General features: G+C 40.7%; 2 protein-coding genes across 2 annotated transcripts; one reads left to right on the top strand and one right to left on the bottom strand.

The window, feature by feature from the left end:
- Window positions 1–35043: 35043 nt before the first annotated feature.
- Window positions 35044–58505, top strand: LOC124619565 (peptidyl-prolyl cis-trans isomerase FKBP2). Its single transcript, XM_047146053.1, has 2 exons — window positions 35044–35287; window positions 58084–58505. The coding sequence occupies exons 1-2, from the start codon at window positions 35108–35110 to the stop codon at window positions 58339–58341; spliced, it is 438 nt and encodes a 145-aa protein (XP_047002009.1). The 5' UTR covers window positions 35044–35107; the 3' UTR covers window positions 58342–58505.
- Window positions 58506–150357: 91852 nt separating this feature from the next.
- Window positions 150358–286470, bottom strand: LOC124619855. The gene is made up of 5 exons (XM_047146467.1): window positions 286368–286470; window positions 238499–238639; window positions 182288–182568; window positions 167909–168094; window positions 150358–150725 (listed from the first exon to the last, which is right to left on the bottom strand). Exons 1-5 carry the CDS (start codon window positions 286401–286403, stop codon window positions 150467–150469), a joined length of 903 nt encoding a protein of 300 aa, XP_047002423.1. The 5' UTR covers window positions 286404–286470; the 3' UTR covers window positions 150358–150466.
- Between the last annotated feature and the right edge of the window lie 1888 nt (window positions 286471–288358).

The following is a 288358-nucleotide window of genomic DNA, read 5'->3' as shown; positions in this document are numbered from 1 at the left end:
TTCACCTTACCCGACTCTTCGCCGCCCACGACGGTCCTTGCAGTTCCACGTGTCCATATATGCTCCCTGTCGGTTGCCTTGCAAGTCGCAATTCCCTGCTGACCCGCTGATATGTCAGCGAGTCGTCCAGTGGCTGACACGCAGTGACGCATCTGCGCGCAGTCTGTCAAGGCCCTGCAACCTAGGTGCCCACCCCACAAAAATTAAACTCTCTTACGTTAACTGTGTTGCTCGGGTCCTCTTACCGTCCTAAAAGGCCTACACTTAATTACACTGCCTGCCCAAAACAGTGAAGCACCCATAAAACATGGACGGGTGTCATTGTAACCTCGTGTACGTGCATAACATCAGCAGGAATGTAATCTGTTACAACTGAATTTCTCTGCGACAGAAAAAATAGCGACCAGAGTGCATCAGTGTTGCTTGTGATTAGTGTTGTTACCAGGTCTGGTGCAATATACAGGGTGGTCCTTTGCTCGCCACCGGGTAAAATATCTCACGAAATAAGCATCAAACGAAAAAACTACAAAGAACGAAACTCGTCTAGATTGAAGGGGGAAACCAGATGGCGCTATGGTTGGCCCGCTAGTTGGCGCTGCCATAGGTCAAACGGATATCAACTGCGATTTTTTTAAAATAGGAACCTCCATTTTTTATTACATACTCGTGCAGTGCGTAAAGAAATATGAATGTCTTAGTTGGACCACTTTTTTCGCTTTGTTATAGATGGCGCTGTAATAGTCACAAACACATGGCTCACAATTTTGGACGAACAGTTGATAACAGGTAGGATTTTTAAATTAAAATACAGAACGTAGGTACGTTTGATCATTTTATTTCGGTTGTTCCAAAGTGATATACAGGGTGAGTCACCTAACGTTACCGCCGCATATATTTCGTAAACCACATCAAATACTGACGAACCGATTCTGCAGACCGAACGTGAGGAGAGGGGCTAGTGTAATTGTTTAATACAAACCATACAAAAATGCGCGGAATTATGTTTTTTAACACAAACCTACGTTTTTTTAATGGAACCCCGTTAGTTTTGTTAGCACATCTGAACATATAAACAAATACGTAATCAGTGCCGTTTGTTGCATTGTAAAATGTTAATTACATCCGGAGATATTCTAACCTAAAGTTGATGCTTGAGTACCACTCCTCCGCTGTTCGATCGTGTGTATCGGAGAGCACTGCAACATACATCGCATTTCTACAGAATGATCTGCCAACGTTGTTCGAAAATGTCCCACTGGAAACGCGTCGACGTATGTGGTATCAGCATGATGGTGCACCTGCACATTCCGGAATTAACACTAGGCTGACCCTTGACAGGATGTTCGACGGGCGTTTCATAGGACGTGGAGGACGCATAAATTGGCCAGCCCGTTCTCCTGATCTTCCACCTCTGGACTTCTTTCTGTGGGGTATGTTAAAGGAGTGAACATCTATTGGCCTGACATGTCGGGACATACTCTATTCCACTCCGTAATTGAAAACGGAAACCACGTGTCGACGTGTACCTCACCCCTCTTGGTAATGTACATGTGCGTCAGTGAAAAAGACCAATAAAAAGGTGTTAGCATGTGGACGTAATGTGCTGTTCCAGTCTCTTCTGTAACTAAGGTCCATCGCCGTTCCCTTTGGATCCCTACGTAATTCGGTGCTCTCCGATACAGACGATCGAACAGCGGAGGAGTGGTACTCAAGCGTCAACTTTAGGTTAGAATATCTCCGGATGTAATTGCCATTTTACAATGCAACAAACGGCACTGATTACGTATATGTTTATATGTTCAGATGTGCTAACAAAACTAACGGGGTTCCATTTAAAAAAACGTAGGTTTGTGTTAAAAAACATACTTCCGTGCATTTTTGTATGGTTTGTATTAAACAATTACACTAGCCCCTCCCCTCACGTTCGGTCTGTGGAATCGGTTCGTCAGTATTTGATGTGGTTTACGAAATATATCCAGCGCTAACGTTAGGTGACTCACCCTGTATGTACCTTTGTGTACTTATCATTTCTGAGAACGCATCCTGTTACAGCGTGATTACCTGTAAATACCATATTAATGCAATAAATGCTCAAAATGATGTTCGTCAACCTCAATGCATTTGGCAATACGTGTAACGACATTCCTCTCAACAACGAGTAGTTCACCCTCCGTAATGTTCGCACATGCATTGACAATGCGCTGACGGATGTTGTCAGGCGTTGTCGGTGGATCACGACAGCAAATATTCTTCAACTTTCCCCACAGAAAGAAATCCGGGGACGTCAGATCCGGTGACTTGCAGGCCATGGTATGGTGCTTCGTCGACCAATCCAACTGTAATGAAATATGCTATTCAATACCGCTCCAACCGCACGCGAGGTATGTGCCGGACATCCATCATGTTGGAAGCACATCACCAGTCTGTCATGCAGTGAAACATCTTGTAGAAACATCGGTAGAACATTAAGTAGGAAATCAGCATACATTGCACCATTTAGATTGCCATCGATAACATGGGAGGGGGGGGGGGCAATTACCCTTCCTCCCATAATGCCGCACCACACATTAACCCGCCAAGGTCGCTGATGTTCCACTTGTCGCAGCCATCGTGGATTTTCCGTTGGCCAATAGTGCATATTATGCCGGTTTACGATACCGCTGTTGGTGAATGACGCTTCGTCGTTAAATAGAACGCGTGCAAAAAATCTGTCATCGTCCAGTAATTTCTCTTGTGCCCAGTGGCAGAACTGTACACGACGTTCAAAGTCGTCGCCATGCAATTTCTGGTGCATAGAAATATGGTACGGGTGCAATCGATGTTGATGTTTGATGTAGCATTCTCAACACCGACGTTTTTGAGATTCCCGATTCTCGCGCAATTTGTCTGCTACTGAAGTGCGGATAAGCCGCGACAGCAGCTAAAACACCTACTTGGTCATCATCACTTGCTGCAAGTCGTGGTTCACGTTTCACATGTGGCTGAACACTTCCTGTTTCCTTAAATAACGTAACTATCCGGCGAACGGTCCGGACACTTGGATGATGTCGTCCAGGATACCGAGCAGCATACATACATAGCACACGCCTGTTGGGCATTTTGATCACAACAGCCATACATCAACACGATATCGACCTTTTCCGCAATCGGTAAACGGTCCATTTTAACACGGGTAATGTATCACGAAGCAAATACCGTCCGCACTGGCGGAATGTTAATTGATACCACGTAGTTATACGTTTGTGACTATTACAGCGCCATTTATCACAAAGTGAAAAAAGTGGTCAAACTAAAACATTCATATTTCTTTACGTACTACACGAATATGTAATAAAAATGGGGGTTCCTACTTTTAAAAAAAAAACGCAGTTGATATCCTTTTGACCTATGGCAGCGCCATCTAGCAGGCCAACCATGGCGCCATCTGGTTTCCCACTTCAAGCTAGACGAGTTTCGTTCTTTGTAGTTTTTTCGTTTGATGCTTATTCCGTTAGATATTTGGCCCGGTCACTATCAATGGACCACCCTGTATAAGAGGTGTGAACAGCATCAGATGTTGAGTTGTCACTGTGAAGGACATGGAGATGCTGAGTACTCGTATGAGATAGTGTTGTCAGTACCTGGCAGAGTTTTAAAGGCGCCTCAGGGTGACTCTCCATTTGGCCAGCTAGTCAATTCGTGCAGTATCCACATTTGTGGAGGCATTCAGAAGTGACAGTGGCCCGATGTTGGACTGCATCGGAACGTGAGGGCAGTAGTCAACATTCCAGTAGACAACATCTGACCCCATGGGGGAGGATCGCTGTGGTGTCCACCCAGCACATCATTACCTCTTCACAATTGCACCTGCCCTCCGAAAAGGAGTAAAGGATTTCCTGCAACATTCTGTGTCATCCCGTACCATTGGTCGGAGACTAGCAACAGCCAGACAAGGGAATTACTGTTCCATGCATAGGCTCCCATTCACACAACACAGACAGCTACGTTTGGAGTGGTCCTGTGGCTGGGAAGAATGGACTCCTGATGAACGCCATTGTATTGTGTTAACAGCTGAATTACGCATGTCTACACTGCCCCAAATAACCATCGTCGGCTAGCAGGCTGGCCACCTGGAGAGAGTTAACATTTTCCAACGTTTTGGGGAGCCACAGTAGTGTTACTCCTGGAGTCATGCAGGGAAAACCACCGGTTACGGCTTCTGGTTATGGCTGACAGTGACTGAGGGAAAGCTGAAGGGACAACCTTATGTCATGGACATCGTGCATCTTCATGTGTTAGTTACCTCTAATGCAACAATGTCATGGTGCCATTTTTCAACAGGACAACGCTCGTCTGCCCATGACACTTGGCTTTGTGAACTGTCACGTAATGTTGATGTAGTTCCGTGGGCAGCATGATCCCCAGAATTGTCCCCATTAGGACACGTGTGGGACCAGCTTGCAAGTCAGTTCCATCCCAGTGCAAATATCAAGCATGTCCAGGAGCATTTACAACAGTTCCAGGCCAGCTTGCTCCAGGAGAGGATACAACGGCCTTATGACGTCCTTTCCAACCGAAAAACGCAATGACCTTCCTAGACTCTGAGAAGCTCATCTGCAGAAACCAGCATGGGTTTAGGAAATAGCAGTCATGCGAGACACAGCTGACCCTCTTTGTGCATGATGAACAACAGGCTCTAGATAGCGGCTTCCAGATTGATACCATATTTCTCGACTTTCGAAAGGCGTTCGACTCAGTTCCGCACTGTCGCTTGCTACAAAAAGTGCGCGCTTACGGTCTATCCGAGGACATATGCGGTTGGATAGAAAGTTTCCTAACAGACAGGGAGCAGTATGTCGTCCTGAACGGGGTGACTTCAACAGAAACAAACGTAACTACAGGTGTGCCCCAGGGCAGCGTAATAGGTCCACTGCTTTTTACGATTTACATAAACGATCTGGTTGATGGTGCTGACAGCGGCCTTAGACTGTTTGCCGATGACGCTGTAGTCTACGGGAAAGTAGTATCACACGAAAGTTGTGAACATATCAATGAGGATTTGCAGAAAATAAATTCGTTTTGTAATGACTGGCAGTTATCTCTCAATTTTAGCAAGTGTAACCTACTGCGTATAACAAGGCGAAAATCCTCATTAATGTACGAGTACAAAATAAATTCCCAGTCTTTGGAAGCGCTAACGTCCGTCAAGTATCTGGGTGTGACTATTCGAAATGACCTCGAATGGAATGATCAGATTACACAATTAACGGGTAAGTTGAACTCTAGATTGCGGTTTATTGGTAGAATCATGAAGCGATGCAGTCCTTCAACAAAGGAAATAGCTTCGTCCAGTCTTGGAGTATTATTCGTCTGTATGGGATCCTTACCAGTTGGGTCTGATTCAAGAGATTGAGAAGGTCCAAAGAAGAGCGGCAAGATTCGTGACTGGTACATTTAGCCATCGCGAGACCGTTACAAATCTCATAGAAAGTTTGTAGTGGGACACATGCAGATAGACGGCGCGCTAAACAGAAGGGGCTTCTCACTAAATTCCGAAATCCGATCTTCACCGAGGATGTAGAGCATATATTATTACCACCAACTTTCAGATCGCGCAATGATCACCATTTAAAGATAAGGGAAATAAGAGCTCATACTGAGGCTTTCAGACAGTCGTTTTTCCCTCGCGCGATCCGCGAGTGGAACAGATGGGGCGGGGGGAGGGGTGGGAGGGGGGGGGGGGGAATATGACTTTGGCGCGAATTGCGCCCTCCGCCACGTACCGCTTGGTGGCTAGCGGAGTATATATGTAAATGTGGATGTATATCAGTGCATGCATCAAGACCAGAAGGAGTGCAACGTCATACTGGTAATTGAGTTCATAGTACCAAGTTTTTGTAAATGTGTCTCGATTTTGTAATCACTGGCATAACATTACATACCCATTCAACTGCACTCCACTGTAAAGTTAATTGCATTTCCCCCTCCCCTTCTGGGTGCTTTACTGTTTTTGTCAGGCATTGCAGATCCAGGTATTTTAATGGGCTTATTTGGCTGAATTCTTGCAGTGGACAACTGATATGAAAGAAGTCAGCATCCACCTCTCAAATGCAGCGCTTCCTCGCTTCCAATTCCCAGTGGCACTTCAGTTAGCAGAACCTGTAAGACTTTCAAAAAAATGGCTATCGAAATTTTGCCGATTTGCAATCTTTTTAACAGAAATCCGAGTTCTCCAATATCTTATTTGATACGAATAAGGATGCACAAAACATAAAAGAAGTTTTTCTAATAGCGATATAGATCTAAGAATGTACTTGTCACTTACGATCACAAATATCAGTGGAAAAAGGTCATTTTCAAAACTGAAGTTGATCAAAAGAAGTTTCGTAACCCTATGTTAGAAAATAGAATCAACTTTTTACGTTAGTTCAGTGCACAAAGCGGCACTTTAAGACACTTTAGTTATGAAAATATAAGAAACTTTATTACTACGAAGTGCTGTCGAAACTCATTTAGCCAATAAGATTATTTAAAACCTTCATTTTAAGGTTAATTGTTTGGAAAAATTTTGTATCTAAATTAAATATAGGTAAAATTTACTTGCTTACATTTTCCTGAGTAACACTTTTCCTTCCAGTCAGAATGGGTAATTTTTTTAAAGATTTTTACGTGGACACCAAGCTCAATTTTTACTTTTTTATTTTGTAAACGCGTAGTTGTTCATAGCTATCTTTAAATTGTGCTGAATATTTTAATAATTTCAGTGCTTTTTAAATTTTCCTTTTATTTCATGTTTCTTTTCCTGGTCCTTATTCCGTATCTGTAGTTAATATTATTGGATTTGGCATTGTTACTGGTAGAGGGTGGCCTAATGTCCTTCGTGTCCTGCGTTATTGACTTTTAATTTAAAAATTACTCCGAAAAAAAGGAGATAAGGATGACCCATCCAACTACAGAGTGATAAATCTCCTGAATTCAGTTCTTAGACTCATAACAAGTATAATAGGAAGTAAAATAGAAAGCAATACAACCCTTTAACAGAAGCAGTATGGTTTTAGATACGGTAGGTCATGCACAGATGAAGTATTCATTGTTAGAGATGTCATAGAGAAGTCCACTGAGTACAATAGACCAGCTTATCTTTGTTTTGTTGATTTACGGAAGGCTTTCAATAGGAATCGGGTAACGGATGTTGTAAACTTGCTCTACAATCAGATGATTCCTTCAAACTGAATAATAACAATTGAAGATATTTATTCCAACAACCACATCCAGACGAAAATTGGTTCCAGGTTAACTAGCTGCATAGCAGTTAATAGTGGTATTAGGCGACGTGATTCTTTGAGTCCGCAACTTTTTAATATAGTGATGGACGAGATGATAAAGAAGGTATTGGCTGGTAGTGGTTATAGAATGAGACACGAAAAAAAGTCATTTGTTATGCTGACGATGCAGTTCTCATGGTGAACAGTGAAGATAACCTGCAGAAAATATCACATATATTTAACGTGGCAACCAAAAACATAAATATGGTCGTATGCACTCAAAAAACAAATGTAGGACCACATCTGTGGGACGAAGTAGATGCAGACTGGAAGTAGATGGTAAAATTATTCATGACTTTTAAATATATTGGTACTGAACTGCCCAGCAGGGGAAATGTTGAAAAGGAAGTTAGATAACAAGTAGCAAAAGCAAAGAAAGTCGCGTGATGTTTAAATGATACAATTTGTTAAAATAATCATACATAAAACATGCAAAGGCAAGAATATACAAAACAATAGTGTGACCAATTCTGACGTAGGTAGCTGAGACGAGACCGGAAACTTAAAAAAGAAAAAGAGCTTTGGAAACTACGGAAATTAAAATTCTGATAAGGATGACAGTGTAACGGGAAGTCCTCCTCTAGCACACTTTTCCTCAACAATAGCTGTCGATACCAGTATTATTTTTCGAATTTTGGATAGATCAATATTATCTCAGTTGCTTTTCTGAAAACTTTCATATAATTTGATACACACTGTGCTATATTTCAAGCACAAATTTGTGAAAAGTAATTATTTTGTAAAATATTTTAGTTTCAATGCTATAATCGATAAGTAATAGTTCTGAATTACAGTTAAAATTTTTATGGAAACATTTGAAATTACGAATTATTGGGACACTTAAAATTTCTCTTATGATTTATGCAATCCTGTACAGTTTATTATGTTTATTTCTGGATTCATTTATGAAATAATAATCGTAATTGAAGCTAATAGAAATGCGTTTTTTAAAGAACAATTGTATACTCTTTGGAATATTGTTATTTCCGCAGAGTGCGGGAGTCGTAAGCATGCCTCTGTTGTGATCGGACGTATTTTTGTATTTTTGTGCGAACCATGTCATTTCGGCTTGTTTAATGTGAAAAATCAAAATACTATATGATATACTAAAATATGAGAAAATATATGTACGCAAAAAAATGCTGGAACAACAATCTTCAGATTTATTTAGTTCAAATCTACCATGAGGGCCTGATGTGACACTTTAATCTTCAAGAATCAGCCGCCTGGACACGAAGAACTGGAGCCGTGTCCGCCTGACAAGCTAAGAAAACTAGAAAGTTTATTGTAATCTTCGCTCCTCTCAAATCTCCATAAAAGACTTTAATGTGGACAATAGACGGAATTAGGAACGAGGGGCGAGATTACAACAGGGAAGACACTGCGAGATGGACAAATGAAAGTATTAGGAAAGGATGTAAAATAATGAGTAGGTACATAAGAGAAAGTATAAATGGAATGAACACATAGACAGGATGGATGACCCGAAGATTGTGAAAATTGTAAGAAGTAAATTATCAAATGGTAAAAAGAAAAAAATATATTGTCCGTCCAGCCTCGGGGTCTGCTGAGAGGTATTGAAGGAAACAAGATGTAGCCTAAGATGAAACGAAAGAGAAGCAGAACAAGACTCAAAAATGACCTTTTTTTGCGGGTGATTTACGACACAATTTCCTCTTCAGGGCCCGCGCCACGGGTTCGTGAAACGGATATCGCAGTCAGATGGACTTTGCTTGTCCTTTTATTTAATTTTATTGGTATTTCGTGTACTAATTGTTCACTGCAAAAATGCTAACGGAGGTAGCTACATCGTTAGAAAAAATGAAGCAAGAGTAAAGTTTTAAGTGCCGTAGACGGCACGGTGGTTACAGACGTAACATAGTCTCAGATTACGAAAGGATGGGGAGGAAAATCGAGCGTATCCTTTTCAAAGGAACCATCTCGGCATTTGCCTGCAGCGGTTTAGGGAAATCACGGAAAGCCTAAGTCAGGATGGCTGGGCAAGGATTGGAACCGTCGTCCTCCTGATTCGGAGTTCAATGTGTTAAACACCGCTCCATCACTCTCGGTACATCGATATACGTCTACAGGCCCACACTAACGGCTTTTTCGGCGCAGCCACCTGTCACTTGAGCGACTAAACGGCTAAATAGGTTCATGGTGCATGTTCATGGTACGCAGTCCCATTTGCAGATTGCCTATCGTACAGGTTAAAGGGACAAAAAAAATTGATTTTCAGTATTTCATATAATTACAGGCAGAATTCAAAAAAATTAATATACAGTCATAATGTGCTCAATAAGAGGTACAAACTTATGGTACAGGTTTAACACAGCAATACAAGTATTACAGTTAGAAACTCTATATGTGCCGTGTGGCAGCCTAATTCACAGCACCACAGATGACTCGGTTTTTATTCATCCAGTATTTGGGAATGAGAGCAGTTAGCGACTTCCAGCGGACTTTATGCGTAATTTCAAACTTCGATGAAACTTTTTCCCGCTGGCACCCTCCACAAAATGGTAAAAGAAAAAAGAAGTTATCAATTACCACATTTTCGCTGCTCATCCAATAAAACTGTCACTTCATGCAGGACCTTTTAATTTATTACTTCTTTCCTACCAGATCTAACCACAACACATTTTGCATACAGTATCCACATATAGCAATAATTTTACTTGAAAAGTTATATAATTCCATGACACGTAGTTGAGAGATATAACCTCATAAACGACTGAAAGATAGCCTTACTTAAAACGGAGCACAAATTACACTAACTAAGAGCAAAATTTTTGTACAGAGATATTTTCAAAGCTGATATAAACTTACGCCTGAGTAGAGAGATACTTTTTACACTAATGCTACCAAAATTCTTGTACAGAGATTAATAATGACTATAAAACTATACAGACGGCAAACAAAAATATGGAAACACCACAAAAACGACACTTAATCACGCCTAATACGGTGTTGCAAAACTTGTTTCACTCCACCCGTCACTTATCTGGTTTTAGTGTGTGTTCACGCCAGGTAATTGACTAACAGATCAACAGAGAGTGCAAAACTGCCGCAATGTCGGATAACGCAAGGAAAGTAATAATGCCCTGTGACTCCTGATTGAACTGCGGTGGAAGTGTTGACATTAACTGATTCAGAATTGATCCCTTTTAATTAAAAAGGGGTGGACATTGATGTTATATTCTGCTATTGAACACCAGATGCAAATGTTGAACATAAAATTAATTAAGAAAGTGACTTGGGATTTCAACTACTTGATTGAAAACAGATGCAGTCGATTAGCACAGATTTATTTTAACTCACGACCTTCAATCATCACATTACATAACTCTCCTAACAGGCAGTGGTAATAAATTGCGTTTTCGTGGAGTAAAGTGCGATAAATCAAAAGTAATTCCTATCGACTGACCCAGGCGTAATGCGAAGTGCGAGAAGAATTCTACAATACACGGCCCATGAAACCCTCGTGGAAACTTTGCCGACGTGATCCAGCAAATTAATCAGTGGCCGGAGCGGGCGCAATATCACCGAATTCAGCGTGGCGGAGCGGTGTCGTTGTGCGGACGTCGGCCGACCTCGTGGTGCTGCAAGGCTGCGCTCGTCTATTAACTCCTAGCTATCTTGCTCAGTACATAACTGAACCAAAACTTCATATCTCCAAGCTCAATCGTTCCATTTGCTAAGTCCTAAACTATAGAGATGCTCACTCTTTCTCAGGCAAGCTGAGTAAAGAACGCCACGTCCGCACTCTAGGCAAGCTGGAAACGGAAGACCTCTACTGAGACTTGTCGCAGTCCGCTCTTCGCCTCGATTTCCCCTCCAGCAAAATCACTTACGCCAATTGCAGCGCAAGTCGCGTTAATTATGCGTCGCTTCCCAGCGCCAACCAATGCCTGCTCTGGGAAGTGAACAAATTCCCACAAAATTTCCCTTCCTCTCAACTTCTTCTATTTAGCTCCCCCCAGGCCACACATCAAGGTTAACGTCTGCACAAACACCAAGTTTTCCGGAATTCTGACTTCCAGGAGAGTAATTCAAATTTCTTGGTCCTACGTTCCCATCAGAGGCCGGCGTATTTCATTCTGTCGCTCTTCACCTGATTTACTTCAGACTCTGCGGACCGTGAATTCAGCGTGAAGTTGCTGTAGTCACGAACACGCATATTTTGAGATCTGTTGACCGCTCCACCGTAGCTTTGCGCGGCTTTCTCGCATGTTTCACAGCAAACGGGATGACAGACATTTATCAACAGGCGGACAAGTTCTCCGTCTGTTTCCCGGTACACCAGCATGGAGTCGGGTCAACCACCCACTCACTGTCACTCATCTTAAGGCGGCTGGAGGCCGCGCCACGTTACCACTTTCTCAGAGCTTGAGCCGCCCTAAGCTGCCTATTGTCGCTTCCCTTAGCCGCTCCCCCGGCGGCCGTGGTCAATTCTGAGTACTTCCCTGGAGTAAACTAGCCTCCAGTAAATCAACGCGTTTCCACAAAGTTTTCATGTCGTGTGAATTACTTTAAAACCATCACCCGACATTAATTATTCCAATACGTCCATAATATACCCTCTACAAGATGCATTGTGCCTTATCAGTCATTTTTGTTCAGCCCTACTGTTCGCTCAACGTGAGTTAGGTGATCTTCAATGACTTCATGTAAGGGGCATAGTTCTTGCCATCTTACAAACTATTAGATTCAAGCCACCTGCCATTAGTTTAGGAATGGATCTATATTAGCCCTGCATGGTTCTCAAGGGAACCTTACACCATTTTTCCGGCAAAACAGAGCCTACTTTAGTAAACGATGATGGAGGTGGATGACAGAGGCAGATAGCGACGGCACACCCTTCTCTCCAAAGTTCACCACAAATGGTCAATAGTGTTAAAATCTTGTGGCTATTGTGGCCAGGGCAGATGCGACATCCTGGTACTCGCGAAACCAGTCGTGTTCGATGCGAACTGTGTGAACAGGGGACCTGTCATCATAGAACACAGCATCCCCATTGGGGAACAAACGTTGTACCATGGGCTGGATCTGATTAGCCAAACTGATCGCGCAATCCTTGGCAGTAATGTTACCTTGCTGAGTAACCACGGAGCATATCGAATACTATTATCATCCAAACCCCACCACGTTTCATGCCTGGGACGTAAACTCGCCCAAAAGTTGGAAACAGAGTGAAACAAGATTCGTCCGACCAAAATACATTCTTCTCTTGCACCACAGTCCATGTTTCATGACTTCAGCACTACGTTTTCCTCTTATTGGCATTTGCATCACTGACGAGTGGTTGTAGAATTCAAACTCTCCCTGCTATTGCCTGCTTCTGGAGCTCGCTTTGTGTTGTTTTGGTGCTGACAGGGTTCGCTAGTACCACATTCATTCCTACAGATCTGCATAGAAGGGTGGCATTCTGCCAAGGATCTTCGGTAGTGTTCATCCCTGACTTCATTCCGAGTTCATAGAATACTTTTGTCCTTGTTATGCCACCACTGTTGAAGCACAAAACTGCGGCATACCCTCCAGTTTGCATATCTTTTAGTTGAACAAATACAGATTTTGGTAGACGCTCCTGTGCACAGTTGTTGAAACTTTCATTCAGGTTCTGGGCTCGATCGTGAAGAAATTTTTTCAGCAACTCCTCATCACTCAATTGCTTGTACACAGGTTTTGTTGTCTGAATCACAGGATCAGGAAATGAGTGAGTATACTTCTACACTTCGCCAGTAACAATAGCCCGCTGAGAACCTTGGCGAAATTCACTTTCTTTAGCGCACAGAGTATGTTGAGCTTTTGCATCTTTTGAAGCTTTATGGAATGAGAAAGCCCATACTTCAACTTTCATAGCTTCTACATCATTTACATTACTTATAATGACATTAATATATTTGCAAAAGGTCTATGTCTTTGTCTGTAAGTCAGTCAGCACCACCGAGTCCCTTGTTGACACCCAATTTTTGCCCAATTAGTTCTGGCCTCAGTTTTCGTAGCCTTGTTCCCATTGTAAGGTATCCACAGCCCATTACTTAAGGAAAAGCATGTTTTCCTCACACAGGTCGAGGGTAGATGTATAATGGATAGGCATGTCCCACCAAGTGTAATTGTTCTCAGGTGCATTTCAGTTAGTAGTGTGTGTGGTTGTAATGGCGTAGTGGCAAGAGGATACCATCTGAATGGGCATTCCCAGTCATTGTGGGCTGACCCCCCAGCAAATCGAATTATACTGGCTAGTGACACAGTGCTTTTACCAGAAAACAGAGTGCCGATATTATGCGTGTTTGCATCTACCGTGCTGGCCAAGGGATTACAATAAGGATAACGTGTGCAGATTATTACAGCAGCATGTGATGATAGTTCAATGTATTTGACCTGTGTCGATGTTAGCTTGTGAACAGAAACGTATGACAGTTGTGCTATCTCCAATTGTGGTTAACTGGAATATATATATATATATATATTTACTTTGTGCAAGCTTTCTGTGAACTTGAATTGATACAAAGTCTGCATTCTTTGAGTATAGCCAGTCCAATTCAAACAATTCTCGTAGCAGTCAAAACTGATTGGTGATTATCCATTACATCATGATCATTTGAAATAAAAGTTATCCTGCTACATTGTTCGACCACTAACAATACCACAAATTTAATCATGCGTATTTCATTTTTTCGCCTTAACAGAGACTGTTACATTTAATTTTGGTGACCATAACAGGACCTGTTCTTAGGGTCGAACAACAAGGAATATTAAACTCTGGAGAGTCTACTACAATATAATTTTGAACTTCCAAAATCGCGGGAGGAAACGATATCATCTGGAATATATATCGGAATTAATATCTTGTATATAGCAAATAAAGCTGTTTTCACAAAATCAGACAGTAGAAAAATTGTCAACAAACAGTGTCTCAAAGTGTGAACGTGCCAAGGAAACTGAAATTCAGACGTTAAAGGATACACTTTGACATTGTTGCTACGAAGAAGGTCAGATATTCGACACGACCATACAGGAGAAGTGTTTTCTAGGGATTTTTATGCCTGAAATTGCTTTTTCGACGGCTGAAATCGCTTGATTTCACATAGAGCTGTAAACTATAATGTATACGACAATGGCGGCGTAATTGTTGAATGGTATCACACAGACAAGCAGGGAAGTTGGCCAAAGAATAAGGGATTCCAGAGTGACTCTACACTATGCTAGACCAAATTCATGCAAGGAATTTGGACGTAGCAGGCAAATTACACCACACCTTGCAATAACAGCGACTTCAAGTGGCAAAGCTAGATACGAGCACCAAACTCAGCATCTAGTGGTGAAACACTAGCAGCAATGTCACATAAAAGACGACCTCCGAAATATCGAGTAGCCTACCAATAGACGACAAACTCGACGCGAAACGACAGCTGCATCGTGTGACGAGTCGCTGGACAATGATGACATTAGTGCACCAATCAGACAGCCCTGCAGCGTGACACAGCCAGCCAAAACACTTGTGTGAACACAGTAATGTAACCAAAGGCATGCCCACATCAAATGTCAAATCATTGTGACGTGTTCCAACATCGAGGTCAGTAAAGACTATTTTCTGGCGCTACAGTATCCAACATTACGCAGTCTTAAGAGTATATAACTGATTTCAAGGGGTAAGGCACTATTGTAGAGGTTTGTACACAGTTATTTCAATACTTTTCGTACGTTTGCTCTGAAATATTGTGTACTTAAGTGTGCATATTAACGCAGCTAAGCAGTGATTGTAGCTAACATTTAAATGTGGTATTTATTGTCAAATACAGGTTTATAAGCTTATTGATTTATAATGTACATCTTATTTAAATGTTTTATGTAAAATAGTGAATATTACGTTGTTGTTTGATTTTGGTGGGCTTGCAATTATTATTGTATTCAATGGTGACAGCTATTTTGTTAATTTTGGATTAACTGAAGTGGAACAGTGAACTTTTACTTCATGGTTATTACCTGGTAGGAGTTTTGGATTACCAAAGGTTGTATAGTAATACTTTACAGTGGACTATAGATAGTCTGGATGTCTTCACAACCAAAATATGACACTGAAGACGTAGTAGCTGGGAAATTGGAGTTGGTGTGGATAGAAGAAGATGATTTAGGGATCAGTGGCTATGGACAGTCAGCCCTTTAGGTTATTCATCTGAGTGCTCAGAGACATCAGTTAAAGCAGTGAGAGATAGACCAAGTCTAGTCTGAGAAAGAATACAATAAATGTTTGCAGCAGTCTTAAGAACATGATAAGGAATGGAGTAGAAGAGATCCCAGGAGATCAAAGAGTGTATAGAGAAAATATCCCAAGAAAACTCGAACATAGCTAAAGGAAATGAAGAAAGCAACAAGTACTTAGAAAACATGCCCCAAGAATACTTAAGGGTATCCAAGGAAGTAAAGAGAACAGTCACAAGAAAACAGAGTACATAGAGAAGATATTACAAGAGAACGAAAAGAATGTGATGGAAGTATTTGTAAAGAGAAAATAAAGTTGGGAGAAGTAGTGGCGGGAAAGTGAAGGAAGAAGGTACAAAGCCTATGGAGAAAGAGATGCCAGACTGCAGGAGAATTTAGATAAACTTGTAGATGATACGTATAGGAATGAGTTAATGGAACAGAAGAGCACAGAAAGATTGTGACAGAGATCTCACAAGGATGCACAGCATTATTGGAGACCTAGTTAGTATAAAGAAACTTTCACCAAAAGAAGTTCCTGAAATTAAAATAAAGGAGAAAGATAAAACCACTTCAAAGGTGATGCCTGAGGTAAAGAAGAAATTGTTTCAGAAGAAACTATGACTAACATTCCACAACCAAAAGAAAGAGACAAAGACATATCAGAGAATGTTCACGGCAAAGAGAAATCTACTCAAACAGAAATAGCTACAGACAAAACAAAAGAAGAAGAGGAAATTGATGTAAAAAAGCGTAGATGTAAAAGAACGAGAGAAACTTTTGTCCATGGATACAGTGTAAGAAAAGCCAAAGGAGAAACGAAAAGAAGAGATGGACAAACTCCTGAAAGAACTACAAATGGAAAAAATTAATCTTGCTGTGAAACTGTGGAAAGAAATAATGACACACGGGCAAAAGCATGACCATGAAATCAAGTAAGAGACCAACCATTTGCCAGAAGTTATACACGAAAAGTAGAATAAAACTGAAGGCATTGATACTGAAACCTAGGTACTGGGGGAAGATGGTGCCTTTGCACTAATGAATAGTTATAAGAACAATATGTACAGGCCAATACAGAGCAGCAGTACAAACTGAAAAGGAAATTGTACCCAGCGATATTTAGAAGTGTTACAAGGAGTTTTTACAGCACATTTTCAAGATGAATACAAAATCCAGTTTGCAATAGATAGTGGAAGGCGAAGCTTTCATCTGGAGAGTTGTGAAGAAATAATAAATTAATAATTACAATCAATCTGAATGGGAATTTCTAAAGGAGGACTTTTCCAAGAATTGTCAATGTGCAACACTTGAAGATTTACTACATTGCAAATATTTTAACATATATCATATGTGATACTTTTCAAGTTCCATTCCTGTCTCATTTTTCTCATCCCTAGATTAAGAAAACTATACAAACTATAAAGCAGATTAATCAGTTGTTGTCCAAATATTTCAGTTATTACCAGCATAATACCTGTGGTAGATTCGTAATGATGGTATGAAGTCAATATCAAAGTGGTAATTGAGATGTCAGAAAATCTATAATATGAGTATGTGTTCAAAGTCACAACTATATCACAACTACGGAACTACTTCCACCTAAAGAATGAAGATGAATGCCAGATCTGAAGCAAACATCCATCTGAATACTGTGTGAAGTTAATTAGCATCAGTTAAGAATTCCATGTATTCTTGTAGGTTTGTTCATGAGTCATGAGAGAGCATAACAACTGTAAAGAACTGGAATGACAGAACAGTTGATGATTGTGATAAATAGGGGGAATTCTGTAAAATGACGTGTAGATGAAGAGATACTTTGTTAGATGAACAACATGAAGCATAAAGGTGATTAATGTAATGAGACTGACATAATCTGGAGAAATTAAGGAGCATGGAGGAATTTCTATGTATTTATTGAGACAGAAAAGGAGAATTAATGGATATTGAAGCAGTGAAGATAATACTGATGATGACACTTAGACAGTCACAATTTTATCAGTAAGTTGCCGAAGTATTCGTAATAAAGTTCCCGAATTTACTGCCCTCCATGAAACTTCTCGTGCTCAAATTATTCTTGGGCCTGAGAGCTGGCTGGAGCCTGAAGTGGCCCTGAGATATTTAGCGAGTCGTGGAGCATATATCGGAGCGATAGATTGAGGGGCAGCGTTCATTGCAGTTGACAAAAATATTGTCTCTAGTGAAGTCGAAGTTGAGTGTGACAGTGAAGTCATCTGGTCGCATGTAACAGGTGTAGGTGAAACCACGTTTACTGTTAGGTGTTTTTACTGCCCACCCGTTCCTGCTGTGACAATTCTAGAGTCATTGAAAGAATGTCTACGGTCAGCATGTGTAAATACCCAGCTCATGCAATAGTAGACTTTACCCTACAGAGTATAGACTGGGATGTCTATGGATCCATTGTGGTGAGTACAGACAGATTTTTGAAATACTGTTGAACACGTTTTTTGAAAGCTGTCTTGAGCAGATAGCTCGGGCAGCCCATACACAATGGTAGTATCTTAGATCTTATAGCTACAAATAACCCATATATTATTGACAATGTCAGCAAAGAAACGGCGATTAGCGATCATGATTCATTATAGCCACTATGGTTACGAAAGTCGATAAATCAGTTAAGAAGACTAGCAGATAAGCATTTATTAGCATGTCACTTTGAGAGTGAACTGACATCATTTAGTTCCACTAAGATGGACCTAGAGAGATTATGGGCCAAGTTCAAGCAGACTGTAAACCGTGATCTGGAGAGTTACGTGCCACGAAGGCACTCCATGGTTTAATAACGAAATTCGTAAGATGCTGAGGAAGCAGAGGTTATTGCACTCTTGATTAAAAAGAAGAGGCACAAATGACGCCAAGCGAAAGTTAGTAGAAATTCGTACATCCATGACGAGATCTATGTGTGAAACATACAGCAACTACCACCGTCACACCTTAGCAAAAGGTCCGGCACAGAATCCGAGAAAATTCTGGTCGTATGTAAAATCGCTAAGTGGGTCTGAGGTTTCCATTCAGTCCTCTGTTGACCAGTCTGGTGCGGCAATTGAAGTTAGCAAAACGAAAACCGAACTTTTAAATTTCACGTTCAAGAAGTCGTTCACACAGGAAAACCATACAAACATGTCATTTGCCCGTCAGACAGACTCCCGTATGGAAGACATAGAAAACTGCATACCTGACGTAGAGGAACAATTGAAACATTTGAAAACAAAAAAATCACCAGGTCCAGATGGAATCCCAATTCGATTTTACAAACAGTGCTCTAGGGCACTGGCCCCTTACCTAGCTTGCATTCGTCACGAATCTCTGGCCCAGCACAAAGTCCCAAGCGACTGAAATAAAGCACACATGATTTCAGTGTGTAAGAAAGACAAAAGAATGGACCCGCAAAATTACAGATCAATAACTTCCGTTTGCTGCAGAATCCTCAGTTCGAATGCAATAAACTTTTTTGAGACTGAGAAACTTATGTCCGCGAATCCGCATGGTTTTAGAACGCATCACTCATACGAAACTCAGCTTGTCCTTTTCTCACATGATATACTGAGAACCATGGATGAAGGGCAACAGGCAGATCCCATGTTTCTAGATTTCAAGAAAGCATTTGACCCAGTCCCCCATTGCAGGCAGTTAACGAAGATACAAGCATATGGAATATGTTCACAGATATGTGAGTGGCACGATGACTTCTTCAACAATATTGTCCTCGACAGCAGGTGTTCATTAGAGACAAGAGTATTATCAGGAGTGCCCAAAGGAAGTGTGACAGGACTGCTGTTGTTCTCTATATACATAAATGATTTGGTGGACAGGGAGGACAGCCATCTGCAGTTGTTCGCTGATGATGCGTGGCGTGTCGAAGTTGAGGAGGATACAAGGCGAGTTAGACAAAATTTCCAGCTGGTGTGATGAATGGCAGCTAGCTCTAAATATGGAAAAATGTAAGTTAATGCGAATGAGTAGGATGAACAAACCTGTAATGTTTGGATACAGTTTTACTAGTTGCAATGCCACTACCCGAATTTACTGTATTATTATTAGACCACGCACTTCTGGAAAGTGGCTCCCGTGTGTAATAGGTTTGAATAGACACCCTATCGTGATCCAACTACTACACTGAATTTTTGGAATAAATAATGATAATGGCGCGTAACAAACTTATTTTTACGTCTATATTTGATTATTAGAAGCACTGATAATCTCTTTGAAGTGACTGAACAGGGAGCACTTAATTCCGTATGTTTGATATTGCCTAGCAGGAGGACTTTATTCATTTAAAACAATACCACAGCCTGAAATCGTTTCACCATACATGAACACACATGATAAACACTTGAACTTGTTTTAGGTTAACGTAAACTACACAAATTGTAATTACTGAATTTAATGTTATTGAGCTTGCATTGTGCTGAAAGCACAATATGTACTGTGGCGGCAGCAATTTCCTTGAACGCTTAATTAAAGAACAGTATAAATCTGCTTGTCAATATAGTTACTGAAAACACTAATTAAGAATCACATAGCTCTGACGGAACCGAGTAATTTTTGACTACGGCAATGTACTGAAAAGCCACCACATAGAGCTGGATAGTAATGAAGGTGGCACAGTACCTGGTATCTTCCATTCCGTTGCATGAAGCGGCGACTGCTGGCAATTTCGGCGTTAATTCCGACTGTATTCTCTTGTAATATAACTACGCCGATACTCATGCACCATAACTTTTCACTGATGTTGCAGCACATAGATATCACTGGATATGGGGTAATAATGAGCTATTTCCTTTAAATAATTGATTACACTTGGGGAATGCAATTTAAATTATTATTGCCTCCAAACTTTACACACTGTAGAGAACTTGGTTTGACTGTTACACAACCTGATTCACAAAATATAAATGTACTGGTAATGGCGTCGGTATAACAACCACTGTTCATAATAATACTCTTGTAAGATAACTTCTAGTTCGTTGCTACCGAAATGAGCTCACCAATCGACCTCATTAGTTATTGAGATCACAATACGCCGTTGGATGCGGCTACTGGTCCCTTAGTGTCCATTTAGCTTGTAGCCATATGATAAACAAAGTCCATATCTGTTTTCAGCTCACTTCTAAATGGTCTGTTAGCAACGTTACTGTAGCACACACCGGCAGTCACTTTTACGTCACTTAACACTTGTTCTGCTCAGAGCTACGCCAACTTACTTCTACCGCCAATATTACGCGCCAACCTGTACACTGTTCTCATTCTCGGGGATTCCCCCCACACCTGAACATTATTTTACATTACGCCAAGTTCTCTACTTACAGTTAAACGTACCATAGCATTACAATATTCAATTACAGTCATTTTCATATATTAAAGTAATATTACATTTATATTTTTACTACACATAACAATACTATTTAGTTTAATTCTTTTGTTATTTCGCTGTCAGAGTGCAGCACAAGCCAGACACTGTCTCCCGCATAGCGATCTTTAATTTAGCTGCCACCAGGCGGAAGCACTTCTGCTTTGCCTTTGATTCTGGCACACAGATGGCATAAGCGTCCACTTTCGCTACCGTTGCGCCTTGACTATACCTGGCATTCACTAGACGGCATGTTGTCACATTACATAGTGTACTGCTCGACACAGTCAAGTGGTTTAAATATCTTGGCGTAATGTTACAAAGTGATGTGAGGTGGAACGAGCATGTGAAAGCTGTGGTATGGAAGACAAATGGTCGACTTCGGTTTATTGGGAGAATTTTAGGAAAGAGCAGTTAATCCGTAAAAGTTACCACATATATGATACTGGTGCGACCTATTCTTGAGTACTGCTCGAGTGTTTGGGATCTGTATCACATTGAATTGAAGGAAGACATGGAAGCAATTCAGAGACAGGCTGCTAGATTTGTTACTGATAGGTTTGATCAACATGTAAGTGGTATGGAGAAGCTTCGGGAACTAAAATGAGAATCCCTGGAGGGAAGGCAATGTTCTTTTCAAGAAACACTACTGAGCAGATTTAGAGAACCATCATTGGAAGCTGACTGCCAAACGATTCTACTGCCGCCAACATGCATCACACACATGGACCACGAAGATAAGATATAAGAAATTAAGGTTTATATGGAGGCATACTGACATTCGTTTTTCCCTCACTCTATTTGCGAGTAGAACAGGAGGGAAAATGACAAGTTGTGGTACAGGGTAACCTCCGCCACCTGCTATACTGTAGCTTGTGGAGTACCTATGTAGATGTAGATGTAGATACTGAACCTGAAGTACTTTAGGAGCTAATATTCGAATAATGTCATTTGTTTTCAGTTAACATGTCCTATTTGTATATGTATCTGTATGTATTTATACATTAGTGGCAATGAAGAGAGTATGTTGATAACAGCAAAGTACCACTCATGAATGGCAAAGAAACAATGATTTAATGACATAGTTAGCTGTCTAGGTTGAGAATGCGTCTCTTTGTGCTGGGCTTAGGGAGTAGAGTTCTGACACCATGTAATAAATATTGAATAACGAATACCAACACTTCAAATATTGAATCATAAACTGATTTAACAAGAAAGTCTCCATCCTATTCGCAATGATAGTAATTAATTATCCACAATGGCAAAGTAAAATGGCCATTTCTTGATAAATTTATTTCAGGGCACATTAGTTATAACTGATTGTAGTTATATAGGACATTTTTAGAGAATTCGCCTGACATTCAAATTTTTTGACTGAGCTAATAGAAGGTAAATAATTGTCAATTTATTACATTAATAAATGTATTAGAATCATGTTTTGTTCCTTATATTTCATATTAATAGTATGGTAGAGATAAGAAGGGAATTGTTATTAATTTTTGGTATTTTTCTCTGCTTTTCATTTGTAATAACTGGGTTGAGCTGAAATGTAGTATGCACAGTAAAAGCAATGCTGAAAGGTCAGCAGAATATAGGGGTAAAAAAAATGTTACGAATCTGATAGGCCAGTCAAACTGTCAGAACCAAAGTTTCATTGTAATGAAATGTAATTCACACCTTAGGAAAAAAATTATTATTTTTCACTAAGATATGTTGAATGTTTGTATGATAATTTGTAAAAGCAGTTCTCTAACAGACTTAACAGGAATTTACCTGTGATACATTGCAATTTTTATTGCTTGTTCTGGAATTTAATCTTACTTACCTTCTTTTTTGTAGCCCTTAACAAATTTTTCTATTTTTCTTTTTTGCCTGTGGCTCCAAAAGTTGTTTTAGGGCGACGATTCAGAGGATCCACAATCTCTTATTTAAAGATAAGTATATTTTACTTGCACAGGTCGAGGTTAGGTCAATAATCGACAGTCAAGAGCCAAGTGTACCCAACGAGTGTTACTGCTGTGAGATGCAGCTGAGCTAGTAGTGTGTGTAGTTTTAATAGCAGAGCAGGAAGAGTAACATCATTACGTCATGGGTTGATCCCCCAGCAAACCAAATTATATTGGCTAGTGACAAAGTGTTTTTACCGAAAAGTGTTTGTAAATATGGAGTGCCAATACTACACATTCACGTCTAGCACACCAGCCAGCTGCTTGCAGTGATTATAGCATGTGTGGATTATTACAACAGCGTGTGACGATATTTCAATATATTTGATGTGTGTTGAGCTATGCTATGAATAAAAATACATGACAATCGTAGTGACTGTCTCCATTTGTGTTTAACGAAAATTCGTAACTTTACTCTGCGCAAACTTTTTGTGACTTTGAATTAATACAAAGCCTCTTTTCCTTGAATAGAGCATTACTGAGTAGCCAAAATTCGACTGAAACTACTCCTGTAGTGGTCAAAACCGATTAACGCTTATCCATCAAGTCACTGTCGTTTAAAGTAAAACCTCCCTTTTTTGGTATGTACACGACATACTCCAATTTTACAATTTCATCTCTGTCGTCATAGGCCTTTGACTTATTAACCTTGGTGTAAGCCTTACAGTCACCATCGTAAATAATCACACTACAAACATTTACTGATCGTTCAAAAATTTCTTCAGCACCTTCAACCTTCATACCTCCACTGCACCCAATACAGTTTTTATCACGTTTAGGATTAGGCACTTTATTACTACACACTCAACAGCAATTTGTGAGAACCACTACATCAGTAACTTGACCAGTTTGAAGTGATGTGAAAGCAACAACATCATTTTGAGAGGTGTGTCCACATTTTGGCTAAGTCCTATTGACTGCTACACAAATGTCTTTCACTCCAACGTTTGCCAATGCAACTTCTTGTGCAGTATTTTTCATAATCCCTTCGCTTATATCTTTCAGTTTTCTTAAAATTACATCACACTAGTTGAAAACTTGGATGGTTGTGATGACAAGTCCAGCATTCCACGCAATAATTCTACACTACGCTGTCCTTTGCAAATGTACCTCATGCTATGAACCATCTTAAATCTGTATCATAAGTATGGTGTCTTTTAGGCTCTGCAGCTCTTGTTGAGTTAGATTCACAGCAAATTTTACATGTAATGACCAAATTACTACACAGTACAATCCTAACACTTTTACCCTCTACTGTGTACAAAGAACCTGCAGCTGAACAATATTCACAACCAGTATTATTATTTACAAGTGTAGAAACAATATCTACGCTAACAATGACATTACGACTATTTACAGAACAGGCATCCGTAGTGGGCCTATTTACATTTTCATTCAGATTACAAAGCTGTTTTCTCAAAGTGCTTAGTGGAGAAGCTAGATCACATGGAACTCTTTCTTGTAACACAAAAATATTTTTATTTTCATTCTCCTGCCTAGCTGCTGCGTGTTCTTTTGCTCTTGTGTACATATTACCTCGAAATTTTCTTTTAGTAAACAGTTTCTTAGCCTGTGGCATTGTGGAAGACAAAATATATCTACACAGAAGATATAAACCACAGCACAATTTGAAATACAACAAACAATCCTTTATAAGATGACAAAAATGCACAGAGGACTCATTAAATCAAGTGCACATCATGATGCATAAAACAGATTAGCCATCCATGTAACACGAAAAACCAAATTTCTCTCTTGAATTTATATATTAAAAATTATTGGAGATATTCCATTTTAAGGAGAGGGATCTGGTAAATTAGTGATTTAAAAGGGACACCAGCTTATTTGAGCTATTTCGTTGCTAATTACGTAAAGAAGGCACAGGAAAGTGGACAATATCTACCATAGAAAAGAATGGAGAATTTTTTGACGTTCAGATTCCAAAACACACTTTTTCAGCATGTATTCTAGCCTGTTCCCTTAAACATAATTGCAGACATTTTCCAGTTTTTTCCATGCTTGTTTGCTAAATGCCATATGTTTAACACATTAACTCATTTGTAAAGTAATCCAATGTTTTTAGTGGTTTTATATATGAGAGTTCTAATCTTAAAAAGAATCAAAGGTTCATTTGAATATCAGTCAAACATCTACCAACTTCTATCAAAATACCACCTCATTTTAGCCACTGCGACAAGTATCTTCTAAGAGTGAGTGAGGGATACCTACCACACTGTCAGCAGCACGTTATGGCAGCAACTTTTTACATCCAAAAACAATTAATGAAAAACATTATTTTTGTACAAATCGTTTTATTGTTTCTGAAACGTGTTGGATTAGGATATTTCATGGACTGAGAGGGTGCTTGCTTTGAAAGATCATATGGGAAATTTGGTATGATGTTCATCATTTCCAGACAATCATAAGTTGTTGAAGCCCTGTAACCTCAAACAATTTAACTATAACCTTCGCTGTGCATTTTGAGTGAAAAATGCGACAAAGCAAATAAAACTGCGAAAGTAACGTTGACATTCAGACTATAGTGCAGTAAATCGTTTCTTATGGATTGTGAAAGGCTCCATAAAAGGCCATCTAAAGTTCTACTCTGAAAGCTCCAACATGATTTTAAGTGATTCTTCCAAGAAATGTGTGTGTGTGTGTATGTGTGTGTGTGTGTGTGTGTGTGTGTGTGTGTGTGTGTGTGTGTGTGTGTGTTTGTGTGTGTGTGAGGTGTCTGTGAACTAAATGAACAAATTTCAGTTGTGTAAATTTCTCCCTCCAATACCAAATTTATTCTAGATTATGAATACTACAAACATGATTTGATTCATTTACTTAATTTGCAAAGTTACTGTCACATATCGGTATGCAGTATCATTTCATTTTTCAGCCACTATTCTGTGATTACATTTCTGGGCGTTGGACATGCATACGTTGAAAGAAAGCTGCACGCCCTCCTAGAAGCTGAGGTGTGCTGCACTGTGGATTCAGCTCTTCTTCATCAGCAGAGGGCAGTCTGTGAGTCTCATTACTCAATAGGTGAAGCACACCTGCCTAGGATGTTGAACAACCTTCGAGGAAGCAAGGCTACTTTTGTCTGAATGCAGCCAGCATGTACCCATAAAATGGACAGTGAATATTGCGCCTGCCTTGTCATCCCCTTGGGATAATTTTCCCATGACATTTTCTTACTTTTCTGCACACCATGGTGCCACTCGCCTAGTATGTGAGTGTCAGTTCTATTTCACTCCAAAAATTTTGTGTCACCTAGAGTAGGGAATGCATGGGCCAACTAATCAAGATAATACTGCTTCAGTCCAATTCCAATCCCATGGTGGTGAAATGTGCGCCGTTTATGTAAAAAGTGGGAAGTTTTCTGACCTTTTCCAGAGTTTTCGTCAATTTCATCTCACTTCTTGTCCACCACATTTGCAATAGCTTGGAGGTGACCACTCTACGCTGAATTTCTGAACGTTTGGGAGCTGCCAAGGAGGACCTAGTTTTTTGGTATCATAAGAGTTGATAGCTGACTCCTATCTGTGGTTGTTTGGCACACTTTGCTGATATGGAGGAGACGTAAGTTCTTACAGTCTGCAGGAGCACAGTCTGTAATCTAAATAGATTGCTTCTCATATTTTTCGGGTATACAACCTGAGTTGCTGATTTAATTCCAATTTCTATTTTGTGTCTTTAATCTTGAGTTAATGAGCCACACATATGAAAATGTTTTTGCGATTTTTTCTCCATGCAATATTCCTTACATTTGCCGCCTCCTATAATGTTAGCATCACTTTTGCTAATATAATTTCGTAACTCAACTATTATTGTTCAGTTATGACTTTTGATTAACTTTTGTGAACAGAGTTCTGTCAAATATGAACTTGGCCTCTATTTCAGAAACCTTAATTCGTCCTACAATGTTCATCACTATGTGGCCCATTAAAAAATAAATATAATGTGGTATCCTAACAAATTGAACGTTGTGCTATTGACATTGTCCTTTCCGTGCAGTGCCTAGATTAGATGATAGTTTACTGTTTATTTGATTTTGTAACAGCAAAAGTGTGGCACTTTGCTGCACATCACTATGACATTTACTTAACAATTTTTTGACAATGTGCTCTGTATGGATTTCGTTACCTTACATGTATAAATTACAAATACAAAATTACAGCATTAAACATGGTTATCAACATCTGCAAATACACACATACTCTGCAATCCCCTGTGACGTGCATGGTAGAAGGTAATTCTGTAACTCTCATTTTCTGCATAGTGGAGTTTATTTCTATTCCAAACACATATGGAACATGGAAATAATAACTACTGAACCCTTTCAGACAGTGTGTGCATAATTATGCAGAATTATGATGAATTTCAGTTATCTTTACATGTGACAAACACGTTGTTAAGCATTGAAAGTGTGTATGCATACTTCCTGTGAAGCTTTAACTATTTTGAATCGATTGTGGACGCTTTCAGTGCATGCTGTGGTCATACAGAGGAACTAACTGCAACTCTGTGCAACCCTGGTAGCAAAAAATTTGACTCAGAAGTGTATATGCTATTATATTTCTTCCCAAGAAGAATTTATGAATGATGTAGTGGCTTCTTCAGTTTATATGTTAAATTCAATGTTGAAATAACTCATAGGTAGCAAAATAGCAGCTACGCACGGTGTATAAATGCTGTAGCAAACGATTAAAAGTCTATGTGCACTATTATGGAAAAATTATGTCAATGATTGTTTAGTGCTGAAATAATTTTGAGGTTATGTTGAATTTATGGAAGATACAGACAAGTTATAGACAGCTGTTTGTTTATTACATCTTTTAGTTGAAATGTGCAGATTGACATAAGTTCATAATAATGAATGTAAATACTCTAGATTACTAATTTGTAAGGCATAATTATAACACTATGTAATGTATAGAACTGAAATTTATCAACATCTTTACATAATATATTTCGATCTGAATAAGGAAGAGGACGTTCAGACTGTGCTTCAACTATTAAAATTTGGTGTTGGTTCTGAGTTAGAGCTGAGTAATGAAGAAGAATATGAACATCTACAGCAAGTGGATCCCAGTCCATCTAACGAGTAGGCACTGAAGAAATTGGGCCTGATGATATGGCAAGTATTTTTGAAGATGTTGATCCCCAGGTCACTGAAAATTGTAGTTCTGACCATCATGTGCTTGGAGAAAACTATCACGTTGTTGTAGAAGGTCATCATGTGATTGGAGCTCATTATGTAACTGGAGAAGATGGTGATAACACTATGAAGAATAAAGTTAAATGGAAGAAAGGTGTGATTATCAGACCAGACACGACAATTCACCAAAATGCAGCTATGGATGATGATGCTGAGCTACTAAATTCTTTTTCATGTTTCAAAAGATATATAAAAGACTCTGACCTTGATATAGTGGCTGAATACACTGTAAAACGATGGGGCAAGGAGGCCCATTAATGTCATTATTCACTGACCATAAATAGTAATCTTCTCCTAGCACTGGATAGCCAGCTCGTACTGCAGCTGGGACTTTAATGGTAGCAGCATGTGGTTACACTTATGTTTTCTTACCTTTGCGACGTTTTGTGCACAGTTATGCACATATTTTTTTAGTGAAGAAAAGTGAAAAAACTAAAAACCTTTCTAGATATTTTCTTCCTTTATATTAATTCATATTCTGAAAAAAAATAGTTTTTCTAGCTTACAACAGCTCAGGTCTGGAGGGCTTAAATGCTTCTGTGCACAGTGTAACTAGTCTAATCTTGCCTTTGCGATTCCCACAAAAAATATAAATAGAGGTGTAGTGTATCTATAGTTTCTTCAATTAGTACCAGTTCTTGAAACCTGGTCAGTAGGCTTTCGTAATGCAGCTGGTGTCCATCTTCAGTCGCTTGCCAGTTCATGTGTCTCATCTCCTCTGTAACACTCTCGCTTTAGGAACACAAAACAGTGATGATTAGTACTGCTCTTCTTTATATAGGTTCAGTCTCCCCTGTTAGCACTATTGGTATTAGTCCCACACGCTTGTGCAGCTTTCTAAGATAGGGTACACGAATATTTTGTAAGCAGTCTCCTTTGTAGACTGATGCTATTTTACAGTATCCTACAATGAACCAAAATATGCCACTTGCTTTAGCTAGGATCGAGCCTATGTGATCATTCCATTTCATATCCTCTTAAGCTGCTATACCCAAGTATTTGAATGAGTTGATTGATTCCAGTTGTAACACATCGATATTTTAGCCATAGGATCCTATTTTTCGCATTTTACGGAATATATAGTTTCAAATTTCTGTACTTTTAAATTAGCTTGCCAATGTTTGATCCACATCGGGATCTTACTTCTGTAGCTGGCTCTCCAGCCAACATCTCATGCTGTGTCCTCACTATCACGAAGTTTTCAAGGCAGTCACGTATTTCGTTTGATAATGTTCACGAACCTACTTTTGCTAATAAGTGTTTGCGTGGTACTGAGTGAAATGCTTTTCGGAATTCTAGCAATACTGCATCTTCCTGATTACCTTGATCCATGACTGTCGATATGTCGTATGAGAAAAGCATCAGCTGGGTTGCCCTTGACTGATGCCTTTGGTATCCATATTGGTTGGGATGGAGGAGGTCATTCCGTTCGAAATGCATCTTAGGTTTTAGCTCAGATCATTTTCTGAGATTCTACAATAAATGGAAGTAAATAATTTTGTTGCTGACCTCTGCTATCCTCCTCATAGACGTATGTGACTTCTGCTTTCTGTCAACCGTTGAGCACAGTTCTTTGATCAATGGATCTATGGTAAATTACTGTTAGGAGCTATGTTAGCTACAAAAAATCAGATAGGGATTCACTCTGGACATGGAGTCTTGTTTCATTTTAGCGATTTCAACTGCTTCTCTATATCACTGACACTAATATCTCCATCGTCCATATCTAAACGCTGTAAGAGTTAATCTGGTGCAGTTACTCTAAATAATCCTTTATGAAGGAAATGTAATGCCGACACTATTTTTTGGGTACTACCACTGGCAGTTCGACCCCAGCAATGTAAGGCAGCATTGTCGGCTGTTTGGGTGGTGCGAGACAGACCAGGACAAGCACAGCAATTTTGCAACCATGCTAATAAATGGAACTCGTGTAGGACAATGCAGCCATTTCCACTGTCCCAGCCCACGGATTTGTTGCATCTACTGAGGCTGGAAGTAGCTTGTCAGCACAACAAGCAGACCAAGCATGAGTATAAATAGCCATTAATTTGAGCACAGAGTCAGCAATCCAGCAGTGCCTACAGAGATGGGAGGGCTTGCTGAACGACCTGTTGGAATTGTACAGCACACAGCCACTTCAAGTTCAGACCTGTGCTGACATACCATCTGCTAGTGCCCAGTGTCCAGTGCCCCTCTTTAGACGTGGTATTATTCCACCACTGGGCTGCCTCAAGACTCACTTCAGCTACTGCCAGGTTCCTGCTCTGGAGGGCAGCAGCTCAAAACACTCCTATATACTGATTCAGGAGACTGATCACCTCACACAGTCTGTCAATTCATCAACACCGTGCACTGTCCTCACCACATGCAGTGAAGGGGCACAGCTGCTGCTTCCAGCAAGACACTACCAGTGTAATCGAATGAGTGATAATAAAATCTTTGAATTTTGATACTGTCTGTCTAAGCTAGCAATGGCCTACTCCCACGACCTTGCCACACCATGACAATCCAACACCATACAGAAATGGTCTTACACCCCCAGTCTTCATAAATACAAGTGCAGCCTCTGCTGTGACCCTGAAGTCAGAATGTCTGCTTCTCCACACCTCCAAGCTTTGAGGATGTACTGCTGTGTCTTCGTCCAGAGTGCTGAGTGTCGTTTCTCTCTGCTCTGTACAAAACTCACATAAAAGAATACTCCACCCATCAGAAGGCTCCACTAAACATTGGTCATGAGAGATTAAAAAAGAAAAAGATAGTAATCTAATGCCCAACCTAGCAACTGGCAAACGGTTATAAGTTATCCAATGAACTGACTTCCAGAACATACAATTCTGGAAGGACAAAGCTCTAAATTTATAGAAAATGGCATCATGCACTCCCACCTACAATTATTGTTGTACAATGTCCAATGGGTTCCTTTCTCGCCTCGTGAAAGAGAGAAGTCCTTGCTCTAGGTGGAGTGGTGTGTGGCTTTCACACTTTCTCCCCAACTATTTTTAACAATAAATAGCCACCAAGGTTCCCATGAGAAGTCAGGGATGAATATCTCCCAAGCAACCTAGCAGCCTCCATTTTTCTAGGAAAAGCATTACTGGCAAAAAACAACATTTATAACAGGTGTTCTTCGAGCAGAGAGACCGACTTGTGAAATTAAATTCAATAGTCGCTGGCCAGATGCATGACAGGTTCGTTATGCTGAACCCTTTTAGGCAGACTCTGGGACTCCACTGTGCATGGACGCAGTCATTGCAGTCTTGATCGCTCGTTTCACGCCAGTACTGAGCTGGACAATATAGAGTTCTGCAACCATCTACCAGATGGCCAGTGTTTGAGTCACATCAGGTCGTTACAACACCACATAAAAATTTATATGGGGGGTGTCACACTCAACATGACCTCGCCAAGTAATGTTCTGTTTAGATGATTTCCCTACCACAATTGAACAGGATGATTAGGAAGCAGGGAAATGGGTCTTTGCCAAGGCAACCTTTGTTTACCTTAATTCCCTCTCATTCAGTTCTAGAGTCGTCAATACTTACTCATACTTAGGACTATTAGATGTGCTCAAGGCCTCATTTCAGTTTATACAAAATTAAAGAAAACGAAAACAACCAGCTTACACATCTCTGTCCTATGTTCAAGGAAAACGTTACAACAGTTGTTAGTCTAACCATAACCCATACCTTTATATTTTTCATATACTGATGTTCCACATTCACTCTCTCTCTCATCCTGAAGATGATTCCTCTATCTTCTGTGCTTCTTCCACTCGTTCTCTTGACAAATGACAGAAGGTCATCTTCACCCACTAGTTATACAATTTGGGTTTACTTATCAAACAACTGCACACACAACCACACTTATCTAAAACAACTCCAACTCTAACACAGAATAAAACATTATTGTTACACTAATCACAGATATTCAAGTTCCCAACAAGGGGCAGAATAACTAACATATACTCGTCCATCACCTAACATGAAAGAATCAGCTTTCTGTAAACATACATAATTCAGAGTTTCTTAAAAAATCATAAAACATATTCTCACAGTTGTATCGAAAACCTAAATGCATACTATTATTATTAAACGCTATACAAAGCATTTTCATAAACTTTAGCATATGATTGAAAATACTTGTACTGAGAGTATATTTTTATTATTGCTCTCTTACAGAGGTCCTTTATTTACAGTAACTGTAATGCAATATTGCATATTAGTGAGAGGTAATAAATAAAAATAATATCAAAGTTTAAGTCTACACCAAACAAATTTAAGACAAAGCTAATAAAAGATGAGTGATGCATAGAGGTTACAATTATATTTCTTTATATTAATTTTTGCTATAGTCCTGCTGAAAAGGAAATGATACACAAATTTAAACTTCTTCAACCTATCTCTCATCAAATGCACTAAGCTTTGGCGCATGCTATTTCTCACAAACACAGACATAAGAACATGGGGTGGTGATGAGGTTGAGTTCAAAGAGACTGACTCACATTATAATCTGGCATCCACTTCCACAGAATCATGGATTCGGCATCATCAAGTCCATATCTCAGGCAAGTTGTTCTCTGAGTGTGGATGTCCAAGCATTTTGTCACTGCGTTTCCAAGATGAAGAGGAGTGCTTGGTGCTATGACTGAAGTAAAGGTGGCTTACGGGTCCATTTTCCTTGTCAGTGCTCTGGAGCTTTTTCTTAAAAAGAGGAAAGTAAATGTGGGGGTATGGCTCTGCTAAGTGTGGTAGACCATACCAAAGTGTGTCGTCAGAAGAGGAAATGCTTCTGCAATCAATTAATCATCGGTGAAAGACTCATTGACAATAGTCTGGCCAAAAGAAACTCGCTGGAGTGACTCTAGAGACAGCAAATGTCCACCTTGCATACCATATCAGGGAACGGCTAGTCTGCCTGCTCCCTGTGGTCATGGAAGGTTAGGACAAGCAACCTAGAGCTCTGACACGTGTCACAGTGCATTTCCAAAGCTTGTCAGTACCGTAGGCTCAGCTGAACAAAAACTGCATGATGACCTACTCCAACTGAGACGTGATGTTACGCAAGTGGTGAGCTAGTTGTTGCATTTCTGATCCCTAAGGGACACATCAGTGAGCAGGCACCTTCTGCTTGAGACCTGCCATTCAGATGGCATGGCGCTTCTGTGGTTATCCCTTTGGGAGAGCGAGAGTTGGGGCCACTAAACCCCTCAGATGTACATGTTTTCTTCCCCTGTGTGTGTGTGTGTATGTCTAGTCAGTGATGGGTCTGGCCTCCATTGCGGAGTGATATCCTTCTACACTGGTACACTGGGCTGCACATCAGATGTCTGCCAAAAATGCCTCTCGTGATTTCCAGTATATATATATATATATATATATATATATATATATGTGTGTGTGTGTGTGTGTGTGTGTGTGTGTGTGTGTGTGGGTCACTTCACATTCTACTATCTGTACAGAACTTAACATAATGATCATGTTGGTGATTTCTGCCTGTTATAAACTGTTACTTTTCTGTGCAAGTTTCTACCTTCATAATTTCGAATCAGCTGTCTACATCTGCATCTACTCTCTGTAAACCACTGTGAAGTGCATGGCAGAGTACATCCCATTGCACCAGTTATTGGATTTTCTTCCTGTTCTGTTCACATATGGACTGCAGGAAGAGTGATTGTTTAAATGCCTCTGTGTGTTTGCAGTAATTAATCTAATCTTGTTCCCATGATCGCTATGGAAGCGATACACAGGGGGCAGAAGTATATTCCTAGAGTCATCATTTAAGACCAGTCATTGAAACTTTGTGAGTAGGATTCTCACGATACTTTACATCCATCTTCAGAAGTCTGCCAGTTCAGTTTCTTCAGCATCTCTGTGACACTCTCCCATAGGTGAAACAAACCTGTGACCATTTGTGCTGGCCTTCTCTGTATACATTCAATACCCTCTGTTAATGCTACTTGGCGTAGGTCTCAAACAGCTGAGCATTATTCTAGAATGGGCCACAGGAGTGATTTTTAAGCAATCACCTTTGTAGAGTGATTGCATGTCCGCAGCATTCTAACACTAAACTGAAGTCTACGACCTGCTTTATCCACGACTGAGCTTATGTGCCTATTCCATTTCGTATCCCTGCAACGTTCTATAAGCAGATACTGTGTTTGTATGAGTTGACCGATTCCTATAACAGAACACTTGCTCCCAGTCTGTAAAGAGCTTTCACATTTTCTTAAAACTTAAGATACAGTTTTTTCTGGCTTGACGGAGCCAATTACGTCAAAATCATTGTTGAGTATTACGTAAAATTTCGGCGATTCCTCATCCATGGCTATCTACAAAACAATATATCTGCGATTTTCCTCCATACGGTACATGGTTAAATTTACGATTTACATTTTCGTTCACTTTTGTTTGAGAGGCGTCACTGTCCCCTCAATCATTAGATTTTTTTTCGTTGTTATTTTTCCTTCGGATTCAGAGTCTTCATGGTCATCAAGATCGAATTTGTTCTCTGTATGCAACACAAATTGCTCTCTCCTTTGCATAATCGAACTGTATTTTTAGGCCTCATATATGTGCCCTGGTAGTTTTCGTCCTACATATATTCCCCAGCGTTGAGTTATGTTGAACATTGGTTTAAAATTCCAAAAATAATTTTCTGTTGTTGGAATCTCATTTCCGAATGCTTCTGCCACGTAGTCTTCCATCCCAGCACTAAATCTCCTGTTCACAGGTTTATGGCAGTTGCAGAGTGTTAAAACACATTCACGTGACGGTTTATCGTATTTAATTTCGCACAGCAAGTTACATGAGCCCACACTTGTATCACTGGGCATATTCGGGCACCTTCAATCACTATTTTTCTCCCATATTATACAGTTTAAGTTAATTAAAGTCGGAAATTTAAGAAGATAAGCATTTGAAAACTTTCGAGTTATAAATAGAAATAAAAATGCAATTCGATTCCTTCGGATGTACTTTCGAGAGATCTACTGATGGCTTGGAATCCAAAGATGTGAGAAGCGTATTGATTCGAATGTCAACAAACACACGTGCTTGTTATAGTCGAAATGAAGTGTGATGTTGTGTTGGTTGTTTTCGTGTTAATTTGTTCTGCTGTAGTATCAGGTGCAGAGAAAAGTAATGAGAACCAACAGATGAAAAAGAAATTGCAAATTGGTGTAAAGAAACGACCAGATAAATGCGAATACAAATCGAAGAAAGGAGACTTCCTTCATGTTCATTATAAGGTTTCGAAACTAATACATATCGTATATACTTAAGGCAAAACTTAGTGTTATATGATACTTCAAGCATAGCTCATTTAAAATAAGCTGCAGCCATTTACAGAAACTACGTTTTGGTTAACAACGGCGTGTATCGTGAAGTACAAAATTCACATAGTTTCTGGATGGCTGTTTACATATTTCCAACACTAATGATGTGGTAGCAAAGCATCATACACATTTGCTTCCCAAGGAGTACAAAAAAAAAAAAAAAAACACACATCACCCAATACAGTCATTCATGTGGAGTATGGAACAATGAAGCGTTGTAACTTTACAATTTTTGCCGCCAGTTATTGTGAAAATTAACATTTTTTCTCCTCCCATATTTGAATTATTCAATATTCACGAAATATAAAGCACACAAGAAGTCATATGTAATGCTGTTGTGGTCTTCACTTTGAAGACTGGTTGGATGGAGCTCCCCGTGCAACTGTATCCTGAGTAAGCCTCATCATAAATCCCTGGTTTTTCTTTACTGCTTCCTCAATGTACAGACTGAATAACATTGAGGACAGGCTTCACTCCTGCCCCTCTCCATTCTCAACAGCAGCTTCCTCCATCTCATACCTGCCATTTGGTTTTTGTTCAAGTTGTAAATAGCCTCTCACTCCTCGTATTTTGTGCCTGCAACCTTCAGATTTCAACGAGAGAATTCCAGCCAACCTGTCAAAAGCTTCCTCTTAAGTCTTTCTATAATTTATTTTCTAAGATAAGTCGCGTGGTAAGTCTTGGCCTGCATGTTCCTAGATTTTTCTGAAACCCAAATTGATGATTCCTGAGGCACGCTTCAGCCAGTTTTTCCATTCTGTATGTAATTTATATTAGTATTCTGTAAACATGACGTATTAAATGGATTGTTTGGTAATATTCTCAGCACTTTCTTTCTTTGGAATTGGAATTAGGATATCCTTCTTGAAGTCTGAGGGTGTTTCACATGTCTCATATTTCTTGCACACCAAGTGGAATAGTTATGTCGTGGCTGGCTCTTCCAATGATATCAGTAGTACTGAGGGACTGTCATTTACTCCAGGGGCCTTTGTTTCAACTTAGGCCTTTCAGTGCTGTTTCACATCCTTCTCACACCATTGTATCTCTCATCTTATCTTCACCTACCTACTTCCCCTTCCCTCTTCTGAAACACTCCCTCCAAGTTTGTTTTTCTTATGTAGCCCTTCTATATATTCCTTCCACCTTTCAAATTTCGTTTTGTTGCTTATTGTTAGTTTTCCATCAACTCTTGATATTCATACAGCTCGTAAAATAAAAAACAAACTCCCTTAAGTAAAAAATTGTGATTTTTATTTCAATTAACAAAACCTTTCAAGCCCTGGGGACTCATCATAAGGTGCTTGTTCAGTCTACATAATTTTTTGTTTTTAGGTTAGTACTGTCTGTGTTAAGATTTTGTGGTTGTATTAGAAAGTGGCACATTTTAACAAAAACTAAGAGAATCTTTTATTCCTCCCAGTAGGTGATTACCTAGTTTTTAAGAATAGTATGAGCAGGGACATTAATATACATCTAGGAATAAAGGAGATGACTCACTGAAAGGCAGAAGCGCTGCATCGTCAATAGGTATACAAACAAAAGGTACAGAACTTTGCTAGCTTTCGGAATTAACTTCCTTTTTTGAGCTTGTAGTGAAAACATGTATACACCTGTCTCCGTACATTGTGCTCAGTTGATTGCCAGCTCTTTCCTGACCCACAGTGACTGTACTAGATTAAGGTGGGGGTGTAGGGTGGGGTAGGGTGAGGGATGGAGTGAAGCAGGGTGGTGTTTGGGGGGAGGGGGGGGGGGGGAATGGGGAAGCAGCTTGTGGGAGAGTAGGGAGCCGTCTGTGGGCTAGCTAGGGGTGCAGGTAGGGGGGGCAGGTGGCAGATGGCTGGGCACACGATTTCACAGACTATGGCATGAGATAGGTGAGATAGCAGCGCAAAACTAGCTGACATGAATTGGGCGTGGTACTGGGACACAAGATGGTGTGTGTGTGCGTAAGACACTCACACTCTGTTGGGTGGGGGGACAGCAAATTACCTTAGGTTTAGGTAGTGAAAGAAAGGATGTGCTGTAAGGATAGCTCCCATCTGCACAGCTCAGGAAAGCTGGTAGTGGCTGGGTGGTCCACCTTGCTTTTGGCAATAGTTTGTCAGCGGCCATTCATTCAAGTTAACAGCTGGCTGGTTGTCATACCAATGTAAAATGCTGTGCAGTGGCTGCAGCACAGCTGGTATACAATATGGCTGATTTCACAGGTGACCCGCTCTTTGATGGGACTGAAGTAGGTGGTGCTGGATTGGACTGGTGGGTCTTCCACAAGGGTATAATCCCTGTGGCAGGGGATTGGGTGTTGGAGTGGCATAGGGATGGACTAGGATGTTGTGGGGGTTGGGTGGGCAACAGAACACCACTTTGGAAGGGGATGGAAGTATCTTGAGTAGGATGTCCCTCCTTTCAGGGCGTTATGATAGATAATCAAAGCCCTGACGAAGCTTGTGGTTCAGTCGTTCTTGTCCCCGGTGGTATTGGGTGACAAGGGGGGTGCTCCTTTTGTGGTTGGTTCTTGGGAGGGATATAAGGATCAGGTGTGTGGGTGGATATGCCACAGGGGAACTGTTTGTATATTAAGTCTGGAGGGCATTGCCTGTCTTTGAAAACCTTTGTGAGGCCTTCAGCATACTGGGTGAGAGAGTTCTCATCACTGTAGATGCGGCAGACTGAACTATCTGCACATTATTATACACCGACACATATTTAATCCTACAGCACATTTGTGTTGAATTGTGCTTTCAACTGACTGTAGGGCGAAAATTTTGTATATATATATGTTAACGTGCCTACTCATATTGTACCTTTAAACCTTGTAACCAATACTGGAAATAGTAAGTGATTTTTGGTGTTGTGTTAGTTTTGTAAAGTTTGTAGTCACTTTGTAATATAAGCCTAGGTTGGTAGAGAAGTCTTGTGGAAAGAAAACAGTCTTGCTACTAGGGAGCAGTCACAGGAGAGGCCTGGGCCAGTTGCTACAGGAAAAGCTACGCGTTGAATACCAGTTTACAAGCATTGTGAAACCAAGCACCCAGCTCGGCCAGGTGACAGAGAACATTGTGGCCTTATGCAGAGATTCTGATGGCAAGAACGAAGTACTTATAGTAAGAAAAGCAGGAAACAGCCTGGCTAACAACTTAGAAAATATCACCTGAAGGAAGTAAGAGCAGCAACGCCACACACTGACATGGAGTTTGTCGAAGTTTTGCAGCAACATGACCAGCCCCAGATTAACAAGGCTATTAGCTGTATGAACAAAGAACTGAGTGAGTTGCTTTTGACTGAAACAGACTCTATCTGTTGCTGTGATGGAGGATGAGGATAATCATGGCCTGCAACTGAATGGGGGGGGGGGGGGGGGGGAGTATATGTAACCTGAACAGAAAGTGAAAGTGGAGGGGGGCACAAGCACACAGGGCACATTTTTTTTTACATTAGTCAGATTACAGACAGAGAGTATTGAAAGAAATTAGAACAGTACATGGCAATAATATGTGTTACACTTTCCAGAAAAATAAAATTAATTTGTTTCATTAGAGCATTGGAAGGGTGAAAAACAAGATAGATGAGCTTATTGTATGCTTAGTACATGTGATGGATGACCTGTGCCTCTCTGAACACCATGTTACCTCAGGAATGGGGAAGTTAAATATGAGGGATTATAGACTTGCATCATTTTCATGTAAAGTTACCGTGGAAAAAGGAACTGCAACATATTTAAAAGTTGGACAGAAAATAAAAAATACTGAAACAAATAGTATTTGTGTTGATCGGAAACTAGAAATGTACTTGTAAAGTTGTTACTCCAGAATACTTCCCCAATAATTGCAGCAGTATACAAATCCCCTGTAAGAAACTTTTAGCTATTTATTAGAAATCTAGATGCATTATTGAACTCCATGTCAGACAAGAAGAAATAGTTAGTGGTTTGTGGAGATTTCAGTGCAGATTTCTTAAAAGATACGGACAGGAAAAATCAACTAGAATTATTATTTTAGTGTTTCAATCTAATTTCAGTAGACAGTTTTCCATCTTGTGTACAGCAAAATAGTAGGTTACTGACTGATTACATTTTTATAGACAGTTTCTAGGCTGAATGCACAATTAATGGAAGTAAGCAGTATGGCACGTTAGAACCCACGAGGCAGGTTTGTACCAAGCATTGAGGCTTATTAATGAGAATAGGATACAATATTGTAAGAGTAAGATAAAAAGGATGGACTGGAATGAGGTATATGTAGAAAGACATGCTAATGTCAAATTCAGTTCATTCCATAGTAAATTTGTGTCAATATTTGAAAGCTGCTTTCCCAAAAATAATTGTCCAGAAGATAAGAAAAAGGGGGTGGGGGGTAAGCCATGGATAACTAATGGAATTATTTATTTAAGGGCCAGCATAAGTCAAGATCCTTACATGCATACCACAAAAAGTACTGTAGTATTTTAAGGAAAGTCATTAAGTGTCCAGGATTATGCATGTCTTGGCAGAAATAAATAGTGCAGATAATAAGATGAAAACTGTATGGTACATTGTCAAACAGGAGACAGGATAGCCAGTCAGTGTACAAGATTCCATTAAATTACACTAAATGTCAATGTTGTGACTGATAATTCACTAGTTGCAAGTAATTTTCAACACTCAATTTCTAATCATAGCAGCAAATACAAAAATAATGGTGCAGTTTACGAAGCTGGAAAATATATTAAAAATGTCATTTCACAAAATGTTAAGAAGCTAGAAGTTACACCAACATTCTTCTCTGAAATTACAATTATAAAAATCTAAAAAACTAAAGCTCATCTGAGGTTGATGGAATTTCAAGCAGAATTCTGGAAAGTTGTTCCAACTTAGTAACTAATGTCCTTTGTGATATGTGCAGTGTAACACTGGCACAGTGAATTTTTCCAGGCACAGGTTAAAATATGGAATTGTTAAAACACTTCATAAGAAAGACAACAAGACAGGCTTAAACAGTAATCCAGTTTCATTACTGACATCTTTTTTCCATAACATTTGAAAAAGTAACAAACTCAAGAGCAAACATGCACTTAAGTGGAAACAATGTACTTAGCATATCAAATTTTGGATTACAGATGGGTTGCCTCACAGAATGCTATTTATACTTCACTCATTAAGTGGTACACAGCTTAAATAATAATATATGACCAGTTGATCTCTTTTGTAACGTTTCCAAGGTGTTTCAGTGTGTAGATCAGGTTAGTCTCTTAGAAAAACCCAGGTCATATGGAATTGGTGACTTTATGCACAGCTGATTTAATTCATATCTCACAAACAGAATGCAAAAGATTGTACTGAATAATTCAGACAGTGTTAAAAATGTAGAAATTTTAGCAACAGGGGGAAAAAGTCACAAAGGGAATCCCACAGGGTTCAGTTTTGGATCCTAGGGATTCTCAAGCAGATAACAGCACTGTGATGTCGCACCAGGGCAGCAGCTGCAAGCATACCCAGTGTGTGGTCATGGGCTGGATCAATGAGCAGTTGTGAGGCTGTGTGCATGTCATGCTGAAGTGTTGTTTAATTGAGCAAGTCCATTGTGTCCAAGTATACCCACATGCTGCATACATTCACTAATGAAGAATATGCAGATATGTTGTTTGTGTATGGGTACTGTAATGGCAGTGCCCATGTGTCTGTGGCAGAATACCAGAGACATTTCCCTTATTGACGGACCTCCTGTGCTAGGGTATTTCTCAGGATTTTTCAAATAATTCATAATTCCAGAACACTCCAGTATACAGGTAACATCAGAATGTGAGGTCATCGAGTCAGCTGAGGAAAGGGACGATGTTATCGCAATGGTGCAATCGAGTCTCACCATAACTATACAGCGCATTAGCCATCAGCTCCATATTCCCCAAACATAAGAGCTTGTTCCCATTCCACGTGCACCACATGCAACATCTGCATTCAGGTGACTCTTTAAGCAGACAACAATGTTGTGAATGGTTAGATGTACACAGAAAAGTCATGCAGTACACTTTATTGACAGATGAGGCTACATTTACATGCAATGGTATCACGAACGCCCACAATTTTCATACACAGGTGATGGAGAACCCACACGACACTAGGGAAAGAAAATTCCAAGTTAGGTTGTCAGTGAATGTCTGTTGTGGTATGATTGGTGATCTGGTGATAGGGCCTGTGTTCTTGCTAAATCACATGATAGCTGCAGCATATTCACATTTCCTGGTAGAAGATGTGACATTAGACCAATGATGGCAAATGTACTTAACATATGATGGCTCACCTTTACTGTACCAGACAAGTATCCCAGTATCTGAATAACACATTTCCTTGACCATGGATTGGTTGTGGTGGACCCATTAACTGGCCTGCCATATCACTCGATCTAATCCTAGTAGACTTCTGTTTATGTGGCTGCTTATAGGTGAATGTGTATGCTACAAAGGTGGGTACACATCACTGGTGCTGCTGCCAGCATTAAAGCCCAGCAAGATGATGATCAATACGGAACACAGCACACCCTCCAACACATTGACAGGGGCATTGAGATGAGTGGAGGACTCTTCGAACACCTTTTGTAGGATGGATCAGTTATCTGTCCCAGCATTGTTCTATCCATCACAGTGCCTACACAGCACCTCAGTAAGTAATATTCACACTTGTCGTCATAATATTTCATGGATGTGTGTAGTCTTCAATGCGCTCCAGCTCTGTAACGATTGAAAATGGCCCACATTTTCATAGGACTTTTTTGATTTATTCTCACATGTAGATCACCTCACATATTATGTGACATTTCTCCTGAATCACCCCGTATTTGTGTGAATGACCCTCTACTTAACATTCAACAAACAGAATTAGCATTTTTGTTTCAGACATTTATAGTCTTCTAATCCCATTAGACAGAAAGAACCAAAGAGTTGCTAAATGATGTTTTCCAACAAATTATTAAGTGGTTCTCTGAAAGGGGACTCTCCTTAAATTTTGAAAAAACGGACTACATTTAGTTCTGTACAAAAATAGCCATACCAGCAATTGATGTCGCACATGATTGGGAGTCAGTAAATAGGGTAGAATGCTCCAAATGTTTGGTGTACATATTGATAAAAATCTGAACTGGAAGAAGTATATTACTGAGATTCTCAAACAGTTAAGTTCATCTAGTTTTGCTCTTCGTATAATTGCTAATCTTGGAAGATTGTAGATTGTATTTTATTGGTCCTGTTGTCTATATAGCAGCTTATGCATAAGACATTGGACAAGTCAAGTTATAAATATACAGGCTGAAAGTAATTTCAAGGCATACATATTTAAGCTTACAATAATACACTTTACACACAAGTATTTATATAACACATTTCATAAATTTAAATATTCTTCAATGGAATAAAAGCAGTGATGCTGTAAATATGACTTTAGAGATTTTCCAAATGTATTGACCTCAGTGATAGCTTTTATGTTTTCAGGAAGTTTGTTATAAAGCTTAACTCCCATGTGAAAAGTACCTTTTTGCCACAGTGCTGTGCTGATTTGAGTAATATGTAAGTTCCTGTTTTGTCTGGTAAAGTGCTCATGTATATCACAGTTTTTTTGTAGCCTCTGGTCCTTGCCTATTACATTTAATTTAAAGAACAAAAGGGTTTCCATAATGTATACACACGGTAATGAGGGAATACCAGATTTCTTAAACAGGGGTTTACAAGAGTCTCTAGGCTTGCACCCAAACAAGATTCTAATGGCCCTTTTTTGTAGTTTAAAAGTGCTATTAGCTATTTTAGAGTTTCCCCAGAAGGTGACCCCATATCTAAGACGAGAATGAAAGTACGCATGATATACATTCAATACTGTTTTCTCACTACAGCATGATTTTAATGAACAAAGAAGATAATATGTTTTGCTCAGTTCTGCATTGAAACATTCAATATGCTTATTCCATCTGATGTTACTCTGCAGCCAAAGTCCTAAGAATTTGGTTTCAGTACTGTTACCAACTGGTTCGTCATTGATAGAGACTGATGGGATAAACATGTCCTTGTTAGGAACATTGTGGAATTTTAGAGCAACGGTTTTCTTACTGTTTATTACAAGCTGATTACTCTCTGCCCAGCTGCTAAGTTGTTTCGTGACCGTGTTTACTGTCTGCTGTAACTGTTCATCGTCGTCTCCTTTTAGTAGAATCGTGGTGTCATCTGCAAATATGATTGATTTGTGTGCATCAATATTTAAGCTTAGATCATTTATGTACAGAAGAAACAGAAGGGATCCCAATACGGATCCTTGGGGTACACCACATTTTATTTGTTTATAGTCAGATAAGTGATTAGATACAGTTTTTAGTTCAATATTTGTGTGCTTGACGCACACTGCCTGCATACGATTTGTCAGGAAGGAACTGATCCACTTGTTGGACAGACCTCGAATACCATATCTTTCTAGCTTTGATAGCAGAATTTTATGGTCCACCATGTCAAAAGCTTTTGACAAGTCAATAAAGACTCCTATTGTTTCCTGTTTTTTGTCCATCAGGTTTAGGATGGAATTGATGCACTCATAGACAGCAGTTGTCGTTGACCTCTTATTTCTGAATCCATGTTGTTCATTACATAGGATGCTGTTTTTATTTATAAATTTCATAAGTTTCTCATACATAACTTTTTCCAGTACTTTAGAGATGCAGGAGGAAATTGTGATGGGTCTGTAGTTATTTACATTGTCTTTATCCCCTTTTTTATATACAGGAATAACTTTTGATGTTTTTAACACATCAGGGAAAGTGCCTGCCTGAAGTGAGCAGTCGCATAAATGTGTGAGTACTTCAATTAGGTTTGATGCGCTCTTCTTTAACATTGTTGCAGGTATACCATCAATACCTGCCGATTTGGAATTTTTTAGTCCTTTTATTGCTTTAGCTACTTCATCTTGTGAAACAGAACTGATGTACATTGATCCTCTACATGTACTTATTTTATATTCATTTGCCTGGATGCTCTTAAAGTTTGATTGTAACATATTTTCAGCAACACCTGTGAAAAAGTTGTTAAATGTGTTAGCTACTTCTAAGGGGTTTGTTACTTTTTTATTTTTATGTGATAGTGTTATATTTTTCCAAGGTTGTCTGTATTCTCCACATTCTTTTTTTATAACACTCCACATAGCCTTTGATTTATTAGCTGAATTATAAATGATTTCATCATTATGCATTATTTTTGCTCAGCCTCCTAACATGTTTTGCATATTTTCACTCACTAATGTTGCATGAAATAATTTTCTGCAGCAACTCATTACTCATTGATTGCAAAAAAAAGGCAGTAACAATAATATGTGATGTTCACCCACAGATGTCATGTCCATCACAATACATATATTCCCAAATGAAATTTGTTATTATTAGTCCAACACAATTTGAGAGGAGCAGTGATCTCCATACCTACAACACTAAAGGAAAGCTGTCAGTGGCTCAGAAAGGAGTTCAATGTGCAGCAACAGAAATTTTTGATCATTTGCCCAAAAACATAACACTGCTAGGAAGCTGACAGGTAGCAAAGCAAGTTTTAAATCTTATTTAAAATCATTTCTCCTGAACAACTCCTACTATTCCATTGATGAATTTGTTCTTAAAAACTGGTCGTGAGAAAAAAATTTGTAAAAAATGTAGTTACACAAGTAGGGCTAAAAATAATAATGTGCTCATTAATGTTAACACTAATAATGTAAACACATCCTGTAAACTGACACGTACCACATCATTTTGATAAAAGAAATGTTCAAATGATCTATGGAATATGTAACTAACTATACCTACGTAACCTTAGCAGGACAAGAAGTATTAACCTACAGCCGAAAAATGATGTAGGCTGAACAAGCACTCAAAGATGAGACCCCAGGGCTTGAAATGCATCTTGGACTGAAATAAGATTCACCATTTGTGTCTGAAGTTAGTTTGTTTTTTGTTTTATGAAAGTAGTACAGCTACAGAAGCGACAATGACAGCTGTGGATAAGGTTAAGTAATTCATATAGCTGCTTCTGTTTTCTGGAAAACCCACTTTAATTTTCCTAAATGCCGTATCTGTCTTTCCCCTGCATATGTCCTCTAGCCATTCCTGTGTAGACACTTTGTGCCAGTCTCAGTTTTTAGATAACTGTATTCCCATTTAACTGCTTCAAATAGGTGCATCTCTGTGTTTTCTCCTTTCATCAATTAAATTCAATATCTTCCTCTTTTCTCCTCCTCCTCCTATGAATTATGCTCAGAATCCGCATCTGCCACTGAAAATGTTTTACAGTTTAAAATCTAGTTCTGACATTCTCTCACCATTACATAATAAATTTAAGACCTTGCAATGTCTCCATCTCTCTTCCACATATACAACCTTCTTTCATGGTTCTTCAACCAAGTGTTAGCAATGAATAATTTACCCTCTGTTCAAAATTCTACTAGATGTCTTCCACTTTTATTCCTTTCACACAGTCCATATTCCATTATTTTTCCTTCTCTTCCTTTTCCAACTTTCGAATTCCAGTCCCTCTTCATAGTTAAATTTTCCACTCCCTTATCTATCTGAATAATTTCGTTTGTCTCATGATACATTCTGTCAATCTCTTCATCGTCTATGGAACTAGGTGGCATACGGTCTTGTAATACTGTGGTCTGTGTTAACTTTGTGTCTATCTTGCCGACAATAATCATTCACTATGCTGTTCATAGTAGTTTACCCTTATTCCAATATTTTACTCATTATTAGACCAACTCCTGCATTACCTCCGTTTGATTTTGTATTTATACCTCTGCACTCATCTGGCTAGAAGTCATGTTCATCCTGCCACCAAACTTTACTATTGGCCACTTTATCTAACTTCAGCCTACCAATTTCCATTTTTAAATTTTCTAACCTACCTGTTTATTAAGGGATCTAATGTTCCATGCTCCAACCCATAGAGTGCCAGTTTTGTTTTTCCTGATGTCGATGTTATCATGAGTAGTCCCTGCCTGGAGATCCAAATAGGGGCTGTCTTACCTCCAGAATATTTTACTCAAGGGGTGCAATCATCGTTTAACCATTTATGTAGTACAGCTACATACCCTCAGAAAAAAACGGTGGCTGCAGTTTCCTCATGCTTTCAGCTATTCACAGTACCAGCACAGCAAGGCCATTTGGCTGATGTTACAAGACCAGATTAGTCAATCATACAGACTGTTTCCCCTGCAACCATTAAATAGACTGCTGCCTATTTTCAGGAACCACACGTTTGTCTGGCCTCCCAACTAATACCTCTCCACGTGGTTGCACCTATAGTACAGCTATCTTTATTGATGAGGCATGCAAGCGACCCCACCTCAGCAAGGTCTGTGAATGATGAATCGTTTTCCATGGATTCACATAGATGGTTCTCTGAGATGTGGAAAAAGTCAAGGATGTGTATTTTACTTAATTACAATGCAATACAATGAAATGACTTTTCTTTATCAAAAGTTATTGTGCAAAAATAAATGATGATAATAATAATAATAATAATAATAATAATATGACCTATTTAAGAAATCTATAGTGATACTCTTCCATGGAGGAAAAGAGAGTATTCCTGCCGAGAGCTCTTTAATTCAGCTTTTAACGAATTACCTTACTTTGAAGACATTTAAAATGCTATAGCACGTAGTTGAATATTGGGGCAGTGCCTATACATTTACCCTATTCGTTTGTATTTTAATCTTGAACTCTTTACAGGCACAAGTTCATTTTGATCCTAATATCATAAGTCATTTGTAGTAAATTTTTTATGAGAAAAGGCAGATATTGGTAATGACAACAAAGATTAAATTTTAAGAATATATGTATTGTGGAATAGTTGTGAAAGTGTCAGACTTCTTCAAAATAGGGCCTTGCAATTAATGAGTGAAACAAAACATGCAGAATGTTGTTCAATTTTAAATTGCAGTTAAGTGTAACTATGCATTAATGCAAATTTAGCAAAAGATACACTGCAGAGCCAAAGAAACTAGTACACCTGCCTGATATTTCCCATGAGCACACAAAAGTGTCACAACAAGACATGGCATGGACTGGACTAATGTTTGAAGTAGTGCTGGAGGGAACTGACACAATGAATCTTGCAGGGCTGTCCATAAATCCGTAAGCATATGAGGGGATGGAGATCTCTTTTGAACAGCATGTTGCATGGCATCTCAGATATGCTCATAATGTTCATGTCTGGGGAGTTTGGTGGCCAGTGGAAGTATTTAAACTCGGAAGAGTGTTCCTGGAGCCACCCTGTTGGAATTCTGGATGTGTGGGGTGTTGCATTGTCCTGCTGGAATTGCCCAAGTCCATTGGAATCCACAGTGGACATGGATGGATGCAGGTGATCAGACAGGATGGTGAAGTACATGTCACCTGCCAGAGTCGTATCTAGACATATCAGGGGTCCCAGTCACTCCAACTGCGCATGCCCCTCATCATTACAGAGCCTCCACCAGCTTGAACAGTCCCCTGCTGATGTGCAGGGTCCATGGATTCATGAGGTTGTCTCAGTACTCGTACATGTCTATCTGCTCAATACAATTTGAATGGGACTCCGATCAGACAACATGTTTTCAGTAAACAACAGTCCAACATTGGCCCTAACAGGCCCAGGCGAGGCATGAAGCTTTGTGTTGTGCTGTTGGTCAAGGGTACATGAGTGCCTCTCCGGCTCCAAAAACTCTTATCAAAGATGTCTCATTGAATGGTTCAGACACTGACACTCGTTGATGGCCCAGCATTGAAATCTGCAGCAATCTGCGAAATGGTTGCACTTCTGTCACGTTGAATGATTCTTTTCAGTCATCGTTGGTCCAGATCTTGCAAGATCTTTTTTTCCATCCACAGCAACGGCGGAGATATTATGGTTACCAGATTTCTGATATTCACCGTACATTCGTGAAATGGTCTTTCAGGAAAATACCCATGTCATCACTACCACAGAGATGCTGTGTCCCAATGCCTATGTGCCGACTATAACTCCACGTTCAGACTCACTTAAAATCTTGATAACCTGCCATTGTAGCAGCAGTAGCTGATCTAACTACTGCGTCAGACACTTGTTGGCTTATATAGGTGTTGCCAACCTCAGGGCTGTGTGCTGCCAGTTTACATACCTCTGTATTTGAATACACATGCCTATACCATTTCTTTGGCACTTCAGTGTATAAGCAGCTTGTATAAATTAATATGCATCTGTGATGGACACTGAAGTAGTTACAAAGAAGCAGGTCTTTGTCTTTTTATGCTTGTCAAATCTGACTTGTGCAATATCTAAAATAAATAAGGGTAAGTTGTAGGGAAGGAAGGGTAATATACAATATGCACAAGAACCAAGAGGGAGAGAAAAGTGTGGAAGAAAAAGAACAAATTGCTTGTATTAAAAAGGGTGTAAGACAGGGTTGTAGTCTCTCACCCCTACCATTCAGGCTGAACACTGAAAAAGCAATACCTCTTTGCAAGCATTAATCCCAAATTGTGGGGTCTGCTGTTATCGCTAACAAGATTTGGCATGTTAATTTAAGGGGTGACGGATGCCCTTCCTGTCACTACCCTTTACCCCCCTTCCTGGGGGGATGGAATATGTGTATCCCAACTGTCTGCATCAAGTGTAATCCATGGAATAGTGCGAACCTCTTTCAGATGTCTATGAGTCGTGTAACTCAGGCGGATCATGGGGACCAGCCAGGTATTCACCTAGCAGGATGTGGAAAACCACCTAAAAAGCACATCCAGGCTGGCCAGCACACAGGCACTCGTTGTTAGTCCGCTGAGCGGGTTTGATCCAGGGCCTAACTGTGTCCAGGAAGCAGCGCATTAGTGCTCTCTGCTATTCTAGCGGGTGTACATTGAAAAAAAAAAAAAAAAAAAAAAAATAGCAATCATGGTAATAAAATGAAGGTATAAGAGTGGGATTAAAAATTCAAGGTGAAAGGGCATCAGTGACAAGATTTGTTGAAGACATTGCTATCCTCAGTGAAAGTGAAGGAGAGTTACAGTATATGTTGAATAGCATGCACAGTCTAATGAGTACAGAATATGGATAGGGAGTAAATTGAAGAAAGATGAAAGTAATGAGAAGTAGCGGAAATGAGAATAGTGAGAAGTTTGATATCAAAGTTGGTGATCACGAAGTAAATGAAGTTAAGGAATTCTGCTACCTAGGCAGTATAATAACCCCTAATGGACAGAGCACGGAGAATATGAAAAGCAGACAAGCAGAGACAGAGAGTGCATTCCTGATCAAGAGATATCTACTAGTATCAAACATAGGCCCTAATTTGAGGAAGAAATTTCTGGGAATGTATGTTTTGAGCACAAAATTGTATGGTAGTGAAACATAGACTGTTGGAATACTGAAATGGAAGAGCATCGAAGCATTTTAGATGTTTTGCTACAGAAGAATGTTAAAAATTGAGTGAACTGATCAGGTAAGGAATTGAAGTGGTTCTCCATAGGAGGAAAGTAATATATGGAAAACACTGATGAGAAGAAGGAGCTGTGTGATAGAACATGTGTTAAGGTATCAGGGATAAACTTCCGTGGTACTAGAGGGACTTGTAGAGGAAATTGGGAAAAAGTGGGATATGTACCAAATTTTTTGTAGGCATGGTTGATTGGGTCACAATTTTAACAAACTTGGATATGTTAGGTACATTAATAGCAGTAGTACCGAAGACATTCAGTGAAACCCCTATTTTAAGTTTTTATCTGGTCCAGACTTAAAAAACGCAAAATTGAGGAAAATGTTAAAACTGCAAAATTTGGGCAAAAACGTGTGTAATTGGCATATATGATTAAAAATCATAATCCTCTCCAACACTTCGTATAAAATTTGTCTAATTGGAGGGAGTTAAATGCACAGCACAATGTTATACAGTAATTAGTGGCAATGAATTTCATCAGTTCTTAAAAAATCACAGATGTGTAACACCAAGTAAAAACGCATCAAAAAATTGAAATTAGTGTCTGGCTACAAGGTAATTGAGCTGTTATCAGACATGCTACGACTACAAATTACAGGTAAAAAAATGCATTTTCGAGAGATAATCCTTTGTGTTCATCCAGAAAAAAAGCAAAAACTGGTGAACATGTTGAATTGAACCAAAAGCTTTACAGCAGCTAAATGGTAAACCATATGCATAAATGCGGACATCTGCTTAATGACATAATTTGTCACCATTGCTGTTATTGTTTAATCCTTTTCTTATGAGCTGCACTTCATATGCCCACCACTATTAAAGTGTTATTTCAGGCTTGATGAAAGAAACAGAGGCCTGAAAAAATGAGTTTACTTCCCCAATTGATGTTACAAGCTCATTAGAACTTGGCTCAGTGAATTTCTTTACACTGTATGAAATGTAAATTTGAAAGAAATTTCAGACACTACAGTTTTACTTCATGCCCTCTACCATTGCTACCAATCTTTGCAGTCTATAGTGTGTAGTGCAAAGTATATACATGAATAATGTATGTATTTGTCGAAACTGTATCATCAGATTTGAACACAAAGGTCTTTAAAATGTGCTATTGCAAAACCCTTGTTCTATTTCCATGTGACATCTCTGTCATAACATATGATCTGCACAAAACGTGTATTTTCAGCACTTCACAAAATGCTTTCACCCCTACATGCACTCCCGTCACTGAAGGGCCACTCCCCCTCTCCACACATCCAGTAGGTGAGCTCATTTAACATGTGTTAGTGTGGGGTGGTGCCTGCGCTGTATATTGGGTGACTGAACAAGTCACCAGCCAATAAGAGTTCACTAGTTGGAAATGGACTATGTTTCCTTGATTATGACCAAGGATGTTCTTCGAGCTCAGTGTTTGAATTTAAAAGACTGATGATTGATATTGTTGCTGAATGCAGTACATCGGAAATACATGTAAAAAGATGAAACTGAGTTATAAGTGGAACAAGGAAAGATGGTGAGTGGTCCCCTTCGTCACATATTGTCTTGATCGAGAACACTTCCTATCGACTGTCTTGTTTTTTCAGTGATGCTGCAACCTAGCAGTAGTTGTATCATAATTGTGTGATGAAACAGAATGTTCCAAGTTGTGTTGGTGACACTGATAGTGGATTACATCAGCATTTACTCTCTCACGTCTCCCATCTCCAAAATGGCTTAAAATATTCCCTTAATTCTGCCAACAACCGTGGTGTAAACAGTCTGTCTTTTGAGCCACTTATAACTTGTTCAGTCACACCAAATGCCAACAGGAAGAAAACTGGAGAAAGGCAAGTGAGACGTCAAATAAGAACTTAAAATCAAGGTTAACCTTACTAGGAATTTTTAGCATTGATCTTAAGGGGTTTTCTTAGGGGCTATGAATTTATGGTGCAGAATCACAAAAAACATAATTGGAGAATGTAAAATCGAAGTTCCATTGTATACATCTCATGGCAAGTCATTATCAACAAAAATCAATAGTTGTGGATAAGAGTAAACCTTCAGTGATAGACTGAAGTTATTTTTTATAATTCTGTTACACCAATATGATACAATAATGTAAAAAGCAAGCAAAAGTGATAATAGTGACTGAAAGATTTTAATATTGTTTGACATCATTAATGTTTGTTCCAGTAGAAAGTTGGATTTATGTATATCTATGTCCAAGGAAATTTGTTGATCAAGCTCTTCTTACTGTTTTTACATTTGGTGACTTGGTGGTACCCAGAGCTGTAATTTTATGAATTTTCTTTCAGTAATGTTGCACCACAAGAAAAAATGTAGCAATAATTGTTTTGAAATTATAGGTAACAAAGTGCATCACATGACATTGGTTGTTGTTGCCTAACAATTTCACTCTCTGCCTGGGTTTTAATGCCCAATTCACACTTTTGATAATGTCAGAGATTGTTTGATAACCATGCAGATGAATTTCAGCATTTATCCCAGCCTGCCAGTCAAACAACTCAGATATTACAAATCATTGGCTTTAGAGCAGACAGTACGCTGATCCACAGAAGATAGTGCCATTGTTAGAGGAAAAATGCTCAATGCCAAGTGATGCATTGGTGGAACAAATTGTTGACATTGTCATCAAATTCTCACAATATTTCATCACTGCATCTTTCCTACATCTTCAGGTTTGACAAACACACTGCTGAGCTGTGAGTGAAGCATCCTGTTTATACCAGTCTAAGTAGAAAACGTGCAGATGTGATGGTGCCAAAATCAGTGGTTAATAGCAAAGATTCTTTGACTGGAAGCAAGAAAGATACGTACGCCACTTGTTGGGCGATGAACTAAGAGCTTCAGCACATGATCAAAGGCTGTCATTCATGCTGTGCACTGCCATCAGCCACCCCAGCGCCCTCTGTCAGGAGTCGCATACCAAAATATGTGTCCGCACTGGTGTGTGACCGTTCTTGGTGTGGTCAGCCGAATATCTATGTTGCCAGCAATGCGTCGTCCCTCATATGACCAATAGTTCAAAATCTTAACTATTGGCCACCAGTTTTGGCATCTTCAATGCCAGTGCATTTCCTACTGAGACTGGCATGAATAAGAGATTTAAGTCATTACTCAGCAGTGTTTTGTTTTGTCATACTTCAAGATGTCGGTTAGCTGCAGCAATGAAGAATTGTGTGAATTTCACGACATCTGACATCACACCTGAGAACCATATCTACGACTAGTCGTCCATTGGGAAAGCCTTGAGCAACACAAATTGTTGCACTGCATAACAAAAAATAAAATATTAACTGGAAATTATTCTAGGTTCCCTGTATCCATTGTATAAGAACCTACAATGTTTGTCAGATGATTTTCTTCTTTCTCTTTTCCATATTTTCTTTCTCTCCTATCTTAGTCAATTCAGACAATTTCTGTGTAAAAAAATCATGACTTTATCACTATTATGTATGATAACTTAACAGTGAATGAGATAGATATCATGTTTTACACCTCATTAGTCAGATGATTGGCCATTTCCATCTTTCTTGCCAGGAGTTTATTGGCCAGTCTGTCATCTTTAATCTGTCTTCAGTTTTGGTTTACCCCAATTTTTATTAGTATTGAAGAAAAACAGTTCAGACATTCACAGTAATTAAGAGTGCATTCTTGTTCCAATTTTCTCGATTTGAGCTACATGGTATTATGCAGATCTTTAATGTGGCAGCTTTAGGTGGCGAGTGTTTTGAAGTATGGTTGTGTAAGACGCCGTTAGAGGTCGGGCCTAAACTTCCACATTTACGACACTGAAAACCTCAGCAAACATTGCGCTGCAGCATTTACTAAATGCATATGTACCCCACTTTGCTTTATGTCAGGGCCGGCCAAACGCTGCACAGTGTGCAGACGTGCGGAAGTGCTGCACATGTGCGCACGTGTGCGACAGCGACATCTGTTATTAGACATGTGTCCTAAATGAACAGCGGCGGCTCCTCTTCCCTGTTTATGTGGTACAAGCAAGAGCGCAACATACCCAGTCTTGTTTACCCCTGGTGATCGTAACCTTAACAGAGAAGAGCCTAGAAATGGCAGGTACTGTGAAAAAGCAAAGGACGGGAGATCTATGTTCTCGGTCGTTTCGATCAAGCATCAGTGATGAAAACCTCCGCAATTGCTTGCGTTTGTCAATGAGCCATGCTTTTGTGCCCGATATTAACTATATCATTTCGCATGACCAGTGATAAACGTGTTTGGATTTATTCCTTTCATAATTAAAAATTAGTGTTTACTAACTGTGCATTATTGTCTCATTCTGCTCCATGTTACATTATTATCAGGAAAATTGGTCATTAAACCGATTGTTGTATACTTAGATTTAGGTTTTTTTTAAAATGTGTGAAGGGCTATGCTCAGTTGAAGTCGATAAAACGTAACATTCATCTAATTGTCGGTTATTATGCAGATTTCAGACGGAACTGATGAAAGATATAGCAATAATGGTACAGGTGATCATCGAGAGGTCTGCGGTTGTCATTCTGTTCAGAGGTCAGTGAGACAGAAATTATGTGGGTGTAACTGAGGGCACCGAGAATTAGTTATAGGAAACCTTGCATTGGTTTAATGTTATTTGAAATCATGACTAAGGTTCATTGGAAGTCGCTAAGTGCTCTCTTTCTCAAATACTAGATCAAAAACATTACGCGTATTTACGTGCCGTCAGTCAAGCTGCCTTAATAAAAACCCACGGTTGTTAACTGTATTACATGTCTTACTGGGTTAAACTGTTAACATAAAAGTAGACGTCTCAATGAGTAGACTGTGACAGTATTTTAAATGTTTAATACGCGAAATACCTTGCCATGGTTGGCTTGCAAGCTGTGGAAAGAGCACTAGAACGCGCCGGTACAGAGTATCTCAGCAAGTGGATAGAGCGACACATGTGCGGAGAAACATGCACTACATGAACACTGACGGCTGCGGCGTGCACGCTGTGACCCGGAAGTTGCACATGTGCAGGAGCACCGTACGCGTGCAGAATTTTTGGCCGGCCCTGCTTTATGTTGTGTGTTGCTCATTATATTCTTTTCTTGTGTTGAAATGAGTGAAGAGAATTATCCTCGTCCACAGAGACATTCAAGTATGATTCTCACAACACCAGAATGAATTGGCAGGCTTTCACTAGAGCACAGAACATGGATTTAGGCTACCAGCTCTGTGAGGAGGAGACGGGACGTACTGCGACCCACTCTTCTGGCCTGCCCTTGGCTGGGCTAAGTTCATGTTTGTTTACTTTTCATGGCTGGCTGTATGTTATGTGTCCAGACTCAAAAATGGGATGATTTCATTCATCTGTCTCATTTACATTGAACAATAATAATCAATCCAGCCTTGTCAGTCACAATAATCAACCTGCAATCCCATCTCCTTCTTTTCATGCTGTATGAAATACAGGGTGTACATAAAGCCCAGGAACACTTTCAATTATTTATTGCACAAGAACCAAACATTGTACAGATATCATACATATGTCATTTTGAAGAGAAACCCTGAAAGTTTTTTTTTCCCTCCCCATGCATACTGCCACAGCGTAGTTTGGTAATTTTCTGATAGTCAGCGCTAGTCGCAAACATGGCGAGTTCAGGTGCAGAGCGAGCTTTCTGTGTGTTGAAGTTCGACAAAAACAAGTGTGCTACAGCTGTTCAATGAATGTTTAGAACCAATTACAGTAAGAAGCCACCAACAAGGAAGGCCATTTACCACTGGTACAACAATTAGTTAAGACGGGTGCTTGTGCCTGGCAAAGAGAAGTGGACATCCTAGTGTGAGTGAAGTGAATGTGGAACGCATATGAGAGACATTCCTACTTGGACATGTTGCCGCAATGGCTGATGCCTCAAATGCAATCAGACTTTCTTTTCATCTTTTAGCAGGATGGGGCTCAACTTCATTTTCGTCGTTAATTTCGTGGGTACCTGAACCTGGAGCTGGTGCATCAATGGATTGGTTGTGCTACAGAAGGGGACAGCTGTTTTATGAAATAGCCTCCCCAATCACCAGATCTCACACTCTGTGACTTTTTTCTGTGGGAACACATTAAAGATCTGGTGTATGTACTACGTCTACCACGTGATGTAGCAGTACATAAAATACCTATGTCTAATGGTGCCAACAGTGCCCCAGTTATCTGCATCTCTCACATGCTGCGCCTGAGGGAATGCTTATCTATATAGTATTTTCCTCTGAGAGTTTTTTGTATTAGAAATGGAAAGTTCTCAACTGAAGTTAGTGGTGCTGCAAATTGTCTTAGCTCAAGTGAAGATGGCCATCAAACTGGGATATCAACAGTTGCATATTTTAGATTTTTTTGTTGTTTCACTACAGTGTTTAGTTAAGTTAAAATCACCCCATTGCTCCGTGAATTATGAAACCCATCTAGGCCAAGTAAATTACACAATTCCCCTTGAAATCTGTTGTTAGCCAATGTGAGTTCAACGGATCTCTAATAGGGTCTGCTTGTTCTTATTGTGAGACATGTCATATGGTGGAGTGTTGACTCAGTTCAAATATCATAACTCACTTTTCCCCAAGCTGCCATTAGAGTAGTACACTGCTGGCCATTAAAATTGCTACACCACGAAGATGATGTGCTACAGACACGAAATTCGACAGGAAGAAGATGCTGTGATATGCAAATGATTAGCTTTTCAGAGCATTCACACAAGGTTGGCGCCGGTGGCGACTCCTACAATGTGCTGACTTGAGGAAAGTTTCCAACTGATTTCTCATACACAAACTGCAGTTGACCAGCGTTGCCTGGTGAAACTTTGTTGTGATGCCTTGTGTAAGGAGGAGAAATGCGTACCATCACGTTTCCGACTTTGATAGAGGTCGGATTGTAGCCTATCGTGATTGTGGTTTATCGTATCGCGACATTGCTGCTCACGTTGGTCGAGAACTGATGACTGTTAGCAGAATATGGAATCAGTGGGTTCAGGAGGGTAATACGGAACGCCATGCTGTATCCCAATGCCCTCGTATCACTAGCAGTCGAGATGACACGCCTCTTATCCGCATGGCTGTAATGCATTGTGCAGCCACATCTCAATCCCTGAGTCAACAGATGGGGACGTTTGCAAGACAACAACCATCTGCACGAACAGTTCAACGACGTTTGCAGCAGCATGGACTATCAGCTTGGAGACCATGGCTGCGGTTACCCTTGACGCTGCATTACAGACAGGAGCATCTGTGATGGTGTACTCAATGATGAACCTGGGTGCACGAATGGCAAAACGTAATTTTTTTTGGATGAATCCAGATTCTGTGTACAGCATCATGATGGTCGCATACGTGTTTGGCGACATCGCAGTGAACGCATATTGCAAGCGTGTATTCGTCATCGCCATACTGGCGTATCGCCCGGCATGATGTTATAGGGTGCCATTGGTTACACATCTCAGTCACCTCTTGTTCACATTGACGGCACTTTGAACAGTGGACGCTACATTTCAGATGTGTTACGACCCGTGGCTCTACCCTTCATTCGATCCCTGCAAAACCCTACATTTCAGCAGGCTAATGCACGACCGCATGTTGCAGGTCCTGTACGGACCTTTCTGGATGCAGAAAATGTGCGACTGCTGCCCTGGCCAGCACATTCTCCAGATCTCTCACCAATTGAAAACGTCTGGTCAATGGTGGCCGAGAAACTGGCTCGTCACAATATGCCAGTCACTACTTTTGATGAACTGTGGTGTCATGTTAAAGCTGCGTGGGCAGCTGTACCTGTACACGCCATCCAAGCTCTGTTTGACGCAATGCCCAGGCATATCAAGGCCGTTATTATGGCCCGAGGTGGTTGTTCTGGGTACTGATTTCTCGGGATCTATGCATCCAAACTGTGTGAAAATGTAATCACATGTCAGTTCTAGTATAGTATATTTGTCCAGTGAATACCTGTTTATTATCTGCATTTCTTCTTGGTGTAGCAATTTTAAGGGCCAGTAGTGTACATGTATTTTTGCAGTGATTTAAGAGTAATATGAGTTCATGAACTGTACAAATCACAAATTCTCAAACTTGCATTTGATACTGAAAATATTGTGGCAAGAGATGTTAAATCATCACAAATACATGTGTTTCAATGATAGCCAAGTTTTCTGTAAGTCATTCTTCTGCAGAGCTAAAAGAGACACACACTGCAAGGTGGCTACTGGAGTGTAGTTGTAGATATAGACTTCGTGGATTTTGCAAATGTATGAACATTACTAATGTTTGACCATAATTTTTATTTCAGGGTTCATTGGAGGATGGAAATGAATTTGACAGCAGCTATGGTCGAGGACAGCCCCTCACTTTCACTCTTGGCTCTGGGCAAGTAATCAGAGGATGGGACAAAGGACTTATGGGGATGTGTGAAGGGGAGAAACGGAAACTTGTAATACCTCCAGAGCTAGGGTATGGGGCCAGTGGATCACCTCCAAAAATACCCAAGCATGCAACTCTGATCTTTGAAGTGGAGCTCGTCAAAATTGACAGACGTGATGATCTTTGAATCAAATAGAATGGTGAACTATCAAAGAGTTAAGTAAATATGTGATCGTAAAAAGTTGGTAACATATCTGTATGTAGTGTGTGCGTCTGATTGCATTAAATGTGGAAAAGTCTTCCATAGGTTTGTCAGGCAATAGAAAAAATGCAACTTTTGACTGTCAGCTATATTTTGTAACAAAATTACCTGTGTGCCCATCCTGTTTTGTATTTGTGACCCATTCCCAGATAACCGCATGCCTTAAAGAATCCGCTTCCAGGGCGGGGGCACACTGCTACAAGGCCTCCTGTTCAAGTTCACCTGTGGATTAATGATGTGGGCCAGTGTGTCAGCCAGCCTGGATGTAGTTTAAGATGGTTTCCCACATTCCCACTACTTAAACGCACTATACAAACATTTATAAAACTCTCTAACACTTGCATATGGAATTTACTTTAGACACAGACAAATGGAGTGCACTGATTCCATCCTGGGCAGCAAATAGGAGATAAATGTGTAGCGTACTTCAACTCATAATCAGCAGCAGCATTTGTGACCATTTGTAGTTTTTCTTTCTGGAAATATTTCTGAAATTCATGTCACTAATCCTTTGGGAAGCCTTACTTCCACAGTTTCACTACACGATTTAGTGCTTCATGAACATAATAATGCTGTGTTATGCCTTGTAGCTTTTGAGGCCACTTCACACAAGTGTTTTTGTTTCAAATTTCCCTAATTCTGCTTCATTGCTCTTTGTAGTATTGTTTGTTGTTATTTCAATTTCTAATTTGCAAAATATGAGCAAAATTCATGTTCTTGATCTACTTACAAGAAAACTAAAAACCAACATTAACAATATTTATAAAAATGAGAAATGATTACTTTCCATCTGACAAAACAGTATCAACTTGAGCAACAGGCATTCAAGTTTGAAAATATTGCTAAGTGTTAGGTATCTGAATTTTTTTTAATTATCTTTGTTAGGAAAGGATAAAATAAAGCATTAATTTAAAGAAAGAAAACGTTGTGTTAATCACTGTATCAGGTTATATGCCTGGGACAGTTAACGAGTTGGAAATAGATTAAAAATAAAAGTGCAAATCTAGACAAAGTGAAAGCAAACTCAAAAGCAACATGGTCAAAATTGGTTGGAGTGGAGCAAGAAGAGCTTTGAAAATAATTTTTTAAAGAAAAAAGAACTGTTGGTGGGGGCACTGGATAGTGCGAGGTAAAATACAGAGGATGTAGGTTGTATGTCAGAAATCAAGGACTAAAATAAACAAAGCTAGATAATTGGCAAGAGCCCTGTATGAGTTCAGAGTCAACTTCCATATGCAGTTTGATACCACTAAATTTACATACATATCCTGCTAGTCACAATGGGTACATGGCAGAGGGTACCTTGTACCAAGTCTTGTCATCTTCTTTCCTGTTGCACTTGCAAATTGAATAAGGGAAAAAATGATTACCCCCATATGAGCCCTAGTTTCTCTTACCTTGTTGGTGCAGTCCTTACATGAAATGTACGATTATGACGTTAGAATCATTCTGACAGATATATCTGTAGTCAACCTGATCAAAATAGTGTCCGTCCAGTCGGAGTGATCTTCACTGTTTGTAGTCTGTGTTTTAGAGGAAGACAAAACTGCAAAGAAAATGTAATTTCAGATGAAATGGTTACTAGCAGACCACAACCATGTGTCTTGTACAAAACAGCAGGTTGAAAACACCCTCCTTATGTATATTTGACCAGAACATAAGAATTTGTCTAAATGGAAAAAATGAATGTGAAGTATAAATTCTGCAGAATGGAAGAGTAAATGGAATGCCATAGAAGTATTCTAATTATCAGATTTTTCTTGAAAACCATGAATTTTGAAATGATGTACACAAGCTAATATATGATTATCCAGTAATGAAATGATTTTGTGGGGACATGTTGGCCCTTCACTTAAAAATCTGAGCAAAGTCCTAGGAGCTACTATTTAATGTACATTCTTCTAAATTGCTCTTTCAAATCTAGATCTGGAGACATACAGCCTGTTGGTACTGATTACTACCATTCAACAGCATGACAGTGTTAACAATCTTCTGTTTTATCAGTGAGGGGCAGGGCAGTATTAGTAAGGTTACACAGAATTAATTCGAGAGTCTTTGTTTAATATAGATTTTCTGTTAGGACATCTAAAGTCTTGGTGGAGCTAAGTCAGACTTTGCCAAAGCATATCATTGTGTGAGCTATAATATTCTACATGGAAAAAACTTTTTTTTTAGCGTTGTTGGCATCCATCCTTCATGAACTGAAATATTTCCTTTGCAGCAGAAAGTCACATTACTTAAGTTTTGCCGCAGAAGTAAAAGTGAAATCAAAATGAAGGAAGATAAAAGCTGCAAACCATTGTCTTTGCACTGGGTTCCACAGCTAAGAGTTCATTGAAGGTTAAAATCAATTCCACTGAGACTGTAAATATTGTGTCAGACTTACAAATATATTTACTATTCGCCTGTTTCAGCATTCAAGCCATTTTCAAGTGATACTTGCATATACATATGTGTCAACAACATTTCTGCATTGACCACAATTTCCGTTCGACAAATAATTGTAACAGCGGATACAAAAGCACATCTACATTTGTGGGCACATGTGTTATAAGGCACTTTTTTACACAGATAGTCTAAGACTTTGTCACTTATATGCATTATGAATGAGTTGATATATGAGCAAAATAAGACAGCTTAAGTACCTGTAAACACTTGTGTTGAGGTATCATATACTTCAGATCCTAATCTTTCTGCTTCACGAAAAGCTTGGTGTAGGGAAGAGGCATTCTTGTTCACATGGCAGTATAACTGATCTCTCTGTGCATATGGCTTTCAAAGCTGTCATTAAATGTAAACATGATACTGATTACTGAGGCTGAAAATTCAAAATGGAAATCCTATACTATATGCTTGCCAGTAGAAGGCGCAGCAGCTTGTAAGCACATTGGCTGGCACATATACTGCAGACTGAACCACCAATGTTGCACACTTTCCACATTTTTAGCAATAAGGCGATCGACATTTGGCACTGGAACTTCACTACTCGACGAACTTGTCTCTTACTGTGGCCCCTTTGGCAGTGGACATCTCATGGCGCAACCACTTGAGCTAGAATTCTCTCCAATAATGGTGCTGTGCTTCTGACATGTAATATCATGGTGCATGTCATCAATAATAAGTAGTAAACTACAGTGGTAATAAATGAGAAATAACTTCAAGAAAGTGTTTAAAAGATACAGATTGGAAAGATGTAGACAACATACCTAGTGTAGATGAAAACATTGTTTCTGTATCATAGTCATAGGCTGTTTGCCTTAAATTAACTTATATAAGTAAATTAAATACTCCTAAATCCTGGGTTACATATGGAATCAGAGTAGTATGAAAAACTGAGAGAGGACTGCTTTTTGCATCAAAGGAATCAGCACATTACAAATTTCATTGTAAAATTCTAAGCAAGATAATTAAAGCATCACAATACACTGACAGAAGTGGAAACATACCACAAGCCATCATTCCAACATGTACCAAACTTCCTATGGATGTTCAACACATTATTAGCAGGTGTAATTCTGTTTGTATCAGATGTAATTCTGTTTGGAACTAATGTCCATCATCAGCATCAGTGTTAATTGTGACTCCCACAAGCACAAATGTACTCTTGTATTTATTGTGGTACTGAAGCAGACAGACACTGAATGCCATATTGAGAAAGTACTTGCCATGCCTGAACGGCATGACATATCAACTGACAAATATTGGTGGCATGACTGGTATGCAAGTATATGTCTTCCCATCACGTTTCATACATGCTCTTTGGGTGTCAAATCAGCAGACCATACAGGTAAGTCCAGGATCCGTACATTATTCAAGGTGTTTGTGACACTGACAGCAGTGTGGCATCTTGCATTATCCAGGACCAGTACATTACCCAGTCTCTACTCCCTGCAGGTCCGGGGATCAGAATAGGCCCGAGGTATTCCTGCCTGTTGTAAGAGGCAGCTAAGGGGAGTCTCACATGTTTCAGCCTTTATGTGATGGTCCCCTGTAGGGTTTGACCTCCATTATTCAAAATTTTCCCGAAGACCAACCCAATTGGTCTCAACATGTGCATAGTGCATAGTGTTCATCATGTGTTGAGACCTCTCACATCCTTCGTTGACATGGATACGCACTTCTGCTCATTCTCTAGCTGTTGGGCAAGGTCACCCTTCTGGGTGTACTTTCCTCCATCCTCTGTGCAGTATGACTTTCTGTGCTGTCGACAATAATCGACTTCTTAGCTTGTTTGTGCCTGATATCCAGCATGGTACCCAGTCTGTTGTGGTGGGGCCGCCATGTACCCTGTTGGTTGTAGCCCCCTGACCACACATGGATCAGTCTGCTGATGCCTGTGCCGTTAACTACCCACGCATGCCGAGGAGTAGATGCCCGTCACCCTGGGGCATCGGAACTCTCGGCAATGGCCATCCTGCCAGGTAGCCTTTGCTGCGGCTGGGTGGCGCCCTTGGCAGGGTCCCTGGTTGGAGTGGGTGGCATCAGGGCAGATGACCCACAATGAATAAGACTAAGTTATCTCTTGCTGCTGACCGTACGGCACCAGCAGTCTCTAAAAAGGGCAATATCGAATACAGTGCCGACAGGTATGACCCTAAATCGTTTCCCTCCCTCGCTGCACCATGGGAGGAACGTAGGGCTACAGAATGGAGAAAGCCATATTCGCCTCAGTTTTTAGTCTGTAGCAGAACTGATGGGGACTCCTTTCTGCCTACGAAGCCTCAGTTTTTCATTTAACACCTTGAGTATAATTTTGAGAAGTGACAGCACTGTCCAAGATGCAAAAGAGCACAGTCTTGATTCAGACAGCATCCCCAGCCCAGTCCCGAGCGTTACTTGCCTGTGACAAGCTGGGTGATATTCCTGCTTCCGTCACTCCCCATAAAAGCCTCAGCATGGTCCAGGTGATCATTTTCCATTGCGATCTCCCCTTGCAGTCTGACAACAAGCTCTGCACCAATTTAGAATGGCGGGGTGTTCATTTCATCGGGCGTGTTTACAGGGGACCTAAAGACAACAGTGTTACTACCAGTGCCTTCATCTTGGCCTTTGAGGGTGATACATTGCCTGAAAAGATCAAGGTGATGGTTTACCACTGTGACGTTAAACATACGTCCCTCCCCCTATGTGGTGCTTTAAGTACTGGAAGTTTGGGCGCACATCTTCCTGCTGCACTTCCAGTGCCACATGTTGAGACTGTGGATGTCCACTGCACCCAGATGCTCCATGTGCGCCTTCTCCCACTTACATCAACCGTAGAGAGCACCACTCCCCCTGCTCGCCAGACTGCCCAATACTCCGAAAGGAGCAGAAAATCATGGAATACAAGACCCTGGACCAGCAGACTTATACAGAGGCTAAACGTAAATTTGAAAGATTACACCCCATTCGGTTAATGTCGACATATGCTGCAGCTACATCACCATCGCTGTCCCAAGTGCCAGTGTTTCCTCACTTTGTGCCATGAACATCTGTCCCCTTGGTGGTAGGGGGCAAGTCATCCTCCGGCTCCTCTCATGCGGAAGGGGTCCCTTTGGGCCCTCTCTCCCAAAGTCTCCACTAATGCCACGGCGGACACTTGCCAGTGGCTCAAGGAGCCAAAAGCTGCTGGACGAAGAGCTTCACGGTCCTCCTAAAGCTGCTTTGCAGAAATCTTCCCAGCAAGCCTCAAAAGAGAAGCGAGAGAGCAAGCAAACTAAGTAGTAGTCTGCTAAGAAACAGGACCCTCTGGTGGCCCCAACACCACCACTCCCTATCAATTCTGCATCTGAGGATGCAGTGGAAATCTTAACGTCTCCTGCGGACCTAGATCTCACTGATGCCTCCTCGTCTTTCCATCACACTGGTAGGAGAGCATCATCGTACCAGTGCTCAAACCTGGCAAAAAACCCACTTGATGTGGATAGCTATCGGCCCATCAGCCTCACCAACATTCTTTGTATGCTGCTGGAACGTGTGGTGTGTCGGCAGTTGGATTGGGTCCTGGAGTCACATGATCTACTGGCTCCTTGCCAGAGCAGTTTCCGCCTGGGTCGCTCTACCAGTGATAATCTTGTGTCCGTTGAGTCTGCCATCTGAACAGCTTTTTCCAGACGCCAACACCTGGTTGCTGCCTTTTTTGACTTATGTAAAGCATACAACATGAGCTGGTGACATTATATCCTTGCCAGATTGTATGAGTGGGGTCTCCCTGGCCCACTCCCGATTTTTATCCAAACCTTCCTGTAGCTCTGTACTTTCCATGTCTAAGTTCGTGTCTCCCATAGTTCCCCCCGTATTCAGGAGAATGCCATTCTGCAGGGCTCTGTATTGAGAGTATCTCTATTTTTAGTGGCCGTTAACAGTCTAGCAGCAGCTGTAGGGCTGTCCATCTCACTCTCTCTGTATGCAGATGACTTCTGCATTTCATACTGATCCACCAGTACTGGTGATGCTGAGCAGTGCCTACAAGGAGCCATGCACAAGGCGCAGTTATGGGCTCTACCCCACAGCTTCCAGTTTTTGGCTGCAAAGTCGTGTGTTATACACTTCTGTCGGCATCGTACTGTTGATCTGGAACCAGAACTTTACCTTACTAATGATCCCCTCACTGTACTGGAGACATATCGATTTTTAGGACTGGTTTTTGACACCCGATTGACTTGGCTTACTCACCTTCGTCAGCTTAAGCAGAAGTGCTGGCAGCACTGCAGTGCCCTCCACTGCCTGAGCAACACCAGCTGGGGTGCAGATCACTCTACACTGCTGCAGTTCTACAGGGCCCTTGTTCAATCCCACCTTGACTATGGGAGTCTGGTTTATGGTTCAGTGGCATCCTCAGTGTTGCGTTTACTCGACCCAGTACACCACTGTGGCGTTCGACTAGTGACGGGAGCTTTTAGGTCGAGTCCGGTGACCAGCATCCTGGCGGATGCTGGAGTCCCTCCATTGCAGATCAGGCATGCCCAACTGCTCACCAGTTACATTGCACACATTCGTAGTTCTGCTGAGCGTCCAAATTACCGTCTCCTTTTCTCATCCACGGCAGTTCATCTCCCTCTCTGGCAGCGCAGGTCAGGGCTTACAATTGCAGTTCGCATCAGAAGTCCTTGTCTTTACTACTTATAATCGAGGTTCATTTGCGAATACCTCCATGGTGTACACCTAGGCCGCGGCTTCGCCTGGACCTTTCACATGGCCCAAACGACTCAGTTCACCCTGCGGCTCTCCACTGTCACTTTCTCTTGATTCTTGACATGTACCGAGGCCATGAAGTGGTTTACATCGATGGCGCTTGATGGCTGATGGTCACATCGGCTTAGTATATGTCCATGGAGAACATATTGAACAGCATTCCTTGCCTGATGGCTGCAGTGTTTTCACATCCGTTTATGCCCTGGAGAGTCGTTTCTTTTGTGTACTGATTCCTTGGGGAGCCTACAAGCTATTGACCAGTGGTATTCTCATCACCCTTTGGTAGAGACAATCCAGGAGTCCATCTATGCCCTGGAATGGTCCGGTCATTCAGTGGTGTTTGTGTGGACCCCAGGACACATCGGGATCCCAGGCAACAAACTTGCTGACAGGCTAGTCAAACAGCTACACGGAAACCACTTATGGAGATTGGCATTCCAATAACTGACCTGCGTTCATTTTTACGCCGCCAGGTTTTTCGGCTTTGGGAGACAGAATGGCATAGTCTCAGTATGCCCAACAAAGTGCGTGCCATTAGGGAGACAACGAATGTGTGGCTGTCCTCCATGCGGGCCTCTCGCAGGGACTCTGTGGTTCTCTGCCGGCTCTGCATTGGCCATGTTTGGACGACCATGGCTCCCTCCCGCGCCGTGAAGACCCGCCTCAGTGTCATTGTACCATCCAGTAGACAGTGGCCCGTATTCTGGTGCACTGTCCCACTTTGACTGCCCTGCAATGAAATCTTCAGTTATCGAACTCATTGCCGCTAATTTTATTTGACAACGCCTCATTGGCTAATTTAGTTTTATGTTTTATTCATGAGAGTGGGTTTTATCATTTGATCTAAGTTTTAGCGCATGTCCTTTTGTTCCTCTGTGTTCTCCAACCTAGTGCTTTTAGGGTGGAGGTTTTAATGTGTTGCAGACTGGCTGGTTTCTCCTTTTTATTCTCATGGTCAGCCAGCCATGGTAATCTGTTTTGTCATTTTAATCTCTTGTACCTGTTTCTTGCATTTCTGTGGTTTTGTTCTCCCCTTTTTTCCATGTAAGTGTTTGTTGCCCTTCCGTCATTCTCATGGTTTTTCCTTTCTCTCCATTTTGTGTTGTCAGTCTCGCTTATTTTATTCTCACCCATGTGGCATTGTTTTATTCGGAACAAGGGTCTGATGACCTAGCAGTTTGGTCCCTTCCCCCCTCTTTTAAACCAACCAACCAACCCAGTCTCTGTTCTGAGTCTGGGGAACTGCCAGTCACCACCTGGCGGGAACACCTCATGGTGCATCAAGAATACTGTTCAAAATCATCATAGCATGCTGTTGCTTCCCCAGACATGGAACACCTTTTCTCAAATCACCCATGAGTAACAAGGCCATTTTGGATCTGCAGGGTGAAAAGTATTTAAACCGACAAACTCTGGGAAATTGTAGGGGACATCAAAACAAATATTTTCCCCTAATGTCATTTTCTCCTATGAGGGGTATTTAAACTGGTAGAGGAAGCTTTCCCTGGCGGCAAATTAATTAAACCAACAAACACTTTTCCATTTTTTTATGACCAAGAGACAACACATTAACACAGCCCAATTTCAATTACAGTAGATTTTCAAAAATGCCTCCATTGACACACAAACAACGGTTACACCATCAGGTCATGTTCTGTCTGACACGGGCAAAAACCCCAGGAGTAACCTGAATTGTTCCTGCTGCTGCTACTATCCGGGCAACCAGATCCTCTTCTGATGCAACAGGAGTTGCGTAAACAAGGTTGCGCATCTCTTCCCACACAAAAAAGTCCAAAGGGGACATATCTGGGGATCGAGAAGATCATGGCACAGGACCACCTCTGCCAGTCCACATTTCTGGGAACCGTTGGTCCAGGAATCGATGCACATGACAACTGAAATGTGCCGGCGCCTCGTCTTGTTGGAACCACATGTGTTGTCTTGCAGGGAGTGGGACGTCTTCCTTCAATTTTGGCAATGCTCTGGCGAAAAAATTGTAGTAGTGCCTGCCATTTAATGGCCTAGGTAGCAGATATAGCCCAATTAAACAGTCCCCAACAACACCAACCCACACATTAACGAAGAACCGTACTTGATGAGCGCTAGTAACTGTGGCATGTGGGTTATCCTCACTCCAAATATGCGAATTGTACATGTTGAAGACTCCATCATGCCCAAACGTTGCTTTATCGGTAAACAACACAGAGGATGGAAATGTAGGATGTATTTCACACTGTTCCAGGTACCACTGTGGAAGCTGTTCTCTGGATGGATAATCAACTGGTTCCAGGTTGTGGACACGCTGTAAGTGAAATGGACGTAACAATTGCTCTCTAAGGTCTGTTCTTACATTCGTCTGATTCGTCCCGATGTTACGTGCAGTTGCACGAGTGCTGATTGAAGGATCCCGCTCCACATGCTGCAAGACAGCTTCCTCAGATTGCAGTGCTCTTACCGTGCGATGGCGTCCCTGTCCAGGTAATCTGCTAAATGACCCAGTCTCACGCAGACGTTGGTACACAGCAGCAAAGATCGTATGATGCGGAATACGGCGATTAGGATATTGTTGATAAACCCGCTGTACAGCTCATCCGTTGTGGTGCGCTACGTAGTACACACCAACCATATCAGTGTACTCACTCCAGGTGTATCGCTCCATTAGTAAACAGAGACAATGCACTACTACACTGGTGGACAGCAGTTGCCTACAACTGAAGAGCGCAATATGCCCTCTAACAACTGAAGATCGTAATACGGCCTCTAACAACTGAAGAGCGTAATACGGCCTCCACCGGTTTAAATAATCCTCAAAGGAAAAAATGACATTAGGGAAAAATATTTGTTTTGATGTCACCTACAACCTCCCAGAGTTTGTCGGTTTAAATACTTTTCACCCTGTATGTAAAACGTGAGCTGGAGTTACTTGTGCAAATACAAACCCTAATCCAGGGTTGGAACTGATTAACACCATGGTGACTGCATTTTGCTCGTGTATCATGTCGTTTCTGGAAACCCAGAATCTACTCTGTAGGAATCAATATGGATTCCGGAAGCAGCAATCATGTGAGACCCAACTCGCTTTATTTGTTCATGAGACCAAGAAAATATTAGATACAGGCCCCCAGGTAGATGCCATTTTCCTTGACTTCCGGAAGGCGTTCGATACAGTTCCGCACTGTCGCCTGATAAACCAGAGCATCTGTGTGGCTGGATTGAAGAGTTTTTAGCAAATAGAACACAGCATGTTGTTCTCAATGGAGAGACGTCTACAGACGTTAAGGTACCCTCTGGCGCGCCATATGGGAGTGTTATGGTACCATTGCTTTTCAATACATATAAATGACCTAGTAGATAATGTCGGAAGTTCCATGCGGCTTTTTGCGGATGATGCTGTAGTATACAGAGTAGTTGCAGCATTAGAAAATTGCAGCAAAATGCAAGAAGATCTGCAGCAGATAGGCATTTGGTGCAGGGAGTGGCAACTGACCCTTAACATAGACAAATGTAATGTATTGCGAATACATAGAAAGAAGGATTCTTTATTGTATGATTATATGATAGCGGAACAAACACTGGTAGCAGTTACTTATGTAAAATATCTGGGAGTGTGCATGTGGAACGATTTGAAGTGGAATGATCATATAAAATTAATTGTTGGTAAGGCGGGTACCAGGTTGAGATTCATTGGGAGAGTCCTTAGAAAATGTAGTCCATCAACAAAGGAGGTTGAGATACATTGTTAGTGTACTGCTTGTCACAGTCACATCAATTAAACATCTAGGTGTATCACTACAAAGCAGTATGAAATGGAACAAGCACATAATGATGATATTAGGGAAGTCAAATGGTTGTTTGGTTTATTGGGAGAGTTTTATGAAATTGTGGTTCATTAGTATAGGAGACTGGGTGTAGAACACTAATACAACCCATTCTTGAATACTGCTCCAATTTTTGGAATCCCCTCGAGATCAGATTAATGAGAGACAGCAAAGCAATTCAGAGGTGGGCTGCTAGATTTGTTACCAGTAGGTTCACTCAACATGCAAGTATTATAGAAATGCTTTAGGAACTCAAAGGGGAATCCCTGGAGGGAAGGCAGTATTCTTTTTGAGATTCTATTGAGAACAACAGAGAATTTACATTTGAAGCTGACTGTGGAACTATTTTGCTTCCAACAATGTACATTTCGCACAAGGACCACAAAGATAAGATAATAAAAATTAGAACTCACATGGAAGCATATTGGTAGTCATTTTTCCCTTGCTTTATTTGCAAGTAGAACAGGAAAGAAAATGACTAGTTGCGGTAGAAGATACCTTCCACCACACACCATACAATGGTTTGTGAAGTATCTAAGTAGATGTAAATCAGCACCACAGCTACATAACTGTATTCACAGGTGGATCTAAACAGGGGGATCCTGTTGACTGTTCGGTTGGTTTGCCTGATCATGTGCTCAAGATTAGGTTACCTCAAGAAGTTGTTGTGTGCAATGCAAATTTATGCATTATCTTGATGGTTTTGGAGCAGGTGCCAAGTGTAGCAACAGCCTAATTCCTTGTCTGGTCCAAATCCCTGTGTGCCCTTGACTCTCTACGACACTTGTACTCAGCAAATAAACAGTTGAAAATACCCAGGACCCCATTGTCTATCTGGGAAATGAGGAGCAAAGGAGGCATGTAGTGATATTCAGATAGTTCAATATCTCATCCCCCGACATGATGTCACCTCACTGTTGATGTGCATTGTCATGTAGGTGGGAGGAACACACTGCTTCTGGATGACAGTAAGCTAGCCCTTATAAGACCAACAGCTTAGCCATAGCATATCTCATTCCAGCCATACAGATGGGGTTTAGGTCCTTTGTGTAGGACACACAGCGAGCGGACCCTTCATTTACGCTGTTTGCGATATGCAGATTACAGTGCACCACATTTTAGTAGACAAGAGGACAATAGCTCATTTACTGGCAGATTTTCTGTCTATTTTAACTGACAGTCACACAAATGTGCTACAACTTTTGAGGTTTTGTGAAATGTCCAATTGTTCCCAAAAATTTCAGAGAGAAGTTTTAATGTGTTATCCAGGTGGCTGGCTCATCCATGCTTATTGTTAAGTGATCAGCTGATCACATATTTCTATGTAATTATTTTAGCCATCCTCTCATATTACTTGTGTCTTAATTGACAGTTTTGGAACATCTGACCAATTTTACACTGTCTAAAAGATTGAAGGTAGTGCGACTGTGTGTGCAACCATGAGTGAGGTTGTGAGTGTATTTCTGTAAGATTTACTCTTGTTTGTGATATTTAGGTATTTTAACTGCCTTTCTCCATACTAATTTTCATAAGGGCACTGACGACTTTGCTGCTTGATTGCTCATAAACACCCCCCCCCCCCCCCCACACACACACACACACACACACACCACTGCCACCACCAAATAAGTCCCTTTGTCATATCCTGTAGTTCATTACAGTCTTGAGAATCACTTCTTCCTGTGACTGTTCAGCAGATCATCTATGGACATTTTTTTGTCAGTGTGTCTGCTACAAAGAGAAGTGAGGTTTGTTTGTGTACACCACAGAATGCCATTCAGTGTTCCAGTTCACTGCAGCTCTAGATCATAAAAGCTTCTAATGTCTATGATATGGTCAGCAGTAAGTGACATATGGCAACTCGAAATCTCAACCCAACTCCAGTAATCTGTTCCCAATGATTTAGCCATATTCTGTTCCTCCTCCAGCCTTGCAACAACCACTCATCAGCGGCAAGTAACATCATGTTGGTTGAAGAAAAGGGCAGAAAGTATAGGTTTTTAATTTTTCTCAGAGAAATGTGTTTATGTTAAATTTAATCATTCTTGTTGCTCTTTTAACATGTCTGTTCTTAAAATGAGGGGCACTCTTCTCAATTTTAAAAACTCTGTGAGGTTTTTTGGTCTTGCATTAGTTGAGTGGCTGACATGATTACCATATCTGTGGAATATAAAGGCCTAAAGGCATTGAATATTTTAAAATGTCTCAACCACAGGTCATGGGAAGCAGACCGACCAAGTCTACCCCAGTTTTAAAAGGCATTTGTGTGATCCCACCTTGACAATTGAATGCATGGTTTATGGCTCAGCTAGGCTATTTTACCGTAAGATATCAATGCTGTTCACCATGAGGGGATTCAGTTGATGATGGGACCATGCAGGGCAAGTCCAATTCACAGCCTACGTGTTGAGGCTGGTGAACCACCGTTTGTCATCCGGCAACAGATTCTCATGATATGCCACGTGTGTAGCCTATCCTTGACCTCACAGTCACTGGCATTCCATACCATTGCTTGCTCTCCAGCAGAGCATCTATTGAGAAGCAGACCATGAGTAATGAATCAATTTGGGGTTTATGTGCAGCAGGACATAGTGGTTCTTAATCCAGACCATATTTCAGTGCATCGCCGAGGTTGGAGTAATTTGTTACCCTGGCTAAGGAGACCCCGAGCTATTTTAGATTTATGAGTATACAATAAGAATCATACCCAAGGCTATGTTCCTAAATTAATATTTTACAGAATTTTATCTGAGCATTGCAACTGTGGTGTAGTTTACATTGACAGGCTTAAGCAAAGGAATTCCATTGGCTGTGCCGTGTTAGTTACAGAATGTGTTCTCAAAATTAGCTTACCTGATACATTGACAGTGTATGATGCTGAATTATATGCAATCTGGAGAGTGCTGGAGCTGACACAGTGTCTTCCTGGTACCCGACTCCTCATCTGCGCAGTCTCCGTAAGTGCCGTTTAGGTTGTCCATAATGTGTAGCAAGCAGAAAAGTATGTTCAGCTAACCCACAACAGCGTTTTCCCACTTATAGAGGTGGGTCAAGTAGGTGTTACTCTGCTGTGTACCACAACATGCAGGAATTCAGGCTGATGAAGCACCTAAAAATAACTACTGGGGAAATACAATTTCCAAATACGCTGATCCTGTACATGCAGTTACATTGCCACTGAGGAACGGGATCATATGTCTGCAGAAGGAGGAGTGTCTAGGGTTGAGGAACAACAAATTGCAACCATTGAAACCAACAATGCTCCCATAGTGTTCCTCCCTCCGACTACTGCAGCAGGAGGAAGTACTATTAACCTGCCTCTGGATATAACACTGTCGTCTTTGACAAGTGGATTCCTCCCCCGGAAGGAGGATTCACCAGTATTCACTTTATACCACACTGTGAGGACTGCAACCAGCTGATCTGCCCTCTATTTCAGAAGACAACAAATCAAGTGTGGTTCATTTTTTTAGATTCTGTGTCATGTTGACCTCCTCCCTTGTTTCTTAGGTAGAAGATGTTGATGTGTTTCCAGGTGATTGTTTTATCTTTTACTTTCCCATTGTTGAACCAGGTCAGTTCCCTGTTACATTGTTTTTGTACTTTCACCTCCTCTCGCTAGGAAGGGCTCCCTTGGGTCACTCCTTTCCCAGGTTTCTACTCGTGGGAAAGATGACACCCGCCAGTGACTGAAATGCACAAAAGCAGCTGGCCATAGGGTTTCCCGATCATCCTCAGTCCTGGAGATTGGATCAGTGAAGCCCTCCCAGCCAGAGAAACCCCAAGGAGCAGCGAGAGAAATCCAAACAGAAAACCCCCAAAACCGAGGGAATTGTGGTGGCATCCACACCACTGCTACCTACCAGCTCTGTGTCTGAGGATGAGGTGGAGATTCGGCGTCCGCTGAGGACCTAGATCTCGCCAGACGCTCAGACACCATGGATATAGACTGCGCATGGAATAAGTCAGTGGCAGCAGGTGACCTTGAGGTGTAAACTGCCTCATTGAATGTTCCATGCCTTCCCAGCCTCCCAATCATGCCATCCTCCAGTGGAATTGCGACTGTTCTTTCCACCACCTGGCTGAGCTATGGCAACTCTTAAGCTTTACATCAGATTTCTGCATTGCCCTTCAGGAAACAGGGTTCCTGGAAATGCAGACCCCTGCCCTCCATCTCTATAGGGGATATTACAAGAACTGTAGTGACTATAATAGAGTGACAGGTGGAGTTTGTGACTATGTCCTGAACTCAGTATGCAGTGACCTGTGCCCCTTCAAACTCCTCTTGAAGCTATGGCTGTCAGGATAAGGACGATACAGGAAATAACTGTCTGCAACGTATATCTTCCTCCAGATGGTGCACTACCCCTGAATGCACTGACTGCACTGATTGATCAACTCCCTGAACCTTTCCTACTTTTGGGAGATTTTAACACTCATAACCCCTTGTGGGGTGGCACCGTGCTTACAGACTGAGGCAGAGATGTCAAAAATTTACTGCCTCTTAAATACAGTTGCCCCCACACATTTCAGTGTGGCACATGGCACATATTCGGCCATTGATCTCTCGGTTTGCAGTTCTGACCTTCTCCCGTCTATCCACTGGAGAGGACATGACAACCTGTGTGGAAGTGACCACTTCCCCATCTTCTTGTCAGGCCCACAGATGCCTGCCCAGATGGGCTTTAAACAAGGCAGACTGGGATGCTTTCACCTCTGCTGTCACCGTTGAATCTCCCCCACATGGTAACATCGATGTGGTGGTTGAGCACATAACTACGATAATCGTTTCTGCAGCGGAAATCATGATTTCTTCTCCTTTAGGGTGCCCCCAGCAAAAGGCAGTCCCTTGGTGGGCGCCAGAAATCACTGAGGCAGTTAAGGAGCTCTACAGCAGCATAAGTGGCAACCTTCCCTGGAGCAATGCACAGCCTTTAAACATGTCCGTGCGCGCGTTCGGCAGCTTATCAAAAGATGGAAACAGGAGTGTTGGGAGAGGTATGTCTTGACCATTGGGTGCCATATGTCACCTTCCCAAGTCTGGGCAAAGATCAAACGAGTTTTTAGGCACCAGACCCCAACATGTGTTCCCGGTATTAACATAAATGGCATGTTATCTACCGATTCAAACGCGATTGCCAAGCACTTTGCTCAAGCCTCTGCATCGGTAAGCTACCCCCCAGTCTTTCACACCCTCAAACAGCGGATCGAAAGGAAAGTCCTCTCCTTCACTACACGCCACAGTGAACCCTATAATCCCCCCTTTACAGAGTGGGAGCTCTTCAGCGAGCTTGTACATTTCCCTGACACAGCTCCAGGGCCAGATCAGATCCACAGTCAGATGATTAAACATCTCTCGTCTGACTACAAGCAATATTTCCTCATGATCTTCAACCGGATCTGGTGCGATGTCTTCTTGCCATCACAATGGCGGGAGAGCACCATCATTCCAGTGCTCAAACCCGGTCAAAACCTGCTTGGTTTGGATAGCTACTGGCCCATCAGCCTCACCAACGTTCTTTGTATGCTAGTCGAATGTATGGTGTGTGGGCGGTTGGGTTGGGTCGGGTCCTGGAGTCACATGGCCTACTGGCTCCATGTCAGGGCAGCTTCCACCAGGGTTGCTCTACCAATGATAATCTTGTGTCCCTCGAGTCTGCCATCCGAACAGCCTTTTCCGGACACCAACACCTGGTTGCTGTCTTTTTTGACTTATGTAAAGCATATGACATGACCTGGCGACATCATATCCTTGCCAGATTGTATGAGTGGGGTATCCGGGGCCCACTCCCAATTTTTATCCCAAACTTCCTGTCACTCCGTAGTTTCCATGTCCAAGTTTGTTGCCTCCCATAGTGCCCCCCGTATTCAGGAGAATCCTGTTCCGCAGGGCTCTGTATTGAGTGTCTCTCTATTTCTATTTTCTATTAATGGTCTAGCAGCAGCTGTAGGGCCATCCGTCTCAACCTTTCTGTATGCAGACGACTTCTACATTTCGTACCATTCCTCCAGTACTGGTGTTGCTGAGCGGCGCCTATAGGGAGCCATCCACAAGGCACAGTCATGGGCTCTAGCCCATGGCTTCCAGTTTTCAGCTGCGAAGTCATGTGTTATGCAGTTCTGTCAGCATCACACCGTTCACCCAGAACCAGAACTTTATTTTAATGACAATCCACTCACTGTAATGGAGACATTTCAATTCTTAGGACTGGTTTTTGACGCTCGATTGACCTTCCTACCTCACCTACGTCAACTTAAGTGGAAGTGATGGCAGCACCTCAAAGCCCCCCGATGCCTGTTCAACAACAACTGGAGTGCAGATCTCTCTATGCTGCTGCATCTTTACAGAGCCCTTGTTCAGTCCTGCCTTTACTATGGGAGTCAGGTTTACGGTTCGGTGGCGCCCTCAGCATTGTGTTTACTCGATCCAGTGCACCACTGTGGTGTTTGCCTAGCGACGGGAGCTTTTGGGAAGAGTCCAGTGACCGGTGCCCTGGTGGAGTCCCTCCATTACAGATCTGATGTACACAACTGCTTACCAGTTATGTTGCACACATTCATAGTTCTCCTGGGCTTCCGAATTATCGTCTCCTTTTCCCACCCGTGGCTGTTCATCTTCCGCATTGGTGGCCCAGGTCAGGGCTAACGATTGCGGTTCACGTGCGATCCCTTCTGTCTGGACTGGAGTCCTTCCCTTTACCACCTCTATTTGAGTTCCATTCATGTACACCTCACTGGTGAACACCTCGGCCGAAGCTTCGTCTGGACCTTTTGCATGGCCCTAAGGACTGGGTTAACCACGCTGCTCTCCGCTGTCACTTCCTCTCTATTCTTGACATATTCCAGGCCTCTGAAATTGTTTACACTGACGGCTTCATGGCTGATGATAATGTTGGCTTTGCCTATGTCCACAGAGGCCATATTGTACAGCATTCCTTACCTGCTGGCTGCAGTGTATTCTATGCAGATCTTGTGGCCATATCTCGTGCACTTCAGTACATCCATTCCTGTTCTGGTGAGTTGTTTCTTCTCAGTTTTGACTCCCTGAGCAGCTTACAAGCTACTGACGAGTCCTACTCTCGCCATCCTTTGTTAGCTACCATCCAGGAGTCCATCTCTGCCCTGGAACTGTCCAGTCGTACAGTGGTCTTTGGGTGGACTCCAAAGCACGTTGGAATCCCAAGCAACGACCTTGCTGATAGGCTGGCCAAACAGGCTATGCAGAAACTGCTTCTGGAGATGGGCATCTCTGAAACTGACCTGCGTTCTGTCATACGCCGCAAGGTTTTCAAGTTTGGGAGACGGAATGGCATAATAGTACACACAACAAACTACATGTCATTAAGGAGACTGTGAATGTGTGGAAGTCTTCCCTGCGGGATTCTTGCAGGGAACCAGTTGTCCTTGACCATACATAGCTAACACATGGTTACCTCCTCCGTAATGAGACCCACCTCAGTGTCGCTGTGGCTCACAAGTGACAGTCATCTACCTCTTGCTGGACTGCCTACTTTAAGCTGCTCTATGGTGGACTTTTAACTTTTCCAGCACCCTACCTTTGGTGCTGGGCAACAGTGCCTCAACAGCAGCTTTAGTTTTACGTTTTATTCATGAAGGTGGGTTTTATCATTTGATCTAAGTTTTAGCGCATGTCCTTTGTCTCTCTGTGTCCTCCTCCTTAGTGCTTTTAGGGTTGCAGATGGCTGGCTTCACCTTTTTATTCTCATGGTCAGCCAGCCATGGTAATCTGCTTTCTTGTTTTAATCTCTCTACTTCTTTCTTGCATCTCTCTATGGTTTTCTTGTCTTCTTTTGTTCTTTGTAGTGTTTGTTGCCTTTCTGTCACTCTTGTCATATTTCCTTCTTTTTGGTATTGTGCTCTACATCTCGTTTGTTTTCTTCTTTCCCCTGTATGATTGTTTTAACAGGAACAAGGGACCGATGACCAAGCAGTTTGATCCCTTTCCCCCATTTTAAACCAACCAACCACTAATTGTGTCTGGTGGGCTATTTGAATTTGTGTGCAAAACAGTCTGTTTGGATAATTTCTATTCCAATTAACTCAGAAGTGGCACAGTGTATCACATTTTTCCCTCAACAGTTATTTCTCAGCACAATGTACCCTTCAACACTCTTGCAAGCTTTTCAGGCTGTTTCTGATCATATGATACACAGCAAGCAGAATTAGTTATTTTATTGATTACAAAGCTAGTGTCATCTGACACTATTCTTGTAATCAATACAGACAGTGATGGAATAAATTGTAAATAATGTTCTTAAAAGTATTATTGCGTGGTTTCCTGCAAATGTTCTCACCCACAATTTCAGAAAGATGTTACATTTTCGGTTCTGAACATCTAGAGGTACTACACCAATGAAAGTGTAAATATCAAAAATGTTCGGTGTCCATATTGAGAATTTAAACTGGAAAAAACCCATTTTGAAACACTTAAAATAACTTAGTTCAGCAACATTTTTGCCTATTGTAGCACATCCTGGGGGGAGAGAGAAATCAATAAGTTAGCATATGTTGTGCATTTTTATTCAATAAGATTTTATGGAATAATGTTCTGGGGAAACTCATCTTTAACAAAGAATGTCTTCATTGCTCGAAAACACACTTTAAAAATGGTTCTCACCCATGATCAATTTATATACAACTGTTTAAGGATACAAGGTACTTTTCAAGCTCAATATTATGTAAAAATCAACACCTATTTCTTTTAGGCACTGTTTATAATGTATATGTTTTATAGATTTTTTGTTGATATCAGGTAATGCAGCATACTTTCTCAACAAATTAGAAGTATTTTGAATATTTTTGAATCTGCTTAGTGCTATTTATTTAATTACAAAGAAATTGATGCATTTTTTTTTCCCAAGATGCTTCCTCAAATTGAAGTACCATTTAATCCGATGTTATATATTTGAAGGAGACCAAATTTTTACCAGATATGCATGACATGCTGGCTGAGGTACTAGACCTATTTAAATCCAACTATTATGTTTATTACAAGGATAAAAAGTATCACATCTTACATTTTAATTTTTATAATTTTTTCCCTGTTAAAAATTCTATAATTTAGTTGATTCTGCAATAAAGCTTAGGTCTACTACATAAGTATTTGCTATTGCAAGTTACAGAAAAAAATAGAGCAATGCTTCATAAACTTTAGGAAATATTTGTACCTGAATTCTGAAAATTACAACTTGCGGGAAATAGCGAATGAAGATATGAGTCCAATTAATCTGTGCCTCAGAACATTCTTGAAGCGTAGTCTTCATCCTGCAGCATTTCTTCATCTCAGGCTTCCTCTTGGCATTCCTTTTAGCACTTCTTGCTTCTTTGGTAACTCAAAGAGCGAATCTTTCAGCTTCATGCACACTTGTCCGGCACACGCGAGCAATCGATCTTCCATATTAGAGCCACATTTTATGCCTAAATTTCTCAGGACTTCCAATCATCCTATCACTCCATCATTGAAACATATCACTGCATCTTGTACACCAACATATAATGTATTTAGTCATACAAAAGCATTCTTCTGTAATCTTTCCCATACGCAATGGTTGAAATTTTCATTTGTATTCTGAGTGCCCCCACGAAGACATTTGCTAAGCAAAACAGGGTCACTCAGGTCTCTAAAAATTGGTTTTATTTCATTCATAACAGACTCAGGAAGAGAATGCTTATGATGATATATTTGACCACTTTCTTGTGCTTGTTGGTAACTACACCAGGAATCTGCACCTTTAGGGCAAGTCCGTGAACAGGGTGGTCATCTGTGGACAACTTATGAAAGTAGGTGGCCCATACAGCTTTCTTCATTGCTGTAACATCATTCAGAAGAGCAGTTCGTCTAATTGGCAGTCCATAATATCTCTGAATGAGGTCTGTTTCAGTTTCTGTCAGTCTGCCTCGTCCAGACAGAGATTTTCCATCAGATAGCAACTTTCCTTTCATTTCTCTTTGTAGCTTCCTCAATCTAGCACCCATCCTCTTTTGCACATGTTCACAACACTCCAGTTTTGTTACCAAGGTATCACCATAAACATTGAACTCATTAATTTTATTGAAAGCTTTAGAGACCCCATCAGCTTGGTGCTTCATATATCTAACGTTATGAATGGGCATCTACCTCGAAATATTTTTAGAGCTCCATTGCACTCCATACCTCCAATTTATCCACATAATTCTTGGAACACTGATGTTCAATATGTCCTTCAGTACTACCATGGCAGGTGTGGCACTACTTAGATAAGCACTCAACATCAACAACTTTTCCATTCTCCAGAGAAGTAGCATTTACAACACCATTCAAGGATTGATGCCCTCAATGTTGCTGTGTCCCATCAAGTGCAACAGCAATGTCCCTGGTTCCACTAATATTTACAGTTTCTTCCACTGCACGCATCATAGATGCTTTAGACACAACCATCAAGGCGCCTAAAAATATTTTTATGTGCTTGCTGAACCTACTGGGAGGAGGAGAATGGTCCATCAAACCACAAAACGTTTGAGCAGCCTTTTTTCCTTTTCCTATTGCACGCATTTCATGCACTACATTCAAATTCATATCATATGAAAGGTGCACAATGTTCAGAGTCATTTTCGAGGTAGATTTATTGCAGGATCCACACAGAACAACTAATTTTGATGCTAAACCCTTCCTGCTACATTGTATGTATTTGCCACTTCCTTTATCAAAAAAGGTAAGATGCCCATATCAACAACAACAAATCCACTACAAACAGTGTCATTGTTAACACAAAAATTTGAATCTCCAGGATGTGTGCCATGTGGGAGTTCCTTCCCTGAAGAACTAGTACATAGGTTACTTTCAACAGTGTGTCTTGCTCTCTTTGTGAACTGGTTACCATGGAAATTCCTTTTATTGAATTTCTTGATGTGTGTCATAGTTCGTATTTATTGCACACTAAAGGATATGTACTTCCACAAATATATGTAGCACTTGGGCAACAAACATTCAGTAACACGTGAACAAACTGCTTCAGTGAAACAAAAGTAAATACTAACAAAGATAATCATTTACATACTCTAGAAACCTGCACTGTTAGCAACATATACAATGTCTCATACATATAATTGCTCTAAACAGAAAGTTGCAGTTCTTTTCGAAGTACCGATGAAGTGGGGATTTTCCCGTAGGACCATTTCACCAGTGTACCGCGAATATCAGGAATCTGGTAAAACAACAAATCTCTGACATTGCTGTGGCCGGAAAAAGATACTGCAAGAACAGTACCAACGACAACTGAAGAGAATTGTCCAACATGACAGAAGAGCAACTCTTCCACAAATTGCCGCAAATTTCAGTGTTAGGTTATCTACAAGTGTCAGTGTGCAAACCATTCAACAAAGCATCATCAGTAAGGGATTTCGGAGCTGAAGGCCAACTCATGTACCCTTCATGACTGCACGACACAAAGCTTAATGCCTCGCCTGGGCCCATCAACACCAACATTGGACTGTTGATGACTGTAATCATGTTGCCTGATTGGACGAGTCTTGTTTCAAATTGTACTGAGTGGATGGATGTATATGGGTATGGAGACAGCCTCATGAATCTGTGGAACTTGCATGTCAGCAGGGGACTATTCAAGCTGATGGAGGCTCTGTAATGGTGTGGGGCATGTGCAGCTGGACTGATATAGGAACCCTGATACGTCTAGCTAAAACTCTGACAGATGACACGTATGTAAGCATCGTGTCTGATCACCTGCATCAGTTAATGTCCATTGTGCATACAACGGACCTGGTCAATTCCAGCAGGACAATGTGACACCCCACATATCCAAAATTGCAACAGAGTGGCTCCAGGAACACTCTTCTGAGTTTAAACACTTCTGCTGGCCAACAAACTCCCCAGACGTGAACATAATTGAGCACATCTGGGATACCTTGCAAAGTGCCGTTTAGAAGAGACCTCCCCCACCCCATAATCTTATAGATTTATGGACAGCCCTGTAGGATTCATTGTGTCAGTTGCCTCCAGCACTAATTCAGACATTAGTCGAGTCCGTCCCACATCGTATTTGGGCACTTCTGCGTGCTCGCTGGGGCCCTACACGATATTAGGCAGGTGCACCAGCTTCTTTGGCTCTTCAGTGTATAACTATAGCCCTCAAATGAGTGATACAGCTTAGGAACAGTGTGCACCTTATTGAAAAGACCACTACTAAACAAACTAACCAACCCCTTAGTGAAGTATCCTTTTACTGAGGAGTGAGACATGCTGAAGACACTCACATACTTTGCAGTAACAGCATTACAAGAACCGAAGTAAATACAACTTCTCAGAATGAGTGTCTACACAACTTAAGAACAGCAATGTTTTGAGGAGCAGGGAAGATTAATAACAACACAGTCCTACAGGGCTGGGAGGTCATAGGCAGTCCATGGATTAGCAGCAGGGTCCTTTAACGACACGGTCCCACAAGGCAATGAGCTTGCAGACTGCCACATTGCAATACTGCAAGGTAGTGCCCTCAGGAATGGCTGACAGAAGTGGAGCGGCAGTCATGGCTCACGGTAAGGTGGACACATCGCCTTGGAAGCAGCAGCTGTTGGTGGGATCCATAGTGGAGACTAGGATTCGCTGGTAGTCTCTTCCTGGGCAGAGCACCAACCTAAGTTGATGCCTGCAGAAGGATACAAGCACAGTGGCATGTGCATAAGTGACCACAAGGACATAAGTCAGAGCCTGTGACTGCAGCACTGTGTGCTGCAACTTGCACACCACATAATGGCAAGGCTGGTGACCCCAGATGCTGTGACAGTTGTTGGCGGCTTGATTGTATACAGTACCATAACTTGTTTGTTTACAAACAACCGGCTATGTGAGGCAGGATCCGTACCTGGACCACAAAGCACAAATAATTGTGGTGGCTGAAATATGCAGGAGGCAACCCCGCATACACCGCACTTAGATGCTGTGATGAAGAACATAATTTATTTAATGCAAGCAAAGATATCATATCCTTATTTGAAATTACAAATAGAAGTAATCATCTGATGCTGTAACAGATGTCACAAACATTATGAATTGGGAAACCCTTAACTTGAAATGAGTTTGTCTTTTATTTTAACATCTGACTCAGTGAATTTTCCAGATTGCATTAAGGCAGACTTTCCCTGCCTAAGTATGTAGCCATGTGTAACAAACCACCTGCGGTGCTTTAAACATCAGCAATATAGCGCCACAATGCTTGCATGTGATGCTCAGGCAACGTGCCGTAGATGTAGAAAGGTAACCCATGATGCAGGAATCATCATGCTCACATCCAAAATTCTGCATCAGTTGCTCTGATTGTCACGTAGCATGGAAAGAATATTGCAGAACATTTTAGGAAAAAAAAGTTGCAAGAAATAAAGTAAACCAAGTGAGTCTCATACACTTTGGTACAAAAATTATACAGCTCAATGCAGCCTCCGACTTTCACATCATCCTTTACTTTAATGCTTGAGATAGTCGTTGCTCACGTCAGCATGTGTTCTTCGATGCAGACCAGTCAGCAGTAGAAATACAAATACAAGCTTCTGCAAGTATAATTGCGAAACAGCCCTTACTTCCCCAGTAATATCAAGCAGATCTGCTGTACAGAGTCTGGGAGCATCAGAAAACTACAAACTTCATCACAACCAGCAGCAACACAAAACGCAGCATACCAAAATGTACATCACTTTGAAAATCATATGAGTGCATGGTGTCTGTTCTTTCAGACATGTCTGAAAGAACAGACACCATGCAGAATCTGCAGTTGTGATACATATTATGTAAATTGTAGGCAGAGTGGGGGGGGGGGGGGGGGGGGTAGAAGGAAAACGACAAGGAAGGGACTATTGATATCAGTTGCATTGTAACATTATACATAATCAGTAGTGACATGTGGAAATGTGTGCCAGACCAGGATTCGAACTCAGGCTCTCCTGCTTACTAGGCAGACAATCTGAAGCAAGAGATCCCAGGTTAAAATCCTGGTGTGGCACACATTTTCACTCTTCGCGGCTGATTCCGCATCACCCCCCGATGCAGCTGATATCAATAGTCCCTTTCCCTGTTATTTTCTTGTCTATGTTCTCATCATACTCACATGTGACATGACATGACCTGTCTATTGTTCTATAGTTGATCACAATTTTTGTCTGTACAAGATATTTCCCTTTAAAAGCCACTGATTTTGTCTTCTTTTCTGAAATTGTCAAATGGTACTCCTCACAAATCTTACGTAATAAACGTATTCCCCCTTGTAGGTCATCTTCATTATCTACCAGCAGTGTGGTGTCATCTGCATATAAAAGACAAATCAAGCAGGAATTACAGTTAATTTTAATTCTGCCATAAAATCTCTTCCCCGTTCTGAGTTGTGTCATGTAAATAAATGTTAAAAGTTGTGGGTGAAATACTGCAACCTTATCTTACTCCTTTGTTTGTGGCTATTTGCTGTGTTAGAGCGCCATTTATATCTAAAATTACACTCGTGTGTTTGTACAGACTTTTTAAAATGTTTATTCGGTGTTGTGGAAATTCTCTTGTCCTCATAATTCTCAACACTTCTCTCTATCAACATAATCGAATGCCTTAATAAAATCCATGAATGCGGAATGGGTTTCCCTGTTATCCTCTCTCTGTTTTCTGATTATTTGTTTTATTACGAATACCGAATCTGTCATCAATCTGCCCCTTTAAAATCCCATTTGTTCTCTGTCTAATAACCTCTCTAATAACCTCTTGTTCCTGATTCTTGCATAAACTTTGTATGCTGTATCAAGTAAGCTGATTCCTCTGTGCTTCTCACAGCTACTGTGGTCTCCTTTCTTAAATAGTGATATCATGTTTGCTTGTGACCATGTTTTCAGAGTAGTTCCCTTTTTCCAGAACATATTAAATAGTTGTAGTAATCTCTTTTGTAGTAGGATGCCTCCATATTTTAGCAGTTCAGTATTTATACCATCCATACCAGGTTTTTGTGGACTTGGGTGCTTCTCTTAATTAATCCATACATAAATTGTCTACATGTCCTGTTTCAAGTTCATCCTCTATATTCACTGTGGATTAATTTTTTTTTGTTCCACAAGTTCTCGTAATATTCTATCGATTTTGCTTGTTGTATGTTATTTATTTGAGAAACTTCTTTTTCCGTTTAATTTAGCATTTTCATTATTTCATAAGTTATTATTTACCTCTCATTGAAATCACCTGCTATTATGATTATAAACTTAGCCCAAAATTTTTGACAAGCTCATTGTACTGCTCAGTTTGCTGCATTTCTCTCTGTTTGTACATTGGACAATTCTCATCTGCTGGTTCATAGAGATAATTAAGATAAGCTTCTTGTTTTTTCCTAATAACTTTATCTAATTCTGGTGTCCAACTTTTTAACCTTTTCTTCCTTCTTACCTTTTTAGTTTTTCCTAAGACTTTTTCAGCAGCTTTCTTAATTGCAGTTTTTATATTTTTCCATTCCTTCTCTATGTCTCTGCTTTTTGTTTCTTCTCTAGTTCTTGATGAAGTCTATTTTGGTATAGATCTCGTTTACTTCTTTCATTTAGTAAATACACCTTATAGATTTTTTCCTTTATCTTTTCTTCTGTCAACTTTTTGTTATTTCTCCATTTTGTGGACATGTCTATTTGAGATATCATCAATAAATGGTCAGAATCTATTTCATATCCTGTGTACAATTTTTTGTCTCTTACTTTGGCCTTCCAATTTTTCATTAATAATAATATAGTCAATAAGAGACTTAAATCCTCGAGCTGAACCATGTATACTTATGGATATCTTGTATGCGAAAGGATTTATTGGTTATCTTTAGTTTGTTAAAAGAAACAAAATTTCTAAGCAATCTTCCATTGTTATTTATGACATTTTCTCCCATTGTCCCCACAATCTTTAGGATAGGTTTATTCCCCATTCCCACATTTTAATCTCCTGTGAGTATTATTTGATGCTTATCGTTATATTTGTCCGAAACTGACTGCAGTTTGTCATAGAAATCTATAGGCTCCTCTTGTTTCCATCCATCAGATGCATAAACTGCAATGATAGTCTCTCTCCTTTGACAGTTAAACTATAATTCTTTCATTTATATAACCATAGCCTATTATTCACTTTTCATATCTATTATGTATGTCAATTATAATCCCTCTGCTTACTCTCTCCTGTTTTTGTGTTCCACTATATAACCTCAATTATTAACAGTGTAGGAAAAGATAACAATTAAAAGACACTCACTGACAGCTTACAGCTTCACACACACACACACACACACACACACACACACTTCTGCCAAATCTAGCATCTCAGGTCGGAATCCTTTTAAGTTTCCATTGTTTGATTAAAATCAAATATTCTACTAGATACTTGTTTCCCTTTTTCTCTGTTTCTGATGTGAGGCTATGCCTACCTTGTTCTTTTTTTAAAAATTCTCCCAACTTTCCTTCTTGGTTTGCTTAATCTCTGACATTTCTTTTAAGAGTTTAATCACCTAGAGAGACTGGCTTCCCTACACCTAAGAATCATTCCTATCCTTTACTTGTAACTGGAGATGGCAGGAAAAGGGTGGAAAGGACAGGCCCAGGACAGGCTTAGGATAGGAAAAGGGGCAAATAAGCATATCCAGTTTGAGTGACCCTTCTGGCAGCTAAGCTACTGCTGGCCTAACCCTCTAGATCCAGAGCACACAAATCTCCTCACCCACATGGAAAGTGCTACATTAAGTGTGTGGGCATAATGAAACGGGGGGGGGGGATTCCAGTCCGGCCTCAGTGGCCAGAGAGATTGGTCATGTGCGTGTGAGTTGTGCGAGCATTCAAATGTGTAGCAGTCTTTTTTATTGTGCCTGTCTGAGACTGACCATCTACTTTATTTGGTGAGCAACAATATACCATTTTATAATATTGTTTGATGGTGTAACAGTAAGAATTTGTAATAGGCAAGGTTATACTTAAGAGATTTAAATTACAGTCATAAGCATTCACCTTCATCATCCATTCTGAAATGAAGATCAGCTTATGATTCATGTTGGTTACTATTTCTAACGAAATCAGGTCAGTAGCTTACATAGACTAACCAATTTTTATGACTGACTGACAGGCTCACAGTGACTAATACTAATTCTTAACTACGATAATATGCAGCCAACTCCAACATTGTCCACAATGACTATATAAAAACTGCTAAAGGAAATTTTACCAATTATTTTTAAAATATTGGAATACAGAGTAATTACACATTTAATAGTGACAAAAGACAGGAACTGTAGACAATACTTAATACACATTTAGATTTCAATTTGTGTTGTTTAACTATTGGCTAGGTATTCTTTAAATGATTCTGATTTTGGCTTGTGTGTTTATGGATGTACTTTTAGGTGTGCAAATTTTACATTTTCTAATAAAACTCACTCAAGATTATTCCAGAAAGTAAATCTTATCTTTTGCCAAAGTAAATCTATTGTTTCTGTTATTATTTGTGCTCCCACAGTGGGGAATTAATCATAAATTTGTTTCCCAGTTATGTCAATATGTTATTGTTTCTGACACAGTTATTTACTGGCAACTAAATATCATTTACATCACTGTTTTAGTTTGTTCCTTGTATACAACACAGCACCTTTTTTTCCTCTCTCTCGTATTCTTATTTTTTGTGAATGGTGCACATGTATGACCTTTTTTGTTGCTTGAACAATATTTACATCTGCCCACTCAGATTTTAAATTATGTAAAAATATAGATGTTAATTTTTCTGTGAGGAAACTATATATGTATAGTAATTGTAAGTACCTGTTTTTGGCTTCAAATGTTAGGTAATGATATTTACCTGTTTAAGAAATGACAACATTTAACTTAGTTATAAATACAACTTCTTTTAAATAAATAATTTGAAGAGTTAAAATATTTCAATATGGAGAGGTTTGTGCGTGTCATGAATTTGAATCAGTGGCTGAGGATAGGTTCATTTATGTTCCTTATGTAACCAACAAACAAAAAATATGTGTACTGGTGACAGGAAGGGCATCCAGCCACCCTCTGACACTAACATTACCAAATCCGTAGTAACTAGGCTGGTCCCGTGTTGAATTGGGACAAAGGCCCACAGAAAATGATGAAATAAAAAATATGTGTACATAGCTATGTGTTAGTTGTAATTTTGTTGTCACAAAACTGATACAGAATCTACAGTAACAGAAGAGCAATTAACTTACCAGTCATGATATTCTTGGGTGAAGTTAGCCACAAAGTTATCATTTCTGTAAGATTATGGAGAAATGTCCAGTACCTGATATTCAAATAGGTGTTGTGATGTACTGTGTTCTGACTGCAACAACAAAGAGAAAGGTGTGTGAGATTGTGCACAGTACCTTGACTGACCTTTTTTTTTTTTTTTCGGGTGTTAGTATCCTCACTGCAATGTGTGAAATGGCTTCCATACATTATTTTGTACCACCTGTTTAAAAAAAATAGAACAAGTGAGTGATGTAAGTGCGTTCTATCATAATGTCATACAGCTCAGAGATCACCTTGAGTGTAACCAGATGTTACGGCATAGGAATCAATTATGTGACACTTATTATTAGATTAATGGGCAAGATGCAATTCCATGTAATCATTGAAGTGTCATTAGTGAAACCTCAGTTATCATCTCACTCAAAACATGAAGCTTGTATTGTAAGTTGTATGGATTTTGTGGGGCTAGAAATTTTTAAAATATTAAATGACCTCAGCTTTGATTTTGTAAATTTCAGTATACAGGTAATGAAAAAAATGAATGTGCATTGCTGCAAGTGTCAACCCATGGTAAGATATTGTGTACTGTTCAGGAAGTGGAAGATAGCGCATAACACTGAGTGTGATTTGCAAGTTCTGGAGATTATAATTTGAAAAAAATGTGTAAGTTGTGAACAATCTGTCTTAATCATATAGTGCAAATATGTATGTCCCATCAAGCAGTATTTCAAAAATGACAGAAATATATCTGCAAAAAGTAAAGCAACACACTAAAGATTTCGCATGTAGACTCGTATATAAAGAGAAAACATTTCCTCTTGTGAAAAGTGTACAAGAAAGGATTTTATGTGATTTAAGTGATAAACTTTGCATCACTTTAGCTGTGTGAATGGTGAACCAAAGAAGTTCTGGCTAAGCCATAAATATGAAGAAGAAATAGGCATAATACTCAGCAATGCAAACACTGAACATGAAATTATCAAAATATTAACAGATGAACACAGGAACATAAAATGTAAATATGAAATTCTGCTAAAACCATAAGTGAAAAGACAAATCGGATAGAAACAGATTTGTGGGGAAAAAATGGACAAAATAAGAAAGTGCTTCACACAAAAATTACACTGCCAGTGGTCAGATCTGGAAAAAAATGAGTTAATTGAAAAAACTCTACACTCATAAAACCAAGAATTAAGTGTATAAGGAGTTATCATATATTCATTATCGGTGTAGAAAGGTGACTCCATGAATGAATTGTGTCAAAAAATATTCAATGGAATGAAAATATGATGAGTGTAGGCTCAGAATCGTAATACGGTGACTGCCACAGGGCCATCGGCAAATGTGTACTTCCCACTGTGTTTAACGCAAAATAGCTTACAGCCTTGGATAGCATGTGTGTAATACAACCACTGTTACATGACGCTTTCTGACGAAACATATACTGTGTAAGAATGTGGCCTGTAATGCAATACTGGGTTGGTGATATTTTATCAGTTTAGCCTTAGTTGCAGTCATGGGTTCTTATAATTCTAGTTGCTGTAGAGTTCTTGCAGTACTGTGTATTACTTTGTATTTCTTGATTGAGCTGAGGCAGGTGTATCTTGTAAAATATTTACTAGTTGCCAACAAAGATTACCACAGTCTCAGGGCCCAATAGAAGGAAACACAAAAGGTCACAAGAAAACAATAACAGAAATAGAAAAGTACAAAAGGGATGCAAAGAGTGTTACTTGTAGATTTATGAAATTCATGGAAGGTCTGTACCTTTTGAAATGAATGAAGAAGGTAGCCAGACTCAGTGGTTCTGCCTTTCTTAGTGTGCGCAGATACACCGACTGCCATAGAGGTGCATCCTTCATTCTACACACCTACTCAATAAATTCTGTACTAGATACATGATAATTTCCTTTCTTTCCATTTGTAATATGCCCATTGTCTACAACTATTTTTTGTTTCCAGTTCTCATTGTGACATAACTAAACTGCACATTTGGCATCCTCATGGTATGCTGAATTCACATGTTGCACTGAGACTTAAGTCTGGGGTGTATTGTGGATGGTACAGTACTTCCCAGTCCCATAGACCGAATAGACTAGCCACGGCTTGCGCTGTACATGCGTGTGCATTGTAATGCAAAATGATTGGTGGGTTGCGCAGTAAGTGTCGCCGCTTCTTTCAAAATCTGGGCGCAGGTGATGCTCCAAAAACGAACAGTAATACGACTTAAGTCCTTGTGACTTTGATTCCAAAAATGAAGGAATCACTTCATGGCATTCGCTTCAGAACTGTTCCAGAGATTCGAGAGGCAGTAGACTGCTCCATTCACACTATCAACAGAACAGGCTCTGCTAACGGTATGCTTCACCTTCCACATCACTGGCAACAGATTCTACCTCTGTGTTATGACTCAGACTGTGCGCAATAGGCTGCATGATGCACAACTTCACTCCCTACATCCATGGCAAGGTCCATCTTTGCAACCACAACACCATGCGGCGCAGTACAGATGGGCCCAACAACATGCCGAATGGACTGCTGAGGACTGGCATCATATTCTCTTCACCGGTGAGTGTCATATATGTCTTCTACCAGACAATCGTTGGAGGCGTATTTGGAGGCAACCCAGTCAGGCTGAATGCCTTAGACACACTGTCCAGCGAGTGCAGCAAGGTTGGAGGTTCCCTGATGTTATGGGGTGGTATTATGTGGGACCGACGTGTGCCACTTGTGGTCATGGAAGGCACCGTAACAGCTGTACAATACATGAATGCCATCCTCCAGCAAGGCATTCGTCTTCATGGACGACAATTTGCGTCCCCATCATGCACATCTTGTGAAGGACTTCCTTTAGGATAAAGACATCGCTCGACTGAAGTGGCTGGCATGTTCTCCAGATGTGTAACCTATCAAACATGCCTGAAAAAGATTGAAAAGGGCTGTTTATGGACGACGTGATCCATCACCCACTATGAGGGATCTACACCGAATCGCCGTTGAAGAGTGGGACAATCTAGACAAACAGTACCTTGATGACCTTGTGGATAGTGTGCCACAATGAATACAGGCATGCATCAATGCAAGAGGACATGCTACTGGGTATTAGAGGTACCGGTGTGTACAGCAGTCTGGACCACCACGTCTGAAGGTCTCGCTGTTTGGGGGTACAACATGCAATATATGGTTTTCATGAACAATAAAAAGGGTGGCAATGGTGTTTATATTGATCTCTATTCCATGTTCCGGAACCAAGGTGATGCAAAACTTTTTTTGTTGTGTGTAGTAAGGTAAGGAAATCAGATGTTTATCCACTACTACGCGTGGGAATCTAACTAGAAATGGGACGAGAAGCATTTAAGAGTTCAAAGACCAAATAATTGATTTCTGTGTCACCTTAGGATGGATGCACAGTAAAGCCTGTTTTTTTTTTAAGCACTTGAAAGTAGCTGTTTGGCAGCTGCTTAAATGAACCTGTTGTTTAAAAGATAATAACATAAAATGTACATACTGTAATAATGTTGTGACGAACGTCTCTGGAAGAAAGAAACTATTGTCTTGTCAATGCTGTGATTCCCCTTAAGCAAGACTCCTTTTTCTTAACTGTAAGATTACAAAACTGACGATTTCGTTTAGATGTTTGCCAAAAGGTTATTACTGATATCATTTACGTAATCATCTTTAAATTATAATATGAAAAGTACTTCGAGAAAATCAGTAACAGTAAACTCAATAGTAGTTTTCACATGGCACTTTTTCCTCCTTTTCTTATCTTTAATTATTCTGGTCCAATAATATTTAAAATAAACTGGAAAATTTGTTGTAACATTCATAACTTTGTGAACAGGTACTCTCGATAATTGTTGAGCTGCTGTTAAAACTGGTGAAAGTTTTTGCATTGTAGGTGGTCGACATTCAATGAGTGCTGTCATACCTTTTCTGCTTTCTCCTTTCTAAGGATGCAGGGTACTTATAAATGGTGGAAAAATATAATTTTTTTATGACTTTATTAAATTCTATAGTCTTTCCTGATTACATTGATGTATACATTATAGGGTTTCAAATGAAAAATGACCTATATATACCAAATTCTAAAGTTACGGTCATGTATGCCGCAACGCCTTCTTAATTTCTGTTCCGCAAACCAGTATTATTTTGAAAAGAACTGTGATTTTCCAGTTTAGAGCGATTATACGTACGATACATAGTATATGTTTGTAATAGTGCAAGTTTCTAGAGTCTGTAGATGATTATCTTTGCTAGTATTTTCTTTTGTTTTGCTGAAGCAGTTTGTTCACATGTTACTGAATGTTTATTGCACAGGTGCTGCATACATTTGTGGAAGTACATATCCTTTAGTGTGCAATAAATACAAACTATGACACACATCAAGACATTCAATAAAAGGAATTTCCGTGGTAACCAGTTCACAAAGAAAGCAAGCCACACTGTTGAAAGTAACCTGTGTATCAGTTCTTCAGGGAAAAAACTCCCACATGGCATACCTCCTGGTGATTCAAATTTTTGTTTTAACAGTGATGCTGTTTGTAGTGGATCTGTTGTTCTTGATGTAAAATGTGATTTATTAGTCTCATTACATACATTTTGCAGATCATGTGATATGTTGTATAGGAATCACATCAAGTTTAGCAAAAATATAATGTATAATGACTTAGAGAAATTCTTTTTACACTATTTTAAGAATAATGCCAATAAATACAACACTACAATATTTACTATAAATTAACAGTTTACCAATTTCCTTTGTTGCACAGACAACACTTATGTATTACCTATAGATTTTTATTGTTCAAAGCATCAGACTTCTTTCCATGAATTCTGCAGTGGTGTAGTAACATTTCTCTACAAAAATATTTTGGAGTACACTTTTCAGCGAACCAATGTTCAATGTTTATATGTTTCTTCCTTTTAATTTGTTATATATTTTTAGCCCTTTCTACAGTGGTTCTGAGCATGAAGCTTTAAGTGATGAGAAGGAAATTTTAAGTTTTCCTTGTGACGAGTACCATAGCTTTGCTTAAAATGGAACTTTTCAAGATTATGTTGATTATTATATACAAAAATCGAAATTTCAAAAATGTACAATGAAGTAATTGTTAGTATTTTAATTTCTTCAGCAATGGTCAACATGACTCATTTTTGTGGGCAGCACACATTTCTAATGATTTTCTTCTGAAGAATTAGTAGCCTTGTACTGCTTCTAGAGTTTCCCCAGAAAATTATCCCATACGGATTCAAAATAACTGTGGTAGACTTTCTTTCTTGTGTCCATATGAATGGCACCAGATAAAATAAACATTGCAAAAGCTATGGAATTTAATTTATTTGCCAGGAAGTCTATGTGTGTCTTCGAGTTTAAACTTTTATCAAGGATTAGGCCCAAGAATTTCACATGGCTCACTTCTGTCATCTGTTGATTATTATGGGCTATTTGTACAGGACATATTGCTGACAATTTATAGACAATTTGCTTTATCTGGGTCTTCGTGACATTGAGCTTTAGTCCATTTTTATGGAACCAGGATTCCCCAGATCATTTTCTATACTATCTGGAATCTTTTCTATTGTATCATTTTCTATCAGGACTGAGGAGTCATCTGCCAAAAAGACTGTATGAGCATCAATATTTAAAAGTAAATCATTTATATACAACAAGATCAGGTAAGGACCCAGTATTGAAACCTGTGGAACTCCTTGGGAAATAGCTGTCCATTCGGAGTGGTAGTTAACTGAAATTAGTGTTAAAATTACTCTTTGTTTCCTTTCTGTCAGATACGAGTTGAACCACTGTAATGCAGTATCTTTGATCCCATAGCTCTTCAGTTTGTGAAGTAATAACGAATGGTTCACTGAGTCAAAGGCTTTCATTAGATCACAGAATATTCCTGAGACTTTTGTACCCTGGTCTAGTGATATGCTTATTTTCTTTCTGTAAATTCTCTGATGGCATTTATGGTGCTTTTTCCTCTTTGAAAACCAAACTGAATTTTACAAATAATGTCATTTACTGTAAGGAAATTTTCTAGTTCTTTTGCCACAAGTTATTCAAATATTTTAGAAAAACCAAGAGGGAGAGATATAGGCCGGTAGTTTCCCATAACTTCTGGTGATCCCTTTGTAAATAATGGCTTAATGTCTGCATATTTTAGGACATCCGGGAAATAGCCATGTTCAAAGGACTGGTTTACCATAATAGTCAGTGGTTATGAAATAATATGGTGTACTGCCATGTGGGCATCTTATCTTCTTTGATGAATGAAGTGACCAAATAAAACAATGTGATGGAGTAGGCTGTCTAGAAATAACTGAACAACAAAGTAGCAGGAAGGGCTTAGCGACAAAATTAGTTGTTCTGTGTGGATCCTGAAATAAATCTACCTTGAAAATGACTTTGAACATTGTGCATAATTCATATGATGTGAATTTGAATGTAGTGTATGCAATGAGTGCAATAGGAAAAGGAAAAAAGGCTGCTCAAACGTTTCGTGGTTTGATGGACCATTCTCCTCCTCCCAGTAGGTTCAGCAAGCACATAAAAATATTTTTAGGCCCCTTGATGGTTGTGTCTAAAGCACGTATGAAGCGTGCAGTAGAAGAAACGGTAAATATTAGTGGAACCAGGGACATTGCTGTTGCACTTGATAGGACACGGCAATGTCGAGGACATCGATCCTTGAATGGTGTTGTAAATGCTACTTCCCTGGAGAATGGAAAAGTTGTTGATGTTGAATGCTTATCTAAGTACTGCCACACCTGCCATGGTAATACTGAAGGGAATATTGAACATCAGTGTTCTAAGAATTATGTGGATACAGCGGAGATATGGGGTGTGATGGAGCTCTAAAAATATTTCAGAGGTCGATGCCCATTTATAACATTAGATATATGAAGCACCAAGGTGAAGGCGTCTCTAAAGCTTTCAATAACATTAATGAGTTCAGTGTTTATGGTGATACCTTGGTAACATAACTGGAGTGTTGTGAACATGTGCAAAAGAGGATGGGTGCTAGATTGAGGAAGCTACAAAGACAAATGAAAGCTGCTATCTGATGGAAAATCTCTGTCTGGACGAGGCAGACTGAGAGAAACTGAAACAGACCTCATTCAGAGTTATTGTGGACTGCCCATTAGATGAACTGCACCTCTGAATGATGTTACAGCCGTGAGAAAAGCTGTATGGGCCACCGGCTTTCATATGTTGTCCACAGATGACCACCCTGTTCATGGACTTGCCCTAAAGGTGCAATTCCTGGTGTAGTTACCAACAAGCACAAGAAAGTGGTCAAATATACCATCATAAGCAATCTCCTCCTGAGCCTGTTGTGAATGAAATAAAACCAATTTTTAGAGACCTAAGTGACCCTGTTTTGCTTAGTAAACGTCTTCATGGGGGCACTCAGAATACAAATGAAAATTTCAACCATTACGTGTGGGAAAGATTACAGAAGAATGTTTTTGTATGACTAAATACATTATATGTTGGTGTACAAGATGCAGTGATATGTTTCAGTGATGGAGTGATAGGATGATTGGAAGTCCTGAGAAATTTAGGCATAAAATGTGGCTCTAATATGGAACATCAATTGCTTTTGTGTGCCAGACAAGGGTGCGTGAAGCTGAAAGATACGCTCTTCAAGTTACCAAGGAAGCAAGAAGTGCTAAACGTAATGCCAAGAGGAAGCTTGAAGATGATGAAATGCTGCAGGATGAAGATTATTCTTCAGGATTGTTCTGAGGCACAGTTTAATTGGGCTCATATCTTCATTTGCAATTTCCTGCAAGTTGTATTTTTCAGAATTCAGGTACAAATATTTCATAATGTTTGTAAACCATTGCTCCAATTTTTTTCTGTAAAATGCAATAGTCCATACTTATGTAGTAGACCCAGGTTTTAATGCGGAGTCAACTAAAGTGATGACCACCTTCTGTAAATGGACGTTAATGTCACCTTTGTGACCTTCGGTGACTTTCAAAGACCTCACTGTTATACATTATTGGAATCGTCTCGATAAACGCTATCAGAAAATAAGTACCAAACTATAGCATCCCATTTAAAAAAAACAAAGTTGACCATGTCTCTGAAGCGACCCCACTTAGCAACAGACAACCAATGTCATATTGTAGCCCCCCATTGTCCCATGCAACTATTGTCCCGCAAACTTTTCAGCTCCTATCATACTTCCGGAATTATTCTTAGTGGCAGTAGTTAGTGACTTGTATATAGAGTTGCCAAAGTAACAAACTGAGGACTCTAAAATAACTTTAGAATCCTCATTTTTTCAGTAGCAGAAAAATGATAATACGTCCGCTCTTCTAATGCATGTTTGTGAATGGGGGAGGGGAGAAAAGTGACGAGATTTTTTTCCGGTAGGTGGAGAGACAGAGGTGAAGGGAATCACCCCTAGATGCCTCCAGTAAATTCTGCGGGCGGCGCGATGTAGGTCACAGTGCTTCTTTCATAAACACTTCGCGACTTTGCCGTTATGCACATGACAGAAAAACTTCCTAAACAGTAAATCCTGTTTCCCAGTACGGAAGTCAGTACAGGTACTGCCTGGATATGACTTGAAAATCAAACAGCGACCTAGGCATTGATGACCACTGAAGAAAGTAAAACAGGCAAGGAGAAATATGAAAATAATGTGTTTTTAAATGAGGTGTATAGTTCCATATCAATTTTGTGGCCAAAAGTACCTGTTTGTGAAAGTTTCAGTCTCTATCAGGCTGTTCAGGTAATGGTCTATACTAGAGTGAGTGATTTGCCAGCCAGGTACCAGGTGGGGCGGTTGTGGGGCAGGTGGAGCCCCTGTTGGGAATATCTGGAAAGACATTCCCTGTTCAAGCATTTTCCTTACAACCAAGGGAAACCTTCCGAAAACCTTGGTCAGAAATGGGGGAAGTGAACAGTTTTAATTTAACATGGTGCTAATATGTCCAAGATAAAAATAAATGTTAAAGCCAAAAGCCAAGTGTGTGTTAGAATATACATTAAATGTATACAGAGTAAGGCCAAAAACATGCTCAATATGTCCAAGGTACCACAGTTAACTGATATATCTAATCTCAGTCGACAAAAAAAGACAATGTGAAACACTGGAGAAATAACGTCATAATAGGGATTCGCCTCAATGCAGGTTAATTTTCTTAGATAGACAGCATTGATGCCAGCCAGTGTTTGGCTAAAAAACTAAATGCGTTATTTTTTAACCTCCTACAGCAGATCTCATACCATGCGACAATTTGCTATTCTCTAGAATGAAAAAGAGAGAAAAAAGATGATTAGGATAAAACAGCACAATGACTATGTGATTTCCAGCACACTTATACCTTGAACAGTCCGCCGAAGGTCACACAGCAGCAGGGCAAACGTAAGACATTACGCACGGCTTGCTTAGATGCAGGGTCGAGATACTGTGTCAGCAGTAACCTGATACATTGTTATGTCAGCAAAAATTCAGCCTTGTTGTAAGTAATGTCATCTCACAGGTGCGCGCGCGCGCACACACACACACACACACACACACACACACACACACACACACATTTTGCTCTCATCCTTGTTCAAAAGTATTTGAATGACCTGCGCTATATTCAAATGTATCGAACAATCTGAACTTTGCATGAATTCCGTCTATATTCAGAAGTATCCAAACGAAATTTGGTTCAGCAGTATCTAAACGACTTGAATGTTGCACAAATCGGTACCATGATCAGAAGTATAAAAAGGATGTGAATTTCACGTTAATTGGCACCATGTTCAGAAGTATTCGAACGCCCTTAGCCATTCTACTTACACTTAATACACTCTGTGGGTGACGACATCAACAGAGACTGAACATCGGATACGGAAGAGGGAGGGAATCGGAAAGGTTCTTTCCAAACGACCATCCTGTATATGCGTTAATTGTTTTAGGGGTATCACTGGAAACCAAAATCGGCATGGGATATGAACTTCGTTGTTTCCAAACGTGTGTCCAATGTCTTCAGCACTGTTCACCACCTCGCTTCATTAGATCAGAAGTGAATGCAAAACGGAAGCATTTTAGTACATCAAAAGACTTCAGAAGACTTGAGAAGATGAAATAGAATAATTGCGCCAGGTCCAATGGATACAAATTCGAGGGCGGTGCAGTTGAATTCATAAATAAACTGAATATAAAATATTTTATTTCGGAATTTTAATTATTGCTGAATCTTGCAAAAGGGAAGGTGATGTGTGCAGCCAACAGGAAAATGCTGGCCTCTGAAATTTAATGTGCTCTGAAGGACGTGCAGCAACTTCCCTTGCCAACGCGATCTCCAGACTTACATCCAGTTGAGCACGTATAGGACATGAAGGGGCGAGAAGTGACCCATTTGACTAACGAAGCAACAGTTCTTACAGTACTACATGAACATTTCTAACAGGAATGACGTAACGTATCCCAAGAGAGTATATGCCATCTGTATGATCGACTTGATGCCAGGGTTAGGACCTGCATTGCCGCTATGGAGGCTACAGCACATTCTAATATTGGTGTTTCAGCATGAGTCGACAACTGTTACCTCAGAACCGTTTGTACTACTGATCTGTAAATGAAATCATTTTATGTACTCCATAAGCACTTTTGCAACAATAAACTTGATTGAGTTTAAAACCTCCAAATGAGTGTACTAAATTTTTTCCGGCAATGTAATATGAGAGAGAAGACAATGCTTACTTCATACGCTGGATTACACCTGAATTTAAACACAGAGAAAGACAAAGTACTTTTTGTTGTTTGTGTTCCAGAGCTTTTATAAATTGTAGAAATGACACCGTGTAACACCTTAATGTGTTGTTCAATTTATTCTTTATTGTGCGACTGGTTTCGGTCAGAGACCATTTTTCAGCAGGTGTTCTACACACACAGGAAAATTTCAGGTTAAAAGGGATCTTTGAAATTCTCTGTCTTTTGTTTTATGTATGTACATTTTGGTATATACATACAGATTAGCCAGAAGATTATGACCATCTACCCAATAGCCAGTATATCCACCTTTGGCACGGTGATGCTCTGTGACATGGAAGCAATAAGGCCTTGGTGGGTCGCTGGAGGCACCACATCTGCACACACAAGTCACCTGATTCCTGTAAATTCCAGGAGGGTCGATGAATTCTGATGCCACGTTCAATCAGATCCCAGATGTGTTCGAGCAGGTTCCGACAGGCCGAGTTGGGTGTCTAGCACATCAACTGGAACTCGCCACTGTGTTCTTCTAACCACTCCGTCACACTCCTGGCCTTGTGACATAGTGCATTATCTTGGTTAAAAATGCCACTGTCGTCGGTAAACATAATCGTCTTGGAGGGGTGTACATGGTCTGAAACCAGTGTGTGATACTCCTTGGCCATCATGGTACCTCGCACGAGCTTCACTGGGCAATAGATGCCCATTTGATGATGATGAAGATGATGATGATGTTTGGTTTGTGGGGCGTTCAACTGCACAGTCATCAGCGCCTGTACAAAGTTCCAATTTCTACACAGTCCATTTTCTTTTCTCAGTCCAATCTAGTCACTCTCACAAATGATGATGATAATGATGGTGAAATGATGAGGACAACACAAACACCCAGTCCCTGGCAGAGAAAATCCAGGATTCCCATGTGAACGGTCCCCAGAGCACAATGGAGCTGCCGCCAGCTTGTCTCGGTAGCATGGTGGACGACGGATTCGCGCCCTCCCATCAGCATGATGAAGAAGGTATCGGGATTCACTAGACCGTGGAATGTTCTACCACTGCGCCAATGTCCAGTAATGATGATCACGTACCCATTTCAGTCATAGTTGCCGGTTTTGTGGTATTAACATTGGCACAAACTTCTGTCTTCGGCTGCAGAGGCCCATCTTAGGGGTATTCAGTGCTCTGCGTGTTCAGACATACTTGTACTCTGCCCAGCATTAAAGCCTGATGTTAGTTCCAAAGTAGTTCGCCGCCTGTCTGTCCAGCCTACAATGTTCGACATCTGTGACAGGGGGTGGCCGCCCAACCCCACGACGTCTGGATGTGGTTTCACCTTGGTTCCGCCACGTGCTGAAGGCACTCACCGCAACGCTCCTCGAACACTCAAGTCGTGCAGTTTCCGAAACGCTCGTGCCAAGCCTCTGGGCCATCACAATCTGGCCTCTGTCAGACTCAGACAGATCGCACTTTTTTCTCATTCTACACACGGAGAGCACGCACATTAATAGTACAAGTAATATGAGTGTGTCTCACTAGCAGTCATTCCTCGCCACGTAACGCTGCTATCGCCTGGTTGGGTTTCTATCGATAGTAGGTTGGTGGTCATAATGTTCTTGCTCATCTGTATACACGAGGCTCTTCGTGTTAACAATTTCTCAAATATTCTCGTTTGTAGTTTACTAGAATTTCGAAACATATTCTCGCTTGGAATTTTTGTGTATCCATGGCGTGTGTATAAAAGAAGATGGAAAATGCCGTCCGACAGAAATCGATCGCACATTGAAGAATGATCCGAACAGCAACTTAAGATGTTACAGGCCGTCTTTCCTACAGATAAAGTCAGTACTGCGTGTGGTAGCGACAGCCAGATAGTATGAGACCATTGCTAAAGTGTTAGTTGTATTTCTGTCAATAGTTGCTCTATTGTTGTCGTTGGTGTATTACATCCTTCACACTTTCAGTTTCGTGATATTTTGAAATAGTGTTAGCGAAGACATAATGCAGTACCCTGGCACCATGAGGATACCTTTCAGCGCAGAACAGTTTGCGTCATTCGCCACAAACGGAAACAATATCCACTTTGTCGAATATCGTACAGACTGATGAAATTAAAGCGCGCAGGTAAACACACAAACAGTATCTGAGTCACGGGTTTGCTCATATTGGTACGGCAGAGCTGACGTTTGTCGATCTGTTCTCGTAATGGCGAGACAGTACTTTGAGGCACTGATATCTTATTACTGTCTGATCGAGGTCCCCACATATTATGACGTAGATGTGCTCTTCGAAGGATTTTTCCAATGCCACAAAAAAAATGTACATTTCCATAAAAAATAAAGTCGGTATGATAAATAAGCAGCTATAAAAGTTAAAAATCAGTTATGTACATCTCAAAATTCACCACATTGTCTGCTACAGCTTTTTATATATTGGCTCAATCTGGATGTATTTGGGATGCCCTGTCTTAACTTCTTTGCTCTGTAAACGGGAATGTACTAAAGTTAAAATCCAACAGTGTTGGATAAAAACCGTTGGAGTGCGGATTCTATGAAAATATCTTTACAAGAGGGCAGTGTAATAACCCCCTTATCGAACAAACTGCATAGAAGCTAAGATCACTATCAGAATCAAATCCCTGTCCAGCGACCCAGATTTTGTATTTCTGTGGTTTCGTAAGTAACCTCAGGTGAATGCTGGAATGCTTGCTTCCAATTTCGTATATTACCCTGTTTAAGGCTCGACCTACAGTCCAGTCTCTGATGGTCTCGTAGTTGACGGTACCTCAATCGAGCATCCCTTTTTCGCATTGCAGTTTTAACGGTCGTTCAATAATATGGAACTGCAGCAAATCAGGAGCTGCCGATTCCAAAGCATGTTGTTCGATTGCTAATCTATCTGCCTTGTCAGTCACAGAGTCATCTCAAGTAGGTAAGATCAGATAAGAGATAACACTCCTCTGACGAAAGAGAGATAGCCAGTTTCCAGAACAATTAATGCACTATAGCTCCTCGAAGTACTCGACTGTTTATCCCAGCTTACAGTCTCTTAATCTTGAAATGTGAGAGGTTACACTACCTATGTTGGTACCTTTACCTAAATAGACCTCAAATCTGAAGCTCCTCCTTGTCAGTAGAGAAAGCACTGTTCACAACTGTCTACAAGAAAGGTAGCAGAGGTGAATCAAGTGATCCAAAAAAACCACCCTCCGGTCTCATTGAAATCTATCTGTTGTGGAATCGCAGAAAGTATTCTGTTCATGTTTTATATTAATAACCTGAAAGATAGTACTGAAAGTATTTGAAGACCTTTTGCATATGATTTAGTTTTCAGCATTGAAGTACTACCAGAAAAAACCTGTATAGATGTTCGCTATTTGATCAGATGTATTCGGACACCCAGCCTTTATGATGGTTTCAATTCTGCCAGGGACATTTTTAATGAGGTGTCTGAATGTCTGAAGAAGAATGGCAGTCCATTCTTCCTCAAGAGCCGAAACTGGAGGAGATAGTGATGTTGGACACTGGTATTTGGAAAGAAGTTGACGTTCTAACTCACCCCAAAGATGTCTCACTAGGTGCGGATCGGGACTCAGGGCAGGCTAGGAATGTTGCTGTCCACAAACCATTACCTCACAGATGCACCCTAATGATAACATGAATTGTCATGCTCATACGAACAGTCATCGTCCCCTAACTGTTCTTCTGCTGAACGCAGCACACAATGGCGTAAAATGTGTTCATATCCTGCGCATTTATCGTTTTCTTAAGCACAGTAAGTGAACCACACCCTAACCACCCATACCGTAACACCAGCTCCTCTGTACTTCACTGTTGTCAGTACACATGATGGCCAATAACAGTCTCCAGGCTTTCGGCAAACACAAGCCCTTCCATCTGATTGCCACATCGTATAGCCTAACTTGTCACTCCAAATCTCTCGTTTCCAGTCATCCACTGTTCAGTAGCGTCGCCCTTTACGCCACATCAAGGGTCAGTTAACACTGACTATAGGAATGTGTGGCTTATGAGGAACTGCTCGACCACTCTACCCCAATTCTTTTTAACTCCCTACGCACAGTCACTGTGCTAGCTGGACTGAAGATAGCACATTTGAACTCACGAGTGATTCCTTCCACTGATTTCATGCGATTTTTTACAGCCATCTTCCTCAATACTTGATGGTCCCTGTCCATCAGTACATGAGGTCTGCTTGGTCTTGGTTTAGCAGTGGGTGTTCTTTCCACTTTACAGTATCAACAGTCGACTTGGGCAGCAGTAGTACAGCCATGCCGAAACTGGCTCAAAGACCATTTTCGAGTAAAATTTCCAGGATGTAAACCAAGAATCTAGTTTTGCAGTTTTGCCCAACCAAATTCTACATAAATACAACGAAGTCAAAATGATGAGATAGGTAAGAAAATCACTTCACTTTACTTTGGGATACCCAGTTTCGGCTACTGTTGAAAATAATTAAATTTTATGATGAAAATGAAGGCAACTAAGAAGCAGCAACATGTGCGAAAGAAAGTAAATGAATGAAAATTGGAAGTAAATGGAGATTGATGAAAAATGAGTACAACAAAAAATGGACAACCAACAAAACGTCGACGTTCGATGTTAACGTTTTTGTGTTTAAATTTATCACCTAACTTTTAGTTGTTTAACTTTAATATTCGTTTGATTAACATATTACATTCGTTTAACATTTGGTCAGTTGTCCATTTTTTGTGTTCACTTCTTGTTCTCCATTGTTTGTTGTCAATTTTTTTGTTGGTTATCTTTTTGTTGTTCATTTTTGTTGTCCATTTTTTCTGTTCATTTCTTGTTGTCCTCACTTTTCATCAGTCTCCACATATTCCCTTTTTCATTCATTTACTTTCTTTCATACATGTTGTCCATTTTTTTGTCCAATTTTATCAAGAGCTCAGATGGAAACCCATTTCTAAGCAAAGAAGGGAAAGCAGAAAGGTGGAAGGAGTATATAGAGGGCATATACAAGGGCGATGTACTTGAGGAGAATATTGTGGAAATGGAAGGGGATGTAGATGAAGATGAAATGGGAGATACGATACTGCATGAAGAGTTTGACAGAGCACTGAAAGACCTGAGTCGAAACAAGGGCCCGGGAGTCGACAACATTCCATTACAACTACTGACGGCCTTGGGAGAGCCAGTCCTGACAAAACTCTACCATTTGGTGAGCAAGGCGTATGAGACAGGCGAAATACCGGTAGACTTCAAGAAGAATATAATAACTCCAATCCCAAAGAAAGCAGGTGTTGACAGATGTGAAAATTACCGAACTATCAGTTTAATAAGTCACAGCTGCAAAATATTAACACGAATTCTTTACAGACAAATGGAAAAACTGGTAGAAGCAGACCTCGAGGAAGATCAGTTTGAATTCCGTAGAAATATTGGAACACGCGAGGCAATACTGACCTAATGACTTATCTTAGAAGAAAGATTAAGGAAAGGCAAACCTACGTTTCTAGCATTTGTAAACTTAGAGAAAGCTTTTAACAATGTTGACTGGAATATTCTCTTTCAAATTCTAAAGGTGTCAGGGGTAAAATAAAGGGAGCGAAGGCTATTTACAATTTGTACAGAAACTAGATGGCAGTTATAAGAGTCGAGGGGTATGAAAGGGAAGCAGTGGTTGGGAAGGGAGTGAGAGGGGTTTGTAGCCTCTCCCCGATGTTATTCAATCTGTATATTGAGCAAGCAGTAAAGTAAACAAAAGAAAAATTCAGAGTAGGTATTAAAATCCATGGAGAAAAAATAAAAACTTTGAGGTTCGCCGATGACATTGTAATTCTGTCAGAGACAGCAAAGGACTTGGAAGAGCAGTTGAACGGAATGGACAGTGTCTTGAAAGGAAGAAATAAGATGCACATCAACAAAAGCAAAACGAAGATAATAGAATGTAGTCGAATTAAGTCGGGTGATGCTGAGGGAATTTGATTAGGAAATGAGACTGGGAAGGGCAAGGAAAGCGTTTCTGAAGAAGAGAAATTTGTTGACATCGAGTATAGATTTAAGTGTCAGGAAGTCTCTTCTGAAAGTATTTGTGTGGAGTGTAGCTATGTATGGAAGTGAAACATGGACGATAAATAGTTTGGACAAGAAGAGAATAGAAGCTTTCGAAATGTGGTGCTACAGAAGAATGCTGAAGATTAGATGGGTAGATCACATAACTAATGAGGAGGTATTGAATAGAATTGGGGAGAAGAGGAGTTTGTGGCACAACTTGACAAGAAGAAGGGACCGGTTGGTAGGACATGTTCTGAGGCATCAAGGGATCACAAATTTAGCGTTGGAGGGCAGTGTGGAGGGTAAAAATCAAAGAGGGAGACCAAGAGATGAATACACTAAGCAAGTTCAGACGGATGTGGGTTGCAGTAAGTACTGGGAGATGAAGAACCTTGCACAGGATAGGCTAGCATGGAGAGCTGCATCAAACCAGTTTCAGAACTGAAGACCATAACAACAACAACAAAATTTAATTGTTTTCAGAAGTAGCCAAAACTGGGTGTCCAAAAGTAAAGTGAAGATATTTTCTTACCTATCTGATCATTTTGTTTTCGTTGTATTTATGTAGAATTTGGTTGGACAAGACTGTGAAATTAAATTCTTGATTTGCATCCTGGAAATTTTAGTCGAACAATGCTCTTTGAGCCAGAATTGGCATGAGTATACTACTGGTAGCTTTCGCTACGTTGAAATTTCCTTCGTGAATTTACTACACAGGTAACATTGAATGACTAACGCACACAGGGGGACACTGAGCTCTCCTGACCAACCAATTGTGTTGTTACTATTCCGCTTCTGACAACAAAATACTCCTCGCCCCTGGCGTCATCCAGTGGCCAATTCCGCATTATGTAGGGGCCTCAGGACACTTTTTATGAGGTAATGTACGGTCTCATCTTGATGAGATATCAATGTGGTGCAAAGATTGACAACTTGCTTTAAATGTTCGGAAATTTAGAATTCTGACTTCACAACATGCAGAGGAGTAGTATCTAATGATTACTACATCATGGTTGGAATCAGTCAACTCGAACAAATACCGGGGAGCAACAATTTGTATGGATATGAAACAGATGATCACGTAGAATTGGTCTTAGATAAAGTAATGATAGACTATGGTTCATTGGCAGATACTGGGACAATGCAGTCTGTCTACAAAGCAGACGGTTCGCATGTAATTTGTACTTGCCATCCTCGAATATCCCTCGGGTGTGTGAGACCTACGTCAAATAGAACAAACAGCGGATATTGAACGTATACAAATAAGGACGGCAGGAATGGTCACAGATTGGTTTGTCCAGCGATGCAACGTATATTTTATCTACTTTACATACGGAATTCTTAGCAGCTCGTCAGTTTTTGTAAGAGTGACTATTGTAGACCTGTTTTCCTAAGGGGTTGTCTTTGTTATTGACACGTTTTTCGTGTTCTTAACTACTTGGTCTCTAGTACACTAATTATATTGTACAGCTCAATCATTTTCAACCGAAGAACAACTGACGTCCGATCAGTGAGAATCTGGGAGTCAGTATTGTCAAAAAATACGAGGTGTCTAACGTGACGAGGCTGACAGTGGAAATCAAGCAAATGAACTCATTCTGACAAACTCTAGTATGCAGCGATTGAGCTGAGCACCTCTACATGACATGATTACTAACGCTGTCACGAGCAGGCGCGACGCCCATCAATTCACTGAAAGACTATAACTGACATCAACTCGTAGTTTCGTTTGAGATGCTTTCTATAATCATTCGGATTATTTTTGTTGAAAAATAATTATCTATTACTGCTTTATAATCTAATGGAAACAAAGACGATTATTTAGTTATGAAGTGCCAAATGAAGTAATGTCTGCATGTGAGTTGTTCATGTCACTGAAAGGAATTTTTATTATTAGGAAAGGGTTAGATTAAAATTGAAATCAATTGTCGCCCATTAAAGTGATGTACTTCTATTTCTTTACAGCGTTGCGTGTTAAATTTAGAAGACCACCGTGAAATGCATGGCAGGGGGTATGTTCTACTGTAACGTTATTAGGGTTTCTTCCTGTTCCTTTCACATATCGAGTGCGGGAAGAATGATTGTCTGAATGCCTCTATGCGTGCAGTAATTATTCTTATCTTATCCTCACAATCCCTATGTGAGTGATACGTAGGGGATTGTAGTATATTCTTAAGATTGTGGAAAAGTACGAGGGCATTCTGAGACGCAACGCCTCTTAATTTTTTATGTGAAAACTCTTAAAGGTTTTTAAATAAATCAATCGTTATTAACATTCTACATCTTTATTTTGGATGTCTACATATTTGCATCTCTCTGCCGCCAGAGGGCTCAGAATTGTAGTGTGTAACATGCCGGTGTGTAACGGCCTAAAGCCCATCACCGTCGATTGTGAGACTGTGGCGTTTGTTAATGCTTATGAAATCTGTTGGTCTTATGGTGAGTCAGGTTTATCCGTGGTGTAGGCACACAATGCATATTTGAAAATTCACGAAAAGCTGTATTACTGGTTTCTCTTGTATTCACTTAAATGTGGAATCGATGGCGGTGTGATTTAGGCCTTTAACTCCGAGTGGTTCTAGGCGCTTCAGTCTGGAACCGCGCGACCGCTACGGTCCCAGGTTCGAATCCTGCCTCGGGCATGGATGTGTGTGATGTCCATAGGTTAGTTAGGTTTAAGGGGCTCCGGAAAGGCTCAAAATCATGAAAAGTTCAATTTTTACTTTTTTGCGTTTTCTGAATCTGCAGACTATTACCTTTTAGTAGATATGTAATTTATTCAATTCCGAAGACTACAACTATTTTTAAATTTTTTTTTAAATGTGTTCTACATGGGCGTGACCCACTGTGGCGCTGTTAAACTGCTGTCAAATGGTGTTATTATTAACGTCCGTGTTCATCAGGTACATTTTAGTGATGTGAGATAAAGTATGTGTTGTGGCTAACCTGTGATGGTTCAATATATATCGCTGGTGTGATTGTCGATTGTTTCATGTTTATTTACTCTGTCGTTATCTCGAAAATATTCGTAATTAATTCTGTTTCTTGAGTCTCTGTTTTGTTGAAGTATAATAATGAGTAAAAGTAAAGTTATTAGAAATCCTCTGAAGGCTTTTAAGAAAAAGAGAAATGTTGGAAAGCCAAAGGTATGTGTTATTACTGTAAACAATAAAGACGATAACCAAGTGAGTGAACCTAACCTCTCAAGTACACCTGCCCATAGCAGTCAAAGTGGGAAAGAAAATACTTCACAGAAGAAGCTTGGTTCAATGAGTGAAAACTATGAATGTTTTATGGGCGAATCGGATGTGAATGAAATATTTGATATGTCGGTTCTCAAAGGAATTTTTTCAAACTGTGTAAGATGTATTCATTGTAGTGAAGTTGGTCTGGAACTCTCCATAATAAAGCACGTAGGACTTGCTAGTGAAATACAACTGAAATGTGATAAGTGTTCATACATGACCACCTTTTGGAACAGTGTTGCAGTAACTGCAACTGAAGAAAATGGTAGCAAAATCTACGAACACAACATTAGATTTGTTTATTCCTTGCGTTCAGTTGGTAAGGGTGCTACTGCAGGTGCAATTTTCTGTGGCATCATGAATCTTCCAAATCCCCCAACCAAGTTTACGACCTATAATAAATTAATAGGGTCTAAAGTAGAAGATGTCTGTATAGAATCTATGAAGAACGCTGTGGAAGAGGCAGTAATGGAAAATAATGGTAACAGAGATTTGACTGCAGCGTTCGATGGTACCTGGCATAAACGGGGACACACATCTCTTCATGGTGTAGTATCTGCCACCAGTATGTATACAGGGAAAGTTTTAGATGTAGCAGTAATATCAAAGTATTGTAGATGACCACAAAAATATAAAGGTACACATGAAAATAATTGCAAAGCTAACTATAGTGGCAGTAGTGGAGGAATGGAAGTGGCTGGTGTTGTCAGTATATTCCAGCGTTCTGAGGCGTGTGATAAAGTGCGATATGTTAATTATCTTGGTGACGGTGATTCTAAAAGTTTCAAACATGTTCAAGGACTGAAGCCCTATGGTGATGATGTTGTAGTGCAGAAATTTGAGTGTATTGGACACGTACAGAAGCGAATGGGAACAAGACTTCGGCGACTGAAAGCTTTGTACAAAAAACAAAAACTCAGTGATGGTAAAGGGTTGGATGGGAAGGGAAAGTTAACTGATAGTGTAATTGACAAAATACAGAACTATTGTGAAATGGCTATTAGGCAAAATACACAAAGTGTCGACGAAATGAAGAAGGCTGTTTGGGCTCTTTTTTTTCATACTTCTTCAACCGATGAAAATCCCCAACATAGCTTGTGTCCCAAAGAAGAAGACAGTTGGTGTAAATATAACAAAGGATTGCTAACTGGTGAAGTGTACACTCATATGCATAGTCTGCCTCATGCAATAATGGAGGTGATAAAACCTATTTTCAGAGACTTAGCAGCACCTGAACTGTTGAAAAAGTGTATTTATGGAAAAACTCAAAACCCCAATGAAAGTGTAAATATTGTTATATGGTCGAGAATCCCCAAGACTGTATTTGTTGGAATAGAAACACTTCACTTTGGTGTGTATGATGCTGTTGCGACTTTCAATGATGGCAACATTGTAAGGTGCAAGGTATTTAGAAATATGGGAATAAAGATAGGTTCTAACATGGTACGAGCGATGCTTGCTTTAGACAAGGAACGCCTTCGGGCTGCAGACAGGGCTGTAAAGAGTCTAGAAATACAAGCAAGAGTAAACAGGAGGAGGAACAAGAGGAAGCTGGAGGAGGAGTTTGCAGAGGATGAAGATAATCCATTCTATGGACCTGGAATGCACTAAAAAGTTATCCAATCTTTGTCGCTCGATTCCCAAAACTTTTATTTTCTCATACTAATTACATGTTTTCTAAGGATGTTCCAAACATATTTGTTTCAAACTTTCAGTAAATGTTACACAGTACCTTCTGCATAATTTAACACAGCCTTTTTCCAAAAAACTGTATATTTTTGAATACATAAATAAAAAATTGCAAAAAAATGTTGTGAATTTTGATTACAATTGAAAAAAAAATCATCTTTAATAACTGAACTAAAATTTTGTAAAATCCCTATGTTAAGTTGTAGCCCATATTCCAATAAATAATCTGTAAAAAGTTCAACTGTCTACCTCAAATACTTTGTGAGGAAAGATGTAATTTATAAGCGTTATTTTAACATTGCAAGTATAGGGCGTTCCGGAGCCCCTTAATTAGTTCTAAGTTCTAGGGGACTGATGACCTCAGAAGTAGTGCTCAGGGCCATTTTGTAACGTTAACTATGTCGATGCGTGCGAAACAAAATGCTATAATACAGTTTCGAATTCGAAAGATCGTCCACGCATGTCCTTCATCATGACAATGCCGGACCACACAGGAGCACTGCAATATCTGCAACAACCGACGCCTTGTGTTTACTGTCATCGATCATCCTCCATACAGTCCCGACTTCACCCCATCCGATTTTTATCTGTTTCCAAAACTTAAAGAACCCCTTCGAGGACTTCAGTTTGACAGTGATCAAGCGGTGCAAGTAGAGGTGACATTGTGGCTTCATCAACAACATCAAACATTCTACAGTGACGGTATCTACGGGACCGTTGGGAGAAACGTGTTCTACGCTGAAAAAAAATTGTAGACACGAAGAATAAACGTGTAGATTGTTAATAAACTTTGTCTTATTTAGAGGGTTGCTAGAGTTTTTACGTGAAAAATTCGGAGGCATTACTGTTCAGCACACCTTCGTACATCATCACAGTGGACGGATGTGAAAGTAGAAAAGCAATCCGACTGATGAGATGGGGTGTGGCTATGAAATGGCCTACAGTGACAGTCACCTACCTATCAGATGAATGGTGGAGACTAAGTATGTAATTACACTCTCGAGAATACCATGCTTCCGTGTTTTATGAAGCTTCTTACAGGAACAAAATACAACTATTACGAATTCCACTCATTACAAGTAAACTAACAGTTTATTTACGAAAAAGCTTTCAATAGCCAAGGTCACATAAATTAGTCTTTATTGTTGACAACCGGTTTCGACAGTTGTAATCGTCATCTTCTGGTCCGTTACGTCATGCATATAAACGAAAAATATCTCCTATCGTGATTTCTGAAAAAAATATTTGAGAAAAAAATTTTTGTTTGACAGTACAAGGATGGAAATGAAAATTATACATTTATATACCTTCAAAACTTTTTTGCTGTAAAACGTCTACCATTGTAAGTTAGTACCTCAAACTATGTTGGCATTATGATGAATGAAATACAGCACATTATACACAGGTTTATCGACAAAAAAAAACAGTTAAACTCCTTGTGCACACTGGCATGTTTGCGTATGTAGCATTCACAAGGGCTTGTTTCTTAAAACGTGCAGTACACGGCCCCTCCCGCCTGAGATTCGTGTCCTCCCTCGGCCATGGGTGTTTGTGTTGTTCTTAGCGTAAGTTAGCTTAAGTTCGTTTGAGTAGTATGTAAGTCTAGGGACCAACGACCGCAGCAGTTTGATCCCTTAGAATTCACACACATTTGAACATTTTCCTACAGTATAGAGTAAAATCCACATTTGTACATCTGTTTATGTTTGCTTAACGTGTTACATATGTCATGGATCCACCTTAGACGGAGTATATGATGCAACTGGATCACAGGGAGGCAAAGATAAAGGCATGTACATAGTTACAGCCACTATATAGCTTTGCATAGGTATCGTGAAGTAGCAGAAACGTTACACGAACACACAAAATCTGGAAATTGCAGCTTCTAGATCCAACACGGAAGATAGGGGGTGGAGGAGGTATGAAGTGTGGAAAGGTGTGGAAAGATTGAGGTTGGAAGGGGTGTGCAGGTATGTCAGATACAATCATTCCATATAATGTATACAAATAATACATTTTAGAAATAGGAAAGCATTTAAGGATTTGGGTGGGGAGGAGGGAGCATAGTTCCATCTAATTACCACAAACACTGACAAATTTGGCATTTCAGTGCATGGATTTAGCAGATAACATCCTACGCCATTATCAAAAATCACATTTATGAATATAAACTAAGAATAATGTTCATAAAGAAACACCGAGGTTACAAATATAGTTAACAGAACTATAAGTCGTACTCAGGAAGGGATCCGACTGTACCGCATAGGCACTTAGTGGACATATCATCTATATACGCTGGAGTTTCTGCCTTTCTGCTCCTCAGTCCCACTACGGAGATGTGTTTAGTTTCCTTTAACACAATGAGTCCATACATTTCTCACGGTTGGTTCTACTTCTTTTTAGAATTACCCAGAATCTTCGTGGGGGGTCAAAGCCAGTCAGATTTTCAGAGATACGTTGTAATTTCTTGAGAACCGCAGTTACAGTATCTTCCCAGGCTTTCTTCCAGTATTGCACAATATCAAAGCTGTTATTTTCTAAGCATATAGCTACCACAAGTAGTGGTTTTCTAGAGCGGAGTCATTTAATTTGTATGTAATCAGAGAATGAATGAAAAGGAAGTCGTTTGTTGGTTTGAATTTTTCTAAATTCTCTGATGAGTTCAATTATGTTTTGTCATAAAGATAAGCAAACGTACATCTTTTACAACTGAAATTTATTCTTGAGTACTAGATATATTTTCCCTGTTCATCTTAGTAATGCCCAATGGTCTATAATACATATAACTTTATTTAATTATACTTATTTAGATGTGGGACTTTTAGTGATTCTTTTGCAGTTTGTGTGGATGTACAGCTATTTCTATTTACAATTATATGTTTGTGTTTCTTACTTATATTCATTTTTACGTCCTGTTCATGTAGTCATCTGTTGTCCTATATGTGCTGAATGCACGTGGTATAGGCTTCTTCCAGTAAACCTTTCTTTGGACATACTTATACTGCTCTTGGTTACATGCCTTAGCGTTGGCTGAGGGATTATGGGAATTTACTAAGGAATCCTGGGAGAGTGGAGCAGGTTCTTGGGGTGGGGATGGAGGATACCTAGGAGCTTGTTATCATTTAAGGATGGATGGATGGATTGATGAGGGGAAAAGGACCAGACTATGAGGTCATCAGTCCCTCAGTTCTTTGTGTGTCAAGCCGGAAATAGTTATGGAGAGGAAGGAGACAAAAGACAAATTCCAATTAACCCAACTGAATCTGAGGCTCAAGAAAACCAAAAGATAGACGCAAGAAGAGGTGAGAGATGTGTAAAAGGGGTGGAGATGAGAGAGCCGCTGTAGGGTCTTGCCCACTCGTCTCGTATAGGGTGCCTAAGGGGTGCAGCATTCTCTGAATGCTGTACAACAAGTGAAGCAAATTACATTATTTCAATAAAGTAGATTGACAATACTTAACTTTGGATTTAGAACAAGTGTTGCAAGCGATGGGCGACAGGCAATACAAATCTAAGTCCTTGCTATACACAATGTTCCTGCAATCAATGAATATGGATCACTACAATCTGATATCATAGCACTCTCCACTAGGCCATGCTGATACTCTGCTAATCCTGTCCACCAATGTCCGGCCGAGGCTGGCGGGAGTGGCGCTTACATTCGCTTCTTGCAAAGGTTGCTCCTGTCATGGAGTGTTCCTAATCAACGCACCATTGCCCAACGTCGTTTCACCGCCTTCTCTTGTCTTGTGTTCTTCGTCTTCATTCCAGCGCTTGTCGTTGTGCCAAAACAGTTGCCACTTCCAGAAGGCAGCTGTAGGCTCCTGAAAAAAATATTATGCGATGAGAGATGCATCTTCAACATGCCACCATGGCTTCACACCCTCCATTGCTACAAGAAAACTAACTACATGGACAATTTTATAAAATCTCAGGAAAGAGAACAACGATGACGAGACAGTGAACCGACAACAGAATTAAAAGAACAGAAGGAGGGGGCTGTAGAGAGGCCAAACCACCGAGAAAGGGCAGTTATGGGCCCCACTAGTTGGAGGAGGCGACAGGACGGCCCTCCATTCCCTCAATCGGCCGATGATGCTAATGTGCCCTATGTCACAAAGAGGAGTAGAAACAATTTTCATGTGTAAAACATAAAACCAAGTCAACCGCTTTGGCGTGGTCCGCTAGCGTCAGAGGTGGTGTATAAGCAAGTTTAAAGTTTCGCCGTAAGGTAACCAAATTTGGGCAGTCTAGCAGATGTGGGCGAGTGTCAAATGGACACAACACTGACAGCGGGGTGGTTATGGATCAGCCAAATATGGCCAATGCGAAGCCAATAGATAACAGTAGATTCCCTGCAAGAAGTACAAAGAGAAGACTGTGACATGGTCCTCGCCTCCTTAATGGTTCACAGTTTATTCAGAGACACCGAGGCACAGCAATCAGTATTCCAAGCCTCCAACAATTGATGGCATAACGTCGACTGAAGGTCTGCTTCTGGGACCCTCAACACCAAGGGCGGGGTCCCAGCGACCATCTTGGCCAACTGCTCAGCATGTTCATACCATAGGATCCCAACATAATCACGGGTCGCTACAAAGACAACCAATCGTCAAACTTGGTAGAGGTCACACAGGAGATCCTGGATGGTGATAACCAATGGGTGTCAAGGGTAGCACTGGTCAATAGCATGAAACCTTCATCTTAGCTCAACTGATCTAGAGCCTCCATTAATGGAAATAGTTGCTCATTGCAACCAAATCATTTGTTAGAACATCCTTTCTCTTAATTTCCTTGTGTTGTGTAGCTAGGTCCCAGTGATCAGCGTACCCAAATTTTAGAGATTTTGTTGCCACCGTACAAAATATTTGTAATAAAGAGCAGAGGAGCTGACATGAAGCGTTGAGGAAGGCCATTTTTCAATTTCCATTTCTTGCTCCATGTATTCCAAATAATAATTTGGGTTTTCTACTGCTAAGCATATTTTTTAGCTATATTGCAATTACACAACATGAAGTAATGTGGTGGAACCTACTTATTAATGCTTGTCTCCATACAGTGTCATATACTGCTATTAAATCTAAAAATTCCTCAGATGATAGCAAGCAGACTGGCAATAGGCTGTGTTGTCATATGGGTTCAGCTTGAAACTGGACCACAATGATGGTCGCTTACCTATTACATGGCTAAAGATCTCAAATTACATGATGACCCAATGGAGAATATTGTGCTTTCATGTGTTTTGAAGCTTCTTACACAAAAAATGCAGATATTAGGAATTCCGGTTGGTCTGAATAAACAACCAAGTATAGATGTAATATACATAGCTACTTCAGCAGACACTGCATGCAATGCGAACAGACTTAAGCTTCTAAAATACAGTGACAAGTAAATTACACATCTGGCTACTAAAAAATGGTAATTCTGCAAGCTATGATGGTGTTTCTAGCTGTACACTGGAATGTTGGTACACTTCAGCTGTCTTTTTATTCAGTCAGTGACTTACTACAGCATATTTAAGTCCATCAGGAAAGACACCCTGACAAACCTCACTAAAACAAGAGATCAGAAATCGACTTCCAATTGTAGACGTAATTTACTCCTCCAAGTGTCTTCAAAAATTGTTGAGAAATTGACGTACGACAGAACACTAACTCATTTTTCTGACCAGAGCTTGTTAATTTTCTGTCAGTTTTTAGTTCATAAAGGATCTTCCATACGGAAAGACGTACAAGACTTTACAATGAAATCCTTAAAGTGCTATACAATAATATTTATCCTGTCACCTTGCCACAGTATTTGATTGTGTATAGCACATGATTAAATTTGCCAAACTAATATGTTATGGTATTAATGCCATCCTTCTAACAAAAATGGAGTCTTAATTTCATAACAGACAGTACAGGGTCACAGTGACAGATGATAGCACAAGAAGAATCTAACCTTAGAATTGATGATCGTAACATGCGGGGTCCCACAAGGATTGGCACTTGGTTAATCACTTCCAGTGATTTTAGGGGATGGTTCAAATACTGTGGTTTTTACGAATTACACAATTCAGATGATAACTGAAGAAGTATACAACTGGTTCATAGGAAGCAGTTTAAGTCTTAATCTCAAAAATACTTGCATGAGACAAATGCAAATAAGTGTAAATGACAATCTACTACCAAAAGCCAACATTGTCAGTCATAGACTATATAAAACACTGGGTGCAAAATTCCTTGGAGCCTAGGCGCCTATAAGTAGAAATGCAGGCAACACACAGATAAACTAATTAACAACCTCAGTTCAGTATGATTTGGCTTCAAACGTATATGTAATTGTGTTGACATAAAAGCAAGTGCGTTGTCTTAATTTGCATATTCTCGCTCGCTGTTGAGTAACAGAATTATCATCTGTGGAATTGCACCTAAAGTAAACGAAGTATTATTTCAGGAGATGTGGACAGTATTTCGCACAATCCGTTTTAAGGATCTTTGACATTTTACACTCACTTCTCAGCGCATTCTCATCTTAACAATTTTTGCTGATGAAAATAAAAATCGTTTTCAGCTGCATTGTGAACCACAATACAAGACACAAAATTAATTCTGATATAGACTTTGCTTCCAAGTTCAGGCTTCAGAGTAGATTTATGTAGATTTATGTACTGTGGCGCAAAACTATTCAACAGCCTCCCACCTAACGCGAAGCAAGAAATTGGGAATCTCTACAGATACAAAATAAAATTTTGATCTTAACTCATCAGATATTGCTTCCACAAATGCCCTAGTTATCTAGGGTCAAGGACTGAAAGTTGCTTTTAGCAATATGGCAAACAGAAGTGTTTAATGTAACGCTGTATGACAAGAACAGTGCATATGATTGTAATCAAGTAAGTATAAATTATCAATAGAAGATAAACAGCATCTGTTTTTTTATCTGAGTAAGGAATAGCGTTTTTCAAAGTAGTGGCTTCCCGACGTAATAACAAATGGTTTTATATAGTATAGTGACTGTTTGTTATTCATGCCGTGTAGAAATTAAGGTTTTGAAAGTTGCTGCTCTTTTGTTAATACATACCTTTAGTCGTATCTCATCTGTGAAGATTCTCGTTTTGAAGCGGTATACACTCGTAGTATATAATGAATGCGTACACTCAACAGGTACCTCGAGTACAGAGTTGAAGATATCCCAGATTATTATAAACGAAGATTGGCAAGGATCTTGATTTTATAGCATTATGTCAAGAGCACTGCAGACTCCGTTGAAAGATTATACGACTTGCAGGTTTTAAAAAAAAATTTTTTTTTTTTATACATCTGTAATTCCTTTGTGTCTTGGTGCTGTGATGTTTTGTTTGCGTTTTTCGCACCATTACTCGGACCTGCTCGTACAGGTTAGCATGAGCAGGAACCAGGATGTTTATTTCAACATTCCTCTACATCTGTATACACACTGAGCAAGCCACCATATGGTGCGAGACGGAGGATGCCTTGTACCATTGCTAGTTATTTCCTTTTCTGTTCCACTCGCAAAGAGAGTAAGGGAAAAACGATTCTTGTATATGCCTCCGTACGAGACCTGATTTATTTTATCTTTGTGGTCCTTACGTGAAATGTGGGTTGGCACCAATAGAATACTTCTGCAGTCATCTTCAAATGCCGGCTCACTAAATTGACTCATAGCATCTTGTGGAAAGATCGTCGCCTTCCCTCCAGGAATTCCGTTTTAGTTCGTGAAGCATCTCCATAATATTTGCAATATTTCCTTGTTGGTGGAACCTATTGATAACTACCTCGACTTAAATACATACAAACAAAATCAAATAATATCTCTGACCAATGTCGACATTTGTCAAATTTTTGTGAGAAGATGTTTACAACAAGTAACAGTTGAAAAGCACATTCTGGATGCTAACAAAGTTTCGTTGTCGCAGTGTATATGCATACATATTCTGTAAAAGTGAGTGATATGGTACCGACTGGCTATCACAATGGAGGCAAACAGATGGATATTAACAACAAAAGCCACCCATACTGTCGCTATAAGTACAAAATTATATTTTGGATCCAAATCGGCAGATAAACAACACTCATGGAGAAGCATTAAAGCATGTTCCATATTCTTGCCACAGAGCATTATGCTTGAAATAGCTATATAACTTCCTGTACACCGTCTGAAGATGAGTCTGAAAAGGTTTGAAAACTGATTATTGGAAAGAATGAACAACTATTTCAAAAAAGTGAGTAGTTGCAATTTTTAGATATTTATGTTCCATATGAAGTGTTTCCCGTCATATTACTGCGTACTGACCTTTCCTCTAGGGACACCCTCTATAACGGGCAGGCGTAATCAGGAGCATATCAGCAGGTTTTTCATAGAGATACTGTTATCACTTATTTGCTTTACACCTTAAAGATAATGTCACACATTTCCTGTTGTCTTTCCACAAGTGTCCTACGATTAACTGCATAGTTAGGAAGAATTCAATAATGTATCGTTGTCCCCGGGCACACAAGAGATAGAGCTCAGATATTACACGTCCTGTCAGTCAGAACGTGTATTGCCTGGGTTTGGCACGTTTGGACCCTGGTCGTTTGGAGACTCCTGGAATCAGGCAGTGCAGCAGTTAGAAAATTAGAGAAAGAATACATAAGCAATAGTTTTTATCAGATTACTGAGCTGCAGCAGTCTTGGCTGCCAGAAAGACCTTCCTGCAACAGAGCCAGAAATATAACCACTTTGCCAGCAATCATTATATTTCTGTTGTGCCATTCTTTTGCCGCTGTAGCCTTACTGTTTATTAACTGGTTTCGTAAATCAGGGAGAAATCACAAATGGACCAATAGTGTGTGAAAACATAATGATACCTCTCGGTCAAGTCCACAGCATGAAAACAGTTTCGATCAACGCACGATCTGGATATATAATAAGCTTGACTTTTCGAGAATAATGAAGATCATGAAACGCATTTTTCATGTTCTTATCGACCATAAGCCTGATCCGCAAGCCTCTGACATTTCTTTATGTCTAAGGTCCGAGTTGTGGCCACACTCTAACTTTTTTAGATGTTATAAAAGTACTCCAGTACATATCCAAAGAAAAAGATCGTTTACAGAGTAATGTGGGCCTAATGCTCATTCGCTCGTACTATACACGTATGGCCAGCCCAGTCCGACCTTCTTTTCTTAAGCTTTGTGGAGACCTTATGATGTTTGTAGAACTTCCACAGTTCTTTAGTTTTTTGCGATTCTCCATTCCCTTGATTACAGATCCAAATTCTTTTCTTTATATTTTCTTTTCCACTGTAGGTAGTGTTTCCTTATATTTGTGTTGAACATTTGTGTCGTGTAGTTGCGGTGGAGTAGGGGCGTGGGCCACTCATCAGGTGGCGCGGGCAGGAAGAGTTAGAACGAAAAAAAATTTCTTTCATTTTCGAATATTTACGCCATTATGGAATGTGCAGTTTTCTTAATAGCATGGTATATAAATCATTTACAAACTCGCGGTAGAGTTTTTGATCCACTTTTATTTGACATTACTTGCAAATGTTTAAAATGCTTAAAATCTTCCATGCACTACTTTAAGATCAAATAAAGTTGGTAACTTTTTCTATAGAAGACGGTGGACTGCAGTATTGCAAAGATGCAATTACATCGTTTCTGTTGGTAGCATTGTCAGAAACAATCTCGTAGTTTTTCATTATGTAAATTTACTGCACGGCAATTAGTCCAAAACAGCATATCGCAGAACAGTCGGTAACAGTGGGGAACAGAGTGGATTGCGGGCACTTGTTCACGAAAGAATAACAGGTCAGCCGGGAATATGCGTGTGTGGTTGGCAGCAAGATTCCGCACGTCAAGCACAAAGCGTCACATACGCAGATCAAGCTATAGCAACACATTATGCAACATCACAACATATAGGACAAATACCGACGGGTTACAATACGGTATCTAACGAGCCAGAGTAGCTTACACGACAAGATACAGAGTTGGTAGCCGGTGTTATGCACGCATATTGCGCAATGAAACCTGCAAGTGATTCTGCGGCACAAATGTCACAGAATGAGCCAAATTATACATGTTTGCGTAGATCTGATACAACACACAGAAGGAACATCACAGAGAAAAGCGAGAAATATTGATGGTAACCACTTTCCGACAGTGCGCAAATACCAGCACTATAAGGAAGATGCAAATAGTCTTCCTTCTCGCGCATTTATTGATCAATTCAAAGTAGGTATATCAGCATATTGGCCTTTGAAACATAAATTAGATTTCATTTGTGCACACATGGAAGGAAGTATTGGTGAAACGATGCAGAAGTTAGCAGAAACTTGCGATTCGTATGATGCGTTTCGAGCATCCTTTATAGCCGGATACTGGTGGCCTGAAGTGCAAATGAGAATAAAATATGGCTTATTACAAAATGTCTCATTTGAAAATTCGCGAGAGAAAACAGCAGTCAAATTCTTTGAGGATATGGCTAAAAGGAACCAATATTTAGACAGACCATATAGTGACGGAGAATTGATAGAGTTAAGCAAAACGGAACTACCGATGAAGTATCAACAAGCATTGACAGGACGTGGGGGCGATAATGTAGAAACCTTCAAAGGAGTTTTCCGAGAAGTCGAATTCATGTATGAAAACGACGCTCAAAGACGTCGTGATTCAGGACACAATAACTTTGAAAGAACAGATGATAATAATAATAACAGTAATGGTAGAAATGATAGGCCGGTATTGGGAATGAATTCGGGACGAAATGGAAATAGTTACGTAAATGGGAATAGTGGAAACACGAGAACACAACGTAATGGATATGGCTTTAATACTAATAATTGGAACAGGACAAATAGGGGCGAAAATAGGAATGAAAACTGGAGAACTCGGGAAACCGACAAACTGATTTTAATCAGCGATCGCCAGGTCAGTGGAGAAACAGCAGATGGGGAGGTGGTGCAAGAATTCAGCCACAGCCAAATACTTAAGGTACTTACCGGAGAAATGAACCACAGAGGGAGGTTGAATTGCGACCACCAAATCCTGGGAAGCGTGTGGAACACAGACGTTAGGTATTGCAGGGGCTCAAGCAGAGACGGATAACAAATGAACCGTAGCGATAAATAGGTTAGGACAGGAATCGGAAGTGGAAATAGGAACGAGAGAAGGATCGTCAAAAGTATCCGGACAGATACCGCAGATAGGCAGGAAGTCACAACTGAAGTGTTGGGACGAGATGGATTGGACAGATACTGACGATGAGGACGAACTCCTAGCTTTACCTAATCATGAACTGTGTAATAATGAGGAAACAGTGATGTATATTGTACAGATGTTTGAGTGTGCACAGACGACAGATGATTTTCAACAGGATAATACAGATCCTAACGTAATCAGTCACAGTACGATTGATCCAGACGGCAAGAATAACCCACAAAATAGACTAATATAGGTCAGAAAAAAAAGAGAAGAGTACGAATAAGTACACCTAATCAAAAGTTCGATACGCTACAAGATTTGCTAAAATTCTTCCATAAAACTTTGGAAGAAAAGCAAAAAGAGTCGGAATCGTTATGGACACAGAGAATCCAACAGAATAGGGAAGAACAAGCAGATCATGCAGAGGCCAATGATAGGGCAAATATTTCGTCTGGATCGGAAAACGAACCAGATCATAAAGTATCTGAACAGGCGGATAAATCAGAGTCTAACGTATACAATTATGGCACATATGAGGACGTAGTACGGCAGCATTACCGAGACTATGTAATCATCAAACCAGATACAGAAAACAGCGTCGTAATAAATGACGACATACATCTGCAACCCTCAGTGGCAGACAACAAAGATGAAAACGAACTGAATGTGGGTGCTAGTACAGATACAACTATTGTAGAATCTGACGAATCTCCAGAATCTAAACGTGAGGTACTATCACATTTAAAGAATACGTGCCATATTTTAAAATCCAAATTAAATACGATCACACGGATGTGTGACGAAGAGACAAATCTAAAAGAGAGAGCAAGGTGTCAAAATGAGGCTTTAAAATCTAGATTGGTTAAGGTAGAAGCTGATCTAAAAGCGGCAAGAATACAGTTAGACAATTTGAGAGGAAATACTTCTCACCAAACTATCGAACAAACACAAATAAACCGATTAAATTCGAAGTAATTGAGGATATATTAATGGAGGAGGTCAAAGACGAGAGTACTTCGGAGATAAGTCCGATACTGGGTGTAGTAGTAAAGGGTGTTGTTGTTAACGCAATAATAGATGGCGGGAGTGAGTTAACGGCGATATCAGAGCCGTTATTTAATCGTTGCAATAGTGACAATGATTTGTTAGTGTTGAACACACGAAATGTTAAAGTACACGGACCAGTTATGGGACGTTCGTCGAACGTCGCAAGGCAGACAAGACTTGCGTTTGACTTCCAGGGTCATATAATAGAAACGAATTTTGTCATAGTACCAAAGATATGATACATCAGTCGATATGATTATCGGAGCTGATTTTCTTACTCAACATAAAGCTGTGTTAGACATGGGCAGAGGAAGTGTCACTTTAGGAGAAATCACTTTAAAATCCGAAGACAACCTGAGACATCAAGAAGTATGCGGAAATTATACACAGCTACAAATGCAAGTAGATGGAGATATTGCGTGTCATACACAGCTACAAATGCAAGTAGATGGAGATATTGCGTGTCATCTAACGATGAACGAATAAGAGCCTATTGATGTAGAAATACTTGAAGACATTCACACGGAGATCGAGAAAAACATACAAAGTCTAGAGGGATTAACAGATCAGCAAAAGTTGGATTTAGATGGAATATTACGCAAGCATATGATGGTAGTTGAACCGAAACCGGGTGCAATTAAAAATTTGCAATATAGAGTAGCTCCATATAACATTCCATTGAGTTACCGACGAGCTGTATTCTTGGAGTTAAATCAGATGGAACAAGAGGGTGTCATTGATCACGTACCATCAACTTATAACAGCCCGTTCCGTGTTGTAGAAAAGATGGATGAAACGATACGTCTAGTGTTAGAGTCCAGACAAATTAAAACAATCATAGTTCCAGAAACAGATCATCCCGTGAGACTAGGCGATTTACCGCAAAAATTTCATAATGCAAAGGTATTCTCATCACTCGATTTACGAAGTAGTTTTTGGCAAATTGAACTAGCACCAGAATGCAGGAAATATACTGCATTTACTGCTTTTGGAAGGTGTTATGGATTTAAAAGACTCCCTTTCGGATTGAACATTTCATCTGCAGCTTTTATTCGAGGTCTAGGAAGTATTTTACCTAGGGAATTACAGGAACGATTGACATGTTATGTATGTGACATCCTCATAGCAGAGTCGTCATGGATACATTACTGAAAACACTTAAAGAACATGGGGTAACGGTAAATTTGGAATATCCACATCTGGAACACAACAGATAAACTTTCTAGGACATGTCATATCCGTAGAGATAATAAAGCTGAATCCAGAGAAACTAGAGGCCATAAGAAACTTTGTTGCACCATATAATAGGAAGACACTCAGACGGTCCCTGGGACTAGTAACCTTCTTTAAAAGCTTCATCTGTAAGACACTCTAGCTACACATCGATTATGCAGTTTAATTGGTAAAAACACTCCATGGATATGGGATGGTACGGCAGAACAAGAATTTCAAAAGCTGAAAAAGGCATTAGCGGAAGCACCGATTCTGTCACACCCAGATCTTGCACAAGATTTTTGTATGGGAACAAACAGCGCCAAGACAGGATTAGGCGTAGTATTATTTCAACACTACGAACAAGATGGACAGATAATACACAAAACCATTGCGTTTGCGAGTCGTGTCTTACCAAAGAGTGAGAGGAACTATTCTATTACAGAGCTGGAAGCTTTAGCAGTAGTCTGGGGTTTCCGAAAGTTTAGATATTTTCTATTCGGGAGGAAAACTATTGTATACACGGATCATAAAGCTCTCGAGTTTTTACTCACAGCAAAGTTGGCACATGGCATGCTAGCGAGGTGGATTTTAATCTTGCAAGAGTATGATTTCTGTGTAAAACATATTCCAAAACCAGCTAACATCTCAGCAGATTTTCTTACCCAATGTCCACATGGTGCAACCCCAGGTAAGTTCGGTACAGATCAAGACAAAGTTGACATGTATTATATAATAGGAGTTCCTTTTGAGAATTACATCACAACTACCTTTTCAAATATTGCAAACGAACAGAACAAAGATCCATGAGTGTTAAGGGTCAAACATAAATGGAAAGACAAGAGCTCTGTTGACACTCGTCAGCATTATTTGCTGAAGAATGATGTGCTGTTCCACAGACGAGACCCAAGCACTAGTTTGTGGACAGTATGTGTTAGTGATAAATTAACAAACAAGTAAATATGGTACATCATTTAAGTAATTGACACTTTGGGGCGAAGAAATGTTTTATGAAACTTAAAAGAGGCTGCACATTTCCCCAACATGGAAAGACGAATTCCTCAAATACTTAAAAAATGTAAAGATTGCCAACGAGTCAGGCACGTTACATTTCACATTAGACCATCAATATCACCTATTATACCGAAAAAACTAAAACATCTACCAACAACAGATTTGATGGAACCACTACCAAGGACATGGAATGGGAACACATTTATTTTCGTGGTTGTAGAACTAACATCAAAGTATGTCATACTGACCCCTTTGAAAAATGCAACAGGTGCTACAATCAGTAAAGTACTTCATCATGATTTCCTCAAACAAGCAGGACGTGTAGAAAGGTTGATTTCAGTAAATGGGCCCCAATATAGATCTAAACCTTGGTTGGCAACTTTAAAAAGATACAAAATTAAACCCATCTTTATATCCACATACAAACCAAGCGCCAGTAGTGTAGAACGAACAATGAAGGATATTGGAACTTGGTGTCAGCTGTACTGTAGTTCACGACACACTACATGGGATGCAAATTTACATCAATTACAAACTATCATTAATGAAATGCCACACAGTACTACACGCATATCGCCAGTCACTGTACTCAAGAATAAAAGACCAGTGGATATGGTAAGAGAAGTGGTACAGTCCCCCCCATCCAAAAGGCCATCACACCAGCAGATAATAAAAGTGACACTTGAAAACATCGAACAAGCACCGGAGAAACGTAAGCTCAAAGCTCACAGAGGTGTGTCCACATGAGTATTCACGATGGGACAGTTGCTTCTTGTTAAAACTCACTTGTTATCGAATAAACGGAAACAGATTTGTCATAAATTTTGTCCCATGTATAAACGAACCTATGGTAATTAATAATGCAGTGGAATTGGTGAACCCAAGAACGGGAAAGAATGTGGGTCTACACCACGTCAGCCACCTTGAAGCTTATAATGAATAAAATTTATTTCAGTATCATATGGCAATTAGCAAGGAAAATAAAAATAAATGGATCACAGATAATACAGAAAAACTGTAGATATGTTTCAGGAAGCAGCAGAATTCAACAGGCAGATAAGAAGAGCTACAAACAAGTAATTATTCAAAATTAAGTACCATAACACTAATCAATTAAATCGTTATAGTAGATCAGAAAAACATTAATAAAAGGAAACTAATAGTATGAAGAACTAACTAACAAATTCACATATCACCTATCCATACTCATACACGAAGTCAAGGAACTGTCATAAAGTAATGTAAAGTATGTAAATGATAAATTCGTGTAAAGTACTGAGAAAAATTTAATATGCATCATTTAATTCATTGAATTATTCAGGTACAAGGTTGTCTATGTAATTATTCGATGTAAAATTTCATATTTGTTCTGTTATCCAAGTAATTATATGATGGAAACTTCATTATAAATTTTGAAAAAAGACTTGTAAGTAGTGGTCACGAGGTGATACAGAAGATGCAGAGCCATGTCATTACCATCGTCTGGGGAAGGAAGAAGCAGCCAAGCTGATGTAAAAAAGCGCAAAGCTACAGGTCTGAGTGAGACAGTAAACGATTGCACAACATGGCATTAGCAACGAACCAGCGACCAAAGGAAAGAATTCACTGACTCACGCCTTACATTAGGGCGGATAACGAGCCAGGTCGATGTTAAAGAACGTGTCTCACGCCTCTCCCCATTACCGAAAGGATGCGGGAAATCCAGTGACAGCACGGGACAATTGATGCACACCTATGTGGAAGGCAAGTGAACCCCATTTGCGACCGATAACAGCAGCCACAACAATAGCATCGACCAGAAACACGCTCCGCTTTACCATTATGACTGCCTGGGAAAACAAACACGAGAATATTTCCCTTAAATACGTAATGGGCAAATGTATATCTGAAGGCAGATTATCACTTCCGTGATCTATTCAAACTTCATATATCCTAACAAACATAACTGGTAATCCTTTCAAATAATTTTTACTGAATAACTAATCCTATCCCTACGCCAGAGAAGTCACAAGCTCCAAGAAAGAAGACATCAACATACAGCAAGAATCAAAGAGAAGATAGGGTCCCAAGATAAAGGCAGAAGACATAAGATTTTTTCCCCATCCCTTATCTTGAACCAGGATGAGATTTAGCAAAATCAACTAGAAGCTGTATTCAACAAACCATAACAATTAATTTATTCAGTGAATAAAGGCGGTCAAACTCACAAGCAGAGCATGCATATTGGGGAGTTCATAAATCAACCTGCAACAATCGTCGAGGAGTTAAACTGAACCACGTCGATGGCAACTACACTAAAAAAGGGACAAGGACATCTCAGTCATTACATCATGACAGTGCCTTGGACGAATGGACCATGTAATAGCAGTCATAATCAGCCACTCAGGACTGTAGATACCGATGGTCTTCAGCAACAGCAGAGTCTACAACTGACTATCCACATTAGCCACCACTAATCAACAACAGAAGCATCGAGAAGTTGTAAGTAGGCTGTTTAGGTTTTTATATTGGTAACACCACGTAGCACTCTGTATGAAAATCACTGGCTGTGCTGTGTGCAGTCTGTGGCTGGTTTGCATTGTTGGAATTTGCTATTGTAGTGTTGGGCAGTTCGTTGTTAACAGTGTGTAGCGTTGCGCAGTTGGAGGTGAGCCGCCAGCAGTGGTGGATGTGGGGAGAGAGATGGCGGAGTTTTGAGAGCGGATGATCTGGACATGTGTCCATCAGAGAGAGTAAATTTGTAATACTGGATATCATGAACTGATACATATATTATGACTTTTGAACACTATTAAGGTAAATACATTGTTTGTTTTCTATCAAAATCTTTCATTTGCTAACTATGCCTATCAGTAGTTAGTGCCTTCTCAGTAGTTAGAATCCTTTACTTAGCTGGCAGTAGTGGCGCTCGCTGTACTGCAGTAGTTCGAGTAACGAAGATTTTTGTGAGGTAAATGATTCGTGAAAGATATAGGTTATTGTTAGACAGGGCTATTCTTTTGTAGGGATTATTGAAAGTCAGATTGCGTTGTGCTAAAAATATTGTGTGTCAGTTTAAGCACAGTCATTTATAATTTTTCTAATGGGCCGCTTCATATGTTATTTCATTTGATATTTGGTTTCCAGCTGTGTTGCAGCATTGGTATTATAAAATAAAATTAAATGCATTTGCTTATGTGAACACTTTCTGTCAACAGATCTATTAAATAATAATTTTATGATCCACATTCTTCGAAAATGGAGCACTTGGAAAGGAAAGAACAATAAGAAGGGACTAATAACAGTAACTGCATACATAATTTTCTTTTCAAGTACTTGGTAATTTTTTTGTAGAATAAGTTGTGGTGCACCACTTTTATGACATAGACATTAAGATTTGAATAGACATTTCCCTTATCTGCATTGTTGTCTAGTGTACTATTTTTTCTGCTTGTGGGTTTGTCATTTTTAGATATAAGTTATTGCATTTGCTGCTGCTTTTTGCCAGGCATAGTGTTACTGAATTTCACTTTGTATTACTCTGTTAAGCCAGTTTTACTACTGATTTACTTTCTTTGTTGCTGCACATTGGCTCATATTAGTTGTAATGTTGCATTTGCTTTGCTAATTTAGATATACTGCTGCTTGCTTTGCCAATCTGCATTTTCTTGTCATTGCTGTTCGTGTTAATTTGTTGTGTGCTGCTGCATTGCCTCATCCTTTAGTTTATGCATCTGAGCTCAATAGACTTGAGTTAGCTTAAGAGGATAGGGAAAGAATGCATTGAGAAGTTATACGAAAAAAGTTTGTAAAAAGGAAAGGTACTGCACAATGAAGAATAATTATTCGGATAGAGGATATGAATAGAATACAGAAAGCAGGTATAGATAGGACTTTTTGGGAATAATGATGAATGAAGGGAGATCTCCAAGAAGTAAATAAAGTTTTGTTTGCAGAATACTGCAGTAAAACAAACCCTGTCCTTTCCTTTTGTGTTATTCCGCTATGTGTTTGTGTACCCTTCTGTATTTGTGTTCTTGCTGTCTTTATATGTTTATCTGAAAAGAGATGTAGAATTTTTCTAATAATATGTTATTTTAGACATTATTTTAGACATTATTTTGTTCTGTTTTGCTTTAATGCTCATGTGTGAAGTTGATGTTTCGAAAGTTATTCTAATCTTATATGTATGTACTTATGTCATAATTCCTGTAACACTGATGTGTATGTTATTTCGATTCTTTAGTAAAGCCTGTATTACTACAAATGTTATCTATATCATTATGTTTTAATGATGTTTTCTGTATCTTTGTAATTGTATTCTCATGTTATAAAATTGTAATGCACACCAGTTCATCAAATTAAGTAACTTGTAAGCATACAATTCACTGCACACGTTTCTGTTGGTCATAGTACATGCACAATATGTGAAAAAAAGGTACTGTTAGTGCTCGCACGTGTGTTGATAATTCAGCAGGGGACTGGTTAACAGAATTGCTTGTTCTAAGGACATTTAAAAAAAAAAATTGTGAGTGTACAACTGGTGGTTCATAGACTTCCTATAATGTCCGCAAGACTTTTCGATGCTGATTGTGCACCTGCACAGTCACAACAAATGGCTGCTGGCCATCTCTACAAGGACTGCAGTGGGTCTGCAACTCTGGTGGCCCACCAATACCATAATCTCTACCAGGACTACAGAGGGTCTACTGTGTGATGACTTGCCTACCAATATTCTTCAAAACTTCGACTGACTCTGCTGTGGGTTTGCTTTGTTGTGGCCCATTACCTGTCTGCATGTCAAGAGTCAGCACTGTCTTCCCATTCGAAGGACAGCACTACTTCTTCAAGGCTGCATGGAAATCCACTACTTCCTTGTGCATTTTCTTCTCCTGCTCAGATTTTGAGAAAAAAAACCACTGTAATTCCTACTGTACTAATGTGGTAAATGATCAGGACTGTCTTCATGAGAAAATTTTAGCTTTTGACCAACATTGTATCAATAAGTGTGAGCATTTGATATCTTTGTTATTGTAATTATGAAAAATTTTATCAAATCATTGTTGGCCACTGCCCAAAACAATTTGTAAAATTTTTTATGATGAGTATAGGGGCTATGTAAGTAGGCTGTTTAGGATTTTATATTGGTAATGCCACGTAGTGCCCCTTAGAAAAATTATAAATGACTGTGCTTAAATTGACACACAATATTTTTAGTGCAATGCAGTCTGACTTTCAATAATCCCTACAAAAGAATAGCCCTGACTAACAATAACATATACCTTTGATGAATCACTTACCTCACAAAAATTTTCGTTACTCGAACTACTGCAATACAGCGAGCGCCACTACTGCTAGCTAAATGAAAGACTCTAATTACTGAAGGCACTAACTGCTGATAGGCATAGTCAGCAAATGAAAGATTTTGATAGAGAACAAACAATGCATTTACCTTAATAGTGTTCAAAAGTCATAATATATGTATCAGTTCATGATATCCAGTATTATAAATTTACTCTCTCTGATGGACACACGTCCAGATCATCCGCTCTCAAAACTCCGCCATCTCACTCCCCACATCCACCACTGCTGGAGGCTCACCTCCAACTGTGCAATGCTATGCGCTGTTAACAGCCAACTGCCCAACACTACAATAGCAAATTCCAACAATGCAAACCAGCTACAGACTGCACACAGCAATGCCAGTGATTTTCATACAGAGCGCTATGTGGCGTTACCAATATAAAAACCTAAACAGCCTACTTACAAAGTAACCTTGCCCAAAGTGAAAGTGAAAGTGTAACGAAAAACAAAGTGATGTGTGTGGCAAAGCCATTGTAATATTGTGAAAAGAGTGAGAAAGACACTCATTCCAACAAAGAATTAAATACAAGTAAATAATAAATCACACCTATACCACTGCACATTTGTATTTTTGTAATTCATTGTATTTTGTAATTCCACTTGTAAATTGTGATGTAATTCAAAAATGTACCATGTTTTTATATTTTGTATTTCATATGTAATGTTTTTTTCAGTTAATCTAATATTTATGTATTGTAAATATTATGAAAACATATTTGTAACGATAAATAATATGAATGAATGTAAAATTTGTATTATGAAAAAATTATTAATTATTTTAGATATAACAATTTAATTAATGTAAAAGATGTGTTGAGACTATGATAATAAAAACAAAAGTTCCTTATCTTCAATTCATCTTTCATAATCAACATCATGAGTGTTTGATAACTGTGGAATGCCTGGAATTATTAAAAAATAGGACAAGATAAGGAGTTGATGAACCATTTGACATAAGTTAACAATAAGACAAAGGAAATATTGTAGAATTAAATTAATCAGAACTGCTATGAAAGACTGTAAAGACAAAACAGTAATCATCTAGATAGACAATACTGTGTAATGCCAGGTTTCAAATTAATAATTTAGAATACTAAGACAAAATCACCTAGAATAAGCTAGACCAGTAGCTGAACAACGATCAAAAATTAATTGAGCTTATAATTTTGCACTGCAATGACCAATGCCTCAACAATTGCTTGCAGCAGCACAAAGTCAAGTCGGAAGGGACGGCATGTGTAAGACGTCCGCATTTTTCGCACCTTACATGAGCTTCATAATTACGATACAGAATGAAATCCCCAGAAAATAACTCTATATTGTTAACAGGAAGCAACTGTAGTAATCTCATATGCCGAATAATAAAACAGCATCTACCCTTATAATGACAGGGGCATGCGTAAATGAGATAAAGTGAACGCAGTTTGGAGGTGGACTGTGCACGTGACTAATGGCATTGGAAACCCCCAGTTAACATTAACAAAAGAAGGCCCTGCTGCAGCAGAGAACGATATATTACCTTTTAAATAAACACAACCGAGACCGTGGGTAAATGGCTAGACAGCATTAACAAGGCTATGACGAGGAAGCGGTTGGCTGAAGCCTTACTGTGTGACATAGAAGAGACATGGTGGGGAGAGCCACATCATATTAAAGCATTTTTGAGAACTAAATTAACAGAACTCTCCTGTCTCGCAGCGGGCCAAACCTGTGTGTGGAAAAATAGCGAAGACGTTGGGACCTTTACGTCTGCAAAGTGAGGGTGGTACGCTTCACGTATTGTGGCGACAGATTAAAGCGGTAGTTCATATTCCTGCGGGAATATTTGAGGGCAGAGTATTGTGCACGTCGCTCTGTCCCTTAGCGAGTGTGCAATAGCCATTATTTCGACTAGGGAAAATTTAACATTCTACAGAATGCAGGAAAGTTGAGACTGAGTGATTCAGTCACGGCCAGAGTAGGGAATTAGCGTTTCATATCCAGCACAGAGCCAACACCACTGCAGTTCCTGATTGGTAATGAACCAATGCACATTAGTCGATATTAAATGTTGAGTCGAGACTTTGCTCACTCCAAACTGCATGCGCTTTGAATAAAGAATTTCAAGAGTTGAATACTAACATACCCTCCATTGAGTACATGAGAGTTTGATCAGTTTAAAAGACAAAATTTCATTCTCCACCAACTTAGTCCATTGAACATCTACGACAACGTAAATGTAAATTTCACTGATGAAGGTTTAATTATTTTGCTACTTATAACATTCTCATATATAGGGATAAAAATTTAATAATCACAAATTTAATGTCTAAATGTTAATTATTTTGTTGAGAGTTGAACGTAATTGAACTTGCTCGTTATGTATCACTTGAACCCTGAAAGCAGTGATAAATTAAATGTAGAATGAAAAAGGGAGAGGTTGTGTTGCCATTTTAGAAAATAATCCCAAACTCTCATTTATATCAATTTGTGCATTCTTGTTATGTCACAGCAGAATTTCTAATTAATTTGAGACGATCCGCACCTAACATTAGCGGCATTACAGGACCATAATTAATAGCTATGTAGAATGTCTGTTTACCACACCAAGCTTGAGAAGACATTAAGATATGTTATCCACTTGCATGCGATCACAAAATAGCTTTACCCACCAGCACTTTACACAAAATAACTACATGTTACAGGTACGATCTATCTGTATGTCCCTCTATATTTATAGTACTCTATGTAGAACAGTCTGAAGAGGTCTGCCTTTGCACTGAAACTGGTCACAACAAAGGTGATTTGCGCGATCTAGACTGTTTTCCTCAGTACAGTTTATTGTGAAATTGATCGCTGATTTTTCAAAATGTTTTCGAAAATATTCAGTGTGATTCTGCAAATTGCATTTCATGCAAACATTATTTTTCATCCGGTGAAGAGGCCATCGCATAGTACAACAGTGCTCTAGGTGACTTCCATAAAGAAACATGGAGACGCGTTTCCGAAGTGGTTTCAACGATAGGAAAAATGTGTAAGTGTTCATTGAGACTATTTTGAAAAGTTGTAACAGTTATATGGCAAACAAATATTTTTCTGAATTTCCGCAAAATATTTTGGCATGATCCCTGTGTTACACACCCTGCTGTAGACAACAGGGGACCAGGCCATCAGGTGTGATAGTCGTAATAAATGTTTAGGAAACTACCTTTATGAAAAACTATAAACACTAACCCGAAACAAGAAGACAATTCAGGCACAAATGATGTAAACGGTCAACCGGATCTAAATCACTTTTCTGATAGAGATATTGGATATGTGTTTAGACAAGTTTCTTCTCCACACAGTTGCTAAATAATTTATTCTAACAGTCGTAACACAAAACTACAGAACATTCCAATATGCGTTACTTTTGAGCTGTAAATGTATTTCAGCTCAAAGAATAAATAAATCTTAGGTGACTTTCAATTAAGTAAACAAATACCATTCAGTTTACCTATCGCTGTAGCGTTACTAGGATCTCCTGCAGCCTGTAGAAGTTTTCCGTGCACCATCGTTCTCTATAATTCGATAAAATCATAATTTAACGATAACTCAAATAGTTCTCTATAGAATGACGTGGAACATAAACTTCTGCCAACAATCTCTAATATTTTTGAAAAGGTAATTTATAAACGACTCCTTATCCATCTTACAACAAATGATGTATTGTCAAAGTTACACCTTGGATTCGGATATTGATAAGGTTGTTTACACATAAGCGAAAACCTACTTAATTCATTAGTAAATAAAATACAGGCTACTTGTACCAGTACATATTATAAAAGGAGATGGATGTAGGTGAGTATGTACGCTCCACACTTCTCCTGAACCACTGGACTGATTTGAACCAAACTTCGTACACATATCCCTTACTGTAAGTAAACAATCACTCTGGTTGCACGAACCACCTACGTATCATAGTCCAGAAGATATGTCATAAACAATGAGATGCGTGAAAAACTGCCGTATCACAAATTATTTTAAAATTTATTACTTCTGATCTACTAACAATATTCGCAATACATTTCACAGACAATATCCACATATGCCAGTGAATGTACCTACACAAATACTTCATTGTATGTCACATAGTTCAAGAGATATGGCGTCATAGCACAGAGATGCCGATGATGCAGTTACCTATAATGAAGCACTGTCTGAAAGAAACTAGATAAATATTCAGTCAGATCTTGATAAGATTTCAGAATCATGCAAAGATAAACAACTTGCTCAAATGTTCAAAAATGTAAAATTGTGCACCGCACTTCAACAAACGAAAAACTGTAGTATCGTATGACTGTAATATCAATGAGTCACAGTAGGAATCGGCCAACTCTACATGTATCTGGGTGCAACAGTTTGCAGGTATATAAAATACAATGATCAGATGGCCGCCGAGCAAGTGACGCCAGAAACTATTTCCAGAAAGTTAAGTGATTTAGACAGGAATATAATTTAGTTTAACACCGACAACAAATTAAATACGTGCATTAGTGTATCGTTTAGTCTTGCCGTTAAAGGTTTAACTTTTCTTTGCGTATTTTTTCAGAAAACACGAAAAGATCGTAACTTCGCGAAGCTTAAATTGTGTAAACGTGTTTGTTTCTTGTTTCACGGTAATTTGACTAGTTTCTCGGTAACAAATAAGTAAACTACCGTAAATAGCGTATAACTTCATTGTTTTAATGCAGATTTCAGAAAAACAGCGTAACTTTATATCGGAAACTTGCTTATATACATTTGTTTATAGGCCTAATTCTCGTAACGTTTTTGGAGAATCAAACTTAAAGTATCTCGTTTAATTGTGCTTTTTTTCATTCCATTGAGTGAAATATATAATAAATAGCGTATACCTTCATTGTTTTAATACAGATCTCAGAAAAACAGCGGAATTTTAAGTCAGAAACTTGCTTATATACATTTGTGAATAGGCTTAATTCTTGTAACGTCTTTTTTGATTTTCCGTAATTTAATTGATTTGTTCTAGCTAAAGTATTATTTTTGCCATGAGTGAGAAGTGCCTGAATTACCGCAGAGTTGTTAGTTCCGGGGTTTGGTGTGATGGATGCAGTAGTTTTTTTCATTGGGGGGATTGCAGTGGCGTGGGTGTCGGGCAAGTGGATCAGGCTCATCAGTGGTTATGTAGGATTTGCAGCAGAGATAGGAAGATAGTGGAACAGGAAGGGAAAATTGCTGCCCTTCAGGCTGAGCTAGATCAGGCTAGGGAAGATCTGGACAGGTTAAGGAGGGAGAAGGGCAAAGAGAGGTGGGAAGTGGCAACAGGTAACAGAAGGAACAGGCCTAGAACTAAGTCTGACAGTTTTGTGGTGAATGTCAAAAATGAGTTTGACCTGTTGCTTCAATTAGAAACTGATGAGCCTCAAGCAGAGGTAGGTGTAGACAGGACACAACAAACTTTCAATAGGAAATTGAAAAAGAATGTAGGAAAGTCATCGAAAAGGGTGAAAGTTTTGTTGTTAGGCAGTTCTCATGCCAGAGGTGTAGGCCAACTTCTGCAGGAGGAATTAGGACCAGAATACCAGGTCCCAATTTTTTTCAAAGCAAGTGCTAGTCTGGATCAGGTGACAGAGGATTTAGGTTCACTCTGTAAAGGATTTACCAGGGAAGACACCGTGGTTGTTGTGGGAGGGCCAGGGAACAGTATCGACAGAGATCCTGGGTACAGTATAGAGTGTGACCTGGTGAAGATTGCGTCGGCATCGAGACACACCAATGTTGAATTTGTATCTGTCCTGGGACGCCATGACCGGCCTCATTTGAACTCTTCTGTTGGGAGAGTTAATTTGGAGTTGGAACGGCTGCTTGGGTTGGATGCGGGGACTCATATTAGTGTGGTTCCTGTTGATTCTCTCAGTAGGTGGGACTATACCAGGCACGGCCTACATCTCAACAGGAAAGAGAAGGGTAAACTGGCTGGGATAATAGCAGGAAATTTAAGGGGGGGAGGCACTACCATGAATGGTAAAACACCAGTGGTTACAGGTGTTGGAGCAGCACCTTTTTTAGGATAGGTAAGACAGAAAGATGTCAAGTTCTATGAGAGGTCAGGATTGAAACACATCTTCAGTTTAGGAAAGAAATGAAACAGCACAATTCTAGCACATTGGATCACCAATCACAGCTGTCAATTATAAAATTTCACCAATCACCAGAAATTTTATCTCCACCAAGTTGTATCTCAGTCCTATATAATTGCATTGATGAATTAAAGTCACCCAACTCAGTTGACATAATCTGCCTCTCTGAACACCATGTGACCACTGGTATAGGAACTAGGCCTAAGCACAATGAGAAACTCAGACAGGAGAGTACTGCAAATGTTAGAATAAGGAAAGGTTCTCATAAAAGTATAATTAAAAATAATGTAAGTATATTTCATCAAAATATTGGGAGTTTAAAGAATAAAATAGATGAGCTTCTGGTTTGTTTAGAAGATTTAGAAGCTGAGGATGAAATAGATATACTATGCCAGTCTGAGAATCACATTGTTATTGATATGGATAAGGTAAATGTAAGTGGATATAAGCTCTCTGCACATGTAATTAGAGAAAATATGGAGAAAGGAGGAGTTGTCATATATGTCAAAAGTTATCATTGTGCAAAAAGTATAGAAACAAAAAAGTTTTGTGTAGAGAAACATATAGAAGCATGTGCCTGTGAGCTTAAATTAAATAAAGGCACATTTATGATTGTAACTGTATATAGGTCCCCATCGGGAAATTTTCGTCTATTTCTGAAAAATTTGGACTCCTTGTTGTGCTATCTGTCAGACGGGGGAAGCAAATTATTATTTGTGGGGACTTCAATGTACATTCTCTGAAAGAAGGTAATAGGAAAAATGACCTTGAAGTATTACACTATTACACGGTTCTTTCAATTTGACACCTGTTATTGATTTTCCTACTCGGGTGGTAAAGGATAGCTGCTCATTGATAGATAACTTCTTTATAGACCTAGATAAGTTTAACCAGATAAATGCTCAGCCTGTTGGGAATGGTCTTTCTGATCATGGTGCACAGCTAGTTACAATACATGACATAGCTCCATTCAGCAGTACTAAACAGTCCTCCAAAGTAGTACATTCAGTCAACGATTTAACAATTGCAGATTTCAGCGAAAGCCTACAGCAGTTAGACTGGGACGAGGTGTACCATGAACTAGATGCCAATTTAAAATATAATTTATTTCATGACACTTTTGTAAATGCATTTGAAAACTGCTTCCCCAAGAAAATAGTTAAATATACTCGTAAGAATCCATGTAACAAACCATGGCTTACTAAGGGTATAAAAATATCTTGTAACCGAAAAAGGGAAATGTATCTGACAGCAAGAAAGAGTAGTGACCCAGAAACTATCAAACATTATAAAAACTACTGTACTATATTAAGAAAAGTTATTAAAAAATCCAGAAGTATGTGTATCAAGTCTGAAATCAGCAACTCTGATAATAAAATTAAAACAATTTGGAATATTATTAAATGAGAAACAGGTCAACCAAGAGCACAGGAAGACAGTATTACCATCAAATTGAATGAAAACTTTATGAACAAAAAGTCAGAAGTTGAAAATATTTTTAATCATCATTTTCTAAATGTTGTGGATGTAGAAGGATCCAGGTGTTCATTAGAAGATGCTAGGCTGTTAATAGAAGAGGCCATACCTATGCAATTTGATACAATTGAAATCTCACCCACTTCTCCCTCTGAAATTAGGAAAATAATAAACATGCTCAAAAGCAAAAACTCACATGGAATTGATGGCATTTCCAGCAAAATACTAAAAGCTTGTTCTCAACAGATAAGTAAGATTCTCAGCCACCTGTGTAATAGCTCTCTGGAACAGGGCATTTTCCCTGTTAGACTGAAATAGGCTATTGTTATACCGTTGCATAAAAAAGGGGATAGATCTGATGTCAACAATTACCGTCCAATCTCCCTTCTAACAGCTTTATCCAAAATTTTTGAGAAAGTAACGTATTCAAGAGTAGCTTCACATATCTGTAAAAACGAAGTACTAATAAAAAGTCAGTTTGGTTTCCAGAATGGTTTTTCAACAGAAAATGCCATATATGCTTTCACCAATCAAATTTTGAATGATCTGAATAACCGAACACCACCCATTGGGATTTTTTGTGATCTCTCAAAGGCTTTTGATTGTGTAAATCATGAAATTCTGCTAGAAAAGCTCAAGTATTGTGGCATGAGTGGGACAGTGCACAAATGGTTTAATTCGTACCTAACTGGAAGAGTGCAGAAAGTTGAAATAAGCAGTTCTCATAATATGCAAAGATCAGCACATTCCTCAAACTGGGGAACTATCAAGAATGGGGTTCCACAAGGGTCGGTCTTGGGTCCTTTGTTGCTCTTAATATATATTAATCACTTGCCATTCTATATTCATGAAGAGGCAAAGTTAGTTCTCTTTGCTGATGATACAAGTATAGTAATCACACCTGACAAACAAGAATTAACTGATGAAATTGTCAATAATGTCTTTCAGAAAATTACTAAGTGGTTCCTTGTAAACGGACTCTCACTGAATTTTGATAAGATACAGTACATACAGTTCCGTACAGTAAATGGTATGATGCCATTAATAAATATAGACCTTAATCAGAAGCATATAGCTAAGGTAGAATATTCCAAATTTTTAGGTGTGTCCATTGATGAGAGATTAAATTCGAAGAAGCACATTGATGATCTGCTGAAACGTTTGAGTTCAGCTACTTATGCAATAAGGGTCATTGCAAATTTTGGTGATAAACATCTTAGTAAATTAGCTTACTTCGCCTATTTTCACTCATTGCTTGCGTATGGCATCATATTTTGGGGTAATTCATCACTGAGGAATAAAGTATTTATTGCACAAAAGTGTGTAATCAGAATAATAGCTGGAGTCCACCCAAGATCATCCTGCAGACATTTATTTAAGGATCTAGGGATATTTACAGAAGCTTCTCAGTATATATACTCTCTTATGAAATTTGTTATTAACAACCAAAACCAATTCAAAAGTAATAGCAGTGTGCATAACTACAATACTAGGAGAAAAGATGATCTTCACTATTCAAGATTATATCTAACTTTGGCACAGAAAGGGGTGAATTATACTGCCACTAAAGTCTTTGGTCACTTACCAAATAGTATCAAAAGTCTGACAGATAACCAACAAGTATTTAAGAAGAAATTAAAAGAATTTCTGAATGACAACTCCTTCTACTCCGTAGAGGAATTTTTAGAGATAAATTAAGAAAAAAAGAAAAAAACAAACAAAAATATAAAAAATTAAAAAAAGCAAAAAAAGGTGTTATATTAACTTAATTATGTTGTTAAATTAACTTAATTATGTCATGTATTGGAAAATTTGACACATTCCACATCATTACGAAATATCGTATTCATGATCCATGGAACTAGTATTAATCTAATCTAATCTAAAGATAGGCTCGATTGTGGATAAAGCAGATAACAACCTTGGTTTATTGGTAGAACACTAGGGAAATGCAGTCAGTATACAAAGGAGGTTGTTTGTCCTAGAATACTGCTCAAGTGTGTGGGACCTGCAGCAAATAGGACTAACAAGGCATAATGAACATATGCAGAGAACAGCAGCACGAATGCTCACAGGTTTGTTTGATCTGTGGGAGAGTGTCACAGATATACTGAAGAATGAACTGGCAGACTCTTGAAAACAGACGTAAACCGGCACGAGAGAGTCTACTAACAAAGTTTGAAGAACTAGCATTAAATCATGACTCTAGGAGTATATTGCAACCCCCTACGTATCCACGTATCTCTCACACAGGGATCGTGAGGATATGATTAGAATAATTACGTCATGCACAGCGACATTCAGACAATCATTCTTCCCGCACTCCATACGTGAATGGAACGAGAAGAAAGCATAATTACTGGCACAATGGGATGTATGCTCTGTCATGAACTTCGCGGTGGTTAGACAGTGTTGATGTTGACATAGATGTGTGAAAAAATGCCGCATCATGCATAAACTTCTAATAGATATATTCTTTACTACTAAGATGCTACTGCGGTCGAGTCAGCCGACAGAAATCCCTGACAGCTGGCAGCTCTTTTAGCCCTCCGTCTGGAGTAGTCAGCCTGACAGGTGCAGCTGGCATGTTTTTGTTCCCCTCTGTCCAATAATGCGACATGGGGTTTCCCCACCATTAGTGCCTTCCTATAAAATTACAACTCCCTCCATTACTTTTATACTTTTAGCGTGACCTTCGTGGAGAGTGGATGTGGAGTTAGTGGCCTCTCAAGCACATTGCGCCCCATTACTTCTCACTGACAGAGGTTTGTATTTTTGGTTCGTTTTCACCACAGTTGTTATATTGCTCACTTAGTGGATGTGTAATGTGAATTTTGCGTATATTTTCTGGAAATAAATACATAGTATACCGAGTTTGGCCTTTCAGTCACATAGCACGTGAACGCGTAATTATCGTCGTGTTCTCTCTTTTACATTCCAGATTCTCCACAGATATGGCTCGGAGTTTTTTCTAATCCACAGCATCTCAAAGAAATACAGGATTTGCTGCTGTACAGTGTCGAGGAAGACCCAATGCTGTCTGAGGATCTTAGTGATGAGAGTGACACTGATTCACATGATGAGATGGAAAAAGGTGAAAGCGATTCTGTAATAGAGCAAGATGGTGAGGATACTGCTGAAGATGAAGAAGGAAGAGACAATAAAACTAGAAACTACTGTTTGGGAAGAGATAAGAAGACAATGTGGGCTGAAAAGTCACCTGGGAAGGGATATCGCATGGGATATCATAACATCATCACACATCTTCCTGCAGTCATAGGAAATGCTAAGAATGCTAAAAGTGCAATTGAATGTTGGGATAGTTGATGCATTGACGACATCCTTAACACAACCATCAAATATACCAACCAGTACATTGACACTATCAAGGATCGGTTCTCCAGAGAGAGAGAGAGAGAGAGAGAGAGAGAGAGAGAGAGACAGACGGAGACAGAGAGAGAGAGAGACATCATTTCCACTTCCACAGATGTAATTGAATTAAGAGCTTTTATCTGCTTGTTGTACCCAGCAGATCCATACAGAGGGAATCATCAAAGTCTGGAGGAACTTCAGCGGACTGAAGGCGATGGTGTTGAAAAATTAAGTCTCGTGATGAATCTCAAATGTTTTATGAGTATAATACATTGCCTTATTTTTGATGACTGTATTGCGTGAGCCCAATGGAAAGAATTACACTGGCTAGCTCCTATTTGTGAAGTTTTCGAAAAGTTCGTACAAAATTGTCAAAAGAGCTAATGTGCTTGGGATAGCGTCACAGTGGACGAAACGGCGGTAGATGTGTTTTCCTCCATAGCCTCAAAACCAAACAAATATGGAACAAAACATTTTGCTCTTGTTGATTTAAAATGATGTACACAGTCAACACAAAAATATATGTTGTACTACAGCCTGCAGATCCTTTCTTGTGTCAGCAACAAACCAACTGAAGTTGTCAGGAGGATGTCTAAGCCTGTATTTCGACCGGGTCGCAATATTGCAGTATCATTGCTGATGACTGGTTTCTGATCCGACCCCATTAACTATTTGAGACAAGAAGGCTGTCATATGTTGGAACTGTCAGAAAAAATAAGACAACTGCCTTGAGATTTTGTTGATGTAAAAAGGGAGAAGTATTCAGAAGGACCATGGTTCAAACCCACGCCCAGCAATCCACAGTCTGGTTTCCTGTGATTTCTCTGCATCACTCCAGGAAAATGCTGGGATGCTTCCTTTGAAAGGGCACAACAGACTTCCTTCCCCATTTTTGACACAATCCGACCTTGTGCTCCGTCTTTAGTCATTTCAATGCTGATGGGTTGTTAAACAGACTCTTCCTTTTAAGGGAGAAACAATACAGCAGTAAGTTCAGCTTTAATGATGGGAAGGTTTTCGTTTCCTACATACCACACAAGAACGAAAATGTGATTCTTGTACCTTCCTTTTATAATGAAAATGCCATTGATGCCGAATCTGGAGAGAAAAATAAACAACAGATTGTCACTTTCTACAGTCCAACAAAAGGTGGCACTGATAGAGCAGATCAAATGTGACCAAAACACAAAGTGCTGGCATCAACTCCCAGGCTTTTCATCTTGGAAACCAACTGAAGAAACTGTGTAGAAGAGTGTACCTAAAATCGACGGCACCTCAACTTGTTCTTGGAGAGCTGTAGAGGAGAAGGATGAACAATATTGGAATCCGCTCCAGCTTGCAAAGCCGACTCAAAAGATTTGCCCCACATTAGACAGGGAGAAATTGCCGCCTCTTCCACATCTCAAAAGATGCTCTGCACTACAGAAATGGGCAGCAGAAGGACGTCAGACTACAAATGTAAAATCTGCTGTAACATGATCTGCTTATCCAAAGCAAGTATGGTCTGCCAACTTGGCTTCTGTGTGCGCCAATGTGTTTCTTCTGATAATTCTGCGTGAGCGTGAAAGACACCAGTACCAAAACAGTGACTTAAAATTGGAGTTTTGTGCATAAGTTTACTGCTTAATAAAATTTATGTACTGAAAACGTTAACTGTTCAGTGGTGGTTTCAAAATTTCGGTCCTTCATATTTTGTTTCTTTTGTGTTTAGTAAATGTTTCTTTTTGGCATCCATTTTCATATGTTCCTTTCCTACACATTCCCATGATAGCCGCTGATTACGTTTAGGGTATTAAAGTTGAAAATATGAGGTAACAGGTGATTTCAAAACTGTGCCTTTCGGGCTAGTTTGCGCCTGAATACAGGAGTCCCAGGATTGCACCTGATAGAGGGTTAACAACTATCAACTGTGAAGATCGAATGGCTGTAGGCGAAAACAATATCCATCTGTAGAGCTATGAAGAAGTGTTGCCATAGAGACGTGTACAAAATGGCGCTGTAGACACAAGAAACATCTGTGAACAGTGTACTGGAACTGTCTGGGATCATCTCACACCAAGTCTACTGCAAAATGACTACCCAAGTTAGTCAGCTACAATTTTGTAATATGTCATGCTTGAGTGCGTAAATCCTTACGACCTTTTAAATAAATTATAATATTGTTGCGTCGCAGGAAATTCTGCCAAATGACTCGTACAATACATCTCTTACAGCAAACAAAGCGTGGCGATAGTAAAGCAGTCAGTCCATCACCCAACTGGGATGAGGAGAGTATTCAAAGGAACTTGTCTGAAGCATGGAGAGCCAGACAGAAGTTCTGGCGGCAGCGAAGCTGTGAGTCACGTTGGAACAGCTCGGTCGGCAGAGGGCTGCCCACGAAAGTCAGTCTTCTAAGTACGAGCGTTGGTCCCAGTCACAGTTTTAATTTGCGTAACGATTTTCTTCCTGAATCACAGTAGCGATTATTCTCCCTTTTGTGTTTGGGGTGCTTTGTTGATTCCTAAACATTTACTTACTACCATCGTGGCACAGACTAAGCTGACAAATCATGGGATACACAGATGGCGGTAGTATCGAGTGTACAAAGTACAAAAGGGAAGTGCGTTGGAAGAGCTGTCATTTGTGCTCAGTTGATACATGTGAAAAGATGTCCAACGTGACTACGGCCGCACGACGGGAATGACCAGTCTTTGAATGTGGAATTGTAGTTGGGGCTAAGCACATGGGACATTTCATTTCACAAATCGTTAGGGAATTCAATATTCTGAAACCCACAGTGCCAAGCGTTTGCCGAGAATACCAAATTTCAGGCATTATCTCTCACCATGGACAATGAAGTGGTCGATGGCCTTCACTTAACGACCGAAAATACAGGCAATTGCATAGAAATGTCAGTGCTGACAGACAAGCAACACTGCATGAAATAAGCGCAGAAACCAATGTGGGACGTACAACGAACGTATCCGTTATGACAGTGAGTGGGAAATCTGGCGTTAATGGGCTATGGCAGCAGACGACTGACGCAAGTGCCTTTCCTAGCAGCACTTCTCCAGGGCTCTTGACTATATCGGTTGGACGCTAGACGATAGGAAAACTTTGGCCTGGTCGGATGAGGCCCGATTTCAATTGCTAAAAGCTGATGGTAGGGTTCGAGTGTGGCGCAGACCCCATGAAGTCATGGATCCAGGTTGTCAACAAGGCACTGTGCAAGCTGGTGGTGGCCCCATAATGGTATGGGCTGTGTTTACGTGGAGTGGACTGGGTCTTCTGGTCCAGTTGAACCGATCATTGGCTGAAAATGGTTGTGTTCGGCCACTTGGAGATCATTTGCATCCACTCATGGATTTCCTGTTCCTAAACACATCACCGGCCACAGCTGTTCGTGATTGATTTGAAGAACATTTTGATCAATACAGTCAAACGATTGAACCACCCAGATCGTCTGACATGAATCCCATGGAAACTTTTTGGGACATAATCGAGAGGTCAGTTCATGCACAAAATACTAACCAGTCAACACTTTCGCTGCTATGGACGGTTACAGAGGCAGCATGGCTCAATATTTCTACAGCGGCTTCCGACGACTTTTTGAGTCCGTGCCGCGTCGAAGTGCTGCACTAAACCGTGCGAAAGGAGGTCCGAGACGATATTCGGAGATATCCCATTGCTATTGTCACCTCAGTGCATATTTATGACAGCTGTGGTTCCTTCCACTTGTTTGTTGCGATAATTGTGCTGTAATATATTATGGTTACTATTGAAAGTGTCTCGTAATTAATTTGCATAATATTGGGCCTCAAAACGTCCATCTCGTTCTCAACGAGTTTTGACGCAAAATGAACCAAAAATGGAAACGCCTTTGGGAGGAATGATCAATGAACTTTTTGACGACAATGATATTGATGCAGATTACGAGACACAAAGTGATGATACGAATTCAAACAGGAAGTGGATTGTGGTAATGACGATTGAACGGACGACATGAAAAGGTAAAGATTATGTGAGTGAAAAATAGTAGTATCGCTGTGATTCCTAATTTTATGATAGGGGAATGCCTGAATAAGACAACGTAACATAGTGTTGGAGATTCCTGATCCGCAACGTAGAGCTAATTCTTTGGTTGGGAATCCAAATATTGAACAACAATGGCGTCTACATTTCACTCATGGCATTTTAGATGAGATTCTACAGTGATCGGAGACTAACAAAGGTAAAAAAGAAGTACTCTCATAATAACTTACTTTGGTACATTGATTTTGATGTTCTGGGACTGAAAGCTCTTACGTGATTACTTGTCGTATGCACTGCAATCTCCAAATCTGGCGATGAATCCATCTCTCTACGGTTGCAACCAGACGTATTATTTTTCGCAGTTTTTGTTCATATCGACAGCGCGAACTTGCTCTTCGTCTTCCGAGCCTACGGCCCAGCACTGCTGGCGACAGCCATTATGTGGCATTCAGAACATGCAAGGATACGCTACCCTTGTCCTACCAGAAAGATTCGAATTAGCGCAAACTCCTCTGCAGAGTGAAAATTCATTCTGGACAGAATTGCTTTCCTGTCGGCAGGAGTGTGGTATTGACAGGTCGAGCCACTGTAAAATCGCCGAACGTGTAAAAGGACATGCAATGTAGGCCTTCACGACCGGTATTTAATTCAGTTAAAATTCGGTTAAAACTTCTAGATTGGGAGGCCGTGGCTGGTGTATAAAACTCCCTGAGGTTTCGTCTCTGACTGCGAGAGGCATCTTCGGAGGTCCGTGAGTTTATAGCGCTGTATTAGGGGCACCACAGTTCGTTGCGGTTTACAGCTTGCATGATTAAAGTCAATTAAAATTCATATAAATCCAGTTTACGATGGAGAAACAACGGTATTTTCTGAATGTACCAGTAATCAAATGAGCGGACGGGACTTTGGGTGTACAGGCGTCATTAGAACCTTAGTGGACACAGTGTTTAAATTTGCGATCAGGGTTATTTACAAGGCGAACTGAACCATTTATTCGTTTGTTTTTTAACTGCCAGCCAACAAAAAATTGAATACACTGTTCCGTTGCGTTCATGATACTGTTGTGTGATACAGGCATGGCAGAGAGGAAGAAGTTCGTTTTCGAGCACATCTCAGTGAGTTCAATCCGAAGAGTCAGCTTAATATGGAGGAGGAAGAGGAAGACAACAGACTACACGTCCTTGATGTGGTTGTCTGAAAGAAAGAAGATGGTAGCTTGGGCCAACGGGGTACACCAGAAAATTCATGCAAATAGGTCGTTATCTTCACTGAGATTCAAAACATAGCACACGCGATAAAAGCGAGATATTATGAAAACGTTGGATGGCAGAGCGAGGAACACCTGTAAACCGGTACTGCTCGACGAGTAATTGAAATATCTCACCTGTGTGTAGCTGAATGTTGCTCATTCGTCCTCTGAGATAAAAAGACCGTTAAGATAACAGCGAAAAGACCTTAGTGGTACATAGGCGTTACCGGAACCCAAGATTTTCCTGCCGTTCATCATAGACATTACTGGCCGCAAAGGAAAAATCTTGGTGAAACTGAATGGTGCTGTAATCTGCAAACCCACGGAAACATACAGGAGACCTAAAGTCATCCAAGGATGCTCACAGAACGCTGAAAAAGCAAGACTTTATAGGATACTGTGTAGTTTGCCACTCCTATTTTCAACCTAGTATGTATCTGTATCGACATTTCTATGTCATTTTGTAGTGTTGGTTATATAAAATGTTGTATCTTCCATGGAAATTCTTTGACTATGTACACATGTTTCAGTTATGTGAAACTTTTGAACGATGTTGTTTAAAATGTGCTTGTGAATTTAAATAACTACTGAAATGATTGTTATATAATGTACTGTGAATGACTTGGTCCGTAGTTAGTGGACGTAGTGTTGAATGTAAAGGATGTGGGGGAGCCACATAGCTACGGAAGTAGGCTGGTGGGGTGGAAAACGTGTGGTCGGCGCGCGAGTGGCAACTCGTCCTTTGTGATGAGTACGGAGTCTGGACTGAGTAGTGCTGTGATTGTGGCTCACATTCCTGGAGTGTTGAGGTCAGAAGAGCTTAAGGGCAGTATTTATGGGCGTCGGATGCTGCATTTGGTGACACCATTATCATGGCAAGGTATTTGGCCCTATAAAAATATAATGTCGATGCCAAGAAGATATGTAACAGGGCGGGGCCAACGGTACTGCTATGACTGCATCGCCGCCAGGTTAACAGCCACTGCAAATTGTGCCACCAGTGCCACCAGCCTTCCACTAAATTGTTTATATTTTGCACTCAGTAAATGGACCAAGTGTTTGTGAAATTTGGTTGTCTTTATAACAATAATTTTCTCTGCCTCGTGATGACTGGGTGTTGTGTGATGTCCTTAGGTTAGTTAGGTTTAAGTAGTTCCAAGTTCTAGGGGACTGATGACCATAGATGTTAAGTCCCATAGTGCTCAGAGCCATAACAATAATTGTGGCGTTGCTAAAAACTCTGTCTTACACCCGTGATAATCCCAAATCAAAAACCTGGACAGGAATCCCACCCTAGTGAATTTAAATCCGATTGTCCTAATTTATTATGAGATAGTGGTTGATCTTGAATTTACTGTTGTGTTGTCATTTGCACTGGCAGTTATACTTTTGAGTAGGTCAAATTCTGCTTATGAATGCACATTTGTTATTTAAAGATTTATAGTTGTTGTGCTTTACTTAATTAATGATGAATGATAAGAATACTTACCATTTTTCATACATACTGGTGTAGTTTTGTTAATGAGCATTATTCTTCAAACCATGAAAGTTTAATGGTCCTCATGTACTAGGCTAATTAGTTAATGAAAGAATGCGAAAGTTCCTTCCGAGCCAGTATAGTTAGATTTGCGTTCTATTTAGTTGCTTCAAACCAAATTTAAGAAAGAACTATTTGCTGTATTATCTATTATAACGCAAGTTGGTTAATGCACAGGCATAGCGACCCTGTACTAAGCAATGAAATTATACAGGGTGAAAAGTATTTAAACCGACAAACTCTGGGAGGTTGTAGGGGACATCAAAACAAATATTTTTCCCAAATGTCATTTTTCCTGTGAGGAGTATTTAAGCCGGTAGAGGAAGATTTCTCTGGCGGCAAATTAATTAAACCAACAAACACTTTTCCATTTTTTTATGACCCAGAAACAACACAATAACACAACCCAATTTCCATTGCAGTATATTTTCAAAAATGCCTCCATTGACACGTAAACAAAGGTTACACCGTCGGATCATGTTCTGTCTGACACCGGCAAAAACCCCAGGAGTATCCTGAATTGTTCCTGCTGCTGCTACTGTCCGGGCAACGAGATCCTCTTCTGATGCTACAGGAGTTGCGTAAACAAGGTTGCGCATCTCTCCATCTCTCCCCACACAAAAAAGTCCAGAGGGGACATATCTAGGGATCGAGCAGGCCATGGTACAGGACCACCTCCGTCAATCCACATTTCTGGCAACCGTCGGTCCAGGAACCGACGCACACGACAACTGAAATGTGCCGGCGCCCCGTAATCTTGGAACTACATGCGTTGTCTTTTAGGGAGCGAGACGTCTTCCAGCAATTCTGGCAATGCTCTGGCGAGAAAATTGAAATAGTGCATGCCTTTTAATGGCCTAGGTAGCAGATACTCCCCAATTAAACAGTTCCCAACAACACCGACCCACACATTAACGAAGAACCGCGCTTGATGAGCGCTAGTAAGTGTGGCATGTGGGTTATCCTCACTCCAAACCTGCGAATTGTGCATGTTGAAGACTCCATCGTGCCCGAACGTTGGTTCATCGGTAAAAAAAACAGAGAATGGAAATGAAGGATGCATTTCACACTGTTCCAGGTACCACTGCGAAAACTGTGCTCTGGGTGGATAATCAACTCGTTCCAGTTGTGGACACGCTGTAAGTGAAATGGACGTAACAATTGCTCTCGAAGAACTGTTCTTACATTCGTCACATTCGTCTGATTCGTCCCCATATTACGTGGAATTGCACGAGTGCTGATTGAAGGATCCCGTTCCACATGTTGCAAGACAGCTTCCTCAAATTGCAGCGCTCTTACCGTGCGACGGCGTCCCTGTCCAGGTAATCTCCTAAATGACCCGGTCTCACGCAGACGTTGGTACACAGCAGCAAAGGTCGTATGATGCGGGATACGGTGATTAGGATATTGTTGTTGATAAACCCGCTGTGCAGCTCGTCCGTTGTGGTGCGCTACGTAGTACGCACCAACCATATCAGTGTACTCACTCCAGGAGCAACGCTCCACTAGTAAACAGAGACAGTGCACTACTACACTGGTGGACAGCAGTTGCCTGCAACTGAAAAGCGTAATACGCCCTCTAACATCTGAAGAGCGTAATACGGCCTCCACCGGTTTAAATAATCCTCATAGGAAAAAATGACATTACGGAAAAATATTTGTTTTGACGTCCCCTGCAACCTCCCAGAGTTTGTCGGTTTAAATACTTTTCACCCTGTAGATTATGATAATTAGCAGACTCCCTGATTTAAATTCAGAATGATTTCAAGCTTTTCCCTGTTCAGCATTGCTACTAGTTTCATGTGTATCTGAACTCTTATACCTAGTTCATTTAAGGTACGTGTTATTGAGAGGCATATTATGTCATTGACCATTTGTTCGTTAGTAGCACATTCATCTGCAAGGTTAGGTTACTGTGTTATAGTAGGAACAGACGTAAGGAAAGAGTTTAGTGTGTGTGTCAAGGAAGGTTAGGTTAGCCTTAGCACTGCCTTCTGGTTTATCATTTTGCTTGACGTAAGAATGTCTAATTAGGCTGGCGACCGGTTTTAATATGTAATGTTACAGCTTACTTTTGTGCTGGGAGAACGTCTGTCCCGCCCCACCGTTTACTGTTGGTCATACTTTGCTGGAGTGTTTCGGAAACGAATCCCAGTTTGATTGTTCTGTTTCCATTAGTTTATCTGACGGTCACAACTTTCAAAAATTCCTTGCAGAGGTATAACGTTAGAATCGATTGCCGTTTGAAGGCGACCTGTGTTACAGTTACAAGTTGTAGGCCGTGTAGATGGGTAGTACTAAATAAACGGTCGAAACACGTACTTTCCTCACAACACATTTCTGAGACAGTAAGGACATAAACTACTGGATGTACCTGCAAAATTATTTCATTGTTCCGTACATAGTTCAGGAGACACTACGTCATAAACATTAAACTGCAAGAAAATAAAACTGCAGGGCGACATACAGAGAAAATGTGTGAACCAATATTCACGAAATATGTTAATTACGAGTGAAATATATTTGCATGTGCTTATGCGGGCGAAGGCACGAGAAAAATGCTCATCCTAAACCCCTGGAATCGCTTCAATCAAAATTGGTACTCATGTTGGTTACATTGTGGAAAGCAATACTGTGGGGGCAAACACCATCAGCCTCCTGTTGCAGTGAGTGTAATAACATGGAGAGAGAAGGGGGCAAGATGAGATGGACAGAGACAGGGGGAGGAAGAGACAGGCAGTGATATAGGGGGGGCAGGAAGAACAGAGAGGAAGGACGAAATGGACAGAGAAAGGGAAGAGCAGGCGATAGACAAAGAGAGAACAGTGGGAAATAGAAACAAAAAGGAAAGGGGAGGAGATGTACAGGGAGAGGGGAAGAAGGAGACGAACAGAGAGGAAGAGGAGATGACAGAGAGAGAGGGAGGAGATGACGAAATTAGAGGAGGTGGACAGCAGGAGGAGGAGCAGACAGAGAGAGGGAGGAGGAGGAGAAGGAGGAGGAGGAGGAGGAGGAGGAGAAGGATGAGAAAGAGGGAGGGGCAGGAGGAGATGGATAAAAAGTGGGGTGGAGGAGATGGACAGGAAGTGTGACGGTGCATGGAGATGGACAGAGAGAAGGAGGAGTGAAGGTGATGGACAGGAATTGGAGGGGGGGGAGAGGATAGAGAGAGGAGGAAGGACAGGTGGATAGAGGGGAAGGAGAAGGTGAATACAGAGAGGGGGCAGAAGGAGATGGACAGAGAAAAGCAGATAGAAGAAATGGACAGAGAGAGAGGAGGAGAAGGAAGGAGATGGACTAACAGAAGATTGGAATAAGTAGATTCCCAGATAATGTCGGGTTTCACAGTATTTTAATAAGAGTAAGAACATCATTGTTACTAGAGTGGGTGACTTTTGGAAAAGAAGGTGTGTCGTGTATAATACAAAAAATTGTAAACAAGTTTTACAACATATTTATTCGTGACAAGATGCTGTTAACTGTGAAGAACTAGAGATGGCCTGTAGCGATACAGTTGACTTTAGCGCAGCAGGCTGGCGACGCGTTCAGCAGAAGCCGAGCTCGCACTGCTGGTGCACGGGGTTGTAGTAGGTGCCCCACGTGCAGGCGCCGTGCACCCACGTCCAGTGCTCGCTGCACTCGTAGTAGCGCGTGCAGTCGTCCGGGTCGGGGAGCCTGGCCAGCGGCGGCGAGCAGAAAGTTCCTGGGATGGGCGTGCTGGGGGTGGTGGTGGTGACTGTGCTCGTGCCGGTGCTTGTGGTCGCAGTAGTCTCCTGTCCTGGGCTAGATGTGGGGTCGACACAGCTGAAACCATACATTTATTTATTTAGCAGCTTTGACATCAGATCCAAGTACATATCTGCATTATCAGTTTTACAAAATAACACGTACACTAAGTACAGGGTGACAATCATTGAACTACACGGTGTAAAATAGTCATAACTCCAGAACGGTTTGCCTTAGGACGTTCAAGCGGCACGGTTTGGCCGTGTGGCATGATGAGAATTAGTACGTGCAGTATGGTTTAGGTTAGTGACGAAGCCCACTTCCATTTGAATGGGTTCGTCAATAAGAAAAACTGGCATTTCGCGATCAAGAAGTGTTGTGTTGGCAGAAGAGCCAACACCGTGTGACTAGTGGAGGCCCAAATGCACGCGTTTTATCTCACGCAGGCTGGCGTGAGGAGGGAAGAACTATACTGACGTGAGGTCTGGAACATGACAAGGAATTAGAATTCAGAAAGCGGACGTAATTAGTTTGATACTTAACTTTAATCCATTAATGATGAACGTCGCTCTTGACGGTACATGATCCACAATATTATCTGTTCCGAATTGTAGTAACTGAATATGGCGCCTCTCTAGGTCGTAGCAAATGACGTAGCTGAAGGCTATGCTAAACTGTCACCTCTGCAAATGAGAGCGTCTGTAGACAGTGAACCATCGCTAGCAAAGTTGGCTGTACAACTGGGACGAATGCTAGGAAGTCTCTCTAGACCTGCCGTGTGGCGACGCTCGGTCTGCAATCACTGATAGTGGCGACACGCGGGTCCGACGTATACTAACAGACCGCGGCCGATTTAAGAGGCTACCACTTACCAAGTGTGGTGTCTGGCGATGACATCACAAGAAGTCTCTTCAGCCTCAACAGGTGACTGTGCTGTGTGCAATGTCCTGTCACGGAATGATCTGTGCGATATTCCTTGATGGCAAAGTGACTACCGAACGGAGCGTCAAGGTTTTGGAATATGATTTCATCCCCATTATCCAAAGTGACCCTGATTTCTACAATATGTGGTTCATGCAAGACGGAGCTCAAGCCCATCGAAGCAGGAGAGTGTTTGATGTCCTGGAGGAGCACTTTGGGGACCGCATCCTGCCTCTGGGGTACCCAGAGCCACTGGAATGGGCTTCGATTGGCTGCCATATTCTCCGGATCCGAACACATGTGACTCCTTTTTGTGCGGCTACATTTAAGACAAGGTCCACAGCAATAACCCCAAAACCACTGCTGAGCTGAAAACAGCCATTCAGAAGATCATCGGCAGCATTGATGTTCCGACATTTCAACGGGTCATGCAGAATTTCGCTATTGGACTGAGCCACATCATCGCCAATGATGGCAGGCATCACAAGCTGCGACATCGTCGCGAAAAAACACAATGACCCGTATACGTAATAAGTTTTCTTTAATTTACGTCTATTGTGACATTAGCGACATCTGGTCAACTTACTACACAGACATCTTGTGGCTACTGTACGGGAGCTTGTATTAAACAGTAGTTTTACTGACAACATGACTGGTGCATGTGATGTGATTTATATGTATTTGACGATGTTGGTGCTGATTCCGCATTTAATATTTGACCATACCACTATGGCTGCAGTGCATTAGGACTTTGATTTTATGAGACAGGTATGCCTCTTCACATTTAAAGCGCACAAATGTAAATTTTGTCAGTACTACTTTTCAATATGCTCTATGCATTGTTCTTAAGCTGTATACGGTTTGCGAGTGTATTTATATTTTTCCCATTTTTGCTGCAGATCTGATGATGGTCATTAAAGGCCGAAACCGGTAATCTGTTAAACAGAAAAGATTCTGACCATAGATGGCTGGCATATCGAACATGTCATAACCTAAATCTGAATATGTGCAGCGACGTTTACATGTTGAATACAGAATGTGCACGCCATAGTTTGTAACTGATTTACGTTTTTCTTTCAAATCATTCAATAATTGACACCCTGTAACTTTTATGCGTATATCATTTTTAAATGCAAAACACCATACATAATTACACTTTTGTATCTACTGTACATTCTACCAATACACATTTTAATTCTATTATATTACACAAAAGTACACCTCTTGAATTTACAGCCCATCCCCCTATACATACACTGACGGAAAAAAAACCGCAACATCGAGAAGGAATTATGCAACATAAAAGAAAGTTGGTAGGTATGTTCCTACATCTGAAAGATGATGTATATTCAGTTTTCGTGCAGGACGCATAACAGTGAGGCTAGTAGCGCCAATACGACGATGCAAATCTGGTTTGCTCTAAACACACGCTGTAGTGGTCATGAGCGTGAGTTACCTTTGTAGATGTTCCTTCTGCGATGTTGCAGAAAGACTTGCTAGGAATGTAGCCACTGCACACGGTTGCTGGCGGCGGTGGTCAAGAGAATGTACGGTGGCAAGTTTGCGGGTTTGATCCGTCGTGCCCCCAAAGGCGAGTCGAGTATACTAACCACTGCGCCACCTCACTCGATAAATCTAGCAGCAGCTGGTACCACAGTGGCACAAAGAACTGATGCAAAGCGGTTACTTTAAGGACAGCTCTGAGACAGATGCCCTGTAGCACGCTTTCCACTGGATCCAGTCCACCGACATTTGCGACTTCAGTGGTGTCAAGCGAGAGCTCATTGGAGGGTTGGGTAGAGGTCTGTTTTATTTTCTGATGAAAGCTGGTTCTGCCTCGATGCCAGTAGGAAGGCAATCGAGGGCCTGCAAGCAACCTTTCTACATGCTAGACACACTAGACCTAGACATGGACTTGTCGTCTGGGGTGAGATTTCGTATGACAGCAGGAACACAGTCGTGGTTATTCCACGTACCCTGACTGCAAAGTTGTGCGTCAATCTGGTGATTCGATGTGTTCTACTACCATTAATAAACAGCATTCCATGGGGTGTTTTCCAACAGGATAACGCTCGCCCACATACCGCTGTTGCAACTCAACATGCTCTACAGAGTGTAGCATATTGCCTTGGCCTGCTCAATCAACATGTGTCAACAGATATGTCCAATCGAGCACTTATGGGACACCATCGGACAACAACTCCAGTGTAGTCCACACACAGCATTAACCGTCCCTGTACTGGCCGACGAAGTGCTACAGGCATGGAATTCCATCCCACAAACTGAGATCCGGCACCTTTTCAAATGTTCAAATGTGTGTGAAGTCTTATGGGACTTAACTGCTAAGGTCATCAGTCCCTAAGCTTACACACTACTTAACCTAAATTATCCTAAGGACAAACACACACACCCATGCCCGAGGGAGGACTCGAACCTCCACCGGGACCAGCCGCACAGTCCATGACTGCAGCGCCTTAAACCGCTCGGCTAATCCCGCGCGACCCGACACCTGTACAACACAATGAATGCAAGTCTGCGTGCTTACATCCCACGTTCCGGTGGCTACACTGTTTATTAATGTACCTGCGTTTCAAATTTGCAGTGTCTTATCTCAGACTTACATTAAACTGTGATCTTGCATTATTAATCAGTTAATTGTGTTACCCAGACAAATATATTCCCGAAATTTCGTAATCTACAATAATTATGTTTTGTTACGATGTTTTGCGTCAGTGTATTCCAATGCTATCACATGGTACGCCTGTTTCCATTTTTTTATATATATTTATTTATTTATTTTGTATGGACTCACCAACTGAATAGGAAGGAATTCTTTTACAGGTATTAGTTTTGTGGTTTGTTTAAATTTCTATTTCTTGCTGATATTTGAAATAATGAAATGGTAAACACTTTTACAGTTTTACTGACATAAAAGCAGTGTTTCTTCCAAGTTTAGCTGTATTAAACTTAGGAACTGTCCGCCCCCGGTAGCTGAGTGGTGCCGCGTGGGATTAGCCGAGCGGTCTACGCCGTCACGGGAGCTCAGCGTATTCGGTCAGAGGGTTAGCTGCCCTCTGTAATAAAAAAACTGAGTTAATTGATCAACAAAGAACTGAAACGGGTGTGTTTCGACGTCCACCCAGAGCAGATACAACGAACGAAAACGAACAAAATGAGATTTAAAAAAAAAAAGCGGTCTAAGGCGCTGCAGTCACGGACTGTGCGGCTGGTCCCGGCGGAGGTTCGAGTCCTCCCTCGGGCATGGGTGTGCGTGTTTGTTTGTCCTTAGAATAATTTAGGTTAAGTAGTGTGTAAGCTTAGGGACTAATGACCTTAGCAGTTAAGTCCCATAAGATTTCACACAAATTTTTAAAGCCGGCACGGTAGCTCAGTGTGTTCGGTCAGACAGCCAGTTGGCCTCTGCAACAAAAAAAACTGAGTGAAAGGATCAACAAACGAACTTGAACGGATGTCATGTGACGTCAGCAACGACCAAACACAACGATCAACAACGAACAAAGTGGAAAAAAAGTGGTAAGAGATTGGTTTAAAAAAAAAAAAATGTGGCCAGCGCGACAGAATGTTAATCCTAAGGGCCCGGGTTCGATTCCCGGTTGGGTCGGACATTTTCTCCGCTCAGGGACTGGGTGTTGTGTTGTTCTAATCACCATTTAATCCCCATCGGCGCGCAAGTCGCCGGAGTGGCGTCAAATCGAAAGACTTGCACCCTGCGCACGGTCTTCCCGACGGGTGGCCCTAGTCACACGACATTAAGCATTAAATTACTGAGGAACTCTGAAGTAGGATACGTAAGAACATCTTCATTCTTATTGAAGTTGTTTTTTCGTTACCTTGCAAATATCGGTGTTTTATACTATTAGGTGTTGTAGAAAGTTAGATTTTTAAGTTGTTTGAATAGTGGCCTACAGCCGTCTGTCCTTTCCTCATTAGTCGTTATTGTGCTTGTTACATTTTGCAGTCTGCACATTTTAAATGCATCATTCGACTGATCCCACATTTACGTTCGGGATGTCATATTAGTACTAAAGTATGAAAAACTCACCATTCACATAGCATCATGTGGTACTAGCGGTTTAATGTTTCAGGGAACAAATATGGCTGAAATTAGTTTTGTAGTTGTGGTAGCGGTGTGGTCTTTCCACAGTAAACAGGTATGTATGGTAAGCTCTAAGAATTCTGTGTTCTGGATTACATTTATATCCAGCTCTTGTATTTTTGAGGATTCCTCCATTTTTCCTCTGATGTTGTTCACGAGCAGTACTGTTTTACCTTCCTCGTTACTGAGAATTAGCCTATCGGTTTCAAGTCACCTAGTGATAGATTCAAGTATCGTTTTGCTTTTTGTTATGGTATTCTGTGAATTTCTGTCACAGTTTATGCTGGCAGGATCATCCGCAAAATTAGTCACTTCACTTTCAGTGTGACAACAGAGATAATAATGTGCTACCCCGCGGCAGTTTGAGTTACACTAAGGACACTGATGACCTGTTCGTGGACAGTATCTGTAACTACACAGTAAAAGGTTGTGGCTCTATAATATGTCACATACTTAGCCACTTATGTAATTCAGCGCGTTTTTCCACAAAAATTAAAATATGTCTATCTTGTGAATGCGGCAGTGACATAGATTTTAACAACTTTTTGCTCAGCTGTGACAGAAAAATCAATAAACCACGAAATGAATGCAGCCTCTGATTCCCAACGAACATTCAAACTCTTTTAGCAACAGAAGACATAAAAGGGTAGAAACACCTACATGGTTGTGTAGCGGAAGAACAAATCAGAATATGGGAAAGCAATTTTTTACGTTTTATTTCTTTTAATATTTAATTTTTTTACATTATAAAATAGTAAATGAATAAGTACTATATGTGTCATAAACCTCCTTTCATAATGAATGTATTTTAATTTTCTTACATCAGTGATTTAGTTACATGTTAAATGGATTTAACTGATAATTGTTGTTTTTAATGATTTCGAGTTGTTACACACTTGAATTAAAAAAAATCATTCCATTGTTGGCTCTATAGATGGTGTCCAAAGGCCATTGATGAACTAAGAAAAAAAAGGAACGGTGACTCCAAGGATGTCAATAACTACCACCCAGTGTCACAACATAATTTTCTAAAAATTTTTTGTCACCCACTTATGTAGTAATGGGTTACTTATCTAATTACAGTTTCAAAAGAGCCACTGTAACTGAGTCAGCTGTTTATACGTTTTCCGCGTTGGTAATAAAATATTTAAGATAAATTTCATCGTTTATGATCTTCTGTGATTTATCGAATGAATTTCACTACGTCAGTCATAATATTGTGTTAGAGAAATTTAGTTTTTGTGAAAAATGTAGCTGAGTTTTATTCTTATTTAAGAAACAGAATGCAGGAAGTCACTCCACACTGAGTAACACAAAGGTGGACGCCACGTTATCTGCGTGCGAAAGAAATTACAGTGGGAGCCATACAAGGCTGGATGTTCTGGAAAACTACTGCAGATCGACGTCTGGGACATGTTTTATCAGATCCAGCTGATCAATAACAACAAAATAAATGAAAATCGTGCTTTACGTTAACCTCGTACAGTTTTGCGATGGCTTCATGTTAGCGAAGTTGCTAAATTTCAGGAAAAATGTTTTATTAGCCGTAACTCCGTAACTAAACATTTGCGGACCTATGTTTATATGAACTTTTTTCTGTAGTTTTATTTGTAGAATAACATTAAAATATTTGCACATTTTCGTGAATCACCCTGTATATCCGATACGCTTGTTTCTTTTCCTTAACTGCTTTTGCGATATCTTCGTTCCATACTGTATGCTGTGTCGTCCGAACAAGACACAGTCGGAGCAAAAGCACCACAGCCGCAAAGATGCGAGCTGCTGCCATTGCCACAGAGACTCGCCATTTGCGCGAGTCCCACCAGCGCCACGGGCGGCGCTGAGGATGAACATATCGACTTCGCCTCGGCAACTTCCCGGCCGAGTACAATCCGGCAATGACTGGAAGATAACGGAAAGAAGCCTACTCGGAAGATAGAATAGTAGCTCTTACCTACTTGGTTACAGATCATCGTCCAGGGCTGACTTACAGAGCGGACGTCGTTTATCGAACTCAGAAGTGAACAGACAGTTGTTTATTGCATTTGCTATGTGATGTGAAGTTGACCTACGCTTATTTGCACTTAGCCATTGAGTGCATTTTTTGTGTTATATTACATGCAGTGTTGTAGACGTCGTTATTCGACAAGTCACAAAGATAAGTCAATCTTTCAACACATTTGTGTGACTGTTACTAATTTGGTGGAGTGTTGCAGAACCTTCGTTCTCCTGACCTGTTGCCTAATCCTGGGGGCATAACTGTGTAATTGTGGCAGGGAGAAATTGTCTTAGCAGTGTACTGCACCAGAAGCCGTTTCACGAGATCACAAACTTGGCCTACCATAACAACAGCAGTAGCGACGAGGCCTTTACTAAATTGGTGACGAATGTTTACAAAACTCTAAGTCCCTTCATACTTCTTTTCTTATTCCTTTTTTGCTAGTGACTCATTTGCAACCTGTTCTATACATTGCTTTATATTTCCCCGTCAGGTTTCTAAACTACCGCTTGTATCTGTCTTTTTTAGCCAAAGATTCGACCTGTTTTTTATAGATGTTTTTTGCTCTCCTCCTGTAATAGGAAAACTGTAAGCCTTCTTCCCTTCTTGTCTCAACTCTTTTTGTCTTCTCCCATCTAGCGAGCATAGTTAGTTTTGCTATTATTAGATGGTGATCCGAGTTCATGTCACTACCTCCGAAAACACGAAGATCCTGCGTATTTTCCTGTTTGCCATCACATAATCTATTACTGATCTCTGTTCCCTCGCGCTCCAAGTGTATTTATGTATGTCTCTCTCCCCCTAAAAAAATAATTAGTTCTTTTCGGTCCATTGCTTGTGGCTAAATGTATAAGGAATATCCATCACCATTCCAAATCGTTTGTCCTTTTCTTGTTTGTGTCGCCTTTTATTTAACCCATCTGGATGATTACTTTGAAAAGTATGAGTAAATTTAAAGTCCCCAGTACGGGATGATACCCTGTAGCCAGGCTAGACATGTGGTGGATCTGCCATCTTTTGGTCTCATGCCTTGCCAGTAATTTTTGATCGAAGTTTACTTCCTCTCGTCTTTGGTAAGCCAATCACCTAAGCCTGCAGATGTTTAATTTTTCTTCGCGGTTATTTCCTCTAGAAAGGTTGATGTCACCACGTCTAAGAGCCCTTCGTGTCCCTTGGCTGAGCCCTCCCGGAGGCCATCAAATCTCAAGCCTTCACTCATGTGGCAACATACAAATTAATACAAATTAAAAAATGTGGAAACTTCGTCCATTAATAGAAACGCTAAGAAAAGTTTTCTGTCCAGTTTCAGCCTCAGAAAGACATGCGTTATGATGAGAACATGACAAAGTATTTTGGCTGGAACGATGTTCTGAAAGGTAAACCCGTCAGATTTAGGTACAAAGTATGGTACGTAAACATAAACATGGGATATCTAGCGGGTTTTCAAATATACCAAGGATCCGATCCAGACAGGAACAAAGTGTACAAGAAAGCATTTGGAAAATATTCTGCACCTCTGGCTCAGATGATCCATTCACTTTCTGAAAGAAGTAAAAATCTGTCCTACAGGTTTTATTTTGGCAACCTGTGTACATCACATTGTTGATTCATTTAAACGAACTAGGTTATAGTTAACTGCAATCTTCTTGAGACTCTCTTGCCTAAAGGATGACCACTTATACCGTCTAAGATAATGCCCAAATGGAATAGAAGAGAAGATTTTGATTACGAGAACGACAAGGAAACTCCAGACAAGAGAAGAAAAGTATATTTGTACTTCAACCATATGTTACTGGAGAATACAACAAAAATATGTGGGGGACTGACCGAATGGACGAAAAGAGGAAAACATAGCGTTATAAATGTTGAATATTAGAGGAAAGAAATGGTGGTAGCCAGTTTTTACGTGGCTACTGAATGTACCCATACATAATGAATGATGGATATGAATACGTCGCAGCTGCAGTTCAGGCGTTACACTGTGAAACGATATCTGACTTCCAACGCGAACAATCCGTAGAGATCGTGGTCATCCTGCATGACATCAAATGTTGTTGTTGTGGTCTTCAGTCCAGAGACTGGTTTGATGCAACTCACTATGCTACTCTATCCTGTGCAAGCTTCTTCATCTCCAAGTAACTACTGCAACCTACATTCTTCTGAATCTGTTTAGTGTATTCATCTCTTGGTCTCCCTCTACAATTTTTACCCTCCACGCTACCCTCCACTACTAAACTGGTAACCCCTTGATGCCTCAAAACATATCCTACCAACCGATCCCTTCTTCTAGTGAAGTTTTGCCACAAATTCCTCTTCTCCCCAATTCGATTTAGTACCTCCTCATTAGCTACATGATCTACCCATCCAAACTTCAGCATTCTTCTGTAGCACCACATTTCGAAAGCTTCTAGTCTCTTCTTGTCCAAACTATTTATCCCCCATGTTTCACTTCCATACATGGCTACACTCCATACAAATACATTCAGAAACAACTTCCTGACACTTAAATCTATACTCGATGTTAACAAATTTCTCTTCTTCAGAAACGCTTTCCTTGCCATTGCAAGTCTACATTTTATATTCTCTCTGCTTCGACCATCATCAGTTATTTTGCTCCCAAAACAGCAAAACTCATCTACTACTTTAAGTGTCTCATTTCCTAATATAATTCCCTCAGCATCACCTGACTTAATTCGACTACATTCCATTATCCTCGTTTTGGTTTGTTGATGTTCATCTTATATCCTCCTTTGAAGACACTGTCCATTCCGTTCAACTGCTATTCCAGGTCATTTGCTGTCTCTGACAGAATTACAATGTCATCGGCGAACCTCAAAGTTTTTATTTCTTCTCCACGGATTTTAATTCCTACTGCGAATTTTTCTTTTGTTTCGTTTACTGCTTGCTCAATATACAGATCGAATAACATCGGGGAGAGGCTACAACCCCGTCTCACTCCCTTCCCAACCACTGCTTCCCTTTCATGTCCCTCGACTCTTATAACTGCCATCTGGTTTCTGTACAAATTGTAAATAGCCTTTCGCTCACTGTATTTCACCCCTGCCATCTTCAGAATTTGAAAGAGAGTATTCCAGTCAACATTGTCAAAAGCTTTCTCTAAGCCTACAAATGCTAGAAACGTAGGTTTGCGCTTCCTTGATCTATCTTCTAAGATAAGTCGTAGGGTCAGGATTGCCTCACGTGTTCCGACATTTCTACGGAATCCAAACTGATCTTCCCCGAGGTCGGCTTCTACCAGTTTTTCCATTCGTCTGTAAATAATTCGTGTTAGTATTTTGCAGCCGTGACTTATTAAACTGATAGTTCGGTAATTTTCAAACCTGTCAACACCTGCTTTCTTTGGGATTGGAATTATTGTATTTTTCTTGAAGTCTGAGGGTATTTCGCCCGTCTCATACATCTTGTTCACCAGATGGTAGAGTTTTGTCAGGTCTGGCTGTCCCAAGCCTATCAGTAGTTCTAATAGAATGTTGTCTACTCCTGGGGCCTTGTTTTGGCTTAGGTCTTTCAGTGCACTGTCAAATTCTTCTTTCCGTACCATATCTCCCATTTTATCTTCATCTACGTCCTCTTCCATTTCCGTAACATTGCCCTCAAGTACATCGCCCTTGTATAGACGTCCTATATACGCCTTCCACCTTTCTGCTTTCCCTTCTTTGCTTAGAGCTGGTTTTCCATCTGAGCTCTTGATGTTCATAAAAGTGATTCTCTTTTCTCCAAAGGTCTCTTTAATTTTTCTGTAGGCAATATCTATCTTATCGCTAGTGATATATGCCTCTACATCCGTATATTTGACCTCTAACCACCCCTGCTTGATCCTCTGCTACCTTCATTATTTCATCTCTCAACGCTACCCATTCTTCTTCTACTGTATTTCTTTCCCCCATTCTTGTCAATCCTTCCCTAATGCTCTCTCTGTAACTCGCTACAACCTCGGTTACTTTCAGTTTATCCAGGTCCCATCTCCTTAAATTCCCGTCTGTTTGCAGTTTCTTCACTTTTAATCTACAGTTCACAACCAATAGATTGTGGTCATAGTCCACATCTGCCCTTGGAAATATCTTACAATTTAAAACCTGGTTCCTAAATCTCTGTCTTACCATTATACAATCAATCTGAAACCTTCCAGTATCTCCAGACATCGTACACGTATACAAACTTCTTTCATGATTCTTAAACCAAGTGTTATAAGTTGTACTCTGTGCAAAATTCTATGAGGCGGCCTCCTCTTTCATTCCTTACCCCCATTCCATATTCACGTACTTATTTTCCTTCTCTTCTGTTTCCTACTATCGAATTCCAGTTCCCCATGACTATTAAATTTTCGTCTCCCTTCACTATCTGAATAATCTCTTTTATCTCATCATACATTTCTTCAATTTCTTCGTCATCTGCGGAGATAGTGGGCATTAAACTTGTACTACTGTGGTAGCTGTGGGCTTCGTGTCTATCTTGGCTACAATAATGCGTTCACTATGCTGTTCGTCGTAGCTTACCCGCGCTCCTATGGCTTTAGTCATTATTAAACCTACTCCTACATTACCTCTATTTGATTTTGTATGTATAACCCTGTGTTTACCTGACCAGATGTCTTGTTCCTCCTGCCACCACCGAGCGAGTTGGCGCACGGGTTAACACACTGGACTCGCATTCGGGAGGACGAAAATCGCTTCAGGCAAAGGCCAGGATGGTTTCTTTGAAAGGTTACGGCCGACTTCCTTCCCCATCCTTCCCTAATTCGATGAGACTGGTGACCTCGCAGTTTGGTCTCCTCCCGAAATCAACCCAACCCCCAACCCAACCTTTCTGCCACTGAACTTCACTAATTCCCACTATATCTAGCTTTAACCTGTCCATTTATCTTTTTAAATTTTCCAACCTACTTACCTAATTAAGGGATTTGACATTCCATGCTCCGATCCGTAGAATGTTTGTTTTCTTTCCCTTGGTAACAACGTCCTACGTCCTACTGAGTAGTGTGTGTGTGTGTGTGTGTGTGTGTGTGTGTGTGTGTGTGTCGGAGATCCGATTGAGGGACTATTTTACCTCCGGAATATTTTACCCAAGTGGACGCCATCATCAATTTAACCATACACTAAAGCTGCATGCCCTCGGGAAAAATTACAGCTGTAGTTTCCCCTTGTTTTCAGCCGTTTGCAGTACCAGCACGGCATAGCCGTTTTGGATATCCGCTTTGGTTGCTGTATCGCTGAGGCGCGCAAGCCTCCCCACCAACAGCAGGGTTCACGGTTCAGGAGGGGGGGGGGGGGGGTGATAATGAGAAAAATCATCTGGTCGCTTTGGTGGGACAGAAAAATGGAAGACGATGTGCCGCAGAAAAGTGCAGAAGAACTCTAAAAACAATACGAAATATGGTATTGGTTTGTGTACACCATATTACAGAAAGCGAATACTGTTGCCAAAAGTAATCTAAATTACAAAGTCTTCTCAGGTTATCAGCCGAGTGGTGGCGTCGACTTGTCGTAACGTTTCGATGAGTTTCGTTGCCAATCGTCTTCTGGCGAAGTGTACCAGAAGATGATGGGTACGAAACTCATTGAAACGTTGCGACAAGACGACCCCACCACTCGGCTGATAACCCAAGAAGAATTCATCGTTGGAATACGTCGAAAACGACTGCAATCGCATATATAATCTAAATGACATAAACCGCATTATTTCAGGCGCTGTAATGTACTTCACTTAAACTTTATATAGTACCTAGCATGACATGTGTTACTCCTTTTGCTCTAGTAATTAATCTTTTTTTTTCTTGTTCTATTATGTTTTTTTGATGACAATAAAATTGTATATGTCTGATTCCTTTGTAAAATTCAGAAGTGAAAGTTAATTCTGGCAGAGATAGGTTATTAGCCACCAATGTAGATTCATGCTGACTTTTTTTAGCTGTGTCATGTAATGAATTCGTGAAAGAAGGTAAGAAATATCAATAAAAATTATTGCATTCCATCCTGCTTTGGTGATAAAACATCCTTATTATGGCTAATATTGACTTTAAAATATTATAGATTTCCATGTTATAAATTACTCCTGAATATTTTAATTCACACAAATACAGAAGTATAATAAGAGTGTTAGTCACTACTTTGAAGTCAAACTTTTCCTCTGCCTGACCATACCATGTAATATATGACAGAAAGGCACATGTGCTAAAACCCAGCCTGTGTTGACAACACTAACCACAACGCATGTTGAACAAAACCAGTTGTTATCTTCTAAGTCGACCATACCGGTTGCGAAATTAGCTTTATTTCCCAGAGTACTGTGTGTGTGGTTTTTTATTGGAAAGATGAGGATGTAGAGATGTGTCACTATGCACAAGGGGGGAGTCTAATCGAAAACATAAGGCACCATGGCGTGAGGGGAGTGACCAGTGAAAAGATCTAGAATTGCCTGAAGTCAAGGCAGAGGTACAGGCACCTGCTTTGCAGCAGCGAAATTGTCCTGATCATATTGTACATACGAATATGTTATGCAGTCACCATCCTCTGCCCTACCATTTTTTACTAGCGAAAAAACTTGGCTCTTTGAACTGAGAACTTGATTGGTAACTAGAGACTGTTAACAGTTTCCTTAAAATTAAGTGCTGTGACCAGACAAAACTGTTTTCATCCAGTCATAACTGTGAGTTATTTGAGAAGGCTAGGAGATGCGTCATCAAACTAGAACATATGAAATATTATTTCACTTTACTACATTACCGAGTAAAAGATTTGCTTAACTTTGTCTCACTCCTTTGCTATAGGAGTAGCGGATAATTTACAGCTGTCGTGGACTAGCAATGAATCACTTGATGAATTAATTAACATACTGTTCTCTTGAGGTACAATGTTCAACGTTTACAACAGTACAGGTTCATCTGAAACACTACCAACTCTTTGGTCCTACATTATGGGGCTAACTGCTGTAGCTGAGGTCTTACACTGCGGGTCAAGCTCTTGTGTGCTTGACACTATATTGACATCAGTGTGAGGGCGCTGCATTGCTGGGGAAGAGGTGTGGTCTTCAGCAGCGCCTCCTATTACGTCACTGCAGATAGCAGCGAGCCCTCGCTAATGATTGTGGAATCGATTCGTATTGCCGACTTTGGTGAAGCACCACAGTCCCTGGGCGACACCATATTAAGTCTAATGGCTGTCTGCCTACATGATGCAAGCTTGCTTCCCTCATTTCCAATTGCTCATGCAGCCTTAATGAATGAAACGTATCATAACATTAATCATTTATTACCAAAACTAAAGTAGTAAACGTTTATGTGCCGGATTTCTGGTGATCTCAAAATCGTTACCACATTCATTATCTCTGAAAATGGATACATTAAATTCTGTTGCATTTTGAGAATGAGGAAGTTAGTCTCGTAAAGATGAACCACCTGACAACAAGATATTTCCAACGTGAACAGAGAAAGGCGAATCCTAACAATATAGAACAGAAGCATCCGTGGAAACTGTATGAACAAACATAACCCTCGGAATACATAAATCTAACGTTACATCCACATGGTACAGGTTTCTTAACAATACCATTGCAGCAATACTTGATGACACTGATAAATGTGAATTAGTTGATGCCCTTCTTCACAGTTTCACTTACTGTGTTCATTTGCACAGCTGGAAAGGGATCAGGAAAAGACTTGCCCTGCTGACAACAAACTCCAAGTAACTATACGACAGACATCCTGCGTCAGCCTGCAGCCAAACTGCATACTACCATAAAAAATAACATTGCAATGTGGCTGCTGGGACATTGTGTCAAATACGTAAGTAGCCTCAGAGGGGATGATGTCTGTACCAACTTCATTACTTACATCAAAGTGTTCTACTGGCAAACCAAAAGGGTCAGTAACACAAAACACCAGGGGACTGAAGCAAGACAAGGAAGAGAACATTATGTCTCACAAGAAGACATTTAAGTTTATAAACAAATTATTTCTACTGCTCAATAACACTTTTATTATAATATTTTTCATATTTAAATTAATTACGTTATGCATTTTATTTTCATTTATCGCATATATATTCCTTATTTGTTAACAAAGTTGTCGAAAAAAAGAGAAACGTCCTGCTTAAATCATACCACTAGAAACAGAAGGATTAGACTATGCAAAAATCACTGCAACTTGGGGCAATTATATAACTTGTTAAAGAAACCTATAATTGTCTACTCCCTGGTGCTGAACATGTGAAACTGGAGCTTGTGAAGAACTTTCAAGGCCTTGAAGGTGTGGGAAGGTATTCCTGCATCTATAATTAGTTATCACTTCTCAATAAAGACAAAACGAGAAAATGGGGGTGAGCAGTTCAATAACTTTTCGACAGTTGAGGGGAGTTAGCCTGTATTTATTTTAAAAGTTTGATGACAACTGGGTCCACAGCCTTTGAGAAATTTTGAAACGAAATCATTCCACTTTTGGCTATTAAAACATTATTTATTGCGATTGCATTTTCGACACGTAGTCATTTTCAAGTATTGTGGGATGTAAACCGCTCAATAATATAAACCTATGCCATGTTGTGTAAGAGCAGCTACAAGTGGTATTGTGAATTTAACTGCTGCTCCACATACCATACACGTTAGAAAGCTGGAGATATAATAATAGATACACTTGCTTTTAAATTTCGTATAGCTTAAACTTAAGTGTTTATATCCTTATTTCTCCAACTTCATAACATGTATGGTGTGTGGAATAGCAGATAAATTCACGATATCACATGCAGCTTCTAATACACAACACGGCACAGGTTTATGTTATTGTGTTACAACATTCCACAACGCTTGAAAATGACCACATATCGAAACTGCAATCGCAATAAATAATGTTTTAATAGCCAAAAGTGGAATGATTTCATTTAAAAATGTATTTATTTTGTTAAAGTGTCCATCAGCTCCCTTGAAAGTCCATAGGCAGAAATTACAATGCTTAAGTGGGAAACATGTGCTACACTATAAAGGACTGGAAAATAAGCTGTCCTTACAGTTGCTCATCTCTATATCTTTGGTTTTTTTTCCTAAAAACTGCTCTGGTCTAAGCGACAATCCACCAAAAACTTTCCAAGACAGAGGAAAGTAAAGTGAATCGGCATTGACTTATTATTGAGGGACTTTCATCAAAGAAGCTCCACAAGCGACACGTAAAGTGGTTACGCCTAGACTAATAATTCTTCCTAAAAAAACAATTAGGTGCATAAGGGTACATGCCTTAAAGGGTAATTCTGAAAAGAAAGAAAAACTAAAACGCCACAGGAAAACTGACATTTTAACGACCATTTTTGTTTCAGCATCTTCAAAAACATGTTGATTCATTTTTTTTCCATTATATTACAGAAAAAAGTTAGTTCTTTTAGTCTGCTTTTATTGACGCAAAGATCTTTTCCGTGTTGAATTACATTTCACATGTCAGCCGCTACAGATTCCTTACTGGGCGACCTAGAATGCTACCATCAGCTAGCCTTCTTTCTGGTAAGGTCTTCAAAGAGATTTTTTTCTTTCTCTGTTCTTTACAACATCTGTTAACTTCGTATGTAACTTTTTTCGTTTTGTTCTGTGCAACGAAATTAAAAATTTTGTCTTTGCTCAGTTCAAGTTTCATTTCCATACTACACTGCGTTCCAGCTGTAATATTTTTGCAGGTTTTCCTGCAGTCCATGTCCATGTTGGTTACCAGTAGAATTTCTTTGTTGAATAAAGCGTTGTTTGGCTTCACTGACTTTCTTCTGACGTCACGTTTGCTTAGGACTTTCTGCTTCCTAAGTAAGGACAGTCTTTACTTTTTCTGCTGCAGTGTCTGTACAAGTTCTGGTAATCAACAAATCGATAGGCTCTTTCTGCTACCCTTTCCCATTCTCATTTTAGCTCTGTTTATCTTATATCTAGATGTTGCGATAATTAGGCTGCTCAGTGGACTGAAACGATGTAACAATATAGTAATAATAATAATAATAACAATAATAGTCCTTAGAGACGTTACCTATGGGACAACTCAGGAGATGAAAATGGTGCTAATATCTGAAAGCCGGATTTTCTGCTCAAATGTGATGCGAACTGAAATTTTCACACGGTTGCTGCCACGGAAAATTTGTTGCGAAGTTGATTCTTGACATGCGTTAATGTGTAACGATAAAACTAAAACTTTTCATCTTGCCTTTGCATTGACTATTGTTAGTCGTTCTGCTACTAACTTACCTATAAGTTTCAGGGTCATAAACCTTTCCGTTGTGGCACTTGTAGAGCAGGGGAGTGAGTACTCCGTTAGCATCTGCCGTGCAGACGTAGTACATGCTAGGATCGGTGTCCAGTGCTCCAGTCTGACCCGCACTTATGCAGGCAGGGACGGGGCCATTCGTGCAGACGGAGTCCGTCGTCCGGAAGCTGAAACAGAATGCGTACCAGCCTGTGGAGAACGCTGCCTAGAATCACTCGTGGCATGGCGGTATTTAGTCGTTCAGAAAGAGGCTGTACTGATCGTTCGTGAGTATGCTCCAAGGAGATATAGACCGGGAGTTCTGTTCCCACATAGCAATACATGTGTGTCATATGTGTGATCACGTATATAGTCCCTAAACTACACAGCAACCTGTGGATTAATTTTTATTAGTTTCAGTAGACTTATTGTAGTCAAAGTTCACCCAACACTTTCAAATGGTAACAGTAGTTCACTATTCAAATGACGAGTTGATAATTTTAATGTACTGGATGTACAAGGGCTGATCAACTAAGACTGGGACTGACTTTTTTCTTGCAGTGGCTTTTTACGTTGCTGTGTATGACTTTGTACACAGTGGTGAGAAGAGGTGGGCTGCAGAGTGGTGCAGCAGTTGTCATTGGAGGAAAGCTGGACAGGACAGAAATGATCAGCATACAGGTTAACACAGTAAACAGAAGATTTAATTATCTTTTATTTCTCCAAGTTACAAAGATTCATTACAAATAATGGAGAAAGAGTAGAGTGCGGTTCATAATGTCGACAAGGATTAGATACTCTGTACTGAAGTACGACTGATGGAGTTGGAGGCGCATCTAGGCAGCTCCTACGTAGTGTAGGGGCTCTGTGTACAAGTGGGTTGGATGCCTGCCGCCGGCCGCCTTATATTGCGGCGGCAGAAGGTGCTCGCGATACCGAGCCATTGGAGGTGTGGCTACACAGGCGTGCTCCATTGACTGCACCAGATCCAGGGCGACCGCCATTGGCGTCTGACTAAAGTTTGCAAATCCATTGCCAACTGTAAGATGTCGATAGGGTGGTATCGATATCTGATACCGCGTATGTCTAATTTCCATAGGCAGCAGCACTCAAGTATCGGTAGGTTGGTTGAATGATATATTTTGTACATGCTCTTTGCACTTCACATACGAAACAATGGAGGAGCAGTATGGTGCAATAACTTTCTCTGTTCATTTAAGCCAAACAGCCACTGAAACTTCCAAAAAGCTGCAGCAGGCGTACAGTGAAGATGCATTCCCTCGTGCAAACAGTGTTTAGATGGTTCAAGGACTTCAACAAAGGCCAACTTGTCTGTGTTAAGCAAGGTGGGCCTGGTTTTTGGCTCCTGCTGTGGCTGAAGTCAATATCGACAGAGATCCTGTTGACTGTGCATGAGGATCGGTGGATAACATTACGCAATCTAAGTGAAGTGTTGAGAATTTCATAAGGCAAGTGCATTCACGATTATACATGGTCATTTCCATATACCCGTGTCCTCTTTGCTGACGGAGGGGATGCGTTTCTGGAATCTATTGTCATCATTGATGAGTCATGGCTGCATTATGATCGTCTAGGAGAACGAGCCAGCACAGTGTGGAAATTACTCGGTTCTCTATCACTAAAACAGGTGAACGCTGTTCTATATGCAGGGAAAGTTATGGTGATCACATTTTTTTACTGTCACGGAACAGGGAGCACATTGCAAGGAAACGACCAGAACTTTCTCGGACTAGATGGTGTCTTCATGATGATAATGCACAGCCTCAAATCGCAAATCAAGTCATGCCATTTCTGGCACACTTCAATACCACCTGTGTACTGCATCAGCCTTGTAGATCCGATCTTAGAACCCATGATCTTTTTTATTCCCATCACTAAAGGCAAAGCTTCGGGGCATTCGATTTGAGAACTGTCAAGCAGTGTTCGAGAAAAGTGAGGCGATTGTCAAGGACCTTTCAAATTATGGCCTGCACCATGTGTTTGAGGACTGACAGGGACGCTATAAAAAGCAAATTCGAGTAGAAGGGGATTACTTTGAAAAAGATCATATAAACACTGTAATTGAACAATGACCATCTGTGAAAAACATCGGTCTCAGTCTCTATTGATGAGCCCTCGTATAAGCAGTAACTGAAAAATGTGGATAAAAGTAAAAAGATAATTTTAAAAAATGCTGAAATATATAAATTTACTTAATACTCGAAATTTCCAATTTGAAATAATGAATCGCTTACTGATACATTGGTATGACATTCCATACATTTCACAGAAAATATCTAGCTTACCAGTTTGTCAAATAGATAAAACACAGCCTCTAACAACAAAAGTAAGATTTATACTGAGGTAAGTCATAGCAGCGTATGTATGTGTCAGTGGGATGAGTGTGACAGTCGGATGGGCATCATCACCATTTCGAGATGGGTCACCGTCGAAGTGGTACAGAGCAGCAAAAATCAACTACTGAAGATGGACGTGGCGATAATCACACTGCGAACGAAAGTGTCCGATTTGTTGATGTATCAACATGGACTATCCATTGTGTCTATGAGCAGTGACGTACCAGTCGCAGCCTTATAACACGGCGTGAGTCTTAAAAGAAACTATAGAAGGCAGCAATGAGTATGAGTGACTCTCTAGGAGAATACGAATGGAGAAGAGCTGGATGCTGTTCTGAGAGCAGATGCTGCAGACCGCCGGCAGCTTTGTCGAGTTTACTATTTTCACAGCATATTGCGAAACTGTCGCACCAAGGGGGCACCACCGGTAAGGAATGCAACAGTCCCATACACAGCATCTACTGCAAGAAACTCGGGAGAGCCAGAGTCGCAGAGCAGACAAGAAGGAGCACCGTTCTGCAAAAGGTACTATCCCAATCTCCTAACGGTGTACATTCGTCATTCGTGACATGACTGGGTGGACACCTTGAACTTCATCTGGAGTTAACAGCAGCCCAGGCCGGTGTTTCCTAACAGATCTCTCATTTCAATTTTCACCAGAGATAAATCTACAGAAATGCTGAGTTTGGTGAGTGTACAGACCATTTGGTGTTTCCTGACCAACTGTTCCAGTGCTCTCCATAAGTTCACTTAATAGGGGCCGGCCGGTGTGGCCGAGCGGTTCTAAGCATTTAGTCCGGAACCGCGCTGCTGCTACGGTCGCAGGTTCGAATCCTGCCTCGGGCATGGATGTGTGTGATGTCCTTAGGTTAGTTAGGTATAAGTAGTTCTAAGTCTAGGGGCTGATGACCTCAGATGTTAAGTCCCATAGTGCTTAGAGCCATTTGAACCATTTTTAAACTTAATAGGGTCTGCCATTACGTATGTCGTACGGCAGGGACGTCCGTCATGTTGCTAGCACAACGATTGCCTTGTGCCCAGTGGGATGTCTTCCAGTAACTGCGTCAGCACCATATCTTAGGAACTCGAGATACTTGTTGGTGTTTAGATTCCCATCAACTGAACAGGAACCAACAATGCGGATCTTGAAAAACATGCGATAAACGTTGATAGACGAAGAGTGTTGTTTTTATCCATTTTTTGAGCAAGCATGAATTTTCATCTGACCATTAGCGCATATTGTGATAGTTGGTTTACCGATAGTTTGTAAACACTGTTTCTCTTTTAAACAAAATTATACTCTGTAGTTTCACTTTTATTTTTAAAATAAGGATATTTTCATGTCATAGACTTCTGGGGTTCCCTTTTAGTACTCTCAGAATGATCGCATGCTCTAGGATGGTACAAGCAGTCGTTTCACTTTTATTTTAAAATAAGGGTATTTTCTTCTTATAAACTTGCGGGGTTCCTTTTTAGTAGTCTGAACCTAATCGTATCATACATTCGATCGTCTATGGTCAATAGCTAGTGTTTTGATATTGTAATGTCTGAAGGTGGCAGGTGTAAAATACAGGGAGCGAAAGGCTATTTACAATTTGTACAGAAACCAGATGGCCGTTAGAAGAGTTGAGGGGCACGAGAGAGGGAAGCAGTGGTTGGGAAGGGAGTGAGACAGGGGTGAAGCCTATCCCCGATGTTGTTCAATCTGTATATTGAGCAAGCAGTAAAGGAAACAAAAGAAAAATTCGGAGTAGGAATTAAAATCCATGGAGAAGAAGAAAAACTTTGAGGTTCGCCGATGACACTGTAATTCTGTCAGAGACAGTAAAGGACCTGGAAGAGCAGCTGAACGGAATGGTCTGTGTCTTGAAAGGAGGATATAAGATGAACATCAACAAAAGCAAAACGAGGATAATGGAATGTAGTCGAATTAAATCGGGTGATGCTGGGGGAATTAGTTTAGGAAATGAGACGCTTAAAGTAGTAAATGAGTTTTGCTATTTGGTGAGCAAAATAACTTGTGATGATCGAAACAGAGAGGATATAAAATGTAGACTGGTAATGGCAAGCAAAGCGTTTCTGAAGAAGAGCAATTTGTTAACATCGAGTATAGAGTTAAGTGTAGGAAGTCGTTTCTGAAAGTATTTGTATGGAGTGTAGCCATGTATGGAAGTGAAACGTGGACTTCAAATAGTTTGCACAAGAAGAGAATAGAAGCTTTCGAAATGTGGTGCGACAGAAGAATGCTGAAGATTAGATGGGTAGATCACATAACTAATGAGGAGGTATTGAACAGAATTGGGGAGAAGAGAAATCTGTAGCACAACTTGACTAGAAGAAGGGATCGGTTGGTAGGACATGTTCTGAGGCATCAAGGGATTACCAATTTATTATTGGAGGGCAGCGTGGAGGGTAAAAATCGTAGAGGGAGACCAAGAGATGAGTACACTAAACAGATTCAGAAGGATGTAGGTTGCAGTAGGTATTGGGAGATGAAGTAGCATGGAGAGCTGCATCAAGCCAGTCTCTGGACTGAAGACCACAACAACAACAACAATGTATTAGTTTAAATTGAACCCAAAATTTTAAAAGAACTTTTGAAATTTATCTCTAACCACAAAAATTAATACAGAAATGTAGACCAAATGGACAGCTTTCTGTTGTCTGATAGGTTACCTCTAAATGAGGGCAAATAAATGAATTTTTGTTAATAGCTACACTCTGAGACCAATAAAACGACGCACGACGAAGGAATTGTCCGAATAGGACGGAAATCGATAGATGTGATGTAAATATACAGCAAAACAAATGATTACAGTTTCAGAAAAATTCGATGATTTATTCAGGAAAAAGAGCTTCGCAAATTGAGCTAGTCAATACGGCGTTGGTCCACCTCTGGCCCTCGTGCAAGCAGTTATTCGGCTTGGCACTGATTGATGGAGTTGTTGGATATCCTCAAGTAGGATATCGTGCCAAATTCTGCCCAACTGGTGCGTTAGATTGTCAAAATCTCGAGGTGGTTATAGGGTGCTGCCCATAATGCTCCAAACGTTCTCAATTGGGGAGAAATCCGCTGGTCAAGGTGTGGTTTGGCGGACATGTAGACAAGGCAGAAGAAATTCTCGCCATGTGTAAGTAGACATTATTTTGCGGAAATGTAAGCCCAGGATCGCATGTCACGAAGGGCAGCAAAATGGGCCGCAGAATATCGTCGATGTATCGCTGTATTGTAAGGGTGCCTACGAAGAGAAATGGCACCCAAGACCACCACTGCTGGCGGCCGACAGTCAGGATGGTGTCGCCGGCCAGAGTGGCCGAGCGGTTCTAGGCGTTTCAGTCCGGAACTGCGCGACTACTACGTTCGCTGGTTCGAATCAAATGGTTCAAATGGCTCTGAGCACTATGGGACTTAACTTCTGAGGTCATCAGTCCCCTAGAACTTAGAACTACTTAAACCTAACTAACCTAAGGACATCACACACATCCATGCCCGAGGCAGGATTCGAACCTGCGACCGTAGCGGTCGCGCGGTTTCAGACTGCAGCGCCTAGAACCGCTCGGCCACTAGGTTCGAATACTGCCTCGGGCATGGATGTGTGTGATGTCCTTAGGTTAGTTAGGTTTAAGTAGTTCTAAGTTCTAGGGGACTGATGACCTCAGAAGTTAAGTCCCATACTTCTCAGAGCCATTTGAACCAACCAGGGTGGTATCCCACCACTGTCAAGATTCTCTCCAGACACGTCTTTGCTAGTATCGGGTCTCAGTTCGAAGCGAGACTCCTCACTGAAGACAATTCTACCCCAGTGAATTACATTCCCAGCCGAAGATGTGTCTGGAAACGCCCCAGACAGCGGTGGGGTGCCAGCCTGACAGCCGCCCGCCATACGGTCCGACAACCAGGATTGATGGTCTGGGCTGCCATTTCTTTCCGTAGGAGGACCTCTTGGTTGTCATACGTGGCACCTTTAGATTACAGCGATACATCGACGATATTCTATGTCCTTTTTTGCTGCCCTTCATGACAAGCGATCCTAGGCTTAAATTTCAGCAAGATGATGCCCGCCTGTACGCGCCGGTAGTTTCTACTGCCCGTCTTCGTACTACCTTAGCCAAGAAGGTCGCCAGATCTCTCCTCGATTGAGAACGTTGGGTGCATTGCGATCAGGGCCCTCCAACCATCTCAGAATTTTGGCAATCTAACGCACCGATTAGGCAGAATGTGACACGATATCCCTCATAACTCTAACAACTCTATCAATTAGTGCCAAGTCGACTAACTGCCGGAATAAGGGCCAGAGGTGGATCAGTGTGTTACTGACTTGCTCAATTTATAGAGTTCTTTCTTTTGAATAATTCATCCAGTTTTTCTGAAATTGTAATCATTTGTTTATCCGTACATGTATATAACATTTACAAATTTCCGTCCCCTTCGGATAATTCCTTTGTGGTGCGTCTTTTTTTTTTTATTTGAGCTACAGTATATGATTATCATGAACGTTCATCTACATATACATCTATATCTACATCTACATGGATACTCGGCAAATCACATTTAAGTGCCTGGCAGAGGGTTCATCGAACCACCTTCACAATTCTTTGTGATTCCAATCTCGTATAGGGCGCGTAAAGAATGAACACCTATATCTTTCCGTATGAGCTCTGATTTCCCTTATTTTATCGTGGTGATCGGTCCTATGTAGGTCGGTGTCAACAAAATTTTTCGTATTCGGAGGAGAAAGTTGGTGATTGGAATTTCGTGAGAAGATCCCGCCGCTACGAAAAACGCCTTACTTTTAATGATGTCCAGCCCAAATCCTGTATCATTTCAGTGACACCCTTTTCACTATTTCACGATAATAAAAAACGTGCTGCCCTTCTTTGAACTTTTTCAATGTACTCCGTCAGTCCTATCTGGCAAGGATCCCACACCGTGCAGCAGTATTCTAAAAGAGGACGAACAAGCGTAGTGTAGGCAGTCTCCTTAGTAGGTCTGTTACATTTTCTAAGTGTCCTGCCAATAAAACGCAGTCTTTGGTTTCCCTTCGCCTCAACATTGTCTATGTGTTCCTTCCAATTTAAATTGTTCGTAATGGTAATACCTAGGTATTTAGTTGAATGTACGGTTTCAGTGTAGGAAACATGACTGTAATATTCTACGGGCAATAATTATGTATTAGCATTTTGGAAAGCAATAATCACAAGGCTGGGATCCATTAGTGGTTTTACATCCGTTTCTTTGAATAACCTTGGAGCACCTGTCGTGGCAAGCAGGAGTAGAAAGGTGGGGAGTCGAAGACCGGTTAGCAGTGTGTGCGAACGTGGGACTGTGTCATGTGTGGAGAGGCGAAATTCTGATAGCACCAATACTAAGCCGACTGAAATGAGATTTTGTGTGGTTGTTGTTTTTATGGTGTAAAGTCGTCTCTCAGAATTATGGGTCGTGCATGCAAGGTTTTCCGATCATAATCTAGAGCTATGGCGATTTCAAGAACAATGGCTCGTATAGGCAACACGGTTCACCACATATTATATCAGCTTTAAGATGCGCAGAGCTTGACAAATTACCAGGCACCCAACATCAGCGACGGCAGTACAACCCCTTTAACAACTAAGGGAAGGACGTTTTCGTAAATTTAACTGTGCTTAGAACTGTTCAGAATATTATTGTCTTTTAATATTGTGCAACTTTTGAATGGAAGCAGGCATTAAAAAGCTTCTTAAATTCATTCTCCTAGTGTCACTTACTTAATCTTGTTTCCTGATACTGAATTTTGTTCAGGTTTCTGGGTTAATTCACACGATCAAAAACCTCTTATCAGAATCCAAGTTTTGGACAAATAATGTCTGCCATAAATTCTAGTTCAGTTTAAATATAACTCTGTTATGGCTTAAAGAGCTATTACTGCTTCAATTAAATGTGGGCGCTTTGAAAACTTGTTGATGATTAACTATATTTTAAAATAACTTCACAGTTTTGAAGTAATTAATTTCAGTAACAGTGTATTTCAAAACTTTTAATGATGGTAATCATTGTGCTACGTATTACTATCGCACTTTGCATCCATTTTCGCTCTAAGTAAAAGTCAGTTTGTAAAGAGATAATTAACTTCATTTCAGTAAAAGTAACGTTGTTCTTGAAACGCTAAAGTTAAAACGCTCCTTGAGATCTGGTAACCGATATCTTTGGTGAATAACATTTTTTACAGAGGGACTGTCATACGGTACCAGTTTTCTTTGAGTCCTCACACTATATACTGCTGTGTTTAGGATAAAACCATGTTGTAAGAAATTGGCAGTGAAGTGAAGTGTCATTTATGTGTGTACCAGAACTGTAAATTAGACACCTATTCCTCATCCTGCTCTGGAAAGCAGTCAGTAATACTTTTTGATTGACTTAACAATAAAGTAAATTCCAGTTATCTCCACATGGTAGAAATTATTAACAACATTTGAACTGCCTTAAATAAAGCGCTCGTAAAGAGCGAAATAAACGCCAGTTTTCAACTGAGTGAGCAAAAGCGATAGTGTTCGTGGAAATAATGTGTGTCGCGAACGGTAGTTTCCTGTGGCAACACGCCCACAGGTGAGCCATGGGCACAGAAACAGTCTGTACGCAGCAGCCAGGAACATGGACTGTGGGTTCCAGGTGTCAATAGTTCGATTCTCTGTAGTACCGAAACACTGCTGCAACAAAAAGTAGTTCGTACAAATTAGTTCACACTTGTCATTTTCGTAGTTAAAAAATAAAGCCCCAATTACGAAAAATTTAAAGTTCAGCTCCACACGATCTGTTCCGTAAAAATTTTACTGACTGGCGACAAGGGAAATGGAGAGTTTTGTTTTCGTATCTAGCTCAAAACCTCAAGGTGTAAGTAGGCTGCTTAGGTTTTTATGTTGGTAACGCCACGTAGCGCTCTGTATGAAAATGACTGACTGTGCTGTGTGCAGTCTGTGGCTGATTTGCATTGTTGGAATATTTGCTATTGTAGTGTTGAACAGTTGGATGTGAACAGCGCGTAGCGTTGCGCAGTTCGAGGTGAGCCGCCAGCAGTGGCGGATGTGGGGAGAGAGATGGCAGAATTTTGAGAGGTTGCTATAAGTGGACGATCTTGACATGTGTCCACCAGAAAAAGGAAATTTGTAAGACTGGATGTCATGAACTGATATATACAGGGTGTTACAAAAAGGTAAGGCCAGACTTTGAGGAAACATTCCTCACACTCATCTTAGATAAAATCCTTACGGAATGGAAAAATTTCTTGTCTTTTGCAGACGATTTAGCGGTACTAACTGACATGTAAGTCACAGTAATAAGGTAGAAGTCCTCAGTGAATGCGATTAAAAAAAAAGAGAAGAGACTTGTGCTGATCTCTCTTAAATATACAGGGTGTTACAAAAAGGTACGGCCAAACTTTCAGGAAACATTCCTCATACACAAAGAAAGAAAATATGTTATGTGGACATGTGTCCGGAAACACTTACTTTCCATGTTGGAGCTCATTTTATTACTTCTCTTCAAATCACAGTAATCATGGAATGGAAACACACAGCAACAGAACGTACCAGCGTGACTTCAAACACTTTGTTACAGGAAATGTTCAAAATGTCCTCCGTTAGCGAGGATACATGCATCCACCCTCCGTCGCGTGGAATCCCTGATGCGCTGATGCAGCCATGGAGAATGGCGTATTGTATCACAGCCGTCCACAACACGAGCACGAAGAGTCTCCACGTTTGGTAGCGGGGTTGCTTAAACAAGAGCTTTCAAATGCCCCCATAAATGGAAGTCAAGAGGGTTGAGGTCAGGAGAGCGTGGAGGCCATGGAATTGGTCCGCCTCCATCGGTCACCGAATCTGTTTGTGATGAACACTAACCTGTTGGTGCTACGTACTGACGTGCTTGATGCTAGTACTGTAGAGCAATGAGTCGCATGTCAACACAAGCACCGAAGTCAACATTACCTTCCCTCAATTGGGCCAACTGGCGGTGAATCTAGGAAGTACAGTACATACTGACGAAACTAAAATGAGCTCTAACATTGAAATTAAGCGTTTCCGGACGCATGTCCACATAACACTTATTTAGCTGGCAGTATTGGCGCTTGCTGTATTGCAGTAGTTCGAGTAACGAAGATTTTTGTGAGGTAAGTCATGAAAGGTATAGGTTATTGCCAGTCACGGCCATTCATTTGTAGGGATTATTGAAAGTGAGATTGCGTTGCGCTAAAAATATTGTGTGTCAGTTTAGTGACGATCAGAATAAGCAAAGAGAGATATGTCTGAGTACGTTCAGTTTTGCTCAGCTGCTTGAAAATCAAATAACGCAAGAGGTTTACCAGCACAGTAATTCATAAATTTTTCTAAGGGGATGTTTCAAAGGGAGCCTGATAAAATGTAGGATAGTTGTATTGCATGGAACTGGGGACCTACAAACAACGGAGAGGCGTCGCTCCCGCCGTAGCCCTTAGTGGTTCACAACCCCACAACAGGCTACAGCAGTCCACTCACCCCACCGGCGCCCCATACCAAACCCAGGGTAATTGTGCTGTTCGACCCTCAGTGGATGCCTCCTCCCCCGGGAACGTCTCACACCAGACGAGTGTAACCCCAGTGTTTTGCGTGAGAGAGTAATTATGATGCAGGCGTACATGGAAACGGTGTTTGCGCAGCAATCGCCGACATAGTGTAACTGAGGCGGAATAAGGGGAACCAGCTCGCATTCGCCGAGGCAGATGGAAAAAGGCCTTAAAAACCATCCACAGACTGGCCGGCACACCGGACCTCGACACTAATCGGCCGCGCGGTTTCGTGCCGGGGACTGGCACGCTTTCCTGCCCAGGAAGCAGTGCGTTAAGCCTTCGGCACACGGACCGTGCTGTCGAACGTTAACGTTGAGCGTGCCAAGTTCAACATGTTGCTGAACGCTCAGGAACGATGCGAATTGTGCATACGGTTCGTGGGCCCCAACGTGGTATACGCGATCGCAACGCACTACAGCGGCAGTTGAAGGATGCTTCTAGTTCGTAAATCACACTGTTTACTCAACCGGCGCGCCTAAAATTCCCTTGCTAGCTCTATTAAAACCTACATTTACTCCATCGTCTACGAAAAGGAAAGTACCATGTCCAGTCAATAAGGACACAGGCTTATAAAAGTTCCATTACAAACAGTGCATTACAAATTTGGAATACTTCTCAGCATCAGATAAACATTATTTCATCATTCACACATTTTAGTAAAACCTCAAGGTCAGTCTTACTTGATCACTGTTCGTACCCAGTAGCAGAATCTTTGCAACATGTGAATTACGAAGCGTAAAAGAAAAAGGAGCAAAATATCTTTATAGAAGTAGCGCAAGCTATCCTGTAGATTAAGCCAATCAAACAAAGTCACCCCTCAAAAAAGGTGAACTTATATTTACATAACATCAAATATTATAGTATATATTTATATTAATCTAATAACAAAGTATCAGAACCTAATAAAAACGGGAATGTTAGGAAAAAAGTTTGGTTGTGCCAAGGGGCGAACCACCGAACCAATTCACAACCCTGTACAAGACATTGACGCTACTCATTACGCTAAACCAACAGCAGACTGCTTTCATCTAATCATATCGTGTTGCCCGTGCTGAAAACCTTATTCGTAGATACAGGGTGTTTCAAAAATGACCGGTATATTTGAAACGGCAATAAAAACTAAACGAGCAGCGATAGAAATACACCGTTTGTTGCAATATGCTTGGGACAGCAGTACATTTTCAGGCAGACAAACTTTCGGAATTACAGTAGTTACAATTTTCAACAACAGATGGCGCTGCGGTCTGGGAAACTCTATAGTACGATATTTTCCACATATCCACCATGCGTAGCAATAATATGGCGTAGTCTCTGAATGAAATTACCCGAAACCTTTGACAACGTGTCTGGCGGAATGGCTTCACATGCAGATGAGATGTACTGCTTCAGCTGTTCAATTGTTTCTGCATTCTGGCGGTACACCTGGTCTTTCAAGTGTCCCCACAGAAAGAAGTCACAGGGGTTCATGTCTGGCGAATAGGGAGGCCAATCCACGCCGCCTCCTGTATGTTTCGGATAGCCCAAAGCAATCACACGATCATCGAAATATTCATTCAGGAAATTAAAGACGTCGGCCGTGCGATGTGGCCGGGCACCATCTTGCATAAACCACGAGGTGTTCGCAGTGTCGTCTAAGGCAGTTTGTACCGCCACAAATTCACGAATAATGTCCAGATAGCGTGATGCAGTAATCGTTTCGGATCTGAAAAATGGGCCAATGATTCCTTTGGAAGAAATGGCGGCCCAGACCAGTACTTTTTGAGGATGCAGGGACGATGGGACTGCAACATGGGGCTTTTCGGTTCCCCATATGCGCCAGTTCTGTTTATTGACGAAGCCATCCAGGTAAAAATAAGCTTCGTCAGTAAACCAAATGGCCGGCCGAAGTGGCCGTGCGGTTAAAGGCGCTCCAGTCTGAAACCGCAAGACCGCTACGGTCGCAGGTTCGAATCCTGCCTCGGGCATGGATGTTTGTGATGTCCTTAGGTTAGTTAGGTTTAACTAGTTCTAAGTTCTAGGGGACTAATGACCTCAGAAGTTGAGTCCCATAGTGCTCAGAGCCATTTGAACCAGTAAACCAAATGCTGCCCACATGCATATCGCCGTCATCAATCCTGTGCAATATATCGTTAGCGAATGTCTCTCGTGCAGCAATGGTAGCGGCGCTGAGGGGTTGCCGCGTTTGAATTTTGTATGGATAGAGGTGTAAACTCTGGCGCATGTGAGGATACGTGGACGTTGGCGTCATTTGGACCGCAGCTGCAACACGGCGAACGGAAACCCGAGGCCGCTGATGGATCACCTGCTGCACTAGCTGCGCGTTGCCCTCTGTGGTTGCCGTACGTGGTCGCCCTACCTTTCCAGCACGTTCATCCGTCACGTTCCCAGTCCGTTGAAATTTTTCAAACAGATCCTTTATGGTATCGCTTTTCGGTCCTTTGGTTACATTAAACCTCCGTTGAAAACTTCGTCTTGTTGCAACAACACTGTGTTCTAGGCGGTGGAATCCCAACACCAGAAAAATCCTCTGTTCTAAGGAATAAACCATGTTGTCTACAGCACACTTGCACGTTGTGAACAGCACACGCTTACAGCAGAAAGACGACGTACAGAATGGCGCACCCACAGACTGCGTTGTCTTCTATATCTTTCACATCACTTGCAGCGCCATCTGTTGTTGAAAATTGTAAGTACTGTAATTTCGAAAGTTTGTCTGCCTGAAAATGTACTGTTGTCCCAAGCATATTGCAACAAATGGTGTATTTCTATCGCTGCTCGTTTAGTTTTTATTGCCGTTTCAAATATATCGGTCATTTTTTAAACACCCTCTATGTTCGAATCACACAGTTAACAACGGGTTTTTCAGCGATTCTCAGTTTGCTGGTGCTCAGAAACGGCATATAAACGTATAGGCTTGAAATGAATGCCAATATGGCACCTCACAACTCTGTACTGAAGGGAGACGACGTGCTTGTGACGTAGGTGGCGTTGTGCCCTCTGATTGGTCAACGCTCAGACGCACGCTCAATCTGACATGCCAGATATTGCATTGCACGTTCGGAAAGACTCCCGAGCGTGCTATTCCACGCTATGACGTCAGAAGCTCGGCACGCTCAACGTTCGGATGCACGGTCCGTGTGCCGACGGCTTTAGATCGCACGGCTAACCGGGTGGACTGTAGGGTAGTTACTTCGATACGCAGTTTGAAATGCTGTGTTACCCACGTGTAGCCTAGCATTATTCATAACAGTACAGTTGATGGATAAGACTCCTCTGTGAGAACACTTTGTCTTTGTGTGCGTGTGTCGGAAGATTAGGTATCGTTAGACGGATGTGTGCTGACCTTCTCCTACCACGCGCGTGCCGTTGTTTGACAAAATTACAGGGTTAGCTGTGTGCCTTTAAATGGTAGGTGGTGACCAGTCCTTCAGCAACGAAAACTTACCTGCACTCACTCGTGAGAGGATTGTAGGCGTAGCCGTCCGCGCACTGGTACGGCGTGGACTGGACGTTGGCGGCGAGGCAGATGTGGTAGACGGTGCAGTCGTAAGGGTCCGGGAAGTAGCCGAACTCGGTGCAGTAGATGCTGCTGCCCGGGCTGCTGCCACAGGACGTGGCGCCCTCCACGCACGCCCCCTGCTCGGCGCTGCACCTCGTGTCCGAGGAGCAAGTCTCCTGTGGCACCTCCTGGAAGCCTCCCTGCCCGTCTGACACGCAGAGGATCACCTGTACGGAGCAAAAAGTCCTTTCACTTGAAGGAAGCCTCCTTTGCCAAATGGAATCTATTGATGCCAAACATTGCCTAGATGTAGCCGGCACGGTAGCTCAGCGTGTTCGCTCAGAGAGCCGGTTGGGCTCTGTAATAAAAAACTGAGTGGAAGGCTCAACCACCGAACTTGAACAGGATGACAGGATGTCTTGCGACGTCCGCAACGACCAAACACAACGTTAAAAAAAATAAAAAAAAAGATGTGTACTAAGGAACAGAGTACGCACCCAGTACATTGGCCCGAGAGCAATTGAATAAACATGCTGCAGAGAGGAGTTTCGGAGTTTCAGTCCAGAGCTTTCGTCTGCATGTTTGCTTGTGAACTTTCTCATACTTACATTACACTGAAGAGCCAAATAAACTGGAAAACCTGCCCAATATCGTGTAGCGGCCCCGTGAGCACGCAGAAGTGCCGCAACACGATATGGCATGGACTCGACTAATGTCTGAAGTAGTGCTGGAGGGAAATGACGCCATGCATCCTGCAAGGCTGCCCATAAATCCGTAAGAGTACGAAGGGGACAGCACATTGCAACGCATCCAAGATATGTTCAATAATGTTCATGTCTGGGTTCAAATGGCTCTGAGCACTATGAGACTCAACTTCTGAGGTCAACAGTCCCCTAGAACTTAGAACTACTTAAACCTAACTAACCTAAGGACATCACACACATCCATGCCCGAGGCAGGATTCGAACCTGCGACCCTAGCAGTCGCGCTGTTCCAGACTGAAACGCCTAGAACCGCTCGGCCACCGCGGCCGGCGTTCATGTCTGGGGAGTCTGGTGGCCAGTGGGAGTGCTTAAGCTCAGAGGAGTGTTCTTGCAGCCTCCCTGTAGCATCTCTGGACGTGTGGGGTGTCGCACTGTCCTGCTAGAATTGCCCAATCCGTTGGAATGTACAATGGACACGTAAGGATGCAGGTGATCAGACTGGATGCTTACGTACCTGTCACCTGCCAGAGTCGTATCTAGGCGTATCAGAGGTCCCATACCACTGCAACTGCACGCACCCCACACCGTTACAGAGCCTCCAAAAGCTCAAACAGTCCGCTGCTGACATGCAGGGTCCACGGATTCATGAGGTTATCTCCATACCCGAGCACGTCCATCCGCTCCATACGATTTGAAACGAGACTCGTCCGATGAGACAACATGTTTCCAGTCATCAACAGTCCAATGTTGGTGTTGACGGGCCCAGGCAAGACGTAAAGCTTTGTGTCGTGCAGTCATGAAGGGTACACGAGTGGGCTTCGGTTCCGAAAGCCCATATCGATAATGTTTCGTTTAATGGTTCTCACGCTGACACTTGTTAATGGTCCAGCATTGAAATCTGCAGCAATTTGCGGGGAGATTGCACTTCTGTCACGTAGAACGATTCTCTTCAGTCGTCATTGGTCCCGTTCTTGCAGGATCTTTTTCCAGCCACGGAGATGTCGGACATTTAATGGATTACCGCATTCCTGATATTAACGGTACACTTTGAAATGGTCGTACGGGAAAGTCCCTACTTCATCGCTGCCTCAGAGATGCTGTGTCCCATCACTCGTGCTATGACTGTAATATCACATTCACAGTCACTTAAATCTTGATATCCTGCCATTGTAGCAGCAGTAATATATCTAACAACGGCGCCAGACACTTGTGTTATATAGGCGTTGCTAACTGCAGCACCATACTCTGCCTGTTTACGTATCTGTATTTGAAAATGCATCCCTAAACCAGTTTCTTTGGCGCTTCAATGTATATACAATGTCAACAGGCGGCAGTATTTTTGTATCGGTCGGTTGGTAGTAATGCTCTATTTTGTACACGCTCTTTGTACTTCACATATGAAACAGTGGAGGTGACACGAGAATATCAGTATGGTGGAATAAAATTCTGTATTGTCTGAAGCCATACAACCACTGAAAGTTACGATAAGCTGCAGCAAACGTATGGAAATGGAAATGTCGTGTGGCTAGGGCCTCCCGTCGGGTAGACCGGTCGCCTGGTACAAGTCTTTCGAGTTGACACCACTTCGGCGACTTGCGCGTCCATGGGGATGAGATGATGATGATGATGAAGACAACACAACACCCAGTCCCTGAGCTGGGAAGATCTTCGACCCAGCCGGGAATCGAACCTGGGTCCCTTGGCATGACAATCCGTGGCGTTGACCACTCAGCTATCGGGGCAGACAGCAAGCTTATGGTGAAGATGTACTACCTCGTGCAATAGTGTGTATATGGTTCAAGGACTTCAACAAAGGCCGACTTGTTTGTGTTAAGTAATGTGCTCCTGGTGTTTTGGCTTCCGGTCTGACTGAAGTCAACATCATCACAGCTGCTGTGATTGTCCATTAGGATCTGTCTATCTCCTCCTGTCCTCCACTTTGTCCACCTCCTCCTGCCCCTCTCTCACCTGCCCCCTCTGTCCATCACCTCCTCCCCCTCTCTCAGTTCGTTTTCTCCCCCTTTCTCTCCTTGTGTCCCTTTCTCTCCCCCTCTCTCTGTCCATCACCTCCACCCTCCTTTCTATATCCATCTTATCCTCCCTCTTTCTCTATCTCTCTCCACCTCCTCCTGCCCCTCCCTCACCCCTCTGTCCATCATCTCCTCCCCCTCCCTGAGCTCGTTTTCTCCCCCCATTCTCCCCTTGTGCCGCTCTCTGTCACCTTCTCTCTGCCCATCACCTCCTCCCTCCTTTCTCTGTCCATCTTCTCCTCCCTCTCACTCTCTCGATCTCCTCCTGCCCCCTCTCTCTGTCCATCTGTTCCTTACCACTTTCTATATCCATTTCTTCCCACTCCATGTCCATCTCCTCTTTGCCCTTCTCTCTGACCTTGAGTCTTGTTTATTGTCGTTGCAAATTCAGGTTCTGTAATAGAATTCTAATTGTAGGCCAATAATTAATTAATAAAATTTTCCTGTTTGCTACCAACGTTTCCCTTTTATATATGTGTCCAAATGTTTATGAAAGTAACATATAATAATTTGAAGTAAATCAGTCAAGTAGTTTTTGAGATGTTTGGTAACTGTTTCACCAATTATATATAGGGTGATTCTTATTAACGTTTAAAACACCAGAAGCTACATCGAAGCCACTGCAACAAGTAATTTGATACAAGAGACATGGCACCGCAAATGTTGGGAAATACCCCAGAAATGGATGACAAACGTCGAACATGAGACGTCAACAGATGACATATTTCACTCCCCATGCAGTGGTTGGAGTTGTCAGTCCTACCTGTGGTTGTAGGGAGGCCGGGCTTCACACCGCTGAACAATGGTGCAAATTCCGAACATCTTTTGTAGATGTGATCTGTTGTAAACGTAGAAGTTACAAAATTACTGTCCTCGCTGTAACCAACCAAAGTTGTTCTTACTTCGTTTCGTCCCCTTTTTTGTTTACAGATACTATTTAGAAAGGAAAACGTAGGTCATTCACTGGCGAAGACGAAATTCAGAAGCTTATAATAATTTACTTGTGAACCAATATCGTAGGCTTTTGTTGTACTCTACTTCGCAAGAAACCAGTGGAGGCAGCGAGATAGGTAATTAAAATAATAAATCGTACCTCAATGTAAACACATAACTGTCTAATACAATAAAAAACAAATACTTCCTGTCAGACGCAAGATTCGAAACCTGAGTCCAAAGCGCTGGAGTCGCACACATAAGCCCAGAGCTAAACCGCCGTAAATACTTGACTTGGGTTGGGATGATCAGGTGGGACAGACTGACAGGCTCAACTGCTCCACATCATCTGGTAGCGCCACATGTTCAACATTTGTCATCCGCTTTTGTCTATTTCCCAACATTAGCAGCCCCCAGCATTTTATATTAAACTATTCATCTCATCATCATCTACGTCACTTTGGAGGTTTTTAAACATTAATAAGAATCACATGTATATTAAAGTATAGTAAATATACAGTAAATAATAAATACTTAGTAAATTGTTCGTATACATTTTGAGATTTTTGGAACAATGTTTCTTCTTTAAATATTGCTTATATATTTGTATTTGATACATATTAAAAGTACGTAGCCTATGTCCATCTGTATGGCCATTAGAATATTGTGTAAAAATTTGAAGGAAATTGATAGAGGAAATTTCGATATTTTTGGTAATAAAATTTCCCCTTTATACATTACATGTTTATTTATATATATTATATGTATATTGAAAATAGGTATATAAAACACATGTTTATTCGAATGCAATGTTGTGTGAGAGTTTGAAAGCAATCAGTGAAGAACTTTCAGAGATTTCAGACTTTGAACAAATGGACATTTACATTTTGATATACATTTCCCCCATAAATATTACATATATATTTATAAAGTGTATTTGGTGCCCCAGTAACTACATAAAAACACATGCCTATTCCACTGCGAAGTTGTGTAAAAATTTCAAATCAATTTGTGAATTACTTTCGTAGATTTAAAATTTTGAACAAAAGAACATTTACATTTTTATTTATATGGACTAATGTTATTTGCGAGACGTGTTATACCTAAATTTTTTATGTGAGAACATTTTGTAGATATTTATTTTATGTAATATGAGTGGTATGTCCAGTGTACAGTTGAAGGACGCTGTAGTCGAGAGAAGGGTACTTACTGACTTTTGTTGGAGTGATCTATAACACGATGCCTGAGAGGCTTGAAGACTTACAGTAAAAAAAAAAAAAATTAAGAATTATTTTTCATTTTGGGAAACGGTGTAAAATGAGAGTAGATGGTGATGTTTAAAAGGAAATGTTACGCAGTCTGTGTGTGCACTTATTCAAAGTTACAATTTGATTGGTCCTCTGTGTGGGTGATTTTGCCAAATGGGGTGACAAACCACAGGAAACGATCACAGATCGCATAAGAAGCAAGACAGATCATATGGTCATACGCCCAGAATTGCGTAAAGGGAAATAAAAGGTCTTTGACAGTGCAGGTTTCAGTGATTGAAAGCACACAAGAGAACACATCAGATAGCTATGAATGTCCTGTCTGTACTAGTGTACACTCAAGAGTTCTGTGAACTGTAATACCATCATGCAGTAACCACGTTACCTTACATATCAGCAAAGGCACTCTTCCAGCAGGGAAGGAAGACCACGGCAATTGCAGATACGCCTCGCTTATGAGGCATTGTGAAAGACTGGTTCCAAGAGGCAGTCGCCAATAATGCCCTCCCACATATTGAGGTTGAACTGGTGCTAATAATTCATTGCCACCATACTGTGAGGATTCTAAATAGCCCACAGTACGCTGTCATGAAGATTGATGATACCACCCCTCATCTGTGAAGAGGATGAATTATAGGAATCCCAGTTGCATGGTGGCCTGTGCATTGAACCAGTGACAAAACTGTTGTACCAAACATCGATACAACCACACGTGTGTTACAAAGTTGGCAACGGAGTTGAAAGTTTACGTCAGACGCCAATAGCGGTCATATGGGACCTGTCGGACCCTATGGTGCGTGCCAGCTGAGCCACACCTCCAGTTGTTCTGGCTGTGATTGCCCTCTGTCTCTGCGCTATAGGTTGGCCAGTGGTGTTCAGACAGTCACAATCACAGTTGGAGCCTCTTCGCTATACGATGTTATGTGACGTCAACTAGTCATGGCTCTGAATCCATCATTCGTGCTTTAGTACATAGAGTCTCATGATTGTTGACGTTGATAGCTGGACTCTGTCTCTTGCTGCATTATTTGTAATGAGTCTTCGTATGCCCTGAGAACTCTTCTGTTTGTTGTGTTAACTTGTTTGCTTTCAGTCCTGCTCCTGTCCAGCTTTCCTAAGACAACTTGCACCACTCTGTAGCCTACCTCTCCTTACCGTTGCGCATGAAATCGTACGCAACAAAAACAGCCGCTGTGAAGGCAAGTCCATAAGATAACAAGCCCTGCATGTGTTTTAGGTGTTACAGGCTGTGGCAGTTGTGGAGAATGTTCCACATAGTCGTCTGTCTTACCCCATGCTGGCAGGCCACCTGCCTGATTCTGATGCTAGGGACACTGTCAAATATCTTTTATTTCCGCCACCATGTGGTTTTACCTCCCTTGGAATGCATTTCTGGTGAAATGACAGCGAGTCTTATGTTGCTCCTTATCCTGTCTGCTATTTTTTTGCAGTTTGTCCCTTTTATCAAGATCATCCCATACAGTTCATGTTATCAAAGAAAATATAATGCACTGATGATCCAAGACATCATGACCTCCAGCTTAATAGCATGCTGGTCCACCTTTGGAATGCAATACAGCAGCAGTTCTGCACTAAAGAAGGCCTTGGTTGGTCTCTGAAGGTATGTGGCACCAGATGTCTGTGCATAATCACGCATTTCCTGAAAATTAAGGACCAGGGGATTGTGGATGCAGAACAGATACACAATAGCATTCCAGTTCCGTTCCTGGGGTTCAGATCAGGCAAATCTGATGGCAAACATATCAACTTGTGTTCATTTTCACGCTCGTCAAACCACTGTAGTTTGGTTCGGGTCCTGTGACACTGACAATTATTTTGCTAAGGCGTCATTGCTGTCGATGAAGATATGAAACATGAAATGCTGCATGCGCTTCACAGTGATGACCACCTAGTCCATAGCTATCACGCTGCCTTTGATGACTACCATATGTCCTCCATGTCCCCAATAAAATAATATTGCGCCCCCTGGGCTGTGTGAGGTATTAGTTTCAAGCAGCCTTCCACTTGGGTGATAATGTATATGGACACATCCATCAATTTGGTGTACAAGAAACGTGATTCATCCGACCAGGAGCCCATTTTTCCACTGATCCACGGTCTAATCTTGATGATCCTGTGGCAACTGGAATCATAATTGATGGTGGCATTGGGTCAACACCGGGATACATAGGTGTCGTCTTCTATGGAGCCTCATCTTCAAGAATGAGCGTTGAACGGTGTGCTGCAAAACATTTTTGCTGTACCAGCATTGTACTCTGTCATCAGATCTACGATAGATGACCTCTTATTCTGCATTAAAGAGTGAGCCAGCCTGACCTCAATGTTCAGTGATGAAGCGTAGATTGCCAACACCTCACTGCGTATTCGTTGTTTCATTGTCCTTTCAACCATTTTCCATAGATGCTCACAACAGTAGCACGTGAATAGCCGACCATTTTCTCCGTTTCGAAAATGTTCGGTCATGGGTGTCGTGTCGTAACAGCCTGCTCTCTGACAAAATCACTTACGTAAGTCTATTTCACCGTTTGCGGCCCGTATAGTCTCTTGAATAACCCCCCCCCCCCCCCCCATTTTTCTCAGATCCATCTCTGCTCATATGCCAACAACCCCGCCATAATCACTAAATCATCGCCTAATTTCCTAGGTTTCTGGTCTTATATGAATCACAATGATGTCTGTGTTCATTTTAACATCTCACTTTTAACTGTTCTACATATATAGTATTTGATTTCCAGAAATTGTTATATTACAGCGATCCATAACCCATTTAGCGTCAATAATATTTCATTAACGTTTGTTGTGCCATTCAAGAAGGAGTTGTGATATTCTATTAAACAAAGACAGCAAGACCAGCGACTATAAAATCTTTCACTATCTACATACATCATCAGGTAGGAGGAGCTTCATATATGCATAACACGGCTGTTAACCACATAAATTGTGTCATGCATCAATCCAGAGTGTACCAACCAGTCAATTTTCGAACTGTAATGCAGTGTAAAGTCTTATTTCATTATTTGGTGAAACAAGCTCTTTGTTTACAAGCATTCACATAAGAGAAATTACACGTACATTTTTATATTTACTTCATCATTCTGGACGACTCTCTCTCTCTCTCTCTCTCTCTCTGTGTGTGTGTGTGTGTGTGTGTGTATGTAAAATGAACCACATAACTGACCATATACTAACAGGTTGTTTTTAGTGACCCTGAACAAAGAACAGTATTAAAACTTCACTTGTAGCCAGCAACCACACAATAAAAAATTTTCAACTTACAACATAATTACTCTTATAAACCTACAGTGGAACTAATCAATCAACTTTCTCCATCTTGCAGTGCAAATACTACATGCAACAGTGTTATATTTTCAAGAGAATATCAGAGTGTATGTATCTTGTGAACCCACTTCGGCCACAAAATTAAAGAGTAGTAATGGGAAGACAATAAATAAAGAAGAAAAGTACAGTTATTGCACTATGATGCAATTCACGTGAAGTCAATGAAGACACATGCAGAATCAACACCACATTCTGTTTGAGAATAACTATTTTTTTATTTCACTTCTCAGTTCGTTGTATAAATTGACAAGATGGGATGTTTAAGATTAGTGTCTTTAGCGATATTTTCGGACAAATCCCAGCCAGCTTTAAGTGAGGCAGTTGGTAAAATATGACTAATACACTCATTCCATTCCGTCGTCGTTTTGGCAATCAGCTGCTTGCGTGAAGTGTCTCCATAGATTTGCACAATAGTCAATCCTCACCTGCCTAGCATTACACTCTTTGAGCCGACATAGGGTGTGCAATAGTAGCATCTTCTTGGCAAGTTTCTTGTACGTAGCAAGTGGTAACACGGCCTGCAGCTATATGAACTGCGTTAAGTTGTAATATTCACACGGGATAAGTTAGCTAACATTGACGTAGAGCTTCATGAATTTTGTGACGTCACATCCTGTTATTTCATGTTGAGTCGCAGTCTCCTGTGAAATACAAAATAAGGCCTGTGATATTTCGGCAATGTGCTGCAAAGCATTGAACCAATAAGAAGCAAAAACGCTACCTAAGTCACAAGCAGAACTTGTCAGACGTCATATTGTGTTTGTTACTTTTAGTTGAAGGGCATATCGTGTGGGATTTATATTATTGATTACACACTATGATTGTATTCTGTTTCTAGGCATCAGCACACACAGCATCTCCCAAAAACCAGTTGTTACTGGTACAGTTTGTTGAAACTAAATGACGATAAATGTTATTGGTGGTTACATAATATTCATATTTACTTATTAATGTGCTACAACTCGTGTATTGTGAAATTTTGCTATTTTAAGGCAATGGCACATTGAAGATTCGCCAAAAACTTGTGATCTTGATAGAATTTGTTATACCAGTAATAAAAGTCAATTAATAACGTATCAACGATTAAAACTTTCAGAACATTGCAACTAAAATACTACGGCGTTTGATTTAGAAGTTCAGTGTAATGCAGTTGGCAGAGGTATCAAGTTATGAAAAAATGTACCAAATTCGCCTCTTGCTGTATGAATTTTTTTTCTTGTTTTGCCTTTGCGTTTTCATGTTAAATTTATAGAAATGTTGTCTGTAATACTTCATGTTATGGAAATATAAGTATGCTCTCTCAAGAGTGAGTTTGTCTAGTTTCGTGAATTTCTATAAACTAATGTTCTTACTGACTGGACATGTAGTATTCCCCTTTGCCTTGCAACATGTTCATGGATATTGAAGTATTTATTTAGATAAACTACAAATAGAAAATGACTTGCATATGGACAAAGGAGGGATTGTGTGTTTTAGTAGAGCTAAGATAAGAATTTTATGCACATCTATTTTAGTAAACTACCTGTGTAGATTGAGAGCCAGATGCAACTCACAGCTGCCACTAGAGAATGCTACAGTCGCAAATCACATTAACTATCGCCTCATGTGACAGAGGCACTGTGTCCTGTGAGGCTGGACTTCCCATCCGCATCCACATCAACTTTAGCTACCTTGCCTCATGTAAGAATAGATTTATAGTTGGGAGTGTGGTACTTCGAGATTAAGAATGCATACCTTGTTATCCCATTTGTATTTTCCCTAGCTGAGATGTAGCTATGCATTATATGTGAAATGTGTAGCAGCAGCTAATTTTGCATTTGTTCCTAACTGTTTTCTTATTTTAGGTGAATATGTTTGCGAATAAGGGGCAGTCAAACAGCTTCCATTTGAGGGCATTGCTGCAGTGTTTCTCCAGTATAGTGTGAGTCCAATGAAGGTATACCAGCACCGACATGTTGGCAAGGGATTAGTGTGGCATTCATGTCTTTCCAAGGTGCTTGTGGTAAATGTGGAAACATGAACTATGACGGCATTATTACCAATGCAACTAAACCGGACCAGCGTGTTGTTATTCTCTTCTTGGCTGCCAAAGGACAAACACTGGTAGACATCCATCGGAGAATGAGGAATGTGTATCGGCAGCATGCCAGACGAAAACTGTGTAAGTAGGCTGTTTATGTTTTCTTATTGGTAACGCCACGTAGCGCTCTGTATGAAAAATGACTGGCTGTGCTGTGTGCAGTCCGTGGCTAGTTTGCATTGTTGTCTGCCATTGTAGTGTTGGGCAGCTGGATGTGAACAGCGCATAGCGTTGCGCAATTGGAGGTTCAAATGGCTCTGAGCACTATGGGACTTAACATCTGTGGTCATCAGTCCCCTAGAACTTAGAACTAATTAAACCTAACTAACCTAAGGACATCACACACATCCATGCCCGAGGCAGGATTCGAACCTGCGACCGTAGCAGTCCCGCGGTTCCGGACTGAGCGCCTGAACCGCTAGACCACCGCGGCCGGCTGCAATTTGGAGGTGAGTCGCCAGCAGTGGTGGATGTGGGGAGAGAAATGGCGGAGTTTTGAAATTTGTAAGACTGGATGTCATGAACTGCTATGTATATTATGATTTTTCAACACTGTTAAGGTAAATACATTGTTTGTTCTCTACTAAAAATCTTTCATTTGCTAACTATGCCTATCAGTAGTTAGTGCCTTCCGTAGTTTGAATCTTTTATTTAGCTGGCATTAGTGGCGCTCGCTGTATTGCAGTAGTTCGAGTAACGAAGATTTTTGTGAGGTAAGTGGTTTGTGAAAGGTATAGGTTAATGTTAGTCAGGGCCATTCTTTTGTAGGGATTTTTGAAAGTCAGATTGCGTTGCGCTAAAAATATTGTGTGTCAGTTTAAACACAGTCATGTATAAATTTTTCTAAGGGGAAGTTTCATATGTCGACCCTTAGCCGAGGATACCTCACTGGAATCTTCTGATTTTTTTCTTGTAGTTTGTGTAATTAGTGTAGATTTTGTTTATTGCTAGTGTGTAATTGTAGAGAGAATCTCCTTTGTAGTTGCAGTCGTTCATTGTTGTACAGTAAAACAGGTGTGGCACGCATGTAAATTTGCACCAAGTATTACGCAGCTGCGCTTGCTATTAACTAGATATTATTTTCAGTGCTATGTTAATGTGTTTTCTTATTTTGCTCTTCAAATTGTGCTTTTCTCTGTTGTCGTGTGAAATATTGTGGCAATAATGGCGTGTGAAAAACGAACACTAGGCTCCAAAGTAAACTGAGAAATAATAGTGGCGACGAGCGTAGCTTATCAGCGCCGCCGAGTAATGAATTAACTAATGTTCAAAGTAGTAATTTGGTAATTGTGCGTAGGGAAATAGAGCGGGCTGCAAATAATGCTGTAGGCAGTGAAACAATTAGTGAACAGGGAAGCATTATCGATCGCTCGGTCGGCAAGAGCTCGCCTCAGGAATCCGAAATGACAGGACACAATCTTGCAAATACTGTAGATTCAGGTTTTGCGTCCTCACCGTTTTCTCAAATAAGTCAAGACACATTTTCTGCTTGTCAAAATATGAATGTTGCCGGTGCAAATTCTCTGCCGAAAAGCATAGAGGTACAGATTCTAGACACTAATACATTATTATTGCATTTAATGCAACAAATGGAACAAAATCAGAGACAAACACAGCAAAATCTTCAAAAGTTAGACACAATGGAACAAAATCAGAGACAAATACAGCAAAAGCTTCAAAAGTTAGACGCAATGGAACAAAATCTTCAAAAGTTAGACACAATGGAACAAAATCTTCGGAAGTTAGACACCACACTTGAACAAACACGTGAAGATTTAACTACTGAGTTACATAACATTGAATCGAAATGTCAAAAAGTCTGTAATGACATAAAAACACAAATTTGTGAGCATTTTCAACCTATTTTTTCGCGGCATGTAAATGAATTACAGAATCACGAAGCAGCCATAAAAGAACTGCAAACCATTGTTCATGAAAATCATGAGGCCTTGTGGGCTAAAATTGACTCAGTTGCATCTACCGATTCGGTTATGCAACTTGCAAAAACTCAGGAAAACTTAAAGGACACAGTAGATTCGATTTCAACACAAATGGACGCTCTGAAACTTGGTTCAGAAAAACACACTGAGGAAATGTGTTCACTATCGCAGAAAGTAGCCAAAACTTTCGGATCAGTTCACTAACTTAACTACAAAGGTAGATGATGATCTGAATGACACAAGACCTGTAGCCTTCACTGACACAGAAGAGTATGAACAAATTAGAAAATTCAAACAAAATCAAAATCAAATCAATACACAGTACAAAAGAGAAATCCGGGAAGTACAAGATCAGCTGATACAGGTAATACAAGAATTACGTATTTCAGAGGCCACTCGTGCTCCAATACGGGAAGAGGGACATAGAAATACGGAACAGCCACAAAATAATAACTCAGGGCACTTCGGAAATTATGAAAGAAATTGGCAAGGTACACCGAATTTTGAGATGGAACCGCCGAAACGACGTAACAATGACCGACATGCGACTCGCCGACATGATGATTTGGACTATAAGCTGTTCATTACTACACGTAAATTCAAAACATTTAAGAATTCTGGCAACAGCATTCATCCACAAGCATGGCTTCATCAATTCTCTCATTGTTTTCCTCCCAACTGGTCATTGGAGCACAGGTTAGAATTTATGTGTGGCTACTTAGAGAATGAACCAGCTGTAAGAATGCGATCGGTCACTCACGATTGTCACAGTGAAGGAGAATTTTATCATGCCTTCCTCTCAGCATATTGGTCTCAAGCTACACAAGACCGAGTAAAACATAGCAGCATGATGATGAAACACTTTGAACAAGCTGAATTTTCCAGTCTTGTGAAATATTTTGAAGACATGTTGCACAAGAATCAGTACCTGTCAAACCCATACAGCCCCTCAGAACACATCCGCATTTGCTTAATCAAATTACCTGAACATTTGCAACATATTATTTTGGTAGGACATTGCAAAGAGGTCATTGAAGCTTTTCAGGGACTGTTACAAGAACTGGAAATTGACACTGACAATCGCAGAACGCGAAAACAGGAGCACAACAATTACAGGTCACATCCATCGCAATTCCGCGATGAAAGAAATAATAACTGGACACGACAAGGCTATTCTCACAACACAAATTGTGACCAAAACAGACACCACCCGTATGACAACCGTTGGCAGAGTAATAACAGTTACAGAGAAAGATCGCATTTCCGTAGTAATGAATATGACAGAGATTACCATAGAAACAGACAATATGGGAACAAAAACAATTATTATCAAGGGAGACAGATTAACTTCAGACGCGACAGTTCAATGCGCAGTTACGATTCCGGGAGAAATTCTCCACCACATAACCGACAAACAAGAAACTATGTAAACTACCGACAAAACGACAGACCTGAATTCCATCAGAACTGGCGGGATTCAAACAGAGCAGGGCACTCTCGACAAGGTGAATTTGTAGAAGTTAGGTCTGCTAATCCTAATAACGATGCGCGCCAACAAAGAGACAGACAATGACTCGCACCGCAAGCAGCCGCGTGCGCCGGCAGGCTCAGGGAAAAATTACATAGACGCTAACCTTGACAAAAATTTTAGCATTCTTTACTGATGTACCATATACCACATGATAATTCCACTGAAGCTGAAACTCTGCGTACTAGGAAGAGTAAAGGTTTACACCACATTTCACAAGTAAAACCGTTTATTGAAAGATAATCTGCTTTTTAACTTTGTCTTTTCCATAAAACTTTTCACTTCACATTTCTAGTATGGATTGTCAGACGTAGAAACTGTTACCATGCAACAATGTTTGAAGTTAAATATCCAATCAAGAACCAAGAGAACTTATTTAAACAGAAATTACGAATTCATTGTTATTGCGAACAGATGACACAGTGTTATTCTGTGTGTACATTCTTGCTTGTTAGTTGCACGATTACTTAACGGCTAGAAGGCTCACATTCTTAGAACATTTACCAGTACTGCTAATGAATTTTAATGCAACATTTTGGTTTACTTGAAAATACATTCTGGATTTAATGTACTTCCTGTGAGATACCAGATGACACAGTGGTTAGTTTATGTGACAGCTACACGACGCTACTAACGAGTGACAATTTACAATGTTGCTTTTGCGGTGTTTCTGTTTTATATCTGCACAGTTTTTCTGAATTATTCTGGAAAGTAAAACATGTTTTAGTAGTAACTTTTGTGGTATAGCTACAATAAGACAGCCTTTCCCGTAGCGCAACACGTTACAGCACAGTACTTTCTTCATCACGGCAATAAGCGTAATAACTAAGATATCTATACGCAAAGCATTTCACATTTGTTTATCATGAGGTAAGTACATTGGCTTCTGCAGAACTTAGCTTTCGGAGGACAATAACTACGACACTTCCACAGAGATTATCTTACAGCAAGACGCAAATTTAGCGCTACAGTACACGTATTTGAGTGATTAATTTTGCACTTAAATCATTTATTTTTAAAGATATTTGAAGTACAATGATACAAAGGTTTTCCGTGGTACATTTCATTCCGTTGCTGTAATCTGTAACACCTGAGGGTATAATTACATTAATCCTCAGGGGGTACACGTCTACTTTGTGTACCATGTGTTTGGCAAGCACAAGGAGCCTTAGCTAATATGGTATTTGCTTATACAACTTTACACATCAGTACCATATTTCTCTAACACATAAATTACACAGCTATCTGATTATTTAACAGAGAAACAAACATTTTTTTACTACATCAGTGACACATGTTTACGCAATTACGCAGATGGATAACTTCACACTTATGAAATTGTATTTTGTCTGTACTTTGTGAACTGTTCGTATTTTTTCGGAACCATTGTGATACTATGAGAGCTCTGAATAATGTATTTGGTATGGGATCATGATTTTTAAAGTACGTTGGAGGTAGATGACACTGTTGAAATGAGCAGAGGTTTTTTATTTAGGTTTTGACATTATTTCAGAAAGCTACGACATTTTTGAGATTTGACTGAGGTGTTATGATATTATTATTACGATGACTATGTGTATTATGCTGTTGCGGTATGTTTATGATCAATAAGCTGATGCTATATGAGGAATTTGATTATGCTATGTATTTACTATGATGAAATATTGAAGAAGTGTCAACGAATATGTATATGTGTAATAAGGTAAGGAATAATGAGTAGTGGTTAGGGACTCTGACTTGTGAAAAAGGATGTTGGAAACCAATAAGCGTATTTTAAGAGTTATGAAATGTGTGTATATACGTGACTGTATCACAATGTCGACGAAAACTTTTTGAACACTTATATTCATAGGATTTTGTTTCTACACATTTGCAACGCAAATTCTTGACCTGTGAAATTTTTTGTATGAGACTGTCACTGTAATGGAAACTGGTGTCATAAATATTTCAGTAAGAAAGTTAAGTGACCACCTTTACGTAATGAGTCGTGGCCACCCAGCTGCCCGATAGTCGCCTGGAAAAAAGCCATTAGTGTGTGCCTTTCAGAGGCACAGGTGGAGAAAAAAAAAAGAGGCCATTATCCTCGCTATTGACATTCCTCTGTAGAAAGCATCGCAAATACGACATGCTCAAACTTGAAAACATATGATTATACTGTGGAGCTCTTAATTTATGATATTTACTAAAATGCCTAATGAAACGATGAGAAACATTTCACGGCTATTGTCTTGCTAGTTGAGAGAAATGCCATATGGCTTGCTTTATGTATTTATTTACTCATTTTGTTTAATATCTAGTTTCTAGCTGCACTGCAGCATTGGTTAAAATAAAATTTAATAGATGTACTAATATAAATATTTTATGCCTACAGATCCAGTAAATAATTTTATGATCTATTCAAAGAAACGAAGGAGCATAAAAAGACATTTCCCTTCACAGGAATTGCATACGGAATTTTCTTTTCAAGAACTTGGTAATTTTTTTGGTAGAATAACTTCTTGTGGTGCACCACTTTAATTACATAGACATTAAGATGTGAATAGACGTTTCCCTTATATGTATTGTTGTCTTTAGTGTACTAGCTTGAGCTTTGTCACGTTTAGGTATAAGTTATTTCATTTGCTGCTGCTGTTTGCCAGGCATAGTCTTACTGAATTTGACTTTGTATTACTCTGTTCAGCCAGTTTTATTACGGATTTATTTTTCTTGTTTGCTGCACAGTGCCTTATATTAGTTTTAATATTTCAATTGCTTTGCCATTTGTATTTTATATCATTGCTGTTTGTGTTAATTGTTTTGTGCTGCTGCATTGCCTGGTTCCTTAGTTTAGCATCTGAGCTCAGTAGATTAAGTTAGCTTAAGATGGGGTAGGCCATATAAGAGAACAAGTTGCGATGAATTGGAAGAAATGCATTGAGAAGCTATAAGAAAATGGTTTGGCCAAAAAAGTATTTTGAAAGAGGTTATGAACCAAAAAAGTTGGGTTTAGGGACAACAGGTTTAGGTAGGATTTTCTTGGAAATAAATAATAGGTAAGATAATGGCAAATAAATGAATGAGGTAAGAAATATGTGAACATATAAATACAGAAAGCATGCTTGGATAGGATTTTTTTGGTGGAAACAAATGTTGAAATAAGACGAAAGACTATGGAATGAAGTTTTGGGTTGCACTGCAGTATCAAATTTTACACTGAAAACAAACCCTGTCCTTTCCTCCTGCGTTATTCTGCTGTGTGTTTGTGTACTCTTGTATATTTGTGTTTTTCCTGTCTTAATGTGTTTAGCTAATAAGAGTTATGTTGTAGAATTTTTCTGATAATATGTTATTTTCTTTGTAAAGATGTTTAGACATTATTTATTCTGTTCTGTTTTAATGCTCATGTGTGAAGTTGATGTTTCAAAAGTTATTCTGATCTTTTATGTGTGTACTTATGTCATAATTCCTGTAACACTGATGTATATGTATATTTCTATTCTTTTGTAAAGCCTGTGTTACTACAAATGTTATCTGTACTGTTATGTTATTTAATGATGTATTTTGTACCTTTGTAATTATATTCTTATGTTGTAAATTTATAATTGTATAGACATCAGTTCTTCAAATTAAGTACCATTTCACTGCACACGTTTCTGTTGGTCATAATATATGCACAGTATGTGAGAAGTTGGGACTGTTAGTGTTTGCACGTGTGTTAATAATTCAGCAAGGGACTGGATAACAGCATTGCTGGTTCTAAGGACATTTCAAAAAAAATTTTTGTGAGTGCACAAGTGGTGGTTCATGGACTTGCTATATTGCCCACAAGACTCTTCGATGGTGATTGTGCACCTGCACAGTCGCAACGGATGGCTGCTATCCATCTCTACAACGACTACAGTGGGTCTACACCTTTTATGACTCACCAATACCATTATTTCTACAAGGACTACAGTGGGTCTGCATCTCTGGTGGCCCACCAATACCATTATTTCTACAAGGACTGCAGTGCGTCTACACCTCTGGTGGCCCACCAATACCATAATCTCTACCAGGGCTACAGTGGGTCTGCTCTGTGATGACCTACCTACTAATATTCTTCAAAACTTCGACTGACTCTGCTGTGGGTTTGCTCTGTTGTGGCCCATTACCTGTCTGCATTTCGAGAGTCAGCACTGTCTTTCCGTTGGAAGGACAACACTACTTCTTCAAGACTGCATGGAAATCCACTACTTCCGTGTGCGTTTTCTTTTACTGCTCAGACTTTGAGAAAAACACTGTAATTTTACTGTGATGAATGATCAGGACTGTCTTTATGGACTGTGAGAAAATTGTAGCTTTTGACCAACATTGTATTAATAAGTGTGTGCATTTGATATCTTTCTTACTGTAATTATGAAATTTTTTTTCAAATCTGTATTGGCCAGTGCCCAACACAATTTGTAAAATTTTTTGTGGGGAGCATAGGGGCTATGTAAGTAGGCTGTTTAGGTTTTCTTATTGGTAACGCCACGTAGCGCTCTGTATGAAAAATGACTGGCTGTGCTGTGTGCAGTCTGTGGCTAGTTTGCATTGTTGTCTGCCATTGTAGTGTTGGGCAGCTGGATGTGAACAGCGCGTAGCGTCGCGCAGTTGGAGGTGAGTCGCCAGCAATGGTGGATGTGGGGAGAGAAATGGCGGAGTTTTGAAATTTGTAAGACTGGATGTCATGAACAGCTATGTATATTATGATTTTTCAACACTATTAAGGTAAATACATTGTTTGTTCTCTACTAAAATCTTTCATTTTCTAACTATGCCTATCAGTAGTTAGTGCCTTTCGTGGTTTGAATCTTTTATTTAGCTGGCAGTAGTGGCGCTCGCTGTATTGCAGTAGTTCGAGTAACGAAGATTTTTGTGAGGTAAGTGATTTGTGAAAGTTATAGGTTAATGTTAGTCAGGGCCATTCTTTTGTAGGGAGTTTTGAAAGTCAGATTGCGTTGCGCTAAAAATATTGTGTGTCAGTTTAAACACAGTCATGTATAATTTTTCTAAGGGGACATTTCAACTGTCGTTGTGGAATGGTGTACCAAGTTCCCTGCTGGTCGCAATTCGACACAAGGCGCATGTTCCCACATCGCAAATCTTGTAACATAGAAGTTACATAATCTCGGATGGTACACACTCTAACACCTGCCCTATAGTCCTGTATCTCTCTCTCCTGTGACTGACATCCCAAGGATGTGCAGCAGGCAGTTATGACTCCTTCATATAGCAGGATGTCGTGTTTCACCAAATGGGTCTCAACAACCTGGTGTGTCTGTGGGATGATTGCCTCAATGCTCATGGCGATTTTGCCTTATTGGCATACCGACTGTGGACTGTGTGGCCTTTGAACGGAAACTTTTTTATCGCTCCTTATATTATATTTTATATTATGTTATATTTTATACCTGTTCTTACTGTCTGTGCAGTACGGACTTAGAAATTCCCTGAATAGTTTTGCACAATATGATCATGTGTATCAGTGTATCAATTCAATATTTGTCCATTAGCATTTTTCTCTGGTATGACTATCCTCTTTCAGATCAAAACGAGGGTAATCTATCACTTGCAGACTATATATTGTCAGGATAATTGGTGAATTTTTTTTTCAGGATGTTTGGTGATATAGTTCTGTTCAGTATAGTTGAGTACCACTTGTATTCCTCGTTTGTTTCATGTTGTATTCTGTCCTATGTGTTCGTCTAGAAGTATTAACAGAGATATATTGTGGAGGTAGATTTCCTTGTTGTTTCTCTTTAGTAATTTCTGTGAGAGACCGAATTATTATAGTATGTCTTTCCTCAATCAGTGAACTTATGTGTAATTAATGGTTTCCTTCGATGGTTTCTATCATCAATAAACACATCTGTAATCACTGATTTAATAAACAGTGGCATAAAGTTTATTTTGGCCATGCGAGTGATTTTCCAGGAATCGTGGTAATATTTCCTCACTATTTATTTCTAGAGACCATTGTAAACCTATAACCTGATTATTCTTTGAATGAGTTCTTTCTTGCGTGATCCTTCTCAGATTACAACCTTCCACAGTAGCAAAGTGGCGCCTAGGTTTCTTGTGCTTATAGCTTTGACAAATTCAGCGAGTTCTGACCATGCTGAGTACAAGCTCTTTGTGTAAATCAGATGCAGAACTTCGTTGTGGACTGTACAGACAGAATTACACCTATACTTCGTTTTCTATGACCATCTAGACAAAATAAAAGAGACGTTATTATTATAGTCAGATGCGTAACATACGTTTTTTCATTTATGACCGCTTATACTCAGTTCTGTGGGTCTCTAGATGGGTCAGTGGGGATATTATTCTTGTAGTCACATGCACGAATAAAACAGAAGGTACAAACATATCCCTTGCGCAGGCTGTACCTACAAGGAGTAATCTATCTGCACTAAAGCATAACGTAGCAGTGCTTATTTCAAGGGCTTAAACTTTCCTAAGTAATAATCAAAACTTTACACAATACTGCCACTTGGCAACAAGTACCAGACATGTTCATTCAGTAACACAATTTGGAAGTTTGTAGAGTTGAACTTCATTTGGCAACTTCTGCTGGAATTAATTCAGCTGCTAAGTTCAGTCATGTTAATTTATATAGATAAGTTTCAAGTGGTTCACAATGCGAAATAAACTGCTCGAAACGCCATTTGCAACACCATCATGACTTGTATAGTTTGTATTTTACATTATTATGTCTTTTGACAGCATAAATTCGCTACATCTGATATAGAAATTAGTTTTGGTTAAACTATTGTGGATGTTCGAGAAACTGTGAATGTGTGATGAATACAGACACAGAAGACTGAAGCAATGTTTGTTCATTTCATAAACTAGTTTTCGAACTGTTACTAGCTCATCTTCAGACAGGGCACATGGAAATTACATATTTATTTCGATAGTATGGTGTTGAGAGCTAGTTGTGACAAGAAAATACATAAAAATACTTTAATGTGTCACAATGAGTAATGGTTATTCAGTTAATTGTAACCATTACTCACTGTGATACGTTGAAGTCTTTTTATGTATGGTTATATAGCCAGTTGTGGGGTTCAAGAAAGGAGCCTCCCAGAAGATTCTGATGGCATGTAATCAGGCCAAGGAAGGCACAAGGAAAAGCAATCAGGTGTTGCCTGGGCAACGTCAGAAACTGGAAAATCTGATGGATGATTCCTTTCACACCAGAAACATCCAAATCTGAGCCCTGTTCAGGGACACCGTTAACCGTTATATCTGTTAACATAATCCGGCCGGAGTGGGCGAGCGGTTCTAGGCGCTACAGTCTGGAACCGCGCGACCGCTACGATCGCAGGTTCGAATCCTGCCTCGGGCATGGATGTGTGTGATGTCCTTAGGTTAGCTAGGTTTAAGTAGTTCTAAGTTCTAGGGGACTGATGACCTCAGAATTCAAGTCCCATAGTGCTCAGAGCCATTTGTTAACATAGAAGATATAATAGCAGCCAAAGAAGAGCTGCTACAAAATGCATGCAGTCAGTACTGGTACCAGGTACTGTACGTACAGGAGACACACGGAATTTACGACATGCTCAGACCAAAAATAAACTGCGTCTCCCCATTGAAAGACTGCATAACAAATGTGGTAGTGCTATTTTTGTTCACCTGGACATTCAGATCCAATCCACAGCAGTTACTGAAGAAAATAATATCGACATTTTCATTCGACAAACAGCCAGTTGAACCATTCCATCCCTTTACAAACCACCAAGTGCTGAATTTATGGTTAATAAACAAACCAATTTTCATAATAAAAGAATGCCGATTGTGGTTGGTGATTTCAACAGCCATAGTAATGTTTGGGGCTATGATCATGAAGATGAGAATGGAGCGGGAGTAAAAGAATGGGCATAATTAAATCAGTTGCAATTAATTCATAATACAAAATTACCAACATCATTCAACAGCAGCAGGTGGGAGCGAGGCTATACTCCTGACCTCATACTTGGTGGCAAGAGTATCAGCCAACAACGTGTAAAATCTGTCGGTCCCACAATACCCAACTCACAGCATTGACCAATAATGTGCAAAATATTTCTGCTGTTAGATCTCGCAAAGCACGATTTCAAAGAAGGTTAAATTTAGAAAAGCAGACTGGTCGAGAATTGTAGAATTGCTCGACATCGAAGAACCAGCACCACTTCACCACTGCTGTAAAGAGCTATTCCAGAATGTCAAATACTCGTTGTTGTTGAATATCTTACATTCCTGGACTTATATCAGACAAAGCCACCATACTTACTTAATATACGAACGTATTTGAAGAAGGTCCTTTCAGTGAACCAACTGTGGATTCAGGGAACAAACTCATTCCTTCTATAAGAAAGTTAAAATAGATCAATGGATTCAAACCATAGCAAATCATGAAGCTTGAAAAGTCCCAAAACATTTAATTAACGATCCATATACGACCGCTGTACACCATAACATTACAGCCAATAAAGCAGCACATCAGTTACTGCTGAATGGGAAGGCAACCCACAACCCCAAAATTGAAAAGAGAAGAGCAAGACGAGAACATCATTCAGCATGGGAGAATTAGGCAAGGCTATTAAACAAAGTAATAATGGGAAATCAGCTGGCTTAGATAATATACGAACATAGCAAATTAAGCACTTTGGTATAACAACAAATAAATGGATCCCGCAATTTAATAATTGTGTGAACAGGTGTAAAATCCCAAAGATATGACGGAAGAAACGAGTGATTACTTTGCCGAAACCTGCTAAAGAATGGAACAATCGAAAGAGTTTTAGACCAGTTTCATTACTCTGTCATCTACGCAAACTGCTGGATTGAATTATGTTAAACCGCCTCCCACCTGCCGTTGACCTCCAGGTAATACCTCAATAAGCTGGATTTAGTGCTGGTAAAAGCTGCACTGGACAACTACTGAATCTTACACAATACATACAAGATGGGTTTGAAGCTCCTAAGGTGACGGGGGTTGTGTTTGTCGATTTCTCAGCGGCCTATGACGCTGTCAACCATCGGCCACTAGTACTCAAGGTATACAATATGACCAAGGAATTTAGCCTAACTAGGTTCATCGTAGCAATTCTGCAAAACTGCAGGTTCTTCAATGACTTTCAAGGGTAGCGCAGTCGGTAGAGCCTACAGAAAAACGGTCTTCCCCAAGAAAGCGTGTTGGCTCCAATCCTGTTTAAAGTGTATACAAACGACCCAACACCAGGAGTTTCTTGTATGCTAACGAATTTGCTCTTATCACTCTGAGCTCAGACTCTGAATCAGTGGAGAACACCCTAAGAATACACTTGAAGATCCATCAAGTTACTATAGCACAAATCAGCTTAAACCAAACCACTCAAAGACTCAAGTGTGTGCTTTTCATTTGATAAATAGGAACACTGCTCGTAAGTTGATGTAAGTGTGGCATGAAGTTGAGTTACAACATTGCTACGCTCCAAAATATCTAGGAGTCACGCTCGACAGCTCTCTTACATTCAAGAGACCCTGCACGAACTGCTACTTGGAAGTTCCCACCACAAACAATCTGTTAAGAAAATTGGCCGGATCTCAGTCAACCTGAAACCATCGGAACCTCTGCATTTTGCATTAGCCTATTCTGCAGCAGAGTACGCTTGTCCTGTTTGGTATAATTCATCACATGACAAACAGGTAGATGCAGCTCTCTACGTCACATGCAAAATTGTAACAGGTTGTTTGAAAACTGCTACTGTCGAATGGATTTACCATCTTCCAGGAACAGCACCACTTCCCATTCGAAGAGAAATGCGGCGAATAAAGAATGCAAGAAAATGGAACAAGAACAAACCCATCCCCTGTATGAGCATATACTGCAGTCTGAAATGAAGGAAGAGTTTCCTTAAGCATCAAAGGTACTAGGAACTTTCTGGCAGATTAAAACTGTGTGCCGGACCGAGACTCGAACTCGGGACCTTTGCCTTTCGCGGGCAAGTGCTCTCCCATCTGAGCTACTCAAGCACTACTCACGAACCGTCCTCACAGCTCTAATTCCGCCAGTACCTCATCTCCTACCTTCCAAACTTCACAGAAGCTCTTCTGCGAACCTTGCAGAACTAGCACTCATGGAAGAAAGGATACTGTGGAGACATGGCTTAGCCACAGCCTGGGGGATGTTTCCAGAATGAGATTTTCACTCTGCAGCGGAGTGTGCGCTGATATGAAACTTCCTGGCAGATTAAAACTGCGGAGTGAAAAATCTCATTCTGGAAACATCTCCCGGGGCTGTGGCTAAGCCATATCTCCGCAATTCCTTTCTTCCAGGAGTGCTAGTTCTGCAAGGTCTGCAGGAGAACTTCTGTGAAGTTCGGAAGGTAGGAGACGAGGTACTGGCGGAATTAGAGCTTTGAGGACGGGTCGTGAGTCGCGCTTGGGTAGCTCAGATGGTAGAGCACTTGCCCGCGAAAGGCAAAGGTCCTGAGTTCGAGTCTCGGTCCGGCACACAATTTCCCTTTCCTCTGATTGGAAAAGAGTTTCTGAAACTCTGCCTCCAGGACATGATAAGGAATGGATGACATAGAAATCTCTGAACAGGCTGAGATCAGGAGTGGGTAGACCAAGATTTAATCTCGCAAGACGGGGGTACAGGAATAAAACAACATTAAGTGTGATTGTGGAGAAGTACAGACTGTCCAGCACATGCTTCAGTGTCGACTGTGTCCAGCCTCCTGTATTGCAGAAGACCTCTGTCAAGCGACAGAAAATGGATTGGAAGTGGCCAAATTTTGGTCAAAGACTATATGACATATTAACTGGGCTCCCGTGTATGTTCCTGGCATGAGAATTTAAAAAAAGGCTAGTTACATCGAAAAACGAAAGATAGTAGTTACATGTGAGGGACTTTGTAGTTGGAATCCACCTGTCAGCTTCTACTGTGACCGCCAGCTGGACACAGATTACTCACTTCTGACTATGAATATAAAAGTACATCGATTGTCGTGATACATCTGCTTGCGTTCGGTATGTGTTGCACAACTAGTGCCTGTTACAATGATCTCCACTCAAAGATGTGATGTACTTCACACAGAGACAATTATTTGGGTTTTTGTGGATATAATATTCCGATATGTTGACAATTAATTTGATGTAAACTGGTGTTGACATGAATGCCAAAATATTGTGTTGCAGTAATCATAGACGTACAGTTATTCAAAAGTCATGTCATGTAGGACAAATTGGGTCAATCAGAACTCCGGAACTCCACTGATAAACTTTCAGAATTGATAGTATGGATCAAAATAAAACAAAAAGGTGTCAAGTAAACTAGGGTTCTAAAGCGCATACCCTAAAAGCAATGAGTACTTGTTCAGAGATGAGAAGTGTTTCACAGTAGCAAAGACGAAAAGGTCATTGTAGGTTGTAAGATATTTAGCAGTATGACAGTGGTCCTTCACTGGCCTGATTCGGTTGGAAAGGGCGTCACAAAGCCACTGTGTCCTCTCATGAAGCAAGCTGGCCCACAAATGTTGCACATCCTCCTTGATATTCTGGACAGAGTTGATGTCCAACCTGCTTCCACGTATGCTCTACTTGGGACAGATCTGGGGATGTCTGGTGCTGAGAGTGCCTCAACATCATGCCGACAGTACATAGAAGCACGTCTCATGTCTCAATGAGCATGGTCCTGTTGAAAAATCGCACCACAGCACTACCACATGAGCATGCAGATAGTATATAGGCAGCTACATATGTTATAAGTTGTGATTCATGGGATTTCTCACATTACAATACTAATTTAGTTTACTCTGCAATTTTCTACACGTATCTAATATCTGGATGTGCACTGAGTGGGTACCAGTGTCTCTCTTATCGAAAACGCTCACATGAAATTTACTATATTGCGAAATACGTACTTGATAACTTACAGCCCGGTAAATCTACGTGTTTCCTTAGTCAAAGAGGCTCAAGAATATTATAATACTCATAAGTTCTTGTCTGAAGCAGCCGGCCGCTGTGACCGAGCGGTTCTAGGCGCTTCAGTCCGAAACCGTGCTGCTGCTACGGTCGCAGGTTCGAATCCTGCCTCGGGCATGGTTGTGTGTGATGTCCTTAGGTTAGTTAGGTTTAAATATTTCTAAGTCTAGGGGACTGATGACCTCAGATGTTAAGTCCCATAGTGCTTGGAGCCATTTGAATTTGTCTGAAGCAACACTGTGACATGATTTTCGTTCTGTGAGAATACAAATGTCTATAAATCTATCAGACACTGTTATTATTGACAGATAAACATACAGAGTTTTTTCATGCTATGAAAAATACTGTATTAATTGATCTTGATTTGCCTACATCTACATGCGTAATTCAATGATGCTTCAGTACTCTAGGAAGAGTAAAACTGTGGTCCTGTTCTACAATAAGTGAAAAGAGGTTATGTTAGTTATACCGGCAAGTGTTCACAGAAGAAAAGTGATCGAAAAATCTGATTTTCGTACCTTATTTATTGACAAATTTGAGCAACAGCCTCGGCGATTGTTATTCGCCTTCAAACAAGATCAGGTGTGATTACATTTTCTGTAGTTTCATATAAATGTGGTTCGTCACGGTTACTCAATAAGCAGAAGACAAATGACATCTGAAGCATTTAATAAACATCTAACTCCGTGTCTGTTATCACATCATATTTCGTCTTTTCTAACTCTTCGGGAAGTCGGAACTGTACGTCACCCCGACGGGCCACAAATAACTTCATTGTCATTCATTTTTAAGTGATTTATTCATTAATACTGGACGCACGTTCACCGAGCAACTACCGTGCAACTTTCTGAAAGTTGCGGCTTTGAGCAGTTGACAACATGACATCATAGCCACGAAGACTATCGACTTTCGGCTGATATGTGTCGAGCAGAACCAAGCAGCAAAGTAACACTGCTACAGGAACAGACACGATAGAAGTAGGTTTACTGGTAGTAAATCTTGTGTTTTTATTGTTTTGATCATATGAAATAATGTTTTAAAAACCTGATTTCAAAACAGTATTTTGTAAAAAATGAATTATCATTGTACGTTTTATCACAAGTTCTGAAAAATGGAAATTTGTGATTTCTATTGCTTGGTGGGAGGGAGGGATGTGGGAATGGCATGTTTGGCTAAACAGGTGCGTTCCGGCACCTAAAACTTTAGAAATTAAGCACTGGAGTATATAGAGAGGTTTTTCAAGGGAAATGAACTTGAAGAGTTGAGAATAGGATATAGATGGAGATGACAGAGCACTGAAAAACTTAAATCGAAACAAGTCCCCAGGAGTAGATGACAATCCGTCGGAATTAGTGAGAGCTATCCGTGACAGAATTATTCCATCTGGTATGCCAGATGTATGAGACAGGCGAAATACACTCAGACTTCAAGACGAACATAATTATTCCAATACCAAAAAAGCTGATGGTGACAGTTGTGAATATTACCGGGTTATTAGTTTAATAAATAAGTCGTGGTTGCAAATACTTACACGAATCCTTTACAAAACAACGGAAAAATTAACACAAGCCGACCTCCGAGAAGATCAGTTTGATTCAGGAGAAATGTAGAAAACGCAAGGCAATATTGACCCTGTAACTTAGTTTAGAAAATTTTAGTTAAGGCAAGCATACATTTTTAGCATTTGTACACTTAGAGAAATCTTTTAACAAAACTGAGTGCAAACACTCTTTGAAATTCTGAAGGTAGTAGGGGTAAAACACTGAAAGCGAAAGGTTATTTACAACTTGTACAGAATCCAGACGGGAGTTATGGGAGTCGAAGGGCATGAAAGAGAAACAGTGGCTGAGAAGGGAGTGAGACGGAATTGTAGCTTATCCTTAACACTATTCAATCTGTACATTGAGCAAACCAAAAAAATTTAGAGAAGAAAATGAAGTTCCGGGGGAACAAATAAAAGCTATGAGGTTTGTCGATGACTGTAATTCTGTCAGAGACAGCAGAGGACTTCGAAGAGCAGTTGAATGGAATGGACGGTGTTTTGAAAGGAGGATATAAGTTGAACATAACAAAAGGAAACAATAATAATGAAATGTTGTTGAACTAAATGAAGCGATGCTGAAGAAATTAGATTAGGAAACGAGACACTTAAAGTAGTAGATGAGTTTTGCTATTTGTGCAGCAAAGTAGCTGATGATGGCTGAAGTAGAGAGGATATAAATTGTAGACTGGAAATGGCAAGAAACCCTCTTCTGAAGTAGTGAAATTTGTTAGCATCTGTTAGGAAGTTTTTTGAAGGAATTTGTATGGAGTGTAACCACGTATGGAAGTGAAACATGGACGATAAACATTTCAGACAAGAAGAGAATACGGGCTTTTGAAATCTGGTGCTGCACCAGAATGCTGAAGATTAGATGGGTCGATCACATAACTAATGAGGAGGTAGTGAATAGAATTGGAGATCAAAGAAATCTGGGGCACAACCTGACTGGAAGAAGAGATAGGACACATTCTGAGACATCAGGAGATCGCCAAGTTAGTGTTGGAGGGAATTTGAGGGTACAACACGGAAAGGATCCTGAAGAGATGAATACAGTAAGCAAATTCAAAAGGATGTTGGTTGCAGTAGTTATTCAGATATGAACAGGCTTGCACAGGACAGAGCAGCATGGAGATGCACCATGCCAATCTTCGGGCTGAAGACCGCAATAACAGCAACATGAAGTGGAGTGAGCATATAGGTTCGGCCACAGGTAAAGTAGCTGGTAGACTTCAGTTGATTAGTAGGATGCTGGGGAACTGTAGTCAGCCTACACACAATTGCAGTCATTTATCGTACGGTCCATATGTGAATCAGAGTCATTTGCAGAGTATTGGTATAGATGCAGATGTGTAATAAAGGTAAAAGTAAATCTGCATTTCAGTAAAGAGCACTGTTTCTTCCTACCGTGAACGGGTGGCTTGTGTACACGGATCAGTTTGTCATCATGGCTCGAGGGGTCATTTCAAGCCTATACAGTGCGTTAGCTAACACATTGGAGTAAGTAGGATTTGGCCGGCCGGGGTGGCCGAGCGGTTCTTGGCGCTACAGTCTGGAACCCCGCGACCGCTACGGTCGCAGGTTAGAATCCTGCTTCGGGCATTGATGTGTGTGATGTTCTTAGGTTAGTTAGATTTAAGTAGTTCTAAGTTCTAGGGGACTGATGACCTCAGAAATTAAGTCCCATTGTGCTCAGAGCCAAAGTAGGGTTGTCAACGCTGGAAGTTTCCTCTCAAGTAGCCATATGCTACTGCAACATCATGCGAACATTCAGCTGCCGTCATGAGGCAGAAAACACAAAGTTCAGGTCGTCTTGGTGTCCTGAGGTGAACTACATCAGGTGATGTCTGCTGTCTACAAATTAAGGGCAGTAGGTACGTACCTAGTGGATAATTCCACTGGACTGCATGCTGCTGTTTTGGGGGAAATGGAAGGCTGGTCAAACCAGACAGCACACAGCCATATTCACACGATCAGGTCGACGTCTGTGTGTCCATTATGTTGCAGCGAAAACCACAAACCAGATTTCGCAATCTGTTGAGAGGCGCAGATGTGGTGCCTACAGAATGCTTGCTGTGATAGCACCCTGACATACGGCAAGTCTGCCGTGGGGATGGGTCCCATTTCCACATGCCGTGGCACAACACACTCCACTTAATACACCTACGTGAATAGAGGTACACAACTGTTACAACAGAGCTGTTGCATGGGGGCTTAATTTATATATATAATTGAAAATGATTTTTTTTTTTAGTAGCTGTATGTCCGATTACGTACGTCTCGTAATCGGTTGGCCCTGACTAGTATTATTACGCTATCTGACTGCAACAAACAATGTAAGAAAATTTTCGTAAACACAGTTAATTAATTAAGTCCCCAGCAACTAAAAAACCTACAAAATCCAAGCACAAATGTAACTGTTCTGTATGTGGGAGTGTGACTCAACGTATGCATCTGGCACGGTTCTTTTCCAACAAGACAAGAATTTTTAAATACCAACTATACAGACGTGACAAAAGAAAATTAGAAAACTATAATTACGCAAGAAAACCAGAATTCCACTCTAATCCAAGAACACAAGCCAGATGCTTTGTTGACTGAACCTGTAGTGACACATTATTTCAGATAGACAATTAATAAAAAAAAACATTATAAATTTTACCTTCATATATATTGACGAAATGCACTCATTACAATAACATCTGCTATCTCTCCCATCAAATAACTGCATGCAACACTCTTTACTACCACATCTCACTCTGACTTCACGACAATCACGAGCTCTTAACACACACTGTGCTCTCTACTAGCACTGACTGCCATGAGCTCTTAACACGCACTGTGGAGGCGGCTTAATAGTACTCTTTGGCGCACTCTCTGGCGCAGTGGCACAGTGTAGCCACCTTTCATATGCCCCTCCTCCACAGGCCAGAATTTGATGGTATTTTTGCCAGCATTGGTGGTGAAAATACCACCAAATTCGTCCAGAAAAATACAGACAAAAATAAAAGATAATATTAATACCTAAACATCACATAATTAGTTAAAATTTTGGCTTTGCACTGACCTTTTACTAACCTAACATATGAAATACAGTAAGCAATACAACTTCTTTTCATACATGTGACTTTACATAATAGTTTACACAATATACAAAAAAATCAGTTTATACAAATGTTCACATAAAATGCTTTCAATGATTAGTTTATACAAAAAAGAACACCAACAGGTAACATCTTTTCAGTAAAAGCAGTCTATCAGGTGCACCCAGTAAAGTTTAGCAGGTACACCCAGCAACAAGTCACATTAGTTCAGTAGAGGCAATCCATCAGAGGTACCCAGCAATGTTGAGTTGGTGCAGACAGCAACAAGTGACTTCATTTCAGTAAAAGCAGTTCACCAGTTGCACCCAGCAATGTTGAGAGCAGGTGCAGACACCAACAAGTAATACCATTTCAGTAAAAACAGTCCATCTGTGGCACCCAGCAATGTTGAGTAGGTGCAGACAGCAAAAAGTAACATCATTTCAGTAGAAACAGTTCTAACAGTGGCACTCAGTAAAGTTCAAGAGGTACACACAGCAACAAGTCACATTAGTTCAGTAGAAGCAGTCCATCAGAGGCACCCAGCAATGTTGAGTAGGTGCAGACACCAACAAGTGACATCATTTCAGTAGAAGCAGTCCATCAGAGGCACCCAGCAATGTTGAGAGCAGGTGCAGACAGCAACAAGTGACATTATTTCAGCAGGAGTAGTCCATCAGTTGCACCCAGCAATGTTGAGAGCAGGTGCAGACAGCAACAAGTGACTTCATTTCAGTAAAAACAGTTCATCAGTTGCGCCCTGCAATGTTGAGTAGGTGCAGACACCAACAAGTGACTTCGTTTCAGTAAAAACAGTCCATCAGTTGCGCCCTGCAATGTTGAGTAGGTGCAGACACCAACAAGTGACATCATTTCAGTAGAAACAGTTCATCAGTTGCACCCAGCAATGTTGAGTAGGTGCAGACACCAACAGGTGATATCATTTCAGTAGAAGCAGTCCATCAGTTGCACCCAGTAAAGTTGAGAGCAGGTGCAGACACCAACAAGTGATACCATTTCAGTAAAAACAGTCCATCTGTGGCACCCAGCAATGTTGAGCAGGTGCAGACACCAACAAGTGACATCATTTCAGTAGAAGCAGTCCATTAGTTGCACCCAGCAATGTTGAGAGCAGGTGCAGACACCAACAAGTGACACCATTTCAGTAGAAGCAGTCCATTAGTGGCATCAGCAATGTTGATCAGGTGCACACAGCAACAGGGGACATTTTTTCAGTAGAAGCAGTCCATCAGTGGCACCCAGCAATATTGAGTAGGTGCAGACAGCAAAAAGTCACATCTCTCAGCAGAAGCAGTTCCAAAAAATTCACTAGCACTGATCACACTGTTTATCAGAGTTTATGAGCAGAAATTAAACATGTCCTAGTGTCACACATCATATTGAAAAGTGCAGGTAACAGTTCAGAATATTTATCTTCACTAATCAGACAGTTCAGGCATGAACAATAGTTTGAATGCACATACAAATGCTTTTACAGTAAGATACAAATCATAACAAACACACAAATGATATCAGATAATTATCCTATTAACTATTACAATACACAAATACCAGTAAACCTATAATATTCATGGGTGTCAGTGCAAGCCACTACCAACAAATAAAATAATATTTAGGAGATAGGTGGGTAGGATTAGTAAAGGAAAACACACAGAACACACTCACTCATCTTTCATTCACATTAAATACTACTGTGTAATTGAATAGTGTTAATTGTGTAAATGAAATTCTGTCTAAATCTGATGTTCATCATGTGTATCAACTAGTAGTGGCAGCAATGTATAACAGTCAATAATAGTTAAGTCAACGTCATAGTCATCATGTCAAGACCAATGTTTGCCAAGCCAGATCAAAATGTACTGTTGTTGAACAACTGTCAGTGAGCCAAGATATGCAATTACTTCCTCTCTCCAAAAAAAAAGTATATACTGCTTAGTTATTTAACAAAGTGTGTGTATAGACTATCTTCCTTCTATTTTAGTGTTCTAGTCTGCTCTCTTCATCCTCCTTGTTCCATAAGACCAACAAAAAAAATATGCTCCTCACTTACTTTACCTCTTATACACCAAAACTCCAATAATCATACCTCAATAATACGTCGATAAATATAAACCTCAGCACCAATATCATTTCACTTCCATAACAACTCAACTTCATATAATTTCTATACCTCAATAATACGTCGATAAATATAAACCTCAGCACCAATATCATCTCACTTCCATCACAACTCTTTCCTCTAGTCAGTCTCCTCGAACAAGTACAGATAAAATCCTAATGCAACTTCAAGTCAGCATCCCATACAATCCGAAGACACATTGTCAACACACAACCTCTGTGTAATCCATCTGACCCAAATTTTCTACTCATTATAAATTATAAGATACATTTTGGTTCCTTGTCCATCATTAAATAAAAGAAATGCATACCTGACCTCTAACAGACTTAGTTCGAATAACTCTCAGTAATTAAGTACGATTACGGAGTGTGAATGATCATAATATTTCACAGTGTGTACACCACTTCAAGAATCATAGCAGAAGCAAACATGTAGAGTATTTTTTGTATCAAGTGTCACTTCCTATTTCAATTGCTCACGAAAAATGCAGTGTAATAATTGTTAATGGTCTAAACCTAGTTTTGGTCTGTCATGTCGTTAGCTTCCTTCCTATTAGCATACATTTATACAGCTTCCATAAAACCTCAGCTCATGTGACTTCAATGACTTTCTTGTACTAATGTCGTTCGTCGAATTATAGCAGTTAATTTTCTTATCTTAAAAATATAAGGCACTTAGCGTAAGCAAAACAAGCAATAGCGAGTAAATAGACCAGTAAAGAACAGAATGTCAACAAGTGGATGCAGCACAATTCCTACAACGAGGCTCTGCCAAGCGAACAATCTATAATTAATACAGTAATGTGACCTAAACTCTATGTTCATACACAGTATATCAGCATTTCTATATACCAAATTAAAGAGCAGTTATGGCAACAAAACAGAAATGTGTAAATATGTAATCCATACGCATAGCAGTAAACATATATCTTACGTAATAAACAAGTCATTAGCATCATATCAGCATAAGCAAATAAATGTTCATATGTCATCCTAATAAATAAACATGAAGGCGCAAGCAGATAAATCACAAAGTATAACTTACATACCTAAACACATCAGCACAATAAATCAGGTTACAATTATAATTCAAATAAATAAGCACAGCAGGCACATAATTAAAAAAAATGACATCAGTGAAAAAGCAGTGTAGCCAAGCGATGTATAATATATACAAGTCACAACCCAGTTCATTAATAATCATTGTCAAAATCAGTTAACGTACGCAAGCACGTCGCTTCACAAGTAATTTCATAGAACATAAAATTTAGCACAAGGCATGAATCACGTAATCGCGAGCAGCAAATTACGTCTAAAGTACGTACCTAAGTGGAAACATGTTACCTGAAAAATGAACTCAATTAACAGTTACCTTTTTTAGTTTATTAGTTTCTTCTTCGAAATTACATTCTTTCTGAAATTTTCTCGATAGCAAGTCGTCTTAACGTCGGAGACACACAGAATTTACCTGTAGTTCTTAAATATTTTATACAACCGTATCCTGAAAAATACTGAATGTTAATAACACAATTCATCAAGTCACTATAGCTTTATACAGAATTTAGTCGGAGAAATTAGACTGTGTGTTTGTTTACGGCTGTCAGTGCATTCGCACTGAGCGCTCGATCAGCTGTAGGCGCGTGACGTAGGAAGCTATTGTTCGCGGTCAACGACTGCCTTGTGCGGCGCGCAGACTTGACTGTTGCTTTGAGTATGTGCCGCCGCCAAAACACAGCGCGGTATCCTTGTACTCTCCGCATGTTTACATCTAGCTGTCAGTTTCTCAAAAGTATGTTATTCCACAAAAATTTTAACGTTTGATATATGATGTATTCCCTTGGAGCGTCGTGATTTAAGAGTTTCTACTTCAACAGTGTTATCATGAATAATTTTGCGAATTCTATATGGACCGTTATATAGCAGAAAAAATTTGCGACACAAGCCTTTTCCTTTGTGAGACAAACGGTGGGATTTAATTAATACCTTTTGACCAACCGACAAATTTTTTAAACGACCAGGACGCTTCGCCGATTTCTTTCTTCTAGCAGCCGCAGATGCAATATTTTGTAGAGCCAGGTTAACAACTTCAGAATGCCGCAGTTTCCGTGAAGGCGGAAAAGGAACGATTTCAGAAATGCGATTTGTCGGTGCTTTATTTTTTAATATCAATAGAGGCGGTAAAGAAGTTGAGTCATTAGGAAGTTCATTCAGAATGTTTTGAAAAATATGAAGATACTGATCCCAAGTTCTGTGATTCTGATGACAATAAAGACGGCACAATTTATTGATTTCCTTCATCCATCTCTCTGAAGCGTTAGATTGAGGGTGAAAAAGTGAAATGAAAATTGGTTTAATTTTACGACGGTGTAGAGTACGAAGCCAAATTTTAGAACGAAACTGTGATCCATTATCTGATATAACCTTGTCAACATGACCAACTTCTTTAAGAAAATGTTTGATGAAAGCATTAGATACTGAACGAGCTGTTGCTTTGCGTAAAGGTGTAAAACACACATATTTTGACGTCAACTCCACTGCTACGAAAATGTACGCAAAACCATTAGTAGAACGAACCACTGGACCAAACAAATCGACTGCAGCCATCTCCTTTAATTTCGCTGGAATGACGGGAAACAACGGTGCTCTGTGAGAAATCGTTGGAGGCTTAGCCATTTGACATAATTTGCATTTGGCAAGAACAGATCGAATACGTTTTTCCATATTACTGAAGTAACAATTTTCTCGTAATTTATGAAAGCATTTTCGGGGACCAAAGTGTGCATAACTGAGATGCGTATACCAAATCAATTTATTGACCCACTCATCAGGAATACAAACTAACCAAACGGAGTTGTCGACCGATTTTCGTTTAAAAAGAATGTCATTGCGAACTAGATAATGCTGTCTAATCGCTACGCTTTCCTTTCTCCTCCACTTCTCCTTAATGTCCTTCCAGATTGGATCCTTATTTTGCTCCTTAGCGATATCCTGGAGCGAAGACGAAATAAAGTTCTCAAACGCAACACCTTGAATATACATCAAACAATAATTGTTTTCCTTGCAGTCCTCTTCAGCACTTTGTTTCAAACCCATAGGTGCACGTGATAAAGCATCAGCAACAATATTTGAAGAACCCTGTATGTAAACAATACTGAAATCAAACTCCTGTAGGTACAACGCCCATCGTGACAATCTGCCGTGAGTTAATTTTGTTGACATAAGAAATTCCAGAGCTCGATGATCGGTGTAAACCTTAGTATGTCTGCCAAACAAAAATGTGCGAAATTTTGTGAAAGCCCATACAACAGCCAAAGCTTCAAGTTCCGTAATCGAATAATTCTTTTCTGATTTAGAGAGAACACGACTTCCAAATGCAATAGTCTTCTGTACTACAACGCCGTTTTCTTCTATCTCTTGAAATAAGTGTGCCCCTAGGCCCTTGTATGATGAGTCCGTCGCCAAACAAAATTCTTTAGATAAATCTGGATGTGAAAGAAGTGGAGCAGCAACTAAAGCATCACGAAGTTGTTCAAATTCTGACTGAGCTTCCTCATCCCAACACCAATTAGATTTCTTTCCAGATAGTTCACATAAACGTGGTGTGGCCAAATCGTCCAATTTAACAAAGCGTCTAAGAAAATTACAGACACCAAGGAAACTACGAACATCACGTTTTGTAGTAGGAACAGCATAATTACGAATAGCATCTAATTTCTCTGGATCAGGGAGAATACCTTCTGTAGAAATAATGTGACCGAGAAATTTCACCTGTGAACGACCAAATTCAGATTTTTCCAAGTTCACTGTCATGCCAACTTTTGCAAAGATACGTAATAATGAGTCCAAAATTTTGTTGTGTTCACTCCAAGAACGTTTAGCAATAAGAATGTCGTCAACATATGAAGTAATATTGTCACGAAGATAAACAGGTAAAATTTCATTTAGGCTACGAATAAATGCTGCTGAAGATACAGTAAGTCCAAACGGTAATTTCCGAAATTGGTAACAGTTACCAAAGGCTAAAAAGGCAGTATATTTTCTACAGTCAGGGTGGAGTTCTATTTGCCAAAAACTTGCGCGCATATCAATCGTGGACAAAACTTTAATTCCATGGAAATGTTGAAGAAGTTCATCTAAATTTTGTGGGCGGTCAGTTTCAGGAATAATCATATTATTTATCTGTCTGGAATCCAGAACCAGACGAATTGATCCATCCTTTTTAAGAACAACGTGTAATGGGCTAGTATAAGGACTGACTGCAGGCTCAATAATGCCCTGATCTAACATGTACTGAAGTTCATTCTTAACCTTGTCTCTGTAAGCCAAAGGAATAGCGTACGTTTTCCCGCGAAATGGTGTGTGTTCTTTTACTTTAAATGAATATTGTAAGCCTTTTATAGTTCCTGTGTGATGACTAAACACTGTAGCATGTGAAGTCAAAATGTGGTGCAGCTCTTCTCTTGCAACGTCATCTGGCACTTCAGCTTTCTTAACCTTTTCATTAATTAATTCTTCGCTATTAATTATATCATCCATCGCGTCTCTGTATCTATTGTCATTATCATGAATAAACACATTGTCGTCATAATGCTCAACGAAAACATCAGAAGTAAGAAACCTTAAACATTTTGCATCTGGTTCAGATCTTGTTAAACACTCGAAAAATTTTAAACATTTCGGCATTCCAGCAACAGTCAAATTTACACTTCCTTCTTTAAAGTTCAAAATTGCCTTATGTGCGTTAAGAAACTCCATACCTAATATAATTTGTGTACTGAGTAATGGAACAATGATAAAATTAGCAGAAAATTCGTATCCTTGACAAATGAAATTTAAATTGGTCTGTTGTTTGACTTCCACACTTTTTCCAGAAATCGCACCTCGAATTGTAGTTTTAGAAATAGGTAACACAGGACAAGCAATAGTTCTTACACATATACGAAAAACTGATTCACTAATGACATTCAATGGGCTCCCAGAATCTAATACTGCAGTGAACGTATTCTTACCCATACATACTTCAATAACAGGATGTAAAAATGCGTCTACATTATTTTCCTTTTCGTCTAACAAAATGTCTCTCATGTCTTCCAGGCGTACGTAGTGTAAAGTCGTAGTGTCATTACTTTCTGAACCGTCTATATTGCTGCCAGAAGCCGAAGCTGCAAGTCATTGTCGATTGTTTGCGTCACGTCTTTGAGTATTCGCGTCATTTCGCGGATCCATTTCTACGATTTGCACTTGTCTCTCTGAAATTCTGTCACGTGGAGGATGCCAATTAGGTCCTTCCTGTCTGTTAGATACAAATTCTTGGTTGTGTCTGTTATTAAAATTTCTGTTTTCCTGTCTGTCAGCATAACTACTTCTTGTGTAATTTCGACTGTCATTTCTGAAATTATTGTTGTATCTACTACCCTGACTATTTCTGTAGTAAGAATTTCTATTACTGTATGAATGATTTCTGTCCTGATGATACCGATTACTGTTTCCGTATGATTGATCATTCCGATACGAATTACCGTTGTTATAGTTGTCTGTGTAATTTCTATTAGAACGTCTGTTATTGTCATAGGGCTGGTATCTATTGTCGTGTCTGTTACGTCTGTCATTCTCAAAATTACCCATATAACGCCCGTTCCGACCACTATCACTTTTCTCTGAAAATCTATTGTAATTACTGTTACTGAAAAAGTTACAAGAGGTCCCGTCATCGTTGTCATACTCAAGTTCTTGCAACAAAGTCTTAAAAGTCTCAATGTCGTCTTTACATCTTCCAGCTAAAGCAATTTGTCTTATGGATTGCGGCAACTTAGTTAAGCAAATGCGAATTAATTCAGTCGGGCTATAAGGGTTGGACAGGAACTGATTCTTTCGAATCATGTCTTCAAAGTACTCTGCCGGCGTGCGGAACTCAGACTGTTTGAAATTACGCTGCATAATAAGACTGTGTTTGACTCTGTCTTGCGTGTTTTCGGACCAATATGCCGATAGAAATGCATGATAAAAATCATTTAAATTATTGCAATCTCTAATGAGTGCGCGCATCCGCGTCGCCGGTTCGTTTTCTAAATATCCACACATGAATTCTAGTTTGTGACTTAGTGGCCAATTTGGTGGAAGTGCGTACATAAATTGATCTAGCCATGCACATGGATGTATGTCATTCTTAGAATTGCGGAAGATCTTAAATTTCCGGACAGTCAAAAAGTGTTTATAATCAAAGTTTTCGCCTCGTGGCGACAAAGACCTACCGCGTCTGTCCCGGTCCGAATGTCGATTATTGTAAAGTTCGCGCGCCTGGCGCTCTCTTGTTGCATCCCGTAAATGAAACAAATTATTTTCTTCAAACCCTTCTGCTACCTGTGATTCTAAATTTCTTCTGCTATCTTTTCCTACAATTTCCCCTTCGATCAGCTTGACTTGCTTTCGTAATGCCTCAAATTCCCTTTTCACGCGTTCATTAAATTTTCCCTGATTTTCAACATGCTTATTTATGTTCTGGTATTCTTCGGTTTCTGCGAATGGTAATGGAGCTGTATCATCCGAATCTCTGTCCCCATGTAAACTAAGATTTGTCAGTTTATCTGAAATTTCCTCCACTCTTTCCGATAAGTCACCAAATTGTTCTTTCTGTTTATTTACGTCTTCCGTAAGTGTCGCGACTCGGGTTTCAGTATTGTCACATTTGGTAGCTAGCTGTTCATATTGTTGTGTTAGATTATTTATTCTGTCATTTGGTACGGATTCCTCGATTCTTTCAAATATTTCTTCCTTATCCTTTGCACGTTGTAAATTTAACTCTGAAAAATTCTGTACTATCACGCGATCTCTTTCTTCCTGTTCTCTATCCTGTTCCCTTTGTCTGATTTCTACTGCAATTAATCTATTATTGTGAGAATTCAGAATCGGTTGTACTTCTTCCCTGATTTCTTTCTTTAATTCATCTTTCATATTTTTGAAACATGTCCCTATTCTTGAATCTAACCGTGTTTCCAAAGTTCCCATCTCTGTTTTAATTGTTCCAATCTCTGTTTTTAATTCAGATCCAAACCGTGTTTCCATTGTTCCCATATCAGTTTTAATTTCAGATCGCAAAGTTCCCATCTGTGTTTCCATACGTGCTCCCAAATTTAATATAGCACTCATCAACTGCTCCATATTAAATTGTTCAGAATTCTTTTCGCCCCTAACATTTCCCACAAAACTAACTTCCTTCTGCATAGCCATAAGGCTATCTGTGTTCGATACTATTCCAGAATCTTCCATCGTTAATCTCGTATTCTGTGAATTTTCTGATTGAGAAAAATTTTGAAATGGTTCCGGACTATTTTCCCGACTTATTACATTGTTTTCCACTTCATTATCCATCATACTGTTTTCCTCTGTTGGCGAGTTCGCCATGTCAACAATTTCGTCATTCTCACTATTCATCATTTTTCCCTTTTTCATCGATCGCGTAATCATTTGCAAAACATACAAAAAATTCGTCACTGTACGAAAATTACACACGGTGACTCTTTATCTCAACAATACCATTCAAATGCAATGACTCCCTCAAACACGATCAATCGAACAATTGAAATAATTGCACAAAATTGTCAAACGCGTATACAAGGCAATAAAAAAATTAAATTTTGAAAAATACCATTAGAAGAATGCTAATTACCAAATCTACACACTCAATACAGACTACAATCACTAAACTACAAATTGCTACAACAATACTACAGTCTACAATTTTCACAATCAGAAGAATCCAAGGGACGATCCGAAGCAGCGGTCGCCACGTGCATGGGGGCTTATTTAAATTTAATGAAAATGATTTTAATAGCTGTATGTCCGATTACGTAGTGTCTCGTAATCGGTTGGCCCTGACTAGTATTATTACGCTATCTGACTGCAACAAACAATGTAAGAAAATTTTCGTAAACACAGTTAATTAATTAAGTCCCCAGCAACTAAAAAACCTACAAAATCCAAGCACAAATGTAACTGTTCTGTATGTGGGAGTGTGACTCAACGTATGCATCTGGCACGGTTCTTTTCCAACAAGACAAGAATTTTTAAATACCAACTATACAGACGTGACAAAAGAAAATTAGAAAACTATAATTACGCAAGAAAACCAGAATTCCACTCTAATCCAAGAACACAAGCCAGATGCTTTGTTGACTGAACCTGTAGTGACACATTATTTCAGATAGACAATTAATAAAAAAAAACATTATAAATTTTACCTTCATATATATTGACGAAATGCACTCATTACAATAACATCTGCTATCTCTCCCATCAAATAACTGCATGCAACACTCTTTACTACCACATCTCACTCTGACTTCACGACAATCACGAGCTCTTAACACACACTGTGCTCTCTACTAGCACTGACTGCCATGAGCTCTTAACACGCACTGTGGAGGCGGCTTAATAGTACTCTTTGGCGCACTCTCTGGCGCAGTGGCACAGTGTAGCCACCTTTCACTGTGCGGAGCGATTATAAATACTTGTCACTCAGCCCTGATCACCACTGGTACTCGAAGTTCCTACTATGGCTGACGTTGTAATACTGTCCACGTAAGACGATGGTCCCACACGACTCTAGCAGCTTCAGTTTCACCTAGCAGCATCATCATCTAGCCACTGATTATAGTCTCCCGAAACGAAAGTGCAGGATCATTTATTTACAATTTTTCACATTTTTTTTCCTTGGGAGAAACGTTTCACGACGAAGTGAAATCTGAATAAAAAACCGAATAATAGTGAAATGCGAGTAAAAGATCTGTGCACTGAATATTATAACCATGTGTAAGGAGTATTATCACCGGAAAGGGTATTATGTAATGTTATCTATCTCTTTTTGCTATGAAATGAAATGATCGTATGGCATTTATTGGCCGGGATATCCCCTTCGGGGCTCCGCCGCCGTATTTCAAGTCTTTTTAGTTGACGCTATTTCGGCGACTTGCGTGTCAGTGATGATGAAAATGATGATGACGAACACACAACTCCCAGTCCCCAGCCGGAAATCGTACCCGGACCCACTTGCATGGTAGCCGGTAACGCTACCATTGCGCTTCGGAGGCGGACCGTTTTGCTGTAAAGAAGCGGGATCAGCAGACGCAATCTCTCTTACGTTTTGTTTCCTGTCGAATGCAGTCGCTGTATCTGACGAAGTGAAATTAAGGTGTGCAACTGTATAATTGATGTTTAACATACATGGTGTATCATAATTAATGGCGTAAAAGCATAAGTTGGAGGTACACGACACTAGAAGCAAAAAAATCTCAGTAAACATAGGGTCGAAAACGCATACCTTAAGAGCTATGAGCAATTTTATGTATTCGATACTGTGAAGCAAATCTCTCCTACTGAAAGGTCTTTGCTTTCCGTATTTTGCGAAACAAGAAAAAAATACCAGGAAACATGTGCTCTAAAATGCATACCTTAAGAGCTATGAGTACGCGCTCATCTTCGCTACTTGGAAACACAACTGTTCAAATGAACAATTGCTCATAACTATTAAGGTATGCATTTTAGGCCAAATGTTTACTGGACATTGTTTGTTGTTTTGGTCCACACTACTGCTTCCAAAAATATGGAAAGCCAAGATCTTGCAGTAGAAGAGATTTGCTTCACAGGATCGAAGGTGAAAAATTGCACGTAGCTCTGAAGGTACGCATTTGCGACCCTATGTTTACTGAGACTTTTTGCATCTAGTATCGTGTACTTTAAACTGTATGCATTTACGCCATTCATTATGATACACCCTGTATGTATCAGATATTACTTCAGTTATTGTTTATAGAAACCTTGCATCCCCTATGTTGTGATTTTTAATTATAAAATCATTTCTGAATATCTAGCATTTTCTAACTGCTGCGCCGCTAGGTAACAGTAGATAATGCTAGGTAACAGTACGGCGCCATCACGCGGCAAATTCAAATTTACTCAAATATTGTTATCCAGCGTTTACAGTAACAGCAGGAAACTGTCTAAAATTATTTCACTGAAGGGTGTCTATCAGAACATCAAGATATTTTTCAGGTTTTCTCAATTTTTACAGTTGTGAAGAATAGCTTTGGCCTATACTACAGATAGGAATTTAAATAATATAAATTACGTTTGGCTCAGTCAATGGTAAAAGTGATTTTAAGTAACATTCGCTTTTAAACTTATTATTTCGCTCTTGCTCTACGGAAGCCAGACCACAACAGAAAGATTTTTCGCATATACTGAACAGGCTTGTAGTCACATTAATACTAAACAGACCGGTACAGCGAAAGGCGAAATATGGTCTACAAGCCACGACTAGATGTGATGATTCTGGGTCTCGAGCTGGCGTCGCCAAGGGAAGACGTCCACTAGGCTGTCTTCGTCCGACAATCCAGGTGATTCTAAAGGGTCCTCGTTTTGGCGTAGGACATATGAACGTCTAAACTGCTGTTGACCGTCACTGTGTCGTAAGCACGCTACCAGAAATTGGACTGCAGTAGCGACCGCTGCCTGGATGACCACACACGCCACCGAGACGCAGTCATCAACGTCTGTACTGAAGTCTTGCAAAACAGAGGTTGATCTCGACTCCGTTCTCGCTGTTGTATTGGCAGGATGCAGCCCAATGTCCTGCACGTGCCATTCTACGGCAGAAGCCGTGTTGGCTTATAGAGGTGTACGCATTTCCGACATCACTACAGTTACGAGAGACAGTGCTAACTCCACCCATCATCGCGGTGCGCCAAGAAGGTGAAATGAATCCTTAATCATTGGTGTCGGGCTCTCTTCACTGGGGCGTGTAGGATTTGTATGATGCCTGATGGTTGTTGTAGGAAAGTGTGGGAGCAGTGTAGTTCTCAGATTTGCAGTGCCACATGTTCAACAAACAGGCGGAACAGCATCCTATACAAATGTCAGACGCCTCTCATTGATCCTATTACCTATTTTCCAGCTCCACAGTCAAAATTTCAGCAATGGTATCGTCTTTTAGCAAGACATTGCAAGGGCACACCGCCACACTCTACCCACCTCGTGAACACCTTCTTCTGGGAGGCAGAACTCAGTCGACTGGAATGGCCGATGGTATCTGTTGACATTAACCTGCTGAAGCATGCCTGGGACCAGTTGAGACTTGTAGTGGATTGCCGATGGAAACCACCTCACGTACTGGATGGCCTTTAGAGAGCCACCGTTGAAGAGTGGAATGACGGTCACCGTGACAGGGAGGAGCCAAGATTGTTATAATGCATGGACTGTGTAAGGTGATCATGTCATTTTGGTTTTTATGTGTTACCGATGTGCACATCAGAGAGAGAGAGAGGGAGAGAGCAAGTTGCGTTACTGTTAAGCAAATCTTTGGTCTTGTCGTGGTACAGTCTTTGTCTCTGCGCAGCCTGATACGTTCTTAGTTGAAGGTGATAGATGGTAGACGTATTCATTGGTGCCATATCGACTTCTGACTGCATCTTTTACATAAAGATTTATTGGAAACGACAACAAGAATGAATATGATACATGCAATGAAAGGTGAAAGGAATATAAATTTGAATAACGTGACTGTTTTTGAAGAGAAGAAGTCTGAGGTAAGGATGCAGCACTACGCTCCTATTTGGCGGAGCGATTATTGTCAACTAGTTAACTTTAACTTGCTGAAATCTGAGAGACAGACCACCACACTTCCCTGAGTCATGCAGTAACATATTAACTGATTAAGTTGTTTGGTTTTTAATAGAAATTCTCTGTTAACATTGTATCCTTTTTGAATCATTTTTCACTTTATTAAGCACAGTATTGTTCAGACCAATGTTCTGTATGAAGATCATTCGAACTTTTATTCTGTCTTTTCGAATATATATTTCATTCTAAAATCGTTGTCTTTGAATATCAGTTCATAGGAATAGTTACTCTCCCCACCCCACCATTTATCATTACGGATTACCGCATGCAGCGGTTTGAATATGTATTTGAAAACAGAAATCTATCTTAGCCGCTGCCTCCTTGCTCTTTGCCGCTGTGCTTTCGAGAAATCCGCAACAATGTTGTCAAGGCGCAAGGTCAGTGGATATTTTGATTAGGGCCAGGATCATTGTTTTACTTCCGTTGCACATTTAATACAAAGACATGCTGCATTCAGATCAGTTACACTTCAGTTCAAATTATGTTCTGTTTCGTCAAAGGTTAGCATATGAGTGTAAATTGGATAACAGTTTATGGGTAGATAGTTTTTAGGTAGTATGTAAACTTTTATTGAGTGGGGGGTAAAGTTGGGCTAAATTTCATACAGAAACAAATATAGTGGGGAGGTTACGTATGTCACCCTTCTGCCATGATATTTCGTTGCTTTTTTTGGTAATAAATAGTGTTGGATTTCTAGAAAGCAAAAATACCGCTGCGCTAATTTTACTAATGTCGTACTTCTTTTTTCAGAAAATTCGTTTAAAATTCTGTGTTCAATTCGTGAAATTTTGTGTCGTCTGACGATCATCGATTACTTTGTTGCGTAAGCAGTTGGCATAAAAGTAATAGTTATGTGTGGAATTCTTTCATTGGTGAGTATCTTTGTGCACAATGGTAAAGTTTTGTTTTTGTTTGTTTGCTCATTGAAGCAGTTTTTTCCAAGAAATACTGTTTCATCGTGGTTGGTACAACAGAAAACAATAAGAAAGTTTTTCATAGCACAAGACTAAATAACGAGTCGGTACAGGATGAGATAAACCACCTTGAGAAATTAGCAGATGCCAATAGTTTACACGAGACTGCAGAAAATTGCGCGGATCGACAACTATTAACCAATTTAGCGAACAATTATGAAACAGAACAAACAATAAGCAATTAAAACGTAAATTATGAAGTTGAGTCGGTCGGCAATAAATCGCCACAGTCTAGCGAAAGCTTACAAAAGTCTCCACAATAGTGCGAAAGTTTAAAACTGGTAACAGACACATCAGAATCAGGTTTTGTGTCAATGTCTTTTGAACGAACGTAAAACACATCACCTTCAGTGAACAATTATGGAGAACCACACTGTGCGAATCCGACAAATTTTCTAGAATCAATGCGCCACACGCTTAAACAAACACAAGATGAAATGCTAAGAAAAGCGACAGAACACAAGAAAAAGATAGTAAATTACTTAGGGAATAAATAAGAAAATCACAGGAAGAGAATAGAAAATCATGTTGTTGTTGTTGTTGTGGTCTTCAGTCCTGAGACTGGTTTGATGCAGCTCTCCATGCTACTCTCTCCTGTGCAAGCTTCTTCATCTTCCAGTAACAACTGCAACCTACATCCTTCTGAACCCGCTTAGTGTATTCATCTCTTGGTCTCCCTCTATGATTTTTACCCTCCACGCTGCCCTCCAGTACTAAATTGGTGATCCCTTGATGCCTCAGAACATGTCCTACCAACCGATCCCTTCTTCTAGTCAAGTTGTGCCACGAACTTCTCTTCTCCCCAATCCTATTCATTACCTCCTCATTAGTTATTTGGAAAGCTTCTATTCTCTTTTGTCTAAACTATTTATCGTCCATGATTCACTTCCATACATGGCTACACTCCATACAAATACTTTCAGTAATGACTTCCTGACACTTAAATCTATACTCGAAGTTAACAAATTTCTCTTCTTCAAAAACGCTTTCGTTGCCATTGCCACTCTACATTTTATATCCTCTCTACTTCGACCATCATCAGTTATCTTGCTCCCCAAATAGCAAAGCTCCTTTACTACTTTAAGTGTCTCATTTCCTAACCTAATTCCCTCAGCACCACCCGATTTAATTCGACTACATTCCATTATCCTCGTTTTGCTTTTGTTGATGTTTATCTTATATCCTCCTTTCAAGACACTATCCATTCCATTCAACTGCTCTTCCAAGTCCTTTGCTGTCTCTGACAGAATTACAATGTCATCACCGAACCTCAAAGTTTTTATTTCTTCTCCATGGATTTTAATACCTACTCCGGATTTTAATACCTACTCCACATTTTTCTTTTGTTTCCTTTACTGCTTGCTCAATATACAGATTGAATAACATCGGGGAGATGTTACAAACCTGTCTGACTCCCTTCCCAACCACTGCTTCCCTTTCGTGTCCCTCGACTCTTTACAAATTGTAAATAGCCTTTCGCACCCTTTATTTTACCCCTGCCACCTTCAGAATTTGAAAGAGAGTATTCCAGTCAACATTGTCAAAAGCTTTCTCTAAGTCTACAAATGCTAGAAACGTAGGTTTGCCTTTCCTTAATCTAGCTTCTAAGATAAGTCGTAGGGTCAGTATTGCCTCAAGTGTTCCAATATTTCTACAGAATCCAAACTGATCTTCCCCGACTTCGGTTTCTACTAGTTTTTCCATTCGTCTGTAAAGAATTCGCGTTAGTAATTTGCAGCCGTGACTTATTAAACTGATAGTTCGGTAATTTTCGCATCTGTCAACACTTGCTTTCTTTGGGATTGGAATTATTATATTCTTCTTGAAGTCTGAGGGTATTTCGCCTGTCTCATATATCTTGCTCACCAGATGGTAGAGTTTTGTCAGGACTGGCTCTCCCAAGGCTGTCAGTAGCTCTACTGAAACGTTGTCTACTCCCGGGGCCTTGTTTCGACTCAGGTCTTTCAGTGCTCTGTCAAACTCTTCACGCAGTATCATATCTCCCATTTCATCTTCATCTACAACCTCTTTCATTTCCATAATATTGTCCTCAAGTACATCGCCCTTGTATAGACCCTCTACATACTCCTTCCACCTTTCTGCTTTCCCTTCTTTGCTTAGAACTGGGTTTCCATCTAACTTCTTGATGTTCATACAAGTGGTTCTCTTTTCTCCAAAGGTCTCTTTAATTTTCCTGTAAGCACTGTCTATCTTACCCCTGGTGAGATAAGCCTCTACCTCCATACATTTGTCCTCTAGCCATGCCAGCTTAGCCATTTTGCACTTCCTGTCGATCTCATTTTTGAGACGTTTGTATTCCTTTTTGCCTGCTTCATTTACTGCAGTTTTATATTTTCTCCTTTCATCAATTAAGTTCAATATTTCTTCTGTTACCCAAGGAGTTCTACTAGCCCTCGTCTTTTTACCTACTTGATCCTGTGCTGCCTTCACTACTTCATCCCTCAAAACTACCAATTCTTCTTCTACTGTATTTCTTTCCCCCATTCTTGTCAATTGTTTCCTTATACTCTCCCTGAAACTCTGTACAACCTCTGGTTTAGTCAGTTTATCCGGGTCCCATCTCCTTAAAATCCCACCTTTTTGCAGTTTCTTCAGTTTTAATCTACAATTCATAACCAATACATTGTGGCCAGAGTCCACATATGCTCCTGGAAATGTCTTACAATTTAAAACCTGGTTCCTAAATCTCTGTCTTACCATTATATAATCTATCTGAAACCTGTCAGTATCTCCAGGCTTCTTCCATGTATAAAACCTTCTCTTATGATTCTTGAACCAAGTGTTAGCTATGGTTAAGTTATGCTCTGTGCAAAATTCTACCAGGCGGCTTCCTGTTTTATTTCTTGCCCTCAATCCATATTCACCTTCTATGTTTACATCTCTCCCTTTTCCTACTACCGAATTCCAGTCACCCATGACTATTAAATTTTCATCTTCCTTCACTATCTGAATAATTTATTTTATTTCATCACACATTTCTTCAATTTCTTCGTCATCTGCAGAGCTAGTTGGCATATAAATTTGTACTACTGTAGTAGGCGTGGGCTTCGTGTCTATCTTGGCCACAATAATGCGTTCACTATGCTGTTTGTGGTAGCTTACCCATACTCCTATTTTTTTATTCATTATTAAACCTACTCCTGCATTACACCTATTTGATTTTGTATTTATAACCCTGTATTCGCCTGACCAAAAGTCTTGTTCCTCCTGCCACCGAACTTCACTAATTCCCACTATATCTAACTTGAACCTATCCATTTCCCTTTTTAAATTTTCTAACCTACCTAAGGGATCTGACATTCCACGCTCCGATCCGTAGAACGCCAGTTTTCTTTCTCCTGATAACGACGTCCTCCTGAGTAGTCCCCGCCCGGAGATCCGAATGGGGGACTATTTTACCTCCGGAATATTTTACCCAAGTGGACGCCATCATCATTTAACCATACAGTAAAGTAGTCCCCCATTCGGATCTCTGCGCAGGGACTGCTCCAGAGGGCGTCGTTATCAGGAGAAATAAAACTGGCGTTCTACGGATCGGAGCGTGGAATGTCAGATCCCTTAATCGGGCAGGTAGATTAGAAAATCTAAAAAGGGAAATGGATAGGTTAAAGTTAGATATAGTGGGAATTAGTGAAGTTCGGTGGCAGGAGGAACAAGACTTTTGGTCAGGTGATTACAGGGTTATAAATACAAAATCAAATAGGGGTAATGCAGGAGTAGGTTTAATAATGAATAAAAAAATAGGAGTGCGGGGTTAGCTACTACAAACAGCATAGTGAACGCATTATTGTGGCCAAGATAGACACAAAGCCCATGCCTACTACAGTAGTACAAGTTTATATGCCAACTAGCTCTGCAGATGATGAAGAACTTGATGAAATGTATGACGAGGTAAAAGAAATTATTCAGGTAGTGAAGGGAGACGAAAATTTAATAGTCATGGGTGACTGGAATTCGTCAGTAGGAAAAGGGAGAGAAGGAAACATAGTAGGTGAATATGGATTGGGGGGAAGAAATGAAAGAGGAAGCCGCCTTGTAGAATTTCGCACAGAGCATAACTTAATCATAGCTAGCACTTGGTTCAAGAATCATAAAAGAAGGTTGTATATCTGGAAGAATCCTGGAGATACTAAAAGGTATCAGATAGATTATATAATGGTAAGACAGAGATCTAGGAACCAGGTTTTAAATTGTAAGACATTTCCAGGGGCAGATGTGGATTCTGACCACAATCTATTGGTTATGAAGTGCAGATTGAAACTGAAGAAACTGCAAAAAGGTGAGAATTTAGGGAGTTGGGACCTGGATAAACTGAAAGAACCAGAAGTTGTAGAGAGTTTCAGGGAGAGCATAAGGGAACAATTGACAGGAATGGGGGAAAGAAATACAGTAGAAGAAGAATGGGTAGCTCTGAGGGATGAAGTAGTGAAGGCAGCAGGCGATCAAGTAGGTAAAAAGACGAGGGCTAATAGAAATCCTTGGGTAACAGAAGAAATATTGAATTTAATTGATGAAAGGAGAAAATATAAAACTGCAGTAAATGAAGCAGGCAAAAAGGAATACAAACGTCTCAAAAATGAGATCGACAGGAAGTGCAAAATGGCTAAGCAGGGATGGCTAGAGGACAAATGTAAGGATGTAGAGGCCTGTCTCACTAGGGGTAAGATAGATACTGCCTACGGGATAATTAAAGAGACCTTTGGAGAGAAGGGAACCAATTGTATGAATATCAAGAGCTCAGATGGAAACCCAGTTCTACGCGAAGAAGGGAGGCAGAAAGGTGGAAGGAGTATATAGAGGGTTTATACAAGGGCGATGTACTTGAGGACAATATTATGGAAATGGAAGAGGATGTAAATGAAGACAAAATGGGAGATAAGACCCTGCGTGAAGAGTTTGACAGAGCACAGAAAGACCTGAGTCGAAACAAGGCCCCGGGAGTAGACAACATTCCATTAGAACTACTGATGGCCTTGGAGAGCCAGGCATGACAAAACTCTACCATCTGGTGAGCAAGATGTATGAGACAGGCGAAACACCCTCAGACTTCAAGAAGAATATAATAATTCCAATCCCAAAGAAAGCAGGTGTTGACAGATGCGAAAATTACCGAACTATCAGTTTAAATAGTCACAGTTGCAAAATACTAACGCGAATTTTTTACAGACGAATGGAAAAACTGGTAGAAGCGGATCTCGGGGAAGATCAGTTTGGATTCCGTAGAAATGTTGGAACACGTGAGGCAATACTAACCTTACGACTTATCTTAGACGAAAGATTAAGAAAAGGCAAACTTACGTTTCTAGCATTTGTAGACTTAGAGAAAGCTTTTGACAATGTTAACTGGAATACTCTCTTTCAAATTCTGAAGGTGGCAGGGGTAAAATACAGGGAGCGGAAGGCTATTTACAATTTGTACAGAAACCAGATGGCAGTTATAAGAGTCGAGGGGCATGAAAGGGAAGCAGTGGTTGGGAAAGGAGTGAGACAGGGTTGTAACCTCTCCCCGATGTTATTCAATCTGTATATTGAGCAAGCAGTAAAGGAAACAAAAGAAAAATTCGGAGTAGGTATTAAAATTCATGGAGAAGAAGTAAAAACTTTGAGGTTTGCCGATGACATTGTAATTGTATCAGAGACAGCAAAGGACTTGGAAGAGCAGTTGAACGGAATGGACAGTGCCTTGAAAGGAGGATATAAGATGAACATCAACAAAAGCAAAACGAGGATAATGGAATGTAGTCAAATTAAATCTGGTGATACTGAGGGAATTAGATTAGGAAATGAGACACTTAAAGTAGTAAAGGAGTTTTGCTATTTAGGGAGTAAAATAACTGTTGATGGTCGAAGTAGAGAGGATATAAAATGTAGACTGGCAATGGCAAGGAAATCGTTTCTGAAGAAGTGAAATTTGTTAACATCGAGTATAGATTTAAGTGTCAGGAAGTCGTTTCTGAAAGTATTTGTATGGAGTGTACCCATGTATGGAAGTGAAACATGGACGATAACTAGTTTAGACAAGAAGAGAATAGAAGCTTTCGAAATGTGGTGCTACAGAAGAATGCTAAAGATAATGTGGGTAGATCACGTAACTAATGAGGAGGTACTGAATAGGATTGGGGAGAAGAGAAGTTCGTGGCACAACTTGACTAGAAGAAGGGATCGGTTGGTAGGACATGTTTTGAGGCATCAAGGGATCACAAATTTAGCGTTGGAGGGCAGCGTGGAGGGTAAAAATCGTAGAGGGAGACCAAGAGATGAATACACTAAGCAGATTCAGAAAGATGTAGGTTGCAGTAGGTACTGGGAGATGAAGAAGCTTGCACATGATAGAGTAGCATGGAGAGCTGCATCAAACCAGTCTCAGGACTGAAGACCACAACAACAACAACAACAAAGCTGCATGCCCTCGAGAAAAATTACGGCTGTAGTTTCCCCTTGCTTTCAGCCGTTCGCAGTACCAGCACAGCAAGGCCGTTTTGGTTAGTGTTACAAGGCCACATCAGTCAATTATCCAGACTGTTGCCCCTGCAACTAGTGAAAAGGGTTCTGCCCCTCTTCAGGAACCACACGTTTGTCTGGCCTCTCAACGGATTCCCCTCCGTTGTGGTTGCACCTACGGTACGGCTATCTGTATCGGTCTGAGGCACGCAATCCTCCCCACCAACGGCAAGGTCCGTGGTTCATGGTGTGTGTGTGTGTGGGGGGGGGGGGGGGGGGGGAGGGGGTAGAAAATCATGTAGGGAAGAAACTAAAAATGACCTTCAATCAATAATCAGCACTTTTGCAAGAGGTTACGTGACCTTGAAACAGAACATAAAAACTTGAAAACAAATCAGCGTCATGACACGGACGAATTGTTAGCTAAAATCAACACTGTAGTTCTGTGTGCGATAGTTACACAGATAAAAGAACAGGATGAACGTCTTAACACAACGGTAAAAGAAATTAGCGGACAAGTGGAAACGTTGACACTAAATTCTGAAGAACAAAAAGAACAACTTTGTACGTTAACAAACAACACATTAGCCAACACTAAGGTTAAACAGTAAAACCAACCTGCGCAATGACAAAGTAGAAAAACTAGTCAAAGAAAGCAATATAATACCCTGTATCATCGCAATTCATGGAGAACAAGAAATCGAACACCTGGCTACACCAACGTGTGAAGAACACGAACAAACAGCTATTATCATTTCGAATAACATATGCCGAAACTCAGATAACATTTTCCTAGTTTGTTCTTCACGTGTAAAGCAAAGTGAAGCTTTGAAATAGCATACAGACGGTCATGTAAGACTTAGGGACCAACAGCTTACACATTGTGAAAGAAAATGCAAGTGTGATGATCTTGGTCATTCTTAATCACATTTTCGCGTTTTCGTTATCTGTATGTATTCATGGTATTGAGGTGACTTTTCTGGAGAACACAGTTTCTCTCGCAGCCGGAACGGTGAACAGCCGGGGCGGCGAACCAACGAAGTTCTATGGATACAGAAAGCTTACAGTTACGTTTACAAACATTTTCACACAGACAACTTAGGCAATTATTTTCGTACACAAAAATGCACTTACACACAAGACAGTGAACAGTCTGCACGCAATTTTACAGAACATTGGAGCAAAATAATTACGGAAAGAAGTAACAAAGCATTTTATTACGTTCAAATGTAGGTAGGGGATCTATTACACTTTTCTGGATACGTCGATTGGCGAACGATGCCTCCCCGAGATGCGTGTTAACTATTTTTCAGTTTCTTGGTACACTCGTCTTCTCTTATTATCCTTTTAGTCCATACGTGAAAGGAACTTTCTCCTACTATCCTAATATAAATATGTTGAAAGTAATTTTGGTGACTTGAGAGCTATGTTTAAGAATGTGTAATTAACGAAAATTACATTCCGATACTGACAAACTGAAAACTTTGATTACAAGCATTTCATTACAGTAACATAAATTTGATCCAGTTAAAAAATGTTAAAATGAAAAATCACTCTCATTTAATAAACAAATCTGTGACCATTCGTACTGCCCTTCTCTCTCTATATGTTCAATATCTCTTGTTAGTCCTGTCTGGTGTGGGTCCCGCACACTTGAATAGTATTCTAGAACCGGTCACACGAGAGATTTTTAAGAGGCTGTTTTGTAGACTGATTGCACTTTCCCAGTATTCTACCAATAGTCCGAAGTCTACCACTTGTCTTACCCACGACTGAACCTCTGTGATTATTCCATTTCATATTCCTATAATGTGTTACAACCAGGTATTTGTATGAGTTGGCCGAATCCAACAGTGACATAAGCGTCTCTCTTCCAAATGTACAAAGTATTCGTTAATTATCATCAGTCATCAACTGAATGGAAGAAAAATCTTGCATTTTCAATAATCAAAGCAGAAATCTGTCTTTAGATATATATACAGCACAATAGGTGACTTGCCACTCGTGACAGAAATTATAGAACAGAGGAACGAGTATAAATTACGGTTTTGTCTATGATTCTTTTTAGATACTAGCCAATGCAGAAGTGAGTGATCTTTCTGAATGGTCACCATGCATTTGTGGGTGTGCAGGGGCTCCAATTACTATTTACAAAAAAAATTGAGCTTCTACGCTACTGCCCATTAAAACTGCTACACAAAGAAGAAATGCAGATGATAAGCGGGTATTCGTTGGACAAATATATTATACTAGAACTGACATGTGATTACATTTTCACGCAGTTTGGGTGCATATATCCTGAGAAATCAGTACCCAGAACAATCACCTCTGGCCGTAATAACGGCCTTGATACGCCGGGGCATTGAGTCAAACAAAGCTTGGATGGTGTGTACAGGTACAGCTGCCCATGCAGCTTCAATACAACACCACAGTTCGTCAAGAGTAGTGATTGGCGTATTGTGACGAGCCAGTTGCTCGGGCACCATTGACCAGACGTTTTCAGTTGGTGAGAGATCTGAAGAATGTGCTGGCCAGGGCAGCAGTCGAACATTTTCTGTATCCAGAAAGGTCCGTACAGGACCTGCAACATGCGGTCGTGCATTATCCTGCTGAAATGTAGGGTTTCGCAGGGATCGAATGAAGGGTAGAGCCACGGGTCGTAGCACATCTGAAATGTAACGTCCACTGTTCAAAGTGCAGTCAGTGTGAACAAGAGGTGACCGAGACGTGTAACCTATAGCACCCCATACCATCACGCCGGGTGATACTCCAGTATGGCGATGACGAATACACGCTCCCAATGTGCGTTCACGGCGATGACGCCAAACACGGAAACGACCATCATGATGCTGTAAACAGAACCTGGATTCATCTGAAAAAATGACATTTTGCCATTCGTGCACCCAGGTTCGTCGTTGGGTACACCTTCGCAGGCGCTCCTGTCTGTGATGCAGCGTGAAACACTCCCGTTTAATTCATTTACTGGATTTTGTGTAATTTATCGAAGCCGCCAAAACAGGTAATTATTATGATTACATGACCGTGTGCTTAATGGATGAAAGGCTATCGGTTTTTCTGCTGTGGTTTAGGAGGTATTTCAACCCAGTGCGGCTGTTTTGCAACTGAATAGTGGAATGATTGAAAGTTTGTCTATTATTAAGGACCATAATGGTTGCGATGTACAAACTGATATACATTTCCTACTAACACACAAATTCTGAGGCAGTTGCTACCTTCGCCTTACACGTGTAATTACAGTTATATCTTTTTATTGGTTGCTGATTTTCAGTACTTCGTCACACGCAATGTTGGTGGCTAACATTCACAACAATCCTCACTGCAATCCACGGTTGTTGCTGGCCGACGCGGTTGACGCGAAACACGTAATTCGGCACTTGTCACTTTCATATCACTCGCGAATCGGTATTAGTGAGGGTCAACCCCACGACGATCAGGGGGACGTGCTCACTCGTCATACTCCGGTGAATTTTACCGTTTACAACTCACTCGACCACTATTCTTGCCTGTCTCTCCAGCACCACTTCTCACTTGACACTCTCTAGTACAACTCTGCACTCGACACTCGTCTCGCTGCGTCCTGCAGCGCTTGACAATCGACTCCTGTCTACTATCGACCTGGGCGTCGGATACTAGCATCTATGTTCATGGGATCACGGATCCCTTACAAGCGTCAAGGGTAACTGCAGCCATGGTCTCCGAGCAAATAGTCCATGCTGCTGCGAATGTCGTCGAACTTTTTGTGCAGATGGTTGTTGTGTCGCAAACGTCCCCATCTGTTGACTCAAGGATCGAGACGTGGCTGCACGATCCATTTCAGCCATGCAGATAAGATGCCTGTCATCTCGACTGCTAGTGATACGAGACCTTTGGGATCTTGCACGGCATTCCGTATTACCTTCCTGAACCCACCGATTCCATATTCTTCTAACAGTCATTAGATCTGGACCAACGCGAGCAGCAATGTCGCGATACGATAAACCGCAACCGGGATAGGCTACAATCCGACCTTTATCAAAGTCAGAAACGCGATGGTACGCATTTCTCCTCCTTACACGAGGCATCACAACAACGTTTCACCAGGCAATGCTGGTCAACTGCTGTTTGTGTATGAGAAATCGGTTGGAAATTTTCTTCATGTCAGCTCGTTGTAGGTGTCGCCACTGGCGCCAATCTTGCGTGAAAGCTGTGAAAAGCTAATCATTTGCATATCACAGCGTCTTTAGCACGTTATCTTCGTGGTGTAGCAATTATAATGGGCAGTAGTGTAACCGTTTCGAAGGGCACTTCACCTCTAGCGCTCAGCATTTCCCCTACAGCGCCTGCGTGTCCCCCCACCACTACCACTCCCCCTACGCATGACCTGCCGGCTGCCCGTCTGCCGGCCACAGTATTTTGTACGGACTTTGCCGAGGCGGACCATGAGACTCCTTCTGTAAGCAGCGGGACGAGTCGAGCTCAGTGGCGTCTTACCTGTGTGCAGGCCGCATTGCAGATGGTCTGCCCGGCTTGGCTGCACGTGGAGGCTGCCAGCTGCGTCAGGTAGTTCAGCCGCGCCAGGAAGTTGAGCGCCGCCCTCTGGGGTGGCGAGGCGCTACTCTGGGACGCCGTCACCTGCAACAAAGACCACAGCCAGGCGAGTTAAACAACAGCGACGCTGTTCACCACACCGCAGTGCCTCGTCTGCCGGACGTATTGAAAACCTACCTCCATCTTTGGCTGCGCCTGCAAATGCAAACGAACAAGTGCCTTTAACTCTTTATAGGATAGTGGTCGATATATTGCCCACCTACCATAAGGGCGAAACGTGTACGTTTTCTATAGAAAAATGACCATTAAAGATGCATCAGGTGTTGCTAAACGGATGGTGTACTCTCGAGCGACCACTTTTTGTTTGCTGAGGTTGGTAGATCATTATTATTGAAATGGTGGTTGGCTAGGCGACCACTGTCCACGTGAGGAGTATCTTTGGTGGCGTTTTGTGTGTACGAGAGAAAATCGTCCCACTGAAGGCGCAATTAATGTGTGAATTTGTTAAAATATAAGGTATGTATGACATTTATTGAATTAATAGTTACGTGTTTTACATTGTATGTACGTTTTATGTACCTAAATTTATTGTTTGAATAGTGAAATGTGTTCAGTTTTTGTACTTTAGTACATTAGTTAATAAACTGTATCTTACTTGCATTCAGAATGCCATGTTTTTATTTATCTATACCAGATATAAGAAAATGGTCTTTTAAATGGCCACCATCCACAGTAGTCCAAGCCCCACCCAAAATGGATAGTGGTCTGTACATCAACCACCTATTTCTTCCTTTCAATTCCAAGGCAAATGAACATAAAATAATTCTAAGTATATTACATGCCTATATAAGTCAAATGGGATGCAATAACAATATTACCTTTCAAATTTTCAGAAAAAAGTTTTGTCCTATAAAGGGTTAAAGGACACTTTGTAAGAGAGGCCATCACTTTCGATACCTGTTAGGCTCAACTGAAACTACATTGTTTCTCAAATATGGATTTTTTTTTTTACTTTTACTGTTTCGATATGTAAATCACTCTGTAACTATTGTTGTTGCTGGTGTTGTCAGTCTGAAGGTTGCGTAGTGATTACTGTGACAATACAGGGCAATCCTTCCCCTTTATGACGATTTGAACTCTGCTGGGGACCCATTCAATGACGCATTTGAATGTCTGTGTAGGAATGGTAGCTCATTCATCCTCAACGGCTGAAACCAGAGAAGATAGTGATGTTCGACACTGGAGTCTCGAGTGAAGCTGAGGTTCTAACTCATTCCCAAACGTATTCCAGTGGGTTCATGTCAGGACTCTGGGTAGCCCAGTCCATTTCAGAAATGTTACTGTCCACAAACCATTGCCGCAGACAAGCTGCTTGTGAAACTGATACAAACAATCATCGCCTCCTAACTATTCCTCTACCGTGCGCTCTACTACAATGCTCTAAAACAGGTTCATATCCTTCCTCACTTAGCGTTTTCTTAAAGGTTATAAGGCTGCCTCAACCTAACCACCACGAAAAGCACCCCCATACCGTAACACCACCTCCTCCACACTTCACTGTTGACACTACGAATGGCGACAGGCTACGTTCTACACATATTCAGCAAACCCACACCCGTTGATCAGACTGTCAAAGGGTGTAGCATGCTTCATCGCCCCAAATCATTCGCTTCCAGTTATCCACTGCCCAGCAGTGTTCGTCTTTACACTACCTCAAGTTTTCCGTAGCAACTTGTGGCTTATGAGGAGCTGCTCGCCCGTTTACTCCATTCTTTTTAACTCCCTGCGGAGCCATTGTGCTTCCTGGACTCCTGGTAGCACACTGGGACTCACGAATGATTCCGTCCACTAATTTCATCCGATTTCTTACAACCACCCTTCACAGTGCTCGATGACCCCTGTCCGTCAGCACGTGCAGTATGCCTCGTCTTGGTTTGGCTGTTGTCGTTCCTTCGCATTTCCACTTCACAGTCACATCCACAACAGTGGACTTGGACAGCTTTAGGACTGTTAAAACGTCCCCTGATGGATGTGTTACTCAGGCGGCGTCCAATGACTAGTCCACATTCGATGTCATTGAGCTCTCATACAGTAACTTCTAACAACACAATAGCCCACACCTCCTTTTTATACTGGTCTGATTCACACACTAACCGTGAACCACGTCGTCACGACGTGACAACAACATCCATACCGCATCAACTCCACTATCGCATCTGTGACTTTAATGATTTTACGGCAACGCACTGATATGAACGGCAGCCTTGAACTGTATTGATACGCCATTCCAACAAATTATGCCTCAACACTCGTGTTTTTGGGAAAAGTTCATTTTAGATTCACCTGCAATTTCTTCAGTGGGCCAGATTGAAACCAATCGCTGGCCAGAAGCGGCCCGGAGTTTTCTGGTTGCCCAACCCATAGCGTGTGGCGATTACGATCAGCCGGCCGCTGTGGCCGAGCGGTTCTTGGCGCTTCAGTCCGGAACCGCGCTGCTGCTATGGTCGCAGGTTTGAATCTTGCCTCAGGCATGGATGTGTGTGGTGTCCTTAGGTTAGTTAGGTAGTTCTAAGTCTAGGGAACTGATGACCTCAGATGTTAAGTCCCGTAGTGCTCAGAGCCATTTGAACCATTTGATTACAATCAGTTATAGCTTCAAAAAGCTCCAACCACTTTTTATATACTTTTATTATTATTTCTGTTATGCTCGTTTTGCACCTATTTTGTGCACTTGGCACATAAACTTTTTTCTACGAGGTGTATGAGAAAAGTAATGGAACTGACTTTTTTATCCATCAAAGTTTTTATTTTTTTCAAACAACAGTATTCTCCCCTTCACATCAATTCCCTCCAGCAGATATACACCGATGGAGTCGTTGTTCCCATTCTTGGTAGCAGCGTTGAAAGGTTTCAACGGGTAGAGTTTCTAGCACATCAGTCATATTGTTCTGAGTGTTCTCCAGCACCAAAATGACGTCCTTCTAAGACTTTTTCAATTTCGGGAGAAAAAAGTCACAGGGATTCAGATCAGATGGATAGGGGGCCTATGGAACAACATGAATGCATTTTAAGGTGAGAAATTCCGTGGCTGTGTGACATGGAGCAATGTCACGATGCAGCAGTCACTTGTCTGCGATGACTGGTGTCACTCGATTCGCCCTTCTCCTGAGCCTTCAAGACATCTTTGTAAAACGCTTGGTTGACAGTTTGTCCTGGAGAAACAATCTCACAGGAGCATGTTTTCGTCAGTTCTTAAAGGTCTCCCTGAGCTAGGTTCATCTTCAACACTTTCTCGGCCTTCCAAAAATAATTTGTGCAGCGAAAAACTTGTACTCTTGATAAGGAATGTTCCCTATAGACCTATTTCAACTTTTCAAAGGTCAGACACGCGGACTCCCCATGTTTAACCCAAAACTTGATGGCATAACCTTGCTTTAAATTCCGCTGTGACATTTTCGTAACACACAACTTCACTGATGGCGACGTCAAGAATTACATGAAGGCAGTAAGGAGCTGAAGTTCTGACTGAGTAGAACAACACAGTGTTTCCAGATAACTCACATTGTTATCGGTATCATCACTTTTCTTACAAACCTTGTATGTCGGAAGAACAAAACCAGCGCAGAGTCGCCATATTATCACCTGGCCGTTGCATTATCCATAATGCAGTCGACGTGATAATGATGTGCTAAATATAAGTATTACGCCAACTGGAGATAGTTGAGTGCCCGAAACACGTATTGGGATAAATAAAAATGTTTAACAACAGGCCGGCTGCTATATTTCTTGCAGCGATAGTTACAGGAAACCTGTCGGGGACTGAGACGATATTTTTCTGATCTACTCAGCTGCCATGAACCCACTTCAGGACTCCCTAAGGAAAGCTCCATACACACCCACACGAAATCCCCACCACCTTCACGAGAACTGATTCGTAGGCACTGCCTCAAACTCAACAGTAACAGAACTTCAGGAGAAAATGGCATCATCGAACCAAATTCCCTCAAAGATTCAAGCAAATCATTAAAGAGATTTGAAAGCCAAAGAATCTCTGAGTGTAGTGGAATTGTCCCTCTTTTTCCCTTTGCACAGGAAAGGCGACAAAACAAATTTAAAAAATTATCGAGACTCCTCCTCCTGCGAGTTACATACAAAATTCTGTCAACATGTGCCGTCCAAAAAGTTCAGAAGAAACTGGATCACAAAATTTACGAATACCGCCGCCCGGAGTGGCCGAGCGGTTCTAAGCGCTACAGTCTGAAACCGCGGGATCGCTACGGTCGCAGGTTCGAATCGTGCCTCGGGCATAGATGTGTGCGATGTCCTTAGGTTAGTTAGGTTTAAGTAGTTCTAAGTTCTAGGGGACTGATGACCTCAGAAGTTAAGTCCCATAGTGCTCAGAGACATTTGAACCATTTTTACGAATACCAGGCGGTCTTTCACACTAGTCGAAATTGTTTAGAAGAAATATTCATTTTGAAAACAATGCGAAAATACAAAGCGCCCATGAACAAAAAAAAATGGCTCTGAGCACTATGGGACTTAACTGCTGTGGTCATCAGTCCCCTGTCCGCCCCGGTAGCTGAGTGGTCAGCGTGACAGACTGTCAATCCAAAGGGGCCGGGTTCGATTCCCGGCTGGGTCGGAGAATTTCTCCGCTCAGGGACTGGGTGTTGTGTTGTTCTAATCATCATCATTTCATCCCCATCGACGCGCAGGTCGCCGAAGTGGCGTCAAATCGAAAGACCTGCACCAGGCGAAAGGTCTACCCGACGGGAGGCCCTAGCCACACGACATTTCCATTTCCATCAGTCCCCTAGAACTTAGAACTACTTAAACCCAACTAACCTAAGGAGGTCACACACATCCATGCCCGGTGCAGGATTCGAACGTGCGACCGTAGCGGCCCAGGAACAGCTCAGTCATATCCTACTTGGTGGACTTCAAGAAGGCATACTATTCAATCTATCGCCAGGCCCTCTTTATCATTCGCGAAAAACAATAACTTTATTTAAAAACTTAAAATCTTATCAAACAAATTCTCAACACAATTCCTAGAGTAAAAATTCAAAGATGAGGTGTCGGAATCATTTCTAATAAAAACCGGTGTTCAGCAGGTAGACGACTGAACCATATCAACTTTAATCTCGTTTTGGATAAAGTCATCCGAGATTTGGGAAACAGAACTTAAAAATAAAAACAATTGGGAGCCATGCAATTTGGAAGACCTAAAAATAACATCCAAATTTCTTGTCTAGCTCTCGCAGACGGTCTGGCAATCCTAGCAGACGACGAGAAGGCAGCAACCAAACAGATAGAAATTCTCTACGAATGGGCTAAAATATTCGGCTTCCAAATATCCTTCCAAAACACCAAGTAAAAAACGGTTCTAATGGCTCTAAGCACTATGGGACTTAACATTTGAGGTCATCAGTCCTCTAGACTTAGAACTACTTATACCTAACTAAACTAAGGACATCACACACATCCATGCCCGAGGCAGGATTCGAACCTGCGACCGTAGCGGTCGCGCGGTTCCAGACTGTAGCTCCTAGAACCGCTCGGCCACTCCGGGCGGCGGTATTCGTAAATTTTGTGATCCAGTTTCTTCTGAACTTTTTGGACGGCACATGTTGACAGAATTTTGTATGTAACTCGCAGGAGGAGGAGTCTCGATAATTATTTAAATTTGTTTTGTCGCCTTTCCTGTGCAAAGGGAGAAAGAGGGTGCAATTCCACTACACTCGGAGATTCTTTGGCCAAACGCTGAACTTGGAGAGGCACAATTCCTAGAGTAAAATGTTTTCTTGGCGTGCTCTGTCCAATGGCATTGTTCACATACACGGCGCAAATGTTTCTGGCTGCCTGCGCTGCCGTCACCCCTCTATTGAACTCAAACAGAAGAACATGTCGGAAATGTTCCGATTTCTCCACTTGACATTCCGTTTTCTAGCGTCTACAGCTCCACTCACTATCTCAAAATGACAGTGTGTAAACTCAAATACCAACAGTGAAGTACAAATAAAAAAATGAAAATCGATAAATAACCCTGTAGCAACCGGAATACCGACATACAAAACAAAAACGCTACGAACTTGTGCACCACCGTAAAATGTTATTCTTACTTTGTTATAAACGAAGGAGAGATCACAACGCTTTTTATACTGTTGATACGACCTTAGGTGTCGGTCAGTTTAGGTCGTGATGTTTAGCCGGTGACTGCTTCAAATACGAAAAATTGGCACTACACATACTGCCCACGTTGTAATTATCTGCAAGCGTCTTTACAGCAGTGTTATATAAAGCCACTCGTTTTTGCTACATTACGTGGGCATTCTTCTTTTCCAATCAAAATTATTAAATTTATGACCACAATAACTGGTTTCGGCTAACTTCTCTCTTCGCCAAAAATACCACAGCATTATTAATACTTGTTACTTCGACGCAGTATTTTTTCTGGAACTTTCTTTTAGATTGTTCTTTTGCCCGATAAACCAAAGATCATATTATATCGTTGGTGATGCCGACAAATCATTTCGTGCATCACACTCCTTTCCTTGACAATTTATGTAAATCCGAAAATGCTCTTATCTTCTCTCTCCCAATAAGAAAAATGTTTACAAAATATTGTTACAAGGCTAGTATTTGTACAACAATGTTTATGATCTGTTTTCGTAAAATATAAAACAACTGCTTTTGCAGAAAGTTTTCTAATCGTTTAAGTTAATCTCGTGGCGACAAATATCGGTGCTTCCACGTAACAGAGATCATCGTTGCTTACTTACATAGTTGACCTGGATCAGTGGCAGTCAACTAGCTCCAGCTTTCATGTTGGGCCGTAAACGTTAGTGGTTTTAAAAGTATTTTTATTAGGTTTTCATAAAATTTCTACGTAAAGTATTTGGTAAGTAAGTATTACATGTTTTAACTTGCGGCAACTCTGCTTTACAGATTTTATAACGCAAAGTTACTTCCCCACTTAGTACATCACCAGTAGTATGGAAACGGTGGCCAATTACAAACTGTTACTACTAACAGAGACACAAAAGTGGGCGGTAAACTAAAAATATTGACTACCCACGGTCTAGATGGCACTGAGGCAATCATTTGGACGTCCAACGCAAATTACAAACATTAACACAGTTACGTTATCACAGATGGAGGGGATGTGCTGGAATCTCTCCCTTCAGTTATACGTTAGCACTTGAGATATTACATGCTCAAAATATCCTATTCAGAAACTGATCACGAAGTAGGGATAAATCTAGAACATTCCATACTTACAGTATTTAGACGAAGTCCTTGAACCTACAGCAGGAGAGAAAATATGCACGCAAAAACTTAGCTGAGCTTAAGGTAAAACCTACAACATCCACTACAAAAAGACACCATCAAGATTCACTCACAAAATGGCGACGTATATGGAACGATAGAGAACCATACCACGCTCCAGCGGATCAAAAAGGATTTAGAAAATTGGAGAAAAACATTTTCAACAGAAACAAATAGAAAAAAATAGCAAATGGGAAGTAATGGCAGAGAATGAAGTTACTACAAGACCAGTGTCAAAGCGGACTGAAGAAGAAAGGAGATTCAACGGAGAAAAAGTGAGATCTGTTTGGAAACTCCAAGATTGAAACGCAATAGCTTTGGGTGATCCGATGGGGTCCAATCGCATCTAATAATAATAACTACATATAGTAAGAAGTGACTGGTTGCTTTGTTTCAGAAAAGTGACAGAATCCACAACTATAGACCTAAAAGACCAGTAAAATGGATAAATTTAAGCTATTACTATTTAGTTGATAGTGACACATCGATAATATAGTCATTACAAAGACTCTAAAATAAATTCCAAAATTAGAAAGACGCATTTTGAGTTCTGGAATTGTTTTTAACAAAGGAAGTGCAACCAAAGGACTTTCAGATAACCCTATAAAAATAAATCCGTGAGTGTTCACTCCGGACATCTGGCCGACATAGTGCAGAACGCAGGGCTTTCATGTCCATTATGACCGATGAAACGGTTTGCAAGATGTTGATTTAAAAATGTGCGAATCTCCATACCGCAATTTGGAGGTGGTCCATCCTGTTGAAAGATGTAATCCACGGGATCCATGTTAAGCTGTGGCATCGGCTATTGCTCAAGCATGTTCAGGTAAATGTATGTTGAAACATTTAGCTCAATGAAGAAAAATGGATAGTACAATTTTTGTGTTGATACCACACTACTCACTCTGATGTTCAGTTGCACACGAAGGCTTTTCTACAACCCTTAGTCGAATGTATCGCCGCTTAATACTACTACTTTTGCAGAAGGTAGGGTCATCGCTAAAAATGAGACATGCAATGGCATTCAGCATTCTCATGAAACATATTTGCGTATAGTGTGTGGTTGATTGTTGGAGCTTTTCATTTTCATTGTGTTACGATTATAAAATCTGTATCATTGTGAAATGATCTCTAGGTGAATAAATATCGTCGTATAATTCGTGCGTTTGAGGTAGTCTTCATGTTTCAGTTCCTCTAAAATTTTAACTGTGTGGTCTCACCTACGTTTTGAGGACACGCCAAACCGTTGCTTGAGGCATTTGTAGCTCTCTCGTGGATTCATACATCGATTTCCACGAACTACGTTCAAATGAAAGATGAATTATTTCAAAATTTTGTGCCGTTACACGTGGCCGCCCGTTTCTATTTCCTTTACACAAAAGTAATGTTTCTTCAAACTGCCAATGCCATCTGCGAAAGTTTTTGGTATTTGTAGGCGTTTGACTGTGTAGCTGGCGAATTCTTCTTTGCACTGTGATGACACAACGACAACTGTTAAATCATAACGCGAATATGCATTTTTTTTAAAGGGGGGCGGAGCAGTACCCCTCCACGATCGCACCGTGCACTGGCATGGTGACCATCACGAAAGTTCTAGTGATATCTTTGCGTTTGTTAGTGCTAGTTCTCAGGATGCTGGTCTGTGAGGTTGCCCGTGCATCTGGGTGGGATCACCCACTAATACGGGCTTTTCGAAGTGATAGGAAGTGGACTAAAAGCGGTTGAAGAGTAGCGGGCTTCAGGACAGAGGGAAAAAAGTGCCAAGGCAAGCATCGAGGGGAAAGGAACCTCTGCGACAGTGTATGCGTTGCGCCATTTTCACTTACAGGCCACAGCGCATGCGTCGGCTTCCCGCTCAATGCGCTTGAACAACAATCGAAATTTTGGATTGTTTACGTACTCTGTAATTCGTATCGATGTATACGTATCCATAAAATAGTTATAGCCGTTTGTAATCGATATATATGCACTTGGATCTGCCCTGTATTTGTATGACGCCAAAGGGCTGCTTTATACAAGCTTGTGTAATTTGCACGAGGGGCACAGTTGTATGTAATATATGAACAAACTGGTGCAGATAACGCTCGAGCGAGGGAGTAGTAGCTGTGGAGTTGTACGAAAAGCTCCACGAGATCCTGACGTACGGAAGGCCAAGCAGCTTGGATGTCGCTACCAGAAAATGTCACGTATTAACCCTCACAATACCTAGAGGGTGGGGGGGCACTTTATACTCACCTTTTGAAAATGTATGAAATACATGAAATGCATTCGCAGTTGCGAATATGGACAACCGTCAGCTGTATAATGGAATAGGACCGGGGCTCGAATCCGGAGTTCCTGCTTATCGCGATCGGTCTCCTTACAACTTGGCTATTCTAGCACAGCAGAGCCACTACCACCCTTCACGTGTCTACAACCCGTACTCGAACATCCATTATGTATACACCGTATAGGGGAGACATTTTACTTGAAACTCGCTTGCCCGATGTCGGCATATAAATACGATATTGCAGTGCCTGTGTTCTCCCGAATCTCAATGCACTATCATGTTTGGAAAATATTGTTATCTGGTCATGTACTTTACATTTTAAAATTCTGAAATAATCTGTAGCGTTTTTAATAATTTCTTGTGCCAGATTTCGTAACTAGTTTGAATTTTTCAATTAAACGAAACCCAAAAATTTAAGTTGGATTGTAAGCGTGAATTCTTGCAACAGACGTCATATTTATATTTTCTAGTTCAGAACCTTCCTTTTACACCAGCATCTCTTTAAAAAGTACGTTGCGAAAAAAGGTAACGTTAATTAACTAAATCTGTACTTTTTAAAATATTTGTGGTGGTCATAAAACATCAGTCCTCTCTGTGTATACATTACGGAAGATGCTTTGGTGCTGCTAAGATAATTCTGTAAGATATTTTCATATTGTAGACGCTACTTACACATAAGTAACTGTTTAAAAAGAATGTAGTCAGTAAAAGCTAAGAATCATTAACGAAACTTGTTTTTATTTATTTATTTTGTGGCCAAAAAGTACCACCCCCCTTCCCCTGGTAGTACACCTTATGGAAAATTCCTTGATGTCGCTAGAGGTAATTGTGGTTGCAATAACAGGAAAGGAGAACCGGAATGATGGACGAAACTCAATAGGGCCGACCTATGACCAGAGCAGAACGAAGATGCCGTGAAGTCTATCTGCAATGTCTGCACTGCAGCCTAAATATTCCCTTTACAAAAAGTTTGCTGTAGCTGCCTCCTCATTTCGAATGACTTTCATTTGGGACACTATTGGTAAAAATTAATCATTTTTGGAAGTGCATACTGTATTGGAATTGTGTAATACAGGTCCCTAATTTCGATCGATAACAGCTAACTATTCAAGTCACTTACTGTTTGAAGAACTACCTTCTACCAGCGTGTAGGTGGTATAATTCCATTACACTGCTTTAATTAATTTATTAAATCTGTGAACACTAAAAATTTCTGAATTTTGTTTTATGGAATGATGAATTGTAAGGCACGTTCAGAGAGATACACTATACACATTTAGCACTACTTGCGGTGCGCCAGATTTTCGGAAGTCATTCTCTGGCTGTTTTGATAGCGATGTAGAATGTGTGCGAACTTTTAAGATAAGCTGTTGCCAAATTTCCGTTCTAAATCATGGCTAACGTGTCCCAGGGTATAACTGCACGTAAAAAAGTAATAAAGCTACGAATATATCTCATCTCAAGTGAGTATTGTTTAAAAATCTTACGTGTTATAGGTTTTGTACAGTTGTGTTATAAACCAGCACAGGAAGAACCTCCAAAAGTTTAACTTTTTCGTGAATATGTGAATTTGTTATTTAGGTTTCGTAATTTCTTTAAGCACTATCGTGTACCATGCTCCTTTGTTTTGCCTTCCAAAGCTTGGCTCAAATGGCTCTGAGCACTATGGGACTCAACATCTGAGGTCATCAGTCCCCTAGAACTTAGAACTACTGAAACCTAACTAACCTAAGGACACCACACACATCCATGCCCGAGGTAGGATTCGAACCTGCGACCGTAGCAGTCACGCGGTTCCGGACTGAAGCGCACGGCCACCGCGGCCGTCTCCAAAAGCTTGTCGGCCGGGTGTTTAATTTGCTTCACTCTCATTGTGGTGTTAACGATCTATGGGAGTCTACCTCTTGGTGTCGTGGGGTTTCCTACCGTTCGGTTTCCTACCGTGTGGTTTCCTGCGAGCAGTGGCGCACTAAACCCGTCAGAGGCCCGGACCGGCAAAACAAATTGAGGCTCCCCTTGCTGCCCCCTCCCACCCTCTTCACCACACAGGATTTCTCCGAGAGTTTCAAACGCAAACGGAAGGAAGTCCCACATTGCTTCTCATCTTCATTTTGCGTCGTGATAATTTACAAGGTATAACGTTAGTTTACATAAAACTGAAAGTTCATTACATGATTTCTGTTGTTCGAATCTATTATTTGTGTTTCGCAACTAAGTCGGCATAGAGCGAGCGGGGTGTATAAAAATGAATTCCTATTTCCCAAACCAAGAGGAAGGTCACTGTCTACATAAAACTTCGTTCAGTGTATGGTGGAGGGTACTTTACTTACGGATTTCAACAAAAGCCACAGCGTTGCTCTGATCTTGATGAAATTTTGTACATTTGGTCTTCAAAACAAGGGGAACCTCACCGTCTACGGAGGGTACCTTGCAACAGAATTACACACCGTTTGACTGATCAGCTTGGGAGTTGGCTCATGTATGTATGTTTTCGTGGTGGAGGCATTTACACAAGCCATGTTAAATAAATTCAACATCGTGTCGTCAATCAGCATGAAAATTGGCATATACAGGTATTTTTTCATAGATGGGGAAAGAGGAGATGGCATGACGGAGGCGGAGGAGGAGATACACGGAGAGAGGAGAACGTGATAGGGGTGGGGAGGGGGGAGGAGGTGCATCCAGAGAAGTGAGAGAGGCAGATTAAAAGAGAGAGGGAGCAGCAGGTAAACAGATAAACATAGAAAGGGGGAAGGTGATTAATGACTAATGGAACACTGTATTAAATACATAAATTAGGGGTGTTACTGTGAATTTGACGTACTATTAGAAAAAGCGGAGGAGGAGGTGGACAGAGACAGGAAGATGGATGGAGAAGGAGAGGAGGATGGAGAGGAGGAGGAAGTGTTGTGAGAGAGGGGGGGGGGGCAGATGGAGGAGATGGAAAGAGAGACGGATGGGCGGAAGGAGGAGGTGGATAGAGAGACGAGATAGGACGAAATGGACATGAGAGATTAGGGAAGAGGGGATGAACTGGCATAAAATTGGGATGAATAAATATCCGGGCAACGCCGGGTTTACAGTTAGTAATTAGATAAAGATTTACGCGACAATGGGCGTGTTCATCTGAAAGAAATTACAGAATATTTCCCTATGGTTAGATGCGACGTATAAAGTCTCGATAACTAGAGTGTTGTTCTTGATGTCTACAGATGATAACATTCGTTGCTTAATATAGATGAAATTTCATCTTTGTAAAATGAACTACAAAATAATCAGCTGAAAAATGCTCCTGTTGGAGCACAATAAAGGCAAATATGATCGTGTTTAAAAGTCTCTGACAGAAAAGTGCGCAACCAGCTGTCTGAGTCCTCATTCCGCCTTCCTCACCAAAAATTCTGGAAGCTTCACAGGACGAGTGACCATGTTACGTAAGAAATTTACCAAGTAAAATTTCAGTTTTGTTGAGATAAAAATTCAATAAATAGCAGATTGTGTATTAGAACTTTAGAAATATCGTTAAAAGCGTACTTTTGTGAATGAGATCCGCCAAACACAAATAATTAGTTTCGTATGACATATATGACAAAACTCCAGACTCGGCAAGTTAGCTTTGCGAAATTATTGATGCTGATCGACGACGACACTGTCTGAGAAACGGTGACAACACCTGCACTGAGGGTGAGCGACTGGGGTAGACAAGCAGCGGGGGAGGCTCAGTTCGTAAACACCTCGTCAGGGAACCGGTTGCTCTGGACAGCTTCGCTACCTGCTGCACCCTTGTAGGAAACCCCACGGTAGGAAACCCCACGTAGCCTACCTCCTTGACCACATGATGTGGGTATTCCATTTAAATTTCCAATTAGTTGCCAGCTAAGCAATGCCGCGACTCATTATTGTAACCAGACAAGGCATTCTTCCTATACTTGAAACAACGATGTTATTAAGCGGAGTTTTTAAGTTTCTTCTAAGCCCCTGTAAATCGTTACAGATGGGCCCAAAATGGGATACAGTGGTTCGGTGGGCTGCGCTTTTTTGTGCCCACAGCTAGGACAGTGCAAACAAGTTATCCTCTCATCACACTCTTCCATCTACACAGCTCAACAATAGCCATAAACAAGGCACTATTTTATTAGTAGACAACAGGATATCGCAACACTGAAGTTATTTCAGATTCGAAAAACGTTACACAATCTATGGAAATCCAAATAGAACTATGATACAAATATGTACACAGTTGAAATTATTCACATGGTGATGCAAAGGAACGACAAAGGCATCGTCTCTTCTTTCATTTGGATTCACACTCACTCAGACATAATATGCAATGAACAGACAGGTCGGCTTGCGAAGTCAGCAGTTGCAGCATAAATTTTATATCACTCAAGAATTCCTAAATCAGACCTCAATCCCTAAATGAAGGAGAAAATTAATATTTATTAGAAACAATATTGAAAGTTATTTGTAGCTAATAAGGGGAGATGGTATGCATCGATGTAAGACTCTATCCCACGTAAACCTTGGTTCCAAGACATAAACTTTTCCAGGAAATTAATAAATAGCGTAATTCGGGCGTGTTTCAATCATGGATATATTCCAGACCATCTTCGCCGAATGGTCGCCTTGAATTCTCCTTATTGCGAGTGTGACAATACCTCCTACCCACGTGTGAAGCATACTTTTTTTGCTTGTACAAAACACAGTATGCTTAGACAGGTGTTCCTGAAGACTTAAAGAAACCTGACGCCCTGCTACCTTATGGTTTTTCAAGTATTCTTCATCAGCTCAAATTATAGTTTAGATTGTATCTGTAATACTTAGAAATTCCGGAAAGGAATATTAAAAAGCGTATTACACTCCTGGAAATGGAAAAAAGAACACATTGACACCGGTGTGTCAGACCCACCATACTTGCTCCGGACACTGCGAGAGGGCTGTACAAGCAATGATCACACGCACGGCACAGCGGACACACCAGGAACCGCGGTGTTGGCCGTCGAATGGCGCTAGCTGCGCAGTATTTGTGCACCGCCGCCGTCAGTGTCAGCCAGTTTGCCGTGGCATACGGAGCTCCATCGCAGTCTTTAACACTGGTAGCATGCCGCGACAGCGTGGAAATGAACCGTATGTGCAGTTGACGGACTTTGAGCGAGGGCGTATAGTGGGCATGCGGGAGGCCTGGTGGACGTACCGCCGAATTGCTCAACACGTGGGGTGTGAGGTCTCCACAGTACATCGATGTTGTCGCCAGTGGTCGGCGGAAGGTGCACGTGCCCGTCGACCTGGGACCGGACCGCAGCGACGCACGGATGCACGCCAAGACCGTAGGATCCTACGCAGTGCCGTAGGGGACCGCACCGCCACTTCCCAGCAAATTAGGGACACTGTTGCTCCTGGGGTATCGGCGAGGACCATTCGCAACCGTGTCCATGAAGCTGGGCTACGGTCCCGCACACCGTTAGGCCGTCTTCCGCTCACGCCCCAACATCGTGCAGCCCGCCTCCAGTGGTGTCGCGACAGGCATGAATGGAGGGACGAATGGAGACGTGTCGTCTTCAGCGATGAGAGTCGCTTCTGCCTTGGTGCCAATGATGGTCGTATGCGTGTTTGGCGCCGTGCAGGTGAGCGCCACAATCAGGACTGCATACGACCGAGGCACACAGGGCCAACACCCGGCATCATGGTGTGGGGAGCGATCTCCTACACTGGCCGTACACCACTGGTGATCGTCGAGGGGACACTGAATAGTGCACGGTACATCCAAACCGTCATCGAACCCATCGTTCTACCATTCCTAGACCGGCAAGGGAACTTGCTGTTCCAACAGGACAATGCACGTCCGCATGTATCCCGTGCCACCCAACGTGCTCTAGAAGGTGTAAGTCAACTACCCTGGCCAGCAAGATCTCCGGATCTGTCCCCCATTGAGCATGTTTGGGACTGGATGAAGCGTCGTCTCACGCGGTCTGCATGTCCAGCACGAACGCTGGTCCAACTGAGGCGCCAGGTGGAAATGGCATGGCGAGCCGTTCCACAGGACTACATCCAGCATCTCTACGATCGTCTCCATGGGAGAATAGCAGCCTGCATTGCTGCGAAAAGTGGATATACACTGTACTAGTGCCGACATTGTGCATGCTCTGTTGCCTGTGTCTATGTGCCTGTGGTTCTGTCAGTGTGATCATGTGATGTATCTGACCCCAGGAACGTGTCAATAAAGTTTCCCCTTCCTGGGACAATGAATTAACGGTGTTCTTATTTCAATTTCCAGGAGTGTACATTGTCATTAATATCACCAATGTATTACATACATAATATGAGTGGCTGTATGGTGCTATTTACCAAATCACAAAGGAGATAAAAATAAAAGGAAATAAATAAACATTGTACGTCAGCGACGTTAACCGGAGGCTTATATTACTGTTATTTATGAAGTAAAAATTTGTCGTAAAGTGTATGAACGAATCTTCCTATTTTGATGAGTTTATATGAGTTTATGTACTGTAATACTCTATGAGTATGTGCTGTCTCAAATCGCACCGGATTCGTTCGCCATTACAATTGATGAGCATCCGACCAGATAAATGGCTAATAACACCTGGTGGCTACTATAAATATAAGTGTACGATGTGTTAAGGGCGACAAGACATGTTATAGATGATCCGAGAGTGTCGACGAAAAAAAACAGGTGTTGAGCGCGCGAGACTTCAGCGATGCAACAACTCGCCATCGCTGGGTCCAGAGATGCTGCCTGAGCGACGCGCAGCAGCCGGCCGCTGTCGTAGAGAACCGACAGCATCGACGAATAATTAATTAATTGTCAAAAGCTGGCGTGGTGCTGCGTGTTTGTTCGTGTAAATGGTTCCTATTGCATGACGTAAGAAGGTAGTTAGTTCCCGAGTAGACCTCTTACCGACTAGGTCGGATACGATGCCGACCCATTGCGTGGTGTATTGAGACACCGCAGTTGGTGTTTTAAGGCTTGGGAGAGGGAAAGAAATTTTGCTGGCAGAACCAGTATCTTATTTTGGTGCAGTTCACAGAGGTAGCGTGGATACTTTGTCTTTTATGCCCCTGTTCATATACGTGGCTGTGACGGTAGTTTACTCCCAAAGCTGAGCTACGGAATGTACGTAGGCTCTGTGTGATTTTATAAATAGTCGCGGATGAGACACTCATTTTGGCGAATTTATGTGCTGGGGCGATCGATTTGTTGTCGTCCTGCGGACAGTTCGGTAGTAAGGAATAGTTTGCTGTGATAGATACAGCGTGAGCCATGTTAGAAAGAAGGAGATTTGCAGTTGGTGAGTTTTTGGGAATCGTTGGAACTGATATCTTGTCCGTGGTGTATGATCAGTAGTCGCGGCTCGCCCAAAGGTAACTGGGTTGTTAGCTGCTTTGTTGGAGCGGTTTGGTAGTGATTGGTGTGTGTCGAGAAGGGAAAGCCTCGAACACATTTTGTTGTTGTTGTTTAAATACCATGGTCATGCAGCGACCTAGAATTGGCTCGTATAGATTCGAACTGTTGAATTGGCTCGTATAGATTCGATCTGTTTCACTGTAATACGATAATCACACCAGTAGTTGAGTTGATAAACGACGAGAATAAAAGGAACCATTTACAAGCAACTAAACGAAAAATTTGTTAGTCATAGTGACGAGTGGCCTATTTCAATTTAGGGAGCTTAGTGGGTCGTGTTTTGCTAACGCCTGAAGAGGCTCAGAGTTGTGTTAAATTGTTAGTTAAGGTTAGGGTTAAAGAGGCAGTGGCGCCTAGGATTTTTGTTTATTTATTTATTTTATTATTGAATTTCCGTTTTTGTGGGATGTGTTAGTCTGAGAGGTGTCATGAGCCCCCTCTCATATATCTGTCTTACTCTGAGTAATTCGATTTTCCTCTCCAATTGCATGTGGTGAAAAGTTGCTATTCCTGCACACGCAGACTTCCCATGCAGCATCTCTCGTCACCCAGGTGGTCTGGTGACAGGCAACTTCTGCTGAGCTTGAAAGGGTTAAGTCGACGGGTGTGAGGGAGTCGAGTGGATGCTTTCCAGACGCTGACATTGTCATAAGAGCGGGAGCGACACGCCCAGAGGGGCCAGAAGGGGCGGCTGGGCTAGAGATTCCGTTACTTCGCAGAAACTTAGTGAAAACACTTTCTGGCGGGCTACCAGCGAGCCGTAAGAATGACTTGTGTTCCCAGGCAGTCTTGGCGGGCAAATTCCCGCGTTTTCTGCAAAATCGTAACTGTGATTGGCTTGCTCAGGGCATAGCTCCGTGACGTAGCAAAATCGGCGCAGAAATTGGCGCCTAGAATCTCCATTGGTGGAATGGTAGTGCTTCGGTAATAGAGTGGAATTTTCCGCCGGTTTTCGAGTTGCTGATTGGAACGTTTAACCACGGCCACTGTCGTGGGGTGGGAATGTTCTGTGTTCGGCTTGTACGGGTGCTCTTGAGAGAGTCGGCTCACGCCTTTCGGTTGGAGTAGGTTACAAGACTGAGCTCTCGCTGCTCTGGACAGCCTGCCTTCCATTGGCTGTCTAATATACTTTTATTTGATTGTAACTGTTTGACAAAGTTGCTGAAGTTTCGACTTCAACGTAACTTTCCGAGTACAGTTGGCAATTGAGCGTTCTGCGTACAAGCGGCCTATGTTGTCTGTCTTGAGCAGTTTTGGCTAAAGTTGACTGAATCAGAGTTACTGTGTGACTTCGCTTATTAAAATCAGTCACTGTGCCATCAGTGATTGTGTGGCGAGCCTTCTTCGTCTCCCTCAGAGGCGCATTTGCATTGATAGGAAGTCTTTAGTCTGGAACAACCAGACCAGGATAATTTGTTTCGGGCTATACTCACGACATTATCATCACCACGACGGGACGTCGAAGCAAACCAGCCATCGCTTCCGGTACGCCAGATCGTGTCCTTGCACTTAAGAAGACAGCTTGGTATTGTATGTCCTCAGCTCCGGCAGATTAGGGAATTTGCTTTGTGATAATCAGAGCTCAGCAGAGTGCGTCTGTTCATAGTCACCATGGACTGTAGAAATTATTTATTTTCCCTATTGCAGTTTCAGCCTTAAGGGCATTATCAAGTGGTATACTGCAAAAGAATGTGCTTTTACTACATGTCAAACTTCATCTTCTGACATGTACGCATGTTGCCAGATTGCATTCCTCATTTTCATACTTGTTCGTCATCTGGCGTGATGGTGTACGCTGCGTTGGTTACGCAAGACCCTCACTTCTGGTTTACATAGCGAGTAATTTGTCAGCTGGCGTACATTTCTGATGTGTTAAGGCTGATGTATCCAGCCTTCTTAGAGGTCTCTGTGATGTAATCTATCAACAGTCTAGTGCAAAATTTCGTGCTGTCCATAGTGTCCTGACCGAACTTCGATGCAGATGGTGATGAACTGTTGGTCTCACCAGCATGTTTTCCAGGTGCCTGACGCATTGAAAACACCTGGTCACGAGTTTCTGATCTACTGTTACGTCACCAGTCGCCAAGTACCGCTACCGATTATATATATATATATATATATATATATATATATATATATATATATATATATATATATATATATATATATATATGTGTGTGTGTGTGTGTGTGTGTGTCACTAAAATAATATGCAGTTCTTAGCGTTAGGACGTCTACGACTCATATCTGTGTGGTGGTAGCATGTAGCGAGATGGTTTCAGAATTTGGGGAAAAATACTACGACCATGGGGTGAATACACAGAAGGCTGTGAGCGAGCAAATCGAGCGGTATATGTTTATATGCGGCACAGTACGATTGTTTCACGAAAATCAGATTGAATCATCATCTTCTCAATTCCAAGAATGTCTGAAGTAACTAATTGTGGTTTCTTAAACATCATAGACATTCTTTTGAAATAGTAGTATACACCTTAAGTAATTCTGCTAGTTTGTGCACAGTTTGTATGTAGTAGCACGTGTATGGCCCAGAAAACTTCATATGATATAGAAAACATTGGTGTGTGGTATGTCAAAGCCATCTTCAAATGTTATATTGGAAACTTGTGTGCGATATTTCATGTTTTTCATTCTCAGGTGAATAAATGTGTCCCACTACTGATTTTTTATACTTTTTTCTATAATTTCAATCCTAATCAACTTATTCTAAAATTAAAAATCTAACTCTGAAAATGCTAGGTTTAAATGAAAATATGGATCTAGTTTGGCTCGTGGGATATGTGTTTTCCACTTCACCGATTTTACCTGTCTATTCTTGAAGTGAGAGGTGAACCAATTGTGAGCTACTGCCCGTATTCCCTATAGGTCCAATTTCTGGATAAATATTTTGTGAAACACAATAAAACACCTTTTTTAAATCAAAAAAGATGCCTAGCCTTCGAAACTTTTTGTTTAATCCATCCGGCACCTCACAGAGAAAAGAGAACACCAAATTTTCAGTTGTTAAACCACTTCTAAAACCGAACTATACATTTTACAGCAAATTGTGTGAATTGAAATGATTATCCTTATATACACAGCCTTTTCAAAAACTTTGGAAAACGCTGATGGCATAGAAATAGGTCTAAAATTGTCTACATTATCCATTTCTTGCTTTTTATAAAGCAGTTTTTCTGCTAAGTACTTAAATCTTTCAGGAAACTGATCATTCCTACAAGTAAAATTACAAATACGGTTAATTGTAAGTACAGGGCTAGCATGAGCAGCACAGTACAGTACTTTAGTGCTGTTGGCACGTAACGTTCTCCAAATATTCGCCAAACCCTTACATCGGTTACTACAGGGTACAGCGCGATTCATCACTGGAGTTCTTCCTCTGACCATTGCCATGGCTCTTTACACCACCTCAAGCGCCGCTCACCACTGACTACAAGAAAGCGTGCTTTATGTGGAGCTGTTCGGCCATTATACCCTGTTCTTTTTAACTCCCTATGCACATGGGACTCACGAGTGATTCGGTCTGCTGATTTCATGCTATTTTTTTTATGAACGTGCACAGGCAGCCATCACACTAGTTAACAAATTTAAACTCTTTTTCTGCATCTGGTTTGCAAATGGGTGGATTTGCGTAATTTTGGGGTGCTGAATACACTGGTAAAACCAGTTTTTCTCTATGACGTCACATTTCGTAGATAAACAGCAGAATAAAAATGGTAATAGCGAAAATTGACACAATTAAGTCAAACAAAAATACACATTCAGAACGTTTGAAATCAATACTATTTTGTATGCGCATATGGGCGTGATGCCAGTAAAAGGTTCACATTAGTTCAGAATATATTTTCACCTTTAATCGTCTTTGGTTTTTTAAAAATGCGACGACGGAACTCTTCTTTTGTTTGACGTTTCATCACTCTCCCTAAAAAGACTATAGCAGTAGTCACCCATCATCGAAAGGTTCCAATGGCCGTGGTAGCGGTGTTACATGGTAAGAATGTCTTGGTCAAACCTTTCACCATGCTCATCGCCTACGGCTCCCAAATTTTTCGGAAAGAAATCAATATGAGAATGTAAAAAGTGAATTTTAAGCGACATTCTACACCCCATGTTCTTATAGTTGTCCAACAGATTATTCACAGTGGTAACATAGTTTTTGTCTTTTCTGTTACCCAAAAGACCCTTCACAAAAGCTTTAAAAGAAGACCAAGCAGCTAATTTATCTGTGAGTTTGGTATCAAAAGTTGATTCTTTCAGCAATTTTCTTATTTGTGGTCCAACAAATATACCCTCTTTCACTCTTTCAGCTTTGCCTCACTTAATTTGGGAAACTTTTCTTTTAAGTGATTGAAGCCCTCACCTTCTTTATCCAGAGGTTTTACAAAGTACTTGATAAGGACCAACTTGATATGAAGGGGAGGCAAAATGATTTTATCGGGCTCAACCAATGGGGTATTGTTCACATTTACGTTTCCATGGAAATGTGACTTCCTTATAGCCCATTCCTTGACCGTGGTTCTTGGTGTCACGGCTATCCCAAAGGCACAAAAAGCAGCAGTATTTCGTGAATCCAGCCCGTAAACCTGAAAGGAGTGCAACAACTTTTAAATCAAAGCTAAGCTGCCATTCATGATCCTAATATTTGATTGCCTCCAGCAGCAAAACCATGGTTTCATAAGTTTCTTTCATGTTTACTGCGTAAGCCAAAGATACCGCTGAAAATGCATTGTCATTATATGCGGTAGTACTGCTTTCAAGTTGGTTTTAGTGGAGTCAGAAAATAGTCGCCACTCCTATGGATTATGTTGTACACGTAGCTGCATCATCAGACCATTGACAGCTCTACATACACACATTGAATTCTGCGTATCGAAATATTGAGCGAAGGAAGCACCTCTTGATCTGACACAGGAAATTTTCCGTCCCTGGAGCTAGGAGGTTCCGTTGTTGCAGTCTCGACCCCAAGAGTTCAGCTTGCTGTTTCGAAAGTTTCCGATCGCGAACCACATCGTTAATTCCTTTTGATTAAAGAGCTGAGGCGAAGTGTCATGATATTGAGGGCAGTACTCATATGTCCAATACCTTCTGAGTCACTTGACATGGTGTCTGATTCCGTGACTTTCAAGTTACAGACAGGAACAGGCTACCCTCATCATAGGGCACAGGCAAATGCACTGAAGATACATTTGGATACTTTATTTTATGTCTAGTTTTGCTTGAATGTCCCGAAATATTTGTAAGACAGAAGAAACAATGTGAATAATGGTCATTAGGCTCACACCACACCATCGGAACAGGGAATGGCATGGCTCGGCCGGCCGGAGTGACCGTGCGGTTCTAGGCGCTACAGTCTGGAGCCGAGCGACCGCTACGGTCGCAGGTTCGAATCCTGCCTCGGGCATGGATGTGTGTGATGTCCTTAGGTTAGTTATGTTTAATTAGTTCTAAGCGATTGATGACCTCAGAAGTTAAGTCGCATAGTGCTCAGAGCCATTTGAACCATTTTTTTGGCATGGCTCGACGTTTTCCTTTCAACCACTCGGCTAAGGTTGTAGTACAGGTTATGCAGGCAATATGAGGTGCAAAATTTTTATCTTGATCACCAACAGGACAATCAAAATAATATTTATATGCCTTCTTAACCAAATCAGTGATTGGAGTGAATTTGCTACACACATAACAAAAGTTGTTGGGGTGGTTTAGACATAAGCGAGATTTACTAGTTTCCATTTCTCTTAGTGCAAGTTTTAAACACAAAAAGTTTGCACTATCTTTCGCAGTAAACACTCACTGATGATCTCTTTCACACCATTGGATTACTTTTGGAGTGAATTTGCTACACACATAACAAAAGTTGTTGGGGTCGTTTAGACAGCAGCGAGATTTGCTAGTTGCCATTTCTCTTAGTGGAAGTTTTAAACACAAAAAGTTTGCACTATCTTTCGCAGGAAACACTCACTGAGGATCTCTTTCACACCATTGGTTTACCACATCAACCATTTATTGACGATTTGTATATCTTCTAGCTCTCCTCTGCAAATCAAAAAGAAACAATTAAACATCAAATCAGAACAGCAAAAAGCGAAATACTGAATACGAAAGATAAAAAACCTTTAAAAACTCAAAAATGATACGTGCTAGAACATTTTGAAAGGTACGTGTGGATTCTACACACCAAAATACATACTAGCTGATGTATCACATCCCAGATACAAAATGGCTGTTGACTAGTGTTATTATCCAGAGTATGAAGTTTTCTTGTCCCAAAAGTGTTCATTCCCATGCATGAGTGAAAGAAAAATCTCTTCCCGGATGTTTTTTATTGTAATTTTCTTCATCTGTCAGACGTATACGTAGACACTTCAACAGAGCATACCACCAGAGGCTGCTTATCCGCTTCCATCGTCAACAAAACAGCCCACAGTTTCCTCTTGCGGCAGTCTATCAGCCATGTGGAAATCGTTACTGTTCAAGGAGCCTCACTTTCAAAACAATATGAGCCGCGCGGAATTAGCCAAGCGGTCCAGGGCGCTGCAGTCATGTACTGTGCGGCTGGTCCCGGCGGAGGTTCGAGTCCTCCCTCTGGCATGGGTGTGTGTGTGTGTGTGTTTGTCCTTAGGATAATTTAGGTTAATTAGTGTGTAAGCTTAGGGACTGATGATCTTAGCAGTTAAGTCCCATAAGATTTCACACACATTTGAACATTTTTGAACAAAACAATATGACTTGGTGATGTTTTGCGACAGGCGCATCGATATTGCTACTTCACTGTTCTTAACGGAGGCTGACAACTGTTTGATGGCGTGAAAAATTTGCAGGCAATAAACTGGAGTAAAGCATGCTGACCTTGTCAACCTAGTAATCCAAGACCCCATCCGATGTGTTAGGTGACATTCGCGATATTCGATGCCTGCTAAACATTTTTGCATCTGGCGCATTGCTTTTGAGTTGTAGGGTAGACAGGGTTAGTAAGTACACTCCCATGTATTTCAAGCCTCTTTTTAATTTATGATAGCAACATAACATTTTCAGTCGAACACATATTCTGCGATTAGGATATGTCACTTACATTGAGAAATTGCGCTTAGGATGTCCTGGGTTCAATTACCAGTGGTTGCCATTTTTTGCGGATTTTGTTATTTGCTACTATTTTGGCACTTAACCAAGTGCCTCACAGCTTTTGCCTATGGTGATTTGTGTCTGGAATGTCCTAAATTCAAAAATTGCTGGAAGTATCGGCAGTTATTGTTATTTGGTCTCTTGATTAGGCCCTTCATTACTTTTACCTGTCGAGTTCTCGACCTAGGTCGCGGGTTTGAGCGCCACTGCCCGTCCAATAATCCACGGCATCATCCCAACGGTATCGTGACTCTCGACGTCCTTGAAGCAATTGTTTTTCACCTGACAATTTGTCAGTTACGCATTCTAAAGGCTTAAGATATTTTGCCTTCGTTTATTACAATCTCGCGTTGCGCAAGCAAGCTTTTGTTTATGAGAAATACGTTCTCGATCATACACGTATTCAGTGATTAGGAAATACCAGTTATCGCATTTGCTCAAGAGAGCACTCCAGGGAAAGCAAATCGAGAGGTTTCATCAAGATTAGTGCAATCTACGTTTTGCTCTTGAGAGATAACGGGGGAGTTCAAAACAAACTCCTCAGGACAGAATCAAAATTCTTGATAGTTATGCAACAAATGCATCAGAGTTGGAGGCTGTATTTTCTTGGAACCGACAAGGAAGTGGGAATTACGCGTGCAGAGTGATTTATTACCCCATTATAAACCCTTGAGGATGTATACGTCACACACAGAGGTTATTTTTTTGTCATAGTACATATCCGTTTTTCCCATCGCTTATACTTTATGTGATGTGACAAAGAATGACTCGCACTGCTCATGATAGGCATTGCTTCGAATCCAAGTGGTAATTATTTGTTGTACTGCATAAAAACAAAGTTGTTTGCATTTGAAGTTTTGGATATAGAAGCGATTTCGCAGTGGAATACTTGCAAGTTACTCTTTAGTAGTGTAGACAGGGGTTAGTTGGCATTACTTACAAGGGAACCTCCCCATCGCACCCCCCTCAGATTTAGTTATAAGTTGGCACAGTGAATAGGCCTTGAAAAACTGAACACAGATCAATTGAGAAAACAGGAAGACGTTGTGTGGAACCATGAAAAAATAAGCAAAATATATAAACTGAGTACTCCATGGGCAGCATAGGCCACATCAAGGATGCTGTGAGCCCACGAGCGCCGTGGTCCCGCGGTTAGCGTGAGCAGCTGCGGAACGAGCGGTCCTTGGTTCAAGTCTTCCATCGAGTGAAAAGTATAAATTTTTATTTTCAGACAATTATCAGAGTTCAGGCACTCACACATAATCAACTTCGATCTCCAAAATTCCCGGACATTTTCAGATTTGCTTGGACATATGCAGGATTTGACGGTCTACACAGGGAAAAAATTGAAAGCGTTAAAAACATATGTATTGACAGAGCACAGAGAAAACTGTGCGACTGTGAAACTGTTGCATTCATTTGTTGCAGTTTATGTGACACACTCTTATGTTTTCATCACTTTTTTGGGAGTGATTATCACATCCACAAGAATACCTAAATCGGGCAAGGTAGAAGAATCTTTTTACCCATTCGCCAAGTGTGGAAGTTAGGTGGGTCGACAACATATTCCTGTCATGTGACGCACATCCCATCACCAGTGTCGTATAGAATATATCAGACGTGTTTTCCTGGATCAAATGTTTTCGGTTCCCATTGGAGAGGCACGTACTTTCGTCTACTAATCGCACGGTTTTGCGGTGCGGTCGCAAAACACAGACACTGAACTTATTACAGCGAACAGAGATGTCAATGAACGAACGGACAAATCATAACTTTGCAAAAATAAAGTAAGTAAACTTTGCGCTCTTGTGAAGACTTGAACCAAGGACCTCTCGCTCCGCAGCTGCTCACGCTAACCACGGGACCACGGCGCTCCTGTGCTCACAGCATCCTTGATGTTGCTTATGTTGCCCATGAACTACTCAGTTTATGTTTTGCTTATTTTTTCATAGTTCCACACAACTTCTTTCTGTTTTCTCGATTGATCTGGGTTCAGTTTTTCAAGGCCTACCCACTGTGCCAGCTTATAACTAAATCTGAGGGGGGTGCGATGGGGAGGTTCCCTTGTTAGCACACAGCTTCTGCTTCCTGCCACTGCGGAGTTAGAGCGCTGTCATTGCGCTAGCGCAGACTGTATGTAAAGGTATAGCGTCCGCCGTAACTTCCGTTTGGTGGGAAGTGTCAAAAAGAAAGCAGCCCTGTTTAATCGTTCTTCTGACTGGTCAGTAAATTTTTAGTCGTTATTCGTTTTTGTCCTGGTGAACCCGTAGATCGAACTAAGGCGCTACTGCTGCCGATTTTCGAAAGAGCGCTAAACTGTCGTTGCATTCATGTATGATAATGTTTTTTTTCTGAGATTAGGGATTATGTGGTATCCAATTCGGTTTTGATACCGCCGTGTGGCTAGTGCGCAGAATTAAGTATGGAATAAGCTGGTATACCTATGACAGCGTGCTTCATACCTATACCAAGTAACGCCTTCATTAAAGTTCATTAAAAAACAACTTTAAAAAAATAAGTATACATCACCCCGGAAGAAACTCGCCCTTTCCCACAGGCCGGCCACGCAATCAGTCCAATCACGGCCGAAAAATAAGGTTTACTGCTGTTCTAACACACAGTTGCATCGAAGATTGAATCGTGCTGAAAGGGCCAACGAGAGGAAAAGGGCAAGTACAATCAAGGAGGGCGACATGGCTAAGGCTGGCAAGTCGAAGAAGGAAAAAATATGTCGATCTGAACTTTCTTGTATGGATTCTGATGAGGGCGTGTCACACAATAGATATGCCAGACGTGATGACAGTTTAGCCCCTCCTTAATGATAGTCCAGAGGCTGAAGAACCTCTCCGTGGCGAAGAGCTTTCACCCTCAGCCTCCTGCTTGGACGACAGTGAGGGGTGTCAGTAATGAGTATCCACGAATTTTAGAGAACGTCAAAAAGATGCCAATAAGAAACTTCGAACAAGGCCTAGACCGAATCCCTGACAATCTCAGGGGCCTCCTGACCGTCTTGAATACCGTATATATCACTTTGTTTTGGTGAAGTACCATACCCGCCAACACTCTTGAAAAATCATCGGAAGTGATGGCAATGAGACAGTGTGTTGCCATGATCAGAAAGGGGGAAAAACTGGAGATGGGCAGACGGGAATGGGTCAGTTTGATAAGACCAAAGTAAAATCCTGCGGAAATTGATTCCACCTGTTCAGATACATCTACGTGATTACTCTGCTATTAACAATAAAGTGCCTGGCAGATGGTTCAATGAACCACCTTCAAGCTGTCTCTACCGTTCCACTGTGAACGGCGCGAGCACTTAAATTTTTCTGTGCGAGTCCTGATTTCTCTTATTTTATCGTGATGATCATTTCTCCCTACGTATGTGGGTGCCAACAGAATGTTTTCGCAATCGGAGGAGAAAATTGGTGATTGAAATTTCATGAGAAGATCCCGTCGCAACGAAAAACGCCTTTGTTTTAATGATAGCCACTCCAGTTCATGTATCATGTCTGTGTCACTATCTCCCCTACTTCGCGATAATACAAAACGAGCTTCCCTTCTTTGTACTTTTTCGATGTCATCCGTCAGTCCCATCTCATGCGTATCCCACACTGTACAGCAATACTCCAGAATAGGGTGGACAAGCGTGGTGTAAGCAGTCTCTTTAGTAGACCTGTTGCAGCTTCTAGGTGTTCTGCCAGTGAATAGCAGTCTTTCGTTTGCTCTACCCACAACATTATCTATGTGATCGTTCCAATTTATGGTATTTGTAGTTGTAATCCCTAAGTATTTAGTTGAATCTGCAGTCTTCAGATTTGGGTGACTTATCGTGTAATCTAAATTTAGCGGATTTCCTTTAGTATTCATGTGAATAACTTCACACTTTTCTTTATTCACGGTCAACTGCCACTTTTCGCACCATACAGGCATCTTATCTAAAACATTTTGCAATTCGGTTTGGTCATCTGATGACTTTAAAAGACGGTAAATGACAGCATCATCTGCAAACAATCTACGACGGCTACTGAGATTGTCTCCTATGTCGTTAATATAGATCAGGAACAATAGAGGGCCTATAACACTTCCTTGGGGAACGCCGGATATTATTTCTGTTTTACTCGATGGCTTTCCGTCTATTACTACGAACTGTGACCTTTCTGACAGGAAATCAACGAATCCAGTCGCACAACTGAGGCGATATTCCATAGGCACGCAGTTTAGTTAGAAGACGCTTGTGAGGAACGGTGTCGAAAGCCTTTTGGAAATCTAAAAATATGGAATCAATTTGACATCCCCTGTCAATAGCACTCATTACTTTATGAGTATTGAGGGCTACCTGTGTTTCGCAAGAATGATATTTTCTGAATCCGTGCTGATTACGTGTCAATAAATCGTTTTCTTCGAGGTACTTCATAATGTTCAAATACAGTATATGTTCCAAAACCCTACTGCAAATCGACGTTAGTGACATGGGGCTGTAATTCAGCGGATTACTCCTACTTCCCCTTTTGGGTATTGGTGTGACTTCAGCAATTTTCCAGTCTTTAGGTACGGATCTTTCTGTGAGCGAGCGGTTGCATATAATTGCTAAATATGGAGTTATTGTATCAGCATACCCTGAGAGGAACCTGACTGATATACAATCTGGGCAGGAAGTCTTGCTTTTATTAAGTGATCTGAGCTGCTTTGCGACGCCGAGGATATGTATTTCTCTGTTTCTCATCTTGGCAGTTGTTCTTGATTGGAATTCAGGAATATTTACTTCGTCTTTCTTGCTGAAGGAGTTTCAGAAAATCGTGTTTAATAACTCTGCTTTAGTGGCACTGTCATCAGTGACTTCACCGTTGTTATCGCGCAGTGAAGGTACTGACTGCGTCTTGCCACTGGTGTGCTTGATGTATGACCAGAATCTCTTTGGGTTTCCTGCCAGATTTCGAGACAGAGTTTCGTTGTGGAAATTACTGGAAGCGTCTCGCATTGAAGAATGAGCCATATTTCGAACTTCTGCAAACTTAGCCAGTCTTGGGGATTTTACGCTCTTTTAAATTTGGCATGCTTTTTTCGCTGCTTCTGCAACAGCGATCTGACCCGTTTTGTGTACCATGGGGAGTCAGTAAAATAACTTATTCATTTATGTGGTATGTATCTCTCACTTGCTGTCGATACTGTCTCTCTGAAATCATTCCACAACTTTTCTACGCTTACATGATCAGATCGGAATGAGTGCAGACTGTCTCTTAAAACGGGGTTAAGAGCATTTTTATCAGCTTTGCGTTTCTTTTTGATGGTTGTAGGAGTTCGGTATTCAGCCTAGCAACAACTCCCTTGTGGCCGCTAATCCCTGTATTCAAATGGTTCAAATGGCTCTGAGCACTATGGTACTTAACATCTACGGTCATCAGTCCCCTAGAACTTAGAACTACTTAAACCTAACTAACCTAAGGACATCACACAACACCCACTCATCACGTCCCTGTATTCGTCACGATACTCACTAAATAAACAAGTACCCAGTCCTCACATTTGTGGTTGATTTAAAACATCGAGCTAATTCTGTTTGAATAACTGTAGGTAGCCGTAATAGTAAGCAGAGTTTTATTTTTCTTGAAGAATTCATTATTTCTTGATGCATTTAAGTTCATACTGTAGTTCCTACATTCAAGCAGGGTTCATTCTTATCTGGGCACTATTTCTTGAGGAGGAATGTATTCTAACAGTTTATAACCAAGAAGAGAAGTTACCGCAGGTTTTGATAAAATAGAATTTTTCCCCGAAAATTGGTTCAAATGGCTCTGAGCACTATGCGACTTAACTTCTGCGGTCATCAGTCGCCTAGAACTTAGAGCTAATTAAACCTAACTAACCTAAGGACATCACACACATCCATGCCCGAGGCAGGATTCGAACCTGCGACCGTAGCGGTCGCGCGGTTCCAGACTGTAGCGCCTAGTACCGCACGGCCACATCGGCCGGCTTCCCCGAAAATTGCCGTGTTCTGTTTCAGTATCCCTATGCACATCAGCTTATGCCATCTCCCTCCTAAGGGTAAACCAGCACTCGGGGTTAGTTAGTTAGTTACATGTTCCATGGATCATTTGAATGATGCTTTTATCGAAATAACGTGGCACGAGTCAGTTTACATCATATAAATACTTGATTTATGTTAATATTAATGAACACATTATTATTTTTAGTCCTCCCCACGCAACTACACATTTTTTTACTGGCTACCAGTTTTTAAGTAGAAAAATATCAATGGAACACAAGGAGTTGTCCAGGAGAAACGTTTTAAATTAGATTTAAAACTTACTTCGCTACCTGTCAGACATTTTATGTTGGGAAAATGATCAAAACTTTTTGTTGCTGCATATTGAACTCCTCCTTGAGCCACTGACAGCTTTAACAATGAGTAATAAAAGTAATTTTTCCCTCTAGTATTGTAACTACATATACCACTGTTTTTCTCAAATTTTGATGAATTATCAGTGACGAATTTCATTAGCGAATTTGTGTATTGCGTCGGCGCAGTTAAAATACCTAGCTCCTTGAAGTGGTACCTACATAGATGTCCGTCGGTGAACACCACATAGTATACTTGGCTGTTGTGTTATCAATATTTTATTTCTAAGCGATGAGTTACCCCAGAAAATTATTCTGTACAACATTATTGAGTGGAAATATGCAAAATATGTCAGGAGGTTGATAAGTTTGTTTCAAAGTTTGGTGATTATACGAAGAGCAAAAGTAGCTGAACTTAAATGTTGGAGAAACTTACTAATATGCTTGTTCCAGTTCAAGTTTTCATCAATACATATATCCAAAAATTTGGAGCATTCTACCCTACTTACTGTGTCCTGTTCAAGTGCTACATCAATAGTTGTTATTACACCATTTTTTGGACAGAACTGAATGTGCTATGCTTTCTCAAAATTAAAGAAGAGCCCGTTGTGAGAGGATCTCTTAATAATTCTTTGAAAAACATCTCTTTTCCTGCTTTCTCTCTAATGGGATTTATGACACTAGTATCACTAACCGAAAGTACCAATTCTTCTTGTTGAACGTTCAGAGGAAGTTCATTCAGCCCCTTTTTCTCTGGTGTTTCGACAGATATTTGTAATTTCGTTTTTACTATGCATAGCTGGAGTAATCCCAAACAAATATTGCTCATCACTCTTTAAGGCGACTTCCAATGTTTCGCATTACAAACAAAATCTTTTTAAAGCGAAATTTCTCTTGTCCATTAGATAGAGCGGCCCCAAAGTAGCCCACTACGATAGTCGTGTTGTCGATATTCTTTGGCAGTGACAGTAAAACACGGAGAATAACAAGTAGTCCAGCGGCTACGGCACTGCCCTGGCCCTCGCCGACAGCTATCACCATGCAGTAGCAGCGCTGCTCAGTCGCTGCTAGAGTCTTGGTGATTATTCGTGTTTTACTGTCACTGTTAATACTTACCGCCAACACTGCTATCATACTAGGCTAATTCTGGACCGTTCTATCGAATGGGAACGTAAATTTCCGCTTGTAGATCATTTTGTTTGGAATGGGAAACACTGGGAGTCAGCTGAAAGGAGTGATGAGCAGTATTTGTTTGGGATGACTCCAGCTACACATAGCAAACACGAAATTGCAAATATCTGTCGAAATACCAGGGAAAATGTGTCTGACGGCTCTTGGTAAAGACGTCATGTGTAAGAAATAAGAGTTGGACCCAACGCTGAATTCGGTGGGACTTCCTTTGTGATTTCTCCTCTGTTACTAACGTATCCTATCCTTCCAATAATGTCTGAATTATTCAGCGCAATTTTTTTCATTGGTTACTAAGAACAGGGTGACAATTATTGAATTCTATGAAATAAAATCGTCATAGCTTCTGAACGGTTTGCGTTAGGGTGTTCAAAGCTGCACAGTTGGCTGCTGAGCATGATGGGAATTAGTATGCGCATGTGCATGCGCCTTGTTTTTGTCAGTCAGTTGCACGTGGAAACGTCACTGTACAGCATGCCTAAGCGTATAGCGCCCGTGAAGGCCTACTGTGCGAGGAATAACAGCCCAACTGCGGCTCCAAGAACGTTTGCGACCGACTCCAAGCTGAAGACAACCGGTCCAAGTGTGTTAACAATCAAGAATGTGGTTCGCTAGTTTGAGAGAATGGGTAGTGTTCGCGATGACAGTGTTGGCAATGTCGGTCGCCAAAAAACGGTGAAAACGCCTGAAAGCATCAAGAAGACACACCCTGTGTTTCAAACCAGTTACAGGAAATCGATCAGACGAGCTACGCAACAGGTGAGAATCAACCGGAAGACACTGTCACAAATTGTTATTGAAGACTTCCATATCTACCCATACAATATTCAAACCCCTTTCTATTACAAGGCATGCTCTCACGATTTGCTTTTCACATTTCATAAGCGCCAGTGCAATACAGCATCTCACTGGTAAAACGAGACCTGTAATACTGTACAAAACAACAACATCCTCTTGAATCATAGCTTGTTGTTGTTGAATGTAAAATGATAGTGTTTTTCCCGACATGAGACCAAATTGCGTGAAAGGCTGTATTCTGTAATGTCATTTCATGTGTCTGAAACGTTTGTAATACACATATGCATGAAAGTTTATTTATGGATACTGATTTGAATGCCAGTGATACTCTCAATCTGTGTATTTTAGTCCATCAAACTCACTTAACATAGATGTTTTATTTCTGCGGAGCTTGCCGGTCGATGTGGCCGAGCGGTTCTAGGCGCTTCAGTCTGGAACCGCGCGACCGCTACGGTCGCAGGTTCGAATTCTGCCTTGGGCATGGATGTGTGTGATGTCCTTAGGTTAGTTAGGTTTAAGTAGTTCTAAGTTCTAGGGGACTGATGACCTCAGATGTTAAGTCCCATAGTGCTCAGAGCCATTTGAACCATTTTTTTCTTCGGAGCTTAAATTCTTGCTTTTTGTTTACTCTGATGAATGTTTCGAAATAACAGTACATACTGCAGCGATCGGTAGTTTTTGCAGCAAAATAGTGGACATGTATAAAAGCTGTGAGGTAAGTTAATACATCTCTCAGATGTATCACTGTAGAGCTCCGACCTCTGCAGTTTTCCCATCTGTAATCGGCAGCAGTGCTGTAGATTTTCTTTCTTTTTCTTTTTTCACGTCGTTGGATGTCACAGAATAATGGGATGCGAGGGGAGAGAGAGAGAGAGAGAGAGAGAGAGAGATGCGAACTGTATCCTGCAGTCAAACGTAAAAGAATGACCGTATAGATGCCATTCTGTATCGATGATTCAATCATCAAAAAGAATTCAATACCCTCATGCATGACAGTTAATAATTTGAAAAAGAGTAATGCTCTCAAACTGTACAGATTTTGCTCATAAAACTAAAAGAAAATGGACTGCGCCTCTTTTCGTGAAAACAGGACACTTATTATCGTTGCGACTGTGTGTTCTATTTTAACAGAAGCTCCCTTATAAGAGATGCATTGACGTTAAATACAATTGTTACACGAAAGTGTTTTCCCTCTTAGAATGCGGGTGCGGGTGCTGGGGGTGTGGGGGTGTGTCTTATAGACAGTCACAGTTACACTTATAGCCAAAAAACTCGCAAATGGGGTAGCGTCATTTATCTCGCTTTGTTCTGTGGTCTGGTGATGTCGCGCCCTATTGCGTATGTGTGACTTTTGTTGGCATGGATAACATTGACCGTCCCCAGCCATGTGTTCCGCTGTGGAGGCTGGTCCAAGGCACTGCCTACTTGCAGAGCGGGTTGCACGGTGGCACGCAGAACTGGTAGCAGCTGTCCATTTCCTAACCACCGGATGTTTGAAAAAGCGATTTGGAGAGTTCTCCAGAATTTGGTTGTTGTTCCAGGGAGGCCCGTCATTCCAAGAAAGACATTTAACGGATTGCAGGAACCTTCCTGTCCTTTTTGTCCATCTGTGACTGATTGCTACAATCTGGAGACAGTGTATCAATGCCACCCGATGGATCTCTTTATGGACCATCAACGACAGGATAGAACAGGCTTGTATCCGTACATACAGTGAAGAGACGGGGAATGAGAGGTGGTAAGAGGGGGAGATAAGACTGGCACTAAGGTGTTTAGTTTGTGACCGCACATCGGGAAGAACACACGTGCAACTGCCACCCCTCTCTCCCATTGCAATCTTTTGCGATCGATTTTTGCAATAGTCGTATTATTACAATGATTTTCTCAATCCCCAGTACATGTGTTGCATTATGACCCGTTGTTCCGCGTGCAAGTTTCTTCACGAAAACTGTGATGCGTAATTAGAATAGTGAAGCATTTTCATTAGTTGTAGTAGCATGTATTAGCGTTTCAGAATTTCGAGCACCAGATCTGCTGGGCGATTGACAATTAGTATTGTCGATTAGTGCAGCGGGAGTCGTCTGTAGCGAATGCTGATGTCAATGGGTAATACACTTATTAAACTTCTCTCTGTCCAACACCAACATGTCATCAGTTGAACACATTTCCCACCAGAAATAAAGATAGTAGCTTCCATTCCAGCCTTTTCCCACTAACTTGTAGGTGAAGGGGTCTTCCGAAATAGAATTTGAGTTCGTCTGCCATCGTTTTGAGTGGTATTGTGAATTTTTTCCCCCAGCAGGATAACACCAATTGTATGACGTCGTCAATTTCTGATCTGTATTGCGACTTTAGGTGCTCCTTGTGTAGCGCTATGAATCTAGATGTGTAATAAGGCCCAATCTTTATGATTAAATACCTAATTAGGACCAATATTTACTTCAGTTTCCCACCCAACCTAAAGTACACGAACCTAAGCTTCCTCTCACGCATCTAGACAGTTTCCCTGTGTAAGGAGGAGCACTTGCGCTTTCTGCCCAGAAGTACGTGGGTTTGAGTCCCAGAAAGGGCACTGTTATTTTGAATTTCCCGTCAATTCCCAGGTGGGGGGCGGGGTGAAACGTCAGCAGAGCCTTGGGGCAACGAAACTCCCGCCATATTTGAAATTCCTGACAAAATTCTAAATTCCTACCAACAGGGCAGGTGAGGGGTGTGGGTGAGTGTAATTAATTGAGCATTTTAATTAGTTTGATATCAAAATTGGGGTGGTGCCGCCATTACCCCACAACAACCACCGAGCTCAGGAATGGTGTAGAAAGAGAGAGAGCACTTCCTGGAAATACACTTCCTACATCAGGTGTGCTGCCGACGTCTGTTCTCTGCACTGGTTGTTGTGAAACAGGGGGAGCACACCCCAGAAAGGTATTCACCACATAAGAGGTTCAGAGTGCGTATGTCGCGCATAATCTCAGTCTCCATAGTCCTCATCATAGTCCTCATCATAGTCCTAATGCGTCCACTGCTCACATAAAGGTAGAACCTACTCTCATCACTGAAGACAACAAAGCTCATTCCATTCTCCAGTCGATTCTTACCAGATTACCCATGCTTGGTGATGTCGTGGTGTATGTGGTAGCCTGGTCAGAGGCATACATGATGTTAAGACATGCTGCAAGCAGATGGTTCTCAGTGGTCCCTGGCGACATAGAAGGCGCTGTGTGTGCCCAGATTTTGTCCCAGAATGATGTTCGGTCAGGCATCGCTGCTCGCATAAAGCGTCGATCGTGACGTGCGCGTGTAGAATGCGAACGTCCACAACCTGGTGCATGGGAGTGGGAGTGTTCCACAGACCACTGCTTAAAACAGCGGCTCGCCACCGATACACTGTGCCCAATAAGTGCACCGGTCCGTCGATACACCCATCCAGCTTCTGGCAGGTCCATAATGCGACACCATTCAAATGGCCGAAGTTGTTCAGCAGCAGTACGTAATCGTTGGTGGGGCGTGGTTAACCCCTAGAATGAGTGATAACAAACACTGTTCTCGTCTAAACGCAGCACAGTTACTGCCTGGAGAGTCAAAACAGAGTGTGTACGGACGGGCCTCCTGAGCGTCATGCGATCGCCGATGATCGCGACAGATAATTCACTGACACTGCAGCGCCTCAGTACACACTTATTAGACGCAGGTGCCACTAAACACAGTCCTCAAGGGTGTTACATTTTATTTTTATGGCAGTGTATAACAAGAACAAGTAAATATATCGAGCTGCTGTTTTCGATAGGCGGTAGCGCACGATATGGTGAATTTTCTGACATACGGAAGTAATTGTCGACATTTATAGCTTCTGAATTATAATATCGACTTTGGTTTTTTGTGGTGCTACATACTTCTTCTCTGTCATAAAGAGCGTTCGAAGAGAATATCAACGACGTAAAGTCTGTGTAGCTCCATCTTACAGCAAGAAGATATACAGCGTCGCAAACCAAAGTCCCGCCGTCGGAGATGAGGTTCCACGATAGGGTAGCCCATTAATCGTGACCGGGCCAAATATCTCACGAAATCTAAAAAGAACGAAACTCGTCTAGCTTGAAGGGGGAAACCACATGGCGCTATGATTGGCCCGCTAGATGGCGCAGCCATACGTCAAAAGAATATCAACTGCGTTTTTTTTTTAAATAGGAACCCCCATTTTTATTACATATTCCTGTAGTACGTAAAGAAATATGAATTTTTTAGTTGGACCACTTTTTTCGCTTTGTAGTAGTCACAAACGTATAAGTACGTTGTATCACGTAATATTCCGCCAGTGCGGACGGTATTTGCTTCATGATACATTACCCGTGTTAAAATGGACCGTTTACCAATTGCGGGAAAGGTGGATATCGTGTTGATGTATGGCTATAGTGATCAAAATGCCCAAACATCATCGAAGTGACCGGACCGTTCGCCGGATAGTTATGTTATTTAAGGAAACAGGAAGCGTTCAGCCACATGTGAAACGTCAACCACGACCTGCAACAAATGATGATGCCCAAGTAGGTGTTTTAGCTGCTGTCGCTGCTAATCCGCACATCAGTAGCAGACAAACTGCGCGAGAATCGGGAATCTGAAAAACGTCGATGTTGAGAATGCTACATCAACATCGATTGCACCCGTACCATATTTCTATGCACCAGGAATTGCATGGTGACGACTTTGAACGTCGTGTACAGTTCTGCCACTGGGCACACGAGAAATTACTTGACGATGACAGATTTTTTGCACGCGTTCTATTTAGCGACGAACCGTCATTCACCAACAGCGGTAACGGAAACCGGCGTAATATGCAGTATTGGGCAACGGAAAAACTGCGATGGCTGCGATAAGTGGAACATCAGCGACCTTGGCGGCATTATGAGAGGAAGGATAATTGGCCCTCATTTTCTCGATGGCAATCTAAATGGTGCAATGTATGCTGATTTCCTTCGTAATTTTCTACCGATGTTACTACAAGATGTTTCACTGCATGACAGAATGGCGATGTACTTCCAACATGATGGATGTCCGGCACATAGCTCGCGTGTGGTTGAAGCGGTATGGAATAGCATATTTCACAACAGGTGGATTGGTCGTCGAAGCACCATACCGATGTTACTACAAGATGTTTCACTGCATGACAGAATGGCGATGTACTTCCAACATGATGGATGTCCGGCACATAGCTCGCGTGTGGTTGAAGCGGTATGGAATAGCATATTTCACAACAGGTGGATTGGTCGTCGAAGCACCATACCATGGCCCGCACGTTCACCTGATCTGACGTCCCCGGTCATCTTTCAGTGGGAAAAGTTGAAGGATATTTGCTATCGTGATCCACCGACAACGCCTGTCAACATGCGTCAGCGCATTGTCAATGCATGTGCGAAAATTACGGAAAGCAAACTAGTCGCTGTCGAGAGGAATGTCGTCACACGTATTGCCAAATGCATTGAGGTTGACGGACATCATATTGAGCATTTATTGCATTAATGTGGTATTTACAGGTAATCACGCTGTAACAGCATGCGTTCTCAGAGATGGTAAGTTCACAAAGGTACATGTATCACATTGGAATAACCGAAATAAAATATTCAAACGTGCCTACGGTCTGTATTTTAATTTAAAAAACCTACCTGTTACCAACTGTTCGTCGAAAATTGTGAGCCATATGTTTGTGATTATTACAGCGCCATCTATCACAAAGCGAAAAAAGTAGTCCAACTAAAACATTCATATTTCTTTACATAATACACGAATATGTAATAAAAATGGGGGTTCCTATTCAGAAAAAAACACAGTTGATATCCGTTTGGCCCATGGCAGCGCCATCTAGCGGGCCAACCATAGCGCAATCTGGTTTCCCCCTTCAAGCTAGACAAGTTTCGTTTTTTGTAGTTTTTTCGTTTGACGCTTATTTCGTGAGATATTTGGCCCGGTCACGATCAATGGACCACCCTGTATACTAAATTGATGTACAACACAGACGGGTCTTTTGAGTCCAGTCAGGATACATTCATAGAAACTTATCATGTTATGTACTTACTGTACTATTAATATCTGTTTACATTAACTAAGACGATGCGATACTAGGTTGTAAACATCAAAACTCTCACAGAGCTCACGTTAGCAGGGAGGGGGGGGGGGGGGGGGGGGGGGGGGGAGGGCGGGAGGGCGGGCGTAAACCCTTATGACCAAATGAAAAACAATGCGGTGACGTATAAAGACTTGATCACTAATCTTTGCGCCAAAAGCCTGGTTTAAATACCAAATCTCTCCGCAGTGTCTCATGAATTGAGAGCATATGAAGCTGTTGAGTCCGCAGCTCGTGGTCGTGCGGTAGCGTTCTCGCTTCCCCCGCCCGGGTTCGATTCCCGGCGGGGTCAGGGACTTTCTCTGCCTCGTGATGACTGGGTGTTGTGTGATGTCCTTAGGTTAGTTAGGTTAAGGTAGTTCTAAGTTCTAGGGGACTGATGACCATAGATGGTAAGTCCCATAGTGCTCAGAGCCATTTGAACCATTTTTTTTTTTTTTTTTTTTTTTTTTTTTTGAAGCTGTTGATGGTGATTCGCTTGTCAAGTGGGGCCGTTAAGCTCGGCGGCTGTTCGAGAAGAGTAGACGATGTGCCGGAACCGGGTTTCACTCTTCCCCCTTCCAACACAGTCAGGACACCAGAGTACACACACCTACACCTATCAGATATATTTAAAAAAAGGCAACTGTCGCCCTTTGCGAAGTCGGTCAGGATCTCGCAAACAACACGGCCACAAGACTGTACTCTTTTTTTACAGAGTTTGAGTCTTTGTAATCTTCAGAGACAACAAACTGCAGTAGCGGTGTATCAGATCTGACAAGAGTTATAATCCTCGTCGAGGGCCCGAACATGACATATAGCGATATAGAATTCCATGACTAAGAAACTGGACTACGTGGAAAAGAATGAACATAGTCTGAAGCGTAGCTGACGCCCTACAAACCAATCCCCTTTCATTTTCTGTAAACAGTGGAACACAGGTCCACTCTATTCCAACAACGGCACATTGGACACTACCAAAATGTGTTGTAATGTGTATTTACTCACTGGAGCAGCTTTTGGCTGTTCCTGTTTGGATCCTGTTGTATCTGCAATCAGGACCCAACGAGTTAGTGCGGCAGTTAAAGCACGGCACTTGTGTTCGAGTGGATGACAGTTTGAACGCCCGCTCGAAAATCGAGACTTTTGTAAATCGTTTTAGGTGAAAGAAATTCGTATTTTCCATCTTGTTATGTCAGTCGTCTTTTAGTCAAACTAATAAAATGTAGACAGTATTGTTGTGAGGGAACATGCATGTGTAGTAGCAAGAAGGGGACATTTTGAATGTTTGAATTGTCACATGATATAGATACCGATATGACTACCATAGTAATTAGTCTCGCGTAAATTTCTTGTTCAAAAAAATGTTCAAATGTGTGTGAAATCTTATGGGACTTAACTGCTAAGGTCATCAGTCCCTAAGCTTACACACTACTTTACCTAAATTATCCTAAGGACGAACACACACACCCATGCCCGAGGGAGGACTCGAACCTCCGCCGGAACCAGCCGCACAGTCCATGACTGAAGCGCCCTAGCCTGAAGCGCCTGTTAATCCCGCGCGGCTAAATTTCTTGTTTCATGTATTAACCATACAGGGAGAGCACCCAGTTCCACGGACAAAATTTTATTAATTTTTCATTTTCTGAGCGTTTTGATACAGGGGACACGTTTTTACCTGTGGCTCGTTACAGAGTACTTGCATTCCGTTTGATTTCTTACCTTCATTTACCTTTGTATGTGTGTGGCATTGAAAATATTTGCCCAGCAGTAGAAATGTCGACGGCACGCGCTCTGCGTCTCGTCTGAGACACTCTTGCTCCTTTCACTCCCGCCACTTGCTGTCGACAACAGTAACGCCCACTTCACCCCGTACCCTCAGGATTGCGTTCAGTAGTGCTCTTTTCCGTCACGGGTTTGCTTTCCCTGCAGTGTTGAGTCGTATGTTTACAGTCACAATACAGTGTTATGGATAGGATTACTGCTAAAGTGCTGGTCGGTATGCACTTTACCTGTTGATTCTTCGAATGCAGTGGAAGAGTGTCAGAAGAGACGACTACGCACGCTACTTTTTCGCCTGCACACTACACTGTGTTTTGAGTTGCACGTTTTGGAGATTGCGTGTTACAAGCTTTTGCTGTGTTGCGAAGATATTTTTATGGAAAAAAAGTTAATTGTGGTAATAAATCGAATAAACCATGATTATTTCTCTGTAACAAGGCGCTTGTATCAAAATTATCCCACAGCAACCTACGGAATTTTGTCTGTGCAGGTCTGGTTCTCCATTTACACAGAGTAGATCAGAAATACGCTACTGGCCATTAAAATTGCTACACCAAGAAGAAATGCAGATGATAAACGGGTATTCATTGGACAAATATATTATACTAGAACTGACATGTGATTACATTTTCACACAATTTCGGTGCATTGATCCTGAGAAATCAGTACCCAGAACAACCACCTCTGGCCGTAATAACGGCCTTGATACGCCTGGGCATTGAGTCAAACAAAGCTGGCGTGTACAGGTACAGCTGCCCATGCAGCTTCAACACGATACCACAGTTCATCAGGAGTAGGGACTGGCGTATTGTGACGAGCCAGTTGCTCGGCCACCATTCACCAGACGTTTCCAGTTGGTGAGAGATTTGGAGAATGTGCTGGCCAGGGCAGCAGTCGAACATTTTCTGTATCCAGAAAGGCGCGTACAGGACCTGCAACATGCGGTCGTGCATTATCCTGCTGAAATGTAGGGTTTCACAGGGATCGAATGAAGGGTAGAGCCACGGGTCGTAACACATCTGAAATGTAACGTCCACTGTTCAAAGTGCCGTCAATGCGAACAAGAGGTGACCGAGACGTGTAACTAATGGCACCCCATACCATCACGCCGGGTGATACTCCAGTATGGCGATGACGAATACACGCTTCCAATGTGCGTTCACCGCGATGTCGCCAAACACGGATGCGACCATCATGATGCTGTAAACAGAACCTGGATTCATCCGAAAAAATGACGTTTTGCCATTCGTGCACCCAGGTTCGTCGTTGAGTACACCATCGCAGGCGCTCCTGTCTGTGATGCAGCGTCAAGGGTAACCGCAGCCTTGGTCTCCGAACTGATAGTCCATGCTGCTGCAAACGTCGTCGAACTGTTCGTGCAGATGGTTGTTGTCTTTCAAACGTCCCCATCTGTTGACTCAGGGATCGAGACGTGGCTGCACGATCCGATACAGCCATGCGGATAAGATGCCTTTTATCTCGACTGCTAGTGATACGAGGCCATTGGGATCCAGCACGGCGTTCCGTATTACCCTCCTGAACCCACTGAGTCCATATTCTGCTAACAGTCATTGGATCTCGACCAACGCGAGCAGCAATGTCGTGATACGATAAACCGCAATCGCGATAGGCTACAATCCGACCTTTATCAAAGTCGGAAACGCATTTCTCCTCCTTACACGAGCCATCATAACAACGTTTCACCAGGCAACGCCGGTCAACTGCTGTTTGTGTATGAAAAATCGGTTGGAAACTTTCCTCGTGGCAGCACGTTGTAGGTGTCGCCACCGGCGCCAACCTTGTGTGAATGCTCTGAAAAGCTAATCATTTGCATATCACAGCATCTTCTTCCTGTCGGTTAAATTTCGCGTCTGTAGCACGTCATCTTCGTGGTGCAGCAATTTTAATGGCCAGTAGTGTACTTTTACGAACCCTCGGACACGATGTGTTACTGGCTGAATTCATAGTCTCCCAAAGTATCGCACTATGTGGGACGCCAGACGGACGTCGTTCAGATACATTATTCAGGACACAGAATACACTAATTATGTCAATCAAATATTCGTTTACTCGTAGTAAAAGTTGTAGCAAGAAGTTAACGTCGAAGACCAGCAGTTGCTGTAGATCGGTAATGAAAGATTTGCCATACGACTTTGCGGTTTTTACCCCTCACTGGTCGGTACCGTGGCATAGTCCATAGATAGGGTTTCGAACCAAAAACACTTAACCTGTAACCAAACGTGTCAAGCAAACTAGCCTTCATCGAAAAATCATCAGTAGATGTGAGAGCTGAATTCATGCACCGCGTACTTATTCAGTTTAAAACGCTAACATGAGTACTTAGCTGACAGCATGAGAACGTACTTGCGTCTGAAATGAAGGAATATTAAGAGCAGTGTTGAGATGAAGAAGCTTGCACAGGATAGGGTAGCATGGAGAGCTGCAGCAAACCAGTCTCTGGACTAAAGACCAGAGCGACAAGAGCAGTGATAGCCTCCGAAAATTATAGGTGAAACAATGAAATTAGTGCTGAATTATTAAAAACGGTGTTTCTCAAGGCTCATTCCTTGAACCACTGATCTCCTTAGTGTGCATTGTGACCTACCAGCGTCAATAAGTAAATATGCAAAGATATTAATGTCTGCTGATGATACAGGTGTCTCGACCGAGGGCTTGAAATCCTCAGCACAGATTACAACTGAGACAATAACGCAACAAGTCAAGAAATGGTTTGCAGCAAATTGTCTATCATTAAACCTCCCAATTATAAATTTAATGCAGTTTCAGGCTGCAAATAACAACCTAAAAGCTCCTCAAATAGACATCAAAGGTCAGAAACTAAATGAAACTTATAAGAATTTTAGGAATACAAATGGATAATAAATTAAGAATGAATGGAAGCTCAGCATGCTTTGCTCTTAGAGCTATTTCACTCTGTGTTTACAGGGAAATAATAATGTTGTCTTATTTTACATATTTCCACTCTCTAATGTCGTATGGTACAGTATTCTGGAGAAATATTGCAAAACAGGAAAAAAATTTCAAAACACAAAAACGAGCTTTGAGGTTGATCTGTGATATTTCAAATCGGACGTGCTGTAGGCACCAGTTCAAGGCACTTGGGGTATTGGCACTCACAAGTCAGTGCATCTACTCACTGACGATATTAGTATTCAGCGAAAAACTTTTGCAAACTGTGATATTCACAATCATGCCACGAGTCAGAACCAAAGCCTCTAGTAACTTTCTATATAGAATACAAAGGAGTTACCCATCCTGGAATAAGAATTTACAACAAACTCCCACTGAATATAAGAAAGGACATTGAAAACCCTTATGTATTCAAGAGGAAAGTGAAACAATTTCTCATAAATCATAATGCATACAATTTAAATGAATTTCTGGAGCTATAAGCTTTGTAAAAGATGTGTTACGTTACAAATGATGTAATTTGTATGGTAAAGAATGTAATATTGTATATCTTGTATGTATATTGCCTTGATACTGTGGTTTTTGTCGAAACATCGAATGTAGTACTATATTTGTTCTGTATTTGTATTATTTACAGTATTATTTGTTTTTCTTCTCTTTTTGCCCATGTATTATTATATTCATTGACTTGTCTTACATTCCTACATCTGCATCTACATGGATACTATGAAAATCACATTTAAGTACCTGGCAGAGGGTTTTTTCGAACCACCTTCACAATTCTCTATTATTCCACTCTCATATAGCGCGCGGAAAGAATGAACACCTGTATCTTTCCGTACGAGCTCTGGTTTCCCTTATTTTATCGTGGTGATGGTTCCTCCCGTTGTAGGTCGGTGTCAAATAAAATATTTTCGCATTCGGAGGAGAAAGCTGATGATTGGAATTTCGTGAGAAGATTGCGTCGTAACGAAAAACGCCTTTCTTTTAATGATTTCCAGCCCAAATCCTGCATCGTTTCTCAGACACTCTCTCCCATATTTCGCGATAGTACAAAACGTGCTGCCCTTCTTTGAACTTTTCAGTGTACTCCGTCAGTCCTATCTGGTAAGGATCCCACACCGCGCAGCAGTATTCTAAAAGAGGACGGACAAGCGCCGTGTAGGCAGTCTCCTTAGTAGGTCTGTTACATTTTCTAAGTTTCCTGCCAATAAAACACAGTCTTTGGTTAGCCTTCCCCACAACATTTTCTATGTGTTCCTTCCAATTTAAGTTGTTCGTAATTGTAATAGCTAGGTATTTAGTTGAATTTATGGCTTTTAGATTAGACTGATTTTTCGTGTAACCGAAGTTTAACGAGTTCCTTTTAGCACTCATGTGGATGACCCCACATTTTTCGTTATTTAGGATCAACTACCACTTTTCGCACCATTCAGATATTTTTTCTATATCGTTTTGTAGTTTGTTTTGATCTTCTAATGACTTTATTAGTCGATAAACGACAGCGTCATCTGCAAACAACCGAAGACAGCTGCTCAGATTGTCTCCCAAATCGTTTGTATAGATAAGGAACAGCAAGGGGCCTTTAACACTACCTTGGGGAACGCCAGAAATCACTTCTGTTTTACTCGATGACTTTCCGTCAATTACTACGAACTGTGCCCTCTCTGACAGGAAATCACAAATCCAGTCACATAACTGAGACGACGTCCCATAAGCACGCAATTTCACTACGAGCCGCTTGTGTGGTACAGTGTCAAAAGCCTTCCGGGAATCCACAAATACGGAATCGATCTGAAATCCCTTGTCAATAGCATTCAACACTTCATGTGAATAAAGAGATGGTAGTGTTTCACAGGAAAGATGTTTTCTAAACCCAAGTTGACTGTGTGTCAATAGACCATTTTCTTCGGGGTAATTCATAATGTTCTAACAGAACATATGTTCTAAAATCCTGATGCATATCGACGTTAACGATATGGGCCTGTAATTTAGTGGATTACTCATTGAAGTGACCTGTGCAACTTTTCAGTCTTTGGGTACGTATCTTTCGTCGAGCGAACGGTTGTATATGATTGTTAAGTATGGAGCTAATACATCAGCATACTCCGAAAGGAACCTAATTGGTATACAGTCTGGACCAGAAGACTTGCATTTATTAAGTGACTTAAGTTGCTTCACTACTTCGAGGATATTTACTTCTACGTCACTCATGTTGGTAGCTGTTCTCGATTAGAGTTCTGGAATATTTACGTCTTCTTCTTTTGTGAAGGCATTTCGGAAGGCTGTGTTTAGTAACTCTGCTTTGGCAGCACTGTCTTCGATAGTATCTTCATTGCTGCCGCTAACATACTTCACATACGACCAGAATCTCTTTGGATTTTCTGCCACGTTTCGAGACAAAGTTTCGTTGTGGAAACTGTTATAAGCCACTCGCCTTGAAGTCCACGCTAAATTTCGAACTTCTGTAAAAGATAGCCAATCTTGGGGATTTTGCGTCTGTTTAAATTTGGCATATTTGTTTCGTTGTTTCTGCAACAGTGTTCTAACCCGTTTTGTGTACCACGGAGGATCAGCTCCGTCGTTTGTTAATTTATTTGGTATAAATCTTTCAATTGCTGCCAATACTAGTTCGTTGAATTTAAGTCACATCTGGTCTACACTTATATTATTAATTTGGAATGAGTGGCGATTGTCTCTCAGGAAGGCGTCAAGCGAATTTTTATCTGCTTTTCTGAATAGGTATATTTATTACTTATTTTTCGAGGATTTGGGGATTACATTTTAGTACAATCTTTATACAGAATATAATTTAACAGGACCAAATAAAAATTCGAATCAAATCACTGGATAGCATATGACATAGGGTTATCAGTTAGTGAGTGAACCATACCCTCAGTACAGGAAACAGACATTTATAAATTAGAGTAAATAGCGTTAGGTAAGCCCAGCTGCTCATCTTAACGGAACACTGGGAACAGGAGAACTGTAGTTAGTGTGGGCCAGTGTGTAGTATGGGCCACTTGGTGTTCCTCGGGTTTGCCGCAAAACAGTGGAAGCATGCAGTGCTTTGAATGAAATGCAGACATCATTCTGCCATTTGCTACAGCTTGAGTGCTGCTGATTTTGTGTCACAGCTAAATTTCACTTGTTTTTGAGTATCAAAGCTGCTAAACGGTTAATTTTCAGTGTCGGTTTATGCTTTCAGAGGTAAGCACTAATATCATCATATTAATATTTTGTATTTAAGTAGCCTAATGTAGACAGCATCGTAAAAATGAAATTCTGATCACTGAAGCCGATTTCTGTTCCGCTAAGTTTTAATGCGCTGTGTCAGTCGGATAGTATGGGCCATGCCAAAGTCGGGTGGTATGGACCATATAACTAATATTTTTGTTTTGCTTTTAGTGCACAGTGCCAGGGTTGAAGCAGAATCTCACTGGTGGGGGTCGACGGAAGCGGTCGGGGAGTGCAATGAAGCAGGCGGTTTCAGGTGCTTTGGAAACCGAAATGACCGAAAGGACTGCTGCAGCTCGTTTTAATGTTCCTAGAAGCACACTTCAAAGGAGACTACAATCGTTGTAGTGATGCAGACATCTGCGACACCTCAGATGGGATTTTCCAAATGAACATTTGAAGAAATTTACGAAGAAATGCTTGTAGCACACACCGGAGATTTATATTCCGGGCTAATGCCGCTGGTTGGCTTGAATTGGCAGCAAAATTTGAAACTGCCTCACAGACTTAACAAAGAAAGGAAATTGCCAGGTAAAGTTTTCCATCAAAATTTTTGAAGAATCATCGGGAACTGTCGTACGGAATACCTCAATCCAGAGGTATAACGCGTTGTGTCAGGTACAATCGAACACAGGATGAAAAATGCTTTTTATTATCCCGTACTTTTGATATACAAGCAGATTAATTTGTTTTTGAATCACAGAAACTAGTATTTATTAAAAACTTACATTTTGTTATGTGGCCCGTAATACCAAATAATATTCGTGTCGGGGAAAAATAAATTAAGTTACAGCAAGAAAAGGCGGTTTTATTTACAAAACAAGCTTTTCTTAACAGTTCGAATTATAAGTCTTAGAAAATCTTTTATTCCTGGGTGTCATTTTGATTAGAAATCACCATTTGCCTAGGTGTACAATTACAATGAGAACATTCCTCAAGATATTCAGACTTCTCAGAACTGTGAAAAAAATGTATCAAAATGATCTACGTGTGCATGGCACACCACTTTGGTGAAATTTGTTAACAAATTCGTTTTTTTAACTTTAATGTAGCAACGGCCGTGTGTCGCAGTGGAAAAATGGATACATCAACTCACAGAACTGTGAAGCTCATCGAACCGTTTTCACTTACATTTAAATACATAGATTTTACACTACACAATTTTAGTCAGAAAAGTACTCAGTTTGGTGTGAATCGAAACAGAAAATTCACATTTAGCGTTCAGAAGATAGAGACTTTAGCCCAAGTGTTAAAAATATTGACACGTGACGAAAACACCAAATACTGCTTACCAGAAGTAGTGAGAAGGCAAGCAACGAACTGCGCATTCTGCTGCAGCGTGTGCGACCCACGAGCACGTGACAGTGTGTGTGCGATAATAAGGCAGTGATGAGAGAGAATGACATCTAAATACTCGTTGGAAAAACAATAATGGAAAAATATATCTGTTTCCTTTTAAGTAACTGACCAATCAGTTAACTTCACAGTTGATTACAAGAACGGTGGCCTTTTTTCTGAGAAAAAGGTATCAGATTACAGGATTTTTATATCGGCACGAATCTGATGCACTCGTGATTAAAGATATAGTTCCATGGTTTCCCCGAAGTGTGAAGTACTCATTGCAACGGTCACTTGCGAAAACAAGTTGCCTCCTGGTAGTATTACAGGATAAGGTGGCGCAGCCAAGGACGCATTTCCCCACTTGAGCACGATATCGTTTGGCAACGCCCCTTTCCCCTCGGACAGCAGTTAGTTTTTCTTGTACTATTCGTGGGATCAATAAAAATAAACGTAAATCTAGTGATTATAACATGTTTTTTCTTTAAAAAAAACTTCTACGTAGACATTCGCTTCTAACAGAAATGAATTTATGAACCTTACGTCAATCGTAAATAATAAAAGAAGAAGTAATTCGTTTTCATTTAATGTAATTTGTGAATTTGTAAAAGCTTTCAGTGAAATCTGAAAGAGTTACAACTTTTTTTCTACCTTCGATAAAAACATACATCTATTGAATCGGGTGGAAGGAATGAAAATATATAATTTCTATTACTATTTAGTTTATAGTGGAACATTTTAATTCTACAGTTAACAAATTACTCCATTTCCCATCGGAAAAGTTTCGACATAAACACAAAAAATATCATCTAATCTTATGCTGACGTATTAAACATATGCCACAGTTTAACTAAGTTGTATGATAAACTTGAAAAAAAACTCTGCAGTAACTAGTTATATTATAGTAAACTTTACATGAACGTTGTTGAAAATTGATATACATGTTCCAGATTTTGATGTATGCGAGTGAAGTAACTCAAATTTGTGTGTGATACGAAAGATAAACCACACCATGAATTTGGATTCGACTGCTGTTGATAGCATTAGTTTAAACAGACTAGGCCGCCACTGGAATTGTGTCAGATGAAAATATTTGCATCAAACTCTGAGCCACGCCACATTTATTTACATACAAACATTATTCAACTTGACGTTGTATAAAGTAAGCCGTGACACTAGTCAAATCGGAGAAGTGTAGATTGTGGCAGCGGATATAATGGTAGCACTTGCTGACAATGTTGTGATTCTTGGTGACACCCTGATGCAAGTACGCACTGATACTTCCCGATTTCTCCACAATGCGAAGAAAACTAGGCATGTCGTAAACGATAATAAAATATCTCGTTGCATCATGCTGTCAAGCTCTCCTTCTTTCCACTGCTGTTGATGGGCATATCTTTGGACGAGATCAAGAATTCAAGTACCGGGGATCGTTACTGACTAATGAAAATGGAGTGAAGAAAGAAGTGTATCAACGAATAATAAACGCTAATCATATGTTCTTTAGTACGGACGGTTTATTCAATTCGTGCCTGGTATCGCAGAAGAAGCATCTGTGAGCGATGTATACCTGTGGACATGGCCATCTGCACAAGGTACTTTATGTTTTTTAATATTTTAGTTATGACAGACCTTTAATATCGTGTTGATTTTTATCCACATGGCAACTTTCCTCCATTCTTCGCCTGCCGGAAAACGCACAGGGGGAAGTCCCAGGACGTGATGGAAGGATCGAGTACTAACAAGCCTTAAACAAGTGGAGCTGACAACGTGGGAGATATCTCTTCTGTTGTCACTGATTGCCCTTCTTTTTTATTGCGCTTCCTGTGTATGTATTATCGTATAATCCTTTATAGTGATCTCGTTTATTTTCCTTTTGTAGTGAGATTTGTTCTTTTGATCTTCTGCTCTGAGCCTTAAAGGCCCTTTAATGCCATAAATGATT

The sequence above is a fragment of the Schistocerca americana genome, chromosome 6 (assembly GCF_021461395.2).
Source record: "Schistocerca americana isolate TAMUIC-IGC-003095 chromosome 6, iqSchAmer2.1, whole genome shotgun sequence".
In the NCBI taxonomy this organism is placed as follows: Eukaryota; Metazoa; Arthropoda; class Insecta; order Orthoptera; family Acrididae; genus Schistocerca; species Schistocerca americana.
This window is presented reverse-complemented; position numbering and strand designations above follow the sequence as displayed.

Bases quoted from the DNA above. Each gene is read 5' to 3' on its own strand.
- LOC124619565 (XM_047146053.1), top strand. From the start codon at position 35,108: ATGAAGTGTGATGTTGTGTTGGTTGTTTTCGTGTTAATTTGTTCTGCT. The intron at 35,288-58,083 runs GTTTCGAAACTA...TTTTTATTTCAG, and splicing joins TCCTTCATGTTCATTATAAG to GGTTCATTGGAGGATGGAAA.
- LOC124619855 (XM_047146467.1), bottom strand. From the start codon at position 286,403: ATGCGCAGTTCGTTGCTTGCCTTCTCACTACTTCTG. The intron at 168,095-182,287 runs GTAAGTTTTCGT...ATTCTGTTTCAG, and splicing joins CCTCTCACGAGTGAGTGCAG to CTTCCGGACGACGGACTCCG. The intron at 150,726-167,908 runs GTAAGTTAGTAG...GTATGGTTTCAG, and splicing joins TATGACCCTGAAACTTATAG to CTGTGTCGACCCCACATCTA.